This window comes from Capra hircus, chromosome 16 (genome assembly GCF_001704415.2).
Source record: "Capra hircus breed San Clemente chromosome 16, ASM170441v1, whole genome shotgun sequence".
NCBI lineage: Eukaryota > Metazoa > Chordata > Mammalia > Artiodactyla > Bovidae > Capra > Capra hircus.
The window spans coordinates 5,868,416-6,156,773 of NC_030823.1; the positions used below are offsets into that span (position 1 = coordinate 5,868,416).

Consider the following 288,358-nt stretch of genomic DNA (forward strand, 5'->3'; position numbering starts at 1 on the left):
AGAACTTTTGGATTTTTTTTTTTTTCTCTTTTCTTCTGTTTGGCGATTTCAAATGATGTAGCTCATAAGGAATTACAACCTTAAGACATGTTTGAGCGAGTGAGTGCTGAGTCACTCAGTCATGTCCAACTCTTTGTGTCCCCATGAACTGTCCACCAGTCTGCTCTGTCCATGGAATTTTCCAGGCAAGAGTACTGGAGTGGGCTGACATTACTTCCTCCAGGGGATCTTCCCAATCTTGGGAGGTATGTTTCAGATCAGTTCACTCGCTCAGTCGTGTCCGACTCTTTGCGACCCCATGAATCGCAGCCCATCAGGCCTCCCTGTCTATCAGCAACTCACGGAGTTCACTCAGACTCATGTCCATCGAGTCAGTGATGCCATCCAGCCATCTCATCCTCTGTCGTCAGCTTCTCCTCCTGCCCTGAATCCCTCCCAGAATCAGAGTCTTTTCCAATGAGTCAACCCTTCGCATGAGGTGGCCAAAGTACTGGAGTTTCAGCTTTAGCATCACTTTCCAAAGAAATCCCAGGGCTGATCTCCTTCAGAGTGGACTGGTTGGATCTCCTTGCAGTCCAAGGGACTCTCAAAAGTCTTCTGCAACACCACAGTTCAAAAGCATCAACTCTTTGGCGCTCAGCCTTCTTTACATATGAACTCTCACATCCACACGACTACTGGAAAACCATAGCCTTCACTATACGGAGCTTGGTTGGTAAAGTGATGTCTCTGCTTTTCAGTACACTGTCTAGGTTTGTCAAAGCATTTCTCTCAAGGAGTGTCTTAATTTCATGGCTGCAGTCACTGTCTGCAGGCATTTTGGAGCCCTCCAAAAAGCAGAGACATTACTTTGCCAACAAAGGTCCGTCTAGTCAAGGCTATGGTTTTTTCAGTACTCATGTATGGATGTGTGAGTTGGACTGTGAAGAAAGCTGAGTACCAAAAAATTGATGCTTTGGAACTGTGGTGTTGGAGATTCTTGAGCGTCCCTTGGACTGCAAGGAGATCCAACCAGTCCATTCTAAAGGAGATAAACCCTGGGTGTTCTTTGGAAGGAATGATGCTAAAGCTGAAACTCCACTATTTTGGCCACCTCTTGCAAAGAGCTGACTCATTGCAAAAGACTCTGATGCTGGGTGGGACTGGAGGCAGGAGGAAAAGCGATGACAGAGGATGAGATGGCTGGATGGCATCACCGACTCAATGGACGTGAGTTTGAGGGAACTCCGGGAGTTGGTGATGGACAGGGAGGCCTGGTGTGCTGCAATTCATAGGATTGAAAGAGTCGGACATTGTTTCCATTGTTTCCCCATGTATTTCTTACGGGGTGATGGGACCAGATGACATTCAGTTCAGTCACTAAGTCGTGTCCGACTCTTTGCTACCCAATGGACTGCAGCACACCAGGCCTCCCCGTCCATCACCAACTCCCAGTTTACTCAAACTCATGCCCATTGAGTCAGTGATGCCATCCAACCATCTCATCTTTAGTCGACCCGTTCTCCTCCTACCCTCAGTCTTTCCCAGCATCAGGGTCTTTTCAAATGAGTCAGCTCTTCGCATCAGGTGGCCAAAGTACTGGAGTTTCAGCTTCAAGATCAATCCTTCCAATGAATATTCAGGACTGATTTCTTTTAGGATGGACTGCTTGGATCTCCTTGCAGTCCAAGGGAATCTCAAGAGTCTTCTCCAACACTACAGTTCAAAAGCATCCATTCTTCAGTGCTCAGCTTTCCTTAGAGTCAAACTCTCACATCCATACATGACTACTAGAAAAACCATAACCTCAACTAGATGGAACTTTGTTAGTGAAGTAATGTCTCTACTTTTTAATATCCTGTCTAGGTTGCTCATTGTCTTAATTATAATAACAGATACCATTATCTTATTTCCTCAATGCTGAGGTTTAAGCTAGCATTTTTTTTTCTTACTCTCTTCTTTCACCTTTAGTTCCTTATTGCTTTCTGCCATCACAGTGGTGTTGCAGTAGCAATTACTAGGCCATCAGTGTAAAACTCTGAAACCTCAGTCTTGTTTTCAGTAAACATCCTGCTCCATTCTCCTGAATTCCTGGAATACGTCTTTAGTCTGATAAATTATCAGCACTCATATCCAAAGAAGAGCAGTAATTAAATTCTGTTCCATATGCTTCAGGGAGAAACAATGGTGATCATTAATCTTAAGCCCATCCATCTGGCCCATGGTCAAAAGGACAGAGGGTATGAAAACGAGTGGTGAGTTAATCCAAGGATCAAAAGAAGCCATAAAGATGATGCTAAGTATCTTGACCTTTAAATTGAATGTTTAGAAATAATGTGATTTAAAGGAAGGGTATAAAAACTACCTTGGGGTGATTCTTTACCCCCTTTCTATGCTGTGGGTCTATGCTGAGAGCTTTGCACTTTGCTCCTCTTTAATAAATCTTATTCAGTTACTACCATGAGCACTTCTATGTTCATGAATTCCATTTTTTGGCTGGGTGGAGAAGAACTCTGATTCCTGTCTCATCTTTTGGGGGCTCGTCTGGAAATCCTGAATGCCTGTTCAGGGTAAGCACACTCACTCTCAAATCTGTCATTCACTTCTCATTACCTAATCCAGCTGCATGGTCTCTTGAGCCACTCTATTTCACAAGCCTGTATGAGTTCCAAAGGCAGAAAGAGTGAGTAGACAGCATCCTCAGTATTAGCCAGCAGACTGACCTAGGTTGCTGAGCAAAATCTCTGCTAGGCTGCTGCCTCAGTGAGAACTGCAGGATATCTACCATTTGTCTTTCCTAACATTTAGAGGTTATGAGATTTTTCACTTAAGGTAGGATCATTTCGGAGTGTGTGTAAAGACTACTAACCTTGTGCACTACATAGCTTGCTTTAGGGGAACTCCAGTTCAGGCACCCAGTGTTCAAGAGCACAGCAAGTCCACCAACTGAGGCTCTCACTCTGTATCTATCTCTAGGTGGAAAGGAAGGTAGAGACAGGAAGAGGACAACAGTCCAGGGTAGCTGGATAATGGTGCTCAAGACCAGGTGTGCTCCAGAGTTGAGGGAAGCATACTTTATGGGTGTTTCTTTGCTCCCACTGTGCAAGGTGGGGACACCCTCCATGAGAAGAACCAGAGAAAAGAGGAAGAGCACTGGACGCTGGTCTTTTCAGATGGGAGCCACCTCTTCGTGCCTACACCCAGCTCAGAGTGGATGCCTTTGGCAAGTATACTGAAGAATTAGAAGTTTGACCCTTAGACCTTGTTAAAGAAGGGTATGATCTTTTTCTGCACCGAGGCATAGCCTCAATAGGATCTATCTGATGGTGAAAAATGGCCCCCTGAGGGCTCATTTGATTATAATGCCATCCTCCAACTAGACCTCTTTTGTAGAGAAGGAAAATGGTCAGAAGTGTCATATATACAGGTTTTGTCTTGAGAGAGAAAACCCTGTTATCCAGGAGTTGTGGGCTTGCTACTTCCATGCTGCCTACAACTTCTTCCAAGTCCTCAGGTCCAAACTGTAGACCTTAACCAGAGCTGCCCAAACCTAGCTAGCCCACAGGAGCCTCCACAATCTCTGGTAATGCCTTGGGCACCAGCAGCAGCTCCTACCCCAGTGGCTCCTAACCCAACACTGGTCATCTCTAGGCTATATCCTCCCCTCCTTCCATTACAAGAAGCTCCTAATGGGGACTTGGGAGCCATAGGCGTCCATGTTCCTTTCCCCCTCCGAGATTTTAGTCAAATTAAATTAGACCTAGGAAGCTTTACTGAAGATCCTGACAATTAGATAAGTGTTTTCCAGGGTCTAAACCAATCTTTGAAATGGCACGGAAAGACATTATGCTAATCCTGACCAGCAGCCTTGCTGACAATGAAAGAAGTAGTAATTAAAAATGCCCAGGGATGGGGAGATGAGTGGTATGCTATTGGCATGCAGGGGAGACCTGACAGTGAATCAGCCTGGTTACCTACAGGGCTCCAGGTAGTGCCCATAGCTGATCCTAATTGGGCACATGACAAAGACAGTGGGGACTGGAAGAGAGTTCACTTTTTCACTTGCATTGAGGAAGGCTTAAAAAAGTCAGGAACTAAGCCCTTAGACTACTCCAGACTATCTGGAGTGACTCAGGAAAAGGAGGAAATTCACACAGCTTTTCTGGAAAGGCTCAGGGAGGCACTGAGAAAGCACACTAATTTGGACCCAGATGCTTCAAACTTATTCTTAAAGACTAATTTATTACTCAGCTCCATCGTGTCTGACACTGTGTGACCCCATAGACGGCAGCCCACCAGGCTCCCCTGTCCCTGGGATTCTCCAGGCAAGAATACTGGAGTGGGTTGCCATTTCCTTCTCCAGTCCATGAAAGTGAAAAGTCAAAGTGAAGTCGCTCACTCGTGTCCGACTATTTGCAACCCCATGGATTGCAGCCTACCAGGCTCCTCCGTCCATGGGATTTTCCTGGCAAGAGTACTGGAGTGGGGTGCCATTGCCTTCTCCACCAGATATTCAGAGGAAACTCCAAAACTGGCCTTTGCCTCCCATATAGATTTACAGGGCCTTGTTTAAGGAAAGTAATACTGCTCAAAACAGTCTGGAGTTAAAACTTCCCTTCAGGTCCTCCTCACCATTCTATGCAAAACAAAGAACACTGACCTGAAGAAAAAAATGGACAGAAAGGTTGATCATGCCCAGCTGGTCCCAGCTGGTCTCCAGAATTCCTTGCCCCAGCCATTTAAGAAATAACTACACCAATACAGTATTGTAAAGTAAAATAAAAATTAAAAAATAAATAAAAAATATAAAATAATAATAACTACTCCGAACACTTCCCTGGCTTCCCTGTGGCTCAGACGGTAAAGCATCTGCCTACAATTCAGAAGACCTGGGTTCAATCCCTGGGTCGGGAGGATCTCCTGGAGAAGGAAATGGCAACCCACTCCAGCATTCTTGCCTGGAAAATCCCATGGACAGAGGAGCCTGGTAGGGCTCCAATTACAGTCCATGGGCTCCCGAAGACTTGGAGACAACTGAGTGACTTCACTCTCTCTAAACAACCTTGGAGAAGAACAGGCCCCTTAACAGTAGATGTCCACATATATGCCTACATACTCTTTTCCTGGGTTAGTGCAGCAGCTCACTAATCTGACTGCTGCCCCTTCTTCCCTCATTAAAGCTGAATCTGTTCGTAAAGTGCCAGTCTCCTCCTTTTCCCGAACCTCGCCGCCTCTAACTCCCTTACACTACACTGGTAAGAGCTGCCACATCAGGATTCTTAAACAGAAATCAGGAAGAACCTAAAGAAAAAGAATAGAGATAAGAGAAAGGGTGACGCGCTCATTATGGCCCTACAGGGAGTAAACTTTAGGGCTACAAAGGTGGGAGGACACAAGCAAACACCTGGAGTCTGTTTTTGTTGTGGCCAGGATGGACACTTCAAGGGACAATGCCCCCAAGGCAAGCAGAGGCCACCACCAAGGCCTTGCCCCACTTGTAAGGGAGATCACTGGAAGAGTAATATCCTCAGGGACATAGGTTTCAGGGGTCAGAAACTCAGACACAAGATGAGGATTTACAGGGCCCAGGGCTTCCCACTTTGGCTTCTGTCCTCATTACCACTCGGGAGCCTCAGGTGACACTAACTAGAAGAGGCCATCCTGTTAAATTCCTACAGGATACAGAAGCCACTTTCTCAACCATCCTGTGTAATGCGGGTCCTCCTCCTACTAAGTCAGCTACTAAAGGTGGCATTTCTGGAAAGCCAATTACAAAATTCTTTACACAACAGCTGAGTTGTAACTGGGATTCTCTTCTTTTTTCTCATGTGTATATTTACATGAGCTCAGTCGTGTCCACCTCTCTGACTCAGCGACCCCATGGACTGCAGCCGCCAGGCTCCTCTGTCCAAAGGATTTTCCAGGCAAGAATACAGGAGGGGGTTGCCATTTCCTCCTCCAGGGGATCTCCCCCACTCAGGGATTGAACTTGCATCTTTTGCAACTGCCTGCATTAGCAGGCTGATTCTTTTCTACTGCGCCATCTGGGAATCCCAAGTGAGCACAGGGTGCCTGGCGTGCTGGCCGTGGGGTGAAGGTCGGTGGCAGCAAAACCCCAGGAGGTAAGGAATGGGGAGGGCGGTCACTCCAGGCCGGCCGCCGGGCTCCTCCCATGGTGCGGCCAAGGGATCCCCCACGCTCTGTCCACGAGGGACACAGCATGCTGCCCCAAAGTTCTGATGGGGAGACACTCCTCGAGGGCCCAGTGGGCCGGAGTGGGGCCAAGGACACCAGCTGGTCATATCGGGGGCGGCCATGGCACCCTCACTTCCAGCCCCCAGCCCAGGCGGTCGGCGGTATAGGCACGGTAGCCAGCAGGTGACCCGTGCACACTCAAGAGGAGCGCACCGCCATGGGCGGGCAGGGGCGCCGGGGGCACAGGCGTTCCTCCTGTCCCAGCACGCGACACTATCGGTGGACAGAAGACGCAAAGGTCAACAGAGCGGGGCCAAGGCGGGCTGGGGAAGCGAGATGTACCAGGGTGCAGCCCCAGGGACCAGAGGACGGGACGGACGAGGCACCAACAGCGTATGGCCACGTAGGCCCCTGTGGCAAAGACGCGGCAAGAGGCACAGAACCCACGCTGGAGGTGGGGCGGCCGCGAGCGACAGAGAGGGGCCCGGAAGCCATTCACAACGACCCGGAAGTGAGGCAGCTTCCGCGTCACGCCACGGAATCTCACTGCCAGGAGCCTCCAGTACAGGAGCGGTCCCCTGGCGCCCCGGACGTCTCCTGCCTTTCCTGGCCCCCGTGGGCCCCCCTCTTGGGGCTTGCGCCCACCACCACCAACACCCAGAGCCTCAGCTGGCCCCAGAGAACACTGTCTCGCCGAGTACCGGCGCCTCCACGGCCCTCACAGGCAAGTTGCTCTGCCCAGCTTCCCCCCTCAGGGACTGAGGGCGCTTCTCTGCCCAGAGACGCCACCGGCCGTGGAGGCCGGGGAAGGACGCCCACATGAGGCGAGGGCGGTTAGGTCCTAAACAGGGTAAGAGGGGGCTGGGCGGCCACCCGTGTGGGGCGGGCGGGAGGCGGGGAAGCCGGAAGTGATGGGGAAGGGCAACAAACAGGCACAGAGAGGGCCTGGGCACAGGGGCACCTGTGCTGTCAGGTGATCGGAAAGACCCAGTCACGGCCAGTCACCTAGTTTTCAAGTAGGAATATTGCTATTTTTAAAGAAAAACACGTTCACACCTGTTAAATGATTTTGAGACACAGATTGGAAGCGCTCACCCTTATATATACAATCAGTTGACTGAGTAGAATGATTTGAATTTGTTTCATGAATATAAAGATATTTTGCTGCTTTATTTTCCAAAGGTATACTACAGATTTACAATCCAAACAGTAACAGATGAATTTCAGGTGTTCAGTGCATTCATCACCTTTTGGTAATTTTTTTTTCTTTTATGTTTTATTCATCCTGTTGAGTATGTAATGGGTCTTAATTTTCTTGAATACCTATTTTTCCTGAGGACTAATGATATTATGCAAGTAAGTTTTTGGCTCATCCCTTTCTTTTGCCCACTTTTGTTGGGTTATTTGCCTTTACATTAAACTTCTTTATAATTGGGACTATGAGTCTTAGAATAATATATATTTCAAATAACTTTCTTCATACTTTGGCCTGTGTATTAATCACAAAATGCATTTGGTAAGCAGAAGTTCTTATATTTCCGTTCCTTATATTTTCCTGTGTAGTTACTACTTTTCAAATCCTGGTTAAGAAATAATTCCTATTCCAAGATTTTGAAAATGTTTCCTTATGCTTTATCTTCTAAGAATTCTATTTTTATTTGCACTTATATCTATAATGTATCTAGAATATATTTATGTGTTTAGTGTGAGGTTGCTGTTGTTGTTTAGTCACTAAGTCCAACTCTTCGTGACCCCATGGACTACGGCGCTCCAACCTCCTCTGTCCATGTAATTTTCCAGGCAAGAATACTTGAATGGGTTGCCGTTTCCTCCTCCAAGGGATCTTCCCAACCCAGTAATAGAACCTGTGTCCCCTGTCTCCTGCTTGGCAGGTGGATCGTTACCACCTGGGAAGCCACCTGTGAAGCCTTTAGTATGAGGTAGGTGGTTACATTATTATTATTTTTTCTGTGTACTTATTTAAACAAACTCATTCAATTTCTTAAAAAGAGTACAATTTCCTCTCACTTCACTGCAGTGGAACATTTCTTACACATAACATAACTTTATAAAGTATTAATATATGTTTGTCTGGCTTCAGTTTTATTCAGTTTTACTGGCCTTTTTTTTTTCTTCTTCCTATTTTTACACTAATGCTTCACAATCGTATTTACCAATGGTTTATAAGAGCCTTGATATCTGGTGGTAAATGATGATGATACCACCAATTGAGATACATAAGGGTTTTGCTTTATAGAATCTTTTCTTATGTTATTAAGTGGAAGAATTGCTTGAGTATTAGTGTTAGTTGCTCAGTCTTGTGAAGACTTTGCAACCCCATGAACTGTAGCTCACCAGGCTCCTCTCCATGGAATTCTCCAGGAGAGAATGCTGGAGTGGGTAGACTTTCCTTTTTCCAGAGGATCTTCCTCACCCAGGGATAGAACTGGGGTCTCTTACAGTATAAGCAGATTCTTTACTGTCTCAGCCGCCAGGAATTTATCTCCTTGCTAACATTTTGCCATTAAATAACAGCTATCTCACTAGTAAGCTTTTTGCTTTAAAGTGAATTTTACCTTCACTGATTGTTCCCAAATCTGATACTGTGAGGTAGAAAGTTAGGCATAGGCAATGAGAGGTGGCCTAGCTAAAAATGATTCCAGGTGATCTCTATAAAACCCACCCCAAACAAGCTCCAGTGTGGCCCAGGAGTGTTCACAGATATGCTACAAAGTAACCACAGAGACTGCTCCAACTCTATGTATGTGCCCTTGAAAGGCAAAGGATACAAACTAACCACAAGGACTTCTCCAGCTCCTAGACACTTGCCCTTGATGCACAGTTGTGTCCTCAAGTGGCCTTAGGCAGCTGGGAGCCTATTAAATGTTCACAGATATTCTATACATACGTGCATCTGATTAAAACAGACTGAATTATGGAAAGATATGAGCAATACTGTATGCTGTTATGCAACTTGCAATTGTCAGTCAAAATTGCCAGTCCGTGCCCACCTAGATGAATATGCAAAAGCCCTTTCTTGAAAACCCTTCTGACCTCATCATTCCAGCAGCAGTGCCTCTCTTGGACCAGCCCGTCTCTCCCTTGAGGTGTCCTTTCTGTTCTTTCTTTAATAAACTTGTTTTTGGCGCGAGTAAGACCTCAGATTCTTCTTTGTTTCCTTATCAAGAACCGAGGCTCACAAAGGAGGATGCTCTTCAACCCTTCCCAAATCTGGTAATGATACCAATAAGTGATAGATCTCAACTTGAGGGTGAGAGAGTCACTTGCAAAAATTTTATTGAAAATAGGGTGCCATGGGTAACAATATGAAACCAGGTCATTTTCAGGAGGGATGACAGATTATTCCATATCTGTCTGCTTACATCTGACATATTATGTTGCTATCTTCAGAACATATCCTATGGGACTTTTGTAATATCTAGTATCTGTAAAAGAAGAACTTGCTACTGGCATATTGCTTGGTAAAAAATGCATTATCTCTTTTGAGTCCCATCTTTGAGAAATCCTTTCTATTCTTGGGGAGAAAGGTAAAAGAAGGCTCTGAGTTGTTTTTTTCTTATAGCTGTCAAGTATATTGAATGTCTGGGGTTCTATCAGGAGCTCTTTAAATATATGCTGAAAACCTGCTCAACATGTCATTATTAGTAATATGCATAGTATATTGGATTTTAAAATATCAGCATTACTATAAGTCAAGGAGAAATCATGTGAAGGTTAAATGGGAGAATATTTCTATATCACTTTTATAGGTAGATACATTGACAATAAAAATATATAACAATAATTCTAAGAGTCTCATCTTTCTTATATTAGTCACAAAGTTCTGTGAATTTTGCTTATAAATACACATCTTCCACTCATACAACTTAACTCCCTCTAACTTTTCATCCTCACTTTCGCCATGTTTTGAACATATTGGGAACAGAAGTGACTTGTACCACATAGCAAACAAGTACATTTCAAACACATCATATTTATCTAACACCTGCATATGATTTGCTTTTTTGGTTTGCAATGTCTTTCTCACATTTTCACATGGACTTCTCGGTGACACTTCAAGAATCAGCTTGTGCTCACTCTTTTTAATCTCACATGTACCCTCCACCTTGTTCTCCGTGGCAGAAAAATAATTTCAACATAAAGCGAGTGTCCCTTTCCATTGAATTCTGGATTCTGTTGTCAGATTGTGGAATTTCGCTTACTCCTTATGATCTGTTGTTACTAATGGGAATGATAAATATATCATGATGGTTACATTACCTATTATGAGTATAATAGGTTTAGGAACAGAACAAGGTCCTATGTCTATTATATGTCTTTATTTATTGTAATGATTATTGATTTTTCTCATCTTGCATTTCTGAGATATTATGAGCTCATTAAGGAAGACTCTGACTTTTACATAATCTGTTATTGACAGGTCAGTTTTCATGTACTGTAAACTTAAGGCCATGCCTAGAGCTAAACTGTGTTTGCTGCTGCTGCTGCTGAGTCACTTTAGTTGTATCTGACTCTGTGCGACCCCATAGATGGCCTCCTACTAGGCTCCTCTGTCCCTGGGATTCTCCAGACAAGAACACTGGAGTGGGTTTCCATTTCTTTCTCTAATGCATGAAAGTGAAAAGTGAAAGTGAAGTCACTCAGTTGTATCTGACTCTGCGTGATCTCATGGAAGGCAGCCTACCAGGCACCTCCGCCATGGGATTTTCCAAGCAAGAGTCCTGGAGTGAGGTGCCATTTCCTTCTCCGAAAATTGTCTTTATTAATCTTTATAATAAACTACTTAATCAGATGGTTGTATTGATGGCTATGATGATGTATGTTAATGTTTTTGCAAAATACAATATTTTCTGAAAATGTATGTATGTATATACACTCTTGAGAGTCCCTTGAACTCTGAAGGAGATCTTGAGGGCTCAAGGGGATCCAACCAGTCCATCCTAAAGGAAATCAGTCCAGAATACTCACTGGAAGGACTGATGCTGAGGCTGAAGCTCTGATGTGCAGCACTGACTAATTGGAAAAGGCCCTGATATTGGGAAGGATTGAAGGAGGAGGAGAAGGGGACAACAGAGGATGAGATGGTTGGATAGCATCACTGACTCGATGGACATGAGTTTGAGCAAGCTCCAGGAGTTGGTGATGGACAGGGAAGCCTGATGTGCTGTACTCCGTGGGATTGCAAGGAGTTAGACATGACAGAACAACTGAACTTTCAGTTCAGTTCACTCACTCAGTCGTGTCTGACTCTTTGCGACCCCATGAACCGCAGCACGCTAGGCCTCCCTGTCCATCACCAACTGCCGGAGTTTACCCAAACTCTTGTCCATTACACAGGCCTCTAGGGCTTCCCAGGTGCTTCAGTGGTAAAGAATCAGCCTGCCAAGCAGGCTAACCTGCTTCAGTCCCTGGGTTGGGAAGATCCCTGGAGAAGGAAATGGCAACCCTCCCCAGTCTTCTTGCCTTGGAAATCCCATGGACAGAGAAACCTAGGGGGCTATAGTCCATGGGATCACCAATGAGTTGGATATGACTTAGTGACAAAACAAAGAATGGAAGGATCCTCTAATCTCCCCAGAGGAGGGAGAAGGGGTGGAAGAGAGATGGGAGGTAAGCAGGTTGACAGGAGTCTATCAAAGTTACAATTCATCCTCAGGGCCTTCTTTCCCAATCCAAACTAGAAATGTCAAGTCAAAGAACATTTGAAATTACATTATAGTATTGCTACTCTCATGATTAAATTGGAGAAGTTAAATTCAGATAGATGTGTTTTCTGCATTTCCAAGAAATTAGAGACTCTGAGCATGCCTACAGAAGAAGTTCTTTGGCTCAAAACCTGTAGCATGACTCCAGAAGAGGACAGGGGATAAGTTTTGTGGTTGTTGCTGTTGTTTGCCCCTGAATTACATTGACTTCCACTCTCCCAGTTCCGTGAAGAATAAACCATTGCCATCCTCTAACTTAACCAAATTAGACAACCTATTCCAGATTCCAGCTGTAAGGATCTCTTTCCTGGAATCACTTCTGTAGCATATGGTTTCTATTTTGTCTCATTTTATCCTTGATTAATATTTCAAGAAAACAAATTTTTATATACTTGGTCATCTTAATTCTCATATAACTTAACATCCATGTAGTTGTGTAATTTTTCTTCTCATTATTCCTTCAAATATAAATTTAAATGTAAATACTATGGGGTAACTTCTGAAGAAGAAAGTGTATGAGAAACATATATATATGTATATATATATATATGTATATATATAAACACACACACACAAATATATATATATATATATATAGATGTGTAAAGTAAAAGAAAGAAAGTGAAGTCACTCAGTCGTGTCTGACTTTTTGCGACCCTATAGACTGTAGCCTACCAGGTTCCACCATCCATGGAATTTTCCAGGCAAGAATACTGGAGTGGGTTGCCATTTCCTTCTCCAGGAGATCTTCCTGACCCAGGCATTGAACCCAGGTCTCCCGCATTACAGGCAGAAGCTTTATTGTCTGAGCCACCAGGGATAGACAGATGGGTATATATATATGTATATATTCACACACACAAATATATGAGTTATCCCCTCATATTTGAAGGTGATCTAGTTGATAAAATTTTGATCCTAGCATTCTTTTTTGGTGATTTTTTGAAAAGTTTTATTGGAATGTGGTTGCTTTTCAATGCTGTGCTAGTTTCTAATGTATAGCAACAGGAATCAGCATACTTATACTTACATCCCCTCCCTTTTGTACTTCCTTGTTATTCAGCTCATCACAGCATTAGGTAGAGTTCCCTGTACTGTAGATAACATTCCAACTATTGATGTTTTTAAAATACATAAGATATTGCATTATATTACTACTGAGCAGTCTGATGGCTAGCCCAATCCTTGTCAGAGTCTCAGATGCAGTCCTTGGGAATATCAGCCTGTTGTGTATATTTGTGGGTTGGGAAACAGCTGAAGGAAGACCCTAACTTGTACATGTCTTTTCTAGTTTATGTACAGATGAGTGTCCAATTTAAAAGACAGCTACATTATGCCATGAAACTCACAAAGATCACACTTTATTACTTCCATGTCCAGCTTCCCCAAAGGGCAATTCCACTCATGGGACTGGAGATACAGTGAATTCATGGTGACTTCGAAGGAAAGGAAGAAGAAAGTTGAATGTCCACAAATGTGTGTTTAGTTTAAACCAATATTCATCTTTTCTGATAATGACCTGTGAATACATAGGCTAGGTGTCAAATATTGTGAAAGAAAAAGATCATAATTATCCTGGGGAACCAGAGAGAAATAAGAGGTCAATGGGAGCATTCCACGCTATTCTATTTAGTGCATATTCAGTATTCACCGCAACACTGATGCATATTTTTCTGACCTAAGAAATTCTTTTGTGAATATTTTTGTACTTAAGCCTTTACTGCTAAGTCGCTTCAGTCATGTCCGACTCTTTGCGACCCCGTAGATAGCAGCGCAACAGGCTCCTCTGTCCCCGAGATTCTCCAGGCAAGAATACGGGAGTGGGTTGCCATTTCCTAAGCTTTTACAGATGAGCAATTCAAAGGTATATACCTGGAAGTGGAGTTTTGGGCTCATGTAGAAGGGCATCTTAAACTTTCTCAGGTATTAGCCAAATGAAATCTAAAGTACCAGCAAGTATTTCTGTTTATATGCCAGCAGTGTGTTAGAGTTTCCTTTACATTTTTATGAAAGAATAATATTTTAGACTATTTAAAATCTATATTAAACAGGTGTATAGTAGTATCATTGTCATTGTTGTTCAGTCGCTCAGTTGTGTCTGACTTTTTGCAGCCCCACGGACTGCAGCGGGCCAGGCTTCCTTGTCCTTCACCATCTCCCGTAGCTTACTAAAACTCTTGTTCATTGAGTTGGTGATACCATCCAACCATCTCGTCCTCTGTCGTCCCCTTCTCTTCCTGCCTTCAATCTTTACCAGCATCAGGGTCTTTTCTAAGGAGTCAGCTCTTCACATCATGTGGCCAAAGTGTTGGAGCTTCAGCTTCAGCATCAGTCCTTCCAGTGAATATTCGGGACTGATTTCCTTTAGGATTGACTGACTGGATCTTCTTGAAGTCTTCCCCTATGCCACAGTTCAAAAACATCAGTTCTTCAGCACTCAGCCTTAAAAATTAGTATTTTAGACTGTTTTAAATGCATAGTATAGGTGGACACGGGTATCATATAATCTTTTCATTTGAATATTCCTGATCATCAATGCCATTGATTATTCTTTTGTTTTCTGACTATTTTGATGATGATTCTGCAGATTACGTGCCATCCAAATTTTTCATCAATTATGCTATTGGTCTTTTCCCTTTTTGTGTGTGTACATTTAATATGTATCTTTGAGACTAACATCAGTGACTTATTACACTGCATATTTGTCATAGTATTTAAGGTCAAATTTTTAAAAATAAATTCTTTTTTTCTGTGTGTGTGCTTAGTCATTCAGTCATGTCTGACTCTGTGTGACCCCATGGACTGTAGCCTGCCAGGGTCCACTGTCTATGGGGATTCTCCAGGCAAGAATACTGGAGTGGGCTGCCGTGCTCTGCTCCATGGGATCTTCCCAAACCAGGGATTGAACCCAGGTCTCCCGCACTGCAGGCAGATTCTTCACCATCTGAGCCACCAGGGAAACCAGTGCTGGTTTATATTCTAAATGTATAGTAGGTTGATTCTCTCTCTGTACTTCCCTCTTTTTGGTTGGAATTATGTTTATTTTGGAGATTATTTAGGAAAAATAATTTCTATCAGTGATATTGTTACTGTACCACTTATCACCTTTCTTTGTGCATGAGCACATTTTTGTTTTAAAATCACTGTTACTTCTGAGCATTTCAAAAGTGGTATCTTAATGTTTTATGTGTTATATTATTATTATGATTTTTCATTTTCTTATCTCTTTTTTCCAGTTTTGATATTTAGAATTTATGGAGCGCTAACTTGGCATGTTTATTTAATTAATTTATTTAGTATATTTTTTATTCCTCAATTTTTTATTCCTTATATGTGTGTGTATATGTATATATAACCTTTAGGCCATGCCAAGTGGCATGTGGGATTTTAGTTAGCGAATGAGAGATCAAACTTGTGCCACTTTAGTGGAAGCTGAGAGACCTAACCACTGTATCTCCAGGGAAATCCCTAACACCTGGTATGTTTTTAGTTTGCTTGTTTACTTACTTAGTTTAATTTATTTTTTAATGAAGGATTTTTGCTGTAAAGAATTTATTGGTTTCTGCAAACCTCAACATGAATCAGCCATAGGTATACATATGTCCTTTCCCTGTTGATCCTCCCTCCCATCTCCCTCCTTACCCCACCCCTCTAGGTTGATACAGAGCCCCTTTGTGAGTTCCCTGAGCCATACAGCAAATTCCCATTGGCTCTCTATTTTACATATAGTAATGTAAATTTCCATGTTACTCTCTCAATACATTCCACTCTCTCCCTCCTCCCTTCTCCCGTGTCCATAAGTCTGTTCTCTATGCCTGTGTCTCTATTGCTGCCTTACAAATAATTTCAGAGTACTATGTTTCTAGATTCCATATATATGTGTTCTGTTCAGTTCAGTCTCAGTCGTGTCCGACTCTTTCAACCCCATGCACTGCAGCACACCAGGCCTCCCTGTCCATCACCAACTCCCGGAGTACACTCAAACTCAGGTCCATCGAGTTGGTGATACCATCCCACCGTCTCATCCTCTTCTGTCCCCTTTTCCTCCTGCCCTCAATCCCTCCCAGCATCAGAGTCTTTTCCAGTGAATCAACACTTCGCATGAGGTGGCCAAAGTACTGGAGTTTCAGCTTTAGCATCATTCCTTCCAAAGAATGCCCAGGACTGATCTCCTTTAGAATTGACTAGTTGGATATCCTTGCAGTCCAAAGGACTCTCAGGAGTCTTCTCCAACACCACAGTTCCACAGCATCAATTCTTTGGCACTCAGCTTTCTTTACAGTCCAACTCTCACATCCATACCTGACTACTGGAAAAACCATAGCCTTGACTAGACGACCTTTGTTGGCAAAGTAATGGCTCCGCTTTTGAATATGCTATCTAGGTTGGTCATAACTTTCCTTCCAAGGAGGAAGCGTCTTTTAATTTCATGGCTGCAGTCACCATCTGCAGTGATTTTGGAGCCACAAAAAATAAAGTCTGACACTTTCCACTGTTTCCCCATCTATTATCCATGAAGTGATGGGACCAGATGCCATGATCTTCGTTTTCTGTATATGGAGCTTTAAGCCAACTTTTTCACTCTCCTCTTTCACTTTCATCAAGAGGCTTTTTAATTCCTCTTCACTTTCTGTCATAAGGGTGGTGTCATCTGCATATCTGAGGTTATTAATATTTCTCCTGGCAATCTTGATTCCAGCTTGTGCTTCTTCCAGCCCAGTGTTTCTCATAATGTTGTCTGAATAGAAATTAAATAAGCAGGGTGACGACATACAGCGTTGCTGTACTCCTTTTCCTATTTGGAACCAGTCTGTTGTTCCATGTCCAGTTCTAACTGTGGCTTCCTGACCTACATATAGGTTTCTCAGGAGGCAGGTCAGGAGGTCTGGTATTCCCGTCTCTTCCAGAATTTTCCAGTTTATTGTGATCCACACAGTGTTAGTATACCATGATTATCCTTTCTCTTTCTGGCTTGCTTCACTCTGTAATCGGCTCTAGGTTTTTTCACCTCATCAGAAATGACTCAAGTGTTCCTTTTATGATGGAATAATCTTCCATTGTGTATATGTACAACAGCTTGTTTATCTATTCATCTGTCGGTGGACATCTAGATTGCTTCCATGTTCTAGCTATTGTAAACAGTACTGTAATGAACAGTGGGGTACATGGGTCTTTTTCAATTTCTCTAACCTGGCATGTTTTTAATCAGCTTTATTTGTGGTAAATAATAACTATATAAAATAATTGATAAAACTTTTCAGAGTTTCTTTTTGCAATATGTTTTTAACTCTGATGTATATATATATATATAAATATTGAAGGATAGATAGAAAATTAACATTTACCAGTAATTTCAAGAACTAAAAATGTATTATTAGCATTGAATCTAGATGTCTGATCTGGTGTAGTTTAATTTCACTCTATTTTATTCCATAGTATATTAGTCTTTTAAATGTAAGTTATGCTTAATCAGAAATCAATTTTTATCTGTCAGCTTTATTGGGATTTTCAGGAGTGCATTTCTTATTGTTTTATTTTACTTTTTGTTGAGAGTTCATTTTCAGCAAGAACTTTTGGATTTTTTTTTTTTTTCTCTTTTCTTCTGTTTGGCGATTTCAAATGATGTAGCTCATAAGGAATTACAACCTTAAGACATGTTTGAGCGAGTGAGTGCTGAGTCACTCAGTCATGTCCAACTCTTTGTGTCCCCATGAACTGTGTCCACCAGTCTGCTCTGTCCATGGAATTTTCCAGGCAAGAGTACTGGAGTGGGCTGACATTACTTCCTCTAGCGGATCTTCCCAATCCAGGGAGATATGTTTCAGTTCAGTTCAGTCGCTCAGTCGTGTCCGACTCTTTGCGACCCCGTGAATCGCAGCATGTCAGGCCTCCCTGTCCATCGCCAACTCCCGGAGTTCACTCAGACTCATGTCCATCGAGTCAGTGATGCCATCCTGCCATCTCATCCTCTGTCGTCAGCTTCTCCTCCTGCCCCCAATCCCTCCCAGCATCAGAGTCTTTTCCAATGAGTCAACCCTTCGCATGAGGTGGCCAAAGTACTGGAGTTTCAGCTTTAGCATCATTCCTTCCAAAGGAATCCCAGGGCTGATCTCCTTCAGAGTGGACTGGTTGGATCTTCTTGCAGTCCAAGGGACTCTCAAGAGTCTTCTCCAACACCACAGTTCAAAAGCATCAACTCTTTGGCGCTCAGCCTTCTTCACAGTCCAACTCTCACATCCATACATGACCACAGGAAAAACCATAGCCTTAACTAGACGACCTTAGTCAGCAAAGTAATGTCTCTACTTTTGAATATGCTATCTAGGTTGGTCATAACTTTATTCCAAGGAATTATGTTTAATAGTATTTAATTGTTTTCCCTTCTTTTATTCACTGATAGAAGTAGAAATACTGGCTTAGTTTATTAAGTTAACCTGAGGTGCTCATAATCCTAACAAGCAAATTATCATACCAGCCAATAATTTGTCTATCCCTCATGTGATAGACAAATTCCCTGTTCTCAGGGATTAATTTCATATATGAACCCAACTGTCTTTTTTAGCTTTCTTCATGTTTATAGTTGCTCTGATTTTAAATAAAGGGAACATCAAAGCTAGAAATAACTTGCTATACTGTGCCAGTTGTTTGGGCTGAGTTTCAAAACTGCTTCAGAATCAGATTGAAAAAGCAATTTTCAATTATTAGAAATAAGTATAATATACCTTGACAATATAATAGGTAACCTACTGTATACATGATTTTGAGGAACCATCGAGAATTTTTATGCAGCATTAATGACATTTTTATCTATGCTAATTTATTTATTTAGATTAGAAAGTGTTATGTTTTCTAGTTTTGTGGATAACTTCTCAATAACATTGCTTGTGTAATCATATGTACTAGTACATAGAGTATATCAGAAACTTCATATTTTAGTTTGAACTATTTCTGTTGCATATATTTTATTTCTTTGTTTCTTTTGGAAAAGTTACAGTGACATAACAATTTACTTAAATTTACAAAATGCGTTATAGGAGCCAGAAAACTGGTGCCTCTCACTTTGGCCTATGCAGACACGACTGGAGATTGAAATGCTATGAGTAACTGATATTCTTCGGGAAGACTCAGCTTGTCTTTATCTATCATTAGTGTTTATGTGATAAGTGCATTCAGCTATTCATGAATTCTGATGTTTGTTCCACAGGAAGAACTACCTCGTCAAATACCTTCCCTTTATGACTAAGAAAAACAAGGATCAGACTTGTGACATTTGTTGTAAAATGTCACAAGTTGGAATGCATTCTTAGGATGATAAAAATTTATAAGTAAATGGATACAATTCTTTGACATTAAGCATTGTAAAACTGTACACTTAAATTGTAAAAGTCCTACATTAATAGTTAAAAAGTATATTCAAGTTAAAGAACTGTTATAATGTTTTCACCTAATTATTTCTTACATAATAGATTAGCCTGTAATTGGATTACTCCCATCAGATCATTCAGTTTTAAGAAAACATAGTTTAGCAATGGACTGGAATATAGAATGGCTGCTTCTATGTACTATTCTGCTTGAGTGCATGCTGTACGTTTGATTGTGACCCCAAGGACTGCAGCCCTCCAGGCTCCTCTGTCCGTGGAAGTTTCCAGCAAGAATACTGAAGTGAGTTGCCACTTCCTCCTCCTGGGGATCTTCCTGACCTAGGGATCAAACCCAATTCTCCTGTGTTGCTTGCATTGGCACGCAGGTTCTTTACCACTGACCCACCTGAGAACTTCATTCATTACTTCCAACAGTGCTGATCTATGCAAAACAAATTACACACCCTCATTATCCTAAACGAATGTCAGCCATGAAGTCTCCTGAATAACAACGTTTAACTTTGGTAGGGAAATTAGGTGTGACAGCAATGGAGATTTCCCTTACCAAGCAATAAGTAATAGCTTGCTTTATTTTGGTGAGGCTGTGTGACTTCAAAAAACAAAAGTTAAAAATATTCCATAAAATGGTTATTTTCAACATGATATAGATGTTCTGAAATAAAGGTTTTAGTCAGTACTTTTTATAGATATCAGAAGATGGGATGTAAACCAAATTTCCATTTGAAGGTGGAAGATTAACTGTATTAATTTAGATCCACAAACTTTGTTTTCTAAATGTGAATGAGTGTTATCCAACTTTTATGTTTCTTTCTATAAAAATGAGATTTCTTGTTTTAAAATCTTCTGCTCCTGGATACATGCCTTACTCCTTTTCAGAGAATTAATGTGGTTTGCATCATTTCTCAGACAGGACTCTTGGTGTCTGTTTCTTTCATCTGGACTGGTGTGAGTCCTGACCTTTTGTAAGGTCTGTATAGACACAGGGCTCTTACAGAAAAGTATACTCTAGCTAGCTCTGTAGAAAAACACAAGTGATGTTCTTTCTGCTCTTCTTGGTCACATTTCTGTCTTATATCAAAGTTTTGGTTCAGATTCCTATCAAAAAGTGATATTTATTATGTCTTATCAGTTATTTTTTACTACAAAAGTACATTTAATTATACCTACAAAGTTATTTGCTCACCTATTTTCTGTATTGAAATCTAATTCTGTAATTTCTTTTTTATATTTTCCCTTGTGTACAGGAATAGTAATAGTTACATTTACACTTGTTAGATGTAGCAACTAGTTTAAACGCGCACACATAATTTACTCTTCACAACAGCTCTTTGAAATAGATGTTATTATGTCTCCGATTAGGAAGACAAAATAGGAAAAGGATGACTAACCACTCCTAGGATACAGACCAAGTAAATGGTAAACTAAGGATTCATACTCAAGCAGCCTAATTTCAGAGTTCATATCTTTCAAAATTTATTTTCTATCTCACAGAACATTTTTACTACGTTCTTCATTAAAATTCTGTATAACATAAAACAAAGTAATTGTTCCAAACAACTGACGGTGTACTTCAGTTCAGTTCAGTTCAGTTGCTCAGTCGTGTCTGACTCTTTGTGACCCCATCGACTGCAGCTTGCCAGGCTTCCCTCTCCATCACCACCTCCCAGAGCGTGCTCAAGTTCATGTCCATCGAGTCGGTGATGGCAGTGGCACTGCATAACCTCTATCTGCCAGGAATGCTTCGAGCTCCATTAGATCTGCTAACCTGTGGGACTTAAGTGGCAGAGCAGTTGCAGCTGGTGCCCCTGGGCTTCTAGTCTGCTGCAGTCTTCCTGTCTGACTGCTGCCTGTAGACATTAAACTTCAGCTCGGTGTTGAATATTCTCTGACTCTTAATGAATATTGCTTGTACATGTGAGTAGAAATAGGATGTTTAAATTATTTTGCACCTTATTATTATTATTTGTCTGTCTATTCCTGTTTATCATGAAGCAAGATATTCTGACCTACCCAGGCACAAAGTCAGGCCCGTGTGACAGTGCTCCATTAACGAATGGACATGGGGATGGAGGAGACAGGGCTGAGCAGGGCTGAGGGAAAACTAGCTTGTGTGAAGGAGGTAGCTCACATGTCCATGGCTCCAACTCATATATCGCAGTCTTGAGCCCAATAATGACAGTACTGCGGGATATAAAGAGACCACCCAAAGCTGACAGCTGTGGCCATCTAGTTTCTGTCTGGGGGTACCTCTAAAGGACGGGGCTGTATGGAGACTCCCCCAGGATACTTGTAACAGAGCACGGCCAAGTGCACATCTCAGCACAGCAGTGCCTGTGAGCTATTCCTCTGCACCCTGTTACCAGGCAACAAGTCCTGTTCAGCCATTTGCAATGGGCTCCTCGCCCCAAGGAAGCAACTGTCAGTGAGTGACCGTTACTGGGGACATTCAGGAAAGGTTAGTGGAGCAGGGATCGTCAGGTGGACAGTGAGTTAAGACTCAATCCTGGCCTCCCCCGACCAGGGTGCTCCAGTTCATCCAGCCTCAGGCCAGCGGTGATCTGGGAGCCCAGGGGACATGTGGGAGGCTGTGTCCTGATGACCTCCAGAGCCCTCACTGTGGCCCCTGCTGGTCGGGCCCAGGCCTTGAGGAGGCAGTGACCCTGTCCCTGCCTCTGCCACCTCCTGGCAGCACCATCTGCCTGGGATGCCATCTGCAAGACCTGCTCGCACACCCCCCACCACATGGCTGGCCTGAGGAGCCTGAGGGCCAGTTAGGTTTGGCGCCTGGCTCCCTCAGCGATGACGCTGAGCAGGGTCTGAGGACCCAGCCCTGAGGGCACTGCCAGCTGAGCTCTGACTCAGCCAGAACTGGACCCTGGAGGGTAAGTCATGCCTCAGGACGTGCCGTTTCTTGTCAGAACAGAGACTTAACACTCATGAGATATTTATAAGAACAGTTACCTGACCATGACCTGACCCCCAGAACAAGGGCTCTGACACCAGGATGTTTAAACAACTCACCACGCCCCTGCCTCAGCTTTCTAGGAAAGGGCTTCGCTGAGAGCTTTCAGGGAGTTTGGGGTTTTTAAGGAATGAGCCACTCCTCTCCTTGCAGGGCCCTCAGTACATCTTTTTGGGCTCCACACCCTGACCATCTGTTCTTGTTTAGCCTCCCTGTAAGTTGGGCATATGGACTTGTTTTTCAGTAAAAGGCAGAGCTTCCGTCAGGGTAATTGCCTGTTTGTTTTTGCCTATAAGGAGAAATGCCAAATGAGCAGCTCGATACCCATTCATGAAATGTGGCCAGTGGTTTGGTGGAATGATCAGGGCACAATTGTAAGATTCATGAAAAAAGAGTCTTAAAGATGGTGTGTAGATAGATGCCTTTGGAAACAGGATAGGAAGATATTTGTGTTTCACGTGAATGAGTAAAAACAAAACTAAAACCAGAAGTGGGACTCTAGCAATCAAGTGACTAAGCCGGCCTCTACTATGAATGTCTGTCAGCGTCCTGCGCAGCCACCTCTCTCCTTGCTCAGTGACTCATGAACAAAGCAGCCCTGGTGACAAGGATGGGATCAGCGTGAGCTTAGCAATGCTGAATTGCACCCCCGAGGCTGGCCTGGCTGTAGACACTGTTGAGTGTCCATATCCCAACAATGGAGACTCACCCTGAGTTCTCTGAGGTGATCAGCCAGCTACCTGGTGGCAGGCTGACTACTTTAAATCCCTTTCTTTATCGAATTGGGTAACATCTCGCTTTTACTGGAAAATACACTTACTCAGAAAGTGAATTTGCTCTCCTTGTCCACAGTGCTTCCCCCCAGACTCCCGTGACTGCTATATCCACCGCCACGGTTTCCCACACAGCTTTGCTTCTGAACTAAAGCCTGCAGAATTCCCTTTCTAGTGTGTTTCTACATCGGATAGGCTGCAGGAGCTACACTCCTTTGAAACTTCAAGGAGGCTTTGAAAGAACTATTTTATAGTGCACACAAACACACACACACACCTCCTAATGACCTAGTTACACACTCATCTTTGCACTGCTGTGTAGGAATTTTGAAGCTGCAATGAAATTGATTTAATGAATCAGGCCTAAGCAGTCATTTTTATTAAAAGATATATCATTTTTGGTGGGCCAAATTTAATTAGTAAAAGGCCTTTAAAAGTGGGTCTGCGCGTGTTAGTCGCTAAGACGTGTCTGAGTCTTTTGTGACCCCATGGATGGAAGCCCACCAGGCTCCTCTGTTCATGGGGTTTCCCAGGCAAGAATCCTGAAGCAGATTGCCATTTCCTTTTCCAGGGGATCTTCCTGATGCAGCAATCAAACCCAGGTCTCCTGCATCAGCAGGCAACTTCCTTAGCACTGAGCCACATGGGAAATTGTGTTCAAAAGGATAGACCCTTTCTATGTCCAGAGATTCCAGGCTTCAGTTCATATAGTTTCCAGTCATGATTTTTAGCTCTTGACTGTATGCCTTGCCAAATTTTCTTCTTTAATCAGCCACCAGAAATGGGTGAACAAATCCTTTGTAAAAAGTACTACTGCTTTTATTGAATTTCTGTGCACAAAAGTAATTGATGTTATTAGAGATTATTTATAACACCACAAGAAGCACTTTTATTAATTACATTTATTTTAGATTATAATTTTTACCACTGATGGACCAATGTTGTCACATGATTATTAAGTAAGCACCATAATTGATGTTAGGCATCTCTCTTCCTGTTGTATAGTTTTTTAGGTTTTGACAAATGCATCATGCCATGTGTTCACCATTGTAATGTTGTATAGATAGTGTTAGGACCCTAAAGATCCCTGGGCTCCACTTATTCATCCCTCTTTCACCTCCCCTTCCACCAAACTCTTCCACCAAACTTCTGGCAATCCCTGATCTTTTCAACACCTGTAGAGCTTTGCCTTTTCCAGAATGTCATATAGGTGAAAGCATCCCTTTTTGTTCAGGATTTTGAGAATGACTTCCTTCACTTAATAATAGCTCTTTAAACCTTCTTCATTTCTTTCAAGGCTCAGTAACCCATTTCCTTTACTTACCAAATAATAGTCTATTGTATAAATGCATCACAGTTTATTCACTTCCTGAAGGACAACTTGATTTCTTCCAGTTTTTGGCAAATATGACTAAAGTTGCTCTGAACATCTGTATGGAAGCTTTCATGTTTTCAGTATATTTGGATAATTAACTAGGAGTGTGATTACAGTATTACATGATAGGTAGCCTATAATTAGCTTCATAAGAATCCTATAAAGTGGTTGTACCATTTTACATTCCAACAACAGTGAATAAAGTGAGTTCCTGTTGCTCTGCATCTTCACCAATATTTGGGATTTTCTGTTTATTGGAGTTTAGCCACTGATAATTGGCATAGTGGCATCTCCTTTTAAAAGAAATGAATTTTTCATTCTTTCTTACTTTAGACCTAATTTTTGTATTTATTTATGTAGTAGTATAGTTATATTGTAGTACTTGAAAACTTTAATCCTAGAACCAAGTTTCTTAGATTCAAATTCTAATTCTACCTTTTACTCTGTGGTACATAGGTTAGCTATTTAACTAACTTCGGTAACTTCCCTGGTGGCTCAGATGATAAAGTGTCTCTCTACAATGCAGTAGACCCAGGTTCTATCCCTGTGTTGGGAAGATCCCCTGAGAAGGAAATGGCAATCCACTCCTGGACTATGCCTGGAAAATCCCATGGACAGAGGAGCCTGGTAGGCTACCGTCCATGGGGTCGCAAAGAATAGGACACGACTGAGCAACTTCACTTTTCAGTAACCTTATGGGTTTCCAGAGTAAAGAGCTCAGATGCTCAAGATTCCACCTGCAGTGCATGAGACCTGCGTTTGTATCCTGGATCTGGAAGATTCCCTGGAGAAGGGAATGGCAACCCACTCCAGTATTCTTTGGTGAATCCAGTGTACAGAGGTTTTAGTCCATGGGTCACAAAGAGTTAGACAGGAATAAGTGACTTTCACTTTTCAGGAGCCTTAATGATAAGATATACCTCACAGAGTTGTTACAGTAATTAGGCTTAGATTATTATGGAACATAAATAGCGATGAGTATCTGGCCTGTACTAAACTCTTTTTTTTTTTTTGTATCTTTTATTGAGATGTAATCAACATGTTATATTAGTTTCAGGTTTACAACATAATGATTCAATATTTATATATATTGTGAAATGGTTACTAAAATAAGTCTAGATAATACACATCACTAAGTGTAGTTATTTTTATCTTGATAGAAACTTTTAAGATTTACTCTATTAGCAACTTTCAAATATGTAATGCAGTATTATTAACTATTGTCATGATACTGTTTATTATAGCCCCATGACTTATTTTTTTTTGTTTTTGTTTTGGCCTAAAATTTCTTTTTTTTTTGTTTTTATTTTAATTTACAATACTCTATTGGTTTTGCCATACATTGACATGAATCCACCACGGGTGTACATGCATTCCCAAACATGAACCACCCCCCGCCCACCTCCCTCCCCATAACGTCTCTCTGGGTCATCACCGTGCACCAGCCCCAAGCATGCTGTATCCTGCGTCAGACATAGACTGGAGATTCAATTCTTACATGATAGTATACATGTTAGAATGCCATTCTCCCCAATCATCCCACCCTCTCCCTCTCCCTCTGAGTCCAAAAGTCCGTTATACACATCTGTGTCTTTTTTGCTGTCTTGCATACAGGGTCGTCATTGCCATCTTTCTAAATTCCATATATATGTGTTAGTATACTGTATTGGTGTTTTTCCTTCTGGATTACTTCACTCTGTATAATCGGCTCCAGTTTCATCCATCTCATCAGAACTGATTCGAATTTATTCTTTTTAACAGCTGAGTAATACTCCATTGTGTATATGTACCACAGCTTTCTTATCCATTCATCTGCTGATGGACATCTAGGTTGTTTCCATGTCCTGGCTATTATAAACAGTGCTGCGATGAACATTGGGGTACATGTGTCTCTTTCAATTCTGGTTTCCTCGGTGTGTATGCCCAGCAGTGGGATTGCTGGGTCATAAGGTAGTTCTATTTGCAATTTTTTAAGGAATCTCCACACTGTTCTCCAAAGTGGCTCTACTAGTTTGCATTCCCACCAACAGTGTAGGAGGGTTCCCTTTTCTCCACACCCTCTCCAGCATTTATTGCTTGCAGATTTTTGGATCGCAGACATTCTGACTGGTGTGAAATGGTACCTCATTGTGGTTTTGATTTGCATTTCTCTAATAATGAGTGATGTTGAGCATCTTTTCATGTGTTTGTTAGCCATCCGTATGTCTTCTTTGGAGAAATGTCTATTTAGTTCTTTGGCCCATTTTTTGATTGGGTCATTTATTTTTCTGGAATTGAGCTGCACTAGTTGCTTGTATATTTTTGAGATTAGTTGTTTGTCAGTTGCTTCATTTGCTATTATTTTCTCCCATTCAGAAGGCTGTCTTTTCACTTTGCTTATATTTTCCTTTGTTGTGCAGAAGCTTTTAATTTTAATTAGATCCCATTTGTTTATTTTTGGTTTTATTTCCAGAATTCTGGGAGGTGGATCATAGAGGATCCTGCTGTGATTTATGTCTGAGAGTGTTTTGCCTATATTCTCCTCTAGGAGTTTTATAGTTTCTGGTCTTACACTTAGATCTTTTATCCATTTTGAGTTTATTTTTGTGTGTGGTGTTAGAAAGTGATCTAGTTTCATTCTTTTACAAGTGGTTGACCAGTTTTTCCAGCACCACTTGTTAAAGAGATTGTCTTTACTCCATTGTATATTCTTGCCTCCTTTGTCAAAGATAAGGTGTCCATATGTGTGTGGATTTATCTCTGGGCTTTCTATTTTGTTCCATTGATCTATATGTCTGTCTTTGTGCCAGTACCATACTGTCTTGATGACTGTGGCTTTGTAGTAGAGCCTGAAGTCAGGCAAGTTGATTCCTCCAGTTCCATTCTTCTTTCTCAAGATTGCTTTGGCTATTCGAGGTTTTTTGTATTTCCATACAAATCTTGAAATTATTTGTTCTAGTTCTGTGAAAAATATGGCTGGTAGCTTAATAGGGATTGCGTTGAATTTGTAAATTGCTTTGGGTAGTATACTCATTTTCACTATATTGATTCTTCCGATCCATGAACATGGTATATTTCTCCATCTATTAGTGTCCTCTTTGATTTCTTTCATCAGTGTTTTATAGTTTTCTATATATAGGTCTTTAGTTTCTTTAGGTAGATATATTCCTAAGTATTTTATTCTTTTCGTTGCAATGGTGAATGGAATTGTTTCCTTAATTTCTTTTTCTACTTTCTCATTATTAGTGTATAGGAATGCAAGGGATTTCTGTGTGTTGATTTTATATCCTGCAACTTTACTATATTCATTGATTAGCTCTAGTAATTTTCTGGTGGAGTCTTTAGGGTTTTCTATGTAGAGGATCATGTCATCTGCAAACAGTGAAAGTTTTACTTCTTCTTTTCCAATTTGGATTCCTTTTATTTCTTTTTCTGCTTTGATTGCTGTGGCCAAAACTTCCAGAACTATGTTGAATAGTAGTGGTGAAAGTGGGCACCGTTGTCTTGTTCCTGACTTTAGGGGAAATGCTTTCAATTTTTCACCATTGAGGATAATGTTTGCTGTGGTTTGTCATAGATAGCTTTTATTATGTTGAGGTATGTTCCTTCTATTCCTGCTTTCTGGAGAGTTTTTATCATAAATGGATGTTGAATTTTGTCAAAGGCCTTCTCTGCATCTATTGACATAATCATATGATTTTTATTTTTCAATTTGTTAGTGTGGTGAATTACATTGACTGATTTGCAGATATTGAAGAATCCTTGCATCCCTGGGATAAAGCCCACTTGGTCATGGTGTATGATCTTTTTAATGTGTTGTTGGATTCTGATTGCTAGAATTTTGTTGAGGATTTTTGCATCTATGTTCATCAGTGATATTGGCCTGTAGTTTTCTTTTTTTGTGACATCGTTGTCAGGTTTTGGTATTAGGGTGATGGTGGCCTCATAGAATGAGTTTGGAAGTTTACCTTCCTCTGCAATTTTCTGGAAGAGTTTGAGTAGGATAGGTGTTACCTCTTCTCAAAATTTTTGGTAGAATTCAGCTGTGAAGCCGTCTGGACCTGGGCTTTTGTTTGCTGGAAGATTTCTGATTACAGTTTCAATTTCCGTGCTTGTGATGGGTCTGTTAAGATTTTCTATTTCTTCCTGGTTCAGTTTTGGAAAATTGTACTTTTCTAAGAATTTGTCCATTTCTTCCACGTTGTCCATTTTATTGGCATATAACTGCTGATAGTAGTCTGTTATGATCCTTTGTATTTCTGTGTTGTCTGTTGTGATCTCTCCATTTTCATTTCTAATTTTATTGATTTGATTTTTCTCTCTTTGCTTCTTTATGAGTCTTGCTAATGGTTTGTCAATTTTATTTATCCTTTCAAAGAACCAGCTTTTGGCTTTGTTGATTTTTGCTATGGTCTCTCTTGTTTCTTTTGCATTTATTTCTGCCCTAATTTTTAAGATTTCTTTCCTTCTACTAACTCTGGGGTTCTCCAATTCTTCCTTTTCTAGTTGCTTTAGTTGTAGAGTTAGGTTATTTATTTGACTGTTTTCTTGTTTCTTGAGGTATGCCTGTATTGCTATGAACTTTCCTCTTAACACTGCTTTTATAGTGTCCCACAGGTTTGGGTTGTTGTGTTTTCATTTTCATTAGTTTCTATGCATATTTTGATTTCTTTTTTGATTTCTTCTGTGATTTGTTGGTTATTCAGAAGTGTGTTGTTCAACCTCCATATGTTGGAATTTTTAATAGTTTTTCTCCTGTAATTGAGATCTAATCTTAATGCATTATGGTCAGAAAAGATGCTTGGAATGATTTCGATTTTTTTGAATTTATCAAGTTTAGATTTATGGCCCAGGATGTGATCTATCCTGGAGAATGTTCCATGAGCACTTGAGAAAAAGGTGAAATTCATTGTTTTGGGATGAAATGTCCTATAGATATCAATTAGGTCTAACTGGTCTAATGTATCAGTTAAAGTTTGTGTTTCTTTGTTGATTTTCTGTTTAGTTGATCTGTCCATAGGTGTGAGTGGGGTATTAAAGTCTCCCACTATTATTGTGTTATTGTTCATTTCCCCGTTTATACTTGTTAGCATTTGTCTTACATATTGTGGTGCTCCTATATTGGGTGCATATATATTTTTAATTGTTATATCTTCTTTTTGGATTGATCCTTTGATCATTATGTAGTGGCCTTCTTTGTCACTTTTCACAGCCTTTGTTTTAAAGTCTATTTTATTGGAAATGAGTATTGCCACTCCTGCTTTCTTTTGGTCTCTATTTGCGTGGTATATCTTTTTCCAGCCCTTCACTTTCAGTCTGTATGTGTCCCTTGTTTTGAGGTGGGTCTCTTGTAAGCAGCATATAGAGGGGTCTTGTTTTTGTATCCATTCGGCCAGTCTTTGTCTTTTGGTTGGGGCGTTCAACCCATTTACGTTTAAGGTAATTATTGATAAGTATGATCCTGTTACCATTTACTTTATTGTTTTGGGTTCGGGTTTATACACCCTTTTTGTGTCTCCTGTCTAGAGAATATCCCTTAGAATTTGTTGGAGAGCTGGTTTGGTGGTCCTGAATTCTCTCAGCTTTTGCTTGTCTGTAAAGCTTTTGATTTCTCCTTCGTATTTGAATGAGATCCTTGCTGGGTACAGTAATCTGGGCTGTAGGTTATTTTCTTTCATCACTTTAAGTATGTCTTGCCATTCCCTCCTGGCCTGAAGAGTTTCTATTGAAAGATCAGCTGTTATCCTTATGGGAATCCCCTTGTGTGTTATTTGTTGTTTTTCCCTTGCTGCTTTTAATATTTGTTCTTTGTGTTTGATCTTTGTTAATTTGATTAATATGTGTCTTGGGGTGTTTCGCCTTGGGTTTATCCTACTTGGAACTCTCCGTGTTTCTTGGACTTGGGTGATTATTTCCTTCCCCATTTTAGGGAAGTCTTCAACTATTATCTCCTCAAGGATTTTCTCATGGTCTTTCTTTTTGTCTTCTTCTTCTGGGACTCCTATAATTCGAATGTTGGAGCGTTTCATATCGTCCTGGAGGTTTCTGAGATTGTCCTCATTTCTTTTAATTCGTTTTTCTTGTTTCCTCTCTGATTCATTTATTTCTACCATTCTATCTCCTATTTCACTAATCCTATCTTCTGCCTCCGTTATTCTGCTATTTGTTGCTTCCAGAGTGTTTCTGATCTCATTTATTGCGTTATTCATTATATATTGACTCTTTTTTATTTCTTCTAGGTCCTTGTTAAAACTTTCTTGCATCTTCTCAATCCTTGTCTCTAGGCTATTTATCTGTGATTCCATTTTGATTTCAAGATTTTGGATCATTTTCACTATCAATATTCGGAATTCTTTCTCAGGTAGATTCCCTACCTCTTCCTCTTTTGTTTGGTTTGGTGGGCAACTCTCCTGTTCCTTTACCTGCTGAGTATTCCTCTGTCTCTTCATCTTGATTATATTGCTGCGTTTGGGGTGGCCGTTTTATATTCAGGTAATTTGTGGAGTTCTCGTTATTATGGAGCTTCCTCACTGTGGGTGGAGTTGTATCAGTGGCTTGTCTAGGTTTCCTGGTTAGGGAGGCTTGTGTTGGAGTTCTGGTGGGTGGAGCTGGGTTTCTTCTCTCTGGAGTGCAGTGGAGTGATCAGTAATGGGTTATGAGACGTCAAAGGTTTTGGAGTAACGTTGAGCTGCCTGTATATTGAAGCTCAGGGGTGTGTTCCTGTGTTGCTGGAGAATTTGTGTGGTATGTCTTGTTCTGGAACTTGTTGGTCCTTGGGTGGAGCTTGGTTTCAGTGTAGGTATGGAGGCATTTGATGAGCTCCTATTGCTTAATGTTCCCTGAATTCAGGAGTTCTCTGATGTTTTCAGGCTTTGGACTTAAGCCTCCTGCTTCTGGTTTTCAGTTTTATTTTTACAGGGGCCTCTAGACTTCTCCATCTATATAGCACCGATGATAAACATCTAGGTTAAAGATGAAAAGTTTCTCCACATTGGGGGACACCCAGAGAGGTTCACTGAGTTGCAAGGAGAAGAGAAGAGGGAGTGGGTAGTTAGAGGTAACTGGAATGAGATGCGGTGAGATCAAAAGAGGAGAGAGCAAGCTAGCCAGTAGTCACTTCCTTATGTGCGCTCCATAGTCTGGACCACTCAGAGGTATTTATGGAGTTATACAGGGAAGAGGAGAGGGAGGAAGTAGACAGAGGTGGCCAGGAGGATAAGAGAGAGGAATGAGAAGGAGAGAGACAAATCCTGCCAGTAACCAGTTCCTTAGGTGTTCTCCACCGTCTGGAACACACAGATTCACAGAGTTGGATAGAGAAGAGATGGGGGAGAAAAGAGACAGAGGACACCTGGTGGAGAAAAAGGAGAGTCCAGAGGAGGAGAGAGTGGTCAAGCCAGTAATCTCGCTCTCAGGTAAACTTGGGTAGTGAAGTTTGGGTTTTTAAATGTACAAAATTGACAACAAAAACCGAAGAGCAAAGATTAAAAATCTAGAGAAGAGATTGGATTTTCAAAAATATAATATTAAAGAAAAGAAGCAGAAGTAAAAAGGAAAAAAGAAAAAAAAAGCCACAAGAATTATTAAAAAAAAAAACAAAACACACCAATAACCACCCAGAGACTATATATGGTGTTTGCCTTAAAAAAAAAAGTCTTTTTTTTTAATATTAATAATAGATTATAGAAATAAAAATTAGAGGAGAAATAGAAGACTTAACTATTAAAAAAAAGGTCAGAAAAAAGAAAAAAAGAATGAATGATTTTAAAAATAGTAAAAATATTTCTGGCCCTTCTCTGATGTTCTGGGCATTGTGGGGTGACTTGCAAGGCGGTTCCCTCTGTTTAACTTCTTCTTTATGCTGGTTTTTTAGGCTCACTAGTTCAGTCGCGCTGTGGGGAGGGGGGGGGATGGTGCAAACAAATAGCGCTGTCGTGTGCACACAGTGTCTCAGCCCTGCTGTACCTGTGCCTTCTTGCGGCGCACAAACCGCTCCGGCTCTATGATGCTCAGCCGGGAACCGGCTGAGACCGGCCCTAGGCTGCGTGCATTTCCCTGGTCTAAGCCGCTCAGGTTCGGCGCTCAGGTAGCCCTCAGAAGCACAGATTCAGTTGGGACTGCGTTTTGTGCCCTTCCCGGGTCCAAGTAGCTCAGGAGTTTGGCGAGCACGATAGCTGCGACTTGTTGCCTTTTCTGCCTCTGCTGCTCAGCTTTCTGGGTGGACTGCTGGCGCCCCTTGTGAGGCAGATAATGACTGTCCAGCACCCCCAGAAGTCTTAGCAAAGAAGCCTGTTTGCAGTTTGGTAAGTGAAGTCTCTCCGGGTCTGCAGTTGCCCCTTTCCAGCCCTTACGGCTCTGGCTGCCTGTCCCCGGCGGGGGATGGTCTGCAGCCGGCTTTTTCCGCTCCGTCCTTTGTTCTGTGCTCGGTCCTGGAGGTGTCTTATGTTCGAGCTTTTCGCGTGGTAGCTATCCCACAGTCTGGTTAGCTAGCCCCAGTTAGATCGTTCTGGTTGCGCTTGGGGCGTTCCTGCCGGATTTTTACAAAGCACTGCAGCCTAAACTCTTTTCTTATTTAATTGTATAAAATAACTTCATTTTTTGTCAAGAGGAAGCCATTTAGAATGTAAATAATTCCAAAGATAGGTAGAATAATGGTAATTATTTTCATTTTAAATTAATTGTGAGGAAAACTTTCACATAATGATAACATTCCTCCATTGCTTCAGCACTACCATATTCAGCTGTCACTACACTATTTAAATTGTAATTCAGTTACTTCACAGTTGTAGGTCTTTTCACAAACCTTCAATATCGAGAAGGGCAGCCTAAAGAGCTCTGATGTATGTATTTGATGAATGGGAGGAGGATGCATTTTAACCACCACTCTTGTGTAATTTTGTTTGGTCATGACTTTGACTTGATGAAACTGAGTTTAGTGTAATAAGTGAAATTGCAAGTTCAAGATTTTGATCCTGTATTTATTGTTAACAATTCAGTAAACTGAATTCTTAAAATTTTCATTCTCTCTAGAAGATGCCATAGCTGCTGCTGCTGCTGCTGCTGCTGCTAAGTCGCTTTAGTCGTGTCCAACTCTGTGCGACCTCATAGACGGCAGCCCATCAGGCTCCTCCGTCCCTAGGATTCTGCAGGCAAGAGTACTGGAGTGGGTTGCCATTTCCTTCTCCAATGCATGAACCTGGAAAAGGGAAGTCGCTCAGTCGTGTCCGACTCCTAGCGATCCCACGGACTGCAGCCTACCAGGCTCCTGCGTCCATGGGATTTTCCAGGCAAGAGTACTGGAGTAGGGTGCCAGTGCCTTCTCCAGATGCCATAGCTAAGCATCTTAATTTCAATATATAAGCAGATTGTTACTGGTACTCTGGTTAATCTACCACAACTGAATAGCCTGTGGCTTGACCCTAAGAGGGCACAAAGTTCAGAGAATGAATTATTACATAAAGTATGTCTTCTGTTTTAATTTTCTTTCTTTTTTCTTGTTTTTTTTTTAGTTTTATTTTATTTTATTATTTTTTAATTATCTAATGGAGAGTAACTCTAAGACACTTATGCAAGGAACTGATTTATGTTTCATGGCCTTGAAAAATGTTGCCACCTCAGTTAAATTAATGGTCTAACAGCTTTGACATTTTGGGAGAACTGTCAGTAGTTATATGTCCTAAATTTGGCCAGTTTCATATGAGCCTTGTTAAGACATTACAGGACTTCCTCAGTGGTCCAGTGGTTAGGACTCGGAACTTTCACTGCCCAGGCCCAGGATTCGATCCTTGGTCAAGAAACTAAGATACTGCAAGCCAGAAGGTGTGGCAAAAAAAGAAAACAACCCTACCTCCCTTCCAAAACATTGCTAAACCTCAGAACTAAGTTATGCTTGTCATGGACATCATATTCAGGAGTTTATTTTCTACTATTTGTATATTTACCACATATATAGTTTTGCTATAAATATATACATATATCATAAATGGCTTAACTTTTTCATAGAATTTGTCCTGTGAATTATCAGCCTTATCTTGGCACTGAGTAATGCTTTGTGTCTTCAATAATGTTACTTTTGGTTGTGGAATGTGGGGCATAATTTTTCTCCCACATTCAAGAGATAATACCTTATAAAGTCTCCATTCCTAAAAAGTTTTAATGAACAGAGGATATTTTTTAATCCCTATGCAATTCGATTTTATAGAATAATTATTATATTTTTCATATTAATATTTTATAAATCTGTGGACTTTCCTACTATGCTGAGGAATACCACTGGAAAAACAAAAGAAAAAAAAAATCAAATAATAATTCCCTGTACTGCTCTGGGCTCTTATATTGGCAGTGAGAAGCACATTTCTAAGAAAAGTTAATTTCAACAACAATAATATCTTTTAAGGAAAATATTTCCCTTAAACTTGCCTATGATATGACCAGACAAAAAGTAGAGATTTAAAAAAAAGATATTTTATCTGATTGGTCAGAGCCAAAGGGCCAGTGATTCTTTTTTTAATATTAAACTAATATATAAAATAGGGTGAAATATACTTTTGTGGTAAGTCAAAGCCATCTCTAAAAGATTATATTTATCTATTAAATTTTATTTTTATGATATATTTTCGAAGTTTCTCAAGCTGTAGGGTTTGTGTTGCTTGGTTTAGCAGAGGTGAGCTGTGAAGGCTGGGGTGTAGCTGAAGTTACTTCTCTACACTGGAGTTTACAGGCTGCTGGGGGGCCCCCAGGGAAGAAGGGGCCTCTCCCAAGTCAGTGCACTCAGCTTAGGCCTGAGCTATCAGTTCAGCTCAGATACCAACTGTCACCTAAACCCTTGTGCTGGGATGAGTACCTCTTGTCCTTGCAGTTGCTGGACCCCATGCGCTTCTAATTGTTTCTTCATATCTGCCTTTGAATCTTTATTCCAGAGACCGAGTTGTCACCGGTTTCCAAGGAGCCCTGCTTGTTCTCCTCTCCTGCCACCTCTCTGCCACTGCAGTTGCTGGTTGTTGCTAAGGTTGCCTCCGTGGTAACATGCACATCCTGTTTATACCACCATCTGGGAAAGGTCTAAACTAGGAACCTACCTACCCTGGTCCATCACCACCTGGGGACACCAGTCATCGTAACACGTGGTCCGGCTCACACTCAGTTTCCCCCTCCTCTTCCTCCTCAGGCTTACAAGCTTCATACACAGGAAAGGACCTGGACCACAGGCTGCTGCTCTGAAGCTTCCTGCACAAGATATAGTCGGTCTTACTCGCATCTGGACTCTGAGAGAAGAAAGAAGTAAGAAGTGAGGAAGAGAAACGAGAGACTCTGAATCAGTGGAAGGGAGAGTTCACATTTTCTCTGTTGAGGAGCTTGGTAACAGCAGGCAAAATGACGAACCCAACAGAACACACCTTGCCGGCCAACTCGACAGTTGAGAGCCGTGACGGGGAGTTTGGCTGCACAGTGATGGACCTGAGGAAGCTGATGGAGCTGCGTTCAAGTGACGCAGTAGACCAGATCAACATCCACTACGGAGGAGTGACGAGTCTCTGCAGTAGGCTGAAAACCAACCCTGTGGAAGGTAAAGGCCACGCCAGGGGTGGGGGATTGGAGGAAGGCGGCCCGTGTTAAGATATATTGTTCTAGAGAAGGAATGTTTCTGGAGACCTTGCTGCTATATCTGTGCCTGGTGGGCAAAGTACAGTCTCCAAAGCATGGAAAAGATGTCAGGCTGTGGAGAGAAACATTCTTTCTTTCCAATGAGGTTTAGTGACTGCGAAATTCTCTGAAGATCGTTCTTTCCTTCTCTTTCTATATCACTGTACAGAAGGGGGAATGTCTCTTATAAATGTTTATGTTAGAGGTGTGTTTATCAGTAAATAATCAAGTCCCTAACTCAGTATCAGTCTTTGATTGCAAAAGGTTGAAGATATGATTCTTCCCTACCCTGATCTTACGGTATAATAGGAAGAAGCGCGGATGAGTCTGTCTACCTAATGCAGTACTTCTCTATGGTACACTGTTAGAAACGGGATGGTGAATCAAAATGGAGAGAGTTTAGCCACCATATCTTTGGGTTACTCAGTTTTCTTTCAGGAAATTATTGATGATTTTTTCAACCCTGTCTGATGCACTTTTAGTATAGTTCTTCCTAATCTATTCTCTAAAGAAAATGAAAAATCCAGCTTCATGCTCACCTGGCTCAGCCCAGTTGCCCAGTGAGCCATGGTAATTTTATTTCGTTGAAATGGAGATAGTACTAGAGAAATCTTATTTGCTCCTTTTTGCCTAGTTTCAGCATCTCTGTTACGGGTCCTTGCTTGGCCCTATCAGTCAGGCAGGCCTTGACTGAGTAGCTTGAGATAGAGGAAAGATCTTGTCCTTTAGATGCCATCAGCCTCTTGAGGTGTACCATTTCTGACCCTTTCTTGGAAGCCGCATCATATTTTTGCCAGTTCTAAGAAGTTTTGATCCCTAGCCAGTGTTATAAATTAGTGACTTGAGTCCAGACTCTATGCTTAAAAGAAAAAAGGAAGAAATTTTTATCTAGATAAATCTGTACATTGCCCGTGTTTTCTTTGCTTTACCAGCAGGCAGAGGTGTCTTACATGTTCTCTGTGCTTCTAGAGTTCACTTTCTTGTCTCATAGGCTTTGAGTTCAGTACTACCATCTACTAGCTGAATAACATTGAGCAGTTCACTCATTCTCCGTAAGTAAAAATCATTTTCTTTTTTGAAAATGATATTAATACTTAGTCTATACAGTTATCAGGATTAAATAATATGTGTACAATGCTTGTTCTCATAATGGGTATTCAATAAATTAGTTGTCTCACATTAAAACAGAGCCCACATTTGCCAGAATATGAGAGCCATGGAGTGCAGCGTGTTATTCTGTCTGTCAGGCTGCTGCAGGCTACCTGCTGCTGCTGTCCATTCTCCACCTTCGCCACTGATGTCAGAGGCGGCTGCTTAGGGCGGCGGTGCTGAGCTGCTTCCATGCGGCTCAGCCGTTGCCCTCTGGTCAGTCTCTAAAGACTGCGCTCTGGATAATGCCTGCTTCTTGTCAGCTAGATCCCTTTATCTCGCCACTTCCACAGTGGCTGCTCCTATGTTCCCACTGAGATGATGCAGCACTTCAGCAACACTCGTCAGAGTTTGAGCAGGATCTTCCTTTCTCTCTTCCTGTACCGTTCTTTCCCTTGGCTCAGTTGCTTGTCTGACACAGTGAAACTCCAAGTAAACTGGAACCTGAGAAACTTCCAAGAGCAGAGTCCAGACTTCCCTCCCAATTTTCCAAACCCTTTCTCATAGCTGCTGCTGTTTGCTTCTCGTTCCCAGAGAGCTCCCATTCCCAGAGGCCAACGTACATATTCTTTCATGTCAGAATCAGATGTCAAATGCTTAGATTCTTTCCCAGTCCCAGATTTAGACCTGTGGTTGGAAGTCGCCTTCTGATGTCAGGTGCTTCTGCTGCTGCAGACCCTGGCCACGCCAGGACCCCTGCTGCCGGCGCAGCTGTCCACTGCCACCCTCTGCTTTCTTGGATCACAAACATGTATCCTGATGTGTTTCAGTATTACAGCTTTCTGTTGGGCTGTCCTGGAGCTGGGAAGCAGGCTGTCAGGAACAACTTTTCCATGAGTGGTTTTTAGCCCTCAGTGCCTCACGTGTGAGAAGAGTAAAGGGGTAGGAAAAGAAGCCGCAGAAGAGCTATGACGTGGGACTCTCCCCAGACAGAGGTGATGCTGCGGGGTTTGTTTGGAAAAAGAGCGTCAGTATCCAGGTGCCAGAAAAAGCCAGCCAGTGCACAGCAGACCACGCTAGCGTGCCTGACAGCCTAGCATAGCTTTCTCACCTGTGGTAGGCCCCTGCAGGCTAACAATAAGAACGTAAAGAGATTTTCCCCAGCGCTTGAATTCCACTCATTGAATTCCACTGATTGGAAAGTCAAGTGATGTAAGATTGAGAAGATCGTTTCCTAGAATATGACCCTTCCCCTTTATTTTCTGTTGGATTGATAGTATCTTTAGGATAGATTGTTTTAAACTATAGCTACTAAGGAACCTTATGAAACTTGCAGTTTATAACTTTTCTGACACTAACATAGTTTAATTTCTCTCTCTCTGTCCCTCTCGTTGAGTGATCTCAACAGACCAAAACAATTAAATGACTTGCCTAAAGTCTTACCACAGGGTAGAACTTGATGGAATAATTCGTGTTTTCTGACTCACAGACCATTGATGCTCTGCTGCCTCAGCTAGAGCAGCAACACAGAGAATCTCAGAAGCACAGAGAGTTTTGCAGTTTGTTTTATATTCTGGTGCCTGATAAAATGCCTAACTGTGACCCGATACTAATATGCATTTAATATTGGCTTGTGTTCCTTGAGTCCAATGACTAGTTGGAACTAGAGATGATGCCCCAGTGGCTAAGAGCTGGTTACATTTGAGATGACATGGAGGTGCTCAGCCCTCACAGCACTCATCAGTGAGCAGACAAGGCTCAGCAGAGAGGCAGAGGTGATTGTGTTGGTTGGGTAAGTGGTTGCATTGTGTGTGTGTGTGTGTTCAGTCGTGTCTGACTCCCATGAACTGTAGCGCACCAGGCTCCTCTGTCTGTGGAATTTTTCAGGCAAGAATACTGGAGTGAGTTGCCATTTCCTCCTCCAGATAATCTTCCCGACTCAGGGATCAAACACACACCTGCTGCACTGCAGGCAGATTCTTCACTGCCAAGCCGTCGGGGAAGCCCTAAGAGGTTGTGTTGCCTGAGGTTTATCAGTAACAAAAACCTGAGCGTTTTGCACTGATGGGATCTTTTCAGTTTGCTCCTTTCTTCATTCCAGTTTCTCTCTCTCTTTTCACTGCTGCTTGCTTCCCGATTCCATCTGCACCCCCAGATTTTTCCAGTCCTCAAAGAACCAGATGATACCCACTGGAAGGTAGCCTTTTATCTTCTGATTAATTTTCCATGCTACCTCCTGGCTTCCAAGAGCAAGAAAAACTTGTGTGAATCTGAACTGAGAAAGCTGAGAGCTGAAGAATTGAATGCTTTTGAACTGTGGAGTTGGAGAAGACTTTTGAGAGTCCCTTGGACTGCAAGGAGATCCAGCCAGTCCATTCTAAAGGAGATCGGTCCTGGGTATCTTTGGAAGGAATGCTGCTAAAGCTGAAACTCCAGTACTTTGGCCACCTCATGCCAAGAGTTGACTCATTGGAAAAGATCTCTAATTGCTGGGAGGGATTGGGGGCAGGAGGAGAAGGGGATGACAGAGGATGAGATGGCTGGATGGCATCACTGATTCAATGGACATGAGTCTGAGTGAACTCGGGGAGTTGGTGATGGACAGGGAGGCCTGGCGTGCTGCGATTCATGGGGTCACACAGAGTGGGACATGACTGAGCGACTGAACTGAACTGAGGGAGAGAAAGAAGTCTTTTCCGTAGTCTGCCTTGGTGTGCAGGAAGAAGAGAAGGTCTGGATGAGAGATTCTTTGGTGCAGATAGAAAGTTGTATGAATTCTCCTTCCCCACAGAACCTTTCCACGTGGGTCCTCAGCTGCGTTACCCTTCTTCAGAGAAAGCATGCTGTTTTCTGAGGAGGCGCTATGCCAACAGTTAGGGGGGTTGGGGGACCTGGGCCCAGACCAGAAAGGGCAGAGAAGGGGAGCCTTGACTAAACATTGAATAATTGCCTTCCTTCAGAAAGTTAAAGGCTATTTATATTGAATTTGGATCAAGAAGAACGTTGGTGGGAATTTCTATTTCATCTTTCCTCTACATCCTGCTGTTTCTTTTCTCCTCTGCAGAGCTGAGGTCTGGCCGTAGGACACAAGGATTCTAATTTCTTTTCAATGACAGTGAACAAATAGTGTCCAGCAGGTAGTGGGGACACAGTGGTGAACACAACAGGGACAGATCTTCCTTCCATAGGGCTTGACAGGCACTAAGAGAATACACAAAGATTAAGATCGATTTCAGCAATAGTGTCATCGTGCTATGATGGTGTTATGGGGACCTGGAGGGGAGGACAGGTGGGCTTAGGAGTTGGAGATAGGACTCCTCAGTCATGTGACTGTCTAGGGAAGCTCTGGCCTGGCTGCTGCTCTAGAGGTAATTGCTACCACTTACTAAACGTTCCTGGCATACTGAGGCAAGCATCTCTGCCTTGCGTAATTGTTGAGCAGCTACTAGGTTTTGGGGAGCTGGGGTTCTTTGGGGAGTAAATGGCAGGAAGGGGAAAGAAACTGCTTTGAGACAGCCCAGATTTTGACTTTGGGTTCATTACCTGTAGGGTTTGGGTTACTATCTCCTGCCTCCCTATGGCTTCCGGGGCTCAGCGGCGTCTCCGCTGTGCTTCTGTTGCCGTGCCTTTTGAGGCCAGCGGTATGTCCCACCACGAACTGTTTCTCCAAAAGCTGGGACGTGCTGGGGTTGGGCTCTTCCTCAGTGCGGCAGATTGAAATTTCTAGTAGCATTGTCAGTCTGGGAGAAAATTGCACACGTAGCCCCAGTAAATGTTCCAACTACATGTTACTGTGTTACTGTTAGTACTTCTAACACTAATATCATTTACATAGTAGACTCTGCAAGAAATAGCAATGGATGAAGTAATCCAAAAAGTTCTAGTACCTTTCCCACGCTGCAACAGATGAACGCATGCCTCCTGTTTAGAGACCACTGCCTCGGAGAATGTTAATGTTGCCAGGGGGTGTATAAAGAAATTGGCAAGTGGAGATGGGATAGAATGGATGTGAGAGGAAGATGGGTAACTGGCTTCTCTGAGATTTTCCTCCCTATCACTAGTCTGTTTATTAGTCTGTTATAGAAAATTAGTCCTCGCTTTTCAGTAGAGAAATTAGTCTGCTCAGAAAATCCGCTTTTCAGTTAGTTCAGTTCAGTTGCTCAGTCGTGTCTGACTCTTTGCAACCCCATGGATTGCAGCCCACCAGGCCTCCCTGTCCATCACCAGCTCCCAGAGCTTGCTCAGACTCATGAGCAGTCCGCTTTTAGGAGTCCATCCAGCTCAGCTTAGAAGCACGGCTAAGCTGCCTCTCTCCTTATGCCCTCTGCCCCGTAGCCATCACCTTGAAGATGTCAAGTAAATTACCCTGAAAAACCAGTCACATGGGCATGCCTGCCAAGATGAACAGTCTGTGGTCCTCTCTGCCCATCACACTTTGGGTGGATATATTAAGTTTAAGGTATGAGAGAGACTCATAGCAGAAGACTCACTTTTTTTTCTTTTTTTTTCCTTTATTTTGAATTGGAGGTTAATTACTTTATAATATTGTATTGGTTTTGCCATACATCAACATGAATCCACCACAGGTGTACACGTGTTGCCCCATCCTGAACGCCCCCTCCCTACCTTCCCTCCCCGTACCATCCCTGTGGGTCATCCCAGTGCACCAGCCCCAAGCATCCAGTATCATGCATCAAACCTGGACTGGTGATTCGTTTCATATGTGATGTTATACATGTTTCAATGCCGTTCTCCCAAATCATCCCATCCTCTCCCTCTCCACAGAGTCCAAAAGACTGTTCTATACATCTGTGTCTCTTTTGCTTGTCTCACATTACAGGGTTATCGTTACCATCTTTCTAAATTCCATATATATGTCGTTAGTATACTGTACTGGTGTTTTTCTTTCTGGCTTACTTCACTCTGTATAATAGGCTCCAGTTTCCTCCACCTCATTATCTTTGAGGGAGGAGAAGGGAGCAAACCAGCTCAAACAGCCCGAGAGCAGCTACACTGCTATGAGGATAGCCGAGGCAAGTCCAGGAGCTTCAAGAAAGAAATACTTAGTACGTGGTAGAGGGGTGGGGGTTTTCACAAAACCTGTAGGAAGCAGCACCAACAGCGGGATGGTAGGTGGTTGAGAAAGACAGGAGAGAAAGAGCGCCCTTGCTGAGCCCCGCCCACCCTGCAGGGGATTCCATGTTGCTCCTGGGAGTTCCTTGTCCGCTTTGAGTTATGCGCCTAGGGCCGAATTAGGCCAAGGGTGCATGGCAGCTGCAGGCCTGCGCTTTCCCAGGCCAACTCCAGGCTCTCCGAATTCTTTCCTAGCCAGCTCCTCCTTGCCTGAGGCGGGGATTCTGGCTTAGCTGGCATAATGCTGCCAAGCAGGGGATAGGGAATCCTGGAGGCAGGGAGAGTCGCTGCGTCTTCTGAACCCGAGACCCCTCCCTGCTTCTCCCCTTCCACCAGGCCTAGGACCTTTGGTGCTCCATTCGTTTGGCAGCTCAGCAGAGTCTCTTGCAAGTTTTGTTTTGCTTTCAATCTTGCGGTTGCCTTGCTCTGAATGTCAGCTGGGGGTGGGAAAAAAGATGGCATTCCTTCTTCAGCCAAGGCAGATGCTGCGTCTGCCCTTGGAAGTGGGGCTTTCACTCTTTTTATTTAGCTCCAAGGTGTGAGCACTGGGGGTGTGATACCAGAGGGGTGGATGAACACACAGCCCAGGAGAGCGCAACCGAGCAGAGGGTAAGGAGAGCACTCTGGGCAGCTCTCTTCTCTGTACCAGAGTCAGAGAGTTCACAAAAGGTGCACAGCGGAGGACCAGACAGAAAGACACACCCCCGGACAAAGCTGTCCACCAAGGGCAGGCTTTGGGATCGAGAGTGAGGAAAGGGCCATCCTCTTCTCAATCCGTCACCTCTTGCTGTGACTTTAGGGGAGCTGCCTTCCCTCTAGGGGCAGGAAGGCCACAGGCACAGAGCGGGTCTCCAAGCTGCAGGTGTGAGAGTGGGAGATGCAGAAGCAGGAAGTGCTCTGACCCCTGAGAGCAGTGGCAGCGGCTTAGCACAGGAGCTGGCTGAAGCCTTTCAGTCCTCGTGTTGACTTTCAGCTGCTCTTCCCTCTTGGTTTCCCTTGGGGCTCAGACAGTAAAGCATCTGCCTGCCATGGAGGAGACCCGGGTTCAGTCCCTGGGTCGGGAAGATCCCCTGGAGGAGGGCATGGCGACCCACGCCAGTGTTCTTGCCTGGAGAATCCCATGGACAGAGGAGCCTGATGGGCTACAGTCCATGGGGTCACAAAGAGTCAAACACGACTGGGTGACCAACACTTTCACTTCTCTTTTACCCCCTAATCCAGGGTTTTAAGGTAGGACTTGAAAGATATTCTGATGTCTGTTCTCATGAACCAAATAGGATTGGCTTCTAAGCAACCCAGAGAAACCTCTCCCTGGTACTGTCTGTGCAGCAGAAGATTCTGCTCTCCCCTGGGCAAGGTGTCATCGCCCACACAGCTGGGAAGTCCCTCCTGATGTGGGACCTGGCCGCACCCTCTCTGCGCCGGCTCTGATAAGAGGTGCCTCTGCCGACAGTCCTCGGCCTCCGTGGGGAAGCCAGGCCCGGCCCTTCCCTCCTTCCCGCTGGAGCCAGGCCACGAGAGGCTGGGCTGCCGCTCCTCCTCCCAAGCCGCGGCCCGCACGGCTCAGAGCAGACACAGATTTTCCACCGCTGCCCATTCTGTCTCCTCCAGCCAGGCAGGGGCCGTGTGAGTCCCCAGCCTGGGGTGCGGGCAGTGACTTCCCAGGCCGACATTCTTGTCCCCTTTCCCAGCTCATGTGCTAAATCTGGCTGAGGACCAGAGGTACTCCTGGTTTGGGTGAGACTTTTTGTCAGACACAGTTTCTGCTCATTTTCTTGATGTATTTCTAGGGGAAACCCCTTTCCAGTTTCCCGCATTCTCTTGCTGCCAAATCCTCCTTCCCCACTTTGGGAAGCAGTGTACTTGAGAAGCAGCTGTGAAGATGAGGGAGTAAAACCCCCTTCTGGCCTGGGCAAGAATTTATGTGAAATCACAGCTGCTGAGATCAAGGCCTGAGAGCCTCTCTGGGGCTGGAATAATTGGAATGGAAAGGCCCACCTTGGGGTTTGGCGGAGCTCCCAGTCCCACCTGGCTCTCCTGTGTGATGCTGCCTCTCAGAGAGGATTCCCAAGGCCACCCCCTAGCAGCCCCACACTGCCCGTCCCTGCCAGAGGATCCTGGGGCCATTTGATTTCTTAGGGGGACTTTTAAGAGCTGAGGGTGACTTAAGGTGGAGCAGAGAGGTGAGAGAAAATGGAAAGAGGGAGTAAATGTGTGACTTCGAGAGCATCTAGGTAAGAGCAAGGCCTGACCTCTTTTGTTTTCCATAATGTGTCTTGTTTTGTTTGCTTGGGTCCAAAATAAGGCCAATAATGAAACTTTTATTGAATATAAAATTCATAGGTTGGACTCTGACAGACCTGGTGTCACCATCCCTGAGGACAGGAAACAGACAGGACTAATTGACGTCAATTGTAAATAAAGAGTAGGAACGAGGCTGATTTGTCTAGAGGTGCAGAGAAAAGCGGCGAGAGGGCCCGCCCTGAGGTAACTGAAGAAGGCTGACCCACCATTCCTGTTTGCCTGGAGCTGAGGGCTTGTCCCAGGAGACGGGCGCTTCAGTGATGAAATCTGGAAAGTCCTAGGCCGAGTAGGAAAGGTTAGTCACAGCAAAATGAGCCTCAGCTGAGCACAGCTGCCTCCATGCCCCAGCCCCTCTGTGTGTGAGCTGGAATCCAGCTGCTGCTTGTGGAGCAGCTACAGACTGCCACATACTTACTTGAGTAGGTACCAAACCTGTCTAGGCCTCAGTTTGCTCGTATGTGACACGGGGTTAATAGCCGCTGCCGCACAGGGCCTTGCGGCTTCGGTGAGAAGACACACATGTGCCTGGCACAACTGCCATCACTTAAATGTTCACAGTAATACCTATTACTCATGCAGTTCATTCAACGAATTTGTGTACACGTCAGGCACGGCTTTAGACCTAAGGAACAAAGACAGAAACCCTGGCCTTGTAGAGGGAGATAAACAAATGTGGAACAAATGTATCAAATAACCTGTTCCAGGAGAAGACCTGAGGAGGGAAACAGCTGAGCAGGCCAAGGGGATCCCATGTGCTGGGACAGAGACTCCACGTGAAATACGTTGGTCAGGGTTAGGGCCTTTGTCCAAAGACCTGAAGGAAGTGAAAGGACAAGCCCTAACTAGGGAAGGGAAATCTGAGAAAGAAAACAGCACGTGTAGGGACCCTGCAATGGAAACGTGTCTGGTGCACACAGAGAATCGCAGGAAGGCTAGCTTGGCGGGATCTCGGTGAACAAGGCGGAAATGGTAGCACTCCACAGGTGGGGAACTGGGTGCTCACGAAGGGGGCCTACGTAAAAGGGCAGATGAGTGCCATGGGGGGTTGGAAGAGACACTCTGGACCAAGAAGAGACCGAGGGCAGAAAGCTAAGGCTGGAAGCAGCAGGCCTGTGGGACGGTCGCCATGTCCAGCTGAGAGACGGCCAGGGCTTAAAGCAGCACGCGAGCAGTGGGAGATGAGAAGTGAGGGCGACCTGGATATATTTTGAAGGTAGAGATGATGAATTTTCTGACTAAATGGGTATTGTAGATAAGAGAGAGAGGAGTCAAGGATGATTGCGAGGCATTAATATGAGAACAGAGTCGGACAGGGTTACCTTGGTGGAAGTGAAAGTGTTAGTCCCTCAGTCGTGTCCAGCTCTTTGCGACCCCATGGACTGTAGCCCACAAGGCTCCGCTGTCCATGGGATTCTCCAGCCAAGAATACTGGAGTGGGTTGCCATTCTCTTCTCCAGGGGATCTTCCCAACCCAGGGATCGAACCCAGGTCTCCTGCATTGCGGACAGATTCTTTAGCATCTGAGCCACCAGGGAAGCCCTTCTAGCTAGACTGGTGTTGAGTCTTTTAGCCTTTTGGCCTCCGTTGAACTGTTGGCATGTGATAACCTTCTATATCTGATGTGTTGATTTGCCCTCATAGTCGCCTGCTCACCCTTCTTATGGAGGGAATAGCATCTCCTCCCTTTACGTCATAAATCCTGTTTTCTTAAGAAACATCGCAGCTAGATTAACAAGCTATCAGAACTCCTGTTTCTCAAGGGCAGGCCTAGCCGTCCAGCAGTTCCAAGTTGGCACACGTGTGTTATCTCAGGTCCCTGGGAGAAACACCCCGCACAGCCCTGTTCCCTAGCAACTCTGCCTCTGCCCGCCTGGGGATCAAGATGCCCTGCCCAGGGACACTCCTTTCCCAGGCTCTGGCGTTTCTTGCCTGCTGAGAACCAACCACTCAGAGTGGTGGGGGCAGGGAGCCTCTGGCAAGCAGCCCGTGTTGCTTCTAGTGCTTCGGCCAACCCCGCCGCCCACCCGTTCCCCTGCAGAGCTCTGCTGTGCCTCTCAGCTCTCGCTCTTGGCCCCAAGGAGGCAGGAGGCCCTGGATAAGAGCATCAGGAGCCACTTCCTGAACCAGCTTCCTGCTTCTCTCTGCTGAGCGCTAGCAGGTGGGAGGAAGCGGTCTCCAGTCCCCACTCCGCGATCGTGTTCACACCCCTGCTTTACCTCCAGGCAGGGTGCCCAGGTAGATCTCGATACCTCTCCTGATGGTTTTTGTCTCTAGGGTGGAGGAATGGACCCTGCAAACAGTACTCCCTTGGGTACAGATTTTCCCATTTTCAAAATCCCTGTCCGAATGTCTTCCTTTGTTCTAACCCACCTCTCTTTCTTTGCCGTTTAAAGTCAGGCCCTTGGGTCGTATTCAGTGGAGATAGAAGTCTGCCGGCCGCTGTGTCCCCCTCCCCTCCAGCGGACCAGCCCTTCAGTGTGAAGAGGTGTGAGGTCCTCGGCATCAGTAGCCCGTCCTTGCCTTGCAGCTTCTAGGCATCTCCTCGTCCTGTGCCTCTGGGTAAAGCTGTGTTAAGTGTTTCCATCCTCTGATTCTAACCCTCCTCACTGCTGATCTTTTTTCAAAACAAAGGTTGCCTCACCCTGCCTGTGGGGAACCCATCAAGCAGTTCAGCCAACGAACCAGTGCCAAACCGAGGCTATTCGCTAATCAAGTTGCATAAGCAACTTGATAAATGCCCCCTGGCGTTAATTTAAATTGTATGCGTTCTCCTCTTTCCTTAAAGTGTGACCCCTCTTGGGCCCCTGAGAAGAGCCTAGGACTCTGGGAATGATTCTGCCTCTTATTCCCTCTGGGGACGTGGCTGGACTCTGTGTGCACACTCACACAGGTGTGTAAGCACACGTGTTCGTGGAGGGCGCGCCGATGCCCACGGTCTGACTCCACCGCTCTCTCTGTCCACTCCGAACGACAGTGCTTCTGCTAGCGCTTCGTCTAAGCAGTACTCGTAGCACTTAGAACATCTCCAAGTGCGTAGGTCCCGGCAGAACAGTAGTAGCTCCTAAAGATGGGGGTGTGTGTGTGCACCTCTGTGTATGGCGGAATGGGATGGCTCTGTGTGCCTACAGGGGATGCCCGAAGCTGGAGTCTCATGAAGCCTGTATCCTGTTGATGTCCTGAAACCTCTGGAACTTGGAATCAGGGCAATTGGTTGGGCTCTGTCTCCTAGCCTCCTAGCATGACCTTGAGCAAATAGCTTATTCTTTATGGCTTTTTTGTGTGAGCCAGTAGGTAGAAGCACCTCTGCTTTTAAATCATGGACAGCATTTACATGTTAATATAAGAGGAAAATTCTGTGTCTCAGGAAACATTTTAAGGTACTCTTAGAGGTGAAGCCTGGTGCAAACTCAGTGAGGAAGAGATGAAGTTGTAGGTCTGGGTTAGCTTACCCTGGAGACCAAGAGGAGTGAATGGCCCCTGTGACCAGCTTGTCTTGGTTTGCCCCCATTTCACACCTGCTGAGTCTGGGGAAAATGAGGCTGGTTGGTCACCCTAATTGGATCTCATATTTGGGCAGATTGGGAAGCAAGGGATCCTCTTTAAAGGGCTCTTTTAACTGCCCTCCTCTGTCATTCAGCTCTTCCACTTTTTTCTTGCTCACTCACTCCACTCCTGTCTGTTTTTCAGGCCTATCTGGGAACCCTGCAGATCTGGAGAAACGTAAACAAGTGTTTGGACAGAACTTGATTCCCCCCAAAAAGCCCAAGACCTTCTTGGAGTTAGTGTGGGAAGCCCTTCAGGACGTCACGCTCATCATCCTGGAGATCGCAGCCATCATCTCCCTGGTCCTGTCCTTTTACCGCCCCCCGGGGGGAGAAAATGAACGTGAGTACCTTGAACAGACAAGCGTGACTCTCTTCTGGGTTCTTTCCACTGTCACTGAAAAGCACGTAGTATTTGTTGACACATTTTATTAGGTTGGTGCAAATATAATTGCAGTTTCAGACCATGAATTTTAAAACATAACTAGTTTTAATAGGAACCATTACAATGAACACATTTTTGCCAATGAGAAACGTTTATTCCTGTAGTGTAAAAATCCGTGTTTCAGGATCCGACAAACTCTTGGAAAGCATTTTTCTGCATCCTTAAGGTTGTGGAAGCATTTTCCCTGCAAAATGTTGTCGAGATGCTTGAAAAAGTCAGTTGATGAGAGGTCAGGTGAATATGGCCTTCCCTAATGGCTCAGATGGTTAAGAGTCTTCCTGCAATGCAGGAGACTGGGGTTCAATCCCTGGGTCAGGAAGATGCCCTGGAGAAGGAAATGGCAACCCGCTCCAGTATTCTTACCTGGAGAATCCATGGACAGAAGAGCCTGGCAGGCTACAGTCCTTGGGGTCACTAAGAGTCAGACGCGACTGAGCTTTGAACAGGTGAATATGGTGGATGAGGCAAAACTCTGTGGCCCAATTCGTTCAGCTTTTGAAGTGTTGATTGTGTGGCCTGCCGTCGGGTATTGCTATGGAGAAGAATTGGGCCCTTTCTGTTGACCAGCTGCAGGCGTAGGAGTTCTGGTGCATCGCGTTGATTTGCTGAGCATACTTCTCAGATGTAATGGTTTCTCTGGGATTCAGAAAAGTTCAGTGGATCAGGCCGGCAGCAGACCACCAGACAGTGACCAGGACCTTTTTTTGGATGCAAGTTTGACTTTGGAAAGTGCTTTGGAACTTCTTCTCAGTCCATTAACTGAGCTGGTCATTGCCAGTTGTCGTGTAAAATCTGCTTTTTGCCGCACATCGCAATCCAATCGAGAAATGGTTCATTGCTGCTTTGTAGAATGAGAGAAGATGACACTTCAGAATGACGATTTTTTTGACTTTCAGTCAGCTCACGAGGCTCCAACTTACCGAGCTTTTTCACCTTTCCAATTTGCTTCACGTGCCAAACGACCATAGAATGGTCAACGGAAGTTCTTCAGCAACTTCTTGTTTAGGTGTAAGAGGATCGGCTTCAGTAATGGCTCTCAGTTGGTCGTTGTCAGCTTCCGGTGGCCGGCCGCTACACTTATTCCTCGTCCTCAAGGCTCTCATTTCCCTGTTGAACCACCACTGCCCTGCACGGTCATTAGCAGTTCCTGTACCAGATATTACTGATGCTGCAAGTCATCTCCACTGCTTCACGACCCATTTTGAACTCAAATAAAATCACTCGCATTTCCTTCTTGTCTAACATCATTCCCAGAGTCTTAGTATAAAAATAAACAGCAAGAAAGGTCTTTAGCAAAAAAAACCAAAAAACATAAAGCAAGAAATGCACGTTAAAATGATGTATAATTTTATAACCACGTTTATTAAGGACGTATTCCAGTAGCAAATGGCAAATTTCAACAATGCAAAAGCTGCAATTGCTTTTGCACCAACCCAATAGCTTAAGTGTTGTGTGTGTGCCCGACCCCCACCCCGTTATCTGAGTGGGTTCTCCAAAGGAAACTGAAAAATAACTAGTAAACTATTCTTCCAACGCACCCTAATTCCAGGGTCTTCCCCGCCTTTTCCAGTAAATCCTTATTCAGAATGTTATGAATCCTCTGCCCTCACTAAACCAACAAGGCCATGCACCCCAAAATTCCCCCATCCCCCACGCTGGGCGTCACGGGAAATAGCAGTGGGAGCTGCCGTGCTGGGGGTCGTAAGGCCTCTATATGTGTCTTGCCTGTAGTTTTCATTGACATGTTCCATGCTGTTTAGTCATATGCCTTTTTTGGGTAAACGTAAGTAGTTATATTGGTGACGAGATGATGCCCAATCCTGCCGTCCTCCGCTGTCCTCAGGATAGCTGTTTTACCCGAGCTTTCTGTTCTTCTCTTCCCCTGGCTTTCTTTTCTGGGGAGTTACGGGAGCACAACCCCCATTTTTAAAGTCAGCAAAGGCCCCTCGGTGACCCTTTCTCTCCTTTCCCTGGGCTAGAGTGTGGTCTAGCCGTCAGTAGCCCAGACGACGAAGGGGAGGAGGAAGCTGGCTGGATTGAGGGCGCAGCCATCTTATTCTCGGTGATCATCGTCGTGCTCGTGACTGCCTTCAATGACTGGAGCAAGGAGAAGCAATTCCGGGGGCTGCAGAACCGCATCGAGAAGGAGCAGAAGTTCTCCGTTATCCGGAATGGGCACATCATTCAGCTCCCTGTGGCTGAGATTGTGGTGGGTGACATTGCCCAAATCAAATACGGTGAGAGCTCTGTGGTTCTTTTCTCTTTTAGCTCTGTTTCTTACACCTGTGCCACCCTCCCTATCAGAGGGCTAGGTCCTTTGGCATAAGGGGGCTGGGGATTGCTGAGGACCCAAAAAGGTAAGACCCCAAATTGTGTTAGCTTCTAGGTTAGAGTTTAAGGAGGTTATGGAAAAAAAATTCAAAGCAAGCAGTAATTGACACTGCCAAAGATGTCAGACTGTACCCTGTGTGTCTTAGACTACAAGCAGGTAATATTCAGGCCATGGGAAGGTGTTTGGGGATCAGTAACCATTTGAATTTATAATACCCAGAGCAGAATTTTATCACAGGTTGTCAGATCTGAAGCTGTCTTTCAGAGGTTCTCCAGGCTCTCCTGGGCTGTTGCCTACAGATGGAGGCCCGGGAGCAGCCCTGAGATGAGGCCAGACGGTCCTCACCTGCCCTCTCCCTGTGGCCCCTTCACTGCCGTGTGCTAGGTGACCTGCTGCCTGCAGACGGGATCCTGATCCAGGGCAATGACCTCAAGATTGACGAGAGCTCTCTGACGGGGGAATCGGACCATGTCAAGAAGTCCTTGGAGAGGGACCCCGTGCTGCTCTCCGGTGAGGCCCTGACGACACCAGCCCCCAGCCCCCTCCCCACAGACAGAGCCACAGAGACCGGTCCAGACCTTGCCGTCTTCCGATCGTGCCCTGACTCCTGCCCCAAGGCTCAGCGGGGGCTGTAGCGTGTCAGTGGGTTGAATACAAGGATATTGAGCAAGCTAACAGAGGTTGTTCATAGAGCAGATGCTACAGGAGCCTTTGAAGGGCTCTGCTGGCTGGAGTGGGTGGTGGGAAAGGAGCCTTACCCCAAAGCCGTTACACACATTGTTCTCCTTCCCCCCAGGTTGCTTGCTCTTGATCTTTGCCTACTATCTGCCACGTATAACGCCATGCATAGGAGGGAAAGGTAGAGGGATTGCTCTCTTCCAAGTTTGTGTTCACACCAAAGGATGGCCAGGTATTTAAATAAAAAAAAGGAAACACTCTTCTCCCATCTTCTTTCTCATATAGGGACCCATGTAATGGAAGGTTCTGGACGAATGGTAGTGACTGCTGTGGGTATCAACTCTCAGACTGGAATAATTTTTACCCTCTTGGGAGCCAGTGAGGGGGAAGAGGAAGAGAAGAAGAAAGGTAAGGGGCTTTCAGAAGAGCCTCACCCCTCCCATCCCCATGGACAGACTAGGAGAGGGAGCGGGTCTGCAGTGGAACACCTGGTTGGCAGACTCTGCAGGATGACGAGGACAGATCTCCAAACCCCTTCTTCAGCTGACGGTTTCATCCCTGACTGCCCACGGTGCCCTAATGAAAACCAGATCCGGCTCTGCTCTGCGGTCAGGTTGCACTGGTTCCTGCGTTTACTGGTGGACTGTAAGAGAATGAGGTGGAAGGCCTGTGCAAACGGGCTGGCGGTGTGCTCTGGCTCCAACCCTCGCCACTTTCATCCTCAGACACGGGGGGTTATACGAACCATCAAGGCTAAGGGAAAACTATCCAGGAGAAGAAACTGGTTTCCTGCTAAAACTGTAAGCATGAAGAGAGATACAGCCAGAAGGGTGGGAACAGAGAGGGAATGTCTGCCTCAAAGTTAGCCCTGTCTTTGCCATTCATTTGTTCCTGAAAGCGAGAACAAAAGAGAAGTGGAAAGCAAAGGAGAAAAGGAAAGATAAAAGCATCTGAATGCAGAGTTCCAAAGAATAGCAAGGAGAGATAAGAAAGCCTTCTTCAGCAATCAATGCAAAGAAATAGAGGAAAACAATAGAATGGGAAAGACTAGAGATCTCTTCAAGAAAATCAGAGATACCAAGGGAACATTTCATGCAAAGATGGGCTCAATAAAGGACAGAAATGGTATGGACCTAACAGAAGCAGAAGATATTAAGAAGAGGTGGCAAGAATACACAGAAGTATACAAACAAGATCTTCGCGACCCAGATAATCATGATGGTGTAATCACTCACCTAGAGCCAGACATCCTGGGATGCGAAGTGGGCCTTAGGAAGCATCACTACGAACAAAGCTAGTGGAGGTGATAGAATTCCAGTTGAGCTCTTTCAGATCCTAAAAGATGATGCTGTGAAAGTGCTGCACTCAATATGCCAGCAAATTTGGAAAACTCAGCAGTGGTCAAAGGACTGGAAAAGGTCAGTTTTCATTCCAGTCCCAAAGAAAGGCAATGCCAAAGAATGCTCAAACTATTGCACAATTGCACTCATCTCACATGCTAGTAAAGTAATGCTCAAAATTCCCCAAGCCAGGCTTCAGCAATAAGTGAACCGTGAACTTCCAGATGTTCAAGCTGGTTTTAGAAAAGGTAGAGGAACCAGAAATCAAATTGCCAGCATCTGCTGGATCATCACAAAAGTAAGAGAATTCCAGAAAAACATCTATTTCTGCTTTATTGATTATGCCAAAGTCTTTGATTGTGTGGATCACAATAAACTGTGGAAAATTCTGAAAGAGATGGGAATACTAGACCACATGACCTGCCTCTTGAGAAACCTATATGCAGGTCAGGAAGCAACAGTTAGAACTGGACATGGAACAACAGACTGGTTCCAAATAGGAAAAGGAGTACGTCAAGGCTGTGTATTGTCACCCTTCTTATTTAACTTATATGCAGAGTACATCATGTGAAACGCTGGGCTGGAAGAAGCACAAGCTGGAATCAAGATTGCCAGGAGAAATATTAGTAACCTCAGATATGCAGATGACATCACCCTTATGGCAGAAAGTGAAGAAGAACTAAAGGGCCTCTTGATGAAAGTGAAAGAAAGAGGAGAGTTAAAAGTTGGCTTAAAGCTCAACACTCAGAAAACGAAGATCATGGCATCTGGTCCCAGCACTTCATGGCAAATAGATGGGGAAACAGTGGAAATAATGGCTGACTTTAGTTTTCTGGGCTCCAAAATCACTGCAGATGGTGATTGCAGCCATGAAATTAAAAGATGCTTACTCCTTGGAAGGAAAGCTATGACCAACCTAGACCACATATTCAAAAGCAGAGACATCACTTTGCCAACAAAGGTCCGTCTAGTCAAGGCTATATTTTTTCCACTGGTCGTGTATGGATGTGAGAGTTGGACTATAAAGAAAGCTGAGCGCCGAAGAATTGATGCTTTTGAACTGTGGTGTTGGAGAAGACTCTTGAGAGTCCATTGGAGATCCAACCAGTCCATCCTAAAAGAGATCAGTCCTGGGTGTTCATTGGAAGGACTGATGTTGAAGCTGAAACTCCAATACTTTGGCCACCTCATGCGAAGAGCTGACTCATTGGAAAGGACCCTGATGCTGGGAAAGATTGAGGGTGGGAGGAGAAGGGGATGACAGAGGATGAGATGGTTGGGTGGCATCACCGACTCAATGGACATGGGTTAAGCTGGACTCCAGGAGTTGGTGATGGACGGGAAGGTCTGGTGTGCTGCGGTTCATGGGGTTGCAAAGAGTTGGATATGACTGAGCGACTGAACTGAACTGAACTGTTCCTGAAAGAAGGAAAAACAGAAGGCAGAAAGATAACAAACCAAATGTGCACCTTTCCCTAAGCATTCCTTCTCTTGGAGGAGAGGATTTGTACCATTGGGCTGGAGGTGCATCTTGGGCTGTTAGGGAAGGACAGTTAATGAAAAGGCAACAAAGCTCATTCAGTTAGGAACCAGCCTGTTTCTGCAGCTGCCTTCAGAGTGAGTAAGGAGGAGGCTTGCCTGGTGCTGGTGAGTGAACACGGAGGCACCTTGTGTGGCCTTTGCCACCAGGCAGAAACAGTTCAGACCTCTCACTCCCTAAGCCCCACCCCATTTCTCCAAGTGGTTTGACTCAAGCCAGAAGCACCTCCCAACAGCAACTGTGCTCCAGGAGAAAGCAGCTCAGGAGGGAGTGTGCACTCCCCTCCATGAGTGGCCTGGTCCATACCCCAGGGATTTGTGAGAGCCTCTAATAAAAATGGGGATAAACAGAGGTGTGAGCTTCCTTTACATCCCCTTCGCTGCAACTCAGATCCTTTGCTGTCACCCTTTTAGGCTCTGAACAGGACCGGCAAATTGGATATCTGATCTCTGAATGGTCATTTTGGGTCCCCACCCCATTTTTTTTCTTTCTTGTTCAAACAGGTAAAAAACAAGGAGTCCCTGAAAATCACAACAAAGGTAACCTTGCCACTCACTCATTTACCATCTCTACCTGCCCATACTCAAACCAGACCTTTCCAGGCCATCTGCCTTCCCTCTGTTCCTCTCCATAAATCTGTTATCTGCTCCTGTGGCCTACATGCCTCATCCTGAGGACGGTGCAGAGATCTGGGGGTGGTCCCAAGCTGCCAAACCCAAACTAAGGTGGGACACAGCACCCTCTGCTGTTAGCTCAAGGGGCCTCCTGTCAAGATTTCTCTCGGGAAGCCTGTGCGGTGATCTGCTCTTCTCGGGGTGCTGACCTTACTTCATTGCCCTTGGCCAGAGTTAAAGAGCAAGGACCCTTAGTCTCTGGATTGGAAGTCTGCAGGGTCCTTATGGGGGAAGGGATTGGGATGGGCAGCCCCTGCACCCTCTTCTTCCTCTTTTGGTGCCGTCTTCCCATCTAGATGCCTTCTCAGCTAGTCTTCTCTGGGGTGCAGAGAGCCCTTTCTCTGTAACCTCTGTCCCGACTTCTTTGTTCTCTCCACAGTCTGTTTTCTTCTTCCTAATCTGATGTGTGTTTCTTTTTTGGTGGCTGTGTTTACATCCTGTCTCTGTCTTATTTGTGAGTCTGACAGCAGAGACAGTCTCTCAGGAAGGGCACCTAAGCAAAGGAGCAGAGCTCTGCAGAGTGAAGCTGGAGGGGTACTGGGGGCCAGTAGGAACTGCTCTCTTGAGACAGCTCCTGGAGCCTTTTTTCTTTTCATAACCCACATCATAGTGGATTTTAGAAATAAAGACATAACGTTGGAAAACCAGGACTCAACAAAAGTAATTCTTCAATTTCAGATCTCTTTAACTCTTCTTTTTAAAGCAAAATGGATTTCTATGTCTGTCTTTATCCCATGCCTTCTCTTGTTCCAGAGAGTCCCTGCATACCAACTTCTTCCTTTAGGGAAAGGTACTCTGTACCTCCCTACCTTCATCAGACAGGGGAGAAAGGAGATTTCCTTCCCCTATTGCTCAACTAATATAAGAGGGAACTGGAAAATACCCTGTGTCTGGGGTCTGGGTTTCTTCCATGAAAATCTGTATCTATGCAGAGAGAGAGGGGAACCTTTTAAAGAGCCAGCTAAGACCCTAATGTGTTTCCCATGTGGCTCAGTGGTAAAGAAACTGCCTGCCAATGCGGGAGATGCGGGTTTGATCCCTGGGTCGGGAAGATCTCCTGGAAAGGGAAATGGCAACCCACTCCAGAATTCTTGCCTGGGAAATCCCATGGACAGAGGATCCTGGTGGGCTACAGTCCATGGGGTCACAAAAGAGTTGGACATGACTTAGCAGCTAAACAACAAGACCCTTATGCTCTAGGAACATTTACCAACCTTCCCCTTCAGCCTCTTTCTGCAGTAAAGACTCACTGTTTTAAGCACTGAATTCCAGGAAGGATGGCTGTTGGTAATAGCACCGAGTGGCAGGACAAATCCTCTTGCAGGAATAAACCTGGCTCAGGGCTCTGAGACAGTGCCAGGAAGCTGCCACTGAAGAGGAGAGCCATCCATTTCACCTCCAGTTGTTAAGATACCATTCCCAAGGCCCTAAGAGAAGGTCAAGCTCCCTGTCTGGCATGGGGTGAGGGAGGTCAGATGTGATGCCAGAGGTCCAAGGTGTGTTCCAGAAAGAGACAAAGGGGCGTGTTAGTTTCCCCTTGCTGCTACTCAGGGCTGCTGCCTTGCCTGCTGATCTGTCCTCTTTGTGTGTGCACCCTAGCAAAGACCCAAGATGGAGTGTCCTTGGAAATCCAGCCACTCAACAGTCAGGAGGGGATCGAAATCCAGCCACTCGACAGCCAGGAGGGGATCGACAGTGAGGAAAAGGAGAAGGCCGCCAAGCTGCCCAAAAAGGAGAAGTCCGTGCTGCAGGGCAAGCTGACCCGCCTGACCGTCCACATTGGGAAAGCTGGTGAGTAGGTGCGGCCTTCTCAGTGTGTCCGTCAGTCTTCCTCTGGGTCCTCGCCACTTTGATTACCTCCTGTCTGTACCAACCAGGTCTGGCAGGAAGGAGCCGAAAATTCCAAGTGGCTGGTGCAGTTCAAGAATCTGTGTCCTTCCCTGTGACTGTTGGACCCTTGGCTTTAGCAGAGAGACATGTCTTTCTATTTAGCAGTTAAAGGCCCCAAAACAAATGGGAGATTAACATTAGCAAGAAGGAAGACTTTAATAACTACTCATCTGCTCAAGTATTGGCTTGAAAATTCCTGAAGGGTAGAGAAGGCTGCTGTTGGCTGGGAGCAATTCTCTAGCATAGAAATGGCCAGGCACAGAGCAATGAGTTCAAAATGAGGACTGGAAGGCAAAGAAGACAATGATTAAAGAGGGGCTTTGCAGAGCAGAGGTCACTAAAGGTACTCCTGTGCATCATGAGAGGAAACAGCTTCTCCATGCCTGACTCTGGAGAGGGTGATGGTGAGGGTGCGGGGAGGGACGGAGCTGGAAGAGGCAGTGAAAGGAAGATTGCTCCTTCAGCGGGTATCCCTCCAAGCAGTCTGCTCCCGCTGTTTACTTTCTGACCCCACCTCCGTGTTCACTACAGAGTCTAGCCCAATGCATCTCTCCATGTGCTGTTCACCTGGGACCTTGTTATGGTGCAGATTCTGACTCAAGCAGTCTGGGTGGGACCTGTGTTCCTAACAAGCCCCTGGGTGGGGCCCGCGCTGCTGCTCTGCTGAGCACATAGTGAGAAGCAGGAACCTGCAGCGATCCACTTAAGCATTCGGCTCCTCGGTCACATCAGCCTGTTTCAAGTGGTTGGTCACCGCATGTGGCCAGTGGCTCCCTATTGGACAGTGCAAACAAACAGAGAACATTGTGAGCATCACAGAGTTGACAGAGCGTCAGCCTGGCCTGGTCATTCAGCTCCAGTACCCAGCTAATTTTGACACCATGACACCCCTTGCAAAGAGACAATAGATGAACAAGAAAAACTGAAGTATGAAATCAAATCATTGAGCCTGGCACACAGGTTTGAAGCATTAAACACTTCCTGCCTCAGGCCTCCTGCTGTGCTCCTAATCCCCACCTTATTCTTTAGGGAGAACAGGCCACTGAGGGCTGTCACTGGTCTCTGTGTACTTCCCACATCAAGCGAGGCCAAGGACCAGAAGGAAGCAAGGGAATGCACTACCCTGAGAGTGAAGGCCTTCCTAAAGCATGCACCCTCGCTCGATGCCTTGCTTGTCCTGACCCTGAATATGCCTTCACTGAAATAATCACCTCTAGCCTTGCTCTGATTTCCTTGACTCACTGGGCCCTTGGGAAAAGCAAAGATGCGAATCAGAAAGCAGAACTCTTCCCAGATATTGTGCCTCAGGTAGACACAGGTGCCCAAGTATTGATCCCCCAGCTGTCAGAGTAGCCAGGCAATAGGTACGGCAGCTGGAGCCCCCAGGCCAGCTGTTTGCTGACCCAGAGCTTGTTCTTCCATTGTAGGATGTATAGGGTGAGCAGCTGTCGCAGTTTGCTGGAGACCTTCTCAGTTCTGGCACTGAAAGTCCCACAGCCCAGGAAACTGCTCAGTCGCAGACAGGCCAGGGTGGTTGGTCCCCCTCTGGTGTGCCGTACCAACACCTCCCTGTGCCTTTGTCTCCTCGTGAAAGAGGATGATAGTAGTAACTTATCCCGCAGGGTTGTTGTGAGGATTCATGAGTTACTCCCTGGAAGTGCTTGCCTGGCCCATGGGGAGCACTGCCTGAACAGTTGCCATTGCTGTTGTCTTCTCTCTGTGCCAGGTCAGGAGACAGGCTGGGAGGCGCTCTTCTGAGGGTTAGTTATGTAGGAGTTGTGCTAACACCACAGGGCGTCGCTGCGAATACATTGTGAATTGCCTGGCGTTCTCAGTCTACTAGAGAAAAAGTCAATAAACTGCTAGGAAAGAGGTAACGGTAGTCATTACGTCATGATTTGTCGGAAGATAGTAGCTCTGAGATAGAATCTTAAAATGCTGCTTTTGGAAAACTGTACCAACCCCCTTATTTATAAATGAGGAAATAGGCTCAGAGAAGGGTCGAGACCAGTCCAAAGCCATGAGTCAAGTTGGTACAGCACCAAAACTAATACCCATGTCTTTAGAATGCAAAATCATGTCTTTCGCCTACACCGTAATGAACAAGGACCAGAGACTAGCTAGGGCCTTGGGGTATGACCAGATAGATATCCGTCTGCAGTTAGGGCCCTAGGAATGCCCTCAAGCCTGGGTTCACATGATTTGTTTCCTGGACAGGTCTGATCATGTCTGCAATTACAGTTCTCATCCTGATTCTCTACTTTGTGATCGACAACTTTGCGATCCAGCACAGACCATGGCTGGCCGAGTGTACCCCCATCTACGTCCAGTACTTTGTCAAGTTCTTCATCATTGGCGTCACGGTGCTGGTGGTGGCTGTGCCTGAGGGGCTGCCCTTGGCCGTCACCATCTCACTAGCCTATTCTGTAAAGGTGAGGCTGGGGTGAGGCTCTGCTCTTTGAGAACACATACCAGAGGGAGGGGCGCCAATCAGCTCTGCTGAAAGGACGGCCACTTTGTCTTCATAAACTCTGGGTGATGCCTTCCAGGCGGCACAAGCCGCTGGCACTTTGGAAGGACCACCTGGATCAGTTGCATCAACATTTACCTAACCCATAGCATCTTAAGAGGGTTTACAAAAATGGTATCTTGCATTTTTGTGTGGGAGCAGGAAATGAAATGCGGAGAGTTGCTGGCTAGAAAATGGCCCTTGACCTGTGTTTTGGAGAGCGCAGCTGGCCCTCTGCAGTCTCATCTATTCTCCTTTGTAGAAAATGATGAAAGACAATAATCTGGTGCGGCACTTGGACGCTTGTGAGACCATGGGCAACGCCACAGCCATCTGCTCGGACAAGACGGGCACGCTGACCATGAACCGCATGAGTGTGGTGCAGGCTTACATTGGAGACAAGCATTACCACCAGATCCCAAGCCCTGATGACCTTGTGCCCAAGGTCCTGGACCTCATTGTCAATGGCATTTCCATCAACAGTGCCTACACCTCTAAGATTCTGGTAAGCTCTTCTTTTGCCAGGACACTTAAAATGGGTAGTTGGAAGGAACCATTGATTTTTCTCCCATTTATTCTGCCTGAATTGCCATCCCAGTTCCCATTTCCCACTCCCCAGTGAACGTGTTTGGGGTGAGACTAGGGAATAATCCGTGGAAGGAGATTGGGAGATGGGGTGGGGGAGTGAGGCAGGTAGGAATCTGTGGCTGTGCAATCACTATGGAAAGGCAGTATCTCTAAAAAGAGGCCTCATGCTGATAGCAGAATTGAGCTTATCACGAGTAAATCACTTAGTTTCTGGAAGCTGAGAGAGAGTGTTAGAGGCACCAGCACCAGCCCCACAGCGTCTAAAAAGACCCCAGGTCCCGGGGCCTCTGGGGCCAGGTCACCACAGCCCGTGGCCCCCTGGGCCTGGGCACATGTGCAAAAGCCCCCTGAGGGAGCCCTCCCCTGGCCGGCCCCTCGCCCAGCCAGCCCACCGGTGCCCTTCTTTCCAGCCTCCAGAGAAGGAGGGCGGCCTGCCCCGGCAGGTGGGCAACAAGACCGAGTGTGCCCTGCTGGGCTTCGTCTCGGACCTGAAGCAGGATTACCACGCCGTGCGCAGCGAGGTGCCCGAGGAGAAGCTCTACAAGGTGTACACCTTCAACTCGGTGCGCAAGTCCATGAGCACAGTCATTGAGAAGCCGGGCGGCGGCTACCGCATGTACAGCAAGGGCGCCTCCGAGATCATCCTGCGCAAGTGAGCCCCCCAGCTTCTTCCCCCACGGTCCCCCCCTCAGGGAGGTCTGGGTGTCGGCCCCATGCTGAGCCACCCAGATAATAGCGGACCCCTTCCGGGTGGTAACATCATGACAAAATCTGAGCTTGGCTCTTAGGTACTTTGGATACTATACTTAGACTTCACAGCTCGAGGCAGATGCTGTCACTATCCCTGTTTTACAGATGAGGAAACAGAGGTGTGGTGAAGTTCAGTAACTTGCTAGAGGTGATGCAACTGACAGTGGTCCAGGCAGGGTTCAGACCTGGACAATCCATGCTTCCATTTCCTATTCTGAAGCGATGATACCCACTTATCTCACAGGGTTACTCTCATTAAATGATTCAGTGTATGAAAAATGCCTTGCACATAGTAAGCACTAGAAATGTTAGTTCTGTGTTCCTTTTCCTTTTCATTCTCAGTTCTGATCACAGGAAGTTGCATAATCAAAGTGGCTAGATGATCCATAGGGCGTTAAAGGTTGACCTATGTAGATTCAGGGCCAGTAGCTAAAACCCAGTGCCCCAGCATGGGTTTAGCGCCACCATGGGTGACACTCTGTCATTGCCCACACCCTCTGGCCTGAGTCCTCTAGAGACTGGGGATTGAGAAGGTCTCTCTACCACTGAGAAGCTCAAAAGAGTAGGCGACCCACGAATGGCTCTCAGTGTTGCGTTCCCAGAGGAGCAGGAGCAGGTGACAGGGGAGAGTGACGCGCTCTGTCCACCTACCAGCCACCCCACCCTGGGTACAGGGGCTCAGCTCTGGGTGATGAGTGGAGATTTACGGCCACACGGTAGTGTCTTTAGGAGTCATGCAGAGTGGTCGGTGTCTGTAACGTATGGAAGCACACGGCGGGAGACAGGGTGCTGTGTTCTGACTGTGTGCCTTCCCAGGTGCAATCGAATCCTGGACAAAAAGGGGGAGGCCATGCCATTCAAGAATAAGGACCGAGATGAGATGGTCCGCACCGTCATCGAGCCCATGGCCTGTGAGGGGCTGCGGACTCTGTGCATCGCTTACCGGGATTTCAATGATGGAGAGCCCCCGTGGGACAATGAGAGCGAGATCCTCACTGAGCTGACCTGTATCGCAGTGGTGGGCATCGAGGACCCTGTGCGCCCGGAGGTGAGGCTCTGACTGGGGAACAGGGCTGGGAAGCATGAAGGGGAGTCTTCCAGTGGCCACGGCCCCTACACTGGCCCGCTGTGACCTAATGAGCAACCATGCAGGACTCACGGGAACTGCGGGACCAGCTCCGTTTCCAGCTGTAGGAAACTTAGGCAAGTCACCTAACTGCTTCTCATTTGCCGGGATACATGTTTCTGTGCTTCCTGCTTCACAGAACTCCTGTAGCTTACTGAACTAATACAAAGTGGCAGTCCCACTTCCTGTGGTTCATGCCGTCTATGGGGTGAGAAGCATAGGTTTTACTGGGCTAATAACAGTTTGGCACTTAAGAATAGTGAGGAGATGGAATTAACTGAGACACCAACTTGGGCTCTAGTCACGTCCCTTCAATCAACACGTCTTGTCAGGCACCCGTAGAGTAGCTCCGCACTACTCTCAACTTTTGGAGGCATGACGGGGTGTCATGCAATTGGGAAACTTAAAAGAAGTGATGTGGTTGGAGTATGTGCCAGGGGCTGGAAGGTAGTTAAAACTTCTGTTGGAAAGGAAGGCAGTGGTAAAATCTCAAAAGGTCCAGCATGCCCTGCTGAGAGAGCTAGACTGTGAGTGAGAGAAGGAGCCTTGACGCCTGGCCCCCGAGGCAGAGCTCCCCTTCTGCTCGTGGGGCGTGCGTTCGTGCCAAGGCACTCAGTCGTGTCTGGCTCTGAGCCCCTGTGGACTGTAGCCCGCCAGGCTCCTCTGTCCATGGGATTCTCCAGGCAAGAGTATTGGAGTGGGCTGCCATGCCCTCCTCCAGGGAATCTTCCTGACCCAGGGATCAGACCTATGCCTCCTTCATTGGCAGGCGGGTTCTTTACCACTGGCGCCACCTGGGAAGCCCTCAACTCATGGTGCAATAAGGCAAATTCAAATGTGAGTTTCATGGGTAGGAGAGAAGTAAGGTGGCACCAAGCAATACAAAGCTGACCAGACTCGGCTTCGGCCGCGTGGTTCTACTTCCAGGGTGCCTCTCCTGTCCGCAGTGAGGGACAGCTGAGCAGAAGCTGATGGCCAGGCCTCGCCGCCCCCAGCTCTCCTCTCTGCTTGCTTCACTCTCCGCAGGTGCCAGACGCCATTGCCAAGTGCAAGCGAGCGGGCATCACTGTCAGGATGGTGACAGGGGACAACATCAACACAGCCCGTGCCATCGCCACCAAGTGTGGCATCGTGACACCTGGGGACGACTTCCTGTGCTTAGAAGGCAAAGAATTCAATCGCCTCATCCGAAACGAGAAGGGCGAGGTGAGCTTTAGGTGGTGGGAATCAGAGCCTCCTCCTTCATTAGGGGAAGGCTGATGCATGTGTAAGGCATCCGGGACAGGTGGGAGAAAGTAGATGGTTTTTAAATTAAAATCTATTCATAGTGAGACGTGCCTTTTGCCAAAGCTGCTCAGATGGTAAAATTGGGAACTTTTTCTTGTCACTGTATTCATTCACAAGCTACCTTGGAGACTCACTTTTCACATCTCCTCATTTTCTCCAATTGTGGGATGATTTTCCTGGATTTTCCTCTACCCTGCCCCTCCTGTGCCACTGCCCTGTGACTGGCAGGGGCTCGGGCTGGGGACAGGGTATGATCTGGGTGTGGGAAGGCCACAGCTTCTGGTCTAAGTAGAGATCGAAGTGAAGACCTCAGAGGCACTACTTCAGCCAGCAGCGAATGGTCCCACCTTCCGTCTCGGGTCTCAAAACTAGGGGGTTGGCTCCCAGGGAGGGAATCGGGAGGAAAAGGAGACAAGCAGGGCCTGAACGGTCAGCGTCCGTGAACCTGCCCTCGGAGCCGAGCTGGCTGCTTTGCCTCCGCTGGAGGCCAGGGTCACGCTCCTGGAGGGCCCTGGGACACGAGCTGCCCCGGGAGCTTGGCGCGTGTGGAGACTTTCCTGGCAGCTGCTCTGAGCTTGACTGATGCGGGTGTGTCTGCTGCTGCAGGTGGAGCAGGAGAAGCTGGACGAGATCTGGCCTAAGCTCCGAGTGCTGGCACGGTCTTCCCCCACTGACAAGCACACGCTGGTGAAAGGTGAGGTCGGCTCCTGAGCAGGTGCCTGGGATAGAGGAAGGCAGACCAGGGCGAGCACAGATACAGAACCAAAGCCAAGGCAACTCTCCGTCCTGAATAGTGAGGCCTAGGAGAACTTCCCAGCTCATGGGAAGAACATGCAGGTTAGCAAACATCTGACACCTGGTGAGTATAAGCTATATGATGAAGTCGTTTTTAAACATTATCATATCTTGTTTGTCGATAGTACTGGGAATTAGGCAATACAGGTTAAGCTCTTCCCATTCTGCAAAAAAGAAAGTTTGAGGCTGAGACGACACGTAACTTATCCGGATTGCCCAACTGGTAAATGAAAGTGTTATCGTTCAGCCTCTGGGTCTCTGCCTTCAAATCGTGCAGTGCTTTTTCAACTGCATAATAGCTGTCTTGATGTACCGGACAGGATATCTGATGAGGTCAGGCTTTCTTGGCTTAGATTGCTACCTGTGAGACAATTTACTGCCGTTTGGTGACGCTATGAAACCTCCAGCATAGGGAAAAAGAAGGACAGAGCGTAAAAAGGGAGGTAGTGACAGGGATTAGAGAGGAAGACCAGAAAAGCATCTTTTGTGGGAAAGCGGCCCCGCCCTCACTGTGGCGCGCCTGTCTCCCCAGGCATCATCGACAGCACTGTCGGGGACCAGCGACAGGTGGTGGCTGTCACCGGTGACGGCACCAATGACGGGCCGGCTCTGAAGAAAGCAGACGTCGGTTTTGCCATGGTAAGCAGCTCAGCGTAGCATCTCTCTCTGCCTGCAAGCTGCCTGCGCCAGAAGGAAGCCCAGACAGGCTCTGGTACCTTTCTGCTTCCTGGACCTTCATAGCCCGCTTTGTGCTCTTTTCTCTAACTCCGTCTCACCTGCCTGCCTGGCCAATAATAATAGATCTAATGAGGGACTCATGAAGTATGAAGACAGGGAAATCATGAGGTTTCATTACCCGGGAAAATAAGACAAACTGAAACTTACCCATGAATATGATCATATCGTCTGCCTAGGCACACTATAGAAAATTCACGTTCCATATGGAAAGTGTTTATTCTGTAGTTAGCACTGTTCATCACTCTGTTTGTGAGGCCAGGAGCATCAGAGTCACTTAGAAAGTTCATTTAAAATCACATATGTCAAGGTTCGACAGTCAGTTATCTTGATTGAGTAGCATCTGGGCCAGGTCCCAGAATGTATGTTGTTGTTCAGTTGCTAGGTTACGGACGACTCTTTGCGACCCCATGGAGTTTGCTCAAACTCTTGTCCATCGAATCAGTGATGCCATCCGACCATCTCATCCTCTGTCGTCCCCTTCTCCTCCTGCCCTCAGTCTTTCCCAGCATCACGGTCTTTTCCAATGAGTCAGCTCTTCACATCAGGTGGCCAAAGTATTGAAGCTTCACCTTCAGCATCAGCCCTTCCGATGAATATTCAGGGTTGATTTCCTTTAGGATGGATTTGTTTGATCTCCTTGCTGTCCAAGGGACTCTCAAGAGTCTTCTCCAACACTGCAATTTGAAAGCATTAATTCTTCGTAACTTAGCCTTCTTTATGGTCCAGTCTCACATCCATACATGACCAGTGGAAAAACCATAGCCTTGACTAGATGGACCTTTGTTGGCCAAGTAATGTCTCTGCATTTTAATATGCTGTCTAGGTTGGTCATAGCTTTTCTTTCAAGGAGCACACGTCTTTTAATATTGTGGCTACAGTCACCATCCACAATGATTTTGAAGCCCAAACAGAAATCTTTAGGTGTTTCTAAATAGGTACACTTGTTGATTCTAATGCTCAGGAACACTTAGAAGCCCTCAGATAGCAAAGTAGATTCTCCCATTCAAGTAGGTAATGATTGTAAGCTTCCCATACATTTTGAACTATTGGTGATTTTTAAGCAGTAGAAGGTGATTCAAGAAGAAATCTATCTTTAGGGTACTCTCTTTACCCAGAAAATAAAATTTAAAAGTTTTTATCCAAGGGAATTTCAAGAACATACAAAAATAGAATAGTTTATTGAATCCCCGTGTACCTGTTACCCAGAATAAATCTTGCTGGGTGGGCCAGTGTTGGCCCACACATACACATTTCCCCTTCTCCAGCTAGATTACTCCGAAACATTCCCAAGATGTTATATCATTTCACCCAGTGTGTGTCTCTGGAAGAGAACTATGTATCAATAAAATATATTTAAAAGAACCGTATGCCATTGTCTCACAGCAATATTGATTCCTTGCTGCTGCTGCTAAGTCACTTCAGTCGTGTCCGATTCTGTGCCACTCCATAGACGGCAGCCCACCAGGCTCCCCCGTCCCTGGGATTCTCCAGGCAAGAACACTGGAGGGGTTGCCATTTCCTTCTCCAGATTCCTTGCTATCATTAGCTATCTAGTCCGTGTTCACATTTCTCTTGATAAGATTTTTGTTTTTCTAAATTATTTGTCCAAATGGGAATCCAAACAAGATCCATACACTGTGGTTGGTTGATATATCTCTTAAATGTAAGAATCTATAATAGCAGTTCCTGAAGTGTGCTCTTCCACCTCCGCCTGGAAACCTACAGAAATGCAGATTTTTCAGGCCTCGCCCCAGATCTACCTAGTGAGAAACCTTGCAGTGGGGCCCAGCACTCTGTGTTTGAACAGGCCCTCTGGGTGATCCTCACGCACCCTAAAGTTTGAGAACCACTGACCCCACAGGACCTATGTGTCAGGGGTTCCCAAGACCACCCTTCACATTTGTGGATTCACTGGAAGGGCACAGGGGACGCGGCCTCCAGCTGTACTCACGGCTAAGATTTAACCCATTGGTGTACTAAGAATCTAGTAAGACAGAGTCACAGACAGGGTCTGGAATCCGCATGCAGGCTTGCTGTGATTGCTCCCTGCTCTGAGGGGGTTAAAAAGAGCACCTGCTTTCCCTAGCAACGAAAATGTAGCGATGCCGGTGATGCTTCTGCCCAGAGAGATGCATCAGAGACTTGGCACCCTAGAGGTCTATTAAGGTTGGCCATATAAGCACCATCAACCCTGCATATGCTAAGGTTCCAGACTCCTAGAAGGAAGCAGGTTTTCAATGGAAAATAAGGAAAATTAGTGCGTCACTAACTGATTTTCAGTTAATGTTGACTGAGCACATTCTGAGAGCCAAGTTACCAGATGCTAACCAAGTGCCAGCCTTGCACACAGACCTTTCACAAGATAGCAGTCTCAGCCATGCTGTGTTAATTCTTTTCTGCACAAGCCCTTGCATCTTTTTCCCTAGCTATTTAATTTTGAAGGAAACGGTTTGTTTTCCTATGTAGGATATACCACGTCATGGATTTTGTTGATTATATCCCTATGACCTTTAAAGTGCCCTTGTATTTCCTATAAAGTAGTATTTAGTTCTATGAGCAGTCAGATTCTACACCCCATCTTTCACTAAGGGCTGCAATATGACAGTGTTCTGATTTTCTTTCTTTATTAACTTGAATACTTCTATAAAAAGAAAATTACCTTCATCAACTCTTTGGCTCAGCTCCTATGTGAAAGATAAGTTAAATGCTTGATTTTTCTGCACTATTTACCAGTTCCCAAAGTAATGAGTTGATTTTGGGGGGATCCTCCAAAGTTGTCCAATGAACCTCATGTGAAGAGTTGACTCATTGGAAAAGACCCTGATGCTGGGAGGGATTGGGGGCAGGAGGAGAAGGGGATGACGGTGGATGAGATGGATGGATGGCATCACCGACTCGATGGACGTGAGTTTGAGTGCACTCTGGGAGGTGGTGATGGACAGGGAGGCCTGGTGTGCTGCAATTCATGGGGTCGCAGAGTCGGACACGACTGAGCTCCTGAACTGAACTGAACTGAAACTACTAAAAGTTAATTGTTTGTTTTTTAAATATCATTATGAGCTCATATTCTTTTGAATATATGTGGCATGTCCCCCCCATTGCCCATATTACCATCTTGATGCTCACACTGGCCCACCATTAGCCTCTCCGCTCTGCTGAGCACTGTGAGTGTGACCTCAGCTCTCTGTGGAGTAGCGCTCTTGGCCTCTTGCACGGTGAGATATTCTACACCCGTCGTGCATGTTTCCTGTCCTAGATCTAGAATCATCCACTTTTCAGAGGAGTTCTGCGTTGCTTTAGTGAGAAATGGCATTTAGAGAACACAATCTGAATGACAGGGTGTTCTTTACTTCTGAGTAAATTCTTGTTTCCAGAACTTTTCAGTGGACAAAGCTAGGAAATACCTCTTTTATATCGCTTTTTGGTTTTGTGTTTCTTTGTTTTAAAGGTAGAATGCTTCATGAATTCATATTGGCATTTCTGATTCAAATTTAGAATTCTAGAACTAACTTCCTAATTTTACTTGCCTGATTTTACATTGATCTAAGGGTATTAACATAATTATTATTGGCTTTATCCTAATATATATGGAATAGTCTCAAGAGAGCAATAATAATACAATTACTGTACTAAAAACAGGTAAAGATTTTTCTTACAGTTCTTTTTATCCTGTAGGTATGTCCTACTACAGATGTAGGATCAAAGTGCTGTGGTTTTCAAAAAGTCATCTAGAACTTTTCATTTTGTGTGGCTTGCTACCAGCTGGTTATACCGCTTCATGATATCATGTGTTGGGCTGGTTTCTTTTTTTCCATTTTTGAGATTGCTTATTTTACACTTAGTGTTGTTTTACGCCTATATGAAGTAGTTACATGATTCTCAACTGAAATATATGGAACAAGGTCTGTTTATAGAAGTCTCGCTTCCATCCCTGTCACCTCCAGCCTGTTGCCTCCTTCTTAATCCCTCAGATAGCATCTTTGATTTTTGGTTTATCCTTCTGTTTGCTCCTTTAAAAATACAATCAAATGTGTAGTATCTTTATATCTCGTTCTCTTACATAAGGGACACTTAGCTATATTCATCTGTATACACACTATATACTCTTTTTTTTTCCCACCTTGCTGTTTTTCATTTAACAACCTAACTTGGAGATTATTCCATAGTAGTACAATATAAAGACATCCTTTCTTTCTTTCCTTCTTCTTTCTCTTCTTTCTTTTAACAGTGCATAGTACAGAATTGTGTGGATATATTAGAGAATCTTTTGAAAGGGAAATTGAATTATATAGTATATCTAACAGATATTCATTTGTTGCAATCTGGATAGGAAAATAATACTACCAGGTAAACAGAACATATAATCTAATGGTACAGGTCAGATTCACAAACAAGCTTCTCTGTAGGTTTTAGGGGTTGTGAGACATGGCATAGAAGTACGGTCTGGGGATGTTAGGAACGGTTTTGTTTAGCAAGCAGGGCTTAATTAATTTACGAGGCGTTTAGGATAGATATCAGACACGACTGAGCAACTTTCACTTCATTAAGGATAGATAGGATTTAAATGGAAGGGGAAAGAGGATGCTCCAGGCTTGGACAAAGGGCGTAAGTGGAAGACTGAACTCTCGAAGTGAATGAGAGAATTCAGGGAGTCGTGAATAAATCAGTAGGCTTTGAGCAGAAAGCTTATATAAGAGCAGTTTGGAAAATGAACCACAGTTCACTTGTTGAAGGCTTTGACTACCAGATTGGAAAGTTTAGTGTTTCTCAAGCACTGCTTTCAACCACTGGTATGTCTATTTACAAACCTTGAGTGGCAAAGAGTCAGACACGACTGCGCATCTGAACTGAACTGAACTGAGCGGTTACCTGGAAATAGGATTTTGAATAAGGACAGGATATCTGAACCATGCTGCTGGACTGCTCCTTCTAGGAAAGAACGTAGAGTGACTTCAAGGTGTGAGGGACTAAAGGATTTAAAGTGGATATTTAATTTGGAAGGTAGAACAGAAAGGACTTTTCCCCTGTCTTCTAATTGCTCTCTAAGATGGAGAAGTAGACGGGACAGGAGACCGGAAAATCAAAGGCGACTGTGATTTCCAGCCTCAGTTCAGGAGTGCAGTGCTGGCACCATGGAATATCAAAGGCGACTGTGATTTCCAGCCTCAGTTCAGGAGTGGGTGCTGGCACCGTGGAATATCAAAGGCGACTGTGATTTCCAGCCTCAGTTCAGGAGTGCGGTGCTGGCACCATGGAATATCAAAGGCGACTGTGATTTCCAGCCTCAGTTCAGGAGTGCGGTGCTGGCAGGGGGGGGGGGGGGTGGATCAAGGCGACTGTGATTTTCAGCCTCAGTTCAGGAGTGCGGTGCTGGCACCGGGGAATGTCAAAGGCGACTGTGATTTCCAGCCTCAGTTCCGGAGTGCGGTGCTGGCACCGGGGAATGTCAAAGGCGACTGTGATTTCCAGCCTCAGTTCCGGAGTGCGGTGCTGGCACCGTGTCCCGCCCTTTTGCACGTGTGACAGCGGCACATTCCCCTTCCTTTCCTCTGGGAGAGACGACCAGAACACGCTGGTTTAGTCTGTGGAGCTCGTGTGGTTGCTGTGCCCTCTGGTGTTTGTGCCGAGTTCTGAAGCTTCTTGGAGTTGAGGAATGGGTTCCGAGTACAGATGAGCTCCTTTTCCGGTTCCTCACTGTTTTCCTCCCCCCTCTTACCTAAGGGTATTGCAGGCACAGACGTGGCAAAGGAGGCCTCCGACATCATCCTAACAGACGACAACTTCACCAGCATCGTGAAGGCGGTGATGTGGGGGCGGAACGTCTATGACAGCATCTCCAAGTTCCTGCAGTTCCAGCTCACCGTCAACGTGGTGGCCGTGATCGTGGCCTTCACTGGAGCCTGCATCACCCAGGTGGGATGAGCTGAGATGGGAGGGATGGGGCTGGGGCCAAGAAACAAGGGGTGTGACGTTACAGTGTGTCGGCTGAGGAGCAAGGCCTAGCGTTTCTGCAGGGGTGTTGGGGCAGGAGTTCGCTCTCCCGAGTCCATCTGCTCCTGTGGGAGGCATGATCATGTATTCACCATTAATGCAGCACTTACCTGTTAGCCAGCATGATAAGCACTTATTTGGGGTTCTCTGATCTTCATAAACAGTCTTGTAGAATAGGCATTATCCCTGTTTTACAAAGAGGTTAAATAAGTTTCCATTGTGACTCAGCTGGAGAGCAGGAGGTAGGCGCTTTCAGGGGCAAAGGTGAGGCTGATGAGTGAGGTGAGGGGTCGTCTGCAAGGAGAGCTGAAAGGAGTGGTGGCTCTTCCTGCCAGGATTCCCCACTGAAGGCCGTGCAGATGTTGTGGGTGAATCTCATCATGGACACCTTTGCCTCGCTGGCCCTGGCCACAGAGCCTCCTACAGACTCTCTGCTGAAGCGCCGGCCCTACGGGCGCAATAAGCCTCTGATCTCGCGCACCATGATGAAGAACATCCTGGGTCACGCCGTCTATCAGCTCACCGTCATCTTTTTCCTTCTCTTTGCGGGTGAGCCACGGGGAGGTTGGGGAGGGTGGGGTGGGGGCCAGTGTGTGGAGTGCGAGAAGGAGATGGGCAGAGAGGGGCCTGAGAGGAGGAGGGCGCAGGGCGCAGGCTGAGTCAGCGGGGCAGGAGCCTCTTTCGCGCACTGGGTGCACCTCTGTTCCCACTCCGTGGTGTGTTATGGCATTCTCTGACTCCTCTTAAGAATCTCTCAGGGGTAACTTTATGACACCTTTCTTTAGATCATGAAACTGAAGCTTAGGTCACATATTGAGTAAATAGCGGCACTGTGTTTCAAACCCATGTCTGCCAGACTTGCACGTGTAGTTTTACCACCATGCATTGCCACAAGAAGGCAAATATTGATGGAACAAACTGAGAGAGAAGGTCAGAAATGCTGAGACCAGGGCTAACACTGAAAACGCCTGGTGACCGTGTGGCTCGGACACTGACCGGTTAGGGTGGACACCAACCCTAAGCAACAGTGAGGCCCCACTCATCTGTCTTGACTCAACCTCAGCCCTCCCTGAGAGTGTACTCAATCTTCCGGTGCACCCCTCTCCCAACTAGGTGAGAAATTCTTTGACATTGACAGCGGAAGGAGAGCGCCTCTGCAGTCTCCGCCCAGCCAGCACTACACTATTATTTTCAACACCTTCGTGCTCATGCAGCTCTTCAACGAAATCAACTCCCGCAAGATCCACGGGGAGAGGAATGTCTTCTCGGGCATCTTCCACAATCTCATTTTCTGCTCAGTGGTGCTGGGCACATTCATCGGCCAGGTGAGATTCCAGCAGGATTGGGGTACAAGGTCTGGGAAGATAAAGGCCAGACGCTGGAAGCCAGGATTGCCTGGGTGCCCCAGAAGAGGGCTAGGGACTTAGGCTGCCGGTTGCACCATTTGGGTTTCCCGGCTGGCTCTCGTTTGCTCATTTCTCTAGAATTGGTTCCCTGTATGTCGAGTGCTCCAGTGCATGGCAGCATGTTGGTAGTGAATAAAATTTTGTAGAATTCTTTCCTTAACTTTCTAGAACACAGAAATTTAACACAGTGACCGGGAGGAAGGTCTCTGTCTTGCAACCCCTTTCACGCCTCGTACCGGCGCACTTGAAATGTGCCTGCAGGTGCCGAATAGGCGTCTCTCTGTCCCTGCTGCTTTGTTCTGGAAGGGCTCATGGTCCAAAATGCTACACGATTCAAGAGCAAAGGAGAAGAAATGGCATGATGCCATGTGCAGTTGCAGATAAGCCTGATGTGGATCCCTTCTGCGGGGCTGGAGTCAAGGGCATGACTGCCCTGCTGGGGAAAGGATCGAGCGCCTTTCCTCTTGCCACCATCAGAGATATCCCAAGACAGGTGCCATGCAAGAGATGACGAGCACAAGAGTGTCTGCCTCTTCCTCACTTGCACACTTCCTAAGTTTCCCTTCTCTATCACTGTTGGCTTCCGTCACAGGAAGCCCTTAGCTCCCTTTGATCCCCTCGCCTTTGCATTAATAGTGTTCATAGTGACTGGAAACTCCCCATCAGAAGGCTCTGCAAAGACTGTTGGTGTCTCTCTTCCCTTCCCCCCATCTGGGTCTCTTCTTTCTCCTTCCCCAACAAGCAGACCAGGGTTTGCACCGCAGGGATCCTGGGGCAGGGAGCTGACGTGGCTTTGGTGGCCTTGACTAGAGGGCTGGCTACCTGTTACTTGCCTTCCAGTCACAGGCTGCCTCTTTGTCTGTTCTAGATCATCATCGTGGAATTGGGGGGCAGACCATTCAGTTGTACAAAACTCACCCTGTCCCAGTGGTTCTGGTGCCTCTTCATTGGTCTTGGAGAGCTGTTGTGGGGCCAGGTGAGTACGGACACAGCCTTCCCGCGGTCGCACAGCCGGCAGACCTCCCTTCCCCTAGATGAGATGGAGCAAGCGGCTTTGGAGACCCCCCCAGCTCCAGACCTTTGTGTTCTGCTTCCCTGTTCCCTCTGCCACCAGGCTTTCAGGTTCTTTCCATCCTGAAGGATTCCAAGCCAAATGATTAGTGCCTGGCACTTCAGAGGCTTCTGATCTCTTCTCTAATCATGCCTGGAGACAGACAAATCCCTTAGCTTCTCTGAGATGGAAGTGGAAATTTTCAGTGCTGATTTTGCTAAAAAGGAAAAAGTAAGGGTCTTAGAAGCAGAAGCATTTACAAAGCCCGTGTCTGCAGTGAAGCTGCAGTCTGGCTGTGCGTGCTCTGCCTCATGCAGCAGGACCCCCTTGCCGCTGCTGTTTGTCACCATCACCTTATCCAGGATAAATGCCTGACCATCACCTAAGATAAATTCAGACTCACGTGGTCTCTAGAGAAGCATTATAGCGCATGGTTCAAAGCCCAGACTTTGCAACCAACTACCTTGGTTTGAATCCTGGTTGTTTTTTACAAACTGCATCATAGTGAGTACATTTCTTAGCAGCTCTGCCTCAGTTTCCTCAACTCAGGATAGCAAGGCCACTGTGAATCATTCTTAATCAGCAACCCAGTTTCCATATAGAAATGACTTAGACAAATGTCTAATACTTTGTAAATACTCAATAAATGTTAGCTATTAACATTATAATAATATAAGCAGGTTTGATGAGAGTTTGATTCCTTCCCTAGTACCACTTTACAGCTTCCCCTCATCATAAATTCTGCCCTGGGCTCCGCTTCTGCTTTGCAGACCCCTGGTCTCCATTGATCGGTGCCCAGCCACCTGAGTAATGGCGGCTTTGCTCTAACTGGCCCCAAAGTTTCCTCCTAGGACTGCAGGCTTTCCCCCATAGACCTGCTGGTCATTTCTTCCATACCTCCTAGTTGCCTCCCTGATGAACCCCTATCCCAGTTCCTAACACACGTCCCTCCAACCTGCTCTGTTTGCTGTTTGTTTACCAGTGGGTCCCTAAAGCTTTCTTGTTTCATGTACTGTTTGAAACACTCCCCTGGATCGAGTTTCACATGTGGCCATGTGGCCTTGAAGCCTTCCTTCTGTATCACAACAGCTCCTTCCAGCATCCGAAAGCAGCATGTGGACGTTCTATTTCAAACGTTTGGCTCCACGTAGGACTGCTCACGCGGCCCCCCTTTCGCAGCTGAGCCCTGTCTGCTCCTCTTCTTGTTTGTAAAGGAGAGCTGACCGGCAGGCACTGAGCTTACTGAGTGGTTCACTTTGAATCGCAAGCCCGAGCTTCTGCTCCATGTCCTCTGAGAATATGCATATATCCCTTCTTCTGTGGGCTGCCCCATCCGCTTTCTCACCTGAAGCCCAGGAAGACCTTCAGGGTCCTCTCACTGTAGTTTTATAAAGGAGGAATCACTTAGCATGTGGAAACTGAGAAGAGGACCCCTCCCCTCCGACAGCCTTCCGTCCCCCTTGTGCACACACACACGTTGTGACCGTCTTGTCCCCAGCCATGTTTTGCCCCAGATTCTTGTCTGTGTCCCCTCCCACCATGTACTACGCATTCCCACCGTGTACCACGCATTCCCACCGTGTACCACACATTCCCACCCTATACCACGCATTCCCACCCTATACCGCGCATTCCCACCGTGTACCGCGCATTCCCACCCTGTACCGCGCATTCCCACCCTGTACCGCGCATTGCGCATTCCCACCATGTAGCATGCATTCCCACCCTATACCACACTTTCCCACCCTTTAGCACGCATTCCCACCCTATACCGCGCATTCCCACCATGTAGCACGCATTCCCACCCTATACTGCGCATTCCCGCCGTGTACTGCGCATTCCCACCCTATACCGCGCATTCCCACTGTGCATCGCGCATTCCCACCCTATACCACACGTTCCCACCCTTTAGCACGCATTCCCGCCGTGTAGCACGCATTCCCTTAAGAGACAGACGGCAAAATGAAAAGAGAACCGAGACAGGAGGAGGAGAATAAAGTGTGTCACAAGGCAGATGCTGGTCAGACACTAGAATGTAAGTTCTCCTTCGAGCGTCCGCAAGCGCAGACAGCTGGTCGGGCCCTGGGAGATGCTGGCCCAGGCGGGCTGGTGCTTCTCTCTCTGCTCTCCCTCCCAGGGAGAGGGGTGTGGGGCCCAGAGTGACTTGCCCAGAGCCTGGCGCACGCGGCCGAGTGACAGCTCTTCTCGCCCTGATCCTGGCGTCTCCCCTTCTGCTGCCCCTGCTCTCAGGTCATTTGCACGATACCTACCCAATCCCTGAAGTTCCTGAAGGAGGCTGGGCACGGCACCACCAAAGAGGAGATCACCAAGGATGCTGAGGGGCTGGACGAGATCGACCATGCAGAGATGGAGCTGCGCCGAGGCCAGATCCTTTGGTTCCGGGGCCTGAACCGTATCCGGACTCAGGTATGGTGATGGTGGCCTGTGCTTGCCCTGGAGGAGGAATCCCGTCTGTCTTTATTGGGAGGTGTTAGGAGGGCAGTAGTTCTTGGTGGCCAGTGTCTCTACCCTTCCTAAGGCCCTCTCACTGGTGGGTAGCCCAAGCTCCCTTGCTTCAAGTTAGACAGAGGCAGAGGCGGCCGTTTGGGCTCCTCTGAGAGCACAGGACCCCAGCTGCTAGCATGGTCCTCTAGCTTTGGGTTTGTCTGAAGGCCGCTTCCCACCCTTCACAGGTAGGCATCTTCCTGCTTACAGTCTCTTGTAAGCGCTAGGCCTAACCTCCAGTGGGAAATGTTCAGAGTCTTTCCTGACCCTGCAGAAGAAAGGGTTCAGACAGTATCTCTGCACCATCATCCCCAGCAGACATTTACTGTACATCCTCAAGCGGCTATTAAGGGAATGTAGATGTTATCTGGAGGATCTTTGTAAAAGAAACTCACTCTTTTATGTCTTCCCCACTCAAAATGTAAGACCATGATGGGGAACCTTATTGCTAAGTGTATATAAATAACAGTAGTCTCTGAGTGCCTGAGTGTCTTTTACAGGTTCAGATTTTCTCCCCAGAAAAGAAGAGGCTATAATTTCTTCACACCATTTCCCTTCCCGCGATCTCTGAAATGGGCTAGAAGCTGCTCCTGCTGCTCAGAAGTGCCATGGCCCTAGTCCTGCAGTAGCTTCTTCTCCCCACCTTTCATGCAGCAGCTGTAGCTCCCTGTTCCGGGGTAAAGGGCCTGGTCTAGGCACTTCCCTATTCTTACCTCACATACCTCTGTTGTGTTAGTCCTAAAATTTCCTGTCTCAGGGAACTGGAAATCCCCAAGTTCTCAAAGGTGTTCTCCAGAGAACAGGCCTGTGCCTCTCTGCAGATTGGCTAGAGATCCCAGAAGTAAACTTCACCCTCTAAACAGCACTGCAGGTGGCTTCAAAAGTTCCTTCGTCAAGCCCACCACTTTCTAGGGAAGAAAGGTGAAATGAATATTCTAAGGTAGAGACAGTGATCGCCCCTTTTCCATGACTTTGCTTTCCTTGGGTTCAGTTACCTGTGGTCACCCACAATCTGAAAATATTAAGTGAAAAATACCACAGATAAATAACTCGTAAGTTTTCCCTTTTATGCCATTCTGAGTAGCTGATGAATCTCATACTGCCCCACTCTATCCTGCCCTGGACGTAAATCATTCCATTGCCTATCATATCCTCACTATACCAGCTACCTGCCCATTAGCCTAGGAAAAAGCATAGTGTATACAGGATTTCACACTAGCTGCGATTTCAAGCACCCACTGGGGGTCTTGGGATTTACCCCTGCAGATGCGGGAGGACTCCTGTAGCAACTGGGAACTGGTCTCCAGTAGGACAGCAGATGGAGATGGGGAGCCAGGGCTCGGGAGGGAGGTCCTGGGCCCCTTTCCCGTCTGGAGCTCCTCCTTGCAGAGGGAAATCCCAGGGTCTGCAAAAGCCCCCTGAGCACGTGCAGAGTTTCCACAGCAGCCCCTGCTCCAGGCTGCACATAGTGCACCCCCTTCTTCCGTGTGGCTGACCCCTTCCCACACGCAGACCCCGAGAGCTCAGTTCCTGTGGCTCCCGTCTCTGAGGCCTCGGAGCTTCCCTGCAGGTCTGCTCTTTTCAGAATAACCTGTCTTCTTTTCTTCCCTTCAGGATCATCTGCCTCCTCTTCTACTATGTACATTTTTTCCTAGCCAGGATCCCCTCGTTCCAGTGTCTCATGGCTCCTTCCCAGGCTTCTCTCCTGGGGCTGAGACTCATGGATCTTCCCTTCCCTCCACTACCAGTGTCCACCCCCTCGACTCTATACCCCTCTGGTTTTGCTGCCTACGTAGCTTTAGGTATACCACCTTTCTCTGTTGGAGCAAGAGGCGCTTGGACCAGAATGACATTAAAGCCCGAACTTGGGCAACATAGGCGACCTGTTAGAGATGCTGTGATGAGCAGTCTGCGCCATCACCCCTGATTCCACAGCAGCTGCGCCTGACTATGCTAACTAACCTTCACCCTGGATCCTAAAGCCCTCTCCTGGCATCATCCCTTCACTCAGCAGAGCTGGTCCTTGTCATTCTCCTTGTAACACCTGAGATGGGAAGTGCCAGGCTCTGTCCCGTCCTGGTCCCTGTAACTTTGGAAGACCTAAAAGCATTAGAGAGGGGAAGTTTGGGAAACTCAAGGGCTTGAATCTTGGTAAACTTCCATCTTCATTGTTTGGGGCCTTGTGGCCTTAACAAGCCCGAGGAGTGACTCTCCAGCCCCTTCTTCCGTGTGGCTGACCCCTTCCCACATGCAGACCTTTTTCTCCCACAGCGTCAGGCTCCTCCATCCCTTGGAAGTGAATACTGTATCATGTGATAAGAGTGGTATTTTAGCTCAAACCTGGTCTGAATCCAGAAACTAGCCCTAAACATTTCATGGCTTCTCAGGAAGCTTTATAAATAAGAGCAACTGTCTGATTCACAAGGTCCCTGCCCTCCCACCTTCTCACCTGGGGAAGTGAGGTTAGATGAGTGGAGTCAGCACCTCTCCCACCTCCCTGGTAGACTGACCCGTGGTGTTAGGCATTTGGGCATTTTTAAGGTGATTCTACCAGATCCTGAAGGGTAAGGGAATTCTTTTTGATTTGTTCCTTGTCATTCAGAAGTCAGGGATGAGGGTGGTAGGTTACCGAGGCCTCAGATCAAGGCCACTGTCAGAAGACAAATGGCCTTCATTGCCTCTGTCTCCGAGGAGTCGGACCCTGAAAATCAGAGGCAGTGTGTGCAGGGCTAGACCCGCAGCTGGTGAGCACCGCCGCCACTCTCAGCCAGCTCCTCCTCCTGGGCCCGCCAGCTCCTCCTCCTGGGCCCGTCTGCCTTCTGAGCTCATGACTGACTTGGGCCAGTGCTTCCAGGACCCCAGCGCATGACTGCTGTTGGAGGCCTTCTCTCTAAGGGCCTGGCCCCTGTGTTCCTGAGCTCCGCCTTCAGAGGCCTTGTCCACTCCCACCCAAGGAAGGGGTATCTTAGCGAATAACCCAGAAGAGGGTGAGCCCAGCAATTTCGTGGTCTAGGAGCCTTTTCCCCAAGGCCACTTGTGTATGGGCTACTATATTGCCTCTGTTTAAACACATAAGTTGTTTTCCTGGAAAATCTGCAAGAATAGGTAATCAATTTAATTGGTTTAGAGTTCCTGAGCCTCAAAACTCAGGAATATATACTTTGCCTACTATCTTAAATTGCATGCTTTATTTTTTCAAGAGTATGGGTCAGAACTGTGAATAAGCTGTCACTCTCTGTCAGGAGTCAGGAGTGGGAAAAGTCCCTTTAATTGTAGATGTGTCTGGACACCGGCACACCTCAAATGTCCATCATAGGCTAAAAGGGAAGGGAAGGCAAGGCTAGATTCTGGCTGGGTATGTAGACTCCACGGCAAACTGTTCCTTAAATGAAGTGTGATGTGCAATTAACGTTTTTCCCCCCTTCTCCTGACTGTTTTGTGTGTGAGGGATTCTCTCTGGCTTCCCGTCTCCTGTCCCCTTTCCCCAGCTCTTTCCATCCCCTCCCCTAACCCTCTTGGACCTTCCCTTCCTCTTTTCTCACTTCTCTCTGACTGTGGAGCAAAGCTGTCTCACTTTCTGATTCTTTGCAGATCGACATAATTAACACATTCCAGACGGGAGCCTCTTTTAAGGGAGTCCTAAGGCGCCAGACCGTGGGTCAACACCTTGATGTAAAACATGTTCCTAGCTCATCCTATGTAACAGTTGCGCCAGTTAAATCTCCCCCCACCACTTCTGTTGCTGCTGCTGTTTCATCTCCTATTCTGGGCAGTGAGTGATAGTCTCTTATGATGCATGATTTGCTAAAATGACCACAAGAGAGCACGTGGCAGTCACTTTAACCAGTCGTGGTTATCTTTTCCTTTTGGTTTTTCCCTTTGGTCTTTGAGTTGGGCAAAAAGTTGGGGCAAAATCCCCACTTCAAAACTAGCTGTGTGCCCTTTAATTGGATTATTTTTTAATGTTGAAAAGCTATTAAACCGTAACCATTTTAAAGACAGTACTCTTGTTTTCTGATTGTTCCCCTGCATTGCCTGTTCCTTCCTTGAGTTCTGTTTGTTTTACTTCACTTTGTTTGTTGCTTTGTTTGAAGATGTTGTTGTTGCTTTCCTCTCCTTCTGCTCCTTTGACTGTCAACTCTGTCTCCTAAGGTTAGGTGTAAGGTTAAGCCAAATGGAGACTCGAGAACTCTCTTCATCTGGGGGCAAAGTTGAGATCTCCTGAAAAAAAGGCATAAAAGGAGCTATTATTCCCATTTTTTTTAAGCAGTATATCTGTCATAGTTGAATCAGTGTTGAGTTTGGCCAATACTAATAGTGTCTTTTTGGCCACCACTCCACTGTTAGCTGGCAGTATTGGCATAAAAGTGGTAACTGAATGTGAAGAAAAGATGTTCAGTTCACATGCACAGGCCTGAGCATCCCTGTTGTTTTGCTTTTCAGGGATCTTCAGCCAAACTCTGGTTTAAGAATCTATTCATTCACATCTCGTAGGAGAAATATATAAAAAGATCAAAATAACGTATTTTTCACCTGTTAAAAAAATTTTTTTTTCCTGTAGGAATTTCTGAAGAGCAACCTTTTTTTTGTTTTCTTCCTTTCCTCTAATCTGATTGTTTTACTTATAACCAACACTTCACATTTATTTTGGCTGCAAAGTTTTAGGACCCCTTTCTCAGTCATCCGGTCAACCAGAATGCCATCAGGGCTCACCCTAAGATCTGGTAGATTATAGGTAGATTATTGCTAATGCTTTGCCTTCCTATTCCTGATCTTTTTACCTTCCCCAAGTGGGACCCAGAGAGGAAACATAAGCCTCTTTGCTGATAGTGCTGTTAAGGTATTTGGTGGGGAAGGCGTCTCTCTGTATTAAGTACGTTGTGGGCTTCAAATACCTGAGTGTTTAGTCTGTTTCTTTCTCCCCAACTCCTGGATGCCACCACTCCAACCCTGGGATGGAGGGTAAAGAAAGAGCAATTGCTTTCTCTGTGGTTCACTTGATTGTGAGTGTGTAGGATGGTCAGACCTAGATTACCCATTGTCTTTCTATCTAAGTGTTCTCATGTGAGGTGTGAGGAGCAGGGGGAGAGGAGGTCTATGTGGATGCGTGTTCTTCAGGCCCAAAGGCAGCCAAGATCTGTGTCTTACCCTCCAGCACTCAAGGCTCTCCTGCTCTAGTCCTCCCGTATTCCTCTTGTTCCCTGCTTTCTTATGGCTTTACCATGTCCTTCTAACTAGTCTCTGTTCTATTTTAAACCCTGCCTCTCTGTTGGGAAGGGTTAGTGTCAACTGTCCTGGTGATTTGAAGGTGGGAGGACACTAAGCAAAAAACAGTGACCACGGGGCTCATGCAGAGTTGCTGGTGGACGATATGGTGCAACCCCTCAAAGGTAGAAAGCCCGGAGAGTCAAGCCATCCCTGCTCTTCCTCCAGCTGTGCCTTCTTACTGGAGGGCCTAGAAGTTATAGTCAGGCATTTTAAAACCCATTTCCCATTCCAGATTTTCAAACAAATTCAATTATTTATCTAATGTTTGGCAGACAGATCTCTAAGATTTCCCTCTCTGTATGCTAAGTTGCTTCAGTCATGTCCGACTCTTTGTGACCCTGTGGTCTGTAGCCTGCCAGGCTCCATGGGATTCTCCAGGCAAGAATACTGGAGTGGGCTGCCATGCCCTCCTCCCCGGGATCTTCCTGACCTAGGAATCGAACCTGTGTCTCTTATGTCTTCTGAATTGGCAGGCAGGTTCTTTACCACTACCACCGCCTGGGAAGCCCAAGATTTCCCTCTCTAGGAAGGCCCTAATTCCTTCTCTTCCCTTAATTTCTGCAAAGGAAACCTGCAGAATACCAGCTGAAGAAAAGGGAATCTTCATCTTCCCATTCACTGAACTCCAGAGAGTGGCCCTTAGCACTCATGCCTAATCTAAGGGCCAGCCTGGTTCGGGCCTCCGAGCCGTGAGAAACAGTTGCTCTTCAATCAGCCACTTTCATCTGTAGGATAAGCGCCCCAGAAGGGACATTTCCCAGAGACTCTGAGCGACGGTGATTGGGGAAGGAAAGGTTGATTGGCCAAGCAGAGAGGGCCTGAAGCTTGCCCAGCAGCCGCCTCTATCTGTGTCTTGTCCCCCACACACTGCTCAGGCACCAGGCACTGTGCGTCAGGAAGGGAGGCTACCACCGCCTGGGGTGGGCTGGTGATGAGGTAGCTGTGTGGTGGGCATCCGTGCGTGTCACAGAGTCTCCAAGGTCAGCACTGGGATTGAGAGGCCTTCTGGCACAACCCACACCCTCTGCCCACCACCCTCCTTTCCGCCTGCCAGGCCACCAGATGGTGCTTCCTAGCTCTCTGACTCCTCTTCTCGACCTTCCCTTACAGGTGGCTGCTTTCTCTTTAGAGTCCAGAGCCCTGCTATCTAGCTGGATGACTGTTCCTTGCTCCCCTAAAGAAGAAACTGTCCCTATCTTTTCCACCCCCCATCCCCACGTCACCTTCATCTCCCTTATTGTTGCCTGTAACAGTGACTCATCCCCCCAACAGGTGAGAGGAAAAGCCACCAAACAGGGCTCCAGAACCTCATTGCGACCCCTGTTTTTAAACATCTGTTTTCTAGATTGGACTTAACATACAATTGTTTTAACAAAGTTTTCAGTCACTTTAAAAAAAAATAGAAGCAGGAAGTTTGAAAATCACTCATACTAAAGATGACCAGCTCATGATATAGAGGTGCCTGTCACCTGTAGCACGTGTTAGAAATGTGGAGATCGGAAAAGAGTGGGCTGTGCTAGCACTCCTGCAGGGGGAGTGTGGTTTTGAGGGCATTGGATTCAGTCTCGCTTCATCCAGGTGCTTTGCTCTAAGATTTGATGTAGACCCATTATAACTTGGGACTTCCTGAAACCCAGATGTAACCTGGATTCCATCTGATCTTACCAAAGGGATAGAAGGATAGATCCTAACTTTGTGTGCAGCAGCAAGGTGAATGTGTACCCAGGTTCCTCGATTCTTCTTGGCTGAAGCACTGAGCCAAGGGGTCGCAATGAGGTTCTGGAGCCCTGTTTGGTGGCTTTTCCTCTCACCTGTTGGGGGGATGAATCACTAGTACAGGCAAACGATAAGGGAGATGAAGGTGACTTGGGGATGGGGGGTGGAAGCACTGAGTGACAGTGTCCTCTGCCTTCTGAGCTCTGAGTGCCCTCTGTCCTGTGGGTCTGCCGGCGTGCTGTGGAGTAAGGCAAGATAAGAAAGCCTTAGCCGGCAGAGATGCAGCTTCCGTGAACCTGCCCTGTGCGTTTCTTTGGAAGGTTCTGCACAGTGACGGAAGCGTTGAGACCAGCTGCACAGTTCATTTGCCTCTGTGTGTGCTCGCTGGGTCCATGTTCTTCAGGAAGGTGTTCTTTGCTGGAAGAGGTGCCCCGCCCCAGCCCCCATCACTTCTCTCTCCTCTCCCACCTCAACAGTCTCTCCTGCATTATTTCCATTTCTTTTCTGATGAAAGAACTTTGGGATCAGTCTAGGATCAGCCACCTCCCAGAACTGAAACTGTCCTACGACCGCTTTCTTTTCCCCTCTCTCTCCAGCCTCTCAGGATCCCACCTTGCCCCTACTCTAGTACTACCAACCCAAGTTCTAACACATACCTCAGAGAGGTTTCCAGTTTGGAAAAACAGCTGCCAGAGAGCTGGTGCCTATGGATAAAGTGAAGGCTGGGCAGAGGGATCAGTGCTTGTCAGGTGTTTCTTCTTCTCCTCTAAACGGAACCCCTTCCTCTGTTGTGCAGTAGAGCAAAGCCTGTGACACTCACAGGAGTGTATCCCCTTTGAGAAACCACAGGTGGCTCCCTTTCCTCCATCCTCGTGATCCATCCCATCAGGAAAGCCTCCTGGCCTGAGTAGCTTCTGTTCTGAGCCCACGCTCTCCCTCCCCTACCTAAGATCATGTTCCTCTTCGTAATTTACAAACAGCTGGAGAAAGCTCTGTGACTCGGCACAGCCGCTGTGCGTCAGAGTCATGGCCGCATGCGTCCAGCCGCATCTGAACTGAGAGAGCAGCCCTCTGTCAGCCTCGGAGGGGGCAACTGTGATGCCTGTATTTATCCACCTCTTCAAGGGGAGGGGCTGAAGGAGTGGAGTTCTGCTTTGTTTGGGGGAAAAGGACACAGTGGAGATTGTGGGATATAAACATGTGCATGTTTCCTGACTGAAAGAGCAGTTGTTAAATTGGAGAGGATAAGAGTTTTGATTTCTTGCATGCTGCTGACACAGCTGCACGGTATTGCCTGCCTTGCCGCACAGTATTAATGGTCGCTTATCACCCAACGTGTATTGTGTGCAAATTGATATGTTTGGCTTATTGAGGGTTTTCAACAGATAACTTCAATGTGTAATCTTCCATTCCACCCTCACAAAATATTTGGCCCCAACACAGAAATCCACATGTCTGGATCATCTTTTAAGTTTGACTATTAAACTGCATCTATTTCCAATGTCCTTGCTTTCCATCCAAAAGAACTAATGAATCTTTTTGTTTCCTATTTAATTTTGAGAGTAGATTGTTTGGAAATGCTAACTTTGCTTTGGGTTTTCTACTTTTTCTTATGCAGCTTTGAAATATTCTGGTTGTTTGTCATTGTTCACTCTCCCCACCCCACCTCAGTGCTTGAAATTTAAGTCATGTGATGTTCTGGTGTTTCATGATCTCTTCTCATGCTTTTGGTTTGGGTTGTGGGGCAGTAGTGTTCTGTAGCTGGGCTTTGTTTCTGTCATCAAACCACCCAGTCCCCTGTTCTGCTGACCAGTTCTCACCGCTGCGTTTTCTCACCCTCCTTTTCCTTCCCCTGGTGTAGATCAGAGTGGTCAAAGCGTTCCACAGTTCCCTCCACGAAAGCATTCAGAAACCCAAGAACCAAAACTCCATCCACAACTTCATGACCCACCCTGAATTCACCATAGATGAGGAGGGGCCACGAACACCACTCCTGGATGAGCAAGAAGAGGAAATTTTTGAAAAGGTGTCTAAGCCTGGGACTAAGATGTCCTCGCCGGGTGGTGAGGACACTCCAGAAACCAACGAAAACAACAGCTCGGTGGATTGCTCCCGAGCACAAATTGTTGCTTCCCACTCGGACAGCCCTCTGCACAGCATGGAGACGTCGGTTTGAACTTCGTTCTCTGCTTCCCGTTCCTGCCTTCCCTGTCCCCCTTTTCATCTGTCCCGTCGTTAAGGCGATGATGGGCCTTCTCACTACGAGGATTTTAGCTGAAACTCAAGTTGGGGTTTGCAGCAGGACCCAGCTAAGCCCCAGGCAAGTGATGCGGGGTGGATCTATTCCTTGGACGTGTCAGTAGTCATTTTGAAAGAAATGGCAACAATCATCTTGGCGTCTACCCCACCTCCAATTCTCCCCAACATTCCTATCTATGTCACCAGTCTCCTTACTTCTGGATTTTTACCCTATGAGTCTATGCTGTTTATGAGCTCAGTTCAAAATTCAGAGCTACAAACATTATCAAATGAAATGTGTTGAGGTAAGAATGGAAGGTACAGAATCAGATTGTTTTAAAACAATATTTCCATTTTGAAAAGTTATGCCCAAGGCTCTTCTTTCTGCCCTTCCAATCAAACCTCCCCACAATCTCTTGGTCCTTTGCGACCATTGTCTTCCTTACCTTCACTCTAAGTTGTGATGATTAAAAAAATAGAAAGAATATGGGTGAGTTGAGTCAACTTTGACCTTTCTCCCTTCCGGCCCCAGTGGAACTCTCGGTTTCTTTCTAGAGACAGGCACATTTCTTTGCTAACGGCCCTTTGGGAGCAGTTGCGAGCAGGTAATACTGTGTCCCTGTTGTTGCCAGGTTATCTTCTAAACTGCCATCTTGCCCGGTGTGTGTGGTTTCTAAGTGCCAGGAGGATTAGCCTTGACCATGAAGCTCACACATATGTGGTCTGTAGTTTTTACCTGAAGCCTGAGCTTCCTCCTTTTCCTAAAGTGGTGGCAAAGGAATGAATTAAGGTTGACCCTGCCTCCTAACTGGGCTTGGATATTAAGGAACAGAAGCTGGCAGATCTAGGGCAAGACAGACCATCAGAGCCAACTAGGAGTCCTCCTCGGGGTAACCACTGCTGCTCTCAAAGCCGTCTGCTAAGGCTGTTCCCGGGTAGGGCCTGATCGCTGGGGGCGGGACGATTGCGAAGGCGTGGGAGAGTCCACAGTGCCAGGGCCTGATCGTTGGGGGCGGGACGATTGCGAGGGCGTGGGAGAGGCCACAGTGCCCTTGCAGCAGGACCTGAGAAACCCTTCCTCAGAGCAGTCAGAACTGGAGCTCAGGTGACGGGCCAGCTTGGATGCTGCCTTCAGTCTTCTAGTCCTCTGCTGTGTCCTCTAGCTCAGCTAGTCGCTGAAAGGGCCCCAGCCTTTTGAAACTATGTGGCTCCAGTGACACTCTGCTGACTTAAAGGAGGGAAAGGAGGCGCCCCTCCTCGGTCCGCGCCCTACACCCTGCTCAAGCCCCTCCTAGAACGCTCATTGCGGCACAGTTAGGCCTGTGCCTTCTCTCCCTGAGCGCTGCCCAGAGCATCCCCTTCCCTGCCTGGCTCTCAGGGGCCAGGGAACTGGCTAGGAGATTTTTAAGTGGGACATGATGGAGCCGCATTTGCAGTTTCTCCATTTCTCTCCCTGCTGCGCTGATGTAAGCTCTTCTGTGTAGGAGTCGGCTCATGTCGGCCAAGTCCCATCTCCATCAGGTAAATGAAGCCTCTCCCCTCTTTCTAGACTGATGGGGACGGGGAGAAGGGCCTTGAGACTGCTGGGGACTGCCACATTTCCATCTGGGGCTCCGCTGACCTGAGCTGTCCTCTCCAGCCTTTTCCTGTGGCTCCCTCCCCGCTCCCCCTCTCACCAGAGCTGCCCTAGGAAGGAAAAATAAAGACATTGTACCCCCTGCACATTCCCATTAGTACATCAGCCCCCAAATCTGATTTTGGTTTTGTAAAAGTTACATGTTCCAGTGATCTTTTTTTTCCTCTGTCTTCAGTACTGATGGGGGAAAAAATAGCTCACCCAAGGTGTTCGATGTTCACATATATATTTATTAATTGGAAGATTTAGTTCTGTCGAGTCTTTTATTATCTCAGATCAGTTTTTAAAACAAACTTTGGAGGCTATTTTATCATTCCTGCTCCCGAAAGACTCTCATGGTGCCTGACAAGTTTACCCTTGAGGGCTTGTGTCTACTTGTTTAAAGTCAGTGGGATTTTTTCTGTGTATTCTAGTTTCTGTAGTAAGAAAGAAAATATAGAAATATTATGCAAACAATATATACTTTTCTTTAGATCATAAACTGATATTTTTTGAGTCAGCCATATGTATTTTGTTTAAAGGATTTAAAATAAAGTGCTGTCCTGTAACCCTGTGGAAGGGGGCACAAAAGCAGCTGTTAGACATGACAGGTGACTCACAGTGTATTTGCAATTTGTTTTTAAACCAATGCACCATACTACCTTTCTCCAAACAGCCATCTTCATGCTTATGGGGAAGAATTTTGTTGGATCTAGAACTTTTTATATAAATTTTGCTGGTATGGAATTGAGCAAGTTTAAGTGCTTATGTGCATATATTTTTTATATGTGGTTTTTTTTTTCCTATTCAGTTTCAGTGATCCCACTGGCAGTGGATAAATATGGCATAAGTTAATAAACCTTTCCCCAAAAAATGGTGCTTTGGATTTGAAAAGAGCCTGATGGGGAAAAGGGGGAAATATTATCCTAGATTCCTCTCTTGATAAAACTAGAAAAATGGGCAGTTGATTACCAATGGGAAGGAAGGCATCCAGGAAGAAGGAACAGCTGGCAGGAAATAAGTGCACATCCCCATGGAAACGGGTATCAGGAACTAGTGATCAGGATCAGGGACCTCAGGTAGATTTGTATTTCTTGAAGAACAGCTAGCAGAGTGGTACCCAAGACACTTGGGCTGCACGGGTACTCTGATTTGGGGGTTGCATTTTTTACGGTTCTTTCACCTCCTGTTGCCCCTGGAGTTTTCCATTAGTGAATTTTTTTGTGCAAGGATTTGATTTGAGACTTCTCCCCCTCCCCTAGAAAAGTTTTATGCAATATATCGGATGAGAGAGAATAGCTCTACATGGAAAATAAAGGCTGGTTCTAGCCCTAGGTGACAGTCTTGACTAGATCCTTCCCATAGGTGTCCTCTGCTTCTAAAATGACTCTCCATCTCTAAGTGTGGTAGAGAGACCAAGAAATCCCGCAGGCACTTGTGAGTTCTTCAGGGTTTGCATTTCTTCTTCCCTTGAGCTTCAGAGGGGAGAATCGCACACTTATATCTGAGTGATTACCTCATTGCCAAAACCCAGGGGCATGGCAAGCTCACATGTGTCCTGAAACCTCTCAGCTCATCCATCACTTCTCTTCCCTGTCTTCCCTGCCTAGTGACTGAAGCAGCCCGTGATGCCATCCCAAAGTGCACACTTCCTCTTCCTCCCTCTGCACAGCTGGGGACCCCCTCGCTGCAGTGGGTGGGGTGGGACCCTCTGTAAATGTCTGCTCTCTTAAGCCTTTCCAGGCTCTTCCTCAGAACAGACCCGACATGCCTCCGTTTAGCTCAGTGCTGCCCTTGCCTGCCCAGCCTGCTGTTAGACCTGCTGTCCCCTTTCCTCCTGATTAGGAGAGGTGGGGGGAGGTGAGCTCCCCATGGCTGAATCGGCCTTTCGTTCATGTGTTCCCCCTGTGTGTATATGCTGTGTGTGAGTATGCCATATACATGTGCCAACAAACCTATCTACATTGTTTCAGATTAGCACACACACAGGGATTCTGAGTTTCTTTTTTTCTTTTCAGTAACTAGTATAACAGGCACTGGTATTTTGTATAAAAGAAAAAAAACAAAACAGAAGATTGATTATTGTGATCTGCATGACATACACAAACGGTGATATCAAAGCAATGTGTACCCCAGTGTGTGTGGTTATAATCTACAGTTCAGCCAAACAGTATACCCAATCTGTATTTGCATTTTAATATTATTTAAGCTCTCTGTACAATGTTTTGCATGTATTTATATGGTTCTTAGGGAAAAAAATGCTATAAATAGCAATTCTGAAATTCAAACATGTTGTTCCATTGAGACAGGAAGAACGGAAGGGGAGTTTTAAAGGAAGGGAAAAAAGAGATCTTTTTTTAGAACAATGAAGCTGTTGCTGATGAGCAAACTATTGTGCACTGAGAATAAAAATCCATGCCTGCTTGTGACTGTGCTATCCTCTGTATGGATCCACTTTGGGGTAAGGTCACCGGTTGTTGAAACTGAGAAGGGCCCTGCCACGGCCACGTTGAGAGCCTAACTGTGCAAGCCCAGGACTCAGCCTGTTACTGGGTCCTGAAGTGCTTCTCTGCCAACACTTCCCTTTGGTGGTTCACAGCCCTGGTTGCCAGTTTCATTCCCTCAGGAAACGAGCTTTGCTCTGCCCACCTTGGTTAGAGTCTGCAATCAGAGAACTATGAAGCTGGGGCTTTTGAAAAAGGATGAATCTGGAAGGATGAAAAAGAGTCAGGTTTGGCAGTCCTTTCCTTCTTTGTTTTAATTTTTAACAAAATGCCTATCAGGAAAATTAGTTTCCTTTATGTTAGCAGCTAGACTTCCCTCGGAGCTCAGTCGGTAAAGAATCTGCCTGAAACACAGGAGACCCAGGTTTGATCCCTGGGTGGGAAAGATCCCCTGGAGGGGAAATTGCAACCCACTCCAGTATTCTTGCCTGGAGAATCCCATGGACAGAGGAGCCTGGCGGGCTGCAGTCCATGGGGTCACAAGAGTCGGACACGACTTAGCAACCAAACCACCACGTGTTAGCAGCTATTCCCTACCTTCCTTCCTGAGTTCTTCAGTTCCCACCTTCCCAGAGGTTTTTTGGGGGTTGAGAGTTTGTTGTTTGTTTTAGCTGTTCCATTCACTGGGTCTCTAACATGACTAATAGGCCTTAGTTTCAGGTCAAAGCGGCCTCCTGGCAAGTCATTTAGGTTCTGAGCTTTCACATCTCAATTCAGAGCTCCTCCCAGCAACTCTCATCCAGACGCACCTACTCTCCTTTAAAACAGCAAGTAAGGAAAGGAGTTGTTGGCTCCCCAAGGTATTTTAGGGAAAGTAGGATGTTGAAGAAGAGCCCGGCTCTCCTGGCTGTTTGAAGAGGTCGATTCTGAAGGAGGAACCAGCCACGGTTGACAAGTCTTCGGCAATGGGAAGTGTTACCCACCTTTCCTGCCTGTCCCAGGTTGCTCTCCACGGGCACGGACCCACTGCCCACCTAGGTTCTTTCAAACGTGCTGGGGAGAAAATAACTAATAACCAACCAACCAAACAGGGGCTGGCACTTATTTGAAAACAGAAATCATTCACAAAACAGGACTAAAGTCTTTTTCTTTACTTTGTAGCTTCCATCCCAAATATCCTTACTTAAAAGGGATGCAGAATACACACACACACAGCTCGAGTCCTTTCTAAAGTTTGGCCCGATGTTTCCCCCCTGCCTCTCACCTTATCTTTGCTGGGCCCCAGATCTGTGCGTCTGCCACATCAAACAGGATCCCAAGGAGCCGCACCCCCCAACCCCAGTGTGTGGTGAGGCATAAAGCAGAGCTTCAGAGCAGCTTTCTGGCAGAGACCAGTGTTTCCTAAGACATTGGTTTAATGGGGTATATAGCCAGCTCAGCTCCTTAGGCTTGAGTTAGCGCATGGAAAAAACACTGTTCTTTTCTTCCATCTTTTCCTACCCCTGTTTCTTAAAAAAAAAAGAGCAGTTTCTTTGCCCTCCATCTTTAATAATGGTTTGTGAGTCTCCCCTTTCTCAACAACTGCATCCTCTCCCAGCGGTCACTGGGTTTGTTTGAAACTCTCCACCAGGACTGACTGACCCTGCCCCCAGCCCCACACCCCCACCCGAGTGTATACACACAGCCAGACAACTCCCTAACTTATTCTGGGCAAATCCAAGGATGACTCACTAGGTACCAGGAAGCTGGTTACCAACCCTTGACCTGGGTCTATTAGGGCATGGCCTCCATGCCACTGCAAGCAGGATAAAAATGGCATGTCCTTTACCAGCAGATTTTAAAACCTGTTATAAATAAAACATGTGAACCTGTTACTATCTGTGTAACACCATTCACATCCAGTTGTCCCCCAGATGAACCTGAGCTCTCAGGAGTAATAGTCAACTAGATTCATAGACCAGGATACTTTTAGCCTTGCCTTTTAGCCTTTTAGGCAGTGACTTCTGCATTCTGGGCTTGCCCGTATCGTGATGGAACTAATCATACATCTCTGAAATCTGTTTCAAAGCACACATCCCAGCTCTCAGAAGATACAGTGCTTGAGCTGAGCGGCCAGTGCCACCACACTCAGAGCTGGCCGCAGCGTCTCCGCTCAGGCCTGGCCCCTGGATTCAGGCCTGGGCACTACGTGGCTTCTCTGGTGTCCCCTGGACTAATGGCCATGAAGACCATCCTCCAAACAGCACAACTGATTAGGTTAGGGTTCTTGTTTTAACTCCCGATCTTCATATCTAGGTAGGCCTTATTTAAAGCAAATATAGGGTATTTCTTGGATGTCACCCTGGAGAAGGAAATGGCAACCCACTCCAATATTCTTGCCTGGAGAATCCCATGGACAGGAGCCTGACAGGCTGCAGTCCATGGAGTCACAAAGAGACATGACTGAGCAACATTGACCAGAAGTCCAGAGGTTAGGACTCTGCTTTCACTGCCAACGGTGCAGGTTCAATCCCTGGTCAGGGAACTAAGATCTCGCAAGCTGTACAACATGGCCAAAAAATAATAACAATAAAATTTTTAAAAGAAGCAAATATATATGAAAACTTAAAAGAGAATGGGAAGGTGGGGAGAGAAGGACTGGAAACTACTGATTGCCTTCAGACGTGGTTACACAAACTCTTCATCTGAGTTAAGCATTTCTCCATCTTTCCCATTAAACCCTCGAGCTGAAACTGCTGCTGATCAGGTAGGAAAGAAAGGAGTTTGAATGTTTTTCTGCTCACCCTATGGTGGAGGAGCTTAAACAGAGTAATTAGATGGAGTAAAATCCTGATATAAACTCTGCTTCTTGCCTGGCTTGATTTTCCATCTCTACAAGGAAAAAGTGGAACTACATCAATGATTTTCAAGCGACATTTTAAAGACCTGAAAGGGATTCCTTAGTGTTGATTCACAGCCCACGGCTATTCAACAAAAGGAGCACTTTTTAAATATATATAATTAATTGACTTCTGGGTCAGCTGTAGGTTTAAAAAATGACTTAAAAGCCTTCTGAACTAGCCATCTCTAAGGGCCCCCAGCTCTGAAATGCTGAGGTTCTAGTGAACAAATCAAATCATCAGTGCTGAAATGATCCAAACGTGGGTGACAATGTCACAACAAGTTGTGTGAATAAATGCACAAGCCAGCCTAACTGGGATCCTGTCTTTATTGTCTCCTACTATAGTTATTAATTATAGTTATTATATAGTTATTAATTATAGTTAACATAAATAATATATAGTAAAACTTTGTGATTATAGATCCTTCAGCTGAGATTATCTGGCTGTTCTGTGTTGGAATTTGTTGGGAAAGAGCAGTAGTTTGGGAATCCAGAGACCTAATCCAGTGGAATGGCATGAAATTAGAGAAGCGAGAGGGCTCATCTGAGCTTTGGTAGAAAGAGGTAGCCAGGGAATCAGAAGGCCTGTGTTACAATCCCAACCCTGGGACGTCCCTCTAGTCCAGTGGCTAAGGCTCTGAACTTCCCAACGCAGGCAGCCAGTTTTTGAAAGGTTGTTGTTGAATTACGATGCCAGGATTCTTGGCCCCCGGAGGAGAAGAATTCAATCTGGGGCCAGAGACGAGGCTTGATCACTCAGAGCTTTTGTGTAACAAAGTTTTATTAAAGTATAAAGGAGATAGAGAAAGCTTCTGACATAGGCATCAGAAGGGGGCAGAAAGAGTACCCCCCTGCTAGTCTTTAGCTGGATGTTATATAGTCAGCAGCAGCCTGTTAATGAAAGACAGGTATGTCTCAAAACAGAATGGCAGCAAGCTCCTCACCCATAAGATGCATTTTGGGATAATCTTGGCTCCAAACGGTTTATCTGGGGCCATAAAATGATTAACTTCAATCTTGAAGAAGGGCAGATCACCATACAAATAGTTTCATTTACATAGATTAGAGGAACAATATCGGAGTATAACATACTGGTTTATCAAGTAGGTTCTGAGCCCAAAAGGGGGAACCGACTTGAAGACAGAGTTTGGGGTAAATGCATAGTACATTAGCATAGCTTAAGATAAACATTTCCATAAGAAAAAGGCATTGGTTAACTTCAGGTGAAACCAGGTGTCACTATGGCAACACAGAATTTTGAGAGAAACCTCCTTTTAAATTTGTATAGAGAAGGAAAAAATATCCCTAGTTTGTTTCCTCCTGCCGCTTAAGAGAGAGAAAATGTCTGACACTTGCAGGCTATTTCCTCCGTTTGGAGACCCCTGGCCTTCCCGCCTGCTACCCTCTCATTTTGATCCCTGATCAGGGAACTAGATCCCACATTCTGCAACTAAGAATTCCCATGTCACAATGAAGGCCTGGCACGGCTAAAGAAAGAAATAATTGTTCTTAAAACAATCACCAATCCTGCTGCTCATTTGCTGTGACCTAAGAGTCTCTCCAACTCTGACGCACTTTCCAAGCTCGCTCTGGCACCTAAAATTGCTATTAATAACCATGAGAGAATATCTAGACGGCCTTTCTCCGTTGCTTTATCGCCTCTAGAACGCAGCGCTGTGTGTGCACTGAGCACTACCGCATACTGGCGCCTGCAGGCTTCACCTGGGGCTCAGACACTTACACCTGCAACAAAGACAAATTGGTCCCTGGCCCGTAAAGTACAAGAAATCAATTTCTTTTCTAAATCAAGTCAACTCTAGCACCAAAATAGCACTGGCCAAGATGTGCGAGAGGCGTCTGCTAGTCCTTTGTTTACGGTCTCATCTCCTCCCCTTGGATATTGGTCCACTCCTTCATTCATCAAGCACTTATTATGCCAGGCACCAACGAATGGGTTCGGGATACAATAGCGAACAAAACAAAGACTCTGACACTTTTAAATTTAGTCTTGTGGAGAGAGACAAAACAAATAAATAAATACAGAGCACGTCAAATGGTGACAAGGACCAAGGGGAATAGTGAAGTGCTGTGAGAAAAACAGGGAGCACAGGCCATGAGGACTGGTCTTCTGTAGAGTGAGTGATCCGGGAAGGCGTCTCTGGAGAGGAAGGCTGTAAAGAGAGGTTCTGGAGTAAAAGCCTGAGCTAGTAAATATGCAGAGGAAAGAGATTTCAGGCAAAGGATACAGCAAGTGTGAAGGACCTGAGGCAGGCACTCTTGCTCTGAGGCCATGCAAAGAAGGCAGGAATCGGCACTGAGTGACTAAGTGGGAAACTGAAGGAGTAAGTTCAGAGATGGAGGGATGGGAACCCGAACGCCAGCATAAGCTTGGCTTTCTTGAGACAGGACTTCATGAGAGGGCTTTAGCTGAGGGTTCCCATGACCTATCTTACAGTTTAAGGGGGTAACTTTGGCTGTTACGTGGCTGCAGTCTAGGGAAAATGGAAGGAACACACATGCAACACACGCCTCACATGGGCCTAGCCCAATACTAAGGGATACAGGTAAATTCAGCCTCCCTGTCTGGCTGTGGTCCTATGACACACGAAAAGAAAATGCCTGTTCAAAACAGAACTGAACTGTTTGCCGCCCCAGCTTGTTCAGGCCCTGGTTCATGAAACAGTTGAAACGATACTTTGTTCACGCCCAGGAGAAGGGAACAGGGAACCGTCCTGACGTCCGCCTCGCTCGCTCCGTGGGGTCTTGCTGCCGCGGCGCCTCCCCGGACGTGCTCTGCGCCCTTTCCGGTTCCTGCCGCGACGCCCCGTCTTCCCGCCCGCGTGGGCCGGGCCCAGGGAGCAGAGGCCGGCGGCCAGCCTCCCTGGCTTCGGCGCGCGGCTCTGCAGCTGCCGGCGCTCTCAGCCGACCGCGCGCAGGGGGCCCTGCCCTCAGACCGAGGCCTAGGAAAGGCCTGCTCGGCAGCGGCGCCCGCATCCTCCCCTGGGCCTCAGCCTAGCAGACAGAGGCTCTCACTTCTTGCTTCCAAATTCTCCACAACTCTTCCCACGGACCTTAGGCTGAATGAGAGCAGGGAGCAGAGAAGTGAAAGAAATATTTATGCACTTTCCAAGTTTCTCTATCCGAGCTCTGCTCTCTCCCAGTGTTAACTTACAAGGAGGGCATCTGCTGCCTTCGTTCTGCTTCAGGCATGTCTGGACTGGAGAGGGCCTCTCCACGAGCAAACGCGCAAGGAGGGACGGGGCTGTCAACCAGCGGTCCTCCTGCTCCATCGTCTCAGCTCCTAGACCTTCAAAAACGAAGCCTGGCTGCAGCTGTCTTTCCCACAGGGCAATTTTGGCATGTTGGGGGAGTCCGGAAATACAAGAGCCACTGATGACCCCTTCCTAGGGCAAAAGTGGAAGTGAAGTCGCTCAGTCGTGTCCGACTCTTTGCGACCCCATGGACTGTAGCCTACCAGGCTCCTCCGTCCATGGGATTCTCCAGGCAAGAGTACTGGAGTGGGTTGCCATTTCCTTCTCCAGGAGATCTCCCCAACCCAGGGATCGACCCTGGGTCTCCCACATTGCGGGCAGATGCTTTACCATCTGAGCTACCAGGGAAGACTCAAAGGAGAGCCAACACAGGCCCTGGGTTGCCCTTCCTGGGAGGAACAGCAAGGGCAGTGCTGAGATGGCTTTGTCCTCAGCCCATCGGTGCACAGGAAAAGAAGACTAGGACGCTCGTTTCTTTCTCAGTATCTCCTCCTGTCACATACTTAGGTCATATCACAACAGCAATAAGCACCAAGAGCACGTCTCAGAGGACCCAGTTAGCTCTTAAGAGTCAGGCACTGCGTCAAATGCCAGAGATGTAATAAACTAAAGCACAGTCTGCCTGAGAAGGTTCAAAGTCTACACGGGGTAACAAACATTTAAACAACTCATCCCAACAACTGGGAGGTGCTATTACACACAGGGCCATGAAGATACAGAAGAGCAAGAATCCAGCTCCAGATGCAAAGGGCTTTACAGAAGTGGTGATGCTTACGGCAAATTTTTTAAAAGAACAATTCTGGTTTTTTATAAAAATGACACTGCAAACAATGGGTCCAAAAAAGGAAAATAACCAAATACGTCAAGTCACATACCCAGAAATAAACTCATAAACGTGATTTACTGGGACTCTACCAAAGAAAACGACACTGTTAAAATGAAGGAACTAGCGCAAAGGCCCAGACTATGAAAGGACAATGAGCTGGGTCAGCTTAGAAGGCAAAGGGGTCTGGAGCTGACCACAGCGGGAGGGCCGGGACCACATCTGGTTCTTGTGCAAACCGGTACTCTGTGGTGGAAGACATCCCAGAGACGTGTGCTTAAAGAATAAAGGAATACACAAAAGGTAGGCAGGCTAAGCATCCAGAGAGGAAGAGAGAAAGGCCTGAGGGAGTGGTCCATTAAGTGTAAAGAAATGAGCCTCAGGCATCAGGAGATGATACTGTAATAGCAGCCCCATTTAATGAACCGGTGCATATGCCAAGTCCTAAGCCAGGCATTTTTCATGGTTCAACCAACTAATTCTCACAACAGCATCACTTAAATATCATTATGATTGTCATTTTACATCCAAAGACACACCCAAAAAGATTAGAGGACTTGCTCAAGATCACCCAGGTAGTAATTTAAGATCTGATACTCTTAACCCAGTGCTTCTGTTTTTCCAAAGAGGATGTTTAGCATGTTGCCCCTCCACCACAAAGGGCTTTGGTTGCTCGGATGCTTATGTTCTGTCTATCGAAAACCAATCCTAGAATCTTTAGAATCATATGTCACATTCAACTCTTCAAGTCACTCAGTTCAGTCAGTTTAGTCACTCAGTCGTGTCCAGCTCTTTGCGACCCCATGGACTGCAGCACTCCGGGCTTCCCTGTCCATCACCAACTCCCGGAGCTTGCTCAAACTCATCTCCATTGAGTCGGTGATGCCTTCGAACCATCTCATCCTCTGTCATCCCATCTCCTCCTGCTTTTAATCTTTCCAGCATCAGGGTCTTTTCCAATAAGTCAGTTCTTCACATCAGGTGGCCAAAGTATTGGAGTTTCAGCTTCAGCATCAGTCGTTCCAATGAATATTCAGGACGGATTTCCTTTAGGATGGACTGGTTTGATCTCCTTGCAGTCCAAGGGACTCTCAAGTGTTTTCTCCAGCACCACAATTCAAAAGCATCAGTTCTTCGGCACTCAGCTTTCTTTATAGTCCAACTCTCACATCTACACATGACTACTGGAAAAACATACCTTTGATTATACGGACCTTCGTCAGCAGAGTAATTCTGCTTTTGAATATTCTGTCTAGGTTGGTCATAGCTTCTCTTCCAAGGAGCAAGAGTCTTTTTAATTTCATAGCTGCAGTCACTGTCCACAGTGAGTCTGAAGCCCAAGAAAATAAAGTCTCTCACTATTTCCACTGTTTCCCCATCTATTTGCCATGAAATGATGGGACCATATGCCATGATCTTAGTTTTTTGAATGTTGAGTTTTAAGCCAGCTTTTTCACTCTCCTCTTTCACTTTCATTAAGAGGCTTTTTAGTTCTTCACTTTCTGCCATAAGGGTGGTGTATCTGAGGTTATTGACATTTCTCATAGCAATCTTGATTCCAGCTTGTGCTTCATCCAGCCCAGCATTTCGCATGATGTACTCTGCATAGAAGTTAAATAAGCAGGGTGACAATATACAGCCTTCATATACTCCTTTCGCAATTTGGAACCAGTCCATTGTTCCATGTCCTGTTCTAATTGTTGCTTCTTGACCTGCATACAGATTTCTCAGGAGGCAGGTAAGGTGATCTGGTATTCCTATCTAAGAATTTTCCACAGTTTATTGTGATCCACACAGTCAGAGGCTTTGGCATAGTCAATAAAGCAGAAGTAGATATTTTTCTAGAACTCTCTTGCTTTTTCTATGATCCAGCAGATGTTGGAAATTTGATCTCTGGTTCCTCTGCCTTTTCTAAATCCAGCTTGAACATCTGGAAGTTCACAGTTCACGTATTGTTGAAGTCTGGCTTGGAGAATTTTGACTATTACTTCGTTAGCGTGTGACATGAGTGCGATGGTGCGATAGTTTGAGCATTCTTTGGCATTGCCTTCCTTTGGGATTGGAATGAAAACTGATCTTTTCCAGTCCTGTGGCCACTACTGGGTTTTCCAAATTTGCTGGCATATTGAGTATAGAACTTTCATAGCATTATCTTTTAGGATTTGAAATAGCTCAACTGGAATTCCATCACCTCCACTATTTTGTTCATAGTGATGACTTCACACTCTAGGATGTCTGGCTCTAGGTGAGTGATCACACCATCGTGATTATCTGGGTCGTGAAGATCTTTTTTGTACAGTTCTTCTGTGTATGCTTGCCACCTCTTCTTAATATCTTCTGCTTCTGTTAGGTCCCTACCATTTCTGTCCTTTATTGAGCCCATCTTTGCATGAAATGTTCCCTTGGTATGTCTAATTTTCTTGAAGAGATCTCTAGTTTTTCCCATTCTGTTGTTTTCCTCTATATCTTTGCACTGATAAAGTGGTTAAAGGCAACATCAGAGCAATTAGGTTTAAAACACATATTCTGTCACCAGGAGTGAACAGTTTTCTTCTACTATCAGGACAAATTACTTCAGATACCTGTTTTCTCTTTTGAGTGGTTGGTTTAATTGGTTTACCGTGGTGAGGGCAGGGGTGCAGCCAGAGCCGGGAAACCCAGAGCTCAGTCTGAGGCCTGGGAGCCTCCTGTGAGGAGGCTGTTTCCCTCAAGCATGGGGGCAGGAGAAAATAAGAGGGGATGGAAGACTCGGCTGACTAAAACACGCTACATAGATGATAAGATCACACAAGGGAAGACCTTGAGATGGTCATGGGCAGGGGGACGTTCTTGAAAATTTTGTTAAAGCAGCTGTCGAGGTTCTGAGGTTTGGCTCTGTCTGCTTCGCCACCTGCCATCTTCCAGACTGCCCGTGCGCATGCCGTCTGCTCTTGGCACCAGGTCTGGGAAGCCCTCTTGCTTCCTGTCCCAGCACAAGTGCCGCAGCGAAGGATCACCCTGCACCCACGAGCCAGCCACAGGCACCCTAAATCTGTATTTGTTTCTAAAAAGCACCTTCCAGTGCTCCTCAGACGCTGAAACAAACACTGTCAATCCGGAGGCTGATAAAACTCAGTATCACAGAAACCCAGGGGGAGCAATCACAAACACACTATCACCTTGACCCCTCTTGAATCACGCTCCCTGCAGACCACAGCGCATCAGCCAGCCCAGGGAAGAGGGTGCAGGCGCCCTTGCTTCTATCATATTGAGAGCTGAGCAGCACTTCCTGGGACCCAGGCTTCATTAGCACGTCGCTGGTACTGCTTCCTGTAGCTGACTTTCTGTTTCCATTCTGGCAAAGTGTTTGCTCTCTTCTCTCTGCTTTGGGGGTTGGGGGAAGATGAACTCAAGGAGCCCGTCTCTGCCCTCTTGGCCGTCTCCCCCTCAGAGCCCCGCACGTCCCCGCCACAAGGCAGAGCGTCTGGCGTCCCCCTGAGCTGAGCTCCCCAGCGCTCACACCCAGAAGCGCTCTCCCCTCTTGCAGTCAGCATTGCAGCCACAACCAGGTAGAGCCAAACTTGCTGTTTTGTATTTTGGGTCAAGTCAGCCTGACATTTCAGGGATAGACGCAAGGTAGAGTTGGTTGTGGGAGAGAAAGTTCTAGAAAGAAAGACTGGAAGCTTTAGAAAGGAAGAAGTAAAAACCAATAGACTTTTTGTGATGGATTTTGATAAATAAAGATTTAAGAAGATGAAAATTTGAGAGTCAAGTTGTATGTCAGGGAATGTTCAGAAAATGGAGACCAGGAGGATTTCTGTCATTCTTATTTACTAAAAAAAAAATGCTTATACTAGATGGGATTATATGTAAAACACAAACCAATTCTGCCTTTTCTCTTGAGAGTCAGCAGTTTAGGAAGAGACAGGAAAAGTGGCAGGCTGACTGGCAAGCTGATGACGACTAAGAGAAGGCCTAGGAGGAGAAGCTGAGGCCAGAGAGGGTCGCAGAATAATGGATGCCACCACGTCAGCGCGGTCGGAGCCCACAGGGAGACCCTCAGAGCCCAGCACTCTACAGGGAACCCTCGGCAGCCTGAACAAGTGAGTGCCGGGGGTGGTGAGTGCTCCCCTCCCCTGATTTAGAAAGACGGTCCTGGTCTATCCTGGGAAGCTTCTACCCCAGCAGCCTTGCCACCCCTCACCAGGCTCTAGTCTCGTAAGACCGCTAAACTCTTGGCTCAGAGAGGTTTGCTCAGAACTGCTGGGAGGAAAGGAATAGGTACTGTGAACAGAAAGGAGTTGTTGGGAAGCGAGGAAATATGATAACACACCACTTCCTTAGAGCTGGCTTCCTGGCATGGCTGGGTTTCTCATGCTCAGAGGCCCTCATGGCGGTCCTTGAGCTTTCCTTTTTCAAGTCCCACGGATCACTCCTCAAAGAAAGGAAACAAAAACTAGTTTCTACTCTGATGGAAACAAACGGCCCACTTTTTACGCAGATGTGCTTTTAGGTCCTAAACACTTGCCATGAATGAAAATGGAATCACAGATATGATAAAGACACAGCCTTAGATCATAAAACCCCACAGCATTAATCATAGATGTAAATCTTACAGTTAAAACCTTCAATATTATATTAACAAAAAGTCCGTCAATAGTTGAAACTCTGGCACTGAGAGGTATTGATTTCAGTGCAATGATAAAAGTACAGCTCAACAGCAATAACTTAAAAATCACTGTAGTTTGGGGAGGTGAATGTCATTACCGTGATAAACAAATACATGTCCCCTGCAGGTGGACAAGGTCACTGATGGGGAATGAATTCATAAAGTGTCAGAATCCTGCAGCACTCCTCCAATACTATTTCTACATCCATTCATTTGATAATTCATTCATTCATTCATTTAACAAATATCCATCAGGTTCCTACTGAGTGCCAAGCACTGTGGCAGGCACAAGGTGAATAGGACCGACAAGGACAGCCTCCTGGAGGTTACAGTTAAGTGGGAGGGTCAGATACAAATAGATAAACAAAAGTATGGCTAGCATAACATCAGTCAGTCGTAAGCTATGAAGAAAAACCAGGGCAGAGTAAGGGGACTGGAGTACCCAGGAGGGTGTGACCAGGGAGGACCTATCTGAGGAGGTGACATTTCAGAAGCGTCCTAAATTAAATGAGGGGATTGAACTGCGGGAGAGGGGGCAGCGGGACTGAGACAAGACTGTGCTTTGCTGGAAGCAGCATGGAGTCCTGGTCATCAAGGTCAGAGGAAAACAGCAGGAAAGGAGGTCAGAGGCAGGCAAAGGCAGAAGAGAAGAGGCCGTCACATTCTCGCCTGTTAGGGACAATGAATGCTATCCCAAGTGTGATGAGAAGTCATGGGGGGTTGCAAGCAGAGGGGGCACGTGATCTGATTTAACCGTTTAGAGGATCACTCTAGCTCTTGTGTGAACATAGTATGTTGGGGCCAAGAGTGAAAGCAACGAGCTCATTAGAGAGGTTCTGGCAAAGGTCTGTGTGGAACTCATCGTGGCTCAGACCGAGGTGGTGGCAATGGAGGAGCAAGAGGTGACGCTTTGGGGTAAATGTCCCGGTTGAGCAGATAGAAACTGCTGGTTAACCAGCAGTGGGGTGTGAAAAAGAAAACATTCAAGAATGGCTCCAAGGTTTTTGACCAAGCCATTAGATGACAGGAAACACCAGAGGAACAGGTTTATGGGGGGTGGGGGAGAACAGGAGTTCTGTTTTAAACATTTTTGGTTTGAGATGTCTATTAGGTTACCACATGGAAATGTCCGGTATGAAACTGGGTGAACAAGTCTAGAACTCATAAGGACAAAAACCTTCCCTGATGGATGACCTGGTTTCTAGCATTTGGAGGGGCAAGTCTGCTAGTGATGCACTCTGTAACCTCAACTGGCTGCTTCCTATAGCCAAAACAGAGTTAGCCTGGCCCTGCCCAGGAATTGCGAATAGCCCGGTCCTTACCCAGTACACTTGCATGGTCAAATTCCACAGCAGAGCAGAGTGTTGCTTGAAGACCAGCCCCACAAGCTGATGCTACAGGGATTATTAAACGCAAGCAACCTGGACTCTTGTCCCAGAGCTGCTCCTTAATTGCAAGTGGATAATCTCTTCCAAGCAAGACAGAAAGCTGAGGGGCAGGGAACAGGGTAAGCAGGAGCAAATGGATTTGACAAGTTTTGAAGACAGTGTGAAGCCATAGAAAGAAGAGTCTTTGGGCCCAAACAGACCTAGATTCACATTCCATCATGCTCCTTCCTACCTATGTGATCTTCCCTGTTACTCTACCTTACTGAGTCTAAATCTCAGGTTCCTTGGTCACAAAGAGAGATGGGATCGTTATACAGATTAAATAAGCTTTAATGCAAACCACTGGCATCCAGTGAGCATTCAGAAAGAATAGCTCCCTTCTCCCACATCCTCGTTCCCTCTCTCCATGAGGAGGTAACATGCTCTTCTACCACCCAGCCCATCCCACCTCAGTTTTCCTTCCCTCGGCTCCCACCCCAAACCCTTGAGTCCTGCCTCTGGAGGAAGCATCTCCCCCCACCCCCCACCCCCGGTCCATGGCTGGATCGTGGCCCTTGGTTTTGCTCACAGGACTGGAGACCACAGCAGCAGCATCTTTTCTGGGTTTGTGGCTCTCCTTGCCATCCTCCTGGTTTTGGCAGTTTTGTGCGTCCTGTGGAACTGCGGTAAACAGAAGAAGCGTGAGTCCCTTGTTTGTCCAGAGTTGATACACACTATGATCAATTGTCTAGTCTGGAATTTAAAGCCCAGCTCTCAGATGGCACAGTGGTAAAGAATCGGCCTGCCAATGCAGGATATGCAGGAGACGTAGATTCGATCCCTGGGTCAGGAAGATCCCCTCGAGGAGGAAATGGCAACCCACTCCAATATTCTTGTCTGGAAAAATCCCATGGACAGGGGCCTGGCAGGCAACAGTCCATGGGGTCACATGGAGTCAGACATGATGCAGCAGAGACACACACATTGCCCTCCCGAGATAAACCGTTGCGCCGAGGAGTCCTCTGTTCTTACCTGTGTGTAAACACAGGTCATTGTCTCCGTCGGGATCACAAGCCATGGCTCTGAAAGCTCCGTGCTGAGTCGAGCTTCATTCTGAAAGCCAAGCCCTGGTGCCCTGTGCCCATTTCTTCTTCCTGCTTCTGTCTCCTGAGTCCCCTGTTCTTCTAGCTCAAAGGCATTGGTCAAGTCTGGAAACATATTTTTCATAATACATGGTGAGGGTGGGGAATATTTTTAGGTGCAATCTCTTCCCCAAGTGTCCCCACATTCTGTGCAGCTAAGCCCAGCCATAACCTCTGTGTCTCTCATTGTCTTGCAGGGCAAGTTCCCTACCTCTGAATTACCATCATGCCCTTGTTGACTTTGCCTTGACCCAGACAGAGAGCCAAAAATATTTATGACCTCTTGCCCCGAAGACAAGAAGAGCTGGGTAGGTTTTTCTTTCTCATCCATGGAATCCAGGCCTACAGAACTTGTGCCCCCAGAATATAGGTCTCACCTGCAAAAGTGGCTTTTTCTAAGCATGCTACCGTTCTGCTCTTCAGGAAGCCAGCAAGAGGACGGGACAGACAGATGGCAAGGTTCACCTCCAGTGGGGCCTGGGGGCTTGAAGAGGGAGCAGGGAGTCATTGGGGTCAGGGATCTGGTTTGGGATTTTCTCCAACTTCAATGAGAAATGACTGACATATGCCACTGTATGAGTTTACAGAGTACAGCATGATAATTTGATGACATAGGCTACAGTTTTGGTTTCTCTTGATGTAGTTAGCTGGGTATGTCTAAGGTTGGGAAAGACACACAGGAGGAGAACATGGCCTCCAGCATCAAGTCAGGGAGGGCTCACCCGAGAAGACTCCTCCCAGCCAGCCTCCTCGAGTCCTGTGTTAGTGTCGATTTGTCCTCAGCGAGCTGAGGAGTGTTCCTGGTCTCCCAGCTCATCATCCTTGAAGCCCTGTGTTAGGGACCAAACGACGGTCTCTAGGACCTGAGTCATGTTTACCAGAAAGAGACAGGATATGCGCTCATCCTGCCTGGCCAATCATGTAACGCCAGCTACTCCTGTAACTGAGACAAAGAACTGCCTGTATATAAGCCGCCATACTCCTTTGTTCGGGGCTCTTGTCAGATTCCCTTGTGTGGGATGAGACTTGGGCCCTAGCATGCTAGGAATAAACAAACTCCTTTCTTGCGTTTGCAATACTGTGGTGGACTTGCTCTCTCGGTTGGTTTGGAGATACGGGCTCAGAGCATAACATCTGGGGGCTCGTCCGGGATTTCCGTCCCGCCAGGGAGGACAACTCTCCTGGTAGAAGGGAGTAACCTCATTAGGAGATAAGAGCTCTGAGCACCGGTGCTAACGTTGCAGAAGCCCAGATTAAGTCTGGGGCCTGGTATCATACTGGGGAGGCATCTGGCTGTAAAGTGCAGAGGCAAGTCAGCGTAAGGCCGGGGCCTGGTTTCGTGCTGGGGAGGCAGCTGGCTCTGGTTACTGGATTAAGTCAGCGTAAGGCCAGGGCCTGGTTTCGTGCTGGGGAGGCAGCTGGTTCTGGTTACTGGATTAAGTCCAGCGTAAGGCCGGGGCCCGGTTTTGTGCTGGGGAGGCGGCTGGCTCTGTGAACATCCTGCAGGTAAGACTGAGTGCATTGTCGGTGGCCACCTTGCGTTTGTTATCTGTTTGTCTATTTGTGGTGTCTGCGCTGCTCTTTGTGTGCTCTGTTGGCTCCGAGCATACTTTTCTGTGATCATGGGACAAACAACTTCTACTCCTTTATCTCTTATGATTAACCACTTCTCTGATTTCAAGTCTAGAGCTCAGAATCTTTCGTTACTGGTAAAGAAGAGCAAACTTGTGACTTTCTGTTCTGCCGAGTGGCCCACCTTTGACGTCGGATGGCCACAAGAGGGAACCTTCAATCCCCAAATTATCCAGGCAGTTAAAGAGAGGGTGCTTACTGCTAGTCCTGCCGGGCACCCAGATCAGACTCCCTACATTCTGGTCTGGCAGGATCTAGTGAGAAACCCACCGGAATGGCTTAAACCCTTTGTTCTCGCTCCTCCTAAACCTCCCCATCCCTCTTCCCCAACTCCAACCTCGCCAAGCCCACAGGTGCTAGTCATGAAGGCTTCCGAAGAAAAAGAAGGAAAAAAGGACGAGAATCGACCAAAGCTGGTCTTCCAGGAATCTTCTCTGTATCCTAATCTGATAGATCTGGAAACCGAATTGTTCCCACCCCCGTATGCGGATCCACATCCGCCCTTGCTTCCACAGGTCCCACAGGTTTCATCAGGAGAAGCCAGGAGGAGAACCGAGCCTTCAGCTCATCCCAGAGAAGGGGGCCCCACCCAGGGAACTCGGGAAGAAACAAGAGAAATGGCCAGTGTAGCGGAAGAAGACCCAGAAGTCCCCTCGTCCACTGTTCATGCGTTTCCGGTCCGGGCGGGACCAGCCAGAGAGGGTGGAGAGCGGACATATCAGTATTGGCCCTTTTCCACTAGTGATTTGTACAATTGGAAAACCCAGACTCCCTCCTTCTCTGAAAAACCACAGGGTCTTATTGATCTTTTAGAGTCTATCCTTTTTACTCACAATCCCACTTGGGATGATTGTCAGCAACTGTTACAGGTGCTTTTCACTACAGAGGAGCACAAGCGGATCTGTCAGAAGCTTGGAAGAATGTGCCAGGGGTGGATGGGAGGCCCACAATACAGCCTAACCTCATTGAGGAGGGAGTCCCCTTGGTGCGACCCAACTGGGACTTCGAATGCGCTGAAGGTAGGGAGCGTCTCTGGGTGTACCATCAGACTCTTATGGCCGGCCTTAGAGCAGCCGCCAGGAAGCCAACTAATTTGGCCAAAATAAATTCAGTGAGGCAGGAACCAAATGAGAGCCCAGCAGCCTTCCTTGAAAGGATAATGGAAGCTTTTAGACACTATACCCCTATGGACCCACAGGCAGATGAGTCACGAGCGGCAGTTATGTTAGCATTTGTAAATCAAGCAGCCCCCGATATTAGAAAAAATTACAAAAGATAGAGAGGTTAAATGAACAATCCTTGCAAGATCTAGTGAGGGCAGCCAGGAGAGTTTTTAATCATAGAGAGACCCCAGAAGAGAGAAAGGACCGCATTAGAAGAGAAGAAAGAGAATTTAGAGCTGAAGAAAACCGTAAAAATCAAAAAGAGCTGGCCCAGATATTTTTTGCTGGGGTTGAAAACAAAAACAGGTTCCAGAAAGGGAAAAAATTGGACTCAAAAACTGAAGAAAAAACAACAAGGCGTAAGCTTGAGAAAAACCAATGTGCATTTTGTAAAGAGTTTGGACATTGGAAAGATAAATGCCCCAAGAAAAAATTAAAAGAGGGGCCCAAGAACCCCAAGAACGAGACTCCCTCTCCAGACAGTCATAACCTCTACACGGGTGAAGATAGCGACTAGGAGGGTCAGGGCTCGAAGCCCCTCCCCGAGTCCTGGGTAACTATAAATGTGGAGGGGAAACCGGTTGGCTTCATGGTGGACACGAGAGCCCAATACTCAGTCTTAAACCAAAAAGATGGACCCATGTCTAAGAAAAGTAGCTGGGTGCAGGGAGCAACCGGGACTAAACGATATGGATGGACTACAAAACGGCATGTGAACTTGGGGGCCCACCAGGTGACCCATTCTTTTCTGGTGATACCTGAGTGTCCAGCGCCCTTGTTGGGAAGGGATTTACTGTCTAAAGTAAATGCCCAAATTCATTTCAACCACGGACAAGTGTCAGTTTTAGATGGGACCGGGCATCCTCTTCAGGTCTTGTCTCTGGCATTAAAAGATGAATACAGACTCTACTTGCCAGAGGCCCCAGTGACAATAAGCCCTGAAGTACAACCATGGGTTCAAAGATACCCTCAGGCCTGGGCTGAAATTGCAGGAATGGGACTAGCCAAACAGAGACCCCCTATCATTGTGGAACTGAAAGCCAGTGCTTCCCCGGTGAGGGTACGACAGTATCCCATGAGTCAGGAGGCTCGACAAGGAATTACTCCTCATATACAATGCCTCATAGACGCTGGGGTCCTGAAAAGGTGCCGGTCCCCATGGAACACTCCCCTGTTGCCTGTGAAAAAGCCTGGGGGAACTGATTTTAGACCGGTTCAAGATCTACGAGAAGTCAACAAACGGGTGAATGATATTCATCCTATGGTTCCTAACCCTTATACATTGCTAAGCAACTTGCCTCCAAACTATATTTGGTACACTGTTTTAGATTTAAAAGATGCCTTTTTCAGTTTGCCTCTTGCCCCCGCAAGCCAAGAGATCTTTGCCTTCAAATGGCAGGAAGACGGTGGTCAGACCCCTGTGCAGCTGACATGGACTCGCTTACCACAGGGTTTCAAAAACTCACCCACGTTATTTAATGAGGCCCTGGATGAAGACCTCCGTGAGTATCGGGTTGAACACACTACCATTGCTTTATTACAATATGTTGATGACCTTACGCTGGCAGTGGCTACAGAGAAAGAGTGTCAAGAGGCAACAGGTGACCTTCTCCAAACCTTGGGGACTTTAGGTTACAGGGCTAGTGCCAAAAAGGCCCAGATTGCCAAGCAAGAGGTTACATACCTCGGTTATAAGATAAAACAGCGCCAGAGGTGGCTAACACAGGCTATGAAAGAAACCATCCTCCAGATCCCTGAGCCGGCTAACCCTAGACAAGTGAGAGAATTTCTGGGAACGGTGGGATATTGCCGGTTATGGATCTTGGGGTTTGCAGAAAAGGCCAGGCCCCTATATGAAGGGAGCAAAGAAAACAAGGACTGGAAATGGACTGAGCCAATGAAAGAGGCCTTCCAAGAGCTCAGGCGAGCCTTGCTAGAAGCTCCTGCCCTTGCCCTCCCTGATCCATCTAAGCCTTTCCAATTATTTGTAGATGAAAAGCAGGGGATAGGAAAAGGGGTACTAACACAGAGATGGGGACCATGGAAGCGACCTGTAGCTTACCTTTCCAAGAGACTGGACCCAGTGGCAGCCGGATGGCCACCTTGCCTCTGTATCATCGCGGCCACTGCGCTCTTAGTCCACGATGCTGATAAACTGACTTATGGACAGAGACTCTTGGTCTACACTCCTCATGCCATAGAGAGAGTTTTAAAGCAACCCCCAGGTAAATGGATTTCTAATGCCCACTTGACGCACTACCAGGCCTCGCTACTTGACACCCCACGGATTCATTTCCAAACGCCCTGCACTCTAAATCCGGCCACTCTTTTGCCCAATCCGGGGGAAAATAGCCCCCTCCATGATTGTGATGAGATACTGGCCGGGGTAACAACAATGCAAAAGGACTTAACCAATACTCCACTGGATAACAGTGAGCTAAAATGGTTCACAGACAGCAGCAGTTATGTAAAAGATGGACAGAGATGGGCGGGAGCCGCAGTAGTAGATGACTCTGGACAGACGATATGGGCAGAGGCCCTTCCCCCGGATACCTCAGCACAAAAGGCAGAGTTAATTGCCCTGATTCAAGCATTAGAGAGAGCCAAAGGAAAAAGAATAACTATTTTCACTGACAGTCGCTATGCTTTTGGCAAGGTACACATCCAGGGCCCGATATATCAGGAACGGGGGTTTTTGACAGCTGAAGGAAAAGAAATTAAAAACTTGCCTGAAATCCGTAGACTTTTAGAGGCTGTACAGATGCCTCGGGCTGTGTCAATAGTACACGTACCTGGACATCAGCAGGGTGACAGCCCCACGGCACGAGGGAATCGTGCCGCAGACCTGGCAGCTCGAAAAGTAGCTGATGAAGATTTCATCACCCCTGTGTTGGCGATCGGACTTCCACCTCCAGGTATGGGAACTCTGCCCCCAACCCCTGAGTGTTCATCCACAGACTTTGCTTGGATCCAAAAACACACCAACCTTCAAAAAGATAAAGATGGATGGTACGGAGACTCAGACAGCTACTTGATACTCCCTGCTCAGTTGGGACGGCAACTATGTGAGCATTTGCACTTGTCTACTCATCTGGGAGAAAAGAAGACTCTGATGCTCTTTCAAACTGCACGCCTGAGATTTCCCCGGCACGAGACAACTGTAAAGAACATAGTGCATGCTTAAGGCGTGTCAACAAATGAGGCCAGGAAAAGGACAACATGCAGGACTGAGGTATCGGGGAGAAGGACCAGGGCAACACTGGGAAATAGATTTCACCGAGGTAAGGCCAGGCAAGTATGGTTACCGGTACTTGTTAGTGTTGGTGGATACCGTCTCAGGGTGGGTGGAGGCTTTTCCTACAAAGGGAGAAACCGCGATGATAGTGGCAAAAAAGATTTTAGAAGAAATAGTTCCCAGGTTTGGCCTGCCAGTGACCATCGGCTCTGATAATGGACCAGCCTTTGTGAGTCAAATAGTTCAGAGCCTTGCCCTAGCCCTGGGGACTAAATGGAAGTTACATTGTGAATACAGTCCACAGAGCTCAGGGCAAGTAGAAAGAATGAATCGGACTCTAAAAGAAACTTTAACTAAATTGGCTATAGAGACTGGCGGGGACTGGGTGACCCTCCTTCCCTTCGTCCTCTTCCGTGCGCATAATACTCCTTATCAACTTAATCTGACCCCATTTGAAATTCTGTATGGGAGACCTCCCCCTGTATGTCCAATAGTTGAAGGGAAGAAACTACCGCTTCCCACGTTGGGGCAACTCCAAGAGGCCTTGATGGCCTTAAGCAAGGTGCACTCTTGTGTCTGGAAACTGCTATGGGAAATACATGTGGGTCAAAATAAGGGAACTATTCCCTCACATGACATTGGCCCCGGAGACTGGGTATGGGTCAAAAGGCACCAAACCAAGGCACTAGAACCCAAATGGAAGGGTCCTTATGTTGTTCTTCTTACCACCCCAACTGCCCTAAAGGTCGACGGTATCGGGCCTTGGGTGCATTGCAACCACGTACGCCCAGCTGCTTCAGCAGAGCAGGAAGACACTAAGAAAGAATGGGAAGCATCTCTGCACCCGTCCAATCCCTTGAGGCTAAAGCTTCGAAGGCGCCAACAGGACCAGGACAACTCGGCTGGGCCATCTTGTGGATGACCCAGTTACTCTGCTCCGGAGTTGCCAGCGTGAACCTGCATCAACCCGTCAAAATCACCTGGAAGCTGCAAAATGGACTAACACGAGAGGTGCTAAACTCCACTACCGCAATACATCCACCAAACACATGGTGGCCAGACTTGAACTTTGACCTCAAGCCAATGGTAAATGTGCCTTGGGCTGGGGGTTATCTCCGAGAACAAGGGTTCTGGGCATGCCCAGGAGCACCCAGACATGACTGGAAGACCTGTGGGGGGGGGGGCACAAGACTCTTATTGTAAAACTTGGGATTGTGTTACTTCTAATGATGGACCTCGGCGCTGGGAAGTAGGAAATCGAGATTTACTTAATTTTTCATTCACCAAGCCCCTCCCTAGGGTCCTCGGAGATCCAACTTTTAGCTGTGAAAGTTGCAATTATGCACAAGTCAGAATAAGTTTCAATCCAGAAAAAAGCAAAAAAGAGGGGACCTGGATCTCTGGCCTATCTTGGGGGCTACAGACGAGGGAATCAGGAGGGTTTGGGGTTGATGGGAAAGGGATTACAGTAGTGAGCCAGGTCTTAGAGCCAATTCTTGTACACAGTATCGGGCCCAACAAAGTAGAAAAGCTGGCTGTAACCCCCTGCCTAACGACTTCCATGCCAACATCTTTGGCAGTGAGCCCCAAAGCAGAAGTTCTCACTGAAATAGATCCCCTATGGAAGCTGATTAGGGCAGCTTATGCCACCCTGAATCAGACCCATTCTGAGGCAACTAAATCTTGTTGGCTATGTTACAACTTAATTCCCCCTTATTACGAAGCAGTAGGCCTCAACGCCTCTTATGACCTGGCCAACAGCACCAATCCTCCTCAGTGTCATTGGGGGGACCGAAAGGTAGGTCTGACGATGAAAGAGGTATGGGGAAAGGGCTTATGCATGGGCACGGTGTTACCAGCAAAGTCTCCACTTTGTGTGCATGTCGTCGAGCCTGATGACTTGCCTGTAGCTAAATGGTTAATACCTCAAATGGGGACATGGTGGGTCTGTTCACACACGGGGCTAACTCCATGCCTGCATAGCTCAATCTTTGACCCCAAAGAAGAATTCTGCGTTATGGTGGCTGTCATGCCAAAGATTCTGTACCAACCAGAGAATGCAATATATGATTATTGGGCCCAGAAATTAACTCTAAATCCTCCAAAAAGAATTTATAAAGTTAAGAGGGAACCTCTTACCGCCATAACCATAGCAACTATGTTCGGTCTTGGAATAGCCGGGGTTGGAACTGGAATAACAGCTCTGTCCCTGCAAGGCCAAGGATTTAACTCCCTGAGAGCAGCCATAGATGAAGACATTACCCGTATAGAGCAATCTATTAGTCATTTAGAATCGTCTCTAACTTCTCTATCTGAAGTAGTTCTGCAAAACAGGAGGGGATTAGATCTGCTCTTTCTGCAACAAGGGGGACTCTGTGCTGCCCTAGGAAAAGAGTGCTGTTTCTATGCGGATCATACAGGAATAATTAGAGAATCTATGGCCAAAGTGAGAGAAGGACTAGCCCAACGTAAACGAGAATGTGAGGCTCAACAGGGATGGTTTGAATCTTGGTTTCAACAATCTCCTTGGCTGACTACCTTAATCTCCACCTTGCTAGGACCCCTGCTAGTACTTTTACTAATGCTTACCTTTGGCCCATGCATTATCAATAGACTTGTAGCCTTTGTAAAGGAACGCATAAATACCGTACAGCTGTTTGTGCTTCGACAACAATATCAAACTGTGTCTCAGGACCGAGAGGAAGATTCCTCTATATGATCTAAGGACAGGGGGGAATGTTAGGGACCAAACGACAGTCTCTAGGACCTGAGTCATGTTTACCAGAAAGAGACAGGATATGCACTCATCCTGCCTGGCCAATCATGTAACGCCAGCTACTCCTGTAACTGAGACAAAGAACTGCCTGTATATAAGCCGCCATACTCCTTTGTTCGGGGCTCTTGTCAGATTCTCTTGTGTGGGATGAGACTTGGGCCCTTGCGCGCTAGGAATAAACAAACTCCCTTCTTGCGTTTGCAATACTGTGGTGGACTTGCTCTCTCGGTCGGTTTGGAGATACGGGCTCGGAGCATGACACCCTGATCCTCTCCCCACAGAACACTGGCCCCCAAATACCAGATATCAGACAGGTCCACTTCACCCAGAATGTGAGGACTGAACAGGCTGAAGCACTTGGAGGACTGGCTGACTGTGCTCAAGGTTTGCTCTCTGTCCTTTCAGGAAGACATCCCTCAAGAAGCATCCGTATTGTCAGCACCGAAAGCCTCCTCTCCAGGAATTCTGACAGCCCTCCTTCTGAGCATGTGGTAAGAGTGAAGCTAAACGACAGTCCCTTTGGGAGAAATGATGTGTCTCTGGCAGAAGAGCTGAAGTGCAAGAGTTCTAGGTTTTGCTTTTTATTTCACTATAAACAGCACCCAAGGCCCTATTAATAAATGGGAAGACTAGCCTCAGGACCGCCCTACCACCCAAGGCAAAAAATTTCGAAAGAGAGGAGCAAGTGCTTGAGATTTTAAGAAAGGCACCAAGGCACATGTGTTCATGGATACTTGTTGGAACCGAAATGTACTGCTTTAACAAAGACACGATAATGCGTTTTTTCCAAATAAGTGTTATCTCCTGTACTGTAATTACCTTGGGAGGGTACATAATTTTTCCTACAGGGCTGTTGGTGCTCAAAGCACCCTTAAAGTTCTGCTTTGGGAATTACTTCCAAGCCTACGTCAAATTGTTTCCATCTTCCTCCATAGCAGAAATACTCATAAGTCACTCAGCACTGCGACTGGTGTCAAAAGTGTTGAGCGTGTTGGGGATACCTTTGCGTCTGGCTCTGAAGTCAGCTCCCAAGAAGGAGACGCACAGCAGTGTGGGGCAGAGGGACTGTCCCGAAGATCAGGGCGCTCGTTTCTGCAGATAAGTCCTTGTTAGCTTGTTAAAGAATTTTTTTCTTCAGTTTTACCGCATCCCTGGGTGAGTAGGGCCATGGTGCCGCTGCTGCCGATTTGCTCGTTACCCAGCCTCTCTTTACCCAGGGCTGCTGATTGGCTCGTTACCCGGCCTTTCTTTACTCAGGGCTGCTGATTGGCTCGTTACCCAGCCTTTCCTTACCCATGGGTGCAGGTTTGATGACCACGTGGCCGCCTCCAAGTCACCACATTTGCTTCCTCTTCCTCTCGCATGTCGCGTTCTTAGGCTCTGGTCCTGCTTCTAAGACTTCCTAGGGCAGCAGGTCCACGTGGCTATAAAAGGAAGAGTGGAGGAAATCCACTGCTTAAGCTAGTTCTCGGATTCAGCTGAGCCCTGAGGGGATTTTGCACCTAGAGTTTAGATCTCAAGCTGACTTAAACCTACAAACATGTTTGGATTGTACTCTGTACTGTTTGAAAGACATTTTGAACCAGTTGCCAACATTTAAAAGCCTAAGAGATTTCACACTGAAGTCCAGATATTCAGCCTTTTTTGAAAATCAGACGTTCTAGAAACATCAGACCAGCATTCCTAAATGGCTGTAGCTGATCTGTGTGTCAGCTGCGCCCATACTAATAACAGCAAGCATTTCGTAGTGTCCCCTCTGTGCCAGGAGCTAAACAATTCACAGATAGTAATTCATTTTTTCTTCACAAAAATCACATGGTATTGATATTATTACGATTAGCCCCATTGTATAAGTTAGGAAGCTGAGGCACAGTGAGATTAGGTAACTGTGTAAACTCAGCACAGAGTGGTAAGGTTAGGACTTGCACTCCCAGTCTGAACTTAAGCCTCTACCTTTAGCCACTCTGCTGGGCCTAGCAATATGTCCTGGGGCTGCAGGCTCTCTCTAGTTCATAGTACTTCCCCCACGGAACCCCCACAGTGCGGCCAGAAACTAGCTACAGCTTACTGTCACCTTTACACTGCTGCTGTCCTTAAACCCAGCGCACTTCACTCATCCCAGCCTGGCGTCGGAGGCCTTGTGATCTGAGACCCCTGCTGCAGAGGTTTTCTCTGCAGTGGAGAGCTGAGTGAAGGCGCCGTTAGATACAGCAGTACCGGGTAGGGAGAAGAAAGGGCTCGTCCTTATTCCTACTCCTGCCCTGTCACTCGCCTTCTCCTCTTACTTACAGCCCTCCCAAGCAGGCGACGTCCTCCACGTGCACAGAGCCCATACTCACGCCATGGGGCATGCAGTGGGCATCTATGACAATGCCACGCGGCCCCAGACGTGTGGAAACCTTGCTCCCTCGCCTCACTATGTCAATGTCAGAGCTTCAAGAGGTTCCCCGAGCACTTCTTCAGAGGATTCGAGAGACTATGTCAATATCCCCACAGCCAAGGAGCTTGCTGAGACTTTGGCTTCTGCCAGTAACCCTCCTGGGAACCTCTTCATCCTCCCAAGCACCAAAGAGCTGGCACTGTCTGAAGAAATAGATGAGGGTTGTGGGGATGCCAGTGACTGCGCCAGTTTGGGGTCTCCAGGAACCGATAACAGTGACCCACTCAGCGATGGGGAAGGGTCTTCTCAGACCTTGAATGACTATGTCAATGTGGCAGAGTTGGACCTCGGGACCCCCCGAGGGAAGCAGCTCCGGGGGATGTTTCGGTGCCGCAGGGATTATGAAAATGTACCACCAGGTCCCAGTAGCAGCAAGCAGCAGGAGGAGGAAGTGACATCCTAAAACAAACACCATGTAGAGGGCAGGACAGATGGTCCAGAGACCCACATCCTACCTGCCGTGCAGTCAGGGAGCTTCCTGGCTTTAAAGGATTACGTGGCCTGTCAGTCGTCTGCCCACAGTGAGACCAGGCCGTGGAAACATGCAGAAGAGACGTCAAGTGAGGACTCTCATGACTATGAGAATGTGTGAGCTGCCGAGACAGGCGCAGGGGCTGAGCAGCAGCCTGACCCACGGCTCTTTCCTAACAAACTGAGACCCAGTCACCCAACCGGCAAGCTACATGAAGTGGTCGATGCTGCCAGAGTCACCCTTGACCACCCTGTATTTCAGTGGTTTCATTTGGTTAGGCTAAGGAGATGAAATGAGTAAGGAGCTAAGGGGCTCTCAAAAGCAGAGTTTTGAGAAAGCCAGAAAGTATTTTTTCTCAGCAAGGTTCTGTTACCTCTCGTACCAACTTAAGAATGTTTGCTGAAACTACCTTACAGAATTTTTAGGAGGTTAAAAACGGAAGAGTCCTTTAGTGAGCAGTGGAAACACGATGTAGCCTAAAATCATTGGCTTTGCTAATACCAGCAGGCTGCAAAGCTAGAATAGATTATTTGGTAATCCAGGCAGAGGCCAAAAGGAATGAAGCAATTGGAGCGGGGTGGGGAGGGAGAGTTTCCACTCTAGAATGAGTGTGGGCCACCAAACACGGGAGAAAATGCAGAATAATTCTCATCATTGCTAAGGGGATTGCAAGCCATAAGCTTCACTCTGGAAAATTGTTCATCAGTTTCTTATTAACATACACTTATTATATAACCCAGTCATTCCAGTATTAGGTATTTATCCAAGTGTAAAGTTTGTGTTCACAAGAGAAAAAAAAAAAACCTCATACATGACTGTTTATAGCAGCTTTATTCATGATTGTGAAAACTTGGAAATAAGTCTTTCAACAGGTGAGTGGATAAACAAGCTGTCCTATAGTCACACAATGAATTTATCCACACTCAACGGTAAAAATGAGTGAAGTATATAGGTTCATGCAACAACATGGACAAATATTAAACACATTTTGCTAAGTGAAAGAAGCTCTATGTAAAAGTCTACATATTGTATGGTTCTACTTATATGACATTTCTGAAAAAAGCAAAACTGTGGAGGCAGAAAACAGATCAGTGGTTGAGAGGCTTGGGAAGTGGGAACACAGGAGCTGTACAAGGAAATTTTTAGGACAAAGTTTCTATAAGGTGATTGATACTTGACTGTATGTGTTTGTCAAAACACACACACAAAAAGCCCGTACAGCACAAAGGATGACTTTATTACATGCAAATTTTAAAAGCTCACCAGGTGAAAAAAAAAAAAAAAGCTCACCAGGCTGTTGGGGGGGCCACAATATAATGCAGACTGTAAAAATTTTGTAAAATTTTGTAAAAATTGAACTGGTTTTACAAATGTATGACATAATGTCACTGAAGGGAGTGGGGGAAAATTGAGCTGGCCCAAGTAACTTTGGAAAACAATATTTTGCTTGGAAATGTAAGATGAAGACACAAAGAGCTGAACACAAACACTGCAGTGTAATTGATAAATTTGTGTCTCATGGGAATATAGTTTAGCAATTTTTAAACTAAGTGTATCCTCGAGTTGAACAAATAAGTAAATATGATATAGATAGGGAGAGGCAGGTTTCTTACTCTCAGAGAAAGAAGTAATAAGTAAGCAAGTAGAAAAGGAAATGCAGATGAGTGTACACGTAGGCTTCCCAGACGGCACAGTGGTAAAGAGTCTGCCTGCCAACGCAGGAGACGCAGGAGACGCAGGCGCGATCCCTGGGTTGGGACGACCCTGTGGAGAAGGAAACGGCAACCCACTCCGGTATTCTCGCCTGGGAAATTCCACACACAGAGGAGCCTGGTGGGCTACAGTCCATGGGGTCACAAAGAGTAAGACATGACTGAGCACACACAGCACACTCATGTGTTTATTTCCTAGGCTAGTATACATATGCGTATTTCCTAGTATACATATGTGTATTTCCTAGTATACATATGTGTATTTCCTAACTCTGCCCACTAGAGGGTCTAGAAGCCATTCTCCAGTTGCAGTGAATACACTTAGCTCCCAGATCTTGGTTTCCAAATATCATTGTCCAATAAAAGGAAGCAGAACTCCTTGGAGGAATGGCTGGTTTTAGAGCTGAGGCAGGGAAAATACAAGATGAGTTTGAGCACTGTGTAGAAAAGGAAAGAAAAGAAAGAAACAAGGGGTCAGGGGAAGAGAGGAGAAAAGATGAGGGCGTGTCAGAAGGAGCCAACTGAGAGCACTCTCAAAGGTATTAGAGCAATTTAGGCAATAAAAGTAAATGTTTATAATGCAGATTTATAACTCAAGGCATAAATTAAATATCCACGAATCCCTGCCCTGATACATGGTAAAATTAGCAGGTGGCACCTTATGGAAAAATAAGATAATTTCATAACTTCAAAGAATCTCCCTTCAAATGTGTATTCACTATCATGATGGTTTTAACTTGATCCACAAATTATTTGATACTTCCCTTGGCACTTAAGTCCCTTCGCCTTTGGTGTGGGCTGGATTTAGTGACTCTTGTCTAAGGAAAAGAATATGGAAAAGAGAAAATAGTAAATCTACAGTGGAGAAACCTCTGTATATGTAGGCTATTATACATGTATATTTCCTCTGTCCACTGGAAGGTCTAGAATCAGAGACGCTCCAGTAGGAATGAGTGCACTCAGCTCTCAGGCCTTGGTTTCTAAACTTGGTAGACACTATCTTAACCACGTGATCAAGGTCAACTCACCATTGGGAAGCTATGTTGTGGACTTCCCTGGAGGTCCAGTGGCTAAGAATCCGCCTGCCAATGCAGGGGACAAGAGTTTGATCCCTGGTCCAGGAAGGGGCCACATGCCAAAGGCATCCAAGCCTGTGAGCCATAACTATGGGGCCTGCGTGCAGAACTACTGATGACCTCATGCCCAGTGCACGTACTCTGCAGCAAGGGAGGCCACCGCAGTGAGAAAGCTGAGCACTGCAGCTCAAGAGCAGCCCTCACTTGCCACCCCAGAGAAAGCCCACCCACAGCAGTGAAGACCCAGCACAGCCATAAATACATGCATACAAGTTATGCTGCTCTATGACCAAGGACAAGGGTGCTTCGCCTCTGTGGTATCTTCCCTAAAAGCCACAACCCCAGTCTTATCGTGAGAAGCATCAGAAAACTCAAATTGAATGACATTCAACAAATACCTGGCCAGAACTCTTTAAAGTGTTAGAGTCACGAAAGACAAGGGAAGACTGGAGAAACTGTCAGACTGGCAGAGACTAAGAAGGTGTGATGACTAAATACGTGACACCTTGGATCTGACTGTAGTACATGAAAAGGACATTAGTGGGGAAAAGTTTAAAAAACAAACAAAAAAGAGAAGAAAGTTCATATTGCAGTCAATAGTACTGGATCAATGTTAATTTCTTAGTTTTGACAAAGGTACCAAGGTTTTATAATTAGCATTTAGGGGAAGCTGTGTGAAAGGTACAGGAACTCTCTGTACTGTCCCTGCAACTTTTCTGAAAGTTATGCCAAAACAAAAGGTAATTTTAAAGCATAGATAAAGCTGGGAGTGAAGACATCTAGGTTCATTCCACTCAAATAAGGGTGTCTTTGTTCCTTTCTCTGCAAAAAGGGACATAATATAAAGCACATGCTACTATCGTTGCTTTGGATATTTGTGTTAGTTTTCTGCATGGTTCTGTTAATGTATGCCCTCAGTCTCTCCTATCAAACTGCAGTCCCTTTGTCTGTAGGAAAATATAATTAAATCCTTTGTATTCACCCTAGTACTTAGCACAAGCCCCAAGATAAAGTCAGGTTATCAATAACTGACAGGTGATGTGATTTCAGTGCATGTTGAGTGATGTTTTTCTGTGGTTCAGGAATGGAGGCCGAGGCTTAAAGCTAAGCATCAAAGGTGTAAGAACATCCCACGTTTCTGAGTTCAGAGCACCACCAGCTGTCAGGGGTCAGCCAACAACCCTCAGGGCTTGCTGAGAACAGGAAAAGAAGTCCTGACGCGCACTGCTCTCCACAGCACTGCGCCTCCGCTCCGTGGGAGAGGACCGAGCGTGGCTGTGGCAAGCCTCTGAGGACACACTGGTCTCGAGGAGTGTCTTTCCTCCTCACTGCCTCTGTCCCCTGGGGTGGGAACCATCTCACCAGCTCTTCTGCAGGGCACCTGACGCCCCAGGAAAAGGAGAGAGTGTGTGCCAGAACTGAGAGGAAGGGCCTTGGAGGGGCTGACTACCCACTGCTGGGCATGGCAACTCTAAAAGTGTCACCAGAGGAAGGCCTCTGGGCCTAGGTCATTTCATTGGTACCATGTCAACAGGGTGCAGGGCCAGGGACTTCTAGGATAAATCTATGAGGCATAGAACATCGGAAGTGGCTTCACAAGCACTTGGGTAGGTGCTAGAGACTGCACATTTGTGTGGCCCTGAAATTCATATGTTGAAACTTAATCTCTGTTGTGACACTATTAGATGGTGAATGCATGCTCAGTCACATCAGTCATATCCGACTCTTTATGACCCCATAGACTATAGCCCGCCGGGCTCCTCTGTCCATGGGACTCTCCAGGAGAGAATACTGGAGCAGGTTGCCATGCCTTCCCCAAGGGATCTTCTCAACCCAAGGACTGAACCCGCACCTCGTGTCTCCACTGCAGGTGGATTCTTTACCACTAAGCCACCGGGGAAGCCCCCTAGAACGTGGGGCCTTGGATGACCAGGTCGTGACAGTGGAGCTCTGATGGGTGGGGTCAGGGCCATTGTAACAGAGGCCCTAGGGCCTCCCACCCCTTCTGCCTTGTGAGAACACAGCCAGATGGCTGCCTGTGAACCAGGTGTCAAGCCCTCACCAGACACCCAGTCTGTGAGTACCTTGATCTTGGACTTACCAGCCTCCAGAACTGTGAGAAATTAGTGTTCGCTCTTTCAGTCCCCAGCCTATAGTACTGTTGTTATAGAAGCCTGGGCAGACAGACGGTGGGATAAAGGCCGATTTTTACAGGAGCCAGCTCGCATACCTGTTTCGGGTAGATTTCTTCGTTGCTCTCAGATTCACTCTACATGTGACAAGCATTTAAATGTGCCACACACGAGGGCACTGTGTCATTCTGATATTGATGGCCAGTAAAGGTTAGCCTAGGAAGCAAAAATAAGCACAGAGAGAGGATGGCAACCTCATTCATCAAGTAAAGAGAGATTTGTGTCAGATCTGTATGAAGATTCAGACAGAGCTGGCTCTTAGACACTGGCATGAAAGGCTCCTCATAACCGAGAGATAGCTGCATTGCCAAACCCGGGCCCATGTGCCCTCCGCACAGTGAGGCCAAACACACTGACACACTGGAGTCTGGAGTACAGAAGGTCTATGGCAAGGGCTGTGCACAGAGAGTGCTCAGAAGGCCTGAGATCACAGTGCTTTTCAGGGAAGAGCTTTCTGTTTGGTTGGTTCTGGTTGCTGCCTGCAGCTTCCAGGATCTTAGTTCCTCCACCAGGGATGGAAGCCAGGCCGCAAGTGAAAGCGCTGAGTCCTAACCACTGGACCCCCAGGGAGCGCCCAAGGAAGAGTTTTTACAGGCAATATTTGGGGTGAGAGCTGACCTCTGACCAGTTGGTGGCAAGGTAGTACGGCGGCCTTCGGGAACCTCGGCCTTCAGTCTTCCGGTTCTCCCCAGTCTCAGTCTTCGTGTTCTCCCCAGTCTGGGGTCTCAGTGCGCCCTGTCTTGCTGTGTGTATACTCCCTGAGACAGCACCAGGACTCCGTGCTATCACTGAACTACTGCTTCCTGACTGCTTTTTGTTTGTTCCTGCATCTCCTAACGGTAACTGCCTGAAGCTGAATCTGCTCTTTGGGACTCAGGGAAGGCCTAGGACACTACAGTACTTTTCTATAAACTAGAAGTGAAGAGTCTTTTGTACCCAAGAGGGCCCCACAGTGTCCTGTTCAGTGTCAACCCTCCTTTTTTTGATACTCCTCAATCATGAGAAACGTTGGGCTGGAAGAAGTACAAGCTGGAATCAAGATTGCCAGGAGAAATATCAATAATCTCAGATATGCAGATGACACCACCCTTATGGCAGAAAGTGAAGAGGAACTAAAAAGCCTCTCGATGAAAGTGAAAGAGGAGTGAAAAAGTTGGCTTAAAGCTCAACATTCAGAAAACGAAAATCATGGCATCTGGTCCCATCACTGCATGGGAAATAGATGGGGAAACAGTGGAAACAGTGTCAGACTTTATTTTGGGGGGCTCCAAAATCACTGCAGATGGTGACTGCAGCCATGAAATTAAGACACTTACTCCTTGGAAGGAAAGTTATGACCAACCTAAGTAGCATACTGAAAAGCAGAGACATTACTTTGCCAACAAAGGTCTGTCTAGTCAAGGCTATGGTTTTTCCTGTGGTCATGTATGGGTGTGAGAGTTGGACTGTGAAGAAAGCTGAGCACCGAAGAATTGATGCTTTTGAACTGTGGTGTTGGAGAAGACTCTTGACAGTCCCTTGGACTGCAAGGGGATCCAACCAGTCCATTCTGAAGATCAGCCCTGGGATTTCTTTGGAGGGAATGATGCTGAAGCTGAAACTCCAGTACTTCGGCCACCTCATGCGAAGAGTTGACTCATTGGAAAAGACTCTGATGCTGGGAGGGATTGGGGGCAGGAGGAGAAGGGGACGCCAGAGGATGAGATGGCTGGATGGCATCACGGACTTGATGGACGTGAGTCTGAGTGAACTCCGGGAGTTGGTGATGGACAGGGAGGCCTGGCGTGCTGCGATTCATGGGGTCACAAAGAGTTGGACACGACTGAGCAACTGAACTGAACTGAACTGAATCTTGAGGGGAACAGGGGCAAGACAAGAAAGGGAATTGTTTTGGATCGAGCAGTTAATCATAAATTTGGCAGAGAAATTCAGCTTGGGGGAGCACTTGGTTTCAGTTATGAGATGAGAGTTTATGGGATCAAAATAAGTTGTTAAGAGAGCTATTGCTCAGTAAGAAAGGGAGGTTCAACCTACCACAGTTGGGTGGCAGGTCCCAGAGAAAAGAAAGCCAACTCATGCTCATGAGACAGAAGGGAGCAGGGCACACAGTTGAAAAGAATGACATAGCCTAAGGACATGACATAAACCGATTAGAACCAAATAGGTTCAAGATGGTGGCCCAGTCGACTTCTTCTAGAACTTGAACCATACTGTATCCTCAGGGCAACACATCAGCAAGCTAAATCAGAGACCCGCCCCCCTCCCCCCACACCACCCATGGGAGTTCCAAGGCCAACCATGAAAGACAGAAAGTGAGCAGTAGCTCAGTTCCTGGAAATCACCACCCCTTCCCCAAAATTCCTGGTTAGAACCAGCTAGGTCCAATAGCCATCTCACTCGTTAGTCTATGAACTTACCCACCCCTATAAAAACTGACAACCCCATGACCCAGTGCCTCACCTTCTGAGGTGCCTATTCTCTGTGGAGTGTTTCTTTCTAAATAATTCACTTCTTGCCTATCATTTTTTCCTCTCACTGAATTCTTTCTGTGATGAGACATCAAGACCCGGAGCTTCATGAAGTCCTGAGATCAGGTGTGTGACCTCAGTTAAAGACCATGGATTTGAGACCCAGTCTGGCTTCTGACTGGTTCAAGTCCTGGCCCATGAGCTCAGGTTCTAACCTGAGTTGCACTGTTTCACTGATGCCCCGATGAGTTAAAAAGCAACAACAAGCCCCAAATGGAGTAATGTACACTTCACCGCATCCACCCAAGTTTCAATCCTGCCCAGAAATGTGACCTACAAAGCAATCTGAAATTTCCTGAACAGCTGCCAGTGAGGTAATATGCATGATAAACTAAGCTATTTCCCTCCCCTCAGAAAGAAGGAGACCTGGCCCAAAGTAACCCTTTTCTCTTGCTAATAATTGTCTTGCCCTCCTTTGCATAAAAGCTTTCCATTTTGTACTACTCCTGGAATGCCCTCTAGTTGCCAGATGGAGTGCAGCCTGATTCATGAATCACCTTCTTAAGCCATTAGATCTCAAATTTACTTGGTTGAATTTTATTTTTTAAATGTCATTTATCCTTAAATACATTCTCCTAAATTGAGAATAATTAATAAATTATGTTCTCAGATAGGTAACCTTTCTGTTTATTTCTTGTTCTGAGAATTTTTACAAATGAATAGATGAAAAACTGTCTTATAATTTCTTCCTCTTATAGTTTTATTTTCTCAAATTAGTTGCCAGGAAATTGTGAGTTAAACAGAATGCTAGTTGTGAAACAGTGGGGAGAGCACAATCTTTAAAAGAATGACATACCCATCATACATACATAATAAGCCACTCCAGTCATGTCTGACTCTTTTGTGACCCCACAGACTGCAGCACCCCAGGCCTCCCTGTTCTTCACCATCTCCCAAAGTCCATTGAGTCAGTGATGCCATCCAACCATCTAGTCCTCACCTCCTTCTCCCTCAGTCTTTCCCAGCATCAGGGTCTTTCCCAGTAAATCAGCTCTTCACATCAGGTGGCCCAAGTATGGGAGCATTAGCTTCAGCATCAGTCCTTCCAGTGAGTATTCAGGGTTGATTTCCCTTAAGATTGACTGGTTTGGTCTTGCTGTCCATGGGATTTTCAGGAGTCTTTTCCAGCACCACAGTTCGAAGGCATCAATTCTTTGGCGTTCTCACTTCTTTATGGTCCAGCTCTCACAACTGTACATGACCACTGGGAAGACCATAGCCTTAACCATACGGACCTTTGTCAGCAGAGTAACGTCTCTGCTTTTCAACACACTGTCCAGGTTTGTCATAGTTTTCCTGCCAAGAAGCAATCGTCTTCTAATTTCACGGCTGGGATCACCATCCGCAGTGATTTTGGAGCCCAAGAAGAGGAAATCTGTCACTGCTTCCACTTTTCCTTTCTATTTGCCATGCAGTAATGGGCCCGGACACCATGATCTTAGTTTTTTTAATACTTAGTTTTAAGCCAGCTCTTTCACTCTCCTCCATCACCCTCACCAAGAGGTTCTTTGGTTCCTCTTCACTTTCTGCCATTTGAGTGGTATCCACATATCTGAGGTTGTTAATGTTTCTCCCACCTGTGTTAATTCCAGCTTGTAACTTGTCTAGCCGGGCATTTCTCATGATGTGCTCAGCATATAGGTTAAACAAACAGGGTGACCGCAGACAGCCCTGTCGTACTCCTTTCACAATTTTGAACTAATCAGTTGTTCCATATGTGGTTCTAACTAACTGTTGCCTCTTGACCCTCATACAGGTTTCTCAGGAACCAGGTAAGATGGTCTGGTATTCCCATCTCTTTAAGAGCTTTCCAGTTTGCTATGATTCACACTGTCAAAGGCTTTAGTGTAGTCGATGAAACAGAGGTAGACACTTTTCTGGAACTCCCTAGCTTTCTCTGTGACCCAGTGAACGACACGGGAAGTGTATGCATGTGACTCCCAGTCTCCCGGTTTGTCTCACCCTCCCCTCCTCCCTGTGCCCACATGCCCATCCTCTACATCTGTGTCTCTTTCTGCCTGAGAAAGAGGTTCATCTGGACCACTTAATTCCACATATATGCATTAATGTAAGATATTCGTTTTTCTCTTTCTAACTTACTTCATTATGTGTGACAGACTCTGTGTCCATCCGCATATCTACAAATGACCCTATTTCTTTCCTCTGGGTCACTGAGTAACAGTCCATTGTTCACAAGCGCCGTGTTTTCTTTATCCATTCATCTGTCATTTGACATGTAGGTTGTTTCTCCTGCTATTGTTAAGCAGTACTGCAATGAATATTGGGGTACATGCATCCTTCTGAATTAAGGTTTTCTCAGGGTATATGCCCAATAGTGGGTTCGCTGAGTCACATGACAGTTCTATGTTTAATTCTTTAAGGAACCACCATACTGCTCTCCTGGAGAAGGAAATGGCAGCCCACCCCAGTACTCTTGCTGGAGAATCCCATGGACAGAGAAGCCTGGCTGGCTACTGTCCATGGGGTCGCAAGTGTCAGACACAACTTAGTGGCTAAACCACCACCACCACCAAACTGTTCTCCACAGTGGCTGTATCAATTTACATTCCCACCACGAGTGCAAGAGCATTCCCTTTTCTTTATTGTTTTTAGATTTTTTGATGATGGCCATTCTGACCGCTGTGAGGTGATGCCTCACTGTAGTTTTGCTTTGCATTTCTCTAATAATTATTGATGTTGAGCATCTTTTCATGTGCCTCTCGGCCATCTGTCTTCTTTGGAAAGATGTCCATTTAGGTCTTCTGCCCACTTTTGATTGGGCTGTTTGTTTTTCTGATATTGAGCTCCATGAGCTGTTTGTATATTTTGGAGATTAATCCTTTGCCTGTTGCTTTGTTTGCAAATATTTTGTCCCATTCTGAGGGTTGTCTTTTTGTATTCCTTATGGTTTCTTTTGCTGTGAAAAAGTATTAAGCTTAATAAAGTCCCATTTTTTATTTTTCGTTTTTATTTTCACTACACTAGGAGTGAGTCAAAAAAAAAATCTTGCTCTGGTTTATGTCAGAGTGTTTTTCCATTTTTTTCATCTAAGAGTTTTATAGTGTCTGCTATTACATTTAGGTCCTTCATCTATTTTGAGGTTATTTTTGTGTATGGTGTTAGGAAGTGTTCTAATTTTATTCTTTTACATGTAGCTGTCCAGATTTCCCAGCACCACTTACTGAAGAGGCTCTTTTCTTCATTGTACATTCTTGCTTCCTTTGTCATAGATTAAGTGACCATATATGTGTGGGTTTGTCTCTGGGTTTTCTATCCTGTACCATTGATCCACATTCCTGTTTTTGTGCCAGTACGATACTGTCTTGATACTGTAGCTTTGTAGTAATTTTGAATTCAGGAAGTGTGATTCCTCCAGCTCCATTTTTTTTTCCCCAAGATTAATTTGACTATTCAAGGTCTGTTATGTTTCCATACAAATTGTAAAATTTTTGTTCTAATTCCATGAAGAATACCATCAGTAATTTGATAGAAATTGCATTCAATCTGTAGGTTGCTTTGGGTAGTGTATTCATTTTCACAATATTGATTCTTTCAATCCAAGAACATGGTATATTTCATCATCTGTTGTGTCATCTTTGATTTCCTTCTGCACTGTTTTCTGCCTCATTAAGTAGGCTTATTTCTTGGTATTTTATTCTTTATGTTGCGATGGTAAATGGGATTGTTTTTTTCTCTTTCTGCTCTTTTGTTGTTAGTGTACAAGAATGCAAGAGATTTCTCTGCATTAATTTTGTTTCCTGAAACCTTATCAAATTCATTGATGAGCTCTAGAAGTTTTCTGGTGGCATCTTTAGAATTTTCTATGGATAGTATCATGTCATCTGCAGTGACAGTTTTACTTCTTCTTTTCCAAATTGTATTCTTTTTATTTCCTTTTCTTCTCTGATTACTGTGGCACTTCCAAAACTATGTTGAGTAAGGGTGGTGAGAGTGAACATCCTTGTCTTTTTCTTGATCTTAGGTGAAATGGTTTTTCACCATTGTGAATGATGTTTGGTGTGGTTTTGTCATATATGGCCTTTTATTATGTTAAGTTCCCTCTATGCTCATTCTCTGGAGAGTTTTTATCATAAATGGGTGTTGAATTTTGTCAAAAGCTTTCTCTGTGACTGTTGAGATGATCATGTCATTTTTATCTTTCAATTTGTTAAAATGGTGTATCACATTGATTGACTTGCATATACTGAAAAATCCTTGCATCACTGGGATAAATGATACTTGATCATAGTTAATGATCCTTTGGTGTGTTGGATTCTGTTCACTAGTATTTTGTGAGGATTTTTTTGTGTCTATGTTCATCAGTGATATTTGCCTGTAGTTTTCACTTTCTGTGACATCTATGTCTGGTTTTGGTATCACAGTGATGGTGGTCTTATAGAACTAATTTAGGAGTGTTCTTTCCTCCGCAATTTTTTGGAAGAGTTTGAGGACAGGAGCTCAGGCCCAGCCTCCAGCTCATGAATAAGATCCCACAAGCCACAGAGCAAGGCAAAAAAAAAAAAAAAAAAAGAGTAGAACAATAATAAAAAAAATAAAATAAAATTTAAAAACTAACAGACATGTTAGGGGGAAAAAAGACAAATGAAATAAACACTAGAAGGTAAAACAGAACCCTAATAGCTAAAAAGGAGAAAAAAGTGAAGCAGAACATTAACAAGAGTAAAAAAAATAAAATAAATTTAGAAACCTAACAGGTATGTTAGAAAAAATAAACATATCAGTGAAGCAACTACCAGAAGGTAAAACAGAACCAAAATAGCAAAAAAAAAACAAAATAAAATAAAAAGCCAGAAAAGGCTCTGGCTGGGGATGCAGGGTGGGGCTTAGGCTCAGTGCAGCGCAGAGGGCACCCCTGGAGTGCCTTTGGCCTCCAAGGGTATAGGATCAGGCTCGGGACCTCAGCAGGTGCCCCAGGGCCAAGTGGGCAGGGGAAGTGCCTCCAAGGGTCTCTCCCCATCCCCACTGCCAGCCGTTTCCACCAGTCCTCCAAACCTCTTCACCAGAGCCCCTTCCTGTCCAGTTCTGGTGTTTCCCCTCACCTCTCTCTCATGCTCCTTGGACTCAAGCAGGTTGTGGGGGCCTCAGAGGATGGAGGACCAGGCCTGAGACCACAGTGGCTCCCAGGGGCCCAGTGGGCAGGGGAAGTGCCCTCAAGGGTCTTTCCCATCCCCACTGGCCCCGTGGAGGTGTGCCTTTCCAGGCATTGGACACCCCAGTTGCCCCTCAGGACACCAGCCCCGTTGGCTCCACTTCCCCTCCCTCTTCTCTCCCCCGCATGCTCTACCCAGTCACTCGGGAGTTTCTTCTGGACTCCTCGCCTTCCCACTCTGCCATCTTGTCTCTACCCCTCCATAAGGCTTATTTTATATTTTTAATTCTTTAAACATGTAATTATTTATCTCTGCTGCACTGGGTCTTCATAGCTACATGCGCACTTTCTCCAGTGGTGGTGGGGGCTGGTCTCCATCGAGGTGCAGAGGCTTCCTGTGGCGGCTTCTTCTGTTGCAGAGCCTGCGCTGTAGGGCCATGAGCTTCAGTAGCTGTGGTGCACAGGCTTAGTTGCCCTGCAGCATGTGGGAATCTTCTCCAGCCAAGGATCAAACCTGTGTCCCCTAAACTGGCAGGCAGAGTCTTAACTGCTGGACCACCAGGGAAGTCCCGTAAGGATTATTTTAAACTGGTTAAAGAAACTGCAGACACAGCAGGAGCTCTGAAAACTGAGCAAAAGTTACCTTTTATAAGAGACACTTGCATTTATAAGGAAGCTCTCCATTTGTAAGGGTGTCTTCCTCACTGTTGAAGAAGGCAATGGCACCCCACCACAGTACTCTTGCCTGGAAAATCCCATGGACAGAGGAGCCTGGTGGGCTGCAGTCCATGGGGTCGCAACTGAGCAACTTCACTTTCACTTTTCACTTTCATGCATTGGAGAAGGAAATGGCAACCCACCCCAGTGTTCTTGCCTGGAGAATCCCAGGGATGGCGGAGCCTGGTGGGCTGCCGTCTATGGGGTTGCACAGAGTCGGACACGACTGAAGCAACTTAGCAGCAGCACCAGCAGCTCCCTCACTGTACCAAGAGGAGGGAGGGTGTCTAAACTTTTAGAAACCTATATCACTGGAGAAGGCAACAACTTGAGTCTGCATATCAACCTTACCCTTGTTTACTGTGCTTTTCCTGGTATCTGCCTGTAACTGGCTCTTCACCACCATGCCCTTTGTCTTTAGCTAAAGGTGGTAAAACATGAAACCAAGTTCTAGTTCATGGAGCCAAAGAATGAACTTCACAAACATGCGAACACTCACACGGGCAGAGTGTATTTTAAAGGATAGAGATACAAAGCTCTCAGCATAGACACTGAGAGGGGGTGAAGTGCCCCCAAAGGTGAGAATAACAACAGTTTATACCTTTACCAGTATTGATCTGTTCACTTTTGGTTGGCTCGGGGCCCTGATGTGTGTACTTTTTGACCAATCATTTTAAATGTTGCAGTGTCCACTTTGTCATTTTTACGGCTTTCTTTGATCCCCCAGTTCTTGAGTATTCATAGACATTGAGTCATCAGCCTGTGACCTTTTCTCATGACCTCAGGCTGTTTAAGGATCAGATGGATGTTGAAGAATTAGTGGTCCATCTGGTGTTTTTTTCGTTGATAAGTTGGACTGCAGTTACTGATTTTCTTGTCATCTGAATGCCTGGGAACTAGAACAAAAAGTACAGCTATAGGTTAATGGAGTGAGACACTTCTGTGAGGGAGTAAGTTGGACTTAAAATCTACAACTGAAAAAAGAATCTGGGCTGCAACCATTACTTTGCCAACAAAAGTCTGTCTAGTCAAGGCTATGGTTTTTCCAGTAGTCATGTATGGATGTGAGAGTTGGACTATAAAGAAGGCTGAGCACTGAAGAGTTGATGTTTTTGAACTGTGATGTTGGAGAAGACTCTTGAGAGTCCCTTGGAAGGCAAGGAGATCCAACCAGTCCACCCTAAAGGAGATCAGTCCTGAATGTTCACTGGAAGGACTGATGTTGAAGCTGAAACTCCAATACTTTGGCCACCTGATGCAAAGAACTGACTCATTGGAAAAGACCCTGATGCTGTGAAAGATTGAAGGCAAGAGGAGAAGGGGACGACACAGGATGAGATTGTTGGATGGCATCACCTACTCAATGGACATGAGTTTAAGTAAACTCCAGGAGTTGGTAATGGACAGGGAAGCCTGGCATGCTGCAGTCCATGGAGTCGTAAAGAGTCAGATACAACTGAGTGACTGAACTGAGGCCCCAAGCCTACACTGACTGCCTAGCAATTTCTACCTCAATAGTATTTAAGGTGCAGGTTTCCATCCTTTTCAGATAGCTACTCAGTTTTCCAAGGTCTCTCCCATGTATACAAGTTATTAAGCTTTTTGTGTGTGTGTTTTTTCCTCCTGTTAATCTGTCTTACATCACTTAGGCCAGCCAAGAAAACGAACAGGCGGGAAGGAAATGCTGTTTCCCTCCCAACCCCATTGAAAAAATTACATAGCAAGAAAGGGCAAAAAAGGGAAATTCATAATTTTTTCTTCAGTCTGCCCTTCCTCATCAAGTCAAAAGTGGAGAGTGTTGGTAGAATGCATGTCTCTCAAGCAGTGGAGTCAACAGTTCTGATCACCAGTTACAGGATGTGGGGAGTTTCTCCTGGGTGTCCTACAATTCAGTTCTGACAATATCTACACTGAAATAGCATCAGATCCCACAGGTTGAGGACTGAGTCCCACAAGACCACCATCATTTCAATGCCAACCACAAGTCCTGGTTGTTACATGTGCTTCTGATTATAAATCACAGCTCTCGCAGACCCCTTCTTGGGTTTGATTAATTTGCTAGAGGCAGCTCACAGGACTCAAGAAACTAGTTAACTCACTAGATGACCAATTTATTACAAAAGGTATTAAAGGATATGAATCAATAACCAGATTAAGAGATACACTAATTCATCACCTAATTCTAAAGCTGAGCAGGACACTGAGAGGCTCCTGAGCACAAAAGCCTTTCTGTGGCCCCCATTTCTTGTTTGTAGGGAATACACTTCAGCCTCCAGGACCTCTCCTAAGAAGAAAGGGCTTGTTCAAACAGTTGCTAGTCAGGAAAGGGAGGGCAGGAAGAGACAAAGGAGACTCACTCAAGAAATAAGAGTGCAGCCTTGGGGCAGAGCCCTAGCTCCCCCTCAACTTAAGCACAGAACGTCTTTGAGTTCGGCAGAATTAAAACCCCCAACAAATGGAAGATGTTAACTTCTTGATGAAACATTCTTCATTCCAGAGAGAAGGTCACAGTTTGATAACCTCTAGATCCACAGAAAGCTCATCAGGAGACCACCTTAGAGCGGATTAGAGTGCAAACCCCACACACACCCTGATCCTTATCAGCAACCCTGTCCTTGAACCACTGCTATAAAACTCCTCACTAAATTGCACAGAGGGGGGCACTCTTTGTCTCCCTTCTGATGTCCATGTCAGAAGCTTCCTCTGTCCTCTTTTTGCTTTGATAAAACTCTGCTACAAAAAAGCTCATGAGTGATCAAACCTGGTCCCTGGTCCTGAAGCTAAATCTTCTGTGGAGATGATGAATCAGACATCATTCTCAATAAGCTATCATCTTGGGGGCTTTTCCGGGATTTTCAGGGCAAGGTTTTAGGTTCCTTGTTCTAAAAATTTTAAGAGTCATCTTCTTTTGGACTTGTTTTTGGTGTGCTTTGTTCTGCCTCTTAAAATTTTAAACAGTGTGATGCTTCTGCATGAATAAGCAACCAGTGGATACTAGGAAGTGAGAAATTCACAGGAAACACAAGAAGAGCCACTAAGCCGAAAAGCTGTCCCCCCAGGGGCACACCTCAGGCTGGCTGACCCTTCTACTAATTAGGAACACAAGGACTGTGGTGAAGTTTGCAATTCACTCCCCTTTCCTCCAGAGCCAACAACCTCAGTGAGAGACCTTAAGAACTAGATGGGCAGGACATGATTACTCAGTGTCTCCTTCAAGAAGCTGGAAACTTGTGGTAGCTCTTCATGGAATTAAATTCCACCACAGTCTTGACTGTGAGTAAGTTCCAATGGAGGTGCCAGCAGGTAAACAAGATGAGAAAAAAAGATTTGTGAAGACACATGTTGAGAAGACCTTTGCACAGGAGGCTCACACACCTCTGGGCAAGCTCCACCCCTTCTTGGGAATACTAATCAGTCTCAGGTTGTCATTTCCTGTATGGGGTCACCCAGCACAACCTGAAGCATGCATTCATCTGCCTCATCCCCTGCTGCTGCTAAGTCGCTTCAGTCGTGTCTGACTCTGTGTGACCCCATAGACGGCAGCCCACCAGGCTCCTCCATCCCTGGGATTCTCCAGGCAAGAACACTGAAATAGGTTGCCATTTCCTTCTCCAATGCATGAAAGTGAAAAGCGAAAGTGAAGTCGCTCAGTCGTGCCCGACTCTTAGCAACCCCATGGACTGCAGCCCACCAGGCTCCTCCCCATCACCCTATTAAAATGCAAGCCTAGATAGTACCCTTAGTGGGGTGACTGTGAGTCCTAGACTTGAAACAAGATAGTTCCAAATGGAGCAAGAGCAAGTGTATTCAATGAAGTCTCACAGCCTGAAGATAGGGGTTTCAGACTGGAAACGAGAAAAAGGAGGAGAGCTATGTGAACACTGAGAAAAGGAGGTGGGATGGAAAAGCTTTCTGGTAGGTGGCCCAGAACTAAAGGATCTTCAAGGTGCATTAAGACCACCTTGTAGAAAGAAAGTGGAATGATTCTCATTTCCACAGACACTTAAATATAGCCAAATTACCATGGAGGGATTTTAGGCAAGATATTAAAAACTAGATAATGGTGAAAGGTGAGTGAGAACAGAATGATACCCTGAATAGTGTGGCTGTGAGGGAAGGTTTGGAGGAGACACACTCTCCTTGGCATGTAACCCATCAGAGTTGACTTAGATGAGGATGGCAGGTGAGTTTGGAGGGCTCTTTAGGGGCATTAAAAATGCCTCACTTCTCCCACCAAAACATTAGAGTGGCTCCCCATCCTCCCCTAGAGGTGTCAGGATAGGGCTTTGTGATGTCAAGGCTCACCCAGGGCCACCATTAGCTGGCAAAGTGACTTGCTGACCTCATAAAGCATAACGGTGTGGCCCCCTGGGGAGGGGTATATATAGGGGTGCTCAGGGGCTCTGGAGCAGACCACTGGGAGCCTTCAAAATGACTAAAGTGACTGGGATGCCACAAAACTCTAGAGCAGTTATGGAACAGCCAACTCCAGATACCCAGGATAAAAAGATGAAGACCTCCTATCAACCAAGATCCAAGAAAAGTGTCAAGGTGGCCAGGGAACCGTGAGGGTGAATAAGCACATTCAAGAAAAGGTGGCCAGGAAAGCTTCTCAGATCTTCCACCTCTAAGAAACTTATGAAAACCAGAGGTTCAAAGCTCTGTAGCCAGTGTTCCAAGGTGAATGAAGAGCTGAATCAGGACAAAGCGGAGGAGGTCACAGAGATCGTGGAGAGCCCTGCCATTCCAACTGGACCCGTGGGCAGCCAGTGACTTCAGAGCACAGCTAGAGACTTCAGGAGTCTTCGGGGGTCTTACACTGAGACATGGCCAACAGTACAGACATTGAATCTTACACCAACAGCATACATCAATAAGGAAAGTTAAATAAAATCAACCTGATATGAAAAAAAACTTGCACAGATGTTGGGACACACAGTTGTTTTATTTTCACTGTAACAATGGGGTAATGTGAATATTGTATTAGTTGCCTATTACTACCATTTAGTGACTTAAAGCAACAAATATTTATTATCTCACAATTTTGGGGGACACAGAATTTTGAGGGCATGAACTGCTGTGTCCCCCTTTGCCTGGCAAAGCCATAAACCTAGTATTTTCTACCTCACCCAAAACTCTTCTCCAAGATTTGATTTGGCACCAGTGCACCAGTTTTCAGTATCAGTTCTACAAGAATTAAGTCAGGAGCCACTCATTAACTCAGGAGCCACTCAGTCGCTGAGCTTCAACACATCCTTTAAAGAATTCAATATGGAGACCAGAAAGTAAGCATTCTGTGCCCTGGAGAAAAAAAAAAAACAAAAAGAAACAGCAAAACAAGCCTTCAGAGAGAGATTTTCAGGAGAAATCTTTATGAATCTGCATTCTTACATCTGCCCGTACTTAGAAAGTCCCATACTTAGAAAATTGATAACTAAGGTACCTGAGCTATCTAAGTGCCTTATGACCTGCAGCAACCTTCCACTGAGCTATGTGCATGATTATACAAATCAGTCCCTCTCTCGTGTCCGACTCTTTGCAACCCTGTGGACTGCAGCACACTGGTCTTCCTGTGCATTGCCAGTTACTGGCGCTTGCTCAAACTCATCTCCATCGAGTCAGTGATGTCATCCAACCATCTAATCCTCTGTCATCCCCTTCTCCTCCTGCCTTCAATCTTTCCCAGGATCAAGGTCTTTTCCAATGAATCAGTTCTTTGCATGAGGTGGCCAGGGTATGGAGCTTCAGCTTCAACATCAGTCTTTCCAGTGAATATTCAGGGTTGATTTCCTTTAGGATGGACCGGTTTGATCTCCTTGAAGTCCAAGGGACTCTCAAGAGTTTTCTCCAACACCACAGATCAAAAGCATCCATTCATTGGCACTCAGCTTTCTTTATAGTCCACCTCTCACATCCATGCATGACTACTGGAAAAACCATAGCTTTGACAATACAGACCTTTGTCGGTAAAGTAATGTCTATGCTTTTTAATATGCTGTTCAGGTTTGTCATACCTTTTCTTTCAAGGAGTAAGCATCTTTTACTTTCATGGCTGCAGTCACCATCTGCTGTGATTCTGGAACCCAAGAAAATAAAGTCTGTCACCATTTCCATTGTTTTCCCGTGAAGTGATGGGACTGGATACCATGATCTTAGTTTTTTGAATGTTGAGTTTTAAGCCAGCTTTTTCACTCTCTGCTTTCACTTTCATCAAGAGGCTCTTTAGTTCTTCTTCACTTTCTGCCATAAGGGTGGTGTCATCTGCCTATTTGAGGTTATTGATATTTCTCCTGGAAATCTTGATTCCAGCTTGTGCTTCATCCAGCCTGGCATTTCTCATGATGTACTGTGCATATAAGTTAAATAAACAAGGTGACAATATACAGACTTGACATACTCCTTTCCTGATTTGGAACCAGTCTGTTGTTTCATGGCCAGTTTTAAGTGTTGCTTCTTGACCTGCACACAGGTTTCTCAGGAGGCAGGTCAGGTGGTCTGGTATTCCCATCTCTTTAAGAATTTTCCACACTTTGTTGTGATCCACACAAAGGCCTTGGCATAGTCAATAGAGCAGAAGTAGATGTTTTTTTGCAATTCTCTTGCTTTTTCAATGATCCAACAGATGTTGGCAATTTGATCTCTGGTTCTCCTGCCTTTTCTAAAACCAGCTTGAACATCTGGAAGTTCTTGGCTCACATACTCTTGAAGCCTTGCTTAGAGAATTCGAAGCATTATTTTGCTAGCATGAGAGATGAGTGCAATTGTGCAGTAGTTTGAGCATTCTTTGGCGCTGCCTTTCTTTGGGATTGGAATGAAAACTGACTTTTCCAGTCCTGTGGCCACTGCTGAATTTTCAAAGTTTCTGGCCTATTGAGTGCAGCACTTTAACAACATCATCTTTTAGGATTTGAAATAACTCAGCTGGAATTCCATCACCTCCACTAGCTTTGTTAATAGTGATACTTCCTAAGGCCCACTTGACTTCACGTTCCAGGATGTCAGGCTCTAGGTGAGTGATCACACCATCGTGGTTACCTGGGTCATGAAGATCCTTTTTGCATAGTTTTGTGTGTTTTTGCCACCTCTTCTTAATATCTTCTGCTTCATAGCCTTGTCTAACTCAATGAAACTATGAGCTACTCAAGACGGACAGGTCATGGTGGAGAGGTCTGACAAAACGTGGCCCACTGGAGAAGTGAATGGCAAACCACTTCAGTAGTCTTGCCTTGAGAACCCCATGAACAGTATGAAAAGGCAAAAGGATATGACACTGAAAGATGAACTCCCCAAGACTGTAGGTGCCCAATATGCTACTGGAGAAGAGTGGAGAAATAGCTCCAGAAAGAATGAAGAGACAGAGCCAAGGCAAAAACAGCTTCCAGATGTGGATGTGACTGGTGATGGAAGTAAAGTCCGATGCCGTAAAAAGCAATATTGCATAGGAATCTGGAATGTTAGGTCCATGAATTAAGGCAATTTAGAAGCGGTCACACAGGAGATGGTAAGAGTGAACATCAACATTTTAGGAATCAGTGAACTGAAATGGACTGGAATGGGTGAATTTAACTCAGATGACCATTATATCTACTACTCTGGCCAAGAATCCCTTAGAAGAAATGGAGTAGCCATCATAGTCAACGAAAGCATCTGAAATGCAGTACTTGGGCGCAGTCTCAAAAACGACAGAATGATCTCTGTTTGTTTCCAAGACAAAACATTCAATATCACGATCAGTAATGTCGAAGAATCTGAAGTTGAACAGTTCTGTGAAGACTTACAAGACTTTCTAGAACTAACACACAAAAAAGATATCCTTTTCATTATAGGGGACTGAATTGCAAAACTAGGAAGTCAAGAGATACCTGGAATAACAGGAAAGTTAGGCTCTGGAGTACAAAATGAAGCAGGGCAAAGGCTGACAGTTTTGCAAGAGAACACACTGGTCATACTAACACCCTCTTCCAAAACACAAAAGTTGACTCTACACATGGACATCACCAGATGGTCAATACAGAAATCAAATTAATTATATTTGCAACTGAAGAAGGAGAAGCTGTTTACAGTCAGCAAAAGCAAAACCAGGAGCTGACCGTGGCTCAGATCATGAACTCCTTATTGAAAAATCGAGACTTAAATTGAAGAAAGTAGGGAAAACCACTAGACCATTCAAGTATGACCTAAATCAAATCCCTTACAATTATACAGTGGAAATGACAGATTCAAGGGTTTGGACTGATAGACTGAGTCCCTGAAGAACTGTAGAGGGAGATTTGTGACATTGTATGGGAGGTGACGACCAAAACCATCCCCAAGAGAAAGAAATGCAAAATGGCAAAATGGTTGTCTGAGAAGGCCTTACACATAGCTGAGAAAAGAAGAGAAATGAAAGATAAGGAGAAAAGGAAAGATATAACTATCTGAATGCAGAGTACCAAAGAATAGCAAGGAGAGATAAGAAGGCGTTCTTAAGTGATCAGTGCAAAGAAATAGAGCAAAATAATAGAATGAGAAAGACTGGAGATCTCTTCAAGAAAATTAGAGATATCAAGAGACCATTTCATGCAAAGATGGGCTCAATAAAGGACAGAAATGGTATGGACCTAACAGAAGCAAAAGGTTATACAAATACCCTTTGCCAAAATCACCTACACCCTTTTCAAAAATCTCATCCATACTGACCTCTCGCCTGACCTTTGTGGAAATTTCTCAGAGCTATCTGAGAGTCTGTCTCTAAGGCCATGTTTCTCAATAAGACACTGAATAGGCTCAACTCAAGACTTTTATGTGGTTTTTTTTGACAGATACACAGGGTGCTATATCAACAAACGAGCTTCTATCCTCATAGTGGAAGCACTCTGGTTCACCAACCTGTAAGTCCTCTGAACTCTCCTTTTGGAGCTTTATGTAAGTTTCCTTTCACAGGCAGATTGATCCAATCATTGGTGACTGGTGATTGATTCAACCTCTAGTTCTTCATTCTCTCCCTTCTCTTTCTTCCCTCTCCTTCCCTTCCCTCTAATCACATGGTTTGTTCTCCTGACAATCAGCCCCTCTCTTTAGGTAGGGCCCAATAGCTATCTCATTAATATAACAAAAAGTATCTTTGTCATTAGGAAATTCCAAGAGTTTTAGGAGCTCTGCCAGAAATTGGGACAAAGACCAAATATGTATTTCTTTTTATAAGTCACAGTATCACAGGAGTTGAAACAGTTGAATTAGTCTTGTACAGTGTTTCCATTGCTCTGGTGAGAACAAAATACAGGGACTTCCCTGGTGATCGAGTGGTTAAGACTCCATACTTTCAAGGCAGGGAACACATATTCATTCCCTGGTAGGGGAACTAAGATCCCACATGCCACAGAGCACAGTCTAAAAAAACACAATTGATTCTTGTTATTCATGGTAGTTATGGTCTAAAAAGTCACCACAAACTCTGAACTGGTGAATACTGAACCACAGTGCTCTCAAGGGAAGTACAGTTAGGTTCCTGAAAGCTTCTGATCATATTTTCATCAAGTGATCAATGCATAACATTATTTTATGTGTGTTTCTCTTTAAAGGTGCTTTATTTAACATACAGTATTTTTTCATTAACATTTGAACTCATAGTAACTGAACTAAGTCATAGCTGCTGCTGCTGCTGCTGCTGCTGCTGAGTCGCTTCAGTCATGTCCGACTCTGCACGACCCCATTGATGGCAGCCCACCAAGCTCCCCCGTCCCTGGGATTCTCCAGGCAAGAACACTGGAGTGGGTTGCCATTTCCTTCTCCAATGCATGAAAGTGAAAAGTCAAAGTGAAGTGGATCAGTCCTGTCCGACTCCTAGCGTCCTCATGGACTGCAGCCCACCAGGCTCCTCCGCCATGGGATTTTCCAGGCATGAGTACTGGGGTGGGGTGCCATCACCTTCTCCAAAGTCATAGCTAATGCAGGCTTATCTAGCACACGTTTTCCTCATAATGCACGTAACTGCTTTCTTGCCCTTTGAACATTGGACAGCACTACACTTGGGGGTCATTTGAAACAGTGCAGTCATGAACAAAATCCACAAAAATGCAAAAAATGTGCACTAAATAGACCACAAAAAGACACATGCTTACGGTTTGACAGATAAAACAAGAAAGCAGAACTTCATCTCCTTCAACCTGTAAAAAAAAAAAAAATTAATAAACAGAAACCTCAGTTGAATAGAGTGGGGGACGAGGAGGGGGAGCTCTCACTGTTGGGAGGATAGCAGAGCCGAAAATGAGGAAGAAACACTGCTCCTCATTCCCAGCAATGACTCAGCCAATGAAAAGCCATGGACTTTGTTTGCTATAGCTCTCCCAACTTCCTTTTCCTCCCTATTGCCACGTGGAGACTTGCATGTGGCATTCCATGGTTGCAGACCTCGAATTGCCATTCTCTGCTGTTTTGAATAAACTCATCTTTGCTGGAGAAATATCTGGCAGTCTGTTTTAAGTCAACAACCCTGGAAAGAACTATGCATATTGTCAAATTCCAATTTTTCCCAGACTGTACATGCACAAGTCCATGAATGACCAAAAGTGCTGAGAGTATTGATTTTGAGGTTACCAGATAAATTCTAGGTAGTGGGCAAATTCACATACACAGAATCTGCAAACAATGAGGGTCAAATATATACACACATGTACAAGTTACAAAATAAAAATTGTGTAATTTTGGTGATTCCACTGATGAGTTAGTTAAATGCTGATATATATTTGCATTTAAAGCTGGCATTTGTGCAACAAAAAACTGAATGGTAAAATTCAAATAAACAATTTAAAATGTAAGCTTTATTTAGAATGACATTAAGTCATAAGCAAAAAGCACAAGTAAAGAAACTAGGAGAAAGGACAAAATTTTCTATTTTATCACTTCAGGCTTCAGGGGTTAATAGTCAGCCGCCTGTTGCTCTGGCTATGCCATGAGAAAATCACTGTGGGAAAAGAATAAAAGCAAAATATAGCAATACAGCATAACCCAAATAAAAGTACATTGGGTTGATCAGTTGGGGTTGTCACACCCTGCTAAGCTAAGGAAAAACATAGTGAGGACCTTGGAACATCAGGTCAGCACAAGTTCAGAACATGGCTTGTGCACACACTAAGATGTTTTCCCAAGGCATATGCGGGTCTATGACCTCCAGCTAGGTGATAACCCTTGTATAAGAAAACAACAAAGACAGTTTAAAGTAATCAATAAAATGGGAGAGATGACTGGGGACACAGGAGGCTGACTTCATCACAGCACAGCAGATACTTTCTGCTTGCCAAGACACTAAATAACAGTGAGGCGGCTCCAAGGGGCAGGGCTCTTGACCCAAGAGGTCTTGAGTCCCCCAGTCCCATCTTTAAAACTTTAATTCCGTCTCTAGTTTCTTTTTCCCAAACTGTGTCGAGCCCTACCTGTTGTGCTGGCCACAGCATCTAACATTTTTTTCCCCCTGATTTTTGAGTAAGGTATCTCACTTTTTCACTTTGCATTAAGCCTCACAAGTTATCTATCCATCCTTGTTCCCAGGAGCCTTTCTTCCCTGTCCGCCAGTTAATGCACTTGCCCCAGTGTTGTGTATGTTTGGTATGATTTCAAACCCAGGTGTTTATGACTTCTGTGAAGTTGTTTTAATCTACTTTTTTATGACTAAGACAAAACAAAGTTTTTATAAGTAAAAGTTGTTTTGATATGAGAATGAAGTCAGGATGTCATCATTTCATCTGTTACTGATAAGCACTCAGCAGCTTAGTAAAGCTGAAAGGAGAAAAGGAAAGATATACCCATTTGAATGCAGAGTTCCAAAGAATAGCAAGGAGAAATAAGAAAGCCTTCCTCAGTGATCAGTGCAAAGAAACAGAGGGAAACAATAGAATGGGAAAGACTAGAGATCTCTTCAAGAAAATCAGAGATACCAAGGGAAATTTTCATGCAAAGATGGGTTCAATAAAGGACAGAAATGGTATGGACCTAACAAAAGCAGAAGATATTAAGAAGAGGTGGCAAGAATACACAGAAGAACTACACAAAAAAGATGTTCATGACCCAAATAATCATGATTGCGTGATCACTCACCTAGAGCCAGATATCCTGGAATGTGAGGTCAAGTTGTCCTCAGGAAGCATCACTATGAACAAAGGTAGTGGGGGTGATGCAATTCCAGTTGAGCTATTTTAAATCCTGAAAGATGATGCTGTTAAAGCGCTGCACTCAATATGCCAGCAAATCTGGAAAACTCAGCAGTGGCCACAGGACTGGAAATGTCAGTCTTCATTCCAATCCCAAAGAAAGGCAATGCCAAAGAATATTGAAACTACTGCACAACTGCACTCAAGTACATGCTAGCAAAGTAATGCTCAAAATTTTCCAAGCCAGGCTTCAATAGTACATGAACCATGAACTTCCAGATATTCAAACTGGATTTAGAAAAGGCAGAGGACACAGAGATCAAATTGCCAACATCCGTTGGATCATTGAAAAAGCAAGAGAATTCCAGAAAAACATCTACTTTTGCTTTATTGAGTATGCCAAAGCCTTTCAGTATGTGGATCACAACAAAGTGTGGAAAATTCTTAAAGAGATGGGAATACCAGACCACCTGACCTGCTTCCTGAGAAACCTGTATGCAGGTAAAGAAGCAACAATTAGAACTGAACATGGAACAACAGTCTGGTTCCAAATCAGGACAGGAGTATGTCAGGGCTGTTTATTGTCACCCTGCTTATTTAACTTATATGCAGAGTACTTCATGAGAAATGCCAGGCTGGATGAAGCACAAACTGAAATCAAGATTTCCAGGAGAAATATCAATAACCTCAAATAAGCAGATGACACCACCCTTATGGCAGAAAGTGAAGAAGAACTAAAGAGCCTCTTGATGAAAGTGAAAGAGGAGAGTGAAAAAGCTGGCTTAAAACTCAACATTCAAAAAACTAAGATCATGGCATCTGGTCCCATCACTTCATGGCAAATAGATGGGGAAACAATGGAAACAGAGATTTTTTTTTGGGGGGGGGAGGCTCCAAAATCACTGGAGATTGTGACTGCAGCCATGAAATTAAAAGACTCTTGCTCCTTGGAAGGAAAGCTATTACAAGCCTAGACAGCATATAAAAAGCAGAGACATTACTTTGCCAGCAAAAGCCCGTCTAGTCAAAGCTATGGTTTTTCCAGTAGTCATGTATGGATGTGAGAGTTGTACTTTAAAGAAAGCTGAGCTCTGAAGAATTGATGCTTTTGAACTGTGGTGTCGGAGAAGACTCTTGAGCGTCCCCTGGACTGCAAGGAGATCCAACCACTCCATCCTAAAGGAGATCAATCTGAATATTCATTGGAAGGACTAATGCTGGAAGTGAAACTCCAATACTTTGGCCACCTGATGCAAAAAACCAACTCATTCGAGAAGACCCTGATGCTGGGAAAGATTGAAGGTGGGAGGTGAAGGGGATGAGAGAAGATGAGATGGTCGCATGGTATCACTGAAGCAATGGACATGAGTTTGAATAGGCTCTGGGAGTTGGTGATGGACAGGGAAGCCTGGTGTGCTGCAGTCCACGGGGTCACAAAGAGTCAGACATGACTGAGCAACTGAACTGGACTGAGCTTGGTGGCAGGAATCCTATGGAATCCTGAAAGGGGCTTTTCCATAGAACATGTGGCCAGGGCACATTTAAACTATGAGTACCAAGATTTTTGTCTGGGCAAAGTTACTCTTTTCTTGTCAAAAGACATTGGGGCATTAGCCCCAGCTGTGGTAAAGCTACTTCCTTATTGGCAGTGGTGATCAAAGACTGGGAGATCAGATGGCCCTCCAATGCGGCTATCATTGCTCCCCAGCAACGTGCTCTAGCAACCAGGGACTTTCATTTCTGCACTGGCACCAGGATGTCAGCTCCACCAAGAATTCAAAACTCATAGAAAAGGTACTCCCTCAATTAAACTTGGGTTTTATTTTCACTTCCCTTTGTCTGGAATAATCTACACTGGTTTGGAGTATGTTTCTTTACTGACTTACTAAGAGACATTATCTTGCATGCTATTGGCTTGTGAAATCATTCTTATTTCCACAGTGAACCTGTGTTAAATGAATTTCTTTTTAAAATCTCAGTCTCTGAGCATAATTTGTCTCCCCCAAAACAAAGCACTGGGTTTCTTTATGGGGATAGGGGATATCCCTCCTCCTACTCCAACATCCAAGACATCTTTTCTCACAAGAAGAGCTCTGGCTCCCTCAGTCCTTCTCTTTCCTCACTATTCCCCAGTAGAACACTATTCGGCAAGCCTAAGTTTTGCAGGCTTTAGTGTCAGCTGGATAGACAATAAATGACCATCGCTACCTAAGGCTGTGCTATCAGGGAAGTGGCATCACCAACTCAACGGACATGAGTTTGAGCAGGCTCCAGGAGTGGGTGATGGACAGGGAAGACTGGCATGCTGCAGTCCATGGGGTCACAAAGAGTCGGACACGACTGAGCAACTGAACTGGCTGACTGACCTAAGGCTAGCTGAATCCAATAGAGAAAGACAGGCTCCAGTCCAAAGGTCAGTGGAAAGCTAAAAAGAGAAAGACTGATGAATATGACTGCTGTATTAGTTTCCTGAGACCATCAACTTAGTGGCTTAAAACAGCATACATTTATTATCTTACAATTCTAGAAGTCAGTCATCTGAAATGAGTCTCACAGAACTAAAACCAAGGTATTGGCAGAGCTATCTTCCTTCAGGAGGCTCCTTGCCTCTTTTAGCATGTAGCAGCTGCCTGCAGTCCATGGATCATGGCCTTTTTCCTTTACCTTCAGAACACACAGGCCAACCTTGGTTTTTGTTCTTATGCCTCCTTTTTTTTTTTTTTTTTGGCCAGGCTGTATGACTTGTGGGATCTGAGTTTGTGGGGCAGGGATTAAACCCAGACCCAGTTAGTGAAAAGTGCCAAGTCCGAACCACTGGACCACAGGGACCCTACACCTCCTTTTCTGATTCTTATCTCTCTGTCTCTTGTCTCACTCTTATAAAGACACTTATAATTACTTTAGGCCCACCCAGATAATCCAGGATAATTTCCCCATCTCAAAATTATTAACAATCACATCACATGAGGTTACCATGTGAAGTTACATATTCACAAAAGCCAAGGATTAAGACATGATCATCTTTGGAAGGGCATTATTTTACCTACTGAAACTACATAACAGTATAGATTAACATACCTGATAATAGCTGAAGCTGATAGCATCTAAAAATCTATTAAAAGATTTACAAAAGTAAAATGATATGTACAAACACAGGCACACACACACGTCTGGTTTTATTTTTATTTTTTACATGTCTGGTTTTAAAAGAAGAAATGAGAAAGTAGGGAGAAGGCTGCTAGGCCTGGCACATTTGCTGGGTTCTTGATAAACTGATTCAGATTATATACAACATAGGGTTATTAATTTAGGGGAGGTTCTTCCTTTCCTGGAAGTCAAAGCAACTATCAAAGCAAAAGGCAACCATGCAGAGCTACCAATGCTCTGGGAGATAACAGCAGACGTATCAGGGGAAGCCTGCTGTTGGTTAAATTTATCTTCAAAAAATCCCTAGTAGCTTGCACTTAGAATTTTTGACAAAAGCTACGGTTTGTCTCTGGTATAACGGAAATTCCTGGTTGTTGTTCAGTCGCTCAGTCGTGTCCAACTATTTGCAACCCCATGGACTGCAGCACGCCAGGCCTCCCTGTCCATCACCATCTCCTGGAGTTTGCTCACACTCATATCCATCAAGTCAGTGATGCCATCCAACCATCTCATCTTCTGTCATCCTCTTCTCTTGCCTTCTATCTTTCCCAGCATCAGGGTCTTTTCCAATGAGTCAGCTCTTGGACTTAGGTGGCCAAAGTATTGGAGATTCAGCTTCAGCATCAGTCCTTCCAATGAATATTCACAGCTAGCTTCCTCCAGGATTGACTGGTTGGATCTCCTTGCACTCCAAGGGATTCCTGAGAGTCTTTCTTCACTAACACAGTTCAAAAGCATCAGTTCTTCGGTACTCAGCCTTTTTTAGTGTCCAGCTCTCACATCCATACAAAATTACTGGAAAAACCAAAGCTTTGACTATACAGACCTTTGTTAGGAAAGTAATGTCTCTGCTTTTTAATACGCTGTCTAGGTTTGTTATAACTTTTCTTCCAAGGAGCAAGTGTCTTTTAATTTCATGGCTGCAGTCACCATCTGCAGTGATTTTGGAACCCAAGAAAATATAGTCTGTCACTGTTTCCATTGTTTCCCCACCTATTTGCCATGAAGTGACGGGACTGGATGCTATGATCTTAGCTTTCTGAATGTTGAGTTTTAAGCCAGCTTTTTCCTTCTCCTCTTTTACCTCCATCAAGATGTTCTTTAGTTCATCTTCAGTTTCAGCCATAAGGGTAGTGTCATCTGCATACCTGAGGTTATTAATATTTCTCCCGGCAATCTCGTTTCCAGCTTCCGCTTCATCCAACCTGGAATTTCGAATAATATACTCTGCATATTTCCCATGATGACTCTGGAAAAAGGTCAGTTTTCATTCCAATGCCAAAGAATGTTCAAACTACCACACAATTGCACTCATTTCACACTAGCAAAGTAATACTCAAAATTCTCCAAGTGCGGGTTCAACAGTATGTGAACTGAGAACTTCCAGACACACAAGCTGGATGTAGATAAGGCAGAGGAACCAAAGTTCAAATTGCCAACACCTGTCGGATCATAGAAAAAGCCAGAGAATTCCAGAAAAACATCTATTTCTGCTTCCTTGACTACACTAAAACCTCTGACTGTGTGGATTACAACAACCTATGGAAAATTCTTAAAGAGATGGGGAATACCAGATCACCTTACCTCCCTCCTGAGAAGCCTGTATGCAGGTCAAGAAGCAACAGTTAGAACCAGACATGGAACAATGGACTGGTTCAAAACTGGAAAAGGAGCACATCAAGGCTGTATATTGTCACCCTGCTTATTTAACATCATGAAAAATGCCAGGCTGGATGAAATACAAGCTGGAATTAAAATTGCTGGGACAAATAGCAATAACCTCAGGTATGCAGATGACACAACCCTTACAGCAGAAAGCAAAGAGGAACTAAAGAGTCCTTGATGAAAGTGAAAGAGGAGAGTGAAAAAGTTGGCTTAAAGCTCAACATTCAGAAAACGAAGATCATGGCATCTGGTCCCATCACTTTGTGGCAAATAGATGTGGAAACAGTGAGAGACTTTATTTTGGGGGGCTCCAAAATCACTGCAGATGGTAACTGCAGCCATGAGATAAAAAGACGCTTACTACTTGGAAGGAAAGTTATGACCAACCTAGACAGCATATTCAAAAGCAGAGACATTACTTTGCCAACAAAGGTCCGTCTAGCCAAGGCTATGGTTTTTCCAGTGGTCGTGTATGAATGTGAGAGTTGGAATTTAAAGAAAGCTGAGTGCCAAAAAAACAGATGCTTTTGAACTGTGGTGTTGGAGAAGACTCTTGAGGGTCCCTTGGACTGCAAGGAGATCCAACCAGTCCATCCTAAAGGAAATCAGTCCTGAATATTCATTGGAAGGACTGATGTTGAAGCTGAAACTCCAATATTTTGGCACCTGATGCAAAGAGCTGACTCATTTGAAAAGACCCTGATGCTGTGAAAGATTGAGGGTGGGAGGAGAAGGGGATGACAGAGGATGAGGTGGTTGGATGGCATCACTGACTGAATAGACATGAGTCTGAGTGAACTCTGGGAGTTGGTGATGGACAGGGAAGCCTGGTGTGCTGCAGTCCATGGGGTCACAAAGAGTCTGACACAACTGAGCGACTGAACTGACTGAACTGAGAATGCCTTGAAAACGCCACTTATGTCGAGTTGGTTGATAGTGTTGAAGGTCATACATATGCTTACTGACTTCCCTTCTACCGGTTCTATCAGCTACTCGAGGAGCACTGAAGGCTTCAAATGTGATTGTGGGTTTGTCTCTTCATCCTTTCAGTTCTCCCCATTCTGTCTCCATGTGTTTTGAAGCTCTGCTGTTAGGTGCATGCACATTTAGAAGTGTTATGTCTTCTTAGTGAGCTGACTCATAATTATTTAATGCCCCGCTTTATTGCTGATAGTATTCCTTGTTCTGAAGTCTATTTTATCTGACATTAATATAGCCACGAACCCCTTCCTTTCTTCACTCTTTCTTTCCTTTCATTCACTTGAAACAATGTTCCACCTTTCTTAAAGTAATTTAGACTTACAGAAAAATTCCAAAGTAATACAGAGATTCCCCACATATTCTTCATCCAACATTTCCTAATGTTAACATCTTGCATAACTATGACATGATGATAAAAACTGAGAAGTCAACATTGATACAATATTGCTAACTAAACTATATGCTTTATTTGGATTTTATTAGCTTTTCCAATGTCCCTTTTCTGTTCCAGGACCCATTCCAGGATCCCACACAACATTTAACCATAGATCTTAGTCTTCCCCAGTCTATGGCAGTTCATCATTCTTGCCTGGTTTTTCACAATTTTAACACTTTAAGCGTTAATACCAGTCGTTTTGTAAAATATTCCTTGATTTTTTTTTTTTTAATATCTTCTCATGACTAGATTAAAGCTATACGTCTTTTGGCACATGTGCTCCTCTCTACATTATGTCAATATGTCTTATTACTGGTGATGTCTAACTTGATCGCTTGATTAAGCTGGTATCTGAAAGATTTCTCCACTATAAAATAACTATTTCCCTTTAATAATAAATAAATATGTGGGGGAAGATACTTTGAAAATAATTCAAATACCTAATTTCTCCTTAAATTTTCTCCTTTTACTTTTAGCATCTATTGGTGAATCTTGTCTATGACAATTATTGCTGTTATCTCATAATGATAATTTTTTATTTCCCTCATTCCCTCTACACTTATTAGCTGGAATTTTTCTGTAAGGAAGATCCATTACTTTGCTCCTACCAGCTTTCTTTTTGAATAGTGTTTGCAGATTATATCCTTTTCCATTCTTTTACTTTTAACCTACCTGTGTCATTAATTTAAAACGAGTTACAGTTAGCACTCAAACAAGGTAGTTTTAACTGCATGCATCCAGTTCTGTGCAGACAATTTTCAATAGTTGTTTTGCCAAAAGCTTTCACTTTTGTCTCAGGTTCAAGGGATTTGTTAACAAAATAAGTCACTTGTTCTATAAAAATAAATAATACCAGTATTTATTAGAGACATACCTAGCTTACTTTCAATATACTAACTTTAAAAGAAAAAGAGGAATAGAAACAGCAGAGGATACATCCCCAAATTGGGTTTTGACCAACATCCAGACTCCAACAACACTGGGAAGTCCCACGTCGCAGCACATCTGGAGTCCCATCTGGGAAGAGGTCCCTGCAGCCCTTCTGCTCCCTGGGTGAGACTTCAAAGACTGCAGTCTGGGGTTGCCCTTTATAACCTCAGGCTGCAAACTGATGCCGCCATCAATCTGCGAACAAAACTGCAGCTCTGGTATTATATTAATTGTTTACAATGCTGTTTGCTTTGTTCCGCAAATCTTGGAATGTTGTTAAGCCTGGGGCTTGGTTGGCCAGGCCCCCTCCAGGGACTCAACAATCTCAACATCCTTTTCCCATCTTATCTGTGGTGCCCCAAGGGTTGCATTCATAGCAGATAGTCACTCAGAGACACTAACAGGGCAGTATCCATGCAGGTTGGAGGTAAGGTCAGAGACCTGCTCTGTTTTGCCTCCGTTCAGTTCAGTCGCTCAGTGCTGTCTGACTATTTGCGACCCCATGGACTGCAGCACGCCAGGCCTCCCTGTCCATCAGTAACTCCCAGAATTTACTTAGACCCATGTCCATCGAGATGGTGATGCCATCCAACCATCTCATCCTCTGTCATCCTCTTCTCCCACCTTCAATCTTTCCCAGCATCAGGGTTTTTTCTAGTAAGTCAGTTCTTCACATCAGGTGGACAAAGAATTGGAGTCTCAGCTTCAGCATCAGTACTTCCAATGAATTTTCAGGACTGATCTCCTTTAGCATTGACTGATTGGATCTCCTTGCAGTCCAAAGGACTCTCAAGAGTCTTCTCCAACACCACAGTTCAAAAGCATCAATTCTTTGGCACTCAGTTTTCTTTATAGTCCAACTCTTACATCCATACATGACCACTGGAAAAACCATAGCCTTGACTAGACAGACCTTTGTTGGCAAAGTAATGTCTCTGCTTTTAATATGTTGTCTAGTTTGGTCATAGCTTTTCTTCCAAACAGCAAGCGTCTTTTAATTTCATGGTTACAATCACCATCTGCAGTGATTTTGGAGCCCAAAAAATACGGTCTCTCACTGTTTCCATTGTTTCTCCAACTATTTGCTATGAAGTGATAGGACCAGATGCCATGATCTTCGTTTTCTGAAAGCTGAGCTTTAAGCCAACTTTTTCACTCTCCTCTTTCACTTTCATCAGGAGGCTCTTTAGTTCTTCTTCACTTTCTACCATAAGTGTGGTGTCATCTGCATATCTGAGGTTATTGATATTTCTCCTGCAGTCTTGATCCAGCTTGTGTTTCATCCAGCCCGGCATTTCGCATGATGTACTCTGCATAGAAGTTAAACAAGCAGGGTGACAATATACAATCTTGATGTACTCCCTCCCCAATTTGGAACCAGTCTGTTGTTCCATGTCCAGTTCTATGTGTTGCTTCTTGATCTGCATACAGACTTCTCAGGAGGCAAGACAGATGGTCTGGTATTCCCATGTCTTTACAGTTTGCTGTGATCCACACAGTCAAAGACTTTGCCATAGTCAATAAAGCAGAAGTAGATGGAACTCTCTTGCTTTTTCAAGATCCAACGGATGTTGGTAATTTGATCTCTGGCTCTTCTGCCTTTGCTAAATCCAGCTTGAACATGTGGAAGTTCACGGTTCATGTACTGTTGAAGCCTAGCTTGGAGAATTTTGAGTATTTGTTAGCGTGTGAGATGAATGAAATTGTGCAGTATTTTGAGCATTCTTTGGCATTGTTTTTCTTTGGGATTGGAATGAAGACTGACATTTCCAGTCCTGTGGCCACTGCTGAGTTTTCCAAATTTGCTGGCATATTCAGTGCAGCACTTTCACAGCATTATCTGTTAGGATTTGAAATAGCTCACTTGGAATTCCATCACCTCCACTAGCTTTGTTCATAGTGGTGCTTCCTGAAGTCCACTTGACTTCGCATTCCAGGATGTCTGGCTCTAGGTGAGTGATTATTTGGGTTGTGAAAATCTTTTTTGTATAGTTCTGTGTATTCTTGCCACCTCTTCTTATTATCTTCCGCTTTTGTTAGGTCGATACCATTTCTGTCTTTTATTGAATCCATCTTTGCACGAAAATTCCCTTGGTATCTCTAATTTTCTTGAAGAGATTTCTAGTCTTTCCCACTCTATTGTTTTCCTCCATTTCTTTGCTCTGATCACTGAGGAAGGCTTTCTTACTTCTCCTTGCTATTCTTTGGAACTCTGCATTCAAATCGGTATCTCTTTCCTTTTCTCCTTTGCCTTTAGCTTCTCTTCTTTTCATAGCTATTTGTAAGGCCTCCTCAGATAATCATTTTGCCTTTTTGCATTTCTTTTTCTTGGGGATTGTTTTGATCACTGAAGCTGTACAATGTCATGAACCTCTGTCCATAGTTCTTCAGGCACTCTGTCTGTCAGATCTAATCCCTTGAATCTATTTGTCACTTCCACGGTATAGTGTAAGGGATTTGGTTTAGGTTACACCTGAATGGCCTAGTGGTGTTTCCCACTTTTTCAGTTTAAGTCTGAATTTGGCAATAAGGAGTTCATGATCTGAGGCACAGTCAGCTCCTGGTCTTGTTTTTGCTGACTGTATAGAGCTTCTCCATCTTTGGCTGCAAAGAATATAATCAATCTGGTTTCAGTATTGACCATCTGGTGATGTCCATGTGTAATACTAGTCAGCCATAAAAAGCAACACAGTTGATTTAGTTTGAATGAGGTAGATAAACCTAGAGCCTATTATACAGAGTAAAGTAAGTCAGAAGGAGAAAACAAATATTGTCTATCAGTACATACATATGGAATCTATAAAATGGTAAGATGAATCTCTTTGTAGTGCAGCAATGGAGATGCAGACATGGAGAATGGAGGGGATGTGCCTATGGCTGATTCATGTTGATGAGTGACAAAAAACCAGCACAATATTGAAAAGCAATTATCCTCCAATTAAAAATAAAAGAATTTTGAAGAAGAACTGGGGAAGTTTTAGCTTATTATTTCTTCCTTCAGATGAGTGCATACCCCTCAGTTCTGTCTCGTCACAACAAAGATTTGGAGTGACAGACATTAAAGCCCTCGGCGCGTCACAGCTCTCGGGTCTTCAAATCAGTGTTACAGCTCCGTATTACAGCTCTATTTTATTTAGATAATAACAGGAAAATCCATCCTCAAGGCGTGAGGGCAAGTCGACCTAAAGACGTGAAGAGAAGAGTATCCTAGCACACGGTGGGTTGGGGGGGGGGGAGAGAGCTAGCTCTGGCTCCTCTTTTGATATGTTTTTCTCTTCCTGGGCCTGTCCTATGTAGATTGGGCCAACCAGGAGTGTTGTTTTACCTGAGATCCTCATTCCGGTCCTCAGATCTTCCTTTGTTTTATTTTCCCTGGCTTTTCTCTTCCTTATCTTTTAGCCACCGCCATTCTGGACTCCTTTTCCCTATTCTAACTACCTAACACTTCTGACATATTTCTGCTTCAATTTGTCTTTCCTCTTTGCAACTCCAGTGTCATCAACATTAGGACTTTTGATATCATTACACAGAAACCTGAGATTCTGCTTATTTTTCACCCAACTGTTTTTCTCTTTGTTCTTTCAGATTGAATACACTCTACTGATCGATTTTCAGGTTTACTGATTCTCTTTTGCAATCAGTATAAAATTTTTTTGATCTGATTCTTCTTTATAGTTTTATTTCTCTTCCAAGAACTTCTATATTTCCATTCACATCAGTTGTGTTTACCTTTAACTCATGAAGCACAGTTACTGTAACTACTTTAAAATCTATGTGATAATTCTAACATCTAGAATTATCTGGCATTAGGTTGGCATTTGTTAATTGTTCCCACAACTTTTTTTTTTATACCAAGTAATTGGGATTATATGCTAGACATTTTTAATATTGTGCTGTTTAATATCTGGGTCCAATTAAAATCTTCTGAAGAATGTTTATATAGCTTTTCATTATAGCAGATAATCAGCGCAGTGAGGGTCAGACTGCTAGTTCTGCCTTACCTTCTGTGAGCAGTAGTTTCACTCTCAGTTGACTTTTTAAAGACATTACTGTACTGATTTCAGTCTGTCCCATGCAAGCACTGTTCCATTACCAGCCTATGACATGCATAGGTTCACACAGAGAGGCAGGTGCTCCCTCCTCCCCCTTTCTCCTCCTCATGAGTCCTCTCATGCTCTCACGCACTCAGAACCACCTTCCCTAGTCTCTCAGGCCAGATAGGACGCCTCTGTTTTGGGTGTGCTGAGTCTCGTTGCTGTGTGTGAGCTTTCTTCAGCTGCAGTGACTGGGGCCTACTCTCTGCTTGCAGCACACAGGCTGCCCACTGCAGCGGCTTCTCCTGCTGTGGAGCATGAGCTCTAGGTGCCTGCGTGCAGTAATGGCACAGACAGGCTTCGTTGCCCCTTGGTATGTGGGATCTTCCTGGACCAGGGATGGAAGCCAAGTCTCCAGCATTGGCAGGTGGATTCTTAACCACTGGACGACTGAGGAAGTTCCAGATAGGATTCTAATTGAAATTTTAATTGCCTACATTACCATCCTGGAATGCGAAGTCAAGTGGCCCTTAGGAAGCATCACTATGAACAAAGCTAGTGGAGGTGATGGAATCCCAGTAGAGCTATTTCAAATCGTAAAAGATGATGTTGCTAGAGTGCTGCACTCAATATGCCAGCAAATTTGGAAAACAGCAGTGGCCACAGGACGAGAAAAGATCAGTTTTCATTCCAATCCCTAAGATAGGCAATGCCAAAGAATGTTCCAACTACCACACAATTGCACTCATCTCACCCACTAGCAAAGTAATGTTCAAAATTCTCCAAGCCAGGCTTCAACATTACATGAACTGTGAACTTCTAGATGTTCAAGCTGGATTTATAAAAGGCAGAGGAGCCAGAGGTCAAATTGCCAACATCTATTGGATCATCAAAAAGCAAGAGAGTTCCAGAAAAACATCTACTTCTGCTTTATTGACTATGCCAAAGCCTTTGACTGTGTGGATCACAACAAACTGTGGAAAATTATTAAAGACATGGGAATACCAGACCACCTGACCTGCCTCCTGAGAAATCTGTATGCAGGTAAAGAAGTGACAGTTGGAACTGGACGTGGAACAACAGACTGGTTCCAAATTGGGCAAGGAGTACGTCAAGGCTGTATGTTGTCACCCTGCTTATTTAACTTATATGTGGAGTACACCATGCGAAAGGCTGGACTGGATGAAGCACAAGCTGGAATCAAGACTCCCAGGAGAAATATCAATAACCTCAGACACAGATGACACCACTGTTCTGGCAGAAAATGAAGAAGAACTGAAGAGCCTCTTGATGAAAGTGAAAGAGGACAGTGAAAAGGCTGGTTTAAAACTCAGCATTCAGAAAATTAAGATCATGACATCCGGTCTAATCACTTCATGGCAAATAGATGGGGAAACACTGGAAACAGTGACAGACTTTATTTTCTTGGGTTCCAAAATCACTGCAGATGGTGACTGCAGCCATGAAATTAAGAGGTACTTGCTCCTTGGAAGAAAAGCTATGACCAACCTAGACAGCATATTAAAAAGTGTAGCTGTTACTTTGCTGACTAAAGTCCATGTAGTCAAAGCTATGGTTTCTCCAGTAGTCACGTATGGGTGTGAGAGTTTGACTATGGAGAAGGCTGCGTGCCGAAGAGTTGATGTTTTTGAAACTGTGGTGTTGGAGAAGACTCTTGAGAGTCCCTTGGACTGCAGGGAAATCCAACCAGTCAGTCCTGAGGGAAATCAGTCCTGAATGTTCATTAGAAGGACTGATGCTGAAGCTGAAACTCCAATACTTTGGCCACCTGATGCAAAGAACTGACTTGTTGGAAAAGACTCTGCTGCAAAAGGGGACGACAGAGGATGAGATGAGTGGATAACATCAGCAAATTCAATGGACATGAGTTTGTGAGAGCTCCGGGAGCTGGTGATGGACTGGGAAGCCTGGTGGGCTGCAGTCCATGGTGTCACAACAAATTGGGCACAACTGAGTGACTGAACTGAACATTACCATCAAAACTCCACAGCCTAAGATGGTAGAGGAATAGGACGGGAAGACCACTTTCTCCCTCACAAATTCCTCAAAAGAACATTTCAATGCTGAGCAAACTCCACAAAACAACTTCTGTAGGCTGGCAGAGGACATCAGGCAACCAGAAAAGCAGACCATTGTCTTCAAAAACAGGTAGGAAAATATATAAAAGACGAAAAAGGAGACAAAGGAGGTGGGGAGGGAGCTCCGTCCTGGAAAGGGAAGCCCGTCCCAGGAAGGGAATTTTAAGAAGAGAGGTTTCCAAACACCAGGAAACACTCTCCCTGCCGAGTCTGTGGCGAGCCTTGGAAACACAGAGGGCAACATAACAGGAAGAGAAAAATAAAAAATAATTTAAACCAAGAAATTACAAGCCCAACAGTAACTCCCCCAGCGGAAAAGCAGCACAGACGCCTGCATCCACCACTAGGAAGTGGGGGCAGGGCAGGGAAGCGCGGGAGGCACGGGCTGCAGTGCTTTGTAAGAATCGGGCAGGAATGCCCCACGCGCAACCAGACCGATCTAACTTGGGCTAGCAAACCAGACTGTGGGATAGCTACTACGCGAAAAGCTCGAACATAAGACACCGCCAGGACAGAGCACAGAACAAAGGACGGAACGGAAAAAGCCGGCTGCAGACCATCCCCCGCCGAGGACAGGCAGCCAGAGCCGTAAGGGCTGGAAAGAGGCAATTGCAGACCCGGAGAGACTTCACTTACCAAACTGCAAGCAGGCGTCTTTGCTAAGACTTCTGGGGGTGCTGGACAGTCACCATCTGCCTCACGGGGGGCGCCAGCGGTCCACCCAGAGAGCTGAGCAGCAGAGGCAGGAAAGGCGACAAGTCGCGGCGACCGCGCTCGCCAAACTCCTGAGCTACTAGGACCCGGGAAGGGCACAAAACGCAGTCCCAATCGAATCTGTGCCTCTGAGGGCTACCTGAGCACCGAACCTGAGCGGCTTAGACCGGGGAAGTGCACGCAGCCTAGGGCCGGGCTCAGAGGGTTCCCGGCTGAGCATTGTAGAGCCGGAGCGGTTTGTGCGCCGCGAGAAGGGACAGGTCCAGCGGGGCTGAGACACTGTGTGCACACGAGAGTGCTATTTGTTTGCAGCATCCCCCCTCCCCACAGTGCAACTGAACTAGTGAGACTAAAAAACCAGCAAACAGAAGAAGTTAAACAGAGGGAACCACCTTGGAAGTGACCCCACATGGCCCACAACATCAGAAAAGGGCCAGATATATTTTTACTATTTTTAAAATCATTCCTTTTTTTTTCTAACTTTTTTTTAATAGTTAAGCCTTCTATTTCTCCTCTAATTTTTATTTCTATAACCTATTATTACTATTCAAAAAAAAAAAGACTTTTTTTTTTTTTAAGGCAAACGCCATATATAGTCTTTGGGTGGTTATTGTTGTTTTTTTTTTTAATAATTCTTGTGGCTTTTTTTTTTCTTTTCTTTTTTCCTTTTTCCTTCTGCTTCTTTTCTTTAATTTTGTATTTTTGAAAATCCAACCTCTACTCTAGAGTTTTAATCTTTGCTCTTTGGTTTTTGTTGTCAATTTTGTACATTTAAAAACCCAAACTTCACTACCCAATTTTACCTAAGAGTGAGATTACTGGCTTGACCACTCTCTCCTCCTTTGGACTCTCCTTTTTCTCCACCAGGTGGCCTCTGTCTCTTTTCTCCCCCATCTCTTCTCTATCCAACTCTGTGAATCTCTGTGTGTTCCAGACGGTGGAGAATACCTAAGGAACTGGTTACTGGCAGGAACTGGTTACTGTCTCTCTCCTTCTCATTCCTCGCTCTTATCCTCCTGGCTACCTCTGTCTATTTCCTCCCTCTCCTCTTCCCTGTATAACTCCATAAATACCTCTGAGCGGTCCAGACTATGGAATGCACATAAGGAAGTGACTACTGGCTAGCTTGCTCTCTCCTCTTTTGATCTCACCGCATCTTATTCCAATCACCTCTAACTACCCCCTCCCTCTTCTCTTCTCCTTGTAACTCAGTGAACCTTTCTGAGTGTCCCTCAATGTGGATAAACTTTTCATCTTTAACCTAGATGTTTTATCATCGGTGCTGTATAGATGGAGAAGTCTAGAGGCTACTGTAAAAATAAAACTGAAAACCAGAAGCAGGAGGCTTATGTCCAAAGCCTGAAAACATCAGAGAACTCCTGAATTCAGGGAACATTAAGCAATAGGAGCTCATCAAATGCCTCCATACCTACACTGAAACCAAGCTCCACCCAAGGACCAACAAGTTCCAGAACAAGACATACCACGCAAATTCTCCAGCAACACAGGAACACACCCCTGAGCTTCAATATACAGGCAGCTCAAAGTTACTCCAAAACCTTTGACGTCTCATAACCCATTACTGGTTACTCCACTGCACTCCAGAGAGAAGAAACCCAGCTCCACCCACCAGAACTCCAACACAAGCCTCCCTAACCAGGAAACCTAGACAAGCCACTGATACAACCCCACCCACAGTGAGGAAGCTCCATAATAAAGAGAACTCCACAAATTACCAGAATATAAAAAGGCCACCCCAAACGCAGCAATATAATCAAGATGAAGAGACAGAGGAATACTCAGCAGGTAACAGGAGAGTTGCCCACCAAACCAAACAAAAGAGGAAGAAGTAGGGAATCTACCTGAGAAAGAATTCCGAATATTGATAGTGAAAATGATCCAAAATCTTGAAATCAAAATGGAATCACAGATAAATAGCCTAGAGACAAGGATTGAGAAGATGCAAGCAAGGTTTAACAAGGACCTAGAAGAAATAAAAAAGAGTCAATATATAATGAATAATGCAATAAATGAGATCAGAAACACTCTGGAAGCAACAAATAGCAGAATAACGGAGGCAGAAGATAGGATTAGTGAAATAGAAGATAGAATGGTAGAAATAAATGAATCAGAGAGGAAACAAGAAAAACGAATTAAAAGAAATGAGGACAATCTCAGAGACCTCCAGGATGATATGAAATGCTCCAACATTCGAATTATAGGAGTCCCAGAAGAAGAAGACAAAAAGAAAGACCATGAGAAAATCCTTGAGATAATCGTTAGTTGAAAACTTCCCTAAAATGGGGAAGGAAATAATCACCCAAGTCCAAGAAACACGGAGAGTTCCAAATAGGATAAACCCAAGGCGAAACACCCCAAGACACATATTAATCAAATTAACAAAGATCAAACACAAAGAACAAATATTAAAAGCAGCAAGGGAAAAGCAACAAATAACACACAAGGGGATTCCCATAAGGATAACAGCTGATCTTTCAATAGAAACTCTTCAGGCCAGGAGGGAATGGCAAGACATACTTAAAGTGATGAAAGACAATAACCTACAGCCCAGATTACTGTACCCAGCAAGGATCTCATTCAAATACGAAGGAGAAATCAAAAGCTTTACAGACAAGCAAAAGCTGAGAGAATTCAGCACCACCAAACCAGCTCTCCAACAAATTCTAAAGGATATTCTCTAGACAGGAAACACAAAAAGGGTGTATAAACCCGAACCTAAAACAATAAAGTAAATGATAATGGGATCATACTTATCAATAATTACCTTAAACGTAAATGGGTTGAATGCCCCAATCAAAAGGCAAAGACTGGCCGAATGGATACAAAAACAAGACCCCTCTATATGATGCTTACAAGAGACCCACCTCAAAACAAGGGACACATACAGACTGAAAGTGAAGGGCTGGAAAAAGATATACCATGCAAATAGAGATCAAAAGAAAGCAGGAGTGGCAATACTCATATCCGATAAAATAGACTTTAAAACAAAGGCTGTGAAAAGAGACAAAGAAGGCCACTACATAATGATCAAAGGATCAATCCAAGAAGAAGATATAACAATTATAAATATATATGCACCCAATATAGGAGCACCGCAATATGTAAGACAAATGCTAACAAGTATGAAAGGGGAAATCAACAATAACACAATAATAGTGGGAGACTTTAATACCCCACTCACACCTATGGATAGGTCAACTAAACAGAAAATTAACAAAGAAATGCAAACTTTAAATGATACATTAGACCAGCTAGACCTAATTGATATCTATAGGACATTTCACCCCAAAACAATGAATTTCACCTTTTTCTCAAGTGCTCATGGAACCTTCTCCAGGACAGATCACATCCTGGGCCATAAATCTAACCTTGATAAATTCAAAAAAATCGAAATCATTCCAAGCATCTTTTCTGACCATAATGCATTAAGATTAGATCTCAATTACAGGAGAAAAACTATTAAAAATTCCAACATATGGAGGTTGAACAACACACTTCTGAATAACCAACAAATCACAGAAGACATCAAAAAAGAAATCAAAATATGCATAGAAACTAATGAAACTGAAAACACAACAACCCAAAACCTGTGGGACACTATAAAAGCAGTGTTAAGAGGAAAGTTCATAGCAATACAGGCATACCTCAAGAAACAAGAAAAAAGTCAAATAAATAACCTAACTCTACACCTAAAGCAACTAGAAAAGGAAGAATTGGAGAACCCCAGAGTTAGTAGAAGGAAAGAAATCTTAAAAATTAGGGCAGAAATAAATGCAAAAGAAACAAAAGAGACCATAGCAAAAATCAACAAAGCCAAAAGCTGGTTCTTTGAAACGATAAATATAATTGACAAACCATTAGCCAGACTCATCGAGAAGCAAAGAGAGAAAAATCAAATCAATAAAATTAGAAATGAAAATGGAGAGATCACAACAGACAACACAGAAATACAAAGGATCATAAGAGACTACTATCAGCAGTTATATGCCAATAAAATGGACAACGTGGAAGAAATGGACAAATTCTTAGAAATGTAGTTTTGCAAAACTGAACCAGGAAGAAATAGAAAATCTTAACAGACCCATCACAAGCACGGAAATTGAAACTGTAATCAGAAATCTTCCAGCAAACAAAAGCCCAGGTCCAGACGGCTTCACAGCTGAATTCTACCAAAAATTTCGAGAAGAACTAACACCTATCCTACTCAAACTCTTCCAGAAAATTGCAGAGGAAGGTAAACTTCCAAACTCATTCCATAAGGCCACCATCACCCTAATACCAAAACCTAAAAAGAGTACAAAAAAAGAAAACTACAGGCCAATATCACTGATGAACATAGATGCAAAAATCCTCAACAAAATTCTAGCAATCAGAATCCAACAACACATTAAAAAGATCATACACCATGACCAAGTGGGCTTTATCCCAGGGATGCAAGGATTCTTCAATATCCGCAAATCAATCAATGTAATTCACCACATTAACAAATTGAAAAATAAAAGCCATATGATTATCTCAATAGATTCAGAGAAGGCCTTTGACAAAATTCAACATCCATTTATGATAAAAACTCTCCAGAAAGCAGGAATAGAAGGAACATACCTCAACATAATAAAAGCTATATATGACAAACCCACAGCAAACATTATCCTCAATGGTGAAAAATTGAAAGCATTTCCCCTAAAGTCAGGAACAAGAAAAGGGTGCCCACTTTCACTGCTACTATTCAACATAGTTCTGGAAGTTTTGGCCACAGCAATCAGAGCAGAAAAAGAAATAAAAGGAATCCAAATTGGAAAAGAAGAAGTAAAACTCTCACTGTTTGCAGATGACATGACCCTCCACATAGAAAACCCTAAAGACTCCACCAGAAAATTACTAGAGCTAATCAATGAATATAGTAAAGTTGCAGGATATAAAATCAACACACAGAAATCCCTTGCATTCCTATACACTAATAATGAGAAAGTAGAAAAAGAAATTAAGGAAACAATTCCATTCACCAATGCAATGAAAAGAATAAAATACTTAGGAATATATCTACCTAAAGAAACTAAAGACCTATATATAGAAAACTATAAAACACTGATGAAAGAAATCAAAGAGGGCACTAACAGATGGAGAAATATACCATGTTCATGGATCAGAAAAATCAATATAGTGAAAATGAGTATACTACCCAAAGCAATTTACAAATTCAATGCAATCCCTATCAAGCTACCAGCCATATTTTTCACAGAACTAGAACAAATAATTTCAAGATTTGTATGGAAATACAAAACACCTCGAATAGCCAAAGCAATCTTGAGAAAGAAGAACGGAACTGGAGGAATCAACTTGCCTGACTTCAGGCTCTACTACAAAGCCACAGTCATCAAGACAGTATGGTACTGGCACAAAGACAGACATATAGATCAATGGAACAAAATAGAAAGCCCAGAGATAAATCCACACACATATGGACACCTTATCTTTGACAAAGGAGGCAAGAATATACAATGGAGTAAAGACAATCTCTTTAACAAGTGGTGCTGGGAAAACTGGTCAACCACTTGTAAAAGAATGAAACTAGATCACTTTCTAACACCGCACACAAAAATAAACTCAAAATGGATTAAAGATCTAAATGTAAGACCAGAAACTATAAAACTCCTAGAGGAGAATATAGGCAAAACACTCTCCGACATAAATCACAGCAGGATCCTCTATGATCCACCTCCCAGAATTCTGGAAATAAAAGCAAAAATAAACAAATGGGATCTAATTAAAATTAAAAGCTTCTGCACAACAAAGGAAAATATAAGCAAGGTGAAAAGACAGCCTTCTGAATGGGAGAAAATAATAGCAAATGAAGCAACTGACAAACAACTAATCTCAAAAATATACAAGCAACTTATGCAGCTCAATTCCAGAAAAATAAACGACCCAATCAAAAAATGGGCCAAAGAACCAAATAGACATTTCTCCAAAGAAGACATACGGATAGCTAACAAACACATGAAAAAATGCTCAACATCACTCATTAGAGAAATGCAAATCAAAACCACAATGAGGTACCACTTCACACCAGTCAGAATGGCTGCGATCCAAAAATCTGCAAGCAATAAATGCTGGAGAGGGTGTGGAGAAAAGGGAACCCTCCTACACTGTTGGTGGGAATGCAAACTAGTACAGCCACTTTGGAGAACAGTGTGGAGATTCCTTAAAAAATTGTAAACAGAACTATCTTATGACCCAGCAATCCCACTGCTGGGCATACACACTGAGGAAACCAGAATTGAAAGAGACACATGTACCCCAATGTTCATCGCAGCACTGTTTATAATAGCCAGGACATGGAAACAACCTAGATGTCCATCAGCAGATGAATGGATAAGAAAGCTGTGGTACATATACACAATGGAGTATTACTCTGCCGTTAAAAAGAATACATTTGAATCAGTTCTGATGAGATGGATGAAACTGGAGCCGATTATACAGAGTGAAGTAAGCCAGAAAGAAAAACACCAATACAGTATACTAACACATATATATGGAATTTAGAAAGATGGCAATGATGACCCTGTATGCAAGACAGCAAAAGAGACACAGATGTGTATAACGGACTTTTGGACTCAGAGGGAGAGGGAGAGGGTGGGATGATTTGGGAGAATGGCATTGAAACATGTATACTATCATGTAAGAATTGAATCGCCAGTCTACGTCCGACTCAGGATACAGCATGCTTGGGGCTGGTGCACGGTGATGATGCAGGTGATTGTTGTGGGGAGGGAGGTGGGAGGGGGGTTCATGTTTGGGAATGCATGTACACCCGTGGTGGATTCATGTCAATGTATGGCAAAACCAATACAGTATTGTAAAGTAAAATAAAGTAAAAATTAAAATTAAAAACATAATAATAATAAAAAAATAAAAATTTGACCTTAAGTACTATGACAAATATACAATGTTACTAAGTCAGCAATGTTAGTCTCAAAGATACATATTAAATGTACACACATAAAAAGGGAAAAGACCAATAGCATAATTGATGAAAAATTTGGATTGGCAGGTAATCTGCTGAAGAATCATCAAAATAATCAGAAAACAAAAGAATAATCAATGGCATTGATGATCAGGAATATTCCAATGAAAAGATTATATGATCCCCTTGTCCACCTATACTATGCATTTAAAATAGTCTAAAATACTAATTTTTAAGGCTGAGTGCTGAAGAATTGGTGTTTTTGAACTGTGGCATAGGGGAAGACTTCAAGAAGATCAAGTCAGTCAATCCTAAAGGAAATCAGTCCCGAATATTCATTGGAAGGACTGATGCTGAAGCTGAAGCTCCAATACTTTGGCCACATGATGTGAAGAGCTGACTCCTTAGAAAAGACCCTGATGATGGGAAAGATTGAAGGCAGGAAGAGAAGGGGACGACAGAGGACGAGATGGTTGGATGGTATCACCAACTCAATGGACAAGAGTTTTAGTAAGCTACGGGAGATGGTGAAGGACAGGGAAGCCTGGCGCGCTGCAGTCCATGGGGTTGCAAAAAGTCACACACAACTGAGCGACTGAACAACAATGACAATGATACTACTATACACCTGTTTAATATAGATTTTAAATAGTCTAAAATATTATTCTTTCATAAAAATGTAAAGGAAACTCTAACACACTGCTGGCATATAAACAGAAATATTTTCTGGTACTTTAGATTTCATTTGGCTAATACCTGAGAAAGTTTAAGATGCCCTTCTACATGATCCCAAAACTCCACTTCCAGGTATATAGCCTTGAATTGCTCATCTGTAAAAGCTTAGGAAATGGCAACCCACTCCCGTATTCTTGCCTGGAGAATCCCAGGGACAGAGGAGCCTGTTGTGCTGCTATCTACGGGGTCGCACAGAGTCGGACATGACTGAAGCAACTTAGCAGCAAAGGCTTAAGTACAAAAATGTTCACAAAAGAATCTCTTAGGTCAGAAAAATATGCATCAGTGTTGTGGTGAATACTGAATATGCACTAAATAGAATAGCGTGGAATGCTCCCATTGACCTCTTATTTCTCTCTGGTTCCCCAGGATAATTATGATCTTTTTCTTTCACAATATTTGACACCTAGCCTATGTATTCACAGGTCATTATCAGAAGAGATGAATATTGGTTTAAACTAAACACACATTTGTGGACATTCAACTTTCTTCTTCCTTTCTTTCAAAGTCACCATGAATTCAGTGTATCTCCAGTCCCATGAGTGGAATTGCCCTTTGGGGAAGCTGGACATGGAAGTAATAAAAAATGATCTTTGTGAGTTTCATGGCATAATGTAGCTGCCTTTTAAACTGGACACCCATCTGTACATAAACTAGAAAAGATATGTACAAGTTAGGGTCTTCCTTCAACTGTTTCCCAACCCACAAATATACACAACAGGCTGATATTCCCAAGGACTGCATCTACACTCTGACAAGGATTGGGCTAGCCATCAGACTGCTCAGTAGTAATATAATGCAATATCTTATGTATTTTAAAAACATCAATAGTTGGAATGTTATCTACAGTACAGGGAACTCTACCTAATGCTCTGTGATGAGCTGAATAACAAGGAAGTACAAAAGGGAGGGGATGTAAGTATAAGTATGCTGATTCCTGTTGCTATACATTAGAAACTAGCACAGCATTGAAAAGCAACCACATTCCAATAAAACTTTTCAAAAAATCACCCAAAAAGAATGCTAGGATCAAAATTTTATCAACTAGATCACCTTCAAATATGAGGGGATAACTCATATATTTGTGTGTGTGTATACATACATATATATATATACCCATCTGTCTATCCCTGGTGGCTCAGACAATAAAGCTTCTGCCTGTAATGCGGGAGACCTGGGTTCAATGCCTGGGTCAGGAAGATCTCCTGGAGAAGGAAATGGCAACCCATTCCAGTATTCTTGCCTGGAAAATTCCATGGATGGTGGAACCTGGTAGGCTACAGTCTATAGGGTCGCAAAAAGTCAGACATGACTGAGCAACTTCACTTTCTTTCGTTTACTTTACACATGTATATATGTGTGTGTGTGTGTGTGTGTGTGTGTGTTTATATATATATATATATATATATGTTTCTCATACACTTTCTTCTTCAGAAGTTACCCCATAAGTATTTACATTTAAATTTATATTTGAAGGAATAATGAGAAGAAAAATTACACAACTACATGGATGTTAAGTTATATGAGAATTAATATGACCAAGTATGCAAAAATTTGTTTTCTTGAAAAATTAATCAAGGATAAAATGAGACAAAATAGAAACCATATGCTACAGAAGTGATTCCAGGAAAGAGATCCTTACAGCTGGAATCTGGAATAGGTTATCTAATTTGGTTAAGTTAGAGGATGGCAATGGTTTATTCTTCATGGAACTGGGAGAGTGGAAGTCAATGTAATTCAGGGGCAAACAACAGCAACAACCACAAAACGTATCCCCTGTCCTCTTCTGGAATCATGCTACAGGTTTTGAGCCAAAGAACTTCTTCTGTCGGCATGCTCAGAGTCTCTAATTTCTTGGAAATGCAGAAAACACATCTATCTGAATTTTACTCCTCCAATTTAATCATTGGAGTAGCAATAGTATAATGTAATTTCAAATGTTCTTTGACTTGAAATTTCTAGTTTGGTTAGGGAAAGAAGGCCCTGAGGATGAGTTGTAACTTTGATAGACTCCTGTCAACCTGCCTACCTCCCATCTCTCTTCCACCCCTTCTCCCTCCTCTGGGGAGATTAGAGGACTCTTCCATTTTTGTTTTGTCACTAAGTCATGTCCAACTCATTGGTGATCCCATGGACTATAGCCCCCTAGGTTTCTCTGTCCATGGGATTTCCAAGGCAAGAAGACTGGGGAGGGTTGCCATTTCCTTCTCCAGGGATCTTCCCAACCCAGGGACTGAAGCAGGTTAGCCTGCTTGGCAGGCTGATTCTTTACCACTGAAGCACCTGGGAAGCCCTAGAGGCCTGTGTAATGGACAAGAGTTTGGGTAAACTCCGGCAGCTGGTGATGGACAGGGAGGCCTAACGTGCTGCGGTTTGTGGGGTCGCAAAGAGTCAGACACGACTGAGTGAGTGAACTGAACTGAAAGTTCAGTTGTTCTGTCATGTCTAACTACTTGCAATCCCATGGAGTACAGCACATCAGGCTTCCCTGTCCATCACCAACTCCTGGAGCTTGCTCAAACTCATGTCCATCGAGTCAGTGATGCCATCCAACCATCTCATCCTCTGTTGTCCCCTTCTCCTCCTCCTTCAATCCTTCCCAATATCAGGGCCTTTTCCAATTAGTCAGTGCTGCACATCAGAGCTTCAGCCTCAGCCTCAGTCCTTTCAGTGAGTATTCTGGACTGATTTCCTTTAGGATGGACTGGTTGGATCCCCTTGAGCCCTCAAGATCTCCTTGAGAGTTCAAGGGACTCTCAAGAGTGTATGTACATACATACATTTTCAGAAAATAGTGTATTTTGCAAAAATATTAACATACATCATCATAGCCATCAATACAACCATCTGATTAAGTACTTTTGTTTATTATAAAGATTAATAAACACAATTTTCGGAGAAGGAAATGGCACCTCACTCCAGGACTCTTGCTTGGAAAATCCCATGGCGGAGGTGCCTGGTAGGCTGCCTTCCATGAGATCGCGCAGAGTCAGATACAACTGAGTGACTTCACTTTCACTTTTCACTTTCATGCATTAGAGAAAGAAATGGCAACCCACTCCAGTGTTCTTGCCTGGAGAATCCCAGGGACAGAGGAGCCTAGTAGGAGGCCATCTATGGGGTCGCACAGAGTCAGATACAACTAAAGTGACTCAGCAGCAGCAGCAGCAAGCACAATTTAGCTCTAGGCATGGCCTTAAGTTTACAGTACATGAAAACTGACCTGTCAATAACAGATTATGTAAAAGTCAGAGTCTTCCTTAATGAGCTCATAATATCTCAGAAATGCAAGATGAGAAAAATCAATAATCATTACAATAAATAAAGACATATAATAGACATAGGACCTTGTTCTGTTCCTAAACCTATTATACTCATAATAGGTAATGTAACCATCATGATATATTTATCATTCCCATTAGTAACAACAGATCATAAGGAGTAAGCGAAATTCCACAATCTGACAACAGAATCCAGAATTCAATGGAAAGGGACACTCGCTTTATGTTGAAATTATTTTTCTGCCATGGGAGAACAAGGTGGAGGGTACATGTGAGATTAAAAAGAGTGAGCACAAGCTGATTCTTGAAGTGTCACCGAGAAGTCCATGTGAAAATGTGAGAAAGACATTGCCAAACCAAAAAAGCAAATCATATGCAGGTGTTAGATAAATATGATGTGTTTTGAAATGTACTTGTTTGCTATGTGGTACAAGTCACTTCCGTTCCCAATATGTACAAAACATGGCGAAAGTGAGGATGAAAAGTTAGAGGGAGTTAAGTTGTATGAGTGGAAGATGTGTATTCATAAGCAAAATTCACAGAACTTTGTGACTAATATGAGAAAGATGAGACTCTTAGAATTATTGTTATATATTTTTATTGTCAATGTATCTACCTATAAAAGTGATATAGAAATATTCTCCCATTAACTTCACATGATTTCTCCTTGACTTATAGTAATGCTGATATTTAAAATCCAATATACTATGCATATTCTAATAATGACATGTTGAGCAGGTTTTCAGCATATATTTAAAGAGCTCCTGATAGAACCCCAGACATTCAATATACTTGACAGCTATAAGAAAAAAACAACTCAGAGCCTTCTTTTACCTTTCTCCCCAAGAATAGAAAGGATTTCTCAAAGATGGGACTCAAAAGAGATAATGCATTTTTTACCAAGCAATATGACAGTAGCAAGTTCTTCTTCTACAGATACTAGATATTACAAAAGTCCCATAGGAATGTTCTGAAGATAGCAACATAATATGTCAGATGTAAGCAGACAGATATGGAATAATCTGTCATCCCTCCTGAAAATGACCTGGTTTCATATTGTTACCCATGGCACCCATTTCAATACAATCATACACTTTCTTCTTCAGAAGTTACCCATAGTATTTACATTTAAATTTATATTTGAAGAATAATGAGAAGAAAAATTACACAACTACATGGATGTTAAGTTATATGAGAATTAATATGACCAAGTATAAAAAATTTGTTTCTTGAAAAAATTAATCAAGGATAAAATGAGACAAAATAGAAACCATATGCTACAGAAGTGATTCCAGGAAAGAGATCCTTACAGCTGGAATCTGGAATAGGTTATCTAATTTGGTTAAGTTAGAGGATGGCAATGGTTTATTCTTCATGGAACTGGGAGAGTGGAAGTCAATGTAATTCAGGGGCAAAACAGCAACAACCACAAAACGTATCCCCTGTCCTCTTCTGGAATCATGCTACAGGTTTTGAGCCAAAGAACTTCTTCTGTCGGCATGCTCAGAGTCTCTAATTTCTTGGAAATGCAGAAAACACATCTATCTGAATTTTACTCCTCCAATTTAATCATTGGAGTAGCAATAGTATAATGTAATTTCAAATGTTCTTTGACTTGAAATTTCTAGTTTGGTTAGGGAAAGAAGGCCCTGAGGATGAGTTGTAACTTTGATAGACTCCTGTCAACCTGCCTACCTCCCATCTCTCTTCCACCCTTCTCCCTCCTCTGGGGAGATTAGAGGACTCTTCCATTTTTGTTTTGTCACTAAGTCATGTCCAACTCATTGGTGATCCCATGGACTATAGCCCCCTAGGTTTCTCTGTCCATGGGATTTCCAAGGCAAGAAGACTGGGGAGGGTTGCCATTTCCTTCTCCAGGGATCTTCCCAACCCAGGGACTGAAGCAGGTTAGCCTGCTTGGCAGGCTGATTCTTTACCACTGAAGCACCTGGGAAGCCCTAGAGGCCTGTGTAATGGACAAGAGTTTGGGTAAACTCCGGCAGCTGGTGATGGACAGGGAGGCCTAACGTGCTGCGGTTTGTGGGGTCGCAAAGAGTCAGACACGACTGAGTGAGTGAACTGAACTGAAAGTTCAGTTGTTCTGTCATGTCTAACTACTTGCAATCCCATGGAGTACAGCACATCAGGCTTCCCTGTCCATCACCAACTCCTGGAGCTTGCTCAAACTCATGTCCATCGAGTCAGTGATGCCATCCAACCATCTCATCCTCTGTTGTCCCCTCTCCTCCTCCTTCAATCCTTCCCAATATCAGGGCCTTTTCCAATTAGTCAGTGCTGCACATCAGAGCTTCAGCCTCAGCCTCAGTCCTTTCAGTGAGTATTCTGGACTGATTTCCTTTAGGATGGACTGGTTGGATCCCCTTGAGCCCTCAAGATCTCCTTGAGAGTTCAAGGGACTCTCAAGAGTGTATGTACATACATACATTTTCAGAAAATAGTGTATTTTGCAAAAATATTAACATAACATCATCATAGCCATCAATACAACCATCTGATTAAGTACTTTGTTTATTATAAAGATTAATAAACACAATTTTTCGGAGAAGGAAATGGCACCTCACTCCAGGACTCTTGGCTTGGAAAATCCCATGGCGGAGGTGCCTGGTAGGCTGCCTTCCATGAGATCGCGCAGAGTCAGATACAACTGAGTGACTTCACTTTCACTTTTCACTTTCATGCATTAGAGAAAGAAATGGCAACCCACTCCAGTGTTCTTGCCTGGAGAATCCCAGGGACAGAGGAGCCTAGTAGGAGGCCATCTATGGGTCGCACAGAGTCAGATACAACTAAAGTGACTCAGCAGCAGCAGCAGCAAGCACAATTTAGCTCTAGGCATGGCCTTAAGTTTACAGTACATGAAAACTGACCTGTCAATAACAGATTATGTAAAAGTCAGAGTCTTCCTTAATGAGCTCATAATATCTCAGAAATGCAAGATGAGAAAAATCAATAATCATTACAATAAATAAAGACATATAATAGACATAGGACCTTGTTCTGTTCCTAAACCTATTATACTCATAATAGGTAATGTAACCATCATGATATATTTATCATTCCCATTAGTAACAACAGATCATAAGGAGTAAGCGAAATTCCACAATCTGACAACAGAATCCAGAATTCAATGGAAAGGGACACTCGCTTTATGTTGAAATTATTTTTCTGCCATGGAGAACAAGGTGGAGGGTACATGTGAGATTAAAAAGAGTGAGCACAAGCTGATTCTTGAAGTGTCACCGAGAAGTCCATGTGAAAATGTGAGAAAGACATTGCAAACCAAAAAAGCAAATCATATGCAGGTGTTAGATAAATATGATGTGTTTGAAATGTACTTGTTTGCTATGTGGTACAAGTCACTTCCGTTCCCAATATGTACAAAACATGGCGAAAGTGAGGATGAAAAGTTAGAGGGAGTTAAGTTGTATGAGTGGAAGATGTGTATTCATAAGCAAAATTCACAGAACTTTGTGACTAATATGAGAAAGATGAGACTCTTAGAATTATTGTTATATATTTTTATTGTCAATGTATCTACCTATAAAAGTGATATAGAAATATTCTCCCATTAACCTTCACATGATTTCTCCTTGACTTATAGTAATGCTGATATTTTAAAATCCAATATACTATGCATATTACTAATAATGACATGTTGAGCAGGTTTTCAGCATATATTTAAAGAGCTCCTGATAGAACCCCAGACATTCAATATACTTGACAGCTATAAGAAAAAAACAACTCAGAGCCTTCTTTTACCTTTCTCCCCAAGAATAGAAAGGATTTCTCAAAGATGGGACTCAAAAGAGATAATGCATTTTTTACCAAGCAATATGACAGTAGCAAGTTCTTCTTCTACAGATACTAGATATTACAAAAGTCCCATAGGATATGTTCTGAAGATAGCAACATAATATGTCAGATGTAAGCAGACAGATATGGAATAATCTGTCATCCCTCCTGAAAATGACCTGGTTTCATATTGTTACCCATGGCACCCTATTTTCAATACAATTTTTGCAAGTGACTCTCTCACCCTCAAGTTGAGGTCTATCACTTATTGGTATCGTTACCAGATTTGGGAAGGGTCGAAGAGCATCCTCCTTTGTGGGCCTTGGTTCTTGATAAGGAAACAAAGAAGAATCTGAGGTCTTACTCGTGCCAAAAACAAGTTTATTAAAGAAAGAACAGAAAGGACACCTCAAGGGAGAGACGGGCTGGTCCAAGAGAGGCACTGCTGCTGGAATGATGAGGTCAGAAGGGTTTTCAAGAAAGGGCTTTTGCATATTCATCTAGGGGGCATGGACTGGCAGTTTTGACTGACAGTTGCAAGTTGCATAACAGTATACAGTATTGCTCATATCTTTCCATAATTCAGTCTGTTTTAATCAGATGCACGTATGTATAGAATATCTGTGAACATTTAATAGGCTCCCAGCTGCCTAAGGCCACTTGAGGACACAACTATGCATCAAGGGCAAGAGTCTAGGAGCTGGAGAAGTCCTTGTGGTTAGTTTGTATCCTTTGCCTTTCAAGGGCACATACATAGCGTTGGAGCAGTCTCTGTGGTTACTTTGTAGCATATCTGTGAACACTCCTGGGCCACACTGGAGCTTGTTTGGGGTGGGTTTTATAGAGATCACCTGGAATCATTTTTAGCTAGGCCACCTCTCATTGCCTATGCCTAACTTTCTACCTCACAGTATCAGATTTGGGAACAATCAGTGAAGGTAAAATTCACTTTAAAGCAAAAAGCTTACTAGTGAGATAGCTGTTATTTAACGGCAAAATGTTAGCAAGAAGATAAATCCCTGGCGACTGAGACAGTAAAGAATCTGCTTATAATGTAAGAGACCCCAGTTCTATCCCTGGGTAAGGAAGATCCTCTGGAGAAAGGAAAGTCTACCCACTCCAGTATTCTCTCATGGAGAATTCCATGGAGAGGAGCCTGGTGAGCTACAGTTCATGGGGTTGCAAAGTCTTTACAAGACTAAGCAACTAATACTAATACTCAAGCAATTCTTCCACTTAATAACATAAAAAAAGTTTCTATAAAGCAAAATCATTAGGTATCTCAATTGGTGGTATCATCATCATTTACCACCAGATATCAAGACTCTTATCAACCATTGATAAATAAGATTGTGAAGCATTAGTGTAAAAATAGGAAGAAGAAAAAAAAAAAAGCCAGTAAAACAGAATAAAACAGAAGCCAGACAAACATATATTAATACTTTATAAAGTTATGTTATGTGTAAGAAATGTTCCACTGCAGTGAAGTGAGAGGAAATTGTACTCTTTTTAAGAAATTGAATGAGTTTGTTTAAATAAGTACACAGAAAAAATAATAATAATGTAACCACCTACCTCATACTAAAGGCTTCCCAGGTGGCAACGATCCACCTGCCAAGCAGGAGACACGGACACAGGTTCTATTACTGGGTTGGGAAGATCCCTTGGAGGAGGAAACAGCAACCCATTCCAGTATTCTTGCCTGGAAAATTACATGGACAGAGGAGGCTGGAGGGCTGTAGTCCATGGGGTCACAAAGAGTTGGACTTAGTGACTAAACAACAACAGCAACCTCACACTAAACACATAAATATATTCTAGATACATTATAGATATAAGTGCAAATAAAAATAGAATTCTCTCTTAGAAGATAAAGCATAAGGAAACATTTTCAACATCTGGAATAGGAATTATTTCTTAACCAGGATTTGAAAAGTAATAACTACACAGGAAAATATAAGGAATGGAAATATATTATGAATAAGAACTTCTGCTTACCAAATGCATTTTGTGATTAATACACAGGCCAAAGTATGGAGAAAGTTATTTGAAATATATATTATTCTAAGACTCATAGTCCCAATTATAAAGAAGTTTAATGTAAAGGCAAATAACCCAACAAAAGTGGGCAAAAGAAAGGGATGACCCAAAAACTTACTTGCATAATATCATTAGTCCTCAGGAAAAATACGTATTCAAGAAAATTAGGACCCATTACATACTCAACAGGATGAATAAAACATAAAAGAAAAAAAAATTACCAAAAGGTGATGAATGCACTGAACACCTGAAATTCATCTCTGTTAGTGTTTGGATTGTAAATCTGTAGTATACCTTTAGAAAATAAAGCAGCAAAATATCTTTATATTCATGAAAAATTCAAATCATTCTACTCAGTCAGCTGATTGTATATATAAGGGTAACAGGTGTGAACGTGTTTTTCTTTAAAAATAGCAATATTCCTACTTGAAAACTAGGTGACTGGCCGTGACTGGGTCTTTCCGATCACCTGACAGCGCAGGAGCCCCTGTCCCCGGCCCTCTCTGTGCCTGTTTGTTGCCCTTCCCCATCACTTCCGGCTTCCCCGCCTCCCGCCCGCCCCACACGGGTGGCCGCCCAGCCCCCTCTTACCCTGTTTAGGACCTAACCGCCCTCGCCTCATGTGGGCGTCTTTCCCTGGCCTCCAGGGCCGGTGGCGTCTCTGGGCAGAGAAGCGCCCTCAGTCCCTGAGGGGGGAAGCTGGGCAGAGCAAGTTGCCTGTGAGGGCCGTGGAGGCGCCGGTACTCGGCGAGACAGTGTTCTCCAGGGCCAGCAGTGGCTCTGGGTGTTGGTGGTGGTGGGCGCAAGCCCCAAGATGGGGGCCCATGGGGGCCAGGAAAGGCAGGAGACGTCCGGGGAGCCAGGGGACCGCTCCTGTGCTGGAGGCGCCTGGCAGTGAGATTCCGTGGCGTGACGCGGAAGCTGCCTCACTTCCGGGTCATTGTGAATGGCTTCCGGGCCCCTCTCTGTCGCTCGGGGCCGCCCCACCTCCACCGTGGGTTCCGTGCCTCTGCCGCGTCTTTGCCACAGGGGCCTACGTGGCCGTACGCTGTTGGTACCTCTTCCGTCCCGTCCTCTGATCCCTGGGGCTGCACCCTGGTACATCTCGCTTCCCCAGCCCACCTTGGCCCCGCTCTGTTGACCTTTGGGCCTTCTGTCCGCCGATGTCGCGTGCTGGACCAGGAGGAAGGCCTGTGCCCCTGGCGCCCCTGCCCACCCATGGTGGTGCGCTCCTCTGAGTGTGCACGGGTCACCTGCTGGCTACAGTGCCTATACCGCCGCCCGCCAGGGCCGGGGGATGGAGGTGAGGGTGCCAGAGCCATCCCCGATATGACCAGCTGGTGTCCTTGGCCCCACTACCGGCCCACTGGGCCCTCGAGGAGCGTCTCCCCATCAGAACTTTGGGGCAGCACGCTGCGTCCCTCGTGGACAGAGTGTGGGGGATCCCTTGGCCTCACCAAGGAGGAGCCGGTCGGCCGGCCTGGAGTGATCGCCCTCCCCATTCCTTACCTCCTGGGGTTTTGCTGCCACTGACCTTCACCCCACGGCCAGCACGCCAGGCACCCTGTGCTCACTTGGGATCCCCAGGTGGCGCAGTAGAAAAGAATCAGCCTGCTAATGCAGGCAGTTGCAAAAGATACAAGTTCGATCCCTGAGTGGGGGAGATCCCCTGGAGGAGGAAATGGCAACCCCCTCCTGTATTCTTGCCTGGAAAATCCCTTGGACAGAGGAGCCTGGCGGGCTGCAGACCATGGGGTCGCTGAGTCAGAGAGGCGGACACGACTGAGCTCATGTAAATATACACATGAGAAAAAAGAAGAGAATCCCAGTTACAACTCAGCTGTTGCGTAAAGAATTTTGTAATTGGCTTTCCAGAAATGCCACCTTTAGTAGCTGACTTAGTAGGAGGAGGACCCGCATTACACAGGATGGTTGAGAAAGTGGCTTCTGTATCCTGTAGGAATTTAACAGGATGGCCTCTTCTAGTTAGAGTCACCTGAGGCTCCCGAGTGGTCATGAGGACAGAAGCCAAAGTGGGAAGCCCTGGGCCCTGTAAATCCTCATCTTGTGTCTGAGTTTCTGACCCCTGAAACCTATGTCCCTGAGGATATTACTCTTCCAGTGATCTCCCTTGCAAGTGGGGCAAGGCCTTGGTGGTGGCCTCTGCTTGCCTTGGGGGCATTGTCCCTTGAAGTGTCCATCCTGGCCACAACAAAAACAGACTTTAGGTGTTTGCTTGTGTCCTCCCACCTTTGTAGCCCTAAAGTTAACTCCCTGTACGGCCATAATGAGAGCGTCAGCCTTTCTCTTACCTCTATTCTCTTTTTCTTTAGGTTCTTCCTGATTTCTGTTTAAGAATCCTGATGTGGCAGCTCTTACCAGTGTAGGGTAAGGGAGTTAGAGGCAGCCAGGTTCAGGAAAAGAAGGACACTGGCACTTTATGGAACAGATTCACCTTCAATGAGGCAAGAAGGGGCAGCAGTCAGATTAGTGAGCTGCTGCACTAACCCAGGAAAAGAGTAAGTATATGTAGGCATATATGTGGACATCTACTGTTAAGGGGGCCTGTTCTTCTCCAAGGTTGTCTGGAGAGAGTGAAGTCACTCAGTTGTCTCCAAGTCTTTGGGAGCCCATGGACTGTAATTGGAGCCCTACCAGGCTCCTCTGTCCATGGGATTTTCCAGGCAAGAATGCTGGAGTGGGTTGCCATTTCCTTCTCCAGGAGATCCTCCCGACCCAGGGATTGAACCCAGGTCTTCTGAATTGTAGGCAGATGCTTTACCGTCTGAGCCACAGGGAAGCCAGGGAAGTGTTCGGAGTAATTTTTTTTTTTAATTTTTTTATTTATTTTTAAAAAATTTTTATTTTCTTTACAATACTGTATTGGTGTAGTTATTTCTTAAATAGCTGGGGCAAGGAATTCTGGAGACCAGCTGGGACCAGCTGGGCATGATCAACCTTTCTGTCCATTTTTTTCTTCAGGTCAGTGTTCTTTGTTTTGCATAGAATGGTGAGGAGGACCTGAAGGGAAGTTTTAACTCCAGACTATTTTGAGCAATATTGCTTTCCTTAAACAAGGCCCTGTAAATCTATATGGGAGGCAAAGGCCAGTTTTGGAGTTTCCTCTGAATATCTGGTGGAGAAGGCAATGGCACCCCACTCCAGTACTCTTGCCAGGAAAATCCCATGGACGGAGGAGCCTGGTAGGCTGCAATCCATGGGGTTGCGAAGTCGGACACGACTGAGCGACTTCACTTTGACTTTTCACTTTCATGGACTGGAGAAGGAAATGGCAACCCACTCCAGTATTCTTGCCTGGAGAATCCCAGGGACAGGGGAGCCTGGTGGGCTGCCGTTTATGGGGTCACACAGAGTCAGACACGATGGAGCTGACTGAGTAATCAATTTGTCTTTAAGAATAAGTTTGAAGCATCTGGGTCCAAATTAGTGTGCTTTCTCAGTGCCTCCCTGAGCCTTTCCAGAAAAGCTGTGTGAATTTCCTCCTTTTCCTGAGTCACTCCAGATAGTTTGGAGTAGTCTAAGGGCTTAGTTCCTGACTTTTTTAAGCCTTCCTCAATGCAAATGAAAAAGTGAACACTCTTCCAGTCCCCACTGTCTTTGTCATGTGCCCAATTAGGATCGGCTATGGGCACTACCTGGAGCCCTGTAGGTAACCAGGCTGATTCACTGTCAGGTCTCCCCTGCATGCCAATAGCATACCACTCATCTCCCCATCCCTGGGCATTTTTAATTACTACTTCTTTCATTGTCAGCAAGGCTGCTGGTCAGGATTAGCATACTATCTTTCCGTGCCATTTCAAAGATTGGTTTAGACCCTGGAAAACACTTATCTAATTGTCAGGATCTTCAGTAAAGCTTCCTAGGTCTAATTTAATTTGCCTTAAATCTCGGAGGGGGAAAGGAACATGGACGCCTGTGGCTCCCAAGTCCCCATTAGGAGCTTCTTGCAATGGAAGGAGGGGAGGATATAGCCTAGAGATGACCAGTGTTGGGTTAGGAGCCACTGGGGTAGGAGCTGCTACTGGTGCCCAAGGCATTACCAGAGATTGTGGAGGCTCCTGTGGGCTAGGTTTGGGCAGCTCTGGTTAAGGTCTACAGTTTGGACCTGAGGACTTGGAAGAAGTTGTAGGCAGCATGGAAGTAGCAAGCCCACAACTCCTGGATAACAGGGTTTTCTCTCTCAAGACAAAATCTGTATATATGGCACTTCTGACCATTTTCCTTCTTCTCTACAAAAGAGGTCTAGTTGGAGGATGGCATTATAATCAAGTGAGCCCTCAGGGGGCCATTTTTCACCATCAGATAGATCCTATTGAGGCTATGCCTTGGTGCAGAAAAAGATCATACCCTTCTTTAACAAGGTCTAAGGGTCAAACTTCTTCTAGTTCTTCAGTATACTTGCCAAAGGCATCCACTCTGAGCTGGGTGTAGGCACGAAGAGGTGGCTCCCATCTGAAAGACAAGACCAGCGTCCAGTGCTCTTCCTCTTTTCTCTGGTTCTTCTCATGGAGGGTGTCCCCACCTTGCACAGTGGGAGCAAAGAAACACCCATAAAGTATGCTTCCCTCAACTCTGGAGTGCACCTGGTCTTGAGCACCATTATCCAGCTACCCTGGACTGTTGTCCTCTTCTGTCTCTACCTTCCTTTCCACCTAGAGATAGATACAGAGTGAGAGCCTCAGTTGGTGGACTTGCTGTGCTCTTGAACATTGGGTGCCTGAACTGGAGTTCCCGTAAAGCAAGCTATGTAGTGCACAAGGTTAGTAGTCTTTACACACACTCCGAAATGATCCTACCTTAAGTGAAAAATCTCATAACCTCTAAATGTTAGGAAAGACAAATGGTAGGTATCCTGCGGTTCTCACTGAGGCAGCAGCCTAGCAGAGATTTTGCTCAGCAACCCAGGTCAGTCTGCTGGCTAATACTGAGGACGCTGTCTACTCACTCTTTCTGCCATTGTTACTCATACAGGCTTGTGAAATAGAGTGTCTCAAGAGACCATGCAGCTGGATTAGGTAATGAGAAGTGAATGACAGATTTGAGAGTGAGTGTGCTTACCTTGAACAGGCATTCAGGATTTCCAGACGAGCCCCCAAAAGATGAGACAGGAATCCGAGTTCTTGTCCACCCAGCCAAAGAATGGAATTCGTGAACATACAAATGCTCATGGTAGTAACTGAATAAGATTTATTAAAGAGGAGGAAAGTGCAAAGCTCTCAGCATAGACCCTTAGCATAGAAAGGGGGTAAAGAATCACCCCAAGGTAGTTTTCATACCCTTCCTTTAAATCACATTATTTCTAAACATTCAATTTAAAGGTCAAGATACTTAGCATCATCTTTATGGCTTCTTTTGATCCTTGGATTAACTCACCACTCGTTTTCATACCCTCTGTCCTTCTGACCGTGGGCCAGATGTATGGGCTTGAGATTAATGATCACCATTGTTTCTCCCTGAAGCATATGGAACAGAATTTAATTGCTGCTCTTCTTTGGATATGAGTGCTGATAATTTATCAGACTAAAGACGTATTCCAGGAATTCAGGAGAATGGAGCAGGATGTTTACTGAAAATAAGACTGAGGTTTCAGAGTTTTACACTGAAGGCCTAGTAATTGCTACTGCAACACCACTGTCATGGCAGAAAGCAATAAGGAACTAAAGGTGAAAGAAGAGAGTAATAAAAAAAAATGCTAGCTTAAACCTCAGCATTGAGGAAATAAGATAATGGTATCTGTTATTATAATTAAGATAATGAGCAACCTAGACAGCATATTAAAAAGCAGAGACATTACTTTACCAACAAAGTTCCATCTAGTTAAGGTTATGGTTTTTCTAGTAGTCATGTATGGATGTGAGAGTTTGACTCTAAGGAAAGCTGAGCACTGAAGAATGGATGCTTTTGAACTGTGGTGTTGGAGAAGACTCTTGAGAGTCCCTTGGACTGCAAGGAGATCCAAGCAGTCCATCCTAAAAGAAATCAGTCCTGAATATTCATTGGAAGGATTGATCTTGAAGCTGAAACTCCGGTACTTTGGCCACCTGATGCGAAGAGCTGACTCATTTGAAAAGACCCTGATGCTGGGAAAGACTGAGGGCGGGAGGAGAAGGGGTCGACTAAAGATGAGATGGTTGGATGGCATCACTGACTCAATGGGCATGAGTTTGAGTAAACTGGGAGTTGGTGATGGACGGGGAGGCCTGGTGTGCTGCAGTCCATTGGGTAGCAAAGAGTCGGACACGACTGAGTGACTGAACTGAACTGAACTGAATGTCATCTGGTCCCATCACTCCGTAAGAAATAGATGGGGAAACAATGGAAACGATACTTTATTTCCAGTTCAGGTCAGTTCAGTTCAGTCGCTCAGTCATGTCCGACTCTTTCAATCCCATGAATTGCAGCACGCCAGGCCTCCCTGTCCATCACCAACTCCCGGGGTTCACTCAAACTGACGTCCATTGAGTCGGCGATGCCATCCAGCCATCTCATCCTCTGTTGTCGCTTTTCCTCCTGCCTCCAGTCCCACCCAGCATCAGAGTCTTTTGCAATGAGTCAGCTCTTCGCAAGAGGTGGCCAAAGTAGTGGAGTTTCAGCTTTAGCATCATTCCTTCCAAAGAACACCCAGGGTTTATCTCCTTTAGAATGGACTGGTTGGATCTCCTTGCAATCCAAGGGACGCTCAAGAATCTTCAACACCACAGTTCTAAAGCGTCAATTCTTCAGCACTCCGCTTTCTTCATTCCAACTCACACATCCATACGTGAATATCGGAAAAACCATAGCCTTGACTAGACGGACCTTTGTTGGCAAGGTAATGTCTCTGCTTTTTGGAGGGCTCCAAAATGACTGCAGACAATGACTGCAGCCATGAAATTAAGACACTTTCTCCTTGAGAGAAATGCTTTGACAAACCTAGACAGTGTATTGAAAAGCAGAGACATCACTTGACCAACCGAACTCTGTATAGTGAAGGCTATGGTTTTCCAGTAGTCATGTGTGGATGTGAGAGTTCATATGTAAAGAAGGCTGAGCGCCAAAGAGTTGATGCTTTTGAACTGTGGTGTTGGAGAAGACTCTTGAGAGTCCCTTGAACAGTCTGGAGATCAAACCAGTCAATCAACTCTGAATATTCATTGGAAGGACTGATGCTGAAGCTGAAGTTTCGATAATTTGGCCACCCGATTCGAAGAACTGACTCATTTGAAAAGACCTTGATGCTGGCAAAGATTGAAAACGGGAGGAGAAGGGGATAACAGAGGGTAAGATGGTTGGATGGCATCATCGACTCAATAAACATGAGTTTGAGCCAACTCTGGGAGATAGTGAAGAACAAGGAACTCTGCAATGCTACAGTCCATGGGGTCGCAAAGAGTTGGACATGACTAAGTAAATAAACAGTAGCAACACAGTAGTTCTATTTTGAGTTTTTAAAGTAACTGCTCTTTTCCATAATGGCTTCACCAATTTATAGTCTCATTAACGGTATGGGGTGGGGGTGTTCCATTTTCTTCATGCCCTCTCCAGCATTTGTTATTAACATTTTAATGATAACCACCCTGACTATTGTGAGGTGGTACATCGTTGTAGTTTTGACTTGCATTTCTCATTATTAGTGATGTTGGACATCATTTTTTATGCTTATGAGTCATCTCTATGTTTTCTTTGGAAAAATGTTTATTTAGGTCTTCTGCTCAGTTTTTGATTTGGCTCTTTGTTTTTTTGTTATTGAGTTGTATGAGCTGTTTGTATATTTTGGAGATGAATCCTTTGTTATTCAAACCATTTGCAAATGTTTTCTCCCATTCTGTAGATTGTTTTTCATTTTGTGTATGGTTTGCTTTGCCGTGGAAAAGCTTATGAGTTTGATTATCATGTCATGTCTTGTATTTAAGACTTTAAGCCATTTTCAATTTTCTTTTGTGTATGGTGTGAGGGTAAACTTTTGAACTTCATCAATTTACATGGGACTTTCCAGCTTTCCCAACACCATTTGTGGATGAGACTATCTTTTCTTCGTTGTGCATTCTTGCCTCATTTGTTGAAGATTAAGAGACCATAGATATGTGTGGTTATTTCTGTCCCATTGATCCACATGTCTGTTTTTGTGCCAATACCATTCTGTTCTGATTAACATAGTTTTGTAGCATTGACTGAAGTCTGTGAAGGCTATGGCTCCTGCTTTGATCATTTACCATAGGATTAGTTTTGCAGTTTCTTTTTTTAATGTTTCTGAATATATTTTGGGATATTTGTTTCAGTTCTGTGAAAAATGCCATAGATGACTTGACAGAGACTCCATTAAATCTGTGGATTGCTTTCTGTAATGTGGGCAACAATATTAATTACTTCAGTCAAATGTCATGGGTATCATTGCATTTGTTTGAATCATCTTCAGTTTCCTTTCTCCATGTTTAATATTTGTCAGCATATAGTTGTTTTGCCTCCTTAGTCAGGTTTATTCCTAAGTATGTTTTTTCAGGCAATTTTAAAAGGGACTTGTTTAAAAAAATTATTCATTTGCCTTATGACCCAGCAATTCCACTGTTGGGCATACACACCGAGGAAACCAGAATTGAAAGAGACATGTGTACACCAATGTTCACTGCAGCACTGTTTCTAATAGCCAGGACATGGAATCAACCTAGATGTCCATCAGCAGATGAATGGATAAGAAATCTGTGGTACATATACACAATGGAGTATTACTCAATCGTTAAAAAGAATACATTTGAATCAGTTCTAATGAGGTGGATGAAACTGGAGCCTATTATACAGAGTGAAGTAAGCCAGAAAGAAAAACACCAATACAGAATACTAACACATATATATAGAATTTAGAAAGATGGTAATGATAACCCTGTGTGCGAGACAGCAAAAGAGACACAGATGTATAGAAAAGTCTTTTGGACTCTGTGGGAGAGGGAGAGGGTGGGATGATTTGGGAGAATGGCATTGAAACATGTATAAAATCATATAAAGAAATGAATTGCCAGTCCAGGTTCAATGCAGGATACAGGATGCTTGGGGCTGGTGCACTCAGATGACCCAGAGGGATGGTATGGGGAGGGAGGTGGGCTGGGGTTTCAGGATGGGGAACACCTGTATACCCGTGGCAGATTCATGTTGATATATGGCAAAACCAATACAATATTATAAAGTAATTCCCTCCAATTAAAACAAATTTAAATTTTAAAAAATATTCATTTTTATTTGGAGGATAATTGCATTACAGTATCATGTTGGTTTCTGCCATACATCAACGAACCAGCCATAAGTATACATATGTCCCTTCCTCCTTAAACCCCCCTCCCACCTTCTATCTCATGCCACCCTTCTAGGTTGTCACATAGCAACAGGTTGTGCTCCTTGTGTTATATATAAGTTAACATTAGCTATCTATTTTACATATGGTAATGTATGTATTTCAGTGCTATTCTCTCAGTTCATTCTATTTTCTCCTGCGCCCACTGTGTCCAGAAGTCTCTTCTCTATGCCTGTTTCTCTATTCCTGCCTTGCAAATACATGCATTAGTAGCATTTTCTATATTCTTTATATATACAACACTTGTTGTTTCTCTTTCTGACTTACTTCACTCTGTAATGCTCAAAATTCTCCAAGCGAGGCTTCAGCAATACACAAACTGTGAACTTCCAGATGTTCAAGCTGGTTTTAGAAAAAGCAGAGGAATCAGAGATCAAACTGCCAACATCCTCTGGATCATCCACAAAGCTAGAGAGTTCCAAAAAAACATCTATGTCTGCTTTATTGACTATGCCAAAGCCTTGGAGTGTGTGGATCGCAATAAACTGGGAAATTCTGAAAGAGATGGGAATACCAGACCACCTGATCTGCCTCTTGACAAACCTGTATGCACATCAGGAAGCAACAGCGAGAAGTAGACATGAAACAGCAGACTGGTTCCAAATAGGAAAAAGAGTACATCAAGGTTGTATATTGTCACCCTACTTATTTAACTTATATGCAAAGTATATCATGAGAAATGCTGGGCTGGAGGAAGCACAAGCTGGAATCAAGATTGTCACAAGAAATATCAATAACCTCAGATATGCAGGTGGCACCACCCTTATGGTCAGAAATTGAGGAAGAACTAAAGAGCCTTTTGATGAAACTGGAAGAGGAGAGTGAAAAAGTTGGCTTCAAGCTAAACATTCAGAAAACGAAGATCGTGGCATCTGGTCCCATCACCTTGAGAGAGTCATTATTAGGAAGGTTGATAAGAAGTCCAGGGGTCCCCAAGGAGAGAGGGGTCTGGAATTCTCAAGGAGGAAGAAAGGACAAACTTTTGTGTCCCTCTACATTCCTTAGGATATTATAGCAATAATGTATCCTGCTTGAGGACAGTCTCTGGAAAAAAAGCTTCTGGCTAATCCTGTTATGTTAAGGTGTAAATTATGGGAGTAGGTCTAGTGAGGTCTCTATAACCTCCAGATGTTCTTTTGATTCACTGTAATAACTAATTAGAGAGTATGTAACTCCATGGCTAACACTAGCAAGGAGGTACTCTTGCTACCCCCTTCTGATGCCTATGTCAGAAGCTTTCTCTATCTCCTTTATACTTTAATAAAACTTTATTTCACAACAGCTCTGAATGATCAAGCCTCGTCTCTGGCCCTGGATTGAATTCTTCTCCTCCGGAGGCCAAGAATCCAGAGGTCTTTGCATTGTTCAGCAACAGCCTTTCAACTTCGTGGCAAGTAGATGGGGAAACAGTAGCAACAGTGGCTGACTTTATTTTGGGGGCTCCAAAGTCACCACAGATGGTGATTGCAGCCATGAAATTAAAAGACGCTTACTCCTTGGAAGGAAAGTTATGACCAACCTAGACAGCATATTAAAAAGCAGAGACATCACTTTGCTGTAAAGGTCCTAGGTCGTATGGTTGTTCCAGTAGTTGTACAAATGTAAGAGTTGGACTGTAAAGAAGGTTGAGTGCCAAAGAACTGAAGCTTTTGAACTGTGGTGTTGGAGAAGACTCTTGAGAGTCCATTTGACTGCAAGGGGATCAAGCCAGTTACTCTTAAAGGAAATCTACGGCAAATACTCATTGGAATGACCGAAGCTGAAGTTCCAATATTTTAGCCACCTGTTTTGAAGATCAGACTCATTGGAAAAGTCCCTGATGCTGGTAAATATTGAAGACAAAAGGAGAAGAGGGCAGCAAAGGATGAGGTAGTTGGAGGTAGTTAGTTAGCATCACTGACTCAATGGACATGAATTTGAGCAAACTCCAGGAAATAGTGATGGATAGGGAAGTCGGGCATACTGCAGTCCTTGGGGTTGCAAAGAACTGGACGTGACTTAGTGACTGAACAACAGCAGTGTCACACAGTGACTGCTTTAGATTTAAAAGTAAGATCAAGACTTATTTAATTACACTCTTACATCCAGCAGACTGTATATATAGGAAATATTTTCAATGAGAGATAAGTGCTGCCAAGTACTCACTAATGGATTTAATTATGATACAGATACCATAATCAGTGAAGGACTAGGAAACCTCGCATGCTGCAGTGCATGGAGTCACAGAGAGTCGGACACGACTTAGTGACTGAACAACAACAAGAAACTGTATTTGAATAACTTGTCTTCAATTTTACCCTGGCTAGTACACTTGCAAATAGGAATAAGCATGTATCTGTATGTGTTCAGGGGCCTGGGTGTCTCAGGTAGATCCCAAGCCGATAGAAGTCTGGCATGACTTCTAGCCCCTCACACTGTTACCATTACAAGTCATCATAATATATACTCTAATATCATTGAGCAAAACATCCAAAAGCTTTGACTTGTTGTCATTATCGTATTTGTCCTTCATTAAAATGTAGAATTGTAATGTATTAATAAGAAGGTATGATCAAGAATGCTGAGGGATTGTTTTTACTGCTTCGTTTATTCAGAGTTTCTTCCTGAATAAACCACAATGTAAAGCGATTAGCAGTGCGTGTCTACCAGATCAACAGATTTTCTTTTGTTCACTTTTGCCTTTCTATCAAGAGTTAATAAGCAAGAGCTAGGGCTTTAGGAAAAGGGCCTTAACAGTCCCCACAGTTTGTATAAACTTCAGACATTTTAAAAAACTAATTTGTCTTGGATTACAGTTGCTTTACAATGTTGTGTTAGTTTCTGCTGCCCAGCAAAGTGAGTCAGTTACATATATACACTCATTTTAGACTCTTTATATGTATATCAATTATAGAGTATTGGCAGAGGAGCCTGATGGATTACAGTGAATGGGGTCACAAAGATTTGGGCACGACTGATGACTAAGCACAGCACATAGAGTTATGAGTAGAGTTCCCTGTGTTGTATAGTAGAGTCTTATTAGTTGTCTACTTTGTATATAACAGTGTGTAAATATAAATCCCAATCTCCCAATTTCTTGCAGACACTTTTTCTTATCTCCTTATTCTTTGACCATCTAGTTTAGAAGGTGTGTCAATTCCTTCTCTGCCATGATGATGTGTGAACATTTTACAACCCAGGAATGTCTTGCTCCAGAACCTGTGAGCCCACCTTCCTCAAAGTGATAATCTGAAAAATGGGTCCCTTTATCCCAGTCTGTGTGGAAAGGCGGAAGCTACATTTCCACAAGTGCTGATGACTAAGCACAGATGGGAACCTTGAGGCTGAGGGCCTGTGTTACCTTCTCATTAGCTCACTCAGTGTTTACAAATCCCCATATCCCCAGTTACTTGTTTCAGGAGAGTTGAGTTCAATCTTTCTCCTTGCGATAGTCTTGACCTTTATCACAATGTCTTGAATAAAGTTTTCCTTGCCTATTTAACTCTCCAGGGCAATGTTTTTGGGAGGATCTGTGGCTCCTTTCTATTAACTACATAGCTAAAGAGAAATCTTACTCTCAAAATCCATAATAACAGGTGCTTCAGGCAGTTAGAGGTGCAGTAACAGAATACCTTGGATGAGGGTGCTTATACAATAATTATTTGTTTCTCATAGTCTAAAGGTTGAGAGTCAAGGTCAGGATTCAGCAAGGTCAGGTTCTGGTGAACGTGTCTTACCTAGACTTTGCCACCTTGTAGTTTATCTTCATGTGGCAGAAAGAGAGAAAGGACTAGCTCTATTCCTCTGTTTAGAAAGATGGTAATGTCATGGGAACTCCACCCTTATGATCTAATTACCTCCCAAAGGCCCAACCTCTTGGGACCATCTCACTGGAGGTCAGGGTTTCAACATATAAATTTATGTGGGGACACAGAGATTTAGTCCATAACAATAATAGCTCATACTACTTATAGTCAGCAGAATTTAGTTAGGATGTTTGAGGTACTATGCACTTAACAGAGTGATATTCATAAGCTGGTCCCGTTTCCTTGTTTTACATAATTTATCCTGTTTAATTATTGTAAGTATTCAGCAACGTTTATAAATAGTTCGTGAATCAACTATAGGAAAACTTTCATAATGTCCAATATGTTGTTTGGTTAAAGAAATACACATATACTTGGCAAATTGAAGCTATATTAAAAGTCGGTGAATTCTCCACCATTGAAATCATTAACAGTACATAACAAATTTAATCACAAATTCTTTTAAAGTTCTGTAACTAACATTAATTGAATGTGCCCCTTTTCTCAGAAAACAACTGCAAGTTCATTATGTGATGAACAGACATTTTGTGAATGAAATTTGTTAAAATGACTTAATCATTGATGTACCATCATTATCACTTCCAAAATGTTCTAAGGTTTTTGAGACATAAATGATCACATGTGCATTACAAAATACTCAGTTCCATTTATGACTGGATCAGGTTATTTCTACTCTATATCATTTCTGGGGGAAAATTTCTATCATTACCCTAAGAAATTAATCAGTCCATTTTGACAAACATATTTAGAAATATTTAGAATTGTTTAATAGATTAGTTGTCTTAAACACCTGCTGTTATTTTCCTATTTATTCAAATATTTTTAAAGGGATACTTGGCCCTTAATGAGAATATTAGTCATAACATCCTTCTCCTTTTCCTTCTCACAACCAAAATAACAAAAATATTTAAATTGCTGATGTTTTTGAAAATAAAAGTCTTCATGATATAAGCAAAAGTAACCATAATAAAAAGACAGTGATGGGACTTCCTTAGTGGCCCAGGGGTAAGAATCTGCCCGCCAGTGCAGGGGACGTGGGCCTGATCCCGGTCGGGGAAGACCCCACATGCTGCTGAGCAGCTAGCCCGTGCACCTCAGCTGCTGGCCCAGGGCTCTAGAGCCTGCGAGTTACAGCTCCTGAAGCCTGTGCGCCTGGAGCCTGTGCTCCACAACAAGAGAGCAGTCCCCACTCAGGACAGCGAGAGAGAAGCCAGGCATGACAAGGGAGACCTAGCACAGACAAAAACAAACAAAAAACAGACAAAAAACAACTTAAAAGGGTGATAAATTGAAAACATGCTTGCAACACGCGACAAAAACGTTCATTTTTGTGAGAATAATTTAGAGGGCTCCAAATAAAGAGTACAAGTGGATACATTAGGTATGAAACTTAATTTTGTTTATAAGATTAACTCTTAGTCTTTGTTTCTTCTAGGGAAGTCTGGGGACTCGGAAAGAGTAGAAATGGGTGGAGGAGACTGTACTAGGGGAGGGGTGGGCGCACAGTCAATATTGTAAGACCTTTAGTGGGACCCTTAGACTAGGGTTAGAGGTCATGCTCCGCCAACAGGAACCTGGCAGCAGTCCTCCCCGGAGTCGATGAGTCTGGGACAGAGGCTTTCTCCATGCGCTATCCAGGCCCTCAGGCCTCAGGGCAGGCGGGTGAGATGGGCCCCAGGACAGTTTGGGGCGTGTGTCCCACAGAGTCCCAGAGCCCTCGCCACGGGTGCCCACAGGCCAGATCCAGGCCACAAAGCAGCCGAAGTGAAAGTGAAACTCGCTCAGCCATATCTGACGCTTTGCGACCCCGTGGACTAAACAGTCCATGGCATTCTCCAGGCCAGAATGCTGGATTGGGTAGCCTTTCCCTTCTCCAGGGTTTCTTTCCAACACAAAGCAGTGAACCTCTCTCCAGTCCCTGCCTCCATGACCTATAAGCTGCAGAGGACGATATGGGCATGGTCCCCAGAGGCCTGGGCAGCTGGAGGATATGACCCGGGCTACTAAGGTAAGAGTTTCCCAGCTCCTGTCTCTCCGTTCACGTTTCCACACTTGGTCCAGCACTGATCGGTTGTCCACCCCCAGGAGATGGCAGGAGGTTAGGTTGGTGTGCAAAGATCTTACACATCATTTCAGGCTTGCCTCTGTGGTTGGGACCTCTCTCAAAGAGAGTAATTGTTGTGAACTAGGTTTTAACTCGGTTGGAAATTGTTACAAGTGTCTCTCTGCAGCTTAAATGAATAGCCTGAGGCCCAGCTGGGTCCTGGGCACCAGGCACCCAGAGAGATAAATGTTGGTTGGAGTGTTGGACCCAGCTCTGAGGTGCTGCCCACTGAGACCTGCCCCCTCAGCCAGGGCTGGGCACTGGACGGAGGACCCCGACTTCGTGCCCGATACTCTGACCACACAGGACCCCCTCCTCCTGGCCTGGGCCTGGACCCCAGAGGTAGAGGGTGGTGCCTGGGACCTGATGCTTTCCTGTCAGAACTGAGGGTAGCATTTGTTTTGGGGGGAGGTTTACAGCAACATTACGGCTTCCCTCATAGCTCCATCAGTAAAGAACCTGTCTGCAGTGCAGGGGACCTGGGTTTGATTCTTGGGTTGGCAAGGTCCCCTGGAGAAGGAAATGGCAACCCACTCTAGTATTCTTGCCTGGGGTCCCATGGACAGAGGAGCCTGGCAGGCTACAGTCCATGGGGCCGCAGGAGTCAGACTTGACTCAGTGACTAAACCACCACCACCACAAGAACATCGTGACTTGACCATGACCTAACCTCAGGAACAAAGACTCTGACCCCAGACGCAACCAGGCCACTCCCTCAGCTTTCCTAGAAAAGCACTTTGCTGAAAGTTTTCTGGGTGCTCAGCTTTTTGTGTGTGTTTGTCTTTTCTCCTTGTGTGGCCCTGCAGTAAGGCTTTCTCTCCTCACTGTGTGTTAGGAGCACAAACTTGTGATCAGTACCAAGATGATATTCTAATCAAGAATAGAATCTCTTTTTATTCTCAACGTGTTAGATTTGTCCCTCCTCACCCCAAAATGTTCACTATCAACTATACTTGGGGACAGAACATTTTCACTCATATGAATTATTTTCATAATCAGAGAGGAGTGTGTGAGCCTGAGAGTCAGGTTTTGAAATAAAATGTTGACTTGGAAAAGCCAGACTTGTCCATAGAACCACAGTGGCAGTGGGACTCGCCCTGTGCAGAGTTCAGTTAATTCTGAAGGTTCTGTGATGTGTGGTCGCCATGGTAATGTGGTGGTACACATACTGCATTCTGTACGCAGTGTGTTTGAGAGCTGACATCTTCGTGTATTGTGGCAAAGAGAAATGGGCAACCTAAACTGCTGTTTGGGAGGTAGGTTCCCACTGATCCTCTGAAGGCTGTTCCTTCAAATGGGCTGGTTAACCTTTACTGATGAATTTTCCTCATCTTTTTTTTTTCTTCCATCACTCTAATTTATCTACAGAGTTATAAATGTGTTTTATAGTTTTGTCTTATTCCTTAAATTATATTTTGATTCTCCTGTCAGCTGGCTGCCTTAAATATCTTCCTAAATTTCCAGCTTCCCAATGCCAGTTTTGTACACACTCTTACCAGAGAACTGATGGAAAGGACGAACACAGGAGAACCATGATGTCTCCTCAGCATCGGACATGATAGTAAAAGGGAATTCCATCGCAACTCTTCTCAAATGTTGCTGCCCAAATCTGCAAACACCAGCAGTGTAAATCCAGAGACTTAAAAAAAGAAAGAAACTGGGATTTACTGGTGGGATTCCCATGGGTTGATGTGGGCTGGATCATTGTTTGGCTGTTGCCAAGGAGTTTAGTGAGATGGCATAGTGCTGTCGGGTTAGTAGGAGGAACATTTGGTCACTGAGGAAAGGAGAGCATGTCTATTGATCCTCAAGGAGAATCTAGGGTTACTGTCTCCAGGCTGTGAGGATGGAGATAATTTTCAAAAAGAATATGGGGCTCTGTTGTCTTCCACTACAGGGTCTAGAGCTTGATGAGAAGATGATAGAGTCAGAATATTAGTGGGGAAAGATTAAACTCCTGCCCATTCTTAGCTAGCACTTGGTCCAGGCTGCTCAAACAAGTGTTCAGATCAGCTGTGAGACTTTGAGCATCTCAGACTTAATTAAGCCACCAAAGGGCAGCACAGATGACCACCTCCCCAGTGAAGTCACATTAGCTGCTCATCCAGACTTGGTCAAGTTAAAGGGAAGCTAATTCTTGGTAGGGCCATATTGTGGCCTTTGGTTTAGAAGGTTCTGAGCTCTGAGCCAACTTGTTGGCCAGACAGACCACTGGTCACTTAGCAAGGTGAACTGGGCTTTGGGAAGGCTGCTCGTGAGATGGTTGAGTGTGTGAAGAAACTTTGGAGGATGGACAGAGTTGGAATCCTGTGGTCTTTCTGAGGGGCTTTGCTCAGAGGAAACGTGTATTTTGGATCAGGAACTGAAATATAGTGACAAGTGGTAGAAGGAGGATTTGAGCTCTTTTGAAGGCTGAGGCATCTTCTTCAGGGCATCAGCTCTCATCCACAGAAAACTAGGGGCAGGATAATTTGAGTTGGGGGTAGGGTTGAGGTCCTGGTCAAGGGGTTTTAGCACAGGTCTCAGGGCTGCAGGCATCTGTGTCCTCAGGGAACCATCTATAATCCTGTCCCAGATCCACTATTTATCATTGTGTGACACTTGGAAAGTCACTTCATCTCTCTAAATTTCAACACCATCGAATGTAACATATGGATTACAGCCCACACTTGGTCCACCCTTCCTCTTGAACAGGGCAGGGTGTCAGAAGAGGTGAGAATAGATACTCTCCATGAGCTGTAAAAACTTGTTTCTGTGAAAAAGCTGAAGAATAAGCTTCCATCCCCACTTATTGGAGCCATCAAAAGGCCCTCTCTGCTTTCAATCACTCCTGAAGGTCCATCTTATTCTTGCCATCATTCAGTGTTGAACACTTACAGAGAAATTATGAAGCACCAGTCCTCTGCTTTTCTATTTATTGATTTGTCTATCTATCATTTATTTATTTGGCTGCATCGGGTCTTAGCTGTGGCACACAGGATCTTCATCACATTGTGCAGATCTTTCGTTGCAGGGCACTGACTCTCTAGGTGTGGTGCTTGAGCTCAGTAGTTGCAACATGTGGGCTTAGTTGCTCCGAGGCATGCGGGACCGAGTTTGCCGATCAGAAATCAAACCCCGTCCCCTGCGTTGTGAGGCAGATTCTTACCCACTGGACTGCCGGGGAAGTCCCTCCTTTATTTTTCTAATATTTTCCCTGTATTTAATCATTCCTGGCCTCATGATACTAAAACTAGGCCATGTTAACATTTCTCCAACTCAGGACAGGGAACTGAGGCAGAGAGGGATCCATATGTCTTTCCCAAGTACCTGCTTCTCCTAAATGCGATTTGAATCCAGTTCATCAGGGATGGTCACCATGCTCTGCTGAGCCTCGAGGTCTCAGTTAAATAGAGATATTTGCACACACAGCCAGTCTGTTGGGTATTTTCAGTGCACATGAAACTGCAGATCTTCCTAAGTCCACCTTGGATTCAGGAGGCCTTGCTAGGCATCTGGTGAGGAAGGGGACCAGAGGATTGAACTGTGGATCAATTTTTATTAGTTCCCGGATGGTCCTCTGCTGGCAAGATGTCGACAGCTCTCACCATTATAATGCATTTCACAGGGGGTTTCATCCAGAAGCGGAGAAGAAATAGCCCTGAGATTAAAAAATTAAGAACCAGCCAGATGAAGAGACTTCGTTGTTGGCCACATAATAGGGTGCACCCTACTGGCTCAACTGAAGGTACTGTGGAAATTTTCTCATTAAGTTCATTCAAAAATGATTATTGTAGTATGTTCAGGGCCTTATTTAAGAAAAAAAAAAACAGAAATATTAAGCAATGTTCTTCTTTTATTTCATGTGTTCAAATTGAATCTATATCACTTGGTACTGCTTTAACTATGAAAGGAAAGATGCATTTTAAATTCAACATTTGGTTTATGCTTAAAAGTGAAGATGGTCTCTAGCTATGGTTTGGACATTAGCTAATTTTTTAATACTAGGTGTGATGTATTCCCCCCTGAAGTCATGTTTCAAGATTTCTTTAAATTATTAGACTTTATTTAAAGCAGGATTACATTGACGTAAAATTTAGATGGATTATACAGAAAATTCCTATATCATATCACTTCAGGCTCAGCTATCAAATTCTACTCACAGATAACATATGTGTGGTGCATTTTTTACAATTAGTGAGAAAATATATTTTTAGTAATTCAAAGTCTAACATTGTTAGTTCACCTAATATTCACACTTCATATTGTTATATTCAGTGATATTTTAAATATGCACATTTAAATTATAGTACCATACAGAAATCTGTACACTAATATTCACAGTGTATTATTTGTACTTAAATACTAGAAACAAAACAAAGAACATCATGTGATAAATGGATAAATGAAATGTGATAAGTACTCAGAATGGAATACTATCCCACCATAAAAATGAATTAAGGATTGAAATATGCTATAAAATGGAAGGACGATTTAATACAAAAATTTATTATAGTTAGTGAAATAAGGCAGGCACAGAAAGACAAATATTGTATGATTCCACTGGTTTAAGGTACACAGAATAGGCTAACTCATGGAAGCTGGAAATAGAAATTACCAAAGCGAGGAGGCAATAGAGAAGGTGGATTCTGACTTAATGGGTACAGAGGTTATATTGGATCTGATGAAAAAGATGTAGATGGTGTTGATAGGTACACTAAATTGTGTATATAGAAAAATCAAGATTGGCAGCAGAAATATGAATAACCTCAGATATGCAGATGAGACCACCCTTATGGCAGACTGAAGAAAAACTCAAGAGCCTCTTGAGGAAAGTGAAAGAGGAGAGAGAAAAAGTTGGCTTGAGCCTCAACATTCAGAACTCTAAGATCAGGGCATCCGGTCCCAGCACTTCATGGCAAATAGATGGGGAAACAGTGGAAACAGTAGCTGACTTTATTTTTCTGGGCTCCAAAATCACTGCAGATGGTGATTGCAGCCATGAAATTACAAGACGATTCCTCTTCGGAAGGAAAGTTATGACCAACCTAGACAGCATATTCAAAAGCAGAGATATTACTTTGTCAACAAAGGTCTGTCCAGTCAAGGTTATGGTTTTTCCAGTAGTAATGTATGGATGTGATAGGTGGACTATAAAAAAAGCTGAGCACCAGAGAATTAATGCTTTTGAACTGTGATGTTGAAGACTCTGGGAAAGATTGCGGGCAGGAGGAGATGGGGACGACAGAAGATGAGATGGTTGAATTGTATCACCGACTCAATGAACATGGGTTTAGGTGGACTCTGGGATTTGGTGATGGACAGGGAGGCCTGTTGTGCTGAGATTCATGGGGTAGCAAAGAGTTGGACATGACTGAGCAACTGAACTGAACTGATGGAAGTTTTTAATTCTTAAAAATTAAGAAAAGAATAAATACAATGTATTTTTGATGACAATGCTCAGTCGCTAGTTCTGTCTGTGAGCCCATGGACGACAGCACACCAGGCTTCCCTGTCTCTCACTATCTTCTGGAGTTTGCACAAAATTCATGTCCATTGAGTCGATAATGCTATCCAGACATCTCATCCTCTGTGGCCTCTTCTTTTCCTCCTGCCCTGAGTCGATCAAGGGCTTTTCGAATGAGACTGTTCCTTACATCAGGTGGCCAAAGTATTGAAGTTTCAGCATCAGTCCTTCCAATGAATATTCATGATTGATTTCCTTTATGATTAACTGATTTGATCTGCTTGCTGTCCAAGGAACTCACAAAAGTCTCTTCAGCACCACTGTTCTAAAGCATTAATTCTTTGGCACTCAGCCTTCTTAATGGTCCAAGTTTCACAACTGCACATGACTTCTGAAGCATAGTGTGATTTTCAGTGCTTCCCTCTGTCAGACAGAGTTTCAAGTCGATCAGGTTCTCCTTAGCCAGAAAGCTTAAGGCTCTCTGACTCATTTCTGAAACATTCATCTCCTTTGCCTTCCTCCACCCATGAGAAAGGTTGTCCAACAGATTTCAGCCCACACTTATTAACACCCACATCCACACACTCCCCCCATGTGTCCACATTAACAAGGTCTTCCCGATCAGCATCACAGATGTCCTGACAATTCCTCTATGTCCTCCTAGATCTCCCTGAGGACCAGCTGGAGGAGCGATCCATTTCAACGTTGGAGGAAGAGGCTCTGCCCTACTCCATAGTAAGTGCTTCCTATTCATCTGAGAGAAAAGTGTTGCTTAATGACTTTATTTTCTAGCTGAATTCAGATAAAGGTTCAAAATATTCAAGACAGTTCATATAAACAGTTTTTAATTTGATGGATAATTTCTCCCAGCAGATAACTTATTCAAAAGGATAATGCTGACATTTTCAAAAATGACAACATAAATTAAAAACTGGAATCAGGAGGAGTTTCCTCAGCAGAAACTGTTCCTTCCTGAAATGAACATTTTAATTACTGGTGAAAATGAGCTGGAGAGATCTTCCAGGGGGAGCTCCAGCCTTTCCCTCAGGTGTCCTCTCTGTGTTCTTTTGGGGCTATGGACTCAACAGCCCAATCCCATTTGTTTTTCTGAAAAGAAAAAAGAACAAAAGACCTGAAGGCACAGCACTCAAGATGCTGACACCCTCACGCTGTTTTCTTCTTTCTAATTGCAGGCGCATGAACAAGCCAGTGAACACGGTAAATATTCAGGAATCATCATTTTGATGAAACTAATGTAGCTGATGAATGTGGCAATCTCTTGCCAGCTCTGTTTGGAGAGTCGCCCTGATGCTGGGTTCCTAAAGAGGGTGGAGGCAGGGGGTGCAGATAAGAGACGGATCTCCCAGGAAAGAAAATGTCTGTGCTCTATGGTATGGGTAAACAACTACATCAGTTAGATACATGGGCTTGGGTCCCACGTGTGAGCCTGTGCAGTGTGATTCTAAAGCCATTTGTCTGTGTGTGTTTCCTCAGGAGATTTTTCCCTCTTATACAGCACAAGTCGACTGTGAACTTTCTAAACATTTCTCATCACACTGCGCACTGGCTATAGATTACCTAATTCTTTCCTCAACTCAGTCATTCCTCAAGTTTGGTTAATATTCATTTTGCTCAAATGGAGATGGTGCTGAGAAAAATGGACCAAGCTATTGACCTCCTAAGTGGAAAAGGATAAACTGAGAACCTCGGGGTGGTCTCAGTGTGTCTGCTCTGGACCCCTGACCTGCACTTATCACTCAACCATGGGATCCTCAGTCATGGAACAAGGGGGTCCCTGCATCTATGTTTATGCCTGGAGGTACTAGAGCTCCAGAGGTCCAGACTGTGCCCATCATTGTAAGATGGGCTCAGTGGTCATGGGACCCAAGGCAAACATAGCTGGATTATCGCCAACATTGGCACAGTCATTATAGTGAAAGGCACCTTGGGATTCAAATCCTCCTGGTCAATTCAAAGATCTGAAAGTTGTGTTCCCTTGTTTAGACAGTACAGGCCATATCTGTTGGTGCTAGTGTCATTGCTTAACCAAGGACAAAAGCAGATTGTCATCAGGGAGATATGTCATTGTACTGGGTGACATTACCATAAGCCTTACATTGGTTGAACCGTGTAGCACACTTTCAAGGGAAGGTGTCAAATAGATCTCACAGTGGGACTGGAGACTCTGCTTGGTGCCCTTGACTCTTGCTGTAAACCTCCTGCACACCAGGGTCCAAGAAGGTCAACATTTACCCCATGCTTTGTCTCCATGAGGAACTGTCCCACTAAATGTATGGCTTCAATGAGTGTGAACAGACACTGACTCAGTGGATGTGCAAATATTGTTTGGAAAATGAAGACTAGGAAGAAACATCACATGATAGATTATAGCTATTTGGCAAGGTAGGGTTGAAATCAGTCCTCTAGGAGAGATGCTTTTAATCAAGAACAAAATCTCGTAGAAAACTTGTAAGTGCATCAGCTGAAACTGAATCCTGGGGAGGCAGTGATCTAGGAGGAAATCTTCTGGATAGGGGTGGTTTTGCCGAAGATAGAAACAGGCAGGAGTTCCATGAGTCTCTGTCATTGAAAGGTGGCATGCATTTCAGTGTTTCTTTTTTCCGGAACTGTTAGGTTATCACTAGTTAAAACACAGAAGTTTTGTTTCGTTATTTCCTGCTCCTCTGATTTGCTCTTATTCATACAAGGATGATTCAATAGCAACTCAGTCCATAGTTACTAATGCCTTGTGTATTCACTCCACCCCATGTCCCCCCAAATGAAAAAGATTCCTGAGAGATTAGGGAGCAGCCTCACTTGTGTCCCAATGGCTATTCTGTGTCCCTCTAGTTCCCCAGGAGGACATGGCGGTGGAACTGTCCCTGGACCGGGCTGCGGAAGAGCCTCTGGACACTGTGGACGTAAGGTCACCTTTCTTAATCTGGGATAAGACTGTGGCTTCACTTCTTTATTTTCTTTTCAGTTGAAAACAGTTATAGTACTCTGACAATTTACGTTACCACTGAGGCATGCAAATCCTTGGCTGGGAAAGTAGAGAGCATAAATCCATTATCAACACAGTCCTGATTCAGAAGGACATTTAAATAAGACAGCATCATTGATTACTGTAGGTACTTTGCTCAGCAGAAAGTTTTACTTCTTGAAAAACAATTTGTAAATGTTGGTCAAATTAAAACTGAGAGATCTTATGTGAAACAGGCCAGTCTTTCCAACAGGAGACTGTCTGTTTTATTTTGGAGCCACTGAAATAGAGTGCTAGTTACCTGAGGACAAAAACCAGATAACAGAAGACTTAGTGCAGGAAATTCAAGATGCTGACACACTCACTCTGTTTTCTTCTTTGCAATCACAGGAATCTGGGGAAGCCAATGAACATGGTAAATATTCAGGGATCATCACTCTGCTGAGGGACAATCCAACTGAAAAGGTGGGGTTCTCTGGCTCTGGTTGGACAGTGGCCCTGATGCTCGATTCCTACTTGGGGTCGGGCTGTCGGTGCAGAGAAGAGGCTGATCTCCCAGGAAAGAACACTGTCTTTGTTCTGTGGAACCTGGGAGCAACTGCAGCATTTAGATGTTGTGGGTGTGTGTGAATCAGGGTTGGGGGCCCACGTGTGAGCCCAGGGGGTGTGATTCTGGAGCTCTGTGTCTGTGTGTGTTTCCTCTGGAGATGTTTCCCTGTTACACAGCACTAGTCAACTGTGAACTTTCTAAAGACTTCTCACTACCACTGCACACTGACTATACATTACCTGATTCTTTCCTCAACTCAGTCTTTCCTCCAAAGCGAAAGTGAAAGTCATTCAGTTTGTATTCAAGTCTTTGGAGCCCCATGCACTACAGTGCATGGAATTCTCCAGGCCAGAATACTGGAGTGGGTAGCCTTTCCCTTCTCCAGGGGATCTTCTAAACCCAGGAATCAAGCACAGGTCTCCAGCATTTGCAGGCTGACTCTTTAACAACTGAGCTATCAGGGAATCCATTCCCCAAAATAGCTTAATATTAATTTTCCTCAGGTGAAGATGGCAAACAGACAAATGTCCCAAATTCTTAACCTCCTAGTGGAAAAGCCAAACTGAGTACCTAGGGTTGATCCCAATTTGGCTCCTCTGGATGAGTAACCTGCTCCTACCAGTCAGCCATGTGATCCTCAGTCATGCGGAAAGGGGGTTGGCATCTATATCCATCCCTGGAGGTACTAGCAGGTCCAGGGGTCCAGATCCTGCCCTTCATTAAACGGTGGGCACAGGGGTCAAGGAACCCAGGGTAACCATAGGCGGATTAACGCCAACTTTGACACAGTCATTATTCAGAAAACAATCTCGGGACTCACATCCTCCTGGTAAACTCACAGATTCTGAGTGTTAGGTGGCATTTTATAGAGTGTAAGTCATATGTGTTGGCGTTCCTGTCATTGTTTACACAAGGACAAAAGCATATTATCATCAGAGATGTGCCTCACTGTACTGGGTAATATTACCATAACCTCACATTGATTAAACCCTGTAGTACACACTCAAGGGAAATTGTCAAATAAAACTCACGTTGGAACGTGAAAGTTTAGTGACCATGACTCTTGTTGTAAATGTCATGCACAGCTGGGTCAGACACAGTCAGGTTCACTCCATGCTTCCTCTCCATAATGAACTGTCCCACTAAAAGTATGACTTCTGTGAGTATGAACCACCACTGACTCAGTGGACATGATATTTTTTTGGAAAATCAAGCCTGGGAAATAACATCGCATGATTGACAATAGCTATTTACAAAGGTAGTATTGATTTAGTCTCTAACAGAGTTTATTTTTTTAATTAATTAATTTATTATTTATTTAATCTTAAATCTACATGCGTCATGAACCCCTCCACCCTCCAAACATCTCTGGTCAGATAATCAGAGTCTATGATCACTCCAGATCTGAATAAACAAAATAAACAAATGGATCTAATTAAATTAAAGCTTCTGTACACAAGGAAATATAAGCAGGTGAAGCAGCTTGATGGGAATAATAGCAATGAACACTGACAACACTATCTCAATAACAGCACTTTGCGCTCATTCGAAATAAAGACCATCAAAATGCAAGAACTAAATAGACATTCCAAAAGACATACATGGCTCACATGATCTAATATCAAATCAAACCAATGAGTACACTTCACAGTCAAGATCCAAAATCTGCAGCATAATGCGAGGTTGGAAAAGACTCCTACATGTGTGAAGCAATACAGCCACTATGGAGACAGTGTGGAGATTCTTAAGAGTTGCTTTTAATCAAGAATAAAGACTCAAGACTTGGTCAGTACAACACTGAAACAGCAGATCCTGAGGATGCAGTGATCTAGGAAGAAACCCAGAAGATAGGTGTGATTTACCAGAAGCCCTAAACAGAAAGGAGGGTCATGGGTCTCTGCCACTGAAAGCTGGCATGCATTGTAATGTTTCACTTTTCCCCATTGGTTTGTTGATCACCAGTTGAATGCAGCCAATCTCTTTCACCGCCTTCCTGCTTGTCTCTGTTGTTATACTTCATCCAGGAAAGAGGAAGATTGAAGAGCAGCTCAGTCCATAGTTACTAACCTCTGACATGTATGCATTCCACCCGATGTCCCATCAAACGAACAAACGAAAAACCTGGTATCTTTGTAAGCAGCCTCTCCTCTGTCCTGACGGCCTTCTCTTTCCCTCTAGCTCCCCAGGAGCACCTGGTGTTGGAACCGCCCCAGGCCGAGGCCGAGGAACCACCTCTGCATCCCCTGGAGGTAAGCTCTGCTCGGTGTCTCACACAGGCTGTTGCTTCCCTTCTTTATGTTTCATTCAGCGAGCAACAGTTACAGTAATCTGAAAATGCATATGAACACTTAACGTATGCAATTCCTTGCTGGTGAAATATTGACGTTAAATCTGGTATCAACACAGACCTGATTCAAAAAGACACTAAAAATACCATCAATTACTACTGTAGGTACTTTCCTCAGTAGAAATTTTTTCCTCCTTGAAATTGAAAGATCTTAAGTCAAAGAGCCCAGCCTTTTCAACAAGGGTCCTCAATGTTTTCTTTTGGAATGATTGATTTTTTAAAAGGTTTAGTTACCTGAGGAAAACAGAAAATCAGATACCATAAAAGTTACTGCAGAGAACACACGATGCCGCCAGCCTCACGCTGTTTTCTTCTCTCTAATCACAGGCAGCCAGGGCAGCCAATGAACACGGTAAATATTCAGGGACCGTCCCTCTGCTGAGGAACAGTTCATCTGATGACTGGGGGCTCTCCTGCCAGCTAGCTTTGCAGAGTCACCTGATGCTGGATTCCCATGGGGCTGAGGGTTGGGGGTTCTGAGAAGAGACTGATCTCAGGGAAAGAACAGTGTCTGTGCTCTGTAGTCCCTGGAATCAGCCACATCTTTCAGAGGATGTGAGTCTGTGTGAATCAGGGTTGGGGGCCCATGTGTAAGCCCGTGTGGTGTGATTCTGAAGGTGTGTGTGTGTGTTTCCTCAGGACGTGTTTCCCTCTTGCGCAGCACCAGTCCCCTGTGACCCTTCTAAACACTTGTCATCACCGCTGCTCACTGACTATACATTACCTGATTCTTTCCTCAACTCAGCCGTTCCTCAAGTTTCATTAATATTCATTTTCCTCAGAGGAGGATGCTGCTGAGCAAAATGGCCCAAGCCCTTGTCCTTCTAAGTGGAAAAGCCAAACTGAGAACATAGGAGGCTTCTAGTGTGTCTGGTCTGGACCCCTCACCTGACCTGGTCACTCATCCTTGAAATCCTAGTCATGAAACAAGGGGGTCCCTGCATCTATGTTTATGCCTGGAGGTACTATAAACTCCAGTGGTCCAGACCGTGCCCATCATTATAAGGTTGGCACAGTGGTCCCGAAACCAGGGCCAGCAAAGTGGATTAACAGCTAACTTTGGCACAGACATTATTGTGAAAGGCACTTGGGGTTTGCATCCCCTGGTGAACTCACAGATTGTGAGAGTTTTGTGGCCTTGTGTAGACAATGTTGGTCCAGTCTGTTGGTGCTAGTGTCATGCTTAAACAAGGAATAAAGCAGATTATCATGAGGGAGATATTTCATTTTACTGGATGATATTATCATAAGCCTTACATTGATTAAAGCTGGTAACACACACTCTAGGGAACGTGTCAAATAGATCTCACATTCAATTTTGATAGTTAGCCTCCTGAACATGAGTCATTGTAATCTCCTAAAGAGCTGGGACAGAGACAGTCAGCATTCACCCTTGGTTCCTCTCCATAATGAACTGTCCCATTAAATGTATCACTTCTGTCATTGTGGACAGCCACTGTCTCGGTGGACATGCAAATATTGTTTGGAAAGTGAAGACTGGGACAAAATATCACAGGATTGATAGTAGATATTTGTAAAGGCAGGATTGAATTCAGTCCGCTAATAGAGCTTGCTTTTAATCAAGAATGAAAGTTCATAGAAAACTTGGTAATTTCACTAGCTGCAACTTTGCCTCCTGGGGAGGAAGTGATCTAGGAAGAAATCCAGGGCTGATTCAGCAGATGCTCCAAGGAAGCACGTGGGACGTTCATCTCTGTCATTTAAAGCTGAAATGCGTTTTAGTGTTTCTTTTCTCCCCAATAGTTAGGTTATCATTAGATCACTTGTTAAAATACAGAGGCTTTCTTGCATTTCTTTCCTGCTCCTCTCCTTTGCTCTCCTTCATCCAGCAAAGAGGATAATTCAACAGCAGCTTAGTCCATAGTTACTTACCCACCTCATGCATACACTTCACCCTTGTCCCTATCAAAAAATAAAAAAAAAAGCTGAGTGACTAGTGAGTAGCCTCACCAGTGTCCTAGGAGATACTCTGTCCCACTAGCTCCCCAGGAAGACCTGGTGGAGGAACTGTGCTTTCTATAATTAACTGTCCCACTAAACAGATGGCCCCTGTAAGTATGGACAGCTACTGGCTCAATGGACATGTACACACTGTATAGAAAATAAATATTGATAGAAAAATACTATATTATTCATAATAGCTATTTTTAAATGGAAGGAATTCAGTAATATAAAATCTTGTGTGTTTGATTTTCTTTAAGACAAGTAATTAGTGAATTAATAGAATAGCATACTTTGCCCAGGATTGATTTCAGTCCTCTAACGGAGTTTACTTTAAATCAAGTACAAAGTCTCATAGAAAACATGATGAACAGAGTAGCAGCAACTGTACATCTCAGGGGAAGAGTGACCTGGGAAAAATCAAGAGACAGTGGCCATTTAGCAGGAGCTCAAAATGAGCAGGAGGAGTCATGAGTCTCTTTCATTGAACAGTACACACAGTTTAGAGTTTTCCATTTTTTAGATTGATTATTTCATGTTGACTAGGTTCCTCTAGCTAGAAAGCCATAGATCTGTTTTCACTTCCTTCCTCCTCTCCTTTCCTTTCCTTCCTCCTCCAAAGAGGATGGATGAACACAAGTTCAGTCCATGCTTATCAACCTCCACATCCGTACACACCACCCCACGTCCACACAAAGAGAAAACATCCTGCATGATTCCTGAGCTGCCTCTCTAGTGTTCTAACAGCTAATCCGTGTCCCTTAGGTTTCACTGAGGACCTGCCAGTCAACCCAACTTGTGACAGCACCGAAGAGACTCCATGTGTCTCCAAGGAAAGTTTTTTTTTTTTTTTTTTTTTCTGGTCTAAGATAGAAATATTGTTTCCTTTCTTTTTCAGTAGAATTAAGTTATGAGTCTTTGAAGGTGTTCGTTTCAGATAGAGACAATTCCCTTGGTTGGGATAATGTGGAGTGAGACACTTATTACCAAATCATGACGCCTCAGTCCACAGGATATTAAAATTGTTAGCATCCATGACACCCTGTCGAGTACAGATTTCTCTCTCCTGCAGCAAGATTTCCTCTAAGAAAAGAATTCTGCAATTTCCAACCCAAAGGATCTTGGAAGCTCCATCCTCCAGGCAAAGGCCTTGCCTTTCATCCTGAGTATGTGTGTTCTGATATTGCTGAACTCCACTGCTGTTCCTCATCAGGAACTGTCACCAAATGAACCAAAGATTGTGCATCTATGTGATCTTATCCTCATAGTGTCTTCTCTTCTGTACTTGCAGGTGGCCCTTTCAGAATGTGAAAGCGGTATGTATTCTAGAATCATTCACTTTGGGAGAAAAACTTTGTAGATGAGAAAGTTGGGGCTTTCTTTCCGGTTTTAGTGTAGAGGCCAAACTGATTCCAAACTCCTGCTGGCAATGAGTATAGGGGCCCTAGTGATAGCAATTTATAAGTAGAGCAATGTGGCTGATTACTGTAGTTCCAGGAAGAAGCTGTACTGTGGTTAATAGTGTAGGTTTGTGTCCATGGGAGTGGGTGTGTCTCTATGTGTAATGAATAGTGTGATTCTCCATGTGTCTGTTATTTTTCTGTCTTGTGTTTTACTTGATATTTGTCACCCTAAACATCACTGTTACTGGTGTCAACTTTCCCCCCAAATTTCCCATCACCATGTACCATTAATAAGTATGTATATAAAAATTAAACCAAGTATACACATTCACTGTATCCATTGATTTTATACCAAGTGACCATCCAATACCCTGAAAGACAAATCCCATCACTACCCAGGAAAATGTTTACCTCGCAGTCTTTTTAATTTTTCTTGAATTTCTTCTTGGCTCTGCTGGGTCTTCATTGCTGCACAGGGTTTTCTCTGCTTGTGGAGAGTGGGGGCATCTCTCTAGCTGGGGTGTGTAGGGTGTGCAGGTGTATCCCTTTAGCAGCTTCTTTTGTTGCAGAGGATGGCTTCTAGGGCTCTTGTGCTTCAGTTGTTTTGGAAGGTGGGCTCAGCACTTGTGGCTCCTGGGCTCTAGAACACGGCTCAGTCCTTGTGGTGCACTGAAGGGTCTGGTTTCTCCAAGGCATGTGGGCTCTTTCCAGACAGGGGATTGAGCTCGTATCTCCTGTGTTAGCATGCAGATTCTTAAGCACTGAAGCACCAGTGAAGCCCTATACAATTCTTGAAAACAAAACTGTGTTTCAGTATCCCCTCCTGGGCCAATCACACCTTCCTTTAGTCATAAATTCCATTTCTTCCTGGGTCTTATAGCATTTTGATTGGTCATGATTCATCTGCCATTTCCCTTATTCAAACTCTTTCCTATTAGAGCCTCAGAATGGATCTGTTCCCCTCAATCAAGGCCCCCAGTACTGGAGAGGCTCCTTCCTTCTGCAGGATCCCTGGTGGTACCCACGTGCCACACCCAGGTCTAGAGGAATCTGCGAAAGGAGGAGCCTAAAAGCATAGATGAAGTTCAGGCCAGCTTTGCCTCTTATGCTTTGAAGTGTCCAGTCAGTCCTGTTCATTCAGTGCACTGTGTTGTTCAGCTTGTCTCTAGAACTTTTCCATCCTGCAACAAAGATCTTATAACAGACCCTCCTCCCAGTTCTTAGAACCACCCTTCTACTCTCTGCTTCTCTGAATTTTCCTTTAGAAACCTCAGGTAAATGGAATTGTGCAGTATTTGCCCTCCATTGACTACCTGATTTCACTCTTAACAATACCCTCGAGCTTCATTCACAGTGCTGCGAATGACGAGGTATCCTTCATTTGTAAATGCTGCAAGGCTTCGAGTGTGTGTATACACCGCATTTTCTTTTTGGTTTATCTGCCCGTAGACACTGGGCAGTTTTCTTGGATTTTGTGTGCAGTGTGGCAATGGATATGTGATTGTAGATATCTCCTGGACATTCTCATTTTATCTTCTTTGGACATAAACTCAAAAGAATGACTCTTGGATCTTATGATCATTCTCTTAATAATATTTTGAGGGACTTCCAAACTGTTCCATAACGGCTATGTCATTTTACATTTTTACCAACAGTTACAAAAGTTCCATTTTCTACTTTGTTGCCAAAATTTTTAATTTTCTTTTTAGAATACACAACCTGAAAGGTGATATCTCCTTTCGACTGGGTTTCCATTTCACTGATACTTAGTGATGTGGAGCACTATTGCTATGTATAATGATCATTGCTCTGTCTTCTATGAAGGAATGTCGATTGAAGCCTTTACACATTTTTTAAAGTCAGTTATTTGCCTTTTGTTGTTTTGAAGCTGAGTTGCTGTAGTTGCTATATATTCTGAATGCTGGCCCCTTATTCAGATGCAAAGTTTGCAGATACTTCCTCTCATTCCATCAGTAGCCTTTCTGTTGATTGTTGAGGAGACCATCTTTTCTTCATTTGGTCATTTTAGAACCCTGGCAAAGATCTTTTGGCCTCACATGTGTGAATTTATTTAAGATTCCCTCCTTATGATTCATTGGTCTCTTTGCCTATTTTGCTGCAGGTAGAACACAGTTTTGCCTGCCGTGGCGTTCTTACCTGTTTTGAATTCAGGAAGCCTGAAGGCCCCACTGTCGTTCTTTGCTCTCAAGATTGTTTTTGCTCTTTGGGTTTCTCTTCGGTTGCATAAATTTCAGTATTGGGGGATTTTTTTCTTTCCGTTTCTATAAAAATGACATGAGACTTTGTGAGTCGTTTCAATATGTACATCACTTTTAGGAGTTTAGGAAGGTCAACAACACTAAATATTCCAGTCTATGAATATGATATTGTATTCTGACTACTTGTCTCCTCTTTCTTTCAAAAGTATTCTACGGTTTTCAGTGCACAAATCTTTCACTTCCTAAGGCGCCTTTTGTGTTGCTTTGCTTGGGACCTCTAGAGTCAGGGATGGGAAAGATGGGCTCTTGAAGACTGTGAATGTCCCTCCCCTCCCCTCTGTGCCTACTCTCTAGTTACTTGTCAGACGAGCTCTGGGCCATGCCCGTCACTGCTGTCTACAAGTGACCCCCTCCGGGGAATTTGCTTTGAATCTGAGTGTTCACCTTACTATTGGCATGTTCACAAGCACTCTCCCAATGCCTGGCCTAGGTTCAAGAGCCCCAGGTATACCTACATATGAATGGTCTCATCAGGGCATCAGAGTGTCTACAACAGAGAACAACCTGAAGAGGCAATTAATTGCCTTTTCCTTGTCTTTGGAGCTATGAGAGCTGAACTTTCCAATGTAGTAGCCCGTAGTCAGATCTCCCTATCTATAATTAACATATTTCAAACAATATTTAACATTTTTTAAAAATCACAAAAAACACAAATTTGTTGATCATAGTAGCCATATTTCCAGTATGTTCATAAGTGTTGGAATTTCAGCTTTGTAAGCTTGAATGTAAGAGCTATATTGGGCCTGTAGAAGTGTAAGGTTAAAATGTGATTCTCTCAGCATCTCTCTCTCATATGAAATTTTGCACTGGGATCGACATCTTGTTGAAGGACTCTGACTCTAGAAACACAGAGGAGGTCAGTGAACCTGGAGGAAAGACCAGGGAGATGCTGTGTGAGCCAAGCAGAGGAGGAGAAATGGGTGGGTCACCTTGTATAATAACTGTATTGTTGCTCATGGTTGTCTTTCTGCAGACTGCTTCCTGGAAAGTATTAGCAGCAATGATGCAGAAGAGAATGCAGTTAGGGAACAACTCTCAGATGGGATTAACAGGGAGAGGGTTCCAGCACCACTTGGGTTACACTTAACTCTTTGGAGATGAAGGAAGGTGAATAGAAACTGAGGAAGTAGAGGGAAATATGTGTAGAATTTTTATTTTTCTTTTCATATTTTAATGATTTCATAGACCCGTGTGATCATGTGCAACATTGTGCTGTGCTTGAAGACATCTCTTTTTGTTTGTCCATTTAAAAATCTCCTTTCCAAGAAGACTGCTCTTTCCTTGTCCTTTCACTGCTCAGTGTGAACGCTTGGCTTCTGGGCAGTACCTGCAGGGTTTTATGTATGAGGAACTTTGGCTTTATGTTTAAATTCTCCTGTGACGGCCACATCCTGTGGGCACAAAATTCTCATGGTCACTTGACACTGGAGACCAAGTTCTGGCAGTGAGTGTCAGGTGGTGGGTGAGACATGAACTCTCTCCCTCTGCATTTTCAGGACTTGTGGTTCCCCTCAGGTTTGTCCTCACTGTTTGTTCCTTGTATGAAGGGTGCTCTCAGGGTTGGATGAGTGAAAGCTCGTGTGATCTGGTCTTCCTGCCTGGGCTGAGTCTCCTGGAGCTCATCTCAGCACCACACCGCCCCAAGGATGCTGTGCTGTGTGAGAGCAGTCCATGTGAAGCTGCCCCTAGAGCCCAGCACGGCCACAGATTCTAGAGACTGTGAAGGGGCCGCTGGCTTTCTTTACACATTTGTTCTAGCAGCCCTGCTGACCTGATCTCCTGGGACTGACCAGACCTAGGTCAGAGACTCAGAGCAGTAGGACCTGGGGTGACTGCTCCCCTTAGAACCCACTACTCCTTCCAGACCAAAGCTCCAGGTGGTTTTGATCATCATCTTTGCACGCTCCTCAACTCATTTGTTTATCTTTTATTTTGTTATTTGTTTCTCATTTGAGCTGTGGGATTTTCTGATATATTTTGAGTATGAGCTCCTAATGTGATATATGGTTTGCAATTTTTCTGTAGGTTAACGTTTCATCCTACAGATTGTTGAAGAGACAGCCCTTTCCCTATTTTGTTGTCCTAGAACCTTTATGAATTTTATTTCACCTTGTATGCATGAGTTTCCTTGTTTGTTTTTTATTCTGGTATTTAGGGCTATGCATCTATTTCTATGTCAGTATCATACAGCTCTGATTTCAATAACTTTGTAATACGTTTTGAAATCAAGAGGTGAGAAACTTTGATCTTTGTTCTCAAGATCATTTTGTCTATTTGGAGTTCTTAGTGGTTCCATACATATTTTTGGAATTAGTTTTTCTATTTCTATGAAAATGACATTAATATTTTGCTTGGTGTTGCAATGAATCTTTACTTAGGTTTAGGTACTGTAGAAATGTCAATAGTACTAAGTCTCCAAGCTATGAGCATGGAATGTCATGTTAATTTCTCGTCCCTTGAGTCTCTCCCTCAGTGTGCTGTGTAGTGTTCAGTGTGCTGGTCGTGTGTCTCTGAAGGCCCTGTGTCCCTCCTTCCCTGATCTCAGAGTCAGTGGTGGAGGGATGGGCTTGTGAGGAGACACACTGTCTCTCCCTCCCTCCTCTCCTCTTGTCTGATGATGGTCAGCACAGGCGCCCTGGGCCCTGTGTCCATACCTGTCCCCTCAAGAGAAACACCTGCTGGGAATTCCTCTAAGATCTGGGTGTTGCCATTGCTGTTTCAGTGTCCCAAAGGCTCATGAGTACCTGGCATGTGTGCATGAGCCCAGGAAATGCCTCCAAACGAATCATCAAATCAAGCCAGTCAGATGCTCTGCAGACACTGTTGGGGTACAGTTCAAAGGCCTGCAAGTCCTGGGCTTATCTAGACTTGAGACCAAAGAAAGATCCCAGAGTTGACAGAGATATCACAGGTTTCATAGACGGGGTGATTTCCATGTCTGAAGTTAAAGGGTCCTGGAGAGACACCCACTGTGGATAGCAGGGGACAGGCAGAAGACAGCAGCTGCAGCAGTCTTCCCTCGGGGGATAGGGAGTCCACCAGTGACAGTGGGACTGAACAGCACGTTGGCTTCTGGGTTGCAATGGTTACCATGGAAACCAGGAGAGCGTCCCATCCCTCTCTTAACCCCTCAGGCTAAATAGTGTCATGGGGCAGAAGTCTTGTCTTTGCTAATCTATCAGCAAACAGCTATCTTGAAATGGCCAGAAAATGCAGAGGAAATAATCAGGAGAGGGAAAATAACAGAGAGGTGGTAACATCCTATATATAGCCTTGCATGCTCAGTCACTCAGTTTTGTCTGACCCTTTGAGATCCTATGCCCCACATGCCACCAGGTTCCTCTGTCCATGTATTCTCCAAGGAAGAATATAAAGTGGTTCACCATATCCTTCTCCAAAGCCTCTTCCCAACCCAGGGATCCAACCCATGTCTCCTCCATTGGCAGGCAGATTCTTTACTACTGAGCCACCTGGGAAGCCCTACACCCTCCCTTGTAACAGAGTCCCCTGGCATTCCAAAAACTGTTCTAGCACAGTCTATCAGAAGTGTTAGAACAAGTGGTACTGATCTCCAGATTCATTCACTCTTCCCTGGTGACTCAGACAGTAAAGAATTCACCTGCAATGCAGGAGACCTGGGTTTGAAACTTGGGTCAGGAAGATCCCCTGAAGAAGGAAATGACCACCCACTCCAGTGTTCTTGCCTGGAGAATTCCATGACAGAGGAGCCAGGAGGGCTCCGTTATGGGGTCTCAAATTGTTAAACATGACTCAGTGACTAAGCACATGCCCGTGTATAAGCTTACACAGTGGCTGTTGTGGGTTATAGTGTGGCAGCCACTAGCCAGATGTGATTGTTATAATTTGCTTAAAGGCATGTTTTACATATGTCAGAACCACTTGGAATTTCAGGTTGCTCAGCATGAAGGTGAGAGCTCTAATGGGCCTGTAGAAGTGAGAGGTTGAGAACTGACTCTTTCAGCATCTCTATCTTTCGGTTTGCAACTGAGATCAGTGTCTTATTGAAGGGCTCTGACTGCACAGAGCACAGATGACTGCCATCTGCTATCCACAGTGGAGTGTCTTTCCAGAATCCTAGGGAAAAGTTCAGGGTGATGCTGTGAGAGCCAGCAGGGCCTCAACTGGAGCGGAAGTGGGTGGGTCGCTCATTCTAATCACCTTGTTGCTCCTGGTTGTGTTCCTCTGGAATGCGTTGTGGAGAGCATTTGGTGCAGTGATGAGGGAGGGGACACTGGCAGGAAACAGTATTCAGTTGGGATCTGATGGGAGAGGCTTCCTGGAAATTTAGGGTTAAACACTCTGCTTGGAGTTCTGACTTACTATTTTCATATTTTAATGATATGATAGAGAAATTGTGTCCTGGACTTGCATTGTGCTCTGTTTATAAACACCTTTTGTTGCTTTCCTCTTCAAACATTATTTTGCCCGTAAGAGCTGCTCTTTCTGCACTTCCACTAGTATGGAAGCCTGGTCTCTGGTCAGCACATGTCGGGTATTGTGCACTGCAGACTCTGTTTCTATTGCATGTGGAACTATGATGGCCACATCCTAGTGGGCACAAAACTCGCCTTGCCACTTGACCCTGGGAAGCATGTACTTATAGCACATGTGAGGTAGTGTGTGAGACGTGAACTCTGCTGAGCTTTCAGGACTTGCGACTTCCCTTCATGTCTGTCCTCACTGTTAATTCTTCATGTAAAGGGCGCTCCCAGGGTGGATGAGTCACAGCACACAGGCTCTGGGTCCCTGCCTGGGCTCGGTCTCCTGGAGCTCATCTCAGCCTCTGCACCAGCCAAGGCTGATGTGCTTCCATGTGATAGGTCTATGTCCAGCTGCTCCTAGAGACCCTCCATGGCTGCAGATTCTAGAGTCTGTGAAGGGGCCACTGGGCATCTTCACACACTTGCTTTCACAGCCCAGCTGACCTGGTGTCCTGGGATTAAGCAGTCCCAGGGCAGCAGGTCCTGGGGTCACTTCTGCTCTCATAACCCACTGCTGCATCGGGCATCCAGAGAGTCCTGCCCCTTCTCCCCAGTCCCAGGCCTGCCCCATCCTCTGTCCTTTCCTTACACCTTCCCAGGTCTCATCCCTCCAATTTTCCAAGTCTCAGTGCAAACCCGGCAGCTACCAGGTGTTTATGGAGGACCCTTGCCACAGCATTCTGGCTAAATGTAATTGGAAGCATTTGCCTCTGTCCTCTCTAAGGTTTTTGGAAACTTGAGGTATTGCTGTGAACATTAAGCATCTCCCAGATACCTCAGGTCACCCCAGTCAACAGGAAAGTCTCTGTTGTGTGGAATTTTTGTCCTTCCCTCCCGCAGGGGTCAAAACACCCTCAGATCCATGCCAAGTCCTCCCTGGGAGGGATGGATTGGTTAGTTCAATAATGGGCTGATTGGAGATGCTGGTCATACACCCATGGTCCTTCTTCCGGTGCGCCCCTGTTGGAGAACTCTAGTGTTTGTGGAGGTTAAGGGAAGAAGGAAAGGAACAGGGACAAGAGGAGAGAAATGAGGGAGGAAGGGAGAGGAAATAGTGGGAGAAGGAGGCAAGCGAGGTCATGGGCAGAGATGCATGGAGACAGTGACTGCCTGGAGGAGGAACAGGTTGTCACGGCCTCATTCCTGGTCACATGTAGACAAGTTGAGGGTGGCAACAGGATGTTGGAAGGCAGAGACCCACTTTTTCATTGCGGAGGTGAAATTCAGGCCCTGGAAAGTCGCTGAGGCAATTACACAGGGGTCCCAACGCCAGGCTGTGAGGGGCCCCTGGTCACATCCTGACTCTAAGCCTCCCATTTGCTTTCCCACAGCCTCTCCACATGACTGCTGCCCTCAGACACCAGAAGAGTACATGGCGGATAATGAAGATTCAGAGACAGTGAGCAAGAATACTGAGGTCATTTATTTCTTCTTTCATATCTTTCAGAAATTTTCTCTTTCTCTGATCCATAGACTCTTCCTTGTAATCCTTCCCCATCTCCTCTTTCCAACTTTTTGTGATTAACCTTCTGGAGGACTTGGTCTCTTGCAGGTACTTAGGGTTCTAGAAGCTTATATAAAATCTATGAAATCTGTCTGTAGCCCTCTTCTCCCATTTTGTTAGCATTGCCCTGACTCCTGACCTCACGTCTGCACCCTTGAACCTGGCTTTGTCACCATGAGTGGCCTGAGCAGAGTTGAGGCTGGAGTCAACAGGTCTGGACCCACACAGCTGAAGGAGCCCCCAGGAAGTCTGCACTGCCCTGAGCTACTCCATATGACTGCTTTCCTGCTCTGGGAACTGCCTGACTGATCTCTTCCTTCTAGATGTCAGACAATTCTCTAATCAGCTCTTTGGAGAATGGCAAAAATGTCATCAGTGATGGTGAAAAAGACCAGCAGGAGCAAGTGGGAACGTGGGGCCTGAGTTGAAAAGGTGAGGCAGACGAGGGCACGTGTCTCCATCACAACCCTAACTCACTTGGTACTTCAGAAACATGGGCAAAGAACCTGGGGTCTGCTGCTGAGTGAGACCACAAAAGTGGAGACAAGAGGGTGGTAACAATCTGTGCAGACGAGTGGAGGATGCCCTGAGCACGTCTCCCCAGGGCACAGGTCCCTTCCACAGACGGCCCCGAGGTTGCTGGACTGGCTCCCCCGGCAGCTCTTACATTTGCAGGGAGGCTTGGGGCACTGTGGGGCCACTGTGTGCAGGAGTCCAGGAGCTGCTGTTCCAGCGGGTTCTCTTTGAAGATCCCCACTGGGGGCTTCCTCATCTTGCTCTGCAGAACCCAGCTCTGCCCTCCAACCCCCCAAAGGCAACAGGGGCACCCCTAGTTCACTCCAGCTACAGAGAGAGGTTGGGGAGGCTCCACCCTCTCCAGTCCTGGGCTCCTGGGAACAGAGTGAAAGAGACTCGGGTGCCCAGAGCTCATGGAGTCAGGGAGTCACCTGGCAGCTCTGCCTCCCTGTGGGTGCTCCCTGGTCCTGAGGGTCCCAGCGAGCCTGGGGGGTGTCTGAGTCTGGGGTCCCTCAGGATCTGGAACCCTGGGGTCCTGGGTCAGCTCAGGTACCTTTTCTCAACCTGAAGTTAGAGGTTGTGTAGATTCTTCTGTGTATGTGTCCAACTCCAACTGAAGAATCACCAGAAAGCAATTCTGTGCCGTGTGCACTTGGGATGGTGGTGCTAGTGGTAAAGAACCCACCTGCCAATGCAGGAGGCACAGGAGACTCGGGTTCAGCTTCTGGGTAGGGAAGATAGACTGGAGAAGGTAACGGCAACCCACTCCAGTATTCTTGCCTGGAGAATCCCAGTGACCGAGGAGCCTGGTGGGCCCTCAGCCATAAGGTTGCACAGACTCGAACGCGACTGAAGTGACTGAGCAGCACACCTGGGATGAGTGGCAGGACTTAACTTACTCATCTTCCTTTTATTTTTTATTTTTTCCAATTCTGTCCTTAATAACATATCTTGTTTTATTACTGTTTAAAAAGCAGTGTCTTCTCTCAAATTTTAATGTTATAATATGCTAAACAAGTAAAATGTACCTTTATATTATAACAACGGAATAACCGTTTAAACTCATAAACCTCAGGAGAGTTTGGCTGGGGCTTAGAAATGATTATTCGGGAAAATAGAGACCCTGTGTGTCTGTCCATTTCCAGTGCTCAGGTCTCAGGGGCAGTTGTACTGAGTGTAGGATGAGTGAGCAGGTTCTCCTACCCCCTGTGTCATCTGATTCCTGCTCCTCCCAGGGTCTAGAGGGAAGGGGGCCCAAGCTTTCAGTCCTGAATCCGAGTCCCCTGTTCCTCCACCTGAGTCTCACTGTCCAGGGGACCCATCAGTTGAACATTGCTGGCCAGATGCTCAGGTGTACTTGCTCCTGTGGGGCATTTCTAAATGCTTCCCACTCACAGACAACACCCTCAACAAAGAGCAGCAAACAGACCCGGCGCCCCAAAGATCTGAGCCCCAAAGCCAAGTCGAGATCCTGGGAAGTCTTCTGGGTCCTGGCACACCCTCCCCAGGGAGACCTCCTCTGTCTGGCTCTGCACCTCCCAGGGACTCCATCACCTGTGTTGCCATTGCAGGCTCTGATCTGAATCCCTGAAGACCTGGACCTGGACCCCATCCTGGACCCCAGAGGCGGTGGAGCCCACACAGCACCAGGAGCCTCATCTGGACCAGATCAGGAGAGGCCTCACTGCTGCTCTCCTGAGGGCCTCGTGTAGTACAGCTTCAGTTGTTTTGTTGTGTAGACTTAGTATTAGTTTAATCCACAGTTTTATCTATAATTTCTGTATGTATCTGTATGTTCAATGTTTATAGGTAAGGTTTTTCATTAAATTTTTAAAACCTATTTGTTATTTTTACAAAATGTTTGTTTGTAAAGCACACATGTATAGACTGGCACCCTCAGCAGAGGCAGAACTTAATGAATTGTTGTGAGCCAGCAACCCTGGCCTCTGCTACCAGGGTCACGCCCCCTTTCATTCAACTCAGTCTCATTGAGAAAGGAACTGCAGATTTCATCCTTCCATCTGTCCAGGGTCACCAGCTTTCTCTGCTTCCTTTAAATAGTTCCCCTGGCTTGATTTACTGAAGTGCTTCTGGACTGCTCTTTTCATTATTCTGAACAAACTGTCAACAAGATAGCTGTGCACATTCCTGGCAGAGGTCTGACTCTCTGGATTCTGAAAGCATCAGAATCTAATTCAAGATGCACACGTAGGGTCTCTGTACCAGGGAACCCATTAAAAGTGTGTTTTGAAACAGATAGAGCCACAGCGTCAGGCCCTGGCTGAGATTCAAAGACTACCGGCCAGTCATCTCCCCTGGGGCCTTGAGAGAACCCTGCTCGTCTGATGTTGCAAAGGAGGCTGCAGAGACCCACGCTGAGCAGAGCCTGGGGCAGACTCAGGGCTCCTACAGCCTCAGTCAGGGGCCTTTCCGACTTGATGTTGATCCCATGCAGCTGCTCACTACCCATCCTTTACTTTGTACTTTTTAAATTAATTTTTGTTGCAAAATAGTTACTTTATAGAGCTGTGTTAGTTTCTACTGTACACAAGAATGAATCAGCCATATATGTATGTGTGGGTATATATATGTGTGTGTGTATATATATGTGTGTGTGTGTATGTGTGTGTATATATATGTGTGTGTGTGTATATATATATATGTGTGTGTTAGCAAATCTCAGTGAGTTTAGCTCATAGTGTGACTGGGCAAGTGAATCTCATTAATCTCTGTTCCTCACTATTCAACCTAATGCCATATATGTGTGTGTGTGTGTGTGTGTGCGTGTGTATATATATATCTGTGTGTATATATATATATGTCTGTGTGTGTATATATATATGTGTGTATATATATATATGTGTGTGTGTGTATATATATCTGTGTATATATAAATGTGTGTATATGTGTGCGTGTGTGTATATAAATGTGTGTGTGTATATATGTGTGTGTATATGTGTGTGTATATATCTGTGTGTGTATATATATATGTACATACATGATGTATGTGTATATACACACACAGACACACACACACACACACACACACGTTCATAGGACGCTGTATTGAAATAAACCCAGCTTTACTTAGTTTGCAATGGAACATTATCTCAAATTTGGCCACAAGATGTTGATATCACAAAACAGGTTCAAAGAAATAAACTTCTATTGCAAAGTGCTTGTGTTTCTTTCCAACTTAGGTCTTTAAATGTAACTATTCTTGTCAATCAGTGACTTCTCTTAAATGATGTTGTATTTCTTGATCTGTTCCACATCTGTATATTTTGGGGGGTTTTGCCCCTCATATCTACTACCTCAGAGAATATCAATTAAGTCTATTGTATTGAAACCCATATGCAATAATAGCAAAATAAGATTTCAAAACTAGGAAACAATACACTGCTATTTGTATTCATTATTGTTGTTGACTTGTTTCTTGTTATTTAATAGCGAAGAGATGTCCTGCTCCTGGATCAGTGTCAAACAATGACAAACAGAGCAAGCACTTGGGAACATAATAAACTCAGTAAGAAGCTGAAAGGATATTTTTGTTCATTGGGTCAGGTCCTTCTCTTTGCTTACCATCTGGATCTCCATGTGTTGAGAGGTTTGCCTAACCAGCTGAGGCAACAAACAATGAAGGAACTTCTCCAAGATACACAGAAATTGAGAGAAATTCATCAGTCCCAAATGACCTGATATTCTTCACACTGCTTTTGATGGTCTTGTGTCCAAAACGGTGTGGTTACTGGTTAGTACTCTTTCATGAGCCTCAAGCAACTCAAGACCCTCATGCTGCAGCTTGTCTAGAAGCTGAGTGTACCGTCTGAAGGTCCTCAAGACCCTCAGTGTGTCATATGGACAGAGTGATTTGAGGGTTTGTGGAAGCCAAGAATAAATTGTACTAGAAATTGCAGATGCTAATGGTCCAAGGGTAAAACAAACAAACAAACTAAAACAAAACCAAGACATTCTGTGCGCTGTGGGTACACATTTTAGGAACTGTCTTGCACCACCTCAGGGTTAGCACCCATGTGGACTCTGCGAATGTACATGTCGGGAAAATCCCCTGGAGAAAGGGCACGGGCACCCCCTCCAGTACTCTTGCCTGGAGAATCCCATGGACAGAGGAGCCTGGTGGGCTACAGTCCATGGGGTCGCACAGAGACAGACAGGATTGAGCAACTAACTTCTACTTTCAAATCATTTGTTATATGGATATTCTAGGTGCAAGGCATTTTACTGCTATCCGGAGAAAATTGCTCTCAGAAATCTACAAATTTTCAATGTGAAATTAGGTTTAGATTTATAACCATACATGTTGGCCCCATCTTGGTTTATTTATTCACCATAAGATTGATTTTCATGGTCCCATGTACCAGGACACCTTTTTCATGGAGAACCCCATCCCCTTCCTTCTATACAGCAGATAGTTTCTCTCTAACCCAGCATCTCATCCTTCATTGTTCTCTCCTTTGCTTCTGTATATATACAAACCCCTGAAGGGAGAGGGAAGGTGAATGGAAGATAGATTATCTGAGTCCTTCCGTATCTCCAAAATGACTTTTTTGACCCTGAGAAGACGCTGATAGTTTTATTTGGTATAAAATCAGAGTGGAAAACGATTTCCTTTAAAACTTTAAAGCATAGCTCCATTCTAAACAAAGCGAGTCAAAGAGAAATCTGTTGTTGATCTGAAATTCATTTATTTGTAGATGACCTGTTTTATTTATGTGTCTGTTTTTCTTTGTTTCTCTGGGAGCTTTTAGGTTGTTATTTTTATGACTCAAGGCCCTAAATCTCAGGGCATGTCTAGGTGTATGTGGCAGCAGCCATTGGTTACGCTCACTGAGTATCTCCAGCTCTCTTTTCTGAGCCTTTGAGGCAGGTTGGACCAGGTGACCAGCTATACACAGTGAGGGTGAGTGAATGAGTTCTTAGTATTTCTGCATCTCCACAGACATGGGGACAATTGAATCCTAAGAGAGAAGCCTGGCATGCTGCAGTCCACGGGGTGGCAAAGAGTCAGACACGACTGAGCAACTGAACAGAACTGAACTGATAACAGGGAGAAATTTTGTTTTTAATTTTCAAAACAAAGTATTGCTGAAAGACGAAACCTCATCCCTTAAGGAAATTGAAGGAACAAACACCCTCACAATGAATGTGTCTACCAGAAGTCTGTTTCCTATGAAAAACAAGTTTAATGGCAATAGATGAACTGTTAAAACCAATGGGGAAAATGTGTATTCATAGACATATGTATTTTTTAATCAGTGAAATACACAAATGTAAAGACTAAATCATTTCTGGTATTTTCTTCCTCTGTTCCCAACCATATAAAAAGTCAGATGGAGACAGTATCAGGAAAATCCAGGGAAATGAAACTTGGTACAGGATTATCCTTTGTTTCACATATTTATTCAAAGTATTCAGAGAGACTATTTCACTGAAGATGTAATGAAAGAAAGTAGAAAAGGTCATGGTATTTCTCAACAGGACTTTGAGGATACATAAAAAAGTTGATCCATGAAGTTTTGATGGATATAAAATGGGTTACTATTTATGACTTGGATACAAAAACTATTAGCAACAATTTCACCTTCAGAACTTTAGTTCAGTGGCTTTCTATGAGTTTTTTGTCTATATGAAATTCTGCTAAAAGATGGTACTAACTAATGGATATTTATCTGCAAGTACAATGCCCAGTTGTTGTTTTTTTTTTCTTTTTTTTCTGGAACTGGATATATGCTTTCAGAATCTTTGACCTCAAACATCTACATTGCATCTTTCAGCATTAGATACAAGCATTTGGAAGATCTGCATGTAGGGCTAGGTCTTCAAGAGTTTATGATTCTCAATAAAATTACCACCCAGAATATCATTCTTTAATTTATATAAACGGAAATTTTCTTTTTGTCTTTTATAATAACCTTATTACCCCCACTATTTTTTTCTACTGAGATGATTATATTCTGGAAAGTTTCTTCAAGCTGGTAAGGACTCTTGTTCTGAATAAAGAAGAATTGACTCTATCACAAAATTTCTGGGCTCTCATGATTGTCTGTGTTCCCTCTATGAAATTCAAAGTATACCATAATTATGAGATTCAAATTTGACTCCATCCTAATTTTAATATCAACAGAAAAAACATGTAAATAAAGATTTAAAGATGATTTGAATACCTGAAGCTATTGATTCCCTACTAATAATTTTTAAGTGTGTATAGTTTTGAGAATTGCTTGGATGGACTTAATGAAAGTAAATTCATATCAAGAAGTATTAAATGATTACAGAAAGCATAAGAGTTACTCCGTGGGAATGCAATAGTGAAAAATAAATGATTTGTTATGGGTTTGCATATGAACAATTTTCTCCTACCAAACTTATTTCCCAATTTCATCATGCGGGTACCAAGGCCAGTAGTTTCCAGCCCTCAAAGCCTTGGACAAAGCATATCAGTTGGTAAGAAATGGGCACAGAAACAATTGCCATGTTACAAGATTGAGAAGCTGGTGCTGGATGACAAATCACCTTTGCACACAGCCAAAATTTCCCACCACTTAGCTTCATCTGCATGCCCAGCGCAAAGTAGCTGCCTCTGTAAGTGGGTGCAGTAATCCGTACCAGGACATAAGATGTGGCAGTTACAACACAGGAAAATCTATAGAAGTGATCAATATTGTGTACACAAAGCAAATTACTTACCCTTGATCATCATCTGTTTCCTATGGTTTATTCTGTGATGGTATTGAGAGAGTTACAAAGAAACAATTCATTTTGGACTCAGATGAAAATTGTCTTTTATCCATGATACAAAAAGACATTAAATTACTTCACTAAGTTCCTTCAAGGGTACATGAATTTAGTAATTGTTTTGGTGGCTATTTTATATCAAAAGGTAAGCAAAAGGAGGGTGTTGAGGAATATTGAAAAATGTCAGGGAAGTTTGATTCTTTTAATACAGAAAAATGTCTCTTAAATCCAAATAATTATGAAGCAGACAGATCTTGTCATATGGATAGTTTCTATTTAAGAAAAAGTTTACAAATATTACAGGGATAATTCTGATATGCTAAGCTTTTGTTCTTGCAGATTCTTAATAATACACATTCAATAGCATACTTACAAGACATGGTTTTGTTGACCAAAATGAAAAGGGAAAATGAGGCAAACTCAAAATTGCCAAAAGATAAGTTTATGACAACGACAACCTAGAGGGGTGAGATGGGGTGTGAGGGAGGACCAAGAGGGGTGGAACATATGAATGTCCTGTGCTCTGCTGTGTCACTCAGTCCTATCTGACTCTTTGTGGCCCCATGGACTGTAGCCCACCAGTCTCCTCTGTCCATGGGGATTCTCCAGGCAAGAATCCTGAAGTGGGTAACCAATCCCTTATGCAGGGGATTTTCCTGACCCAGGAATCAAGCTAGGGTCTCCTGCATTGCAGGCAGATTCTTTACCAGCTGAGCTACAAGGGAAATCCGGAACATATATATAATTATAGCTGATTTACATTGATGCATGGCAAAAACAAGCACAGTATTATAAAGCGACTATCCTTCAATTAAAAATAATTTTTTTGAAAAGATGAATTTATTTAGGAATAGCAGAGGAATCGCAACTTGGGACATGAAATCAATAGCAAATAACAAGCAAGTCTGCTTAGGGCTTGAGGTTAACTGTGTTTATGGGCAGAAATACAAAGACGGGAGAGTTCAGTTAGAATTTTTTTAAATGAAAAACCAGTGGAGACATGCCTTGCTATTTCCCTACTCAGACAAAACCAGCCTCACCAGACAAACAAACTCAGTTCAGCTTATTTGTTGAGACCAACCTGACCTGGGTCATTTTTTGCTCATCCTCTGGAAACCATGAAGGATACTTTCTGAGGTTGGTACAAGACAACACCTGATCCCTCTCTCTCTCATTTAAGAAATACCAATATTACTAGTTTTGGGTAAATCACATATTTACAGCAAATCATTTCTCATTTCTTAAGTTTTTGTCTTCCTGAGGGGATCTGTTTGAGATTTTTCCATTTTCCATTCTCTGGCTCCATTTTACATTGAAATTCTTTTACAATATCAATATTTCAGCAAACTCAAGAGGACAAAATGATAGAATGACATGAAAATGACAAAATAAAATTATTTTATGAAGTGATTTTTAACTTATAATACCATCTAAGTTCTTCCCAGGTGGCGCAAGTGGTAAAGAAAACCCCTGCCAATATAGGAGACTTAAGAGACGCGGGTTTGATCCCTGGATCAGGAATATCCGCTGGAGGAGGGCATGGCCACCCACTCTGGTACCCTTGCCCGGAGAAGCCCATGGACAGAGGAGCCTGGTGGGCTACAGCCCATGGGGTCCCAAAGAGTCAGACACGACTGAGAGTCTGAGCACAAGTGAAAACGAGGATTGCCCGCAGTGACTTGGAGGAGGCCGAGTGCTTCAGAATACAAGACTTTTCTCCTTTGGCTAGAGACAGTAAATCAAACACAGCTACTTAATTATTTTCAGCAACACGTGTTTTGGTGAAAATGTTGGTCATTTTATAGTCATGTCATAGTATGCTTTTTTGCCAAAAACATTAAAAGTCAATTAATTTCATTACAAAGTGATCATAAGATTTAAAATCAAATCATTTGTGACTTGGTCCCTAAAACTCTAAAATTGAAAGTATTTTTCAAGTAAAGTTTTTCTAAATATTTTTTGTCTAAGTTTGAATTCTTAGCTAAAGTAATAAATATTTCCATTATATTTATATTACTTGTTATAATATAAATCAATAATCGTATTTATAAATCTCAACTTGAGTGCTTACCTTAGGCTTAGTAATAAGAGCATCTCATAGGCCCAATCTTTTGTCAAGTTGAAATATTCCAAGACATCCTCAAGTTTTCTTATTCTATATAAGTATTAATATCATAAAAATCAGGGAATGGCAGTCTATAAATTCAGGAATGTTTCCTTTTGGAATTGTATTTAATTTTAAAGTGCAAAACTAGTCTGTTAGTGCATGAAATTAAACCTGTTTGTACAGAGAGAAAAAGGAAAAATATGTCTCTGAGTACAACTCTGTATTTCTTTGAAGTGTGACTAAATTACAGTGCAATTTCTTAGATTTCTGTTTTACTTAGGAAGACAGACATTTTAACTCTATTGCAACATTTTCATTAATAGATATAAACAGTAGAATGAAATTTATTGAATACTAAGACAGTACATAATCCTTAATTATAAGCCAAATAACCTTTTTTTCAGAACCATTTGGTATAATCTCATTGATCCACCACAGTTAAGGCTGACCTGTTCCTTCAAATAATATAGACTGGAGAACATTCCTATAAAATGATTAGAGATCAAAATGAAATAATAGTTATCTAATGCTCCACAGAGTAAGTGTTGTCTGTTTAAAAAATTTCCCAGTGGGTGCTATTTAATTTGCTGAATTTTCCCAAAATACGTCCTTCAGATTCCAGGCCTTGGATTTTGATATCACCATTATCTCAGATTTATTCAGACGGAGAACTACTGACTTGTGTATTTTTCTCAGCAAGGATCTAAACTGAATAGGAAGTACGCAGTGATTTGGACAAAGTTACAGATAATCATTAACTGTATCAGAACCTTGGAGTAATGACAGATTGCTTAGTGCTGCAGCAGCAAGTAAAGAGGACTTGAAAATAATACAGCAATAACAGATACAAGGAGCATGCATTATCTTAAGAGCTGAGACTGAGCATCCAGGAAGAGACTCCAGGACTGAAACCAGGCTGTTGGCATCGCTACGGTTCACAGAATTGCAGGAACTTCTGTGGTACACCTGTGCTGAACATCTCAGGACAGCCTTCACGGGGGAGCGTACCACTGGAGGCACTTGATTACACACCATCCTGGGGGTGCTTAAGGGAGCTCTTTGCCACTGGATGTTTTGACCAGAGATGTTCTGTGAACAAGCCGCGCACACTGCAGTGTCATCAGGAGGCTGGTGCTGTGACAGTCGCATACTCTGCAATGTTGGTCCCGTAGAAAGAGCAGGCTTTTGTTGGTTTTGCTGTTCTCACTAACATTTCCCAGGCATCCCAGGTGGAACAGTGGTAAAGAACCCACCTGCCAAAGCAGGAGACTCAGGAGATGCAGATTTGGTCCCTGGATTGGGAAGATCCCCTGGAGGAGGAAATGGAAACCCACCCCAGTAGTCTTGCGTTGGAAATCCCATGGGTTGAGAAGCCTGGCAGGCTCCAGTCTGTGGGGTCACCAAGAGTCACACGTGACTGAGCATGCATGCACAGTGGTGTTTCCAAATATCCGAAGCAATTGTAGGAGGCAAAAAGAACACCCAGAGAACCCATCATCCTGCTGCTCCTCAAGCCATAGCCCCCTCGTCCATCTTCCTTCTTCTCTTCAGCCTTCTTATGCTGGATTGATACGTAGTATTTGTTGTTCACCCCAACTTAGGTCTGCTTGCTTGAGGCACAGCAGAGCCATCTGTGGTCACCAGGCAGTGGTGAAGGAAAGCACAGTGTTTATTGCCAGGCACCAAGTAAGGAGAACAGTCAGCTAGTGTTTAAAACACTCAAACTTGTCAGTGGCTCTCAAGGAAGGGTTTTATAGAGGCAAGGCGAAGGAGAGGGTCGTATGCACCTGGATCATGTACATCCTTCTGAATGGTAGGGGGTGAGGTAACAGGATGGTTTTTCAGGAATCTCATGCATCAATTTTCTGGTTCCCACTGGTCTGGGATCTATGTGCTGGTGGTCAGCATGGAGTCAGCTTCTTCCCTTGTGGGGGTTTCCGTATCTGCACAACAGCTCTAAGATATGGCTCAGAATATGACTAAGAGCTCTTAAGGAACAAAATGTCCTTGACTCTGTTTTTTGGCCAAGTTAATACTACCTTGGTCTTGCTTGACTGTTTTCCTAGGACATGGGGATGGTGTGTCTGTCCCTAGGAAGGCCCAGAGGGCGGCTGCTCAGTTTCATATCTAGGGTTTCCAGCTGCACTTAGAAGTAACAGGGAGAAAAGTTTCTACTCCATTTCCCTGACCGAAAGTCTAGCTTTGCATTTAAATTGGTTTTCTCTAAGCACTGTTTTTCTGGCCTTTAAACCTACACTGGTGTTTCTTTTTGATTTTTTTCCTTTCCTTTTTTTTTCCTTTTTCTCTCTCTTCATCTCTTTCCCTTTCTACTTTTCCCTCCCTTCTCTTTCCCTCCCTTCCCTCCCTTCACTTCCTCCTCTGTCTCTCTGTCTTTCCTGTCCCTTCTTTTCTTAAGTAATTTAACAACTGTTTATTTATCACCAACTTTTTCAGTGATATCACCTTCATGTTTATATTGGTTTTGAAATATTAAAGTGACAGGGGAAAAATACAACTGTGGCAAATCAAAATATACTTTGTCTACGCAACTCAAGTTTTGCCAAAATAAATGTTGTCATCATCAGAAATAATTTTATTATTTATTTTAAAGCAATGTAACTGGTAGCAAAATGGTACATAGACAATAAAACAGAATCAAATCCCATAGGGTTATAAGAACTAATATTGACTTCATATTCTATTTTCATGTGCAAGTGTAAGTAATTTAAAAAGGCAACCATTTGTTAAAAGGCTTCTATAAGTGTGTTTTTATTTTTTAAATAACAGAAAGTGTAATAAACTATCATCATTATAGCAAGCTGATCTGAATTGTGTTAAATATTAAATTTGGACTAATGTTCATAGTCAAAAATAATTATTTTAAAATTTATGAAACACATTTTTTATTTTTGTAGGAAATATAGTCAGGTCCTACCTAGCGTAAAACCCTAGTCTTGGCAACTGTCATAATGCAAAATACTCAATTTGAGATATTGGAGGAAAAAGATTTCATAAAACTTTACACTTATTCCTAAACACAACTGTAACGGGTAAAGACATGGCAACTCAAAGAAACATCATACTTAAATTTCAATGTGCAAATATGAAACAAGTTCATTAAATTTATTGTTGTTCTCCATTACATGTATTAATTCAATTCTGCCTTCAGTTTTGAATAATTTCTATGACTATGTTTGTCAACTGTATTTCACCTGTGTTTATAACAAATACACATGTATAAGCACACCATCTTTGCTTCAAGTTGTGTTTCTATTTCCTTGTTTGGTTAAAAAAGAATTAAATATAGGGTCTCCCTATTTTAGGGGAAATTCTTGGTGTTCATGTTTGTTCTAAAATGAGAGTAATGTAAAAACTAAACAAAAACAACAAAAAATAGGCATTTCATATACACAAAGCCAAATTATACAATAGCTGTAATCTATAATTTCCACATTTTATATTTTATATTCGCAGAATTGGGGGAATGTTAGAGTTTACTTGTTACCTTTAATCCTATTTTCTTTTTCAGTTTATCTGCTTCTTTGTGTAAAGAAATGATACCACATCTCTTTCTAGTTTTAAATGTTCTACCTTCTGTTGAATTAAAATTCAAAGTAAAATTCAGAAAAAAAAATTTGGAGCAAAAATATCTTTAAACTTTTTCAGTATCTCTTTCATGGGAATGACAACACATTCCAACTACCTTGCAAACTAAGCTCTGTGTTTTTCAACCTGTTTCCGAAGGGGACTAATGCAACACAGGTAAGAGCGCTGGAGTCACAAGGGCCACCTCTTCTTTTATAACTGCCCAGTTCTGTACGGTCTGCATTCAACGCAAATGGCAAAAACTACCTTCTCTTTCTGGCCACGCCACACAGCTTGCAGGATCCTTAGTTCTCTGACCAGAATTAGAACCCAGGCCCTTGGCAGCGAAAGCACAGAGGCCTAACCACTAGACCACCAGGGGATTCCCCCAAGCTTCCTATCTTTATTTTGTATGTTTTCACACAATGTTCAAGCACAGTTACATTAGATAAAAATTTGATATAGCATTTTTTGGAATATGATTAATGCTAAAGCATAAAGGAGGACTTCTAATGTTTTAAATTCTTATTTAATTATTCTATAAAAAATACAAACATTCAATAGCCATACTTACAAGACATGGTTTTGCTTGACCAAAATGAAAAGGGAAAATGAGGCAAACTCAAAATTGCCAAAAGATAAGTTTATGACAACGACAACCTAGAGGGGTGAGATGGGTGTGAGGGAGGACCAAGAGGGGTGCGAACATATGAATGTCCTGGCGCTCTGCTGTGTCAGCTCAGTCCTATCGTGACTCTTTGTGGCCCCATGGACTGTAGGCCACCAGTCTCCTCTGTCCATGGGGATTCCCAGGCAAGAATCCTGAGTGGGTAACCAATCCCTATGCAGGGTGATTTGCTCCTGACCCGAGAATCAAGCTAGGCGTTTCCTGCATTGCAGGCAGATTCTTTACCAGCTGCAGCTACAAGGGAAATCCGGAAACATATATATAATTATAGCTGATATTACATTGATGCATGGCAAAAACAAGCACAGTATTATAAAGCGACTATCCTTCGATTAAAAATTAATTTTTTTGAAAAGATGAATTTGATTTAGGAATAGCAGAGGAATCGCAACTTGCCGGACATGAAATCAATAGCAAATAACAAGCAAGCTCTGCCTTAGGGCTTGTGAGGTTAACTCGTGTTTATGGCAGAAATAGCACAAGACGGGCCGAGAGATTCAGCTTAGAATTTTTTTAAATGAGAAAAACCAAGTGGAGACATGCCTTGCTATTGTCCCTACTCAGACAAAACCAGCCTCACCAGACAAACAAACTCAGTTCAGCTTATTGGGTTGAGACCAACCTGACCTGGCGTCATTTTTTGTCACCTCTGAAACCATGAAGGATACTTTCTGAGGTTGCGTACCAAGACAACACCTGCATCCTCTCTCTCTCATTTTAAGAAATACCAATATTACTAGTTTGGGTAAATCACATATTTACAGCAAATCATTTCTCATTTCTTAAGTTTTTAGTCTTCCTGAGGGATCTGTTTTGAGATTTTTCCATTTTTCCATTCTCTGGCTCCATTTTACATTGAAATTCTTACAATATCAATATTTCAGCAAACTCAAGAGGACAAAATGATAGAATGACATGAAAAATGGACAAAATAAAATTATTTTATGAAGTGATTTTTAACTTATAATACCATCTAAGTTAATTCCCAGGTGGCGCAAGTGGTAAAGAAAACCCCTGCCAAATATAGAGACTTAAGAGACGCGGGGTTTGATCCCTGGATCAGGAATATCCGCTGGAGGAGGGCATGGCCACCCACTCTGGTACCCTTGCCCCGGAGAAGCCCATGGACAAGGAGCCTGCGTGGGCTACAGGGCCCATGGGGTCCCAAAGAGTCAACACGACTGAGAGTCTGAGCACAAGTGAAACGGAGGATTGCCCGCCAGTGACTTGAGGAGGCCGAGCTGCTTCAGAATATCAAGACTTTTCTCCTTTGGCTAGAGACAGTAAAATCAAACACAGCTACTTAATTATTTTCAGCAACACGTGTTTGGTGAAAATGTTGGTCATTTCTATAGTCATGTCATAGTATGCTTTTTTGCCAAAAACATTAAAAGTCAATTAATTTCATTACAAAGTGATCATAAGATTTAAAATTCAAATCATTTGTGACTTGGTCCCTAAAACTCTTAAAATTGAAGTATTTTCAAGTAAAGTTTTCTTAAATTTTTTGTCTAAGTTAATTCTTAGCTAAAGTAATTAAATATTTCCATTATATTTATATTACTTGTATAATATAAATCAATAATCGTATTATAAATCTCAACTTGAGTGCTTACCTTAGGCTTAGTAATAAGAGCCATCTCATAGGCCCAATCTTTTGTCCAAGTTGAAATATTCAAGACATCCTCAAGTTTTCTTATTTCTATATAAGTATTAATATCATAAAAATCAGGGAATGGCCAGTCTATAAATTAAGGAATGTTCCTTTTGGAATTGTATTTAATTTTAAAAGTGGCAAAACTAGTCTGTTAGTGCATGAAATTAAACCTGTTTGCTACAGAGAGAAAAAGGAAAAAAATGTCTCTGAGTACAACTCTGTATTTCTTTGAAGTGTGACTAAATTACAGTGCCAATTTCTTAAGATTCTGCTGTACTTAGGAAGACAGACATTTTAACTCTATTGCAAATTTTCATTAATAGATATAAAACAGTAGAATGAAAATTTATTGAATACTAAGACAGTACATAATCCTTAATTATAAGCCAAATAACCTTTTTTCAGAACCATTTGGTATAATCTCATTGATGCACCACAGTTAAGGCTGACCTGCTTCCTTCAAATAATATAGACTGGAGAACATTCCTATAAAATATTAGAGATCAAAATGAAATATATAGTTATCTAATGCTCCACAGAGTAAGTGTTGCTCTGTTAAAAAAAATTTCCCAGTGGGTGCTATTTTAATTTGCCTGAATTTCCCAAAATACGTCCTTCAGATTCCAGGCCTTGGATTTTGATATCACCATTATCTCAGATTTATTCAGACGGAGAACTACTGACTTGTGTATTTCTCAGCAAGGATCTAAAACTGAATAGGAAGTACGCAGTGATTTGGACAAAGTTACAGATAATCATTAACTGTATCAGAACCTTGGAAGTAATGACAGATTGCTTAGTGCCTGCAGCAGCCCAAGTAAAGAGGACTTGAAAATAATACACAATAACAGATATAAGGAGCATGCATTATCTTATAGGCAGCGGAGACTGAGCATCCAGGAAGAGACTCCACGACTGAAACCAGGCTGTTGGCATCGCTACGCGTTCACAGAATTGCAGGAACTTCTGTGGTACACCTGTGCTGAACATCTCAGGACAGCCTTCACGGGGGCAGCTGACCACTGGACAGGCACTTGATTACACACCATCCTGGGCTGTGCTAAGGGATCTCTGCCACTGGATGTTTTGACCAGCAGATGTTTCTTGGAACAAGCCGCGCCACACTGCCAGTGTCATCAGGAGGCTGGTGCGTGTGACAGTCGCATACTATCTGCAATGTTGCGTCCCGCTAGAAAAGCAGCGCTTTTGGTTGGCTTTTGCTGTTCCACTAACATTTCCAGGCATCCCAGGTGGAACAGTGGTAAAGAACCCACCTGCCAAAGCAGGAAGACTCAGGCAGATGCAGATTTGCGTCCCTGGATTGGGAAGGATCCCCTGGAGGGAAATGGAAACCCACCCCAGTTAGTCTTGCCGTTGAAATCCCATGCGTGAAGAAGCCTGGGCAGGGCTCCAGGTCTGTGGGGCACAAGAGTCACACGTGACTGAGCATGCATGCACAGTTGGTTTTCCAAATGATCCGAAGCAATTGTAGCGAGGCAAAAGAACACCCAGAGAACCCATCATCCTGCTGCTCCTCAAAGCCATTAGCCCCACTCGCTCCATCTTCCTTCTTCTCTTCAGCGCTTCTATGGCTGATTGATACGCAGTATTTGTTGTTCACCCCAACTTAGGTCTGCTTGCCCTTGCAAGCGCAACAGCTTTATTTGGTATAAAAATCAGAGTGGAAAACGATTTCCTTTAAAACTTTAAAGCATAGCTCCATTCTAAACAAAGCGAGTCAAAGAGAAATCTGTTGTTGATCTGAAATTCATTTATTTGTAGATGACCTGTTTTATTTATGTGTCTGTTTTTCTTTGTTTCTCTGGGAGCTTTTAGGTTGTTATTTTTATGACTCAAGGCCCTAAATCTCAGGGCATGTCTAGGTGTATGTGGCAGCAGCCATTGGTTACGCTCACTGAGTATCTCCAGCTCTCTTTTCTGAGCCTTTGAGGCAGGTTGGACCAGGTGACCAGCTATACACAGTGAGGGTGAGTGAATGAGTTCTTAGTATTTCTGCATCTCCACAGACATGGGACAATTTAATCCTAAGAGAGAAGCCTGGCATGCTGCAGTCCACGGGTGGCAAAGAGTCAGACACGACTGAGCAACTGAACAGAACTGAACTGATAACAGGAGAAATTTGTTTTTAATTTTCAAAACAAAGTATTGCTGAAAGACGAAACCTCATCCCTTAAGGAAATTGAAGGAAACAAACACCCTCACAATGAATGTGTCTACCAGAAGTCTGTTTCCTATGAAAAACAAGTTTAAATGGCAATAGATGAACTGTTAAAACCAATGGGGAAAATGTGTATTCATAGACATATGTATTATTTTTAATCAGTGAAATACACAAATGTAAAGACTAAATCATTTCTGGTATTTTCTTCCTCTGTTCCCAACCATATAAAAAGTCAGATGGAGACAGTATCAGGAAAATCCAGGAAATGAAACTTGGTACAGGATTATCCTTTGTTTCACATATTTATTCAAAGTATTCAGAGAGACTAATTTCACTGAAGATGTAATGAAAAGAAAGGTAGAAAAAGGTCCATGGTATTTCTCAACAGGACTTTGAGGATACATAAAAAAGCTTGATCCATGAAGTTTTGATGGATATAAAATGGGTTACTATTTATGACTTGGATACAAAAAAACTATTAGCAACAATTTCACCTTCAGAACTTTAGTTCAGTGGCTTTCTATGAGTTTTTTGTCTATATGAAATTCTGCTAAAAGATGGGTACTAACTAATGGATATTTATCTGCAAGTACAATGCCCAGTTGTTGTTTTTTTTTTCTTTTTTTTCTGGAACTGGATATATGCTTTCAGAATCTTTGACCTCAAACATCTACATTGCCATCTTTCAGCATTAGATACAAGCATTTGGAAGATCTGCATGTAGGGCTAGGTCTTCAAGAGTTTATGATTCTCAATAAAATTACCACCCAGAATATCATTCTTTAATTTATATAAACGGAAATTTTCTTTTTGTCTTTATAATAACCTTATTACCCCCACTATTTTTTTCTACTGAGATGATTATATTCTGGGAAAGTTTCTTCAAGCTGGTAAGGACTCTTGTTCTGAATAAAGAAGAATTGACTCTATCACAAAATTTCTGGGCTCTCATGATTGTCTGTGCTTCCCTCTATGAAATTCAAAGTATACCATAATTATGAGATTCAAATTTGACTCCATCCTAATTTTAATATCCAACAGAAAAAAACATGTAAATAAAGATTTAAAGATGATTTGAATACCTGAAGCTATTGATTCCCTACTAATAATTTTTAAGTGTGTATAGTTTTGAGAATTGCTTGGATGGACTTAATGAAAGTAAATTCATATCAAGAAGTATTAAATGATTACAGAAAGCATAAGAGTTACTCCGTGGGAATGCAATAGTGAAAAATAAATGATTTGTTATGGGTTTGCATATGAACAATTTTCTCCTACCAAACTTATTTCCCAATTTCATCCATGCGGGTACCAAGGCCAGTAGTTTCCAGCCCTCAAAGCCTTGGACAAAAGCATATCAGTTGGTAAGAAATGGGCACAGAAACAATTGCCATGTTACAAGATGAGAAGCTGGTGCTGGATGACAAATCACCTTTGCACACAGCCAAAATTTCCCACCACTTAGCTTCATCTGCATGCCCAGCGCCAAAGTAGCTGCCTCTGTAAGTGGGTGCAGTAATCCGTACCAGGACATAAGATGTGGCAGTTACAACACAGGAAAATCTATAGAAGTGATCAATATTGTGTACACAAAGCAAATTACTTACCCTTGATCATCATCTGTTTCCTATGGTTTATTCTGTGATGGTATTGAGAGAGTTACAAAGAAACAATTCATTTTGGACTCAGATGAAAAATTGTCTTTTATCCATGATACCAAAAAGACATTAAATTACTTCACTAAGTTCCTTCAAGGGTACATGAATTTAGTAATTGTTTTGGTGGCTATTTTATATCAAAAGGTAAGCAAAAGGAGGGTGTTGAGGAATATTGAAAAATGTCAGGGAAGTTTGATTCTTTTAATACAGAAAAATGTCTCTTAAATCCAAATAATTATGAAGCAGACAGATCTTGTCATATGGATAGTTTCTATTTAAGAAAAAGTTTACAAATATTACAGGGATAATTCTGATATGCTAAGCTTTTGTTCTTGCAGATTCTTAATAATACACATTCAATAGCATACTTACAAGACATGGTTTTGTTGACCAAAATGAAAAGGGAAAATGAGGCAAACTCAAAATTGCCAAAAGATAAGTTTATGACAACGACAACCTAGAGGGGTGAGATGGGGTGTGAGGGAGGACCAAGAGGGGTGGAACATATGAATGTCCTGTGCTCTGCTGTGTCACTCCAGTCCTATCTGACTCTTTGTGGCCCCATGGACTGTAGCCCACCAGTCTCCTCTGTCCATGGGGATTCTCCAGGCAAGAATCCTGAAGTGGGTAACCAATCCCTTATGCAGGGGATTTTCCTGACCCAGGAATCAAGCTAGGGTCTCCTGCATTGCAGGCAGATTCTTTACCAGCTGAGCTACAAGGGAAATCCGGAACATATATATAATTATAGCTGATTTACATTGATGCATGGCAAAAACAAGCACAGTATTATAAAGCGACTATCCTTCAATTAAAAATAATTTTTTTGAAAAGATGAATTTATTTAGGAATAGCAGAGGAATCGCAACTTGGGACATGAAATCAATAGCAAATAACAAGCAAGTCTGCTTAGGGCTTGAGGTTAACTGTGTTTATGGGCAGAAATACAAAGACGGGAGAGTTCAGTTAGAATTTTTTTAAATGAAAAACCAGTGGAGACATGCCTTGCTATTTCCCTACTCAGACAAAACCAGCCTCACCAGACAAACAAACTCAGTTCAGCTTATTTGTTGAGACCAACCTGACCTGGGGTCATTTTTTGCTCATCCTCTGGAAACCATGAAGGATACTTTCTGAGGTTGGTACAAGACAACACCTGATCCTCTCTCTCTCATTTAAGAAATACCAATATTACTAGTTTTGGGTAAATCACATATTTACAGCAAATCATTTCTCATTTCTTAAGTTTTTGTCTTCCTGAGGGGATCTGTTTGAGATTTTTCCATTTTCCATTCTCTGGCTCCATTTTACATTGAAATTCTTTTACAATATCAATATTTCAGCAAACTCAAGAGGACAAAATGATAGAATGACATGAAAATGACAAAATAAAATTATTTTATGAAGTGATTTTTAACTTATAATACCATCTAAGTTCTTCCCAGGTGGCGCAAGTGGTAAAGAAAACCCCTGCCAATATAGGAGACTTAAGAGACGCGGGTTTGATCCCTGGATCAGGAATATCCGCTGGAGGAGGGCATGGCCACCCACTCTGGTACCCTTGCCCGGAGAAGCCCATGGACAGAGGAGCCTGGTGGGCTACAGCCCATGGGGTCCCAAAGAGTCAGACACGACTGAGAGTCTGAGCACAAGTGAAAACGAGGATTGCCCGCAGTGACTTGGAGGAGGCCGAGTGCTTCAGAATACAAGACTTTTCTCCTTTGGCTAGAGACAGTAAATCAAACACAGCTACTTAATTATTTTCAGCAACACGTGTTTTGGTGAAAATGTTGGTCATTTTATAGTCATGTCATAGTATGCTTTTTTGCCAAAAACATTAAAAGTCAATTAATTTCATTACAAAGTGATCATAAGATTTAAAATCAAATCATTTGTGACTTGGTCCCTAAAACTCTAAAATTGAAGTATTTTTCAAGTAAAGTTTTTCTAAATATTTTTTGTCTAAGTTTGAATTCTTAGCTAAAGTAATAAATATTTCCATTATATTTATATTACTTGTTATAATATAAATCAATAATCGTATTTATAAATCTCAACTTGAGTGCTTACCTTAGGCTTAGTAATAAGAGCATCTCATAGGCCCAATCTTTTGTCAAGTTGAAATATTCCAAGACATCCTCAAGTTTTCTTATTCTATATAAGTATTAATATCATAAAAATCAGGGAATGGCAGTCTATAAATTCAGGAATGTTTCCTTTTGGAATTGTATTTAATTTTAAAGTGCAAAACTAGTCTGTTAGTGCATGAAATTAAACCTGTTTGTACAGAGAGAAAAAGGAAAAATATGTCTCTGAGTACAACTCTGTATTTCTTTGAAGTGTGACTAAATTACAGTGCAATTTCTTAGATTTCTGTTTTACTTAGGAAGACAGACATTTTAACTCTATTGCAACATTTTCATTAATAGATATAAACAGTAGAATGAAATTTATTGAATACTAAGACAGTACATAATCCTTAATTATAAGCCAAATAACCTTTTTTTCAGAACCATTTGGTATAATCTCATTGATCCACCACAGTTAAGGCTGACCTGTTCCTTCAAATAATATAGACTGGAGAACATTCCTATAAAATGATTAGAGATCAAAATGAAATAATAGTTATCTAATGCTCCACAGAGTAAGTGTTGTCTGTTTAAAAAATTTCCCAGTGGGTGCTATTTAATTTGCTGAATTTTCCCAAAATACGTCCTTCAGATTCCAGGCCTTGGATTTTGATATCACCATTATCTCAGATTTATTCAGACGGAGAACTACTGACTTGTGTATTTTTCTCAGCAAGGATCTAAACTGAATAGGAAGTACGCAGTGATTTGGACAAAGTTACAGATAATCATTAACTGTATCAGAACCTTGGAGTAATGACAGATTGCTTAGTGCTGCAGCAGCAAGTAAAGAGGACTTGAAAATAATACACAATAACAGATATAAGGAGCATGCATTATCTTAAGAGCTGAGACTGAGCATCCAGGAAGAGACTCCAGGACTGAAACCAGGCTGTTGGCATCGCTACGGTTCACAGAATTGCAGGAACTTCTGTGGTACACCTGTGCTGAACATCTCAGGACAGCCTTCACGGGGGGAGCGTACCACTGGAGGCACTTGATTACACACCATCCTGGGGGTGCTTAAGGGAGCTCTTTGCCACTGGATGTTTTGACCAGAGATGTTCTGTGAACAAGCCGCGCACACTGCAGTGTCATCAGGAGGCTGGTGCTGTGACAGTCGCATACTCTGCAATGTTGGTCCCGTAGAAAGAGCAGGCTTTTGTTGGTTTTGCTGTTCTCACTAACATTTCCCAGGCATCCCAGGTGGAACAGTGGTAAAGAACCCACCTGCCAAAGCAGGAGACTCAGGAGATGCAGATTTGGTCCCTGGATTGGGAAGATCCCCTGGAGGAGGAAATGGAAACCCACCCCAGTAGTCTTGCGTTGGAAATCCCATGGGTTGAGAAGCCTGGCAGGCTCCAGTCTGTGGGGTCACCAAGAGTCACACGTGACTGAGCATGCATGCACAGTGGTGTTTCCAAATATCCGAAGCAATTGTAGGAGGCAAAAAGAACACCCAGAGAACCCATCATCCTGCTGCTCCTCAAGCCATAGCCCCCTCGTCCATCTTCCTTCTTCTCTTCAGCCTTCTTATGCTGGATTGATACGTAGTATTTGTTGTTCACCCCAACTTAGGTCTGCTTGCTTGAGGCACAGCAGAGCCATCTGTGGTCACCAGGCAGTGGTGAAGGAAAGTACAGTGTTTATTGCCAGGCACCAAGTAAGGAGAACAGTCAGCTAGTGTTTAAAACACTCAAACTTGTCAGTGGCTCTCAAGGAAGGGTTTTATAGAGGCAAGGCGAAGGAGAGGGTCGTATGCACCTGGATCATGTACATCCTTCTGAATGGTAGGGGGTGAGGTAACAGGATGGTTTTTCAGGAATCTCATGCATCAATTTTCTGGTTCCCACTGGTCTGGGATCTATGTGCTGGTGGTCAGCATGGAGTCAGCTTCTTCCCTTGTGGGGGTTTCCGTATCTGCACAACAGCTCTAAGATATGGCTCAGAATATGACTAAGAGCTCTTAAGGAACAAAATGTCCTTGACTCTGTTTTTTGGCCAAGTTAATACTCCTTGGTCTTGCTTGACTGTTTTCCTAGGACATGGGGGATGGTGTGTCTGTCCCTAGGAAGGCCCAGAGGGCGCTGCTCAGTTTCATATCTAGGGTTTCCAGCTGCACTTAGAAGTAACAGGGAGAAAAGTTTCTACTCCATTTCCCTGACCGAAAGTCTAGCTTTGCATTTAAAATTGGTTTTCTCTAAGCACTGTTTTTCTGGCCTTTAAACCTACACTGGTGTTTCTTTTTGATTTTTTTCCTTTCCTTTTTTTTTCCTTTTTCTCTCTCTTCATCTCTTTCCCTTTCTACTTTTCCCTCCCTTCTCTTTCCCTCCCTTCCCTCCCTTCACTTCCTCCTCTGTCTCTCTGTCTTTCCTGTCCTTCTTTTCTTAAGTAATTTAACAACGGTTTATTTATCACCAACTTTTTCAGTGATATCACCTTCATGTTTATATTGGTTTTGAAATATTAAAGTGACAGGGAAAAATACAACTGTGGCAAATCAAAATATACTTTGTCTACGCAACTCAAGTTTTGCCAAAATAAATGTTGTCATCATCAGAAATAATTTTATTATTTATTTTAAAGCAATGTAACTGGTAGCAAAATGGTACATAGACAATAAACAGAATCAAATCCCATAGGGTTACAAGAACTAATATTGACTTCATATTCTATTTTCATGTGCAAGTGTAAGTAATTTAAAAAGGCAACCATTTGTTAAAAGGCTTCTATAAGTGTGTTTTTATTTTTTAAATAACAGAAAGTGTAATAAACTATCATCATTATAGCAAGCTGATCTGAATTGTGTTAAATATTAAATTTGGACTAATGTTCATAGTCAAAAATAATTATTTTAAAATTTATGAAACACATTTTTTATTTTTGTAGGAAATATAGTCAGGTCCTACCTAGCGTAAAACCCTAGTCTTGGCAACTGTCATAATGCAAAAATACTCAATTTGAGATATTGGAGGAAAAAGATTTCATAAAACTTTACACTTATTCCTAAACACAACTGTAACGGGTAAAGACATGGCAACTCAAAGAAACATCATACTTAAATTTCAATGTGCAAATATGAAACAAGTTCATTAAATTTATTGTTGTTCTCCATTACATGTATTAATTCAATTCTGCCTTCAGTTTGAATAATTTCTATGACTATGTTTGTCAACTGTATTTCACCTGTGTTTATAACAAATACACATGTATAAGCACACCATCTTTGCTTCAAGTTGTGTTTCTATTTCCTTGTTTGGTTAAAAAGAATTAAATATAGGGTCTCCCTATTTTAGGGGAAATTCTTGGTGTTCATGTTGTTCTAAAATGAGAGTAATGTAAAATACTAAGCAAAAACAACAAAAAATAGGCATTTCATATACACAAAGCCAAATTATACAATAGCTGTAATCTATAATTCCACATTTTATATTTTATATTCACAGAATTTGGGGGAATGTTAGAGTTTACTTGTTACCTTTAATCCTATTTTCTTTTCAGTTTATCTGCTTCTTTGTGTAAAGAAATGATACCACATCTCTTTCTAGTTTTAAATGTGCTACCTTCTGTTGAATTAAAATTCAAAGTAAAAATCAGAAAAAAAATTTGGAGCAAAAATATCTTTAAACTTTTTCAGTATCTCTTTCATGGGAATGACAACACATTCCAACTACCTTGCAAACTAAGCTCTGTGTTTTTCAACCTGTTTCCGAAGGGGACTAATGCAACACAGGTAAGAGCGCTGGAGTCACCAAGGGCCACCTCTTCTTTTATAACTGCCCAGTTCTGTACGGTCTGCATTCAACGCAAATGGCAAAAACTACCTTCTCTTTCTGGCCACGCCACACAGCTTGCAGGATCTTAGTTCTCTGACCAGAATTAGAACCCAGGCCCTTGGCAGCGAAAGCACAGAGGCCTAACCACTAGACCACCAGGGGATTCCCCCAAGCTTCCTATCTTTATTTTGTATGTTTTTCACACAATGTTCAAGCACAGTTACATTAGATAAAAATTTTGATATAGCATTTTTTGGAATATGATTAATGCTAAAAGCATAAAGGAGGACTTCTAATGTTTTAAATTCTTTGTATTCTATAAAAAGCATAATTATGTTTCTTTTAAAGTATCTTTCTATTGAAACATACTGTATAGATATATAAAAAATGTTAAAGCTCAAGATTTTAATGAAAATCATTACTTAATATTTCAGTTTCAATTCTTGGAGTAAACTTAAATCGACAAATGTGTTTCAAGTATTTTCCCTATGTTAGGTGTTTTCTTAGGAGAACAATATGTTAGGAGAACGATACATATTTGCTTTTATACTTTTCTTGGCATACAATGTGTGTCAAACATAAAATTAGGGAAAATTTCATGTAGTTAATATTTATTTTTGTTTGTTTTGATTTCTTCAGAGTAATAAAACATGTTTCAACATGGCAAATTCTAAAATGGATATCATATCATATGAAAAGGCAACAAAAAGGTTAAAATGACTGAAGGATTCATATTCTAAAGCAAACTATGATTCTTATGCAGAAGTCCGCCACATGAATTTGTTTATCTGTGTAGAGAAGACTAGACACGGTATGATGAGCTGTTTATAGAACAGCAATGTAATGGGACACATTTAACTTTAAGAGGAGCAACCATCTTCTACATCCACTGGGATGCACCAAATATAGTTAGATTTCTAGTTTACTTTCATAAAGCCTTAATACTTTTAAAAAAACTGGCTTCTACAGTTTGCATCATTGTCAAACAAGGAACATCAGGTTTAAATTTTTGTGTTCTGATTTAGGTTTTCAAAACCATTTCATTGATGTCTTTCTGATATTCATAGGAGGAGGACCAACAAGCAGTACTTCAAGTTTCAAAATACTCTATACTTCCAGGAGAATAGATTTTTTTAAATATGAGAGAATTGGATATATTCCAACCTAGTTTAGTTCATGCCAGCAATGCTTTTTCTTTCCTAAGATCTAAAGTTGTTTCAAGCAACATCCTTGGAGGGGGAAAAAAAAAAAACAAACAGTTTATTATTTTCTTTTTATCAAAGCTGAGTTTCCTCTTGAGAGTCCTGAACCATGGTGTTGCAGATGCTGCTTTTTCGACTGGGTTCACTGTTGGGTAGGTAAGCCAGTGGATCCAGTCGGATTAAGTATCTAATAAAACAAAACACAGTAAATGACTGCAGTAGCAACTAAAGGCAAAGCTCATTCACCCTGACACTTTAGACTCTTACTTAAAGTTTATTTGTTTAGTGTTTATGGTTATCAAAACTTGTCTCTATATAATGTTGGTGGAAGGACTTGCTGTTTATTTGGTCTGTAAAATTTTGCAGGGCTTGTATTATTTCTATACCTAAACACGTGAAGATGAATATGGTTGAATGATCAATCATTATTCAATTATAATCCATCAGCACGTTCACCTTATCAAACATTTGTGTTTTATTCTAGTATTTTGTCCATCTATTTTTTTTTCTTTTGAACTTTTTATTTTGTATTGTAGTATAGGCGATTAACAACATTGTAATAGTTTCAAGTGAACAAAAAAGGGACTCACTCATACATGTACGTGTATCTATTCTCCCCCAAACCCAGCTGCCACCCAGGCTGCCACATAACATTGAGCAGTTCCATATGCTATACACAAGGTCCTTGTCGGTTATCCATTTCAAATATATTGGTTTATTATTCTTTACTTTGGCTATTTTTCTGTCAAGGAGACCTAAATTCTAGCCATGATTATATCACTTGATGGTTCTTAGTTTTATCATTTATAACTATTAATAATTTGATCAAATTACCTCTGTAGTCTTAATTTTAATATTCTATGATTCTAAAAAATTAATGATTTCAGAAAAGCTATGAAGAACATTATGCATAGATAATATTTTAAATTAATTAACCTAAAATTCAGGTTATGCTATATTAAGCAATTGGACCAAAAAATTATCCTTAATTCACTCTATTAATAAATAGGTAAATGTTCATCTGCCAAACTCACAAATTTCAACATTAGAATTTGTTTCAAGAAGCATGGTTTACTTCAGACTGCCTAATGATATGAGTATCTGTTTCTTGAGCTTCTCTAGACTACAAGCTGGATCTGGGGATATGAAAAGCCACACTCTCTGACCGCTGCAGAGGATTTAATTTATGAAGCAGATAAAAGGATGAAAAAAGAAATTCCAAACACCACAGAAAGATGACAAGAACAGGAGACAATGAGGGAATGTTTTATTGAGGGGGTTAGGTTGATGTCACTCCAGGTAGAAGTGGAGTGGAAATGGGACTCAGAAAAGAGTTCCATCTCAGGGATGATCTTGGCATGTTCAGAAAATGAGTTTGACTTCAGAAGACTGGTTAGACCAGTCTAACAGGACTCCTGGAAAGGACAGGAGATGAATTCACAAAAGAACCTAGAAAGATGCTAATGAAGGACTTTCAGCTTCAGGATAAGTTTCCATTTCTGTTCTAGAGGCAATGGGAAGCCATGAGCACTTGGAATTGAGACGTGGAAAGTGAATACATGTAACACAGCTCCTAAAACGTTTTGTTCAGATGCAAATGCAATGACTATTTCATCACTTTATAATAATGTTAGGAGTACACAAATAAATGGAGAAACTAACTTAAAAGTGGGAACTATAATGAAGATTTGTACTTCTCTTAAAGACCAAAAGGAACATCATAGATGTTCTCTGCTTTATTGACAAAGGCCAAAGCTTGGGACTGTGTGGATCACAATAAACTGTGAAAACTCTTAAAGAGATGGGAATACCGGACCACCTGACCTGTCTTCTGAGAAATCTGTATGCAGGTCAAGAAACAATAGTTAGAACTGGGCATGGAACAACAGACTGGTTCCAAATTGGGAAAGGAGTACACCAAGGCTGCATATTGTCACCCCGCTTATTAAACTTCTATGCAGAGTACATCATGTGAAATGCCAGACTGGATGAAGCACAAGCTGGAATCAAGATTGCTGGGAGAAATGTCAACAACCTCAGATAAGCAGATGACACCACCTTTATGGGAGAAAGTGAAGAGGAATTAAAAAATCTCTTGATGAAGGTGAAAGAGGAGAGTGAAAAAGCTGGCTTAAAATTCAACATTCAAAAAACAAAGATCATGGTATCTGGTCCCATGACTTCATGGCAAATAGATGGGGAAACAATGGAAATATTGAGAGGCTTTATTTTCTTGGGCTCCAAAGCCACTGCAGATGGTGACTGCAGCCATGAAATTAAAAGATGCTTCCTCCTTGGAAGAAAAGCTATGACGAACTTAGCATATTAAACACCAATACAGTATACTAACGCATATATATGGAATTTAGAAAGATGGTAACGATAACCCTGTATGTGAGACAGCAAAAGAGACGCAGATGTATAGAACAGTCTTTTGGACTCTGTGGGAGAGGGAGAGGGTGGGATGATTTGGGAGAATCGCATTGAAACATGTATAATATCATATAAGAAATGAATTGCCAGTCCAGGTTTGATGCAAGATACAGGATGCTTGGGGCTGGTGCACTGGGATGACCCCGAGGGATGATACGGGGAGGGAGAAGGGAGAGGGGTTCAGGGTGGGGAACATGTGTATACCTGTGGCAGATTCATGTTGATGTATGGCAAAACCAATACAATATTGTAAAGTAATTAGCCTCCAATTAAAATAAATAAATTTAAAGTTAAGAAAATAAAAAGCAAAGACATTACTTTGCCAACACAGGTCTGTATAGTCAAAGCTACGGTTTTTCCAGTAGTCATGTATGGATGTGAGTGTTAGACCATAAAGAAGGCTGGGCATTGAAGAATTGATGCTTTTGAACTGTGGTGTTGGATAAGACTCTTGAAATTCCCTTGGACTGGAAGGGGATTAAACCAGTCAATCCTAGAGGAAATCAGTCCTGTCTATTCATTGGAAGGACTGATGCTGAAGCTCAAACTTCAATACTTTGGCCACCTGTTGTGAAGAACTGACTCATTGGAAAAGACCCTGATACTGGGAAAGATTAGAGGCAGGAGGATAAGGGGCTTACAGATGATTAGATGGTTGAATGGCATCACCAACTCGATGGACATGAGCTTGAGCAAGCTCCAGGAGATGGTGAAGGACAGGAAAGACTGGCGTGCTGCAGTCTGCAGTCCATGGGGTTACACAGAGTTGGACACGACTGAGCGACTGAACAAAAGCAACAAAACACACATAAACAGAAACACACACACACCTCCCATAAATATTAGAAAATTTATTAATTTCATGCTAATAGTATTAGATATATTTTAATGCAAAATATATGTAAATGGTTTGTGTTTGATGTCATTGAATATGGTGTAGTGGTAGTTCCAAGAGGTTGTCTCTCTACAAATACAGTAAAAGTGAATGACAGTGTCAAATTTAGTGTATGTGTGTGTGTTTTCAATTCTTTAAAAAAAAAAAAAAAAAAGGTCAAATGCTTAGTTTTGATGTTTAGTCACTAAGTCATGTCTGACCGTTTTGCAACCTCATGGACTATAGCTCACCAGGCTTCTCTGTCCATGGGATTTCCTGGGCAAGAATACTGAAGGGGATTGTCATTTCCTCCACCAGGGGATCTTCCCAACCCAGGGGTCAAACCTGCCTCTCCTGTAATTGTAGGCAAATTCATTACCATTGAGCCACCAAAGGCCTATAGCAACCAAGTAAAAGCCTAATCGAGAAGGCAACTTAAAAATAGTTGGGGAGCCTTGAAGTGTTTTTACTTGCCTTTCTCCTACCTCTTTCCTGGCTCCAAAATGGTCTTGAAATGACAACCAGTATTCCAATATGTCATTCTGGTCCTTGGCTCCAGAGGAAGCAAAGTTGAACTTATTCTCAAATAGTTATTTGTATCTGTTTCAGTCTAATGCCTACCTATAGGACTGACAAAAGCACTTGCCTCTGCTTCACCTGACCCAGAACTTCCTCAGGGCAGAAAAGTGGCTACTCAGAGGGCATTTTTCAGAAAATGTGGAAGGCAAATGAAGAACCCACTGCTGCATAGAGCAAATGATTACAACTTGAGGAACAATAACAAACTGCTAGAAGTCTGAGAGGAAAATTTGTGAAGAAAGAGTCTTTGAAGACTCATGACATTGAACATCTCACATGCGTATTAGGGAATATAGAAATTTATGTGCATGCCCAGAGAAAGATTTGTGTTAAAATCGAACAAACCAAAGAACCTGAGACGACTCTAAACTGTTACCTCAGACTGATCTTTAGGCGCTGCACAAATAGGAAGTAAAGACTGAGCGAGGTCGGTAACTGGCCAACTAAGGATACAAGAGTGTTGCAACAAAGAGCCAGTGTGCAGAGACTAAGAGAATGCAGGGTTCTGTTTTCATTTATAAGCATCTGAGACATCACTCAGCATCACTGAACCAAAAGAAGAAAGGCTGCAGACCGCACATACCAATGAACACATTCTTTACAAACACAGATTACAAAACTCATTAAAAAACCAATTCCAAAGCAGAGAAAGCAACAAAAAAGTTTCAAGGTGGCAGAGGAATCTAATTTCCAGAATTAACAAGTCTAAAATTTAAAATGTTCAGGTTTCAATAAAAAATAATGAAGCATGTAAAAAAAATAAAAGTATGCTCCACTCATAGGAAAATTAACCAAAATTGTCTCTGTGGAAGTGTACACACTGGACTTACTGGAAAAAGACTCTATTGTCTTATAGTCAAAGAGGTAAAGGGAACTATGGACCAAACTAAAGGACATTATGCAAATAATGCCTCAAGACAGATAGATATCAATAAAGAGAGAAGCTATAAAAAAGGAACCAAACAAAAATTCTGGAGTTGAAAAGTATAAAAGGTACAAAATGATTGTATAGTTTGTCTCTCTACAAACACAGTAAAAGTAAACAAAAAATATCAGAATTGATTTTGCTTAACTTTTGAAAAAGTCAAAGGCTTATAGCAATCAAATATCAAATCAAGAAGGCAAATTAAAAGAAGTTGGAGAGCTTTGAACTATTTTTTATAAAATAAAAAAAATCACTAAAGAATTTCAACAAGAGATTTAAGGAAGACAAAAGTGTATATATATATAAGAGAGATCAATTGCAGTTATTCAGTCTGAGGAGCAGAAAGAAAAACTAATAGAGACCAAAAAAAAAAAAGCATGAAAGGCTTGTAAGACATCATCAAACTTACTGATAATGTAGACTAGGAGTTCCAGTGGGAGAGGAAAAAGTGACACAGTATATGATGATACAATGGCTGAAAGCTTCCTAATTTGATGGAAGATATGATTTTACACAAATAGGATATGTAATGAACTCCAAGAAGAATGAATACAACAGTATCCACACTGAGACACATTATAATCAACCTGTCAAAAGACAAAGAGAGCATCCTGAAATCAAAAGGAGAGAGGCTACTTACCACAAACAAGTTGTTGACAACATTGTGTCAATTTCTTAGCAAAAATGATGGAGGCCAAAAAGCTGTGGGCTGGCATTCCTAAACTGCTGGATAATAGCAACAAAATAATCCACTGAATTCCATATCTGATTAGCAAAACTTCAAAATCAATAAAAATTTAAGCAGTGTATAAGATATGGAACTATATTCAATATTTTCCAATAACCTACAATGAAAAATAATCTGAAAAAGAATATACATATATACATATAGACACACATATGCAAACACACAACTGAAGCACTTTGCTGTAAACCTGTTTCTAACACAGAACTGTAAGTCAACTAGACAATTAAAAAAAAAATCAAGGTAAACAAAAGTTCAAGGAATTTGTTGTTTGTAGACCTGCCCTCAGTTTAGTTCAGTTCAGTTCAGTTGCTCAGTCGTGTCCGACTCTTTGCAACTCCATGAATCGCAGCACTCCGTATGCCATCACCAACTCCCAAGTTCACTCAGATTCACGTCCATCGAGTCAGTGATCCCATCCAGCCATCTCATCCTCTGTCGTCCCCTTCTCCTCCTGCCCCCAATTCCTCCCAACATCAGAGTCTTTTCCAATTGAGTCAAATCTTCGCATGAGGTGGCCAAAGTACTGGAGTTTCAGCTTTAGCATCATTCCTTCCAAAGAAATCCCAGGGCTGATCTTCAGAATGGACTGGTTGGATCTCCTTGCAGTCCAAGGGACTCTCAAGAGTCTTCTCCAACACCACAGTTCAAAAGCATCAATTTTTTGGCGCTCAGCCTTCTTCACAGTCCAACTCTCACATCCTTACATGACCACAGGAAAAACCATAGCCTTGACTAGATGGACCTTAGTTGGCAAAATAATGTCTCTGCTTTTGAATATGCTATCTAGGTTGATCATAGCTTTCCTTCCAAGCAGTAAGCGTCTTATAATTTCATGGCTGCATTCACCATCTGCAGTGATTTTCGAGCCCAAAAATATAAAGTCTGACACTGTTTCCATTGTTTCCCCATCTATTTCCCATGAAGTGATGGGACCGGATGCCATGATCTTTGTTTTCTGAATGTGGAGCTTTAAGCCAACTTTTTCACTCTCCTCTTTCACTTTCATCAAGAGGCTTTTGAGTTTCTCTTCACTTTCTGCCATAAGGGTGGTTTCACAAGAATGCAAAAAGGAGTCTTCCAGATGTAAACACAAGGACACTAGACAGCAACTTGAAGCCAAACATCAAAATAAAGTAGACTGATGGAGATAATTACATAACTAAATGCAAACTCAATTATTATAATATTTCTTGTTTAAAATCTCTCTGCTTGTCCCTATATAATTTAAAGGACCAAGGCATAACATAGACATAAATTTATGTTAATGCATATATAATATATAAATACATAATTTATGATAACAACAAAACATCACGCCCTATCTCCCATCATGATTGTGTTTGGATATAAGGGCTTTAAAGAAAGGTAGTAAAAGTGAAATGAGGTCAAAGAGCGGGGCCCTAATCTAATAACATCGATGTCCTTGTAAGAAGCAGAATGGACACCAGGAGCACACAACAGAGAAAAGACCGTGTGTCAATACAGTAAAAAGGGTCTGCGAGCCAAGGAGAGAGGTCACACCAGAAATAAACTTTGCCAGCACCTTGAACTTGGATTTCCAGCCGCAAGAATTATGAGAAAATACAGCTCTCTTGTGGCTCAGCTGGTAAAGAATCCGCCTGCAGTGCGGGAGACCTGGGTTGGATCCCTGGTATGGATCCCTGGGTTGGGAAGATCTCCTGGAGAAAGGAAAGGCTATCCACTCCTGTGGATCCCTGGGTTGGGAAGATCTCCTGGAGAAAGGAAAGGCTACCCACTCCTGTATTCTGGCCTGAAGAATTCCATGGACTTATGGGGTCACAAAGAGTCAGACATGACTGAGCAACTTTTAATTTCACTTTTCACAATTCTCTTGTGTCAGACAGTCTGTGGTATTTATTATAGAAGCCTTAGCACATAAGCACATGCATTCTGTCCTTAGTACTGGTATGGGTAATATGTTCTTTTCATGGTTAATATATATTTCATACATAACTTCTTTATTAATATAATTAAGAATTATTAAGAGGTTGATTGCCTTATTAAATGAAATTTTATGTAAAATCTTTTTCATGCAATTTTCAATCTGAATATATAGCTTTAACTTACTGGAATCACAGACAGTATTAACACAAAATTTATTTCTTTCTAAAGAAACCACAAATGTAGATCATAATTCTCTTATGGCCATCTGAAACATGCTTACTAATATTTTGTAAGACAATGTGTATGTTCATTCATAAATATCACTTTAGTGCTTAGTTGCTTTAGTCATGTCTGACTCTTCGCGACCCCATAGGCTGTAGCCTGCCAGGCTCCTCTGTCCATGGGATTCTCCAGGCAAGAACACTGGAGCGGATTGCTATGCTGACTTCCAGCAGCTCTTCTGGACCCAGGGATCGAACCTGTGTCTCCAGCAATTATTTTGGAGTGATCCAGCTTAGAATCAAAATTGCTTAAACTTAGTGAAGTCTATATTTTTCCATGCTCAGTAACTGTTTTATAAAGTGAGAATAGTTATTTGTCATAGAAATAGAATATGCCCCATAAAATTAATTTGAACTTTAACTTTTAGAAGCCATTATTTGTTGTTTTTTTTTAATTTTTGATTTGATGACTATTTACTCCAAATATTGACTCATTAAGTTATTTGTACTTCATTGGATCAATTTTATGAAATTCTGGCTCTGCTTGAGTATAATTTGTTACAAGATTTTCAAATTCATTGAATTGCCACCACAATCTAGTCATACACACACAAACGTATGCACACACACACGCACACAGACATTTTAGCTATTCCATTTTAGTTCCTATTTTTTTACTCTTTATTTATATTTATCAGAAACCATTTCATCTTTTTTTAAAGCCACCAGTTCCTGAACTGTTTAATACATTGTACATATTCAATTTGCTTTGCTTTTAGTGTATTAATTTCCATCTATAAATAAACTACATTTATTTTAATCATTTGAAGTCAATCATTAGTTACCTTTAAACAATTATTCTGTTTAATGTTTAACAAACTTGGTCTCTTCATCTCTGAGCATAGTTTTAGGTTTCAATTTTGATTTATTATTTATTCTATAAATTATTTTCTAGTTTTTTTATTACCTCATTATTGTGGCTTATTTTTATACTTTTATTATTGTTAGATTTTTATGTGCACATGTTTGTATATTTGATATGTATAAATGTAACTGAAAATTAATATTAATTGAACAATGTATTTCATCTATCTATCTACTTGCTCAGTCATGTCTGACTCTTTGGGACCCCATGGCCTATACCCTATCAGGTTCCTCCATCCATGGGATTCTCCAGGCAAGAATACTGGAGTGGGTTGCCATTTCCTTCTTCAGGGGATCTTCAGACCCAGGGATCAAACCCGGGTCTCCTGCACTGCAGGCAGACACTTTACCCTCTGAGCCACCAGGGAAGCCCATGTATTTTATAGGAGCATTCAAGGTTTTTCACTAACCTAAACTATAAAATTATACAAACATATTCATAGATACTGACAGCACCCACACATATTTTGTCTCTAATATTTTTTGCTATTTTGGTAGCTAAATATTGGAAACAGTTGCCAGGGATCCGTTTCTTTTCTGGAGACCATGTTTCAAGACATCACAGTAACAGAGGCTGAAGCAATCTTAGGGTGGTTAGGCTATCTGGTAGCTAGAACTCTCAGCTTGTAGGCATTATTTCATGAAGTTAATGTGAGTTAAAGGAAAGACTCTTTTTCTACATTATTGCTATGTCTCTTGGCACCAACTACAGGCAAAAAAAGTTAGATAGAATGCCTATATTTTCCACATCTTGGATTCCTTCAAGTACATTTACACTTTCACAAAACTTCTAGAATACAATAAATATCAATGAAATATATTAAAAAAAAAACTGTTTTAAATGTGCCTTTAGATACAACCTAGTACACAAACAGGTATTTCTACCTTAATAGTCAACTCACCCCCAAATCAGCTCATAATCCATATGACAAGTAGTAAGAACTTAGTCTTTAGCAGCTGAGTCACCAGGGAAGACCAAGAATACTGGAGTGGGTAGTTTCCCTTGTGGCTTAGATGGTAAAGATTCCGCCTGCAATGTGGGAGACCTGGGTTTGATCCCTAGGTTGGGAAGATTCCCTGGACAAGGGAACAGCTACCCACTGCAGGATTCTGGCCTGGAGAATTCCATGGACAGAGGAGCCTGGCAGACTACAGTGCATGGGGCTGCTAAGAGTCAGACACAACTGAACAACTTTCCCATCGAGTTGAGTCTAATATTAGTTGATCAATCTGAACTTTGCAAAGTGAGTCATCTTGTCAAATCAGAAGAGTCCAGACTTGCAAGCTCAGTTTTGCATCAGTTCAGTTCAGTTCAGTCGCTCATTCGTGTCCGACTCTGCGACGCCATGAATCGCAGCACACCAGGCCTCCCTGTCCAACACCAACTCCCGGAGTTCACTCAGACTCACAGCCGAGTCAGTGACGCCATCCGGCCATCTCATTCTCTGTCATCCCCTTCTCCTCCTGCCCTCAATCCCTCCCAGCATCACAGTCTTTTCCAATGAGTCAAATCTTCGCATGAAGTGGCCAAAGTACTGGAGTTTCAGCTTTAGCATCATTTCCTCCAAAGAAATCCCAGGGCCAATCTCCTTCAGAATGGACTGGTTGAATCTCCTTGCAGTCCAAGGGACTCTCAAGAGTCTTCTCCAACACCACAGTTCAAAAGCATCAATTCTTCAGCACTCAGCTTTCTTCACAGTCCAACTCTCACATCCATACATGACCACAGGAAAAACCATAGCCTTGACTAGATGGACCTTTGTTGGCAAAGTAATGTCTCTGCTTTTGAATATGCTATCTAGGTTGGTCATAACTTTTCTTCCAAGGGGTAAGCATCTTTGAATTTCATGACTGCAATCACCATCTGCAGTGATTTTGGAGCCCAGAAAAATAAAATCTGAGTGACCAAAGGAGAGACCATATAGTAACTCAGTACCGTCTAAGATATTTACTACTGTGCCAAAGTTACATATTTTCATGTTATTTCAGGTATTTATTACCATATCACAGTTATGTATTTTCATGTTAAAGAATGATAAGGGTCAAAGAAGTCCTAGGAATGCTCTATGCTGGGTGAAAGTGAAAGTGAAGTCGCTCAGTTGTGTCCAACTCTTTGTGACCCCATGGACTATAGCCTACCAGGCTCTCCAGTCCATGGAATTTTTCAGGCCAGAATACTGGAGTGGGTTGCCATTTCTATGCTGGGTAGTAAACTAAAATTAAGACCAACTTGGAAGGAGTCCAAGTCTTTAAACCACCACTTTTTTAAGGTTTATCAACACCAAGAGAAAGACCGGATTGGGTCAATTTTCTGTTCTGCAAGTAGAGGACATTCCAATATGTCTCACAGCAAATTTTGAGAAGAGTTGCACAGAGCTCAAGTTGTAAAACAAAATCTGTCATCTGTGTCATTTAATAATCATGGATTTACTGCAATGAGGAATGATTGCCTATTTAAGCTGCTAGATAGGTTTTCTTACTCTTTGAATATTAATCACAAAATTTCAACCTTTGCCCTTTCTATTACCCAAGCTACATACAAGATAACATTAGCTAATTTTTCTTTACTATGATAGAGCATGTTATAATAAGTGGTTAGGGAAAGCTTAAATGAATACTTGAAATTAGTATCCATGAGTTAGACAGGGGATAAGAATTCTTCAACAGTCTACCATGTATCATCTTACACAATGTCAATTGGTGAGGAATATACATAAAAGCAAGATTTTCAATAGTGTTAAAATAGAAAAGGGCTTCCTTGTGGCTCAGCTGGTAAAGAATCTGCCTGTAAGGTGGGAGACCTGGATTCCATTCCTGGGTTGGGATGATCTCTTGGAGAAGGGAAAGGTTACTTACTCCAGTATTCTGGCCTGAAGAATTCCATGGAGTGCATAATCCATGGGGATGCAAAGAGCTGGACACAACTGAGCAGCTTTCACTTCAAGGTTAAACTGCTGCACTCAATATGCCAAGCAAATCTGGAAAATTCAGCAGTGGACACAGGACTGGAAAAGGGCAGTTTTCATTCCAATCCCAAAGAAAGGAAATGCCAAAGAATGTTCAGACTACCACAAAATCGCACTCATTTCATACACTAGTAAAGCAATGCTCAAAATTCTCCAAGCCAGGCATCAACAGTATGTGAACCGTGAACTTCCAGATGTTCAAACTGATTAAGAAAAGGCAGAGGAACCAGAGATCAAATTGCCAACATCCGTTCAATCATTAAAAACATAAGAGAGTTCCAGAAAAATATCTACTTCTGCTTTATAGACTATGTCAAAGCCTTTGATTCCAGTGGACCATAACAAACTCTGCAAAATTCTTAAGGAGATGGGAATATCAGAACACTAGACCTGCCTCTATAGAAACCTATATGCAGGTCAGGAAGCAACAGTTAGAACTGGACACGGAACAACAGATTGGTTCCAAATCAGGAAACAAGTACGTCAAAGGCTACATATTGTCACCTTGCTTATTTAACTTATATGCAAAGTCCATCATGAGAAGCACTGGGCTGGCTGAAGCACAAGATGGAATCAAGATTGCCAGGAGAAATATCAATAACCTCAGATATGCAGACGACACCACCCTTATGGCAGAAAGCAAAGAATAACTAAAAAGCCTCTTGATGAAAGTCAAGAGGAGAGTGAAAAAAAATGGCTTAAAGCTCAACATTCAGAAAACAAAGATCATGGCATCTGGTCCAATCACTTCATGCCAAATAGATGGGAAAACAATGGAAACAGCGACAGACTTTATTTGGGGGGGGGACCTCCGAAATCACTGCAGATGGTGACTGTAGCCATGAATTTAAGACACTTACCCTTGGAAGAAAAGTTATGACCAAACTAGACAGCATATTAAAAAGCAGAGACATTACTTTGCCAACAAATGTCTGTCTAGTCAAAGCTATGTTTTTTTCCAGTAGTTATATATGGATGTGAGAGTCAGACCATAAAAAATGCTGAGCACCGAGGAGTGATGCTTTTGAACTGTGGTGTTGGAGAAGACTCTTGAGGGTCCCTTGGACTGAATGGAGATCGAACCAGTCCATTCTAAAGGAAATCAGCCCTGAATATTCATTGGAAGGACTGATACTGAAGCTGAAACTCCAATACTTCGGCTACCTGATAGGAAGAACTGACTCACTGAAAAGACCCTGATGCTGGGCAAGACTGAAGGCAGGAGGACAAGGGGATGACAGAGAATGAGTTGGTTGGATGGTATCACCGACTCAATGCACATGAGTTTGAGTAAACTCCAGGAGCGGTGATGGACAGGGAGGCCTGGTGTGCTGCAGTCCATGGGATCACAAAGAATTAGACACAATGGAGCGACTGAACTGAAGTGAACTGAATTCAATTGTCAGTCTAAATAATTCAGTTATTTAGAAAATACCCACTTTAGATATTAGGGTGAATTATTGGGTAATATCTTAAGTTATATACTCTAAGTATGGAGTTTTCCCAAAAATTAAAAACAGAAATACCATATGATGGAGCAATTCCATTTATGGGTATTTTTTTCAAAAAGTGTGTATCAAGAGATGAATGAATAAGCTGTGGTATGCATGGATTATTACTCAGCCAAAAAGAACAATGAAATTTTGTCATTTGTGAGAAAATGGATGGATCTAGAGGGTTTTACGCTAAGGAAAATAAGTCAGACAGAGTGACAGATACAGTATGATGTCACTTGAATGTGGAAACTGAAAATCAAAACCAATGAACCAAAATAACCAAACAGTAATGTAAGTCGTCGAAACAGAGAACAAAGAAGTGATTTCCAGAGAGGAGAGGGATGTGGTGATGAGAGAGCTGGGTGAGCGAGATTAAGACTTACAAACTTACCTTATAAAATAAATGAGTTTGGGAGACAAAATGTATACCATGAGAATATAGGCAATGAGAATAGTCCTTTGGGCACCCGGAATAAAAGAGCAGGAGAAATATAAGGGAATGACACTAGAATTTAAAGAGCTTTTTTGGAGAGAAATCCTCTGTGTTAGAAGAAAAGAGAGAAACACACTTAAGCTACAAACGGAGATCAATGATGGATCATGAATTTCTTACCCTGAAAGCAGACTGAGTTCTGAAAAATCCTGACATGCAAGTCTGGAAAGATCTTGGGTAATATTGATCTCCTATGACTACTGGAGTGAGCAGATGTGAGAAAACAAAATTCTTAAAGACAATGACAGAAGGATAGATGTTAGAACTAAATTTGCAGTTCCTTAAACAACAAAGACCGAGTTGCGTGAAGGGGGAAATGATCCTGGTGGTGGACACTAAGGTGACTGGCTTATGACAATTTATTAAGTTCTACCTCTGTTGAGGGGGTTACTCTATACATATGTGTTTTTACAAAAAGTTATTTTGAAAGTAACAAATAGATTTAAAAAGTTAATGAAAAAACTTACTTATAAATATGGAACATATATACAGAACATAAAGATAAAACTGTAGATAAAACTAATACTAAATCAACATAGCAAAACAACTGAAGCTGTACGAAATGAGGACTCTCAGGAGGGAGGCAGTGAGGCCTCCCCTGATCTGGTCAGATGAGGCTCCTGGTGCTGTGTGGGCTCCATCCCCTCTGGGGTCCGGGAGGGGGTCTAGGTCCAGGTCTTCAGGGATTCAGATCAGAGCCTGCAATGGCAACACAGGTGATGGAGTTCCTGGGAGGTGCAGAGCCAGACAGAGGAGGGCTCCCTGGGGAGGGTGTGCAGGACCCAGAAGACTTCCCAGGGTCTCGACTTGGCTTTGGGGCTCAGATCTTTGGGGCGCTGGGTCTGTTTGCTGCTCTTTGTTGAGGGTGTTGTCTGTGAGTGGGAAGCATTTAGAAATGCCCCACAGGAGCAAGTACATCTGAGCATCTGGCCAGCAATGTTCAGCTGATGGGTCCCCTGGACAGTGAGACTCAGGCAGAGGAACAGGGGACTCGGATTCAGGACTAAAAGCTTGGGCCCGCTTCCCTCTAGACCCTGGGAGGAGCAGGAATCAGATGACACAGGGGGTAGGAGAACCTGCTCACTCATCCTACACTCAGTACAACTGCCCCTGAGACCTGAGCACTGGAAATGGACAGACACACAGGGTCTCTATTTTCCTGAATAATCATTTCTAAGCCCCAGCCAAACTCTCCTGAGGTTTATGAGTTTAAACGGTTATTCCGTTGTTATAATATAAAGGTACATTTACTTGTTTAGCATATTACAACATTAAAATTTGAGAGAAGACACTGCTTTTTAAACAGTAATAAAACAAGATATGTTATTAAGGACAGAATTGGAAAAAAATAAATAAAAGGAAGATGAGTAAGTTAAGTCCTGGCACTCATCCCAGGTGTGCTGCTCAGTCACTTCAGTCGCGTTCGAGTCTGTGCAACCTTATGGCTGAGGGCCCACCAGGCTCCTCGGTCACTGGGATTCTCCAGGCAAGAATACTGGACTGGGTTGCCGTTACCTTCTCCAGTCTATCTTCCCTACCCAGAAGCTGAACCCGAGTCTCCTGTGCCTCCTGCATTGGCAGGTGGGTTCTTTACCACTAGCACCACCATCCCAAGTGCACACGGCACAGAATTGCTTTCTGGTGATTCTTCAGTTGGAGTTGGACACATACACAGAAGAATCTACACAACCTCTAACTTCAGGTTGAGAAAAGGTACCTGAGCTGACCCAGGACCCCAGGGTTCCAGATCCTGAGGGACCCCAGACTCAGACACCCCCCAGGCTCACTGGGACCCTCAGGACCAGGGAGCACCCACAGGGAGGCAGAGCTGCCAGGTGACTCCCTGACTCCATGAGCTCTGGGCACCCGAGTCTCTTTCACTCTGTTCCCAGGAACCCAGGACTGGGGAGGGTGGAGCCTCCCCAACCTCTCTCTGCAGCTGGAGTGAACTAGGGGTGCCTCTGTTGCCTTTGAGGGGTTGGAGGGCAGAGCTGGGTCCTGCAGAGCAAGATGAGGAAGCCCCCAGTGGGGATCTTCAAAGAGAACACGCTGGAAGAGCAGCTCCTGGACTCCTGCACACAATGGCCCCACAGTGCCTCCAGCCTCCCTGCAAATGTAAGAGCTGCCGGGGGAGCCAGTCCAGCAACCTCGGGGCCGTCTGCGGACGGGACCTGTGCCCTGGGGAGACGTGCTCAGGGCATCCTCCACTCGTCTGCACGGATTGTTACCACCCTCTTGTCTCCACTTTTGTGGTCTCACTCAGCAGCAGACCCCAGGTTCTTTGCCCATGTTTCTGAAGCACCAAGTGAGTTAGGGTCGTGATGGAGACACATGCCCTCGTCTGCCTCACCTTTTCAACTCAGGCCCCACGTTCCCACTTGCTCCTGCTGGTCTTTTACATCATCACTGATGACATTTTTGCCATTCTCCAAAGAGCTGATTAGAGAATTGTCTGACATCTGGAAGGAAGAGATCAGTCAGGCAGTTCCCAGAGCAGGAAAGCAGTCATATGGAGTAGCTCAGGGCAGTGCAGACTTCATGGGGGCTCCTTCAGCTGTGTGGGTCCAGACCTGCTGACTCCAGCCTCAACTCCTGCTTAGGCCACTCATGGTGACAAAGCCAGGTTCAAGGCTGTAGACGTGAGGTCAGGAGCCAGGGCAATGCTAAGAAAATGGGAGAAGAGGGCTGCAGACACATTTCATAGATTTTATATAAGCTTCTAGAACCCTAAGTGCCTGCAAGAGACCAAGTCCTCCAGAAGGTTAATCACAAAAAGTTGGAAAGAGGAGATGGGGAAGGGTTACAAGGAAGAGTCTATGGATCAGAGAAAGAAAATTTTTGAAAGATACAGAAGAAGAAATAAATGACCTCAGTATTCTTGCTCACTGTCTCTGAATCTTCATTATCCGCCATGTACTCATCTGGCATCTGAGGGCAGCAGTCACGTGGAGAGGCTGTGGGAAAGCAAATGGGAGACTTAGAGTCAGGATGTGACCAGGGGCCCCTGGTGCTCCTCACAGCCTGGCGTTGGGACCCCTGGTGTACTTGCCTCAAGGACCTCCCAGGGCCTGAGTTTCACCTCTGCAATGAAAAAGTGGGTCTCTGCCCTCCAAATCCTGTTGCCACCCTCAACTTGTCTACATGTGACCAGGAATGAGGCCGTGACAACCTGTTCCCCCTCCAGGCGGTCACTGTCTCCATGCATCTCTGCCCATGACCTCGCTTGCCTCCTCTTCCCACTATTTCCTCTCCCTTCCTTCCTCATTTCTCTCCTCTTGCCCCTGTTCCTTTCCTTCTTCCTTGAACCTCCACAAACCCTAGAGTTCTCCAATAGGGGAGCACTGGAAGAAGGACCATGGGTGTATGACCAGCATCTCCAATCAGCCCATTATTGAATTAACCAATCCATCCCTCCCAGGGAGGACTTGGCATGGATCTGAGAGTGTTTTGACCCCTGCAGGAGGGAAGGACAAAAGTTCCACACAACAGATACTCTCTCATTGACTGGGGTGACCTGAGGTATCTGGGAGATGCTTAATGCTCACAGCAACACCTCAAGTTTCCCAAACCCTTAGAGAGGACAGAGGCAAATGCTTCCAATTACATTTAGCCAGAATGCTGTGGCAAGGATCCTCCATAAACACCTGGTAGCTGCCGGGTTTGCACTGAGACTTGGAAAATTGGAGGGATGAGACCTGGGAAGGTGTAAGGAAAGGACAGAGGATGGGGCAGGCCTGGGACTGGGGAGAAGGGGCAGGACTCTCTGGATGCCCGATGCAGCAGTGGGTTATGAGAGCAGAAGTGACCCCAGGACCAGCTGCCCTGGGACTGCTTAATCCCAGGACACCAGGTCAGCTGGGCTGTGAAAGCAAGTGTGTGAAGATGCCCAGTGGCCCCTTCACAGACTCTAGAATCTGCAGCCATGGAGGGTCTCTAGGAGCAGCTGGACATAGACCTATCACATGGAAGCACATCAGCCTTGGCTGGTGCAGAGGCTGAGATGAGCTCCAGGAGACCGAGCCCAGGCAGGGACCCAGAGCCTGTGTGCTGTGACTCATCCACCCTGGGAGCGCCCTTTACATGAAGAATTAACAGTGAGGACAGACATGAAGGGAAGTCGCAAGTCCTGAAAGCTCAGGAGGAGAGAGTTCACGTCTCACACACTACCTCACATGTGCTACAAGTACATGGTTCCCAGGGTCAAGTGGCAAGGCGAGTTTTGTGCCCACTAGGATGTGGCCATCATAGTTCCACATGCAATAGAAACAGAGTCTGCAGTGCACAATACCCGACATGTGCTGACCAGAGACCAGGCTTCCATACTAGTGGAAGTGCAGAAAGAGCAGCTCTTACGGGCAAAATAATGTTTGAAGAGGAAAGCAACAAAAGGTGTTTATAAACAGAGCGCAATGCAAGTCCAGGACACAATTTCTCTATCATATCATTAAAATATGAAAATAGTAAGTCAGAACTCTACACAGAGTTCCTTCTTCCTAATTTCATGTTCACCTTCCTTAGCCTCCAAGCAGGGTGTTTAACCCTAAATTTCCAGGAAGCCTCTCCCATCAGATCCCAACTGAATGCTGTTTCCTGCCAGTGTCCCCTCCCTCATCACTGCACCAAATGCTCTCCACAACGCATTCCAGAGGAACACAACCAGGAGCAACAAGGTGATTAGAATGAGTGACCCACCCACTTCCGCTCCAGTTGAGGCCCTGCTGGCTCTCACAGCATCACCCTGAACTTTTCCCTAGGATTCTGGAAAGACACTCCACTGTGGATAGCAGATGGCAGTCATCTGTGCTCTGTGCAGTCAGAGCCCTTCAATAAGACACTGATCTCAGTTGCAAACCGAAAGATAGAGATGCTGAAAGAGTCAGTTCTCAACCTCTCACTTCTACAGGCCCATTAGAGCTCTCACCTTCATGCTGAGCAACCTGAAATTCCAAGTGGTTCTGACATATGTAAAACATGCCTTTAAGCAAATTAAAACAGTCACATCTGGCTAGTGGCTGCCACACTATAACCCACAACAGCCACTGTGTAAGCTTATACACGGGCATGTGCTTAGTCACCGAGTCATGTTCAACAATTTGAGACCCCATGAACGGAGCCCTCCTGGCTCCTCTGTCATGGAATTCTCCAGTCAAGAACACTGGAGTGGGTGGTCATTTCCTTCTTCTGGGGATCTTCCTGACCCAAGTTTCAAATCCAGGTCTCCTGCATTGCAGGTGAATTCTTTACTGTCTGAGTCACCAGGGAAGAGTGAATGAATCTGGAGATCAGTACCACTTGTTCTAACACTTCTGATAGACTGTGCTAGAACAGTTTTTGGAATGCCAGGGGACTCTGTTACAAGGGAGGGTGTAGGGCTTCCCAGGTGGCTCAGTAGTAAAGAATCTGCCTGCCAATGGAGGAGACATGGGTTGGATCCCTGGGTTGGGAAGAGGCTTTGGAGAAGGATATGGTGAACCACTTTATATTCTTCCTTGGAAAATACATGGACAGAGGAACCTGGTGGCATGTGGGGCATGGGATCTCAAAGGGTCAGACAAAACTGAGTGACTGAGCGTGCAAGGCTATATATAGGATGTTACCACCTCTCTGTTATTGTCCCTCTCCTGATTATTTCCTCTGCATTTGCTGGCCATTTCAAGATAGCTGTTTGCTGATAGATTAGCAAACACAAGACTTCTGCCCCATGACACTATTTAGCCTGAGGGGTTAAGAGAGGGATGGGACGCTCTCCTGGTTTCCATGGTAACCATTGCAACCCAGAAGCCAACGTGCTGTTCATTCCCACTGTCACTGGTGGACTCCCTATCCCCCGAGTGAAGAATGCTGCAGCTGCTGTCTTCTGCCTGTCCCCTGCTACCCACAGTGGGTGTCTCTCCAGGACCCTTTTACTTCAGACATGGAAATCACCCCGTCTATGAAACCTTTGATATCTCTGTCAACTCTGGGATCTTTCTTTGGTCTCAAGTCTAGATAAGCCCAGGACTTGCAGGCCTTTGAATTGTACCCCAACAGTGTCTGCAGAGTATCTGACTGGCTTGATTTGATGATTCGTTTGGAGGCATTTCCTGGGCTCATGCACACATCCCAGGTACTCATGAGCCTTAGGGACACTGAAACAGCAATGTCAACACCCAGATCTTAGAGGAATTCCCAGCAGGTGTTCCTCTGGAGGGGACAGGTATGGACACAGGGCCCAGGGCGCCTGCGCTGACCATCATCAGACAAGAAGAGAGGAGGGAGGGAGAGACAGTGTGTCTCCTCACAAGCCCATCCCTCCACCACTGACTCTGAGATCAGGGAAGGAGGGACACAGGGCCTTCAGAGAGACATGACCAGCACACTGAACACTACACAGCACACTGAGGGAGTGACTCAAGGGATGAGAAATTAACATGACATTCCATGCTCATAGCCTGGAGACTTAGTACTATTGACATTTCTACAGTACCTAAACCTAAGTAAAGATTCATTGCAACACCAAGCAAAATATTAATGTCATTTTCATAGAAATAGAAAAACTAATTCCAAAAATATGTATGGAACCACTAAGAACTCCAAATACACAAAATGATCTTGAGATCAAAGATCAAAGTTTCTCACCTCGATATCAAAACATATTACAAAGTTATTGGAATCAAAGCTGTATGATACTGACATAGAAATAGATGCATAGCCCTAAATACAAGAATGAAAAAAAAACAAGGAAACTTATGCATACAAGGTGAAATGAAATTCATAAAGGTTCTAGGACAACAAAATAGGGAAAGGGCTGTCTCTTCAACAATCTGTAGGATGAACCATTAACCTACAGGAAAATTGCAAACCATATATCACATTAGGAGCTCATACTCAAAATATATCAGAAAATCCCACAGCTCAAATGAGAAACAAATAAAACAATAAATAAAAGGTAAACAAATGAGTTGAGGAGCGTGCAAAGATGATGATCAAAACCACCTGGAGCTTTGGTCTGGAGGGAGTAGTGGGTTCTAAGGGGAGCAGTCACCTCGGGTCCTACTGCTCTGAGTCTCTGACCTAGGTCTGGTCAGTCCCAGGAGATCAGGTCAGCAGGGCTGCTAGAGCAAATGTGTAAAGAAAGCCAGCGGCCCCTTCACAGTCTCTAGAATCTGTGGCCGTGCTGGACTCTAGGGGCAGCTTCACACGGACTGCTCTCACACAGCACAGCATCCTTGGGGGAGGTGTGGTGCTGAGATGAGCTCCAGGAGACTCAGCCCAGGCAGGAAACCAGATCACATGAGCTTTCACTCATCCAACCCTGAGAGCACCCTTCATACGAGGAACAGTGAGGACAAACTTGAGGGGAAACCACAAGTCCTGAAAATGCAGATTTGACCTTTAACGTGATTGGTGCAACTATGGCACATGAAGATTTGACCTTTAACGTGATTGGTGTAACTATGGCATATTATGATTTGACCTTTAACGTGATTGGTGCAACTATGGCACATGAAGATTTGACCTTTAATGTGATTGGTGCAACTATGGCACATGATGATTTGACCTTTAATGTGATTGGTGCAACTATAGAAAGTCCCTCACAAAACCCCCCTGCTTGCCTATATAAACCAAGAGCTTTCAGCATAAAGCGGAACTGCTTAGGTGGAACCTACGTAGCCTTTGGTTGTCTCTCGCTTGCCGGGGCGGTGGGTTGGCAGACAGCAGGCTCACCTCTCCTCAGGACCCGTCGGCTTTGTTGAGTGAAGTTCCACTGCTTCTCTCTTTCTGCGGAGCGCCCCCCGCATGTTGCAAGTATGTTTTCAATTTATCACTCACTTTATACTGGAGTGGGTTGCTATTTTTATGAAAGAATAATATTTTAGACTATTTAAAATCTATGTTAAACAGGTGTATAGTAGTATCATTGTCGTTGTGGTTCAGTCGCTCAGTTGTGTCTGACTTTTTGCAACCCCATGGACTGCAGCACGCCAGACTTCCTTGTCCTTCACCATCTCCCTTAGCTTACTAAAACTCTTGTCCATTGAGTTGGTGATACCATCCAACCATCTCGTCCTCTGTCGTCCCCTTTTCTTCCTGCCTTCAATCTTTCCCAGCATCAGGGTCTTTTCTAAAGAGTCAGCTCTTCACATCATGTGGCCAAAGTATTGGAGCTTCAGCTTCAGCATCAGTCCTTCCAATGAGTATTCGGGACTGATTTTCTTTAGGATTGACTGACTTGATCTTCTTGAAGTCTTCCCCTATGCCACAGTTCAAAAACATGAGTTCTTCAGCACTCAGCCTTAAAAATTAGTATTTTAGACTATTTTAAATGCATGTTATAGGTGGACACGTGGAACATATCTTTTCATTTGAATATTCCTGATCATCAATGCCATTGATTATTCTGTTTTCTGACTATTTTGATGATTCTTCTGCAGATTACCTGCCCATCCAAATTTTTCATCAATTATGCTATTGGTCTTTTCCCGTTTTGTGTGTGTACATTTAATATGTATCTTTGAGACTAACATTGGTGACTTAGTTACATTGCATATTTGTCATAGTATTTAAGGTCAAATTTTTAAAAATAAATTCTTTTTTTCTGTGTGTGTGCTTAGTCATTCAGTCATGTCTGACTCTGTGTGACCTCATGGACTATAGCCTGCCAGGGTCCACTGTCTATGGGGATTCTCTAGGCAAGAATACTGGAGTGGGCTGCCATGCTCTGCTCCATGGGATCTTCCTAAACCAGGGATTGAACCCAGGTCTCCCGCACTGCAGGCAGATTCTTTACCATCTGAGCCACCAGGGAAGCCAGTGCTAGTTTATATTCTAAATGTATAGTAGGTTGATTCTCTTTGTACTTCCCTCTTTTTGGTTGGAATTATGTTTATTTTGGAGATTATTTAGGAAAAATAATTTCTATCAGTGATATTGTTACTGTACCACTTATCTCCTTTATTTGTGCATGAGCACATTTTTGTTTTAAAATCAGTGTTACTTCTGAGCATTTTAAAAGTGATATCTTAATGTTTTATGTGTTTTATTATTCTTAAGATTTTTCATTTCCTTATCTCTCTTCTCCAGTTTTGATATTCAGAATTTATAGAGAGCTAACTTGGCATGTTTGTTTAATTTATTTAGTAAATTTTTTATTCCTCAATTTTTTATTCATTATACATACATACATATATATATATAACCTTTTGGCCATGCAAAGTGGCATGTGGGATTTTAGTTACCCAATGAGACATGGAATTTGTGCCGCTTTAGTGGAAGCTGAGACATCTAACCACTGTATCTCTAGGGAAATCCCTAACACCTGGTATGTTTTTAGTTTGTTTACTTAACTAGTTTAATTTATTTTTTAATGAAGGATTTTTGCTTTAAAGAATTTATTGGTTTCTGCAAACCTCAACATGAATCAGCCATAGGTATACATATGTCCTTTCCCTGTTGATCCTCCCTCCCATATCCCTCCCTACCCCACCCCTCTAGGTTGATACAGAGCCCCTTTGTGAGTTCCCTGAGCCATACAGCAAATTCCCATTGGCTCTCTATTTTACATATAGTAATGTAAGTTTCCATGGTACTCTCTCAGTACATCCCACCCTCTCCCTCCTCCCTTCTCCCATGTCCATAAGTCTGTTCTCTATGTCTGTGTCTCCATTGCTGCCCTACAAATAATTTCATCAGTACTATGTTTCTAGATTCCATATATATGTGTTCAGTTCAGTCTCAGTCGTGTCCGACTCTTTCAACCCCATGAATTGCAGCACACCAGGCCTTCCTGTCCATCACCAACTCCCGGAGTACACTCAAACTCAGGTCCATTGAGTTGGTGATACCATCCCACCATCTCATCCTCTGCTGTCCCCTTTTCCTCCTGCGCTCAATCCCTCCCAGCATCAGAGTCATTTCCAGTGAGTCAACTCTTCGCATGAGGTGGCCAAAGTACTGGAGTTTCAGCTTTAGCATCATTCCTTCTAAAGAACGCCCAGGACTGATCTGCTTTAGAATGGACTAGTTGGATCTCCTTGCAGTCCAAGGGACTCTCAAGAGTCTTCTCCAACACCACAGTTCAAAAGCATCAATTCTTTAGCACTCAGCTTTCTTCACAGTCCAACTCTTACATCCATACATGACTACTGGAAAAACCATAGCCTTGACTAGACGACCTCTGTGGGCAAAGTAATGGCTCCGCTTTTGAATATGCTATCTAGGTTGGTCATAACTTTCCTTCCGAGGAGTAAGCATCTTTTAACTTCATGGCTGCAATCACCATCTGCAGTGATTTTGGAGCCCCCAAAAATAAAGTCTGACACTTTTTCCACTGTTTCCCCATCTATTTCCCATGAAGTGATGGGACCAGATGCCATGATCTTCATTTTCTGTTTGTGGAGCTTTAAGCCGACTTTTTCACTCTCCTCTTTCACTTTCATCAAGAGGCTTTTTAATTCCGCTTCACTTTCTGTCATAACGGTGGTGTCATCTGCATATCTGAGGTTATTGATAATTCTCCTGGCAATCTTGATTCCAGCTTGTGCTTCTTCCAGCCCAGTGTTTCTCATAATGTTGTCTGAATAGAAATTAAATAAGCAGGGTGACAATATACAGCGTTGCTGTACTCCTTTTCCTATTTGGAACCAGTCTGTTGTTCATGTCCAGTTCTAACTGTGGCTTCCTGACCTACATATAGGTTTCTCAGGAGGCAGGTCAGGTGGTCTGGTATTCCCATCTCTTCCAGAATTTTCCACAGTTTATTGTGATCCACACAGTGTTAGTATACCATAATTATCCTTTCTCTTTCTGGCTTGCTTCACTCTGTAATAGGCTCTAGGTTTTTTCACCTCATCAGAAATGACTCAAGTGTTCCTTTTATGATGGAATAATCTTCCATTGTGTATATGTACAACAGCTTCTTTATTCATCTGTCGGTGGACATCTAGATTGCTTCCATGTTCTAGCTATTGTAAACAGTACTGTAATGAACAGTGGGGTACATGGGTCTTTTTCAATTTCTCTAACCTGGCATGTTTTTAATCAGCTTTATTTGTGGTAAATAAAAACTATATAAAATAATTGATAAAACTTTTCAGAGTTTGTTTCTTTTTGCAATATGTTTTTAACTTTGATGCTATATATATATATATAAATATTGAAGGATAGATAGAAAATTAACATTTACCAGTAATTTCAAGAACTAAAAATGTATTATTAGCATTGAATCTAGATGTCTGATCTGGTGTAGTTTAATTTCACTCTATTTTATCATATTTTATTAGTCTTTTAAATGTAAGGTATGCTTTCAGATATAATTTTGAACATCTTTTTCAGACTTATTCAAGACTTTGAAATGTTGCTCTTTACAGATTAATTTTATCAGAAATCAATTTTTATCTGTCAACTTTATTGGGATTTTCAGGAGTGCATTTCTTATTGTTTTGTTTTACTTTTTGTTGAGAGTTCATTTTCAGCAAGAACTTTTCGACTTTTTTTTCTCTTTTCTTCTGTTTGGCGATTTGAAATGATGTAGGTCATAAGGAATTACAACCTTAAGACATGTTTGAGCGAGTGAGTGCTGAGTCACTCAGTCATGTCCAACTCTTTGTGTCCCCATGAACTGTGTCCACCAGTCTGCTCTGTCCATGGAATTTTCCAAGCAAGAGTGCTGGAGTGGGCTATTACTTCCTCCAGAGGATCTTCCCAACCCAGAGATCGAAACCAGGTCTTCCTCATTGCAGGCAGATTCTTTACCATCTGAGCTACCAGGGAAGCCACTGTTATTTTATATTTTAATTGTATAGTAGGTCAAATGATTCCCGCTGTGTACTTCTCTTTTGTTGACAGGAACTATGTCTCTTAGTGATCATGTAGGAAAAAAAAATGTTATCATGATATTGTTACTGTTGGAGAAGGAAATGGCAACCCACTCCAGTATTCTTGCCTGGAGAATCCCACGGACAGAGAAGCCTGGTGGGCTATATTCTACGGAGTCGCAAAGAATTGGACTCAACTGAAATGACTTAGCATTGTTACTGTACCATTTATCTCCATTGTTTTTGCTTGAGCACATTTTTACTGGCTTTAATGTTACTTCTGAGAATTTTAAAAGTGGTAATGTTTTGTGTTTGTGTTTTATATTATTCTTACGGTTTTTCATGTTCTCATCTCTTTTTTCCAGTTTTTATATTCAGAATTTTAGAGAACTCACCTGGCATTTTTGCTTAATTTACTTAATAAATCTTTCTATTCCTTAACACAAGGTTTTGGCCATGCCGAGTGGTACCTGGGATGTTAGTTACCCAACCAGATATCGACCTGTGCCCCTTCAGTGGAAGCTCAGAGACCTAACCACTGGATCTCCAGGGAAACCCCTTATCTGGCATGCTTTTTTCTTTTTAAATAATTTATTTTTTTAATGAAGGATAATTGCTTTACAGTATTTGTTGGCTTCTGCCAAACATCAACATGAATCACCCATAGGTATACGAATGTATCCTCACTCTTGAACCTCTCTCCCATCTCCCTTCCCACCCTACTCCTCTACGTTACTACAGAGCCCCTTTTTGAGTTCCCTGAGTCATACAGCAAATTCCCATTGGCTATCTGTTTTACACATGGTAATGCAAGTTTCCATGTGACTCTTTCCATTCATCTCACTCTCTCCTCCCCACTCACCCGCTGTGTCCATAACTCTCTTCTCTATGTCTGTGTCTATGGCTGCTCTGCAAATAGTTTCATCAGTACCATCTTTCTAAATTCCATATATATGCATTAGTATACGATATTTATCTTGCTCTTTCTGACTTACCTCAGTCTGTGTAATATCTCTAGGTTCATCCACCTCATTAGAAAGAACTCGTGTTCCTTTTATGACTGAGTAATATTCCATTGTGTATATGTACCACAGCTTCTTTATCCATTCATCTATTGATGGACATCTAGAGTGCTGCCATGTTTTAGCTATTGTAAATAGTGCTGTAATGAACAGTGGGGTACATGTGTCTTTTTCAATTTCTCTAACCTGGCATGTTTCTAATAAGCTTTGTTTGTGGTAAATAATAACTATAAAATAGTTGATAAAACATATTCAGAGTTTGTTTCTTTTTACAGTATTTTGTTAACTCTGATGTAATATATTTATATAAATATTTAAGCATAGTCAGAAAATGAACAGTTACCAGTAATTTCAAGAACTATAAAAGTATCATGAATATTGAATCTAGATGTCTGTTCTAGTGTAATTTAATTTCACCTTATTTTGTTTCATACTTTTTTGCTCTTTTAATGTTATGCTTTCAGATATAAGTTTGAACATCTTTTTCAGACTCATTTCAAGACTTTGAAATGCTGCTCTTTAAAGATTAATTTTATCAGAAATAAATTTTTAGCTGTCACCTTTATTGGCATTTTCAGCATTGCATTTCTTAATGTTTTGTTTTTAACTTTTATTGAGAATTCATTTTCAGCAAGAGGGCTCGTTTTTTTTCTCTTTCTCTTTTCTTCTGTTTAGCATTTTGAAATTATGTACCTATAGAAAAATTACAGCCTTAAGACATGTTTGAGCAAGTGAGTGCTGAGTCACTCAATTGTGTCCAACACTTTGTGTCTCCATGGACTGTGCCAACCAGGCTGCCTTGTCCATGGAATTTTCCAGGCAAGAGTACTAGGGCTGGCATTTCCTCTTCCAGGGTATCTTCAAAATCCAGGGAGATATGTTTAGTAGTATTTTTTTTCCTTATTTTATTCACTGACAGAAGTAAAATACTGACCTGAAGCATTGAGTTAACCTCAGGTCCCCATAATCGTAACAAGTAGATTAGCATACCAACCAAGAAGGAGCAACACTCATGTGATAGAAAAATTGTCTGTTCTCAGAGATTTATCTCATATATGAACCCAGATGTCTTTTTTAGTTTACTTCATATTTATAGTTGCTCTGACTTTAAAGCAAAGGGCAACCCACCAGCCTCCTCTGTCTCAAAGTCTTCTGCTCTTTGATACGTGCCTTAATCCTTTTCAGGGAATTAACGTAGTTTGCATCATTTCTCAGTCAGGACTCTTGGTGTCTCTTTCACACATCTGGATGGGTGTGAGTCCTAACATTTTATACAGTCTGTATAGGCACAGCAATCTTACAGAAAAAAATATACCCTAGCTATCTCTGCAGAGAAGCACAAGTGATCTTCTGTTTTTCTTGGTCACATTTCTGTCTTATATCAGAATGTTTTGGTCCATATTCTGATCAATAGAAGTGATATTTATTGCGCCTTATCAGCTATTTTATTTTTCAGCATAAAATGCAGCTAATTATACTTACAGAGTTACTTGCTCACATATTTTCTGTATTGAAATCTAATTCTGTATTATTTCTCTTTTATATTTTATTCTGTGTATGGGAATAATAATAATTACATTTATAGCTGTTAGGTGTACCGCTATTTTAAACACTCACACATAATTTATTCTTCACAACAACTCTATAAAGTAGATGATATCATGTCTCAGATTAGAACGAGAAGGTAGGAAATGCATAGTTAACCGTTCCTAGGATACAGACCAAGTAAATGGTAAACTAAAGAGACATACTCAAGCAACTTAATTTCAGAGTTCATATTTTAAAATTTATTGTATATCTCACATAGCATCTTTACTACTTTCTTCATTAAAATCACATATAACATAAAGTAAATTTTTTCAAACAACTGATGGTGTGTTTGCTTGTTGTTGACAGTATCAAAATTAAGTCATTTTCACAATATAAAGCAAGTTCAGTAGAAGTGATAAATATGGAATTTTTGTTGTTCAGTGGCTCAGTCATGTCTGATTTTTTGTGAACCTATGGACTACAGCATAGGAGAATTCCCTGTCCTTCACCATCTTCTGGAGGATGCTCAGACTCATGTCAATTGAGTCTGTAATGCCATCCAAAAATCTCTTTCTCTGTCGTCCCCTTCTCCTTATGCCTTCAGTCCCTCCAACCATCAGAGTTTTTTCTAATGAGCCAGGTCTTTGCATCAGGTGGCTAAATTATTTGAGCTTAAACTTCAACATCAGTCCTTCCAATAAATATTCAGGATTATATGATGTCCTTACAGTCCCAGGGACTCGCAAGAGTCTTCTCCAAATCCACAGTTCAAAAGCATGAATTCTTTGCTGTTCAGCTTTCATTATAGTCCATCTCTCACATCTGTACATGACTACTGGAAAAACTATAGCTTTGACTAGATGAAACTTTGTTGGCAAGTAATGTCTCTGCTTTTTAAAATGCTGTCTAGGTTTATCATAGCTTTTCTTCCATGGAGGAAGCATCTTTTAATTTCATGATTGTAGTCACCATTTGCAGTGATTTTGGAGCCCAAGAATATAAAGTCTGTCGTCATTTCCCATTGTTTCCCCACGTATTTGCCATGCAGTAATGGGACTGAGTGCCATGATCTTTGTTTTTGAATGTTGAGTTTTCAGCTGGCTTTTTCCCTCTCGTCTTTCACCTTCATCAATAGACTCTTTAGTTCCTCTTCTATTTCTGCCGTAAAAGTGTTGTCATCTGCATATCTGAGGTTATTGATACTTTTCCTGGCAATCTTGATTTCACCTTGTGCTTCATCCACCCCAGCATTTTACATGATCTACTCTACATAGAAATTACATAAGAAGGGTGAAAATATAGCCTTGACACACTCCTTTCCCAATTTGGAACCAGTCTGTGGTTCTATGTTCAGCTCTAACTGTTGCTTCTCATCTTGCATAGAGGTTTCTCAGGAGGCAGGTAAGGTGGTCTGGTAATCCCATCTCTTTGAGAAATTTCCATAGTTTGTAGTGATTCACACAATCAAAGGCTTTTTCATAGTCAATGAAGCAAAAGTAGGTGTTTTTCTGGAATGCTCCTGCTTTTTCTATGATTCAGCAGATGTTGGCAATTTGAGCTCCGGTTCCTCTGCCTTTTTGAAATCCAGATTAAACTTCTGGAAGTTATCAGTTCATGTAATATTGAAGGCTCACTCGGAGAAATTTGAAAAATACTTTGCTAGCATGTGAAATGAGTGCAATTGTGTGGTAGTTTGAACATGGCAGTGCCTTTCTTTGGGATTGGAATGAAAACTGACCTTTCCCAGTCTTGTGCCACTGCTTCAGATTTCCAGATTTCCCAAAGTGGAAAAAAAGTAGTGTGAGAAATAAAATTGCCTAGAGACACAGTGGAGCTTCCCTAATAGCTCGATTGGTAAAGAATCCACCTGCAATGTAGGAGATCCCAGTTTGATTCCTGTATTGGAAAGATCCTCTGGAGAACGGATAGGCTACCCACTGCAGTATTCTTAGGCTACCCTTGTGGCTCAGCTTGTATACAATCTGCCTGCAATGTGGGAGACCTGGGTTCGATCCCTAGGTTGAGAAGATCCCCTGGAGAAAGGAAAGGCTGCCCGCACTAGTATTCTGGCCTGGAGAATTCCATGGACTATACAGTCCATGGGTCGCAAAGAGTCGGACACCACTGAGCGACTTTCACTTCATGTCGCTTCACTTCAGAGACACATTACAGACCACAGCACATTGACAGAAATCGCAGGCAGAGGGCAGTGATATCCCTGAGCTAAGCATACAGGTGAAGAATCCGCCTGTGATGCAGGAGATGCAGTTGGTGCGTGTTCAGTCCCTGGGTCGGTATGACCTCCTGGAAGAGGCATCACAATCCACTGCAGTATTCTTAACTGGAGAATCCCATGGACACAGGAGCCTGGCAGGCTATGGCCCAGAGGGTCACGAAGAGTCAGACATGACTCAAGTGACTGACCACAGGTATGGAACATACAGAGGTTAAAGTTTAGGTGCACTGAGGTAGTTGTAAATTGAAAGGCAGAATTCAACAAAAGAGGAATCTATATAGAAAAAGAGCACCAAAACTCTGCATAGCAATTGTTCTGAGTCTTCCCAGAATAGTAAACTACGTATGTGTAAAATGAAAGTTTATGAGATTAGGAGAAAGAATAATAAGGTGATGATATAAGCTAAATAGTACTCAGATGACATGAAGTGCAGAGATATTAAAGATAACAAACAGTACAGGAAACTCAACTGTCACTAACCTATGGCATTCAGTAAGGTTCCCTGGAGGTTACTATTTTAGTAGTAAAACAATGGCAGTAGTAAGCCTAATTTTTCCAGTCTAGAAGCAAGATAATAATATTGATAATAGTAATAAGCCTAAATTTTCTCCAGAAAAACATCTGTGTTATACTCAAAATAGCAATCCTTAAAAATAAGTCTAGAGAAAAATCAACCTGATGTGGGAATAATTTAATTGACTTCTAGAACAAAAGTCAGGCTTATTTTCAAGAAAAAAAAAATTCTAGACTTTCAGCAATGTAGTAGGTACAATGTCCAACACCCAATTAAGCGTTTCCCTGGTGGTTCAGAAGTAAAGAACCTGCCTACAATGCAGGAGAGGCAGGTTTGATCCCGTGTCAGGATGATCCCCTAGAGGAGGACATGGTAACCTACTTCATGGGGTCATAGTAATTGGACATGTCTTACTCACTAAACCACCACACCATCCAATTAAGAAAATTTCTACACATGCCAAGAAACAGGAAAATGTGACTCACTGGCAGAAGAATAATAGTAGAAAAGATGACCAAAACAGCACTTTGTGTATTTCTGTGATATAGGATTCAAGAAATTCAAGGAAAAATAGAAAGATGAGAACATAGCTGTAAAGAAGTCACTGTCAAAGAGAGGCTATTTGATGATACTAAAAGCAGACTAGATACTGCAGCAAAGATGAACACAGTTGAAAATATCAATAAGGATTATCCAAAATCAAGTGCAGAGACAGGGCTTCCCCAATGCAATAGTGCTGTGGTAAAGAATTCGCTTGCAGTCCTGCATTGGAAAATTCCCTTGGAATAGGAAATGTCCACCCACTCCAGAGTTCTTGCTGGGAAGTTCCATGGACAGAGGAGCCTGGTGGGCTACAATCCAAAGGGTCGCAAAGAGTCAGACACAACTGAGCATAGACCAGAGTGCAGACATGAAAAATAGACCAGTGGTTCCTAGTGGGTAAGTGAAGGAACAGTGGGAAGAGACTGCTGGTGGGCACTAAGTGTCTAAAGGTAAGATAATGTGTGATGGACAAAACTTAATAAGGCTTGGGATTATAATGTCCATGAGAAGGGCAAGTTACTAAATTACTAATGAGAATTATACCAAACATGCCAATGGACTACTAACAATTATTTCTATATCGAAGAGATACGATCACAATATCAAATTAAAATATTTTTCAGATAAAAAATCATGCATGATTATGATCCATGTTTTCTGCAGCTAAATGCATAATTTACATTATTTACATAAGTTGTTATGGGAATGTATTTTAGACTAGGTACAGGTTTAGTTGGAGAAGGCAGTGGCACCCCACTCCAGAACTCTTGCCTGGAAAAATCCCATGGGCAGACGAGCCTGGTAGGCTGCAGGCCAAGGGATCACAAAGAGTCAGACATGACTGAACGACTTCACTTTCACTTTTCACTTTCATGCATTGGAGAAGGAAATGGCAACTCACTCCAGTGTTCTAGCCTGGAGAATCCCAGGGATGGCGGAGCCTGGTGGGCTGCCGTCTATGGGGTCGCAGAGTCAGACACGACTGCAGCGACTTAGTAGCAACAGGACAGGTTTGGTTAGGTTTAAAGTAACATAGGAATTAATAAAAATCTGTATTACTCACCACCTGGTGAATCAGCTCTGATCATGTACTAGCTCTCACATTATAATTAGCCCACTTTAATAGTTTCTAACTACTGCCTGTGTGTATGAGTCAGTGGATTTGGACTCTGTGGGGTTGCAAAGAGTCAGATATGACTGAGCGACTAACACAATGTCAAGGAGACTATAATATAGCTACATTAAAAAAAAATGATTAGATGCAAATACAACTTTGGTAGATTTACTCTGTGGAATAGAAACAATGCCAGAAGTTACACATATATTAATAATATTATATTATTTTTTATTTCATTCAAAGACATGCAAATAACTTTAAAAGCAACCTTTCTTTATCATGGGTCCTATACATTGAATTGGGCTTCCCAGATGGCTCACTCGCAAAGAAACTGCTGCCAACACAGGAACACAGGAGCTGCAGGAGACTCAGGTTCAATCCCTGGGTTGGGAATATTTCCCTGGAGGGGGAAATTTCAACCCACTCCATTGGGAAATCCCATAGACAGAGGAGCCTGGTGGACTACAGTCCATGGGGTCACGAAGAATTGGACAACTGAGCAACTGAGCACGCAGCAGAGCATACATGCTGCTGCTGCTGCTGAGTTGCTTCAGTCGTGTCCGACTCGGTGTGACACCATAAATGGCAGCCCACCAGGCTCCCCCGTCCCTGGGTTTCTCCAGGCAAGAATACTGGAGAGAGTTACCATTTCCTTCTCCAATGCATGAAAGTGAAAAGTGAAAGTGAAGTCACTCAGTGGTGTCCGACTCCTAGCGACCCCATGGACTGCAACCCACCAGGCTCCTCTATCCATTGAATTTTCCAGGCAAGAGTACTGGAGTGGGGTGCCATTGCCTTCTCCAAGAGCATACATAGAATTAGGTAAAAATGAAGATTTGGAGGAAGTCAACAGTATTTGTCAAAGACAAAGGCAGTTTGTTTGTAATTCTCTAGGAAATCACCAGATGACAGAGAACTAAAATTATAGTTTAATTGTGTGCATTTTTATACAGCATTTTTGGATTTCCTAAAATTGCTCACTTATATCACTGAGACAGTCTCAAAGGAGGCTTCTTATACCTAGCCTGTATGCAAATAAAAGGGAAATAGTGATCATTGTCATAAGCATCGCTATATATATATACACACACACACACACATCCATATATATATTAAAACAAAGGAATCAAGTACTCAGGAGTGATATATACCATTATAACATGTCATTGTTGAAAGTTTATTGGAAAAGTTTTAGCCTTTTGCCCAGTTCTTTTGCCAAAAGCTTGGGTATTAATTGAACCAAATAAAAAAGATGTGTGGAGAACAGCCAGATAATTTATAAACTGTTTTTTTTTCTCTTTTTTTTTTAAAATTTATTTTACTTTACAATACTGTGTTGGTTAAACTGGGCCATCAGTCTGTTCAAAGGCTAATTAGATCAATCTGTGAATGGATCAATCACATAATGACTCAGAGTATTTATGTTAGTCATATATAACATATTCATGAGAAAATGCTAATATCTAACCTCGTGGTTTTGCAATGATGTTAGTTCAATGAGGAAATGAAATCTATGTACGATTCACTGAATCAGACAAAAGAGGGCTTCTTAAAGCACATGCATAGATAAAGCACATATAGAGACCTTTTAAAGCACATATAAACCCAAACTTGGTGAGATGAAATGAGTTTTAAAATATTTAATTATAAAGGTCTTGACCCAAATAAATAGTACTAGATATATCTTCATTAGGAGGTAATGAATGACGAGGTTATTTCTTGGTGATTTCTTTCTTCAGAACTCTGTCTATTGATGTGTGTACGTGTGTATAAGTGTGTGTATGTGTGTACATGTGCATCTTAGAAGTTACATATGTATGTGGGTAATTATTTTTATCAGCAACATATATTAAATCAGATGAATTCAATACATTGATTTAAAGGACATTGATTTTTATCAGCAACATATATTAAATTCAGATGAATTCAACACATTGATTTAAAGGGCCTGTGATACACCAGGCATTAATATTGTTGTTGCTTAGTAGCCGTCATGTCCAGCTCCTTTGCGACTCCAAGGACGGTAGCCTGCCAGGCTCCTCTGTCCATGGGATTCCCCAGGCAATAATACTGGAGGGGGTTGCCGTTTTCCTCCTCTAGGGGACCTTTGCGACTCAGGGATCAAACCACATCTCCTCTCCACAGCAAGTGGATTTTCTAACACTGAGCCTCTAGGGAAGCCCAGCATTAATATTAGATGGTAGGAAACTATGGGTGAAAAAGAAGCAGTTGCTTGAGGACAGCAATAGAAAACTACATAATAATAAGATGCAAAATAATTTAAACGTCCTATGTCTACTCACGTATGAAAGCAATATTCCTTAAGAGTCAGAGAATATTCAACACCGAGCTGAAGCTTAATGTCTACAGGCAGCAGTCAGAATGGGAAGACTGCAGCAGACTGGGAGCCCAGGGGCACCAGCTGAAACTGCTCTGCCGCTGAAGTCACATGGGTCAGCAGATCTAATGGTGCTCGAAGCATTATTGGCAGATAGAGAGGTTGTTCAGCGCCACTGGCAGGTCCCTATAGGTGAATCACATCTCTCACCCTTAGGGTTTTGGAGCAAAGCCCAGACATCATCTATGGAAAAGGAGTGTCCTTTTGAACATAGCTTTTGGCTTGTTTCTGGGTCTTGGTAAAGACTAAAGCTTAACCGTGGGCCACCGAGTTACCATGCGTCTTGAGTCATCATCATGAGGCAAGATATTCTGAGCTACCGAGGCACAAAGTCAGGCCCGTGTGACAGTGCTCCGTTATCAAATGGATGCGGGATGGAGGAGACAGGGCTGAGCAGGGCTGAGGGAAAAGTAGCTTGTGTGAGGAGGTGGCTCACGTGTCCATGCTCTAACTCATGTATCACAGTCTTGAGCCCAATAAAGACAGTACTGTGGGATATAGAGAGGCCACCCAAAGCTGACAGCTGGGGCCATCTGGTATTTGTCTGGGGGTACCTCTAAAGAACGGGGCTGAATGGAGACTCCTCCAGGAGACTTGTAACCGAGCACGGCCAAGAGCAGACTCAGCACAGCTGTACCTGTGAGCTATTCCTCTGCACCCTGTTGCCAGGCAACAAGTCCTGTTCAGCCATTTGCAATGGGCTCCTCCCCCCAAGGAAGCAACTGTCAGTGAGTGACCGTTACTGGGGACATTCAGGAAAGGTCAGTGGAGCAGGGATCGTCAGGTGGACAGTGAGTTAAGACTCAATCCTGGCCTTCCCCCCAGGGTGCTCCAGTTCATCCAGCCTCAGACCAGCGGTGATCTGGGGGCCCAGGGGACATGTGGGAGGCTGTGTCCTGATGACCTCCAGAGCCCTCACTGTGGCCCCTGCTGGTTGGGCCCAGGCCTTGAGGAGGCAGTGACCCTCTTCCTGCCTCTGCCACCTCCTGGCAGCACCATCTGCAGGACCTGCTCCCACACCCTCCACCACATGGCTGGCCTGAGGAGCCTGAGGGCCAGTTGGGTTTGGCCCCCAGCTCCCTCAGCGATGACGGCTGAGCAGGGTCTGAGGACCCGGCCCTGAGGGTGCTGCCAGCTGAGCTCTGACTCAGCCAGAACTGGACCCTGGAGGGTAAGTCATGCCTCAGGACCTGCCGTTTCTTGTCAGAACAGAGACTAACACTCATGAGATATTTATAAGAACAGTTACCTGACCATGACCTGACCCCCAGAACAAGGGCTCTGACACCAAGATGTTTAAACAACTCACCACGCCCCTGCCTCAGCTTTCTAGGAAAGGGCTTCGCTGAGAGCTTTCAGGGAGTTTGGGGTTTTTAAGGAATGAGCCACTCCTCTCCTTGCAGGGCCCTCAGTACATCTTTCTGGGCTCCACACCCTGACCATCTGTTCTTGTTTAGCCTCCCTGTAAGTTGGGCATAGGGACTTGTTTTTCAGTAAAAGGCAGAGCTTCCGTCAGGGTAATTGCCTGTTTGTTTTTGCCTAGAAGGAGAAATGCCAAATGAGCAGCTCGATACCCATTCATGAAATGCGGCCAGTGGTTTGGTGGAATGATCAGGGCACAATTGTAAGATTCATGAAAAAAGAGTCTTGAAGATGGTGTGTAGATAGATGCCTTTGGAAACAGGATAGAAAGATATTTGTGTTCCATGTGAGTTAGTTAAAAGGAAACAAACAAAAGAAAAGAGGGACTTTAGCAATCAAGTGACTAAGCCGGCCTCTACTATGAATGAATGTCAGCGTCCTGCGCAGCCACCTCTCTCCTTGCTCAGTGACTCATGAACAAAGCAGCCCTGGTGACAAGGATGGGATCAGCATGAGCTTAGCAATGCTGAATTGCACCCCCGAGGCTGGCCTGGCTGTAGACACTGTTGAGGGTCCATATCCCTACAATGGAGACTGACCCTGAGTTCTCTGAGGTGATCAGCCAGCTACCTGGTGGCAGGCTGACTACATTAAATCCCTTTCTTTATGGAATTGGGTGACATCTCGCTTTTACTGGAAAATATACTCACTCAGAAAATGAATTTGCTTGCCTTGTCCACAGTGCTTCCCCCTAGACTCCCATGACTGCTATATCCACCGCCGCGTTTTCCCACACAGCTTTGCTTCTGAACTAAAGCCTGCAGAATTCCCTTTCTAGTATGTTTCTACATCGGGTAGGCTGCAGAGCTACACTCCTGTGAAACTTCAAGGAGGCTTTGAAAGAACTATTTTATAGTGCACACACACACCTCCTAATGACCTAGTTACACACCCATCTTTGCACTGCTGTGAAGGAATTTTGAAGGTGCAATGAAATTGATTTAATGAATCAGTCAATTTTATTAAAAGATATATCATCTTGGGTGGGCCAAATTTAATTAATCAAAAGGCTTTCAAAAGAGGGTGTGCGCGTGTTGGTCACTAAGACGTGTCTGAGTCTTTTGTGACCCCATGGATGGAAGCCCTCCAGGTTCATCTGTTCATGGGGTTTCCCAGCCAAGAATCCTGAAGCAGATTGCTATTTCCTTTTCCAGGGGGTCTTCCTGACGCAGGGATCAAACCCAGGTCTCCTGCATTAGCAGGTGGCTTCCTTAGCATTGAGCCACATGGGAAATTCTGTTCAAAAAGGATAGACCCTTTCTATGTCCAGAGATTCCAGGCTTCGGTTCAGATAGTTTCCAGTCATGATTTTTAGCTCCTGACTGTATGCCTTGCCAAAGTTCTCTTCTTTAATCAGCCACCAGAAATGGGTGAACCAATCCCTTGTAATAAGTATTGCTTCTTTTATTGAATTTCTGTGCACAAAAGTAATTCATGTTATTAGAGATTATTTCTAACACCACAAGAAGCACTTTTACTAATTACATTTATTTTTGATTATAATTTTTACCACTGATGGACCAATGTTGTCACATGATTATTAAGTAAGCACCATAATTTATTTTAGGCATCTCTCTTCCTGTTGTACAGTTTTGTGGGTTTTGACAAATACATCATGCCATGTGTCCACCATTGTAATACTGTATAGATTGTTTTAGGACGCTAAAGATGCCTGGGCTCCACTTATTTATCCCTGTTTCTCCTCCCCTTCCACCAAACTCTTCCACCAAACTTCTGACAATCCCTGATCTTTTCAACACCTGTAGAGCTTTGCCTTTTCCAGAATGTCATATAGGTGAAAGCATCCCTTTTTTTTCAGGATTTTGAGAATGACTTCTTTCACTTAGTAGTAGCTCTTTAAGCCTTCTCCATTTCTTTGAAGGCTCAGCAACCCATTTCCTTTACTTACCAAATAATCTATTGTATGAATGTATCACAGTTGATTCACTTACTGAAGGACAGCTTGATTACTTCCAATTTTTGGCAATTATGAATAAAGTTGCTCTGAACATCTGTGTGAAAGGTTTCATGTTGTCAGTGCATTTGGATAATTAACTAGGAGTGTGATTGCTGTTTTACATGATAGGTAGCCTATATTTAGCTTCATAAGAAGTCCATAAAGTGCTTGTACCATTTTACATTCCAATAACAGTTAGTAACTTGAGTTCCTGTTGCTCTGTATGTTCACCAATATTTGGGGTTTTCTGTTTGTGGAGTTTAGCCTCTCTGATAATTGCGTAGTGCTATCTCCTTTTAAGGGAAATGAATTTTTCATTCTTTCTTACTTTACTTTAGACCTTATTTTTGCATTTATTTATTTAGTAGTGTAGCTATGGTGTAGTACCTGAAAACCTTAATCCTAGAACCAGGTTCCTTAGATTCAAATTCTAACTCTACCTTTTACTCCTTGGTGACATAGGTTAGCTACTTAACATGTGCTTCAGTAACCTTATGGGTTTCCACAGTAAAGAGCTCAGATGCCAAAGAATCCACCTGCAGTGCAGGAGACCTGGGTTTGTACCCTGCATCCGGAAGATCCCCTGGAGAGGGGAATGGCAACCCACTCCAGTATTCTTTGGTGAATCCAGTGTACAGAGGTTTTAGTCCATGGGGTCCCAAAGAGTTGGACAGGAATAAGCGGCTTTCACTTTTTTCAGTAGCATTAATGATAAGATATACCTCACAGAGTTGTTACAGTAATTAGGCTTCGATTATTATGGAACATATAAATAGCAATGAGTATCTGGCCTGTACTGAACTCTTTTATTATTTAGTTGTATAACATAACTTCACTTTTTGTCAAGAGGAAACCATTTAGAATGTAAATAATTCCGAATATAGGTAGAATAATGGTAACTATTTTAATTTCAAATTAATTTTAAGGAAAACTTTCACATAATGATAACATTCCTCCATTGCTGCAGCATTACCATATTTGGCTATCACTACACTGTTTAAATTGTAATTCAGTAACTTCACAGTTGTAGGTCTTTTCACAAACCTTCAGTATTGAGAAGGGCAGCCTAAAGAGCTCTTATTTATTTATTTATTTATTTAATGAAAGGGAGAAGGATATATTTTAACCAGCACTATTTTGTAATTTTTTTTTGGTCAGTGAGTTCAGTATAATAAACGAAATCGCAAGTTCAAGATTTTGATCCTATAGTTAATTGTTAACAATTCAATAAACTGAATTCTTAAAATTTTAGTTCTCTCTAGAAGATGCCATAGCTAAGCATCTTAATTTCAGTATATGAGCAGATTGTTATTGGTACTCTGATTCATCTACCACAACTGAATAGCCTGTGGCCTGAGCCTAAGAGGGCACAAAGTTCAGAGACTTAATTATTATAAACAGTATGTCTTCTGTTTTAATTTCTAATGGAGAGTATCTCTAAGACACTTATGCAAGGAACTGACTCATGTTTCATGGCCTTGAAAAGTGTTGCCACCTCAGGTAAATTAACGGCCTAACAGCTTTGACCATTTTGGGAGAACTGTCAGTAGTTATATTTGGCTGATTTCATATGAGCATTGTTAAGACATTACAACACTTCCTCAGTGGTCCAATGGTTAGGACTCTGAACTTTCACTGCCCAGGCCCAGGATTCGATCCTTGGTCAGGAAACTGAAGATCCTGCAAGCCAGAAGGTGTGGCAAAAAAAGAAAAGAAAAGGAAACAACCCCACCTCCCTTCCGAAACATTTTTAAACCTCAGAACTTAAGTTGTGCTTGTCACGGACATCATATTTAGGAGTTTTTCTATCATATCAAATTTGACACTACCAAATTTTTTAGAGCTAATGGATTTTTTTACTATATATACATTTACTACACATACAGTTTTACTATATATATATATACACACACACACACACCATAAATGGCTTAACTTTTTTATAAAATTTGTCCTGTGAATTTTCAGCATTATCATGACACTGAGTAATGCTGTGTGTCTTCAATAATGTTATTTCTGGTTGTGGAATGTAGGGCATACAAGAGAATGTAGCGCATTCAAGAGATAATCCCTAATAAACTCTCCATTCCTAAAAAGTTTTAATGAACAGAGGATATTTTTCAATTCCTATGCAGTTTGATTTTATAGAATAATTATTATACTTTTAATATTGATATTTTATAAATCTGGGGAATTTCCAACTATGCTGAGGAATACCACTGGAAAACACAAAAGAAAAAAAATCAAATAATAGTTCCCTGTACTACTCTGGGCTCTTATCTTGGCAGTGAAAAGCACATTTCTAAGAAAAGTTAATTTCAACAAGAGTAATATCTTTAAGGTAAATATTTCCCTTAAACTTGCCTATCATACAATCATACAAAAAGTAGATAGATTAAAAAAGAAAAAGTCAGAATTTTTTATCTGAGTGGTCAGAGCCAAAGGGCCAGTGATTCTTTTTTTAATATTAAACTAATACATAAAATAGAGTGAAACATACTTTTGTAGTTATTTAAGTCAAAGCCATGTCTTAAATGATATTATCTTTATCATATTACATTTTATTTTTATGATATACTTTCCAGTTTATTTTTTTAATTTAATTGGAGGCTAATTTCTTTACAATATTGTAGTGGTTTTGTCATACATTGACATGAATCAGCCATGGGTTACATGTGTTCCCCATCCTGAATCCCCCCTCCCACGTCCCTCCCCATCCCATCCCTCTGGGTCATCCCAGTGCACCAGCCTCGGCTGGACTGGTGGTCTGTTTCACATATGATAATATACATGTTTCAACGCTATTCTCTCAGATCATCCCACCGTTGCTTTCTCCCACAGAGTCCAAAAGACTGTTCTATACATCTGTGTCTCTTTTGCTGCCTCGCATATAGGGTTATCATTACCATCTTTCTAAATTCCATATATATATGTTAGTATACTGTATTGATGTTTTTCTTTCTGGCTGACTTCACTCTGTGTAATCAGCTCCAGTTTCATCCACCTCATTAGAACTGATTCAAATGTATTCTTTTTAATGGCTGAGTAATACTCCATTGTGTATATGTACCACAGCTTTCTTATCCAGTCGTCTGCTGATGGACATCTAGGTTGCTTCCATGTCCTGGCTATTATAAACAGTGCTGTGATGAACATTGGGGTACACGTGTGTCTTTCAATTCTCATTTCCTCCGTGTGTATGCCCAGCAGTGGGATTGCTGGGTCATAAGACAGTTCTATTTTCAGTTTTTTAAGGAATCTCCAGACTGTTCTCCATAGTGGCTGTACTAGTTTGCATTCCCACCAACAGTGTAAGAGGGTTCCTTTTTCTCCACACCCTCTCCAGCATTTATTGTTCATAGACTTTTGGATCGCAGCCATTCTGACTGGCGTGAAATGGTACTTCATTATGGTTTTGATTTGCATTTCTCTGATAATGAGTGATGTTGAGCATCTTTTCATGTGTTTGTTAGCCATCTGTATGTCGTCTTTGGAGAAATGTCTGTTTAGTTCTTTGGCCCATTTTTGGATTGGGTCATTCATTTTTCTGGAATTGAGCTGCAGGAGTTGCTTGTATATATTTGAGATTAGTTGTTTGTCAGTTGCTTCAATTGCTATGATTTTCTCCCATTCTGAAGGCTGTCTTTTCACCTTCTTATAGTTTCATTTGTTGTGCAGAAGCTTGTAAGTTTAATTAGGTCCCATTTGTCTGTTTTTGCTTTTATTTCCATTACTCTGGGAGGTGGGTTATAGAGGATCCTGCTATGATTTATGTCGGAGAGTGTTTTGCCTATGTTTTCCTCTAGGAGTTTTATAGTTTCTGTTCTTAAGTTTAGATCTTTAATCCATTTTGAGTTTATTTTTGTGTATGGTGTCAGAAAGTGTTCTAGTTTCATCCTTTTACAAGTGGTTGACCAGTTTTCCCAGCACCACTTGTTAAAGAGATTGTCTTTTCTCCATTGTATATTCTTGCTCTTTTGTCAAAGATAAGGTTTCCATATGTGTGTGGATTTATCTCTGGACTTTCTGTTTTGTTCCATTGGTCTATATTTCTGTTAAATTTTCAAACCCTCGTTTTCAAACAATATTGAAAACAGAGAGATTAAGAAAAATTTCTAACACCTTTTTGGATATTTTCTTTATTTAAAAGATAGCAAATGTTAATTTATTTTTTTTAAATAAACTGTGTACAATTTAAAAATACTTTCCATATACACTATTCTTGGACATTTTCTTACAATTGTAAATATTCAGAGCACTTTACGATATTCCATAATGACATTTTTAAGTTTATTTTCCATTCTGTTCTGATCTATTGTGTGCATCTGTTTTTGTGCACATTAAGGAAAATGTCAAAGTGGTTTAGTATTACATTTTCATTACAAAAGGTAAGCTTCCATAAAGGAACAACTGTGAAAACGATCAAACAGTATCAATTTTCTGTTTGATTGCCCTCCAAAGCAACCTGTGGAATTAAATAATTGCAATTTTGACCTCTATTGCAAATGATCAATTAGCTGAGACATATTAAAAACTCTTAATGTGACCGACAAAAGAAGATACAATTGGCCAACAAAATGGCCAGAAGTGTATTGATCTTAGTTTTTAAATCTTTATTTGCTCAATGACAGATATAAATATTCAACTCTTTCATTAAATTTATGCAATAAATACTTATGGTCTTCCCAGTGGTTGTGTACAGTTGTGAGAGCTGGACTGTTAAGAAGGAAGAATGCCAAAGAATGGATACCTTCTAACTGAGGTGCTGGAGAAGACTCCTGAAAGCCCCTTGGACAGCAAGGAGGTCAAACCAGTGAATCTTAAAGGAGATCAACCCTGAATTTTCACTGAAAGGACTGATACTGAAGCTAAAGCTCAAGCTCCAATATTTTGGTCATCTGATGAGAACAGACAACTCATTGGAAAAGTCCCTGATGCTGGGAAAGATTGAGGGCAGCAGAAGAAGAGGACATGAGAGGATGAGATGGCAAGACAGCATCACTGATGCAATAGACGTGGGCAACTTGGGCAAACTCTGGGAGATAGTGAGGGACAGGGAAGCCTGGGCTGCTGCAGTCCATGGGGGTCACAAAGAGATGGATGACTGGGCGACTGAACAACAACAACAGCAAATATTTATTTACCAGCTAACAGGTGTTAGGCACTAGTCATTTGGGATCTAGAGTGAGACATTTTAATAGCATAATGAAGGGTGGTTTACCTAATAAAGTTACCTTGAGCAGGACTCAGAAGAAAGTAAATGAATAAGCCAAGCCTTGGGGATGAACTCAGTAGGCAGAGAAGATGCCTAAAGCAAAGGCCCCCCTCTGTGGACTGTGCAGGCCAGGAACAGTGATGAAGTCAAGGAAGTGGACATAAAGTGAGGTGTTAGGTGGTGAATTTGCAGGAGTCAACAAGAGCACGCATGGCCTGACCTAACTTACTGTGTGTGTGTTTAGATGTTTAATCAGAAAGGGGGTAGGAAAAGTAGCAAGGTGTACATCTGTGTGTGTTCTTATTCTTGCCTACTAACAGTGCTAAATTCTTCATGTGATTCTTGGACTTCTCTGATAGCTCAGTTGGTAAAGAATCCACCAGCAATGCAGGAGACCCCAGTTGGATTCCTGGGTTGGGAAGATCTGCTAGAGAAGGGATAGGCCACCCACCCCTGTATTCTTGGACTCCACTTGTGGCTCATGTGGTAAAGAACCCGCCTGCAATGTGGGAAACCTGCGTTCAATCCCTGGGTTGGGAACATCCCATGGAGAAGGGAAAGGCTACCCACTCCAGTATTCTGGCCTAAAGAATTCCATGGTCTGTATAGTCCATGGGGTGACAAAGAGTCTGACATGACTGAGCGACTTTCACTTTCACTTTTGATTTAATTAAAGAACTCTCTGTGTTAGACATTTTATTTATATTTTACATGGGAAGATATGGTCTTCAGATTCTGTTTTTTTTCTGCTTCCTAAACACATCCTCTTACTACCTCCTAAAACAGTCTTTCTAGGATCCCAGGGAGGCCAATGAGAAGAGCTAAAGAATGCCTTCAAGGCAGCGTGGTATAGACAGGGTGTGGAAATTGGCCCCAGATTTATCTGGGTTTGAATCCCAGTGTTGCTACTAGTTACCTAAATTGACACTTATTCACAGAGCTCTAGAAATATTTCAGATGATCATTGGTTTCATTGTCTATGAAATGAGTGTAGTAATTTCATGCATGGAAAGATGGGCTTCCCAGATGGTACAGAGGTAAAGAAGCGGCCTTTCAATGTAGAAGAGGCAAGAGACTCAAGTTCAGTCCCTGGGCTAGGAAGATCCACTGGAGAAGGAAATAACTGCCCACTCCAGTATTCTTGCTGGAGAAATCCATGGACAGAGGAGCCTTGCGGGCTACACTCCATGGGACTGCAAAGAGGTGGACCCTATGCGCGCACACACAATTAAAAAGGGAGCTAGCCTAAAATTGCCAGATACAGATAATATCAATTCCTTTCTTCTCCCTACCTTTAACTAGAGATAATGGGGATCAGGCGATTTGATCAACCTGCCTTGGGAAATTGATGGAGGAAAAAAAGCATGTGTGGGACTGCCCTGTGAGGTAAAGCCCCCTTGCTGGAGGAGAGTTGAGGTGTGTGGTCTGATCCTTTATAGAGTTTGTGATTCAAGGACTGAAAAGAACTACTGTAAGGGGAGATTTGATTCAGAATTGGTGGAGGTGGAGGTGGGGTGAGTGGTCACATTCTGAAGGTTGAACTAGCAGATGTGAAATGGGAAGTGAAAGAAAGTGAGGGGTTAATCATGATTATCAGCTTTTTGTCAAGAAAAACTCTAAGGAGTCTATGGAGCTATGAAGTGAGGCAGATTGCAGCAGAGAAAGATCCCTTCTCTTGAGTTGATGGCACACTTGAATATGACGCTCACGTTCCAGGCAGAAGATTTGGGAGCCTCAACAAATTGGCATCTAAACAGGAAACCAAACTGCATGAATTGCTTATACAACAAGATGAAGTCATTTTCATTTTCTATTTACTTACATTGTAATACTATAAGAATTTCTAAGGGTGTTATTCATTTCAAAATTTTTCATTTCAAGAAAAACAATATTCTAACAGGCATATTCATGAATAGTATTACCAGAATGAGAGGAAAGTAAAAATAAAACGATATTATTTGAATAATATTTTGTTAATTTTATGCAAGCAAACTTTCTCTAGATGCCTTGGACTATTAACTTCTTCTCTTCTCATTTTCTTTGCCCTTATATTTATAACATGAACCACTGATGGGATTGAGTTTGTTGTTGTTTAGTTGCTAAGTCGTGTCCGACTCTTTGCGAGCCCATGGACTGTAGCCCACCAGGCCTTTCTGTTCATGGGATATCCCAGGCAAGAATACTGGGGTGGGTTGTCTTTTTCTTCTCCAGGGGATCATCCCAACCCAGGGATCAAACCCTCATCTCCTGAATTGGCAGGTGGTTTCTTTTCCTCTGAGTCGCCAGGGAAGCCCTGAGAATGAGTTCAGTGAGTAGTTAATTGGAATCGGAAGTCACAGGAAAAAATACCAAGAGAAAATAAGATTTATAGGTATGTACACCATTGTTTCTAGATTATTTCACTTGTTAGTCAATACATTGTAATTACAAGCTATACAAATAACTAAAGTAATTTAGATTCAAAGATGTTTTCGAGTCTTGTCTTAGTTTACTAGGACTGCCATCACAAAATACCACAGACCAGGTTGTTTAAAAGACCGAACACTGTTCTCTCATATTCTGGAGGCTGGGATTTACGGTCGAGTTGGATTTTCTTGAGCAGTCCATCGTTGGCTTTGAGATGACTACCTTCTCCTTGGGTTCTCTCTTGGCTTTCTCTCTGTGTGGATACAGAATTAAGACTGCAACAGAAAAGTGTAGGATGGTAATATTAAGTTCAGAACACTCACAGGGCTATTAAACAATAAAACTGGGATTTTCCTTTTCCCAGACTCCACAATGCAAGCTGTGCTTGTGTAGTGTTTGACATCAGACTGAGGCCTGAGACTAGAGATAGAAGTAGGAGCATACAGTGGGAAGGGAGCAGGGGTCACTTGAAGAGTCTTATGTAATGGAGATACATAAATGCTGATACTGAAATTATTGCTTACTTTGCTTTGAGTCAAATTACCTGTAGGCATTTTAAAGTGTGTTTATTTTTTGAGTTAATATGTAACTTTTATTGAAGTATAGTTGATTTGCAGTGCTGTGTTAATTTCAGGTATACAGCAAAGTGATTCAGTTTTACATACACATATATATATATCTTCATGCGTATCTGTGGGCTTCCCTGGGCTTTCCTTCTGAAGTAAAGAATCCGCCTGCCAATGCAGAAGATGAGGATTCAAGTCCTGGGTGGGGAAGGTGCCCTGGAGAAAGAAATGGTAATCACTGATAACCACTAGTTTGGTCTCTCTATCTATGAGTCTGCTTCTTTTTTGTTATATTCACTAGTTTGTTGTGTTACTGATACTCCACATATAAGGGATATCATTCAGTATCTGTCTTTCTCTGATTTATTTCACTGAGCATAAAACCTTCCAAATCTATCCATGTTGCTACGAATGGCATATTTTAATTTTTATAGATGAGTAGTATTCTGTTGTATGTGTGTGTATACACACACACACACACACAACATCTTCTTTATCCATTCATTGGCTGCTGGATACTTAGGTTATTTTCATATCTTGACAACTATAAATAATACTGCTTTGAACAGTGGGCTTCATGTACTTTTTTGAAATAGTGGTTTTGGTTTTCTCCAAATATATGCTCAGGAGTAGAACTGCTGGATCATATGGTAGCTCTATTTTTATTTTGTTGAGGAACCTTTATACTGTTTTCTGTAGTGTCTGTTGCAATTTACATACCCACCAACAGTGTGGGAGGGTTCGCTTTTCTCAGTATCCTCACCAACATTTGCTTTGTGTATACCTGATTGTTTATTTTTTTAATCTGCATTTCCCTGATGATTAATGATGCTGAGCATCTTTTCATGTGTTGCTATTGAGTATTTTTAAACTGATATGTACAGGTATAAATCTTAACACCTATGCAGTTTCTTTTAGATGTGGGTCTAGGCCCTTTCCTTTAACAAGAGTTGATACAGAGTGATGAGGGCTTATGTACCACTGACAGTTGTCCTGGAAATAACACTGTGTAATGTCCACAGTTAAGCCTGCAAAGGCCATGAGCCATTCAGGTCAATCTCCTGTTGGAGCCTTCCACCACCCACAATGAGCTCTGTGGTTCTGCCTTCTAGGAGGAAGCCCAGGCCTCGTGGGGAGGCTTCCTGAAGCTCCGCCAGCAAACCCAGCTTCAGCTGCAGACGTGGCAGTGACGTCACCTCCAGAGGAGTCCAGCTTCTAGTGTTCATATCAACCCCAACTGGTGAGTCTCCTCTCCTGAGACCCCAACATCCTAGAGCAGAAACAGCCATCCCCAGTGCACCCTGTCTGAATTCCTCACCTTGGGGCCAAAGTAGGTGTCACATGCCATGACATGGGGGTTAGTTTATAAAAATATTTTATATTAAAAGCAGTGAGAAAAACACACTTGTGGAAAATTCACAGGTTACAACAGAACGTACGTTAAAATCTGTTTCCTAACTTCCCTATTTTGTAGCCTTCTAGATGCTTTCTCTGGAAGTAATGTCATTTTTTCCAGACTTATTAATGGAACTATCAGATAGTGCTGACACTCTGGCATGCATGTTTCTAACAGCTTTACTTACATTTAGTTATTTGCTCTTCGTTCACCATGAGTTCTCAGGTGGTGGCTGGAAGGGAGATCTGCTTCATTCTGATTTCCTTCCAAAACTGGGTGTCTGAACTGCTGTACTTCTTTTTGAATTATATTCTTCTAGTATATTTGAAAATACAGTCCCTAGGGATTTGCCTGGCAGTCAGTTCAGTTCAGTTCAGTTGGTCAGTCGTGTCCTTCTCTTTCCAACCCCATGAATCGCAGCACACCAGGCCTCCCTATCCATCACCATCTCCCCGAGTTCACTCAAACTCACATCCATCGAGTCGGTGATGCCATCCAGCCATCTCATCTTCTGTCATCCCCTTCTCCTCCTGCCCCCAATCCCTCCCAGCATCAGAGTCTTTTCTAGTGAGTCAACACTTCATATGAGGTGGCCAGACTACTGGAGTTTCAGCTTCAACATCAGTCCTTCCAAAGAACACCCAGGGCTGATCTCCTTCAGAATGGACTGGTTGGATCTCCTTGCAGTCCAAGGGACTCTCAAGAGTCTTCTCCAACACCACAGTTCCAGAAAAACATCTATTTCTGCTTTATTGACTATGCCAGAGCCTTTGACTGTGTGGATAACAATAAACTGTGGAAAATTCTGAAAGAGATGGGAATACCAGACCACCTGACCTGCTTCTTGAGAAACCTGTATGCAGGTCAGGAAGCTGGTGGTGCTTTAGCATCAGTCCTTCCAAATAACACCAAATACTGATCTCCTTTAGAATGGACTTGTTGGATCTCCTTGTAGTCCAAGGGACTCCTAAGAATCTTCTCCAACACCACAGTTCAAACGCATCAATTCTTCAGCACTCAGCTTTCTTCACAGTCCAACTTTCACATCCATACATGACCACTGGAAAAACCAGAGCCTTGACTAGATGCACATTTGTTGGCAAAGTAATGTCTCTGCTTTTGAATATGCTATCTAGGTTGGTCATAACTTTCCTTCCAGAAAATAAGCATCTTTGAATTTCATGGCTGCAATCACCATCTGCTGTAATCTGGAGCCCCCCAAAATAAAGTATGACACTGTTTTCACTATTTCCCCATTGATTTCCCATGAAATGATGGGACCAGATGCCATGATCTTCGTTTCTGAATGTTGAGCTTTAAGCCAACTTCACTCTCTTCTTTCACTTTAATCAAGAGGTTTTTTAGTTCCTCTTAATTTTCTGCCATAAAGGTGGTGTCATCTGTGTATCTGAGGTTATTGATATTTCTCCTGGCAATCTTGATTCCACCTTGTTCTTCTTCCAGCCCCACGTTTCTGATGATGTACCCTGCATATAAGATAAATAAGCAGGGTGACAATATACAGCCTTGATGTACTCCTTTTCCTATTTGGAACCAGTCTGTTGTTCCATGCCCAGTTCTACCTGTTGCTTCCTGACCTGCATACAGATTTCTCAAGAGGCAGGTCAAGTGGTCTGGCATTCCCATCTTTTTCAGAATTTTCCACAGTTTATTGTGACATACAGTCAAAGGCTTTGGCATAGTCAATAAAGCAGAAATAGATGTTTTTCTGGAACTCTCTTGCTTTTTCCATGATCAAGTGGATGTTGGCATTTTGATCTCTGGTTCCTCTGCGTTTTCTAAAAGCAGCTTGCACATCTGGAAATTCACAGTTCATGTATTGCTGAAGCCTGGCTTGGAGAATTTTGAGCATTACTTTACTAGCATGTGAGATGAGGGCAATTGTGCAGTAGTTTGAGCATTCTTTGGTATTACCTTTCTTTGGGATTGGAATGAAAACTAGCCTTTTCCAGTTCTGTGGCCACTGCTGAGTTTTCCAAGTTTGGTGGCATATTGAATGCAGCACTTTCACAGCATCATCTTTCAGGATTTGAAAGCGCTCCACTGGAATTCCATCACCTCCACTAGCTTTGTTCGTAGTGATGCTTTCGAAGGCCCACTTGACTTCACATTCCAGGATATCTGGCTCTAGATGAGTGATCACACCAACGTGATTATCTGGGTCATGAAGATCTTTTTTTTGTACAGTTCTTCTGTGTATTCTTGCCACCTCTTCTTAATATCTTCTGCTTCTGTTAGGTCCATACCATTTCTGTCCTTTATCGAGCCCATCTTTGCATGAAGTGTTCTCTTGGTATCTCTAATTTTCTTGAAGAAATCTCTAGTCTTTCCCATTCTGTTGTTTTCCTCTATTTCTTTGCATTGATCGCTGAGGAAGGCTTTGTTATCTCTTCTTGCTATTCTTTGGAACTCTGCATTCAGATGCTTATATCTTTCGGTTTCTCTTTTGCTTTTTGCTTCTCTTCTTTTCACAGCTATTTGTAAGCCCTCCACAGACAGCCATTTTGCTTTTTTGCATTTTTTTTTCCATGAGGATGGTCTTGATCCCTGTCTCCTGTACAATGTCACAAACCTCAGTCCATAGTTCATCAGGCACTCTATCTATCAGATCTAGTCCATTAAATCTATTTCTCACTTCCACTGTATACTCATAAGGGATTTGATTTAGGTTATACCTGAATGGTCTAGCGGTTTTCCCTACTTTCTTCAATTTAAATCTGGATTTGGCAATAAGGAGTTCATGATCTGAGCCACAGTCAGCTCCTGGTCTTGTTTTTGTTGACTGTATAGAGCTTCTCCATCTTTGGCTGCAAAGAATATAATCAATCTGACTTCAGTGTTGACCATCTGGTGATGTCCATGTGTAGAGTCTTCTCTTGTGTTGTTGGAAGAGGGTGTTTGCTATGACCAGTGCATTTTCTTGGCAAAACTCTATTAGCCTCTGCCCTTCTTCATTCCGTATTCCAAGGCCAAATTTGCCTGTTACTCCAGGTGTTTCTTGACTTCCTACTTTTGCATTCCAGTCCCCTATAATGAAAAAGACATCTTTTTTGGGTGTTACTTCTAAAAGGTCTTGTAGGTCTTCATAGAACTGTTCAACTTCAGCTTCTTCAGCGTTACTGGTTGGGTCATAGGCTTGGATTACCGTGATATTGAATGGTTTGCCTTGGAAACGAACAGATCATTCTGTCGTTTTTGAGACTGCATCCAAGTACTGCATTTCAGACTCTTTAGTTGACCATGATGGCTACTCCATTTCTTCTGAGGGATTTCTGCCCGCAGTAGTAGATATAATGGTCATCTGAGTTAAATTCACCCATTCCAGTCCATTTTAGTTCTCTGATTCCTAGAATGTTGATGTCCACTCTTGCCATCTCTTGTTTGACCACTTCCAATTTGCCTTGATTCATGGACCTGACATTCCAGGTTCCTAGGCAATATTTCTCTTTACAGCATCGGACCTTGCTTCTATCACCAGTCACATCCTCTGCTAGGTATTGTTTTTGCTTTGTCTCCATCCCTTCATTATTTTTGTAGTTATTTCTCCACTGATCTCCAGTAGCATATTGGGCCCCTACTGACCTGGGGAGTTCCTCTTTCAGTATTGCCTTTTCATACTGTTCATGGGGTTCTCAAGGCAAGAATACTGAAGTGGTTTGCCATATTCCCTTCTCCAGGGGACCACATTCTGTCAGACCTCTCCACCATGACCTGCCTGTTTGGGTTGCCCGGCTGGCATGGCTTAGTTTCACTGAGTTAAACAAGGCTGTGGTCCTAGTGTGATTAGATTGACTAGTTTGAATAGTGTAGTGATAGCTGAATATGGTAATACTGCAGCAATGGAGGAATGTTACCATGTGAAAGTTTTCCTGTGAAAGTTTTCCTAAAAATTAATTTAAAGTTAAAATAATTACCATCATTCCATCAATATTTGGAATTATTTACATTCTAAATGGCTTCCTCTTGATAAAAAACGAAGTTATTTTATACAATTAAATAATAAAAGTGTTTAGTACAGGCCAGATACTCATTGTTATTCATATATCTGATAATAATCTGAGCTTAATTATTGTAATGACTCTGTGAGGTACATCTTATCATTAAGGCTGCTGAGAAAAGTGAAAGTCGCTCATTCCTGTCCAACTCTTTGTGACCCCATGGATTAAAACCTCTGTACATTGGATTCACCAAAGAATACTGGACTGGATTGTCATTCCCTTCTCCAGGGGATCTTCTGGATGCAGGGTACAAGCCCAGGTCTCCTGCACTGCAGGTGGATTCTTTAGCAACTGATCTCCTTACTGTGGAAACCCATAAGGTTACTGAAGCACATGTTAAGTAGCTAACCTATGTCACCAAGGAGTAAAAGGTAGTGTTAGAATTTGAATCTAAGGAACCTGATTCTAGGATTAAAGTTTTCAGGTACTACACTATAGCTACACTACTAAATAAATAAATGCAAAAATAAGGTTTAAAGTAAGAAAGAATGAAAAATTTACTTCTTTTAAAAGGAGATACCACTACCCAATTATCAGAGTGGCTAAACTCCAATAAACAGAAAACCCCAAATATTGGTGAACATACAGAGCAACAGGAACTCAATTTATTAACTGCTATTGGAATGTAAAGTGGTACAAGCACTTTGTGAGTTTCTCATGAAGCTAAATATAGGTTACCTATCATGTAATACAGCAATCACACTCCTAGTTAATTATCCAAAGGCATTGAAAACATGAAAGCCTCCACACAGATGTTCAGAGCAACTTTATTCATTACTGCCAAAAATGGAAACTAATAAGTTGTCCTTCAATAAGTGAATAAACTGTGATGCATTCATACAATAGATTATTATTTGGCAAGTAAAAGAAATGGTTTACTCAGCCGTGAAAGAAATGGAGAGAGTTTAAAGAGATATTACTAGGTGAAAGAAGTAATTCTCAAAAGCCTATAAAAATGGATGCTTTCACCTATATGACATTCTGGAAAAGGCAA

The 288,358-nt window shown here is 43.4% G+C and overlaps 2 protein-coding genes across 3 annotated transcripts; both read left to right on the forward strand.

Moving 5' to 3' along the window:
• Window positions 35,542-84,971, forward strand: LOC102176524 (plasma membrane calcium-transporting ATPase 4). Of its 2 annotated transcripts, XM_018060141.1 has the most exons (21): window positions 35,542-35,937; window positions 48,228-48,425; window positions 50,507-50,764; window positions 51,244-51,369; window positions 51,823-51,945; window positions 54,921-54,956; window positions 56,691-56,882; window positions 59,199-59,413; window positions 59,753-59,995; window positions 60,489-60,730; window positions 61,645-61,876; window positions 62,981-63,160; window positions 63,848-63,935; window positions 64,569-64,675; window positions 70,496-70,687; window positions 71,101-71,314; window positions 71,879-72,090; window positions 73,040-73,147; window positions 75,473-75,649; window positions 79,319-79,426; window positions 84,573-84,971. In XM_018060141.1, exons 1-21 carry the CDS (start codon window positions 35,745-35,747, stop codon window positions 84,885-84,887), a joined length of 3,759 nt encoding a protein of 1,252 aa, XP_017915630.1. In that variant the 5' UTR covers window positions 35,542-35,744; the 3' UTR covers window positions 84,888-84,971. The 2 variants fall into 2 exon arrangements, with proteins under 2 accessions (XP_017915630.1, XP_017915631.1); XM_018060142.1 differs by lacking the exon at window positions 79,319-79,426.
• LOC108633268 (lymphocyte transmembrane adapter 1-like) lies at window positions 103,353-172,712 on the forward strand. The gene is given in 4 exon segments (XM_018059934.1): window positions 103,353-103,449; window positions 112,353-112,438; window positions 114,239-115,111; window positions 171,936-172,712. Coding segments are annotated over 4 exon segments (1,818 nt in total). The 5' UTR covers window positions 103,353-103,367.

Excerpts from the sequence above, each read along its gene's own strand:
- LOC102176524 (XM_018060141.1), top strand. The coding sequence starts at position 35,745 with ATGACGAACCCAACAGAACACACCTTGCCGGCCAACTCGACAGTTGAG. Across the intron at positions 61,877-62,980 it reads AGGACCCTGTGCGCCCGGAG|GTGCCAGACGCCATTGCCAA; the intron begins GTGAGGCTCTGA and ends CACTCTCCGCAG. Across the intron at positions 75,650-79,318 it reads TGAACCGTATCCGGACTCAG|ATCGACATAATTAACACATT; the intron begins GTATGGTGATGG and ends GATTCTTTGCAG.